General features: G+C 48.4%; 8 protein-coding genes, 1 non-coding gene and 1 pseudogene across 25 annotated transcripts; 5 read left to right on the top strand and 5 right to left on the bottom strand.

Moving 5' to 3' along the window:
* Window positions 1–5,189: 5,189 nt before the first annotated feature.
* Window positions 5,190–6,177, top strand: LOC119250361 (ubiquitin carboxyl-terminal hydrolase isozyme L5-like; annotated as a pseudogene).
* Window positions 6,178–27,911: 21,734 nt separating this feature from the next.
* Window positions 27,912–105,988, bottom strand: PDPR (pyruvate dehydrogenase phosphatase regulatory subunit). 3 transcript variants are annotated; one of them, XM_054696993.1, is made up of 18 exons: window positions 105,781–105,988; window positions 69,297–69,581; window positions 67,767–67,900; window positions 52,031–52,112; window positions 51,770–51,933; window positions 50,999–51,120; window positions 49,837–49,954; window positions 48,961–49,110; window positions 46,887–47,079; window positions 45,750–45,874; window positions 42,843–42,998; window positions 41,633–41,766; window positions 41,121–41,269; window positions 40,568–40,680; window positions 39,465–39,559; window positions 37,784–37,873; window positions 32,827–33,009; window positions 27,912–31,931 (listed from the first exon to the last, which is right to left on the bottom strand). In XM_054696993.1, the coding sequence occupies exons 2-18, from the start codon at window positions 69,518–69,520 to the stop codon at window positions 31,527–31,529; spliced, it is 2,637 nt and encodes an 878-aa protein (XP_054552968.1). In that variant the 5' UTR covers window positions 69,521–69,581; window positions 105,781–105,988; the 3' UTR covers window positions 27,912–31,526. The 3 variants fall into 3 exon arrangements, with proteins under 3 accessions (XP_054552968.1, XP_037372029.1, XP_037372030.1); XM_037516132.2 differs by lacking the exon at window positions 105,781–105,988 and adding an exon at window positions 80,456–80,525; XM_037516133.2 differs by lacking the exon at window positions 105,781–105,988 and adding an exon at window positions 80,014–80,060.
* LOC119249068 (C-type lectin domain family 18 member A-like) lies at window positions 89,071–97,444 on the top strand. Of its 3 annotated transcripts, none has more exons than XM_054696995.1 (12): window positions 89,071–89,424; window positions 89,857–89,948; window positions 91,754–91,981; window positions 92,614–92,711; window positions 93,063–93,184; window positions 93,334–93,441; window positions 93,987–94,079; window positions 94,454–94,560; window positions 95,215–95,266; window positions 95,594–95,690; window positions 96,531–96,625; window positions 97,055–97,444. In XM_054696995.1, the coding sequence occupies exons 1-12, from the start codon at window positions 89,286–89,288 to the stop codon at window positions 97,090–97,092; spliced, it is 1,269 nt and encodes a 422-aa protein (XP_054552970.1). In that variant the 5' UTR covers window positions 89,071–89,285; the 3' UTR covers window positions 97,093–97,444. The 3 variants fall into 3 exon arrangements, with proteins under 3 accessions (XP_054552970.1, XP_037372032.1, XP_054552969.1); XM_037516135.2 differs by having other exon boundaries at window positions 95,137–95,266; window positions 96,534–96,625; XM_054696994.1 differs by having other exon boundaries at window positions 95,137–95,266.
* A 2,972-nt stretch (window positions 105,989–108,960) lies between the features above and the next one.
* TRNAG-GCC (transfer RNA glycine (anticodon GCC)) lies at window positions 108,961–109,031 on the bottom strand. The gene has a single exon. It is a non-coding gene; the product is annotated as a tRNA-Gly (tRNA).
* Window positions 109,032–110,023: 992 nt separating this feature from the next.
* LOC119249066 (heterogeneous nuclear ribonucleoprotein C-like) lies at window positions 110,024–112,640 on the top strand. Its single transcript, XM_037516131.1, has 5 exons — window positions 110,024–110,316; window positions 110,398–110,543; window positions 110,650–110,763; window positions 111,082–111,221; window positions 111,985–112,640. Exons 1-5 carry the CDS (start codon window positions 110,246–110,248, stop codon window positions 112,021–112,023), a joined length of 510 nt encoding a protein of 169 aa, XP_037372028.1. The 5' UTR covers window positions 110,024–110,245; the 3' UTR covers window positions 112,024–112,640.
* On the bottom strand, window positions 110,118–114,596 carry EXOSC6 (exosome component 6). Its single transcript, XM_037516130.2, has one exon. The coding sequence runs from the start codon at window positions 114,592–114,594 to the stop codon at window positions 113,776–113,778; it is 819 nt and encodes a 272-aa protein (XP_037372027.1). The 5' UTR covers window positions 114,595–114,596; the 3' UTR covers window positions 110,118–113,775.
* Window positions 114,597–116,191: 1,595 nt separating this feature from the next.
* AARS1 (alanyl-tRNA synthetase 1) lies at window positions 116,192–170,981 on the bottom strand. 4 transcript variants are annotated; one of them, XM_037516122.1, is made up of 22 exons: window positions 170,732–170,981; window positions 146,206–146,305; window positions 135,479–135,635; window positions 132,101–132,289; window positions 131,657–131,802; window positions 129,795–129,986; window positions 129,144–129,288; window positions 128,373–128,518; window positions 127,398–127,506; window positions 127,106–127,256; window positions 125,767–125,891; window positions 125,190–125,334; window positions 123,807–123,985; window positions 123,136–123,249; window positions 121,597–121,803; window positions 120,902–121,086; window positions 119,674–119,782; window positions 118,901–119,014; window positions 117,984–118,103; window positions 117,765–117,851; window positions 117,282–117,395; window positions 116,192–116,747 (listed from the first exon to the last, which is right to left on the bottom strand). In XM_037516122.1, exons 3-22 carry the CDS (start codon window positions 135,620–135,622, stop codon window positions 116,562–116,564), a joined length of 2,907 nt encoding a protein of 968 aa, XP_037372019.1. In that variant the 5' UTR covers window positions 135,623–135,635; window positions 146,206–146,305; window positions 170,732–170,981; the 3' UTR covers window positions 116,192–116,561. The 4 variants fall into 4 exon arrangements, with proteins under 4 accessions (XP_037372019.1, XP_037372021.1, XP_037372020.1 ...); XM_037516124.1 differs by lacking the exon at window positions 146,206–146,305; XM_037516123.2 differs by lacking the exon at window positions 170,732–170,981 and having other exon boundaries at window positions 146,206–146,324.
* Window positions 144,617–163,123, top strand: LOC119249062 (ATP-dependent RNA helicase DDX19B). 3 transcript variants are annotated; one of them, XM_037516125.2, is made up of 12 exons: window positions 144,617–144,731; window positions 151,958–152,006; window positions 153,106–153,159; window positions 154,703–154,838; window positions 155,156–155,248; window positions 156,296–156,398; window positions 156,978–157,092; window positions 160,146–160,323; window positions 160,690–160,927; window positions 161,632–161,794; window positions 162,257–162,448; window positions 162,815–163,123. In XM_037516125.2, exons 1-12 carry the CDS (start codon window positions 144,660–144,662, stop codon window positions 162,874–162,876), a joined length of 1,455 nt encoding a protein of 484 aa, XP_037372022.1. In that variant the 5' UTR covers window positions 144,617–144,659; the 3' UTR covers window positions 162,877–163,123. The 3 variants fall into 3 exon arrangements, with proteins under 3 accessions (XP_037372022.1, XP_037372023.1, XP_054552966.1); XM_037516126.2 differs by lacking the exon at window positions 144,617–144,731 and adding an exon at window positions 145,706–145,865; XM_054696991.1 differs by lacking the exon at window positions 144,617–144,731 and adding an exon at window positions 146,124–146,321.
* An 83-nt stretch (window positions 170,982–171,064) lies between the features above and the next one.
* On the top strand, window positions 171,065–190,428 carry LOC119249063 (ATP-dependent RNA helicase DDX19A). Of its 3 annotated transcripts, none has more exons than XM_037516127.2 (12): window positions 171,065–171,190; window positions 173,437–173,485; window positions 176,487–176,537; window positions 177,853–177,988; window positions 182,802–182,894; window positions 184,447–184,549; window positions 184,858–184,972; window positions 185,394–185,571; window positions 186,792–187,029; window positions 187,429–187,591; window positions 188,054–188,245; window positions 188,611–190,428. In XM_037516127.2, the coding sequence occupies exons 1-12, from the start codon at window positions 171,134–171,136 to the stop codon at window positions 188,670–188,672; spliced, it is 1,437 nt and encodes a 478-aa protein (XP_037372024.1). In that variant the 5' UTR covers window positions 171,065–171,133; the 3' UTR covers window positions 188,673–190,428. The 3 variants fall into 3 exon arrangements, with proteins under 3 accessions (XP_037372024.1, XP_037372025.1, XP_037372026.1); XM_037516128.2 differs by lacking the exon at window positions 171,065–171,190 and adding an exon at window positions 171,218–171,287; XM_037516129.2 differs by lacking the exons at window positions 171,065–171,190; window positions 173,437–173,485; window positions 176,487–176,537; window positions 177,853–177,988 and adding an exon at window positions 178,277–178,331.
* A 9,150-nt stretch (window positions 190,429–199,578) lies between these two features.
* ST3GAL2 (ST3 beta-galactoside alpha-2,3-sialyltransferase 2) lies at window positions 199,579–243,462 on the bottom strand. 6 transcript variants are annotated; one of them, XM_037516115.2, is made up of 8 exons: window positions 243,392–243,462; window positions 236,555–236,980; window positions 212,196–213,579; window positions 209,531–209,724; window positions 206,049–206,228; window positions 203,646–203,691; window positions 203,449–203,568; window positions 199,585–202,323 (listed from the first exon to the last, which is right to left on the bottom strand). In XM_037516115.2, exons 3-8 carry the CDS (start codon window positions 212,532–212,534, stop codon window positions 202,150–202,152), a joined length of 1,053 nt encoding a protein of 350 aa, XP_037372012.1. In that variant the 5' UTR covers window positions 212,535–213,579; window positions 236,555–236,980; window positions 243,392–243,462; the 3' UTR covers window positions 199,585–202,149. The 6 variants fall into 6 exon arrangements, with proteins under 6 accessions (XP_037372016.1, XP_037372012.1, XP_037372013.1 ...); XM_037516116.2 differs by lacking the exon at window positions 243,392–243,462 and having other exon boundaries at window positions 236,555–236,646; window positions 236,849–239,370; XM_037516118.2 differs by lacking the exon at window positions 236,555–236,980.
* Between the last annotated feature and the right edge of the window lie 673 nt (window positions 243,463–244,135).

Below are 244,135 nucleotides of genomic sequence, written 5' to 3'. Positions count from 1 at the left end.
CAGTGTCCTGCCCAGTCCCTGGGGTCAGCCACCTCCTGCCCATCCCTGGGGTCAGCTGCCACTGTGACACTTTCCTGAGCCTTTTCTTCTACTTCCTCCCACTCTCAGCAAAGCTAATTTGTGCCTGGGTATTGAAAAATAATAGCCTGAGCAATGCGCATGGTAGCAAGGATGCCTTGAAGTCACAGGTCTCTGCTGTGACTACAACAAGGGGATGTTCGGTGAGATGAAAGGGATTCCCTGGAAACCAGGGTTTTATCTCAGAACTCAAGTCACTTGAGGAGGATTTGGGGGCCTTTTGAGTATCAATGCAAACATCCCCCACCTCTTCCCTGAATGTCAGGGTCTGACACCAGGTGCTCCTGGGGGACTTGGAGGGTCTGCCCTGCTTTGGTCTGAGCATGGAAGATGAGGTGCACATCACAGGGCCCAGTGGGGAGAATGGCCCAGCTCGCCCAGCTGCTGTCAGCATCTAGCGGGCGTCTCAGCAATGACAAGGAACTTGCTGCCTTAGGAGTCTCTGAATCACCCCACCCCTATCTTTTGTGTGTGAAGATGTTTCTGGTAAAAGATCCTTGGGCAGTGTCACTCCCCAGAGGCATCTGGCATTTGTTCTCAAAGGGGCCTGTGAGCTAATAAAGACTTTGAGCCAAAGACTTTGAGCCAAAGACTTTGCTCAAAGACTTTGAGCAGGGGAAGGACCCCGTTTTCCTAGATGGCTAGTGAGCAGCACAGCAGAATGCAGGCCCGTCACTCGCTCTCCCCTCTTTGGCTTTGGGACCTTTCTGAACAAACTCTAGCAGCTGCTGACCCAGCCCAGGAGTCCGTAGCTCCCAGGCATCAGTTCCCACTTCCCTTGCCCAATATAACCCACAACACAGCAGCATCTCCTTAAATTTCCTGTATTTGTTGAGAAACTTGAACAACCTGGGAGAGAAAACGGGGAGCTGACGGATAAGTAAGGCAGCAGACTAGGAGGAAGCTGATGGAGCACGGAGGGGGCGTTGCTGCTCGGAGGACGTGGAGGCTGCTGCTGGGACTTGGCTGCTCATACCCTGGCAGGGGCTGCTCCTTGACCCTCTTGGTTGCGTTGCTCCCTGGCGCGGGTCTGGCGGCAGCGACTTATCCAAAAAACAACCAGGATCAGGCTGTAGGTCTGAGCCGCACCCAGCAGGCCCAGGTAGCAGTAGGTGGCGGTGGTGAGGGTCTCGGCCAGCTCCTCTGCAGGAAGGCAGGCATGGGGCTAGTGGCCCAGCTCTGACATGGCACATTATGGTCTCCTCCCTCTGCAGAACCTTGTCTGCCTCACTTTATCCTCCTAGAGATGTGTTAGCCCCATATACAGAGGGAAAATCAAGCCTAAGTTCTTTACAGGCAGAGCTGGTTTGGACTGGGTGTAGGAGGCAGATGTTTGGTCTGAGGCCAAGAAAAGGTAAGAGATTCACCCATAGTCAGGGTTCAACCAGGACTGGACCTGGAGCTTTGGACTGGGTCTATGTACTCATGGTGTGAATTTCAGGCCTGGGCTGACTGCACCCACCACAGCCACTTCCCATCTCCTCCAGCGAGGACTCCTCGCCCCGCTGAGCTCCAGGATGTGGTCCATTTCCTCTGCCTTCTAAACATTGGCTATGTCTGAACCCCTAGTATTCAGACTGTTCCCTTCACCCTCTGCCTTAGCAGAGACTTAGACCCATGAACGCTTGTGAATGGATCCATTTGACAGTGAGAGTGGAAGTTGGAAAGTCCTGCCTATGCCACCCAGGGAGGCCTCAGGTGCCAGGGCAGTGTCAAGGGATTCATACCAAGGAGAATGCCTCCACTGTTCTCAAGAGTCTCATTGCAGTTGTCCAGTCCCAGCCTCCTGCACCCTAGAACAGAGCAGATACCCCTCAAATTTCCCTCTGCTGTGTCCCCAAAAGAAAATAAAAGAGGCATTCCATCACTAGAGAAGACAGGAACCAGTGATAGATGGGTGTTGGACCTCATAGGTAACTGCCCAAGCTCCAAAGCCCATGTCTAGGTTTCACCCAGAGGCTGGGGCAGAGCCAGGGGTGCTGGGCCATCCATTGCAGACCTGGCTTAATGTTTCAGGGGGCACCTGACTGGGGCTGCAGGAGGAGGACTGGGGCACAACCCCTGGATCCTCCGTACTCACCTTGGACCCCAGGCAGGGCCAGCACCACCTCTGAGACCCCACTTTGGTGCAGGCCTTGGCAGGTCACAGACAACCCTGCTACCTCTGCAGGAAGCTGCAGCCAGCTAACCACAGGAGCCCCAGCGCCTCCTGTGAAGTCATCTTCCTCCTGCTGTTGGCCTCTCAGCACCCAGGAGATCCTCAGGGGGGCAGGGGAGTACCCATGGGCCACACAAAGTACTTGGAAAGGAGGCCCAGAGCCTGGGATGAACAGGCTTAGCTGGGGTGGCTGGAGAGCTGGGGGTTGCATCTCAGCTGGGGGAATAGAGGGGAAAAGGAATCAACACCACCGACCTCTGCAAGCCACAGTCCAAATCCATCCCTTTCCTTCCTGAGACCTCTAGGGAGTCTCTTCCTTCCTCCATGGCTTCCTTCCCAACTCCCTGAGACTCTGACTCTCCCGGAATTTACTATTTCCCCACAACTAGCCCTCTAGTGCGTTCTATAGAACACTGGTTTTCAGCTTGTCTCTGCCACCTGTTCATTTGCTTCTCCGGACAGGGCAAGGGAAGGGACTAGAGTTAATATTCTAGATGAGGCTTCCCCTAGTTCTCGGGTGTCTGTGTCCATTCTCAATTGCTTATGGCCAGTTCTCCCATCAAGAAACTTGAGCCTCTCCCCTGCTGACTGTCTACTCTTCTGCCCCTCATCCCTACCAACTAAGATGGCTCCACCGTCCATACCTTTCTTCTCAAACCCATCACCCCCACCTCCACTCCTTGGCAATCCTACAGAACCGGGGACCAAGGGCTGCACACGCTCTGACTCACCCTGATAGAGCAGACGGGTTCCTTCTCCAAAGATGTACTGGCCAGAAAACCATATGGCACAGTAGTAGGTGCCCTCATCAGCAGGACTGGCATTGCCCACAGTAAGGCGTACAGCATTCTGCGTTAGGTCCATCTCTGCTAGGAATCGGGGATTCACACCCACACCATAGGTTGGGGGAGCCCCTTCTCGCTGACTCAACAGGAAGGTGGGGCTACTCCCCTCCAGCTGCCGGTACCAAGACAAGACATGGGCCCTGGCAGAGCTGCCCTGGACCACACACAAGATCTGTGGATTGCCTTGTCCACTCACCACGGAAGGCTCAGGCTGGAACAGAGAGGGCTGGACGACCTCTGTGGCACCTGAGGACGTGGAGAGGTTAGTGACCCACTCAAAGCAACTCAGCGGTTATGTATTAGACTCTAATATCAGCTCCACCAATCAGAAAGTCTTTTTGGGGGGCCATTTGTAAATATTGGCATATGTGTTTAATAATGGGATACCTTCAGAGAAAGGCAATGTTACTGTGTGAATATCACAGAGTGTAATTACATAAACCTAGATGGGGTAGCCTGCTGTACACGCAGCCTGTGGGATAGTCTGCTGGGACCACTGTCATTGATGAAAACATCAAGTGACACTTTACCTATGAAGATTGTAAATCATCAAACACTTTGATGGGGTGAGAGGATTCACCAGAGACAGCGTGGGGAACAGAACAAGCAGACTGACTGAAACACACTGCTGAGGGGAGCAGCAGGGGAGACAGGAGAGGTCTGCTGCGCCATATGGGTAGCTCCCAGGCTGGGGATCGAACTCATGCTGTAGCCATGATAGTGCTGAGACTTAACCCCTAGGCCACCAAAAGGCCTCCAGCAGGGTGGTGATGGTTTTTTGTTTTTTGTTTTATAGTGACAAAATTGTAGTCAGTGGCAAAATTGAGGGCTTGAAGCACCACAAATATGTATTCAGGTTTCATTCTATTTGCTGAAACCCAAAGTTTCACAAGATAGGACCGTAAAAAGCTAAGCCAAGATGTGGTACATGTACACCATGGAATATTACTCAGCATTCAAAAAAGATAAACACATGCAGTTTGCAGCAACATGGATGGCGCTGGAGGGGATCATGCTCAGCGAAATAAGCCAGAAAGAAAAAGAAAAATACCGGATGGTCTCACTCATAGCAGGAATCTAGAAAACTTAAATAAGGGACCAGGAAAAAGAATAACTATAAGAGGGCCTCCCCGGTGGCGCAGCGGTTGAGCGCTGGGTTGCGAAGCTGCGCGCGGCCTCTGCGGCGCCGGTTCGATCCCCGGCTGCTCCCCGGCCACCGGAGGAGGGTCCCACATGGCGCGCAGACCTCTCCTGCCGCCCGCTGCTCCCCTCAGCTGTGTACTTCGGTCCTTCTGCCTGCTCTGCTCCCCGCTCTGGCTCTGGTGAATTCTCTCGCCCTCCCGCGCTTCTGACTATACCCAGTGCATGTATAAACAAAAAAAACAAACAAAGAAACCAGCAAACAAATAAATAAAGCATGCCTCTATAAAAAAAAAAAAAAAAAAAGAATAACTATAAGAAAGTGAAAATCAAAATCAACAAACAACTATGAACCAGAGACACTCTATGGGGGGTGAGGGGTGGTGAGGGGAGGGATTGGGGTCAAAATAAGGGGGTCGCAATTGTATGGAATTTTATTTTTTAATAAAAATTATTAAATTTTATTTTTTAATAAAAATTTTAAAAAATTATATTAAAAAAAAAAAAAAGCTAAGCCCAGACCTCTATAAAGCATACCAGAGGGAATAGGGGGAAAGGTGGAGCGGATGGGAAGGAAGGCAGATAGAGTTTGGGCACTGGTGGTGTGGTAGAGAGAGAAATGAAGAAAATCATTTTATTAATATTCTTTCCTAACTTTGATCATTATATTGTATGGCACCAAGACTGATGGCTGATTTCTAATCAGAAATGAAGAAGCCAAAAGGCAACAAAAAAAAGTATATTTAAAGTTCTAGCATGTAAAGCAGACTACCAACACATATTTTTTTTTAATCTAATAAAAAGAGCCATTAAAGTAAAGATGAAGAGCTGAGAGAGTTTATCATCATCAGATTTGCATCAAAAAGGAATCCTAAGAGCAGCTCAGCAGCCGAGATCCCTCTCTGGTGGCTGCTGGGGTGGGGGTGGCCAGAGCAAGAGGTGAACTGGGGTGGTGTGTGGCTGGGGCCATGACAGGCAATGCCAGGGAGTGGTGCCTCATGGAAAGCAACCCTGGGGTCTTCACTGAGCTCATTAAAGGATTCGGTTGCCAAGGAGCCCAAGTAGAAGAAATAGGGAGTTTAGAGCCTGAGATTTTTGAAAAGTTAAAGCCAGTTCATGGGCTAATTTTTCTTTTCAAGTGGCAACCAAGAGAAGAACCAGCAGGTTCTGTGGTTCTGGACTCCAGACTTGACACAATATTTTTTGCCAAGCAGGTAATTAATAATGCTTGTGCTACTCAAGCCATAGTAAGTGTGTTGTTGAACTGTACCCATCAAGATGTCCATTTAGGAGAGACATTATCAGAATTTAAAGAATTTTCACAAAGTTTCGATGCAGCTATGTAAGATTTGGCACTGAGCAATTCAGATGTGATTCAACAAGTACACAACGGTTTCGCCAGACAGCAAATGTTTTAGTTTGATGCAAAGACAACAGCAAAAGAAGAAGATGCTTTTCACTTTGTCAGTTATGTTTCTGTTAATGGAAGACTGTATGAATTAGATGGATTAAGAGAAGGACCGGTTGATTTAGGTGCATGCAATCAAGATGGCTGGATCAGCACAGTGAGGCCAGTCATAGAAAAAAATATACAAAAGTACAATGAAGGTGAAATTCGATTTAATTTAATGGCTATTGTGTCTGTCAGAAAAATGATATATGAGCAGAAGATAGGAGAGTTACAAATACAACTTGCAGAGGAGGAACCCATGGATACAGATCAGGGTAATAATATGTTAAGTGCCAGTCAGTCAGAGGTTGCCAAAAATCGGATGCTTATGGAAGAAGTAGTACAGAAATTAAAAAGATACAAGATTGAAAATATAAAAAGGAAATATAATTATCTCCCTTTCATTATGGAATTGTTAAAGACTTTAGCAGAACATCAGCAGTTAATACAGCTAGTAGAAAAGGCAAAAGAAAAACAATGCAAAGAAAGCACACGAAACCAAATGAAGAAAATACTCTGTAAATTTCTTCTGCACTTATTTTCATGGAAACAATTAAGTATAAAGAACTTTGAGCAACATCCTAATTGACTCTGCACATTTGGCAATAGTACCAGTCTGTTTTGCCTTTAATGCATGGATACATAAACGTTTTCCCAACCTGTATCATGTGCATGTGCATGCTGTGCATATTAAATAAAAGTGATGTTAAGAGTGAAAAAAAAGAAAGGAATCCTAAAGGAAGATCTTCAAGCAAAAGAAAAATGATTCTAAATGGAAATAAGGTAAGTGTATGAAGGAATGATAAGCAGTAGAAAGAGAACTGTGTTGTTAAATAAATACTGTTTGCACAAAGCAATAGAAATGCCTTTAAAATGGAGTTTGACCTAAAATGTTTTATAAGAACTACACAAAAGTTGGGAGGATGCAAGTGAATTCAAGTGTTCTAAAGTTCTAGGCATACAAAGTAATGTACTAAGCTCTGTGAAGTCAGAAATGTGTATTTTAATCTGTAAAAGGTAACCAGTAAGAGGATAATGCAAGTATAATTAAAAAGTTGATAGAGGAGAGGATAATATTTTTAAAAATTATATAAAAGATAAGAAATGAGAAAAAAGAGCAAAAAAAAAAAACAAGTAATATAGTAGATATAAACCTAAGTGTATCAGTTGTGACACTAAATATAAGTAGACTACTTCCTTCAATTTAAAGACTACTCTAGAGAGAGGTCAGTCCACCAGAAAGAGATCAGCCCAACTGTGTCAATAATCATATTAAATATTTATGGACTGGGCCTCCATGGTGGCTCAGGGGTTAAAGTCTCAGCGCTATCAACCTATCATCAGCCACTGGGGTCTGAGTTCAATCCCCTGGGCCAGGGAGCTGACTCACATGGCACCGCAGACCTTTCCTGTCTCGCCCGCTGCTCCCCTCAGCAGTCTATTTCACTCAATCTGCCTGTTCTGTTCCCCACTCTGTCTCTGATAAATCCTCTCACCCCCCACACATCTGGCCTACACCCCAGTTCTTGTATGCATAAATAAATAAAGTAAATCTTAAAAAAATATGAGTTTAGCAAGTTCACCTGATAAAAGGTAAAGATAGAAAAATTAACTATTTCTATCAACTGCCAATAGAAAATGAAATTGGCAAGACATTTTCCTTTGTGATAGCATCAAATACCTAGAAATAAGTCTAACCAAAAAATATGCAAGTCCTCTGCTCTGAAATCTATACATTATCAAAAGAAAGTGAAGAATATGTAAATAAATGGACACTATTATAAAGTTGTCAGTTCTTCCCAAGCTGACGCACAGTGTGAAAGCAATCAGGCCTAGCAGATCTTGTAGAAAATGAAAAGTTGATTCTAAAATCTTTATGGAAATGTAAAGAGATGTGAAAAGACCGATGTAATACAAACAACATGGCATTGGTGTAAGGACAGACAAATGGACGAGAAGAACAGAATCCAGAACCACATACATTTTACAACAAAGGGGACACTTGTAAGGCCACGGAGAAAGGACAGTTTTCAATAAACAGTAGTAGGTCAACTTACATCCGCAGGAAATGAATTTCAACCTCTACAATTAGCAGACTGTAACCAAACCCTTTTACGTGAGATTATTTACCTAAATTTGGAAGGGAAAACAATGAAGCTCTTAAAAGAAAACATAGGAGAGTATCTTTATGAGCAGAAATCTTAGCAAGGGGGCCTACCTGGTGGCACAAGGGGTTAAGCACCGCACTATGAAGCAGTTCACAGCCTCTGCAGCATGAGTTCGATCCCAGGCCAGCCAGGGAGCAACCCACATGGCACAGAAGACCTTTCCTGACTCGCCTGCTGCTCCCTTCAGCAATGTACTTTGGTCAGTCTGCCTGTTCTGTTCCCTAATGTCTCTGGTGGGTCCTCTCACTCCCCACACCTCTGGCCTATACTCCAGCTCTTGTATGCATAAATATATAAATCTTTTTTTAAAAAAAGAAATCTTAGTAAGAATCTTAGAAATCTTTGCAAGCAAATTAGAACAATTGTGGTCATAACAAACTATAAAAATTGAGAGCTTCCACTTATCAAAAGACACCATTAACAACAGAGAAAGCCATGGAGTGGAGGAAACAATGCTCACAGCAGAAAGAGTTGTATGTAGTCAATGGGCAGACCTGACAAGTCATGAAGAAAAAGTCAAACCAACAGAAAAATGGGCAAAACATTTGAACAGGTCCTTCACCAAAAGGTCCGTCGGCACACAGGAAGGTGCCTCGTCTCTCAGTCATCAGGGAAACCAGTGAGGGCGATGGGCAGCCTCCCAAACCTGGCGGCTAATGTGGAAAAGGCAGGAAATACTTCATTTTGGCAAAGATGTAGAGCACTTGGAAGTCCAAAGGAAATATTGAAACTTAAATAGTAGCTGGGTGTGGGTTTGGGATTACAGAGGTCTCATCCCTGTTAATGTGCCCACTGCTATTTATTTTTCATGCTTTACTATCACAATCAGACAGAAGTTGAAGGTTTCACATTTTGAAAAGAACAAGCCCCTCTCTCCCCCCACAAACACACACCAAGGCCTGGGGTCCGGTGGCTTCTCTTCTGATGACCTCTCTGGGCTTCTCTGCACCACTTCCCCTGACCACTTTGTCTCAAAGCCTCAGCTGGCCCCCCGGCCCAGGCTAGCCCCGTGGCCCAAGTGAGGCCCATATTCCCTGTCCCCTCCACTTGTCCTGTCACCTCCAGTGTCTTCAGTCTTAGTCCTTGGCTTTTCTGTCCCTCACCCGCTTTCCCTCCTGCACCTAGGATCACTCTGATCTCATATCCACAAAATTAGAGTGAGGGAACTCCCCTGTCCCCATTCCACATTGACAGGAGCCTCCTCAGCCTGCAGACAAGCTGCTGCCTGGGTTTTGCAGTTGCAGCCGGTCTTCCAGCCAACCTCCTCCTTCTACTAAAGCTGCCCTGTCTGTCCAGGCCTGGCCCAAGTACCTGGAGAATAATAGTTTCCTCAGTGACCCCTCCTTTTCTGGGCCCTTCCATCACTTAGGCCTGTGTTCTTGCAGGGGTTGGAGGTTGTCAGTGAGCGGTCCACACGACTGTGCACCAGCTGCTCTCCAGCCCATGGTCTCCCCGGCCTCATAGGCCTCTCCTGAACCAGACTTCCTCCCCAATCCTATTTTAACAAATGGAGAGAAGTGCTCAGAATGGGGCTAGGGGAAGAGTCCCTCACCTGAGGCGGAAAGCAGCAGCCAGAGCCGCAGGGCCCAGCCAATCCGGGATGCAGCGGCTGCTCTCAGAAGCCTTGCTTGGGTTTCCATCTCCATCAGACCCCTGTGTCAAAGGGTGCGGCACTTCCCCTCAAACTGAACCCTTCTTATGGCTCCAGAGCCAGGGGCTTGGTGTCTACTTCCGCGTGAGGGTGGAGGCTGGGGGGCAGACATAGGTGCACAGCTGTTGAGAGCCAGCCCCAACATCCGGGTCTCTTGGAAAGCCCCTAGTCTGGGCTCTGGAGGGGAGGAGATGGGTCTCCTGATACTGGCTGTCGACCCCTGGCCTCTTCTTCCCCACCGCCCCTGGCCCAGCAGAGGACTGGAAGCAGAGGCTCTCCTGTTGGGCTGCCCAGTGAATCCTGTCTCTGCAATGCTTTTCTAAGATGAAGACATTGGCCAAGGCCTTTAACCATTTTGAGCCTCAACTCTGTTTTTTATAAAACGGGAATGGTAGCATTTTCTCAGGGCTGTTTTGAGGCTGAAATGAGTGGATCCACATAAAGAACTTTGCAGACTTAGCCTGGCACCTCCTACTGCACTTTTTGCTGCAGTGTTGTCTGGTATCTGCATAAAAACAGCCTCTTGCTGTCCCCTGGAGCTGGCCAGCCCAGCCCCTGACAAAAGGCAGGAGGTGTATGGAAGGAGGAGCTACATGGATTGTTGTAGGAATCTTACAAACACGAATCACTTGGGCTTTCAAATCATGGGTTCTCTCCCGATGGGTCATACATATTTTATTTTATTTTTTTATCTTTTATTTTAAAAAATCTAAATTTTAATGAATTCTAATAAAATTAACTCAACTTATTGAGATATAAAATTTTAAAGATGCTATACTTCACGTCAGATAATTTTTTGTTCCCTATTTTATAGATAAGGAACAGAATCTCAAAGAGTAGAAGAGCTTGCCCAGGACCAGCAGCCACAGGGCTGGAGCCTGGAGGAGCCTCAGGTGCCGGGCCTGACCCGGCACGTGGCCTTCCCTTTGCTCACTGTCTGGTTTCTGGGTGAGCAGCACCATGTGTTCAGCCTGCAGAGTAGATGGGAGTGCCTTCCCACTGAGAAGCTGGCTCATGGCTCCATCCTCCTCTTGAAGATGGTGTGGCTCCTCTGGAAATCTAGCCCTCCCAAATTTGCCCTCTGAGGCATCCACCCTTTGGTAAGCAGCTGTGTCTCGGGCTGAGCAGGCCCCCTTAGATGTGTAGATGCCTGCCTGCCATCCCCCCCCCCCACCAGGTCCCACTCCTAGGTGTGCCACACTGGGTGGGGGCAGTCGCAGTCCTATACCCTCACTGGAGGAACTATGGGGTGGGAGGAGTTCTCGGTGGGCTTTTAGCACCCCACAGCAACTCACATGCCTACCATTCATTTTACCCGCTGCAGATGTAGAGTTCAACGGTATTTATTACAGTCTCAGAGTTGTGTACTCTTTACCACGATCCAGTCTAAAACATTTTCTTCCACCCAAAGAGAAATCCAGGCCATCAGCAGTCTCCCCTGTCTCTTCAACCTCCCACCCCAGTCCCTTGAACCCTGTAATCCACTGTCTGTCTTTACAGATTTGCCTTGACACTTGGCTTCTTTCACTCGACTGCATGTTTGCAGGGTTCCTCCACGTTGTAGCGTGTCTCAGGACCCCATTCCTTGCTGCGTTGGGTGATACTCCGTTATACGGCTAGACTATGTTCTATTCATCTGCTCTCCAGGTGAGGGGCCTCTGAGTTGCTTTCACTTTCTGGCTATTGTGATTAATGCTACAATGAACATTTGTGTACAAGTTTCTGGCGTAATTTTCAAAACATGCTTACAACAACTGAGTCACCCTCCAGACCACTGCTGTGGCTGGCTCACTCCTTCTAAGCCATGAGGAGAGCACTTTGATGGGGACTGTTGATGGCTAAACAGAGTGTTCTATTGCTTTCACTCTGCTGTGGAGAAAAAGGGGAACTGTAGAAACAGTTAGTAGGTGGATTCCAATGTTGGTTGGTTGGAACTTCAAAGAGACTCCATCAGTAACTGTCTCCCAGTTGCAGGCTGAAGGTTATGGAAACATGGGGACTGGGTCTCTCTTATCAGCTGCTGGAATCCCGCGCTGGAGGGTGTTCAGCTATGCTTTCTTTTATTTAGGTGCAAGTGGTTTCATCAACTATATTTGAAATGAACAGAAAAGAAAACATATATTAGGTCTCATCTATGCTTGTAATGAATAAAAAGCTGGAACACTTCAGCAGAGAAACAGAAAAAAGCGGGGAGTGGTTTAAAATGAAAATGATCATATCTGAAAATTTAACAATAATGGATGGGGCCTTCCTGGTGGCACAGGGGTTAAAGACACGGCACTATCAAGCTATCTCCAGCCACTGCAACATGAGTTTGAGCCCCAGCCAGATTGCTGACATGGAGCAGGAGACCTTTCCTGTCTCACTCACTGCTCCCCACTGCTCCCCTCAGCAGTGTATTTCAGTCAATCTGCCTGTTCTGTTCCCCACTCTGTCTCTGGTGAATTCTTACACCTCTGGCCTGTACCCCAGTTCTTGTATGCATAAATAAATATATCTTTAAAAATAAATAAAAATAATGAATGGGCTTAGTAGTAAAATAAAAACAACAGGAGTCAGTAAAGATAAACGAGTCTAAGCAGAAACGGACCCACGGGTGGACTCCATTAGATTCAGCAAGTGTGAAGAGCCAGCCCAGGGGCCTGTGGGGCATAGAGAGAGAGGGGTGAGGCAGGGGAGAGTGATAGGCAGTGTGTGCATCTTCCTGGAAAGTTTCAGTCACTCAGCAGTGCCTGGTGCACTACAAAGGAAACTATGACAGAAGCGACCCTCTCCAGCTCTGAGGTTACAGCTCTTGCGTCCTGTGACCACAGGTGTCTTCAAAATGGAGGCCAAGCAGATTTTGTTCCATTACCCACCATCAGCATAACTGTCAAAGTGTCCCAGGGTGTTCACAGGAGAAGCAGGGAAACAAATCCAGTTACATTTTAAAGGCAAAAAAGAGTCTGAGGTGTGGCTGGTGGTCAGCTAGAAACAGGAAGCCTCAGTGAGTCTGTTCTGACCCATCCATCTGCAGATAAGGCCAGCGACTTAGATCAGCCCTGATCACAGGCTACCCTGGGACAGCCCAGCCTGTACCCACTGGGAGGTGAGGGAGAAAAGCAAGCCTTTTCTTTTTCTTTCATGCTTGTCCGAAGGTGACTAAATCAATGGCTATATTAGTCATGCTGCCAGTTTACCTGCAAAGATCCGTTTGGCCCATCAGAAATATCCTTTCTCTTGACATAAAGAAAAGGCCATGAAGTGTGCACACGTTTTCATGTTTTAAGTAGGCAAAATGTAAAACAACTATTGCTTTAAAGAATAAAACATGTGTATCACTCTGTCCCCAAAAACTGTGTAAGAAAAAAATGGCACATATGTTTTTGTCAGTCAATAAAAAAGCCCAAAAAACTTTACATAACCATTGAACTCTAGTCAATAGGAAAGCTGAAGTATTAGGGGGTTAGGGTGTCAACTTCCATCCCTAAGAAGAAAGCTCCTAACCAGCCAGTCTTCCCACAAATAGCACCTCTACACTTTGGACAGAATAGAGAAAGCAAAGACTGAGTGCATGCGCCGAGGCTGAAACAAGGAGCCAGTTTGGAAGAGGAGCCTTGAGTCCCACCTATTGACTCACCCAAGTCTCTGGCCAACCCTGAAAATATGCTCATGGGATGCAAATGAAGCATTTTGTAACTGTTGGAAGAACCAATAGGAACCACTGGGCAGGCAGGCAGGAGATTCTGCTGCCCTAGCCTGGCAGGCTCCTGAAACCAAAAGGTCAACAAGCTTGGGAACAGTAGCACAGAATTTAGACTCGACACAACAGTCACGATGTCAGGCATACAATCCAAAATGTTTCAGCATACAGGGGAAAAAGATAATGAACAGATCACGCCACAAGGAGCCAGATGCTGTAACTACCAGCCAGACAAGTACTCGAACACGGCTTTTTTTAAAAAAAGATTTTATTTTTGCACAGAATTGGGGTGTAGGCCAGAGGTACGGAGTGGGGGAGAGGGGTGAGAGGATTCACCAGTGACAGAGGGGAGCAGAACAGGCAGACTGACTGAAACACACTGCTGAGGGGAGCAGTGGGCGAGACAGGAGAGGTCTGCTGTGCCATGTGGGTCACCCTCCTGGCCGGGGATCAAATTGAGGCCTTTGTGGTAGGCCTTAACCCCTAGGCCACCAGGGAGACCTAAAGGAAGTATGCTTTTAATGAATGAGGAATTAGGAAATTTAATCAGACAAATAAGGGCATTTAAAATGTAAAGTGATAATACCTGAACACACGAAAAAGTGAGTGGACTTAGTACTAAGATAAAAAGGAGAAGAAAGGGCCTTGCAGCCTCTGAAGCTTTCTGCAGCTACTGCAGCCCAAGTTCAATTCCCGGTCAGCCAGAGAGCAACCCACATGGCGCAGTAATTCAGTTGCTCTACCTGTTCTGTTTCACGATCTGTCTTTAGTGAATCCTCTCACCCCCCACCCCCACATCTGGCCTATACCCCAGCTCTTGTATGCTTAAATAAATCTTTAAAAAAAATGAGAAGAAAGAGGCAGTAAAGATGAGGTAGATAAATAGAAAGCATTGGAGCTAAAGAAAAGAGGGAAAAGATTGGAGAAGAGAGAAATGTGGCAGAAAAAGTATTTGAAAACCTAAAAACTGAAAACATGTCAACACTAGCAGAAGATTAATTTGCAGGTTAAAGAAACTCAATAAACCCCACACATGATAAATCTGGAAGGGAGTTTAAGCATCTCATAATCAAGATGTTGAAAATCAAAGATAATGAGAAAATTTGAAAAACAGTAATTGAATTAGATTTATCAGAAATCACGAAAACCAGATATTCTTTTTTTTTAAAGATTTATTTATGGATACAAGAGCTGGGATACAAGCCAGAGATGCAGGGGGTGAGAGGATTCACCAAAGACAGAGAGGGGAACAGAACAGGCAGGCCGACCGAAACACACTGCTGAGGGGAGCAGCGGGCGCGACAGGAGAGGTCTGCTGCGCCATGTCGGTTTCTCCCTGGCTGGCCGGGGATTGAACTCCTGCTGCAGAGGCCTCGGATTGCTTCATAGTGTGATGCTTAACCCCTATGCCACCAGGGAGGCCCAAAACTAGATGTTCTTAATGTGCTGAAGGGGCCAGGGGGCAATGGGTGGAAGGGAATCATCAGCCCCAAATTCTATATCCAAGGAAATTTATTTATCAATAATGAAGGTAAAATAAAGACATATTCTGATAAGGAAAAGCTAACAGATATGCAACTATAGTATCTGACAATGTAAAAGTGAGTATTAATTCCAAAAGAAGATGAAAGGAAAAATTACAGGATGGGGCACAAATGGGAGGAAGGAGTGTTTGTGAGGTATGAGAGCAAGATCACCTTCCAAGTCAGCAGAGAATAACCTGAGAACTTGAAAACCAAAAAAAAAAAAAAAAAAGAAAAAAAAAAGCGGTGTAGGCACAAGTCGAGGAATAAAGAGTGAATCGCCAGCCCAAAGTTAGTAGGAGTTGAGTGATTACCCCTGAGATTAAGAATCAGGGAAACTGCTGTTCACCATTACAAGCCAGGTGGTACTACTTGACTTCAAGCTGGAGTCTGCATTGGTTTGATTAAAAAATAATAATAAAGCTAACATTAGGGAGAATATAGGGGAACAAAATAGGACATAAGGGGGAAAAATAATAACAATACACAACAAAACAAATACAAACAGATGATTATAAACCAGAGACATCCTGCAGGGGTGGGGAGGGAGGGCGGGAGGAGCACAGAGGACTGAGGTGACTGTGCAGCGGCGCATTGGTCGAGGAATTTCTATGGGGACTGCACATGACGGGGTGGGGGGAAGCAAACATTGTTTAAAAATGAACGACGTAAAATAAAAATAAATAGAAACTCCTCCCACCTCCTGTCATTTCTGTCCTTGGGAGACAGAAAAAGGAGGAGGCAGGAGATTGGCAAAGGATAAAAGCAGGTGCATCTAAATGCCATGAGAAAAATGGTGCACGAGGAGCATGGTCAATTCTTTAAGGGACGTTCCTGAAGCTTTAGAGGAAAAGAAGCCAAAAACATGAAAAATAGTGCATGACAGGTTACAAGGCCCCCCCGAGGGCCAGGCTCACTGCTGACTGGACAGAAACCTCAGCGCCGACACGCAGAGTCGGGGGCCAGGTGGTGAAGGAGCGGGGAGCCGGGAGCACCCCACACAGCTGTCCGCGACCGGCTGCGTGTACGGGATGCAGTTGACGCATTAAATATCCTCCACGTCATCACCATTTCCTGCAGACAATTCGGTTTCTCCCCAAATCACAGGCCTGCAACGTCACTAGCGGGGCGCGGCGCCCTGCGCCGGGGGCGTGACCTCGAGAGCCCAAACAAGCCGCACGTGCGGGGCGGGCCGCGCGCTGACGTCATGAGCGTGCGCCAGGGCCCGCCCGCCGGGGCCTTAAAGCCCGCGCGGCCGCGGTCTGAGGTGCTGCCGCCGCCCCGTCCCCCACCCCACCCCCGGGCCCTGCACCCCCAGCCGGCGCCCCGGCCCGGGTGGTGGCCGCCGCCGCGCTCCCCGGGTGTCGCTGAGCCCGAGCCCGAGGGGGCCGTGAGGTAAGGAGCCCGCCGCGGGCCGCGCTGGTGGGGCCTCCCCGCCCCGCCCGGCGCGCCCCTCCGCGCCGCTCTCGCCCGGGCGCTCCTGCCGCCCCGCCGCCGTGGGCCCCGCCGCGTCCGTCCGGCGAGGGGGGGGCCCTCCTCCCGCCTTCCCACCCCCACCCCCCACCCCCCGCCGCCCCGACGGCCGCGCGCTCCGGCGGGGGTTGTGCGGGTCTCACGGGCCGCCCGGGCCTGGGCCGGCGCTCCCGGGCGTTGGCGCCCGGCCCCGAGGATGCCCGGGTGATCCGCCTTCTGGCTCCCGCCGCGGGCCGACACCCCGGGCGCGGCAAGGCGAGGCGGCGGGCGGGAGGGTTTTCCCGCCTCGAGGGCGGCGGCCCCTCGCGCTGCGCTGCCCGGGACTGTGCTGCGGGCCGGCGCTGAGCCGCCTGGAAAAATCCGGGCCTGGCCCGTGAACTCGCTTCTTCAGATTTGACCCCTGGCGCCGCTGGGAGGATGCTCGGACCTGCCGGCGAGTCTTCGCGCTCCGCCCCTGCGCGTGGGCACGGCGCGAGGGAAAGTTGGGGGGCTGGGGGGGGTGGGGGGCCGGCGACGGTGCTGGGGCTCCGTGCCGGGCTCCCTACTCGTTTCTCAGACTAGCCTGACCTGGCGCACTTGTTGAAAAGCCGCACCAGGGCGGAATTCCCTCCCCCGCCCAACCTGAGAAAAATTGGTTTCTTAAAGGGTGTCAGGTGCCGCTTGAGTGAGGTGGGGAAGGTGCTGCGCATCCCGCCCCTGGGTCCCCTCGTGGCCTGTGGCCCCCGGGCGGGCGCGGTGCTGTTGTTGGAGTTTTGTAGAGTGCGGGGTCCTTGGGTTCACTCTGGGAAAGCAGCCGGGGATCGAACCAGGCATTGAACCACCGGCGCTGCAGAGGCTGCGGGCAGCTTCGCAACCCAGCGCTCAAGCGCTGCGCCATCGGGGAGGCCTTGGTTTTCTCTTTTATTTGTAAGCATAGCTAATAATGGCTTGTCAATTTAGTTGTTTCTAAGAACCAACTCTTGGTTTCACTCATCTTTTTGAATTTTTTTTTTCTATTTCATGTATTTCTGCTCTAATTTTTATTTTTTCTACTGGTTTGGGGTGCTTCTGTTTTTCTAGTTTCTAGTTGTGAACTGCAAAATTAGATTGCTAAACTGAGATCTTGTTTTATTATGTCGGCATGCATGGCTGTGAACTTTCTGTGTAGAACTGCTTTTTTTTTTTTTAATAGAGGCATGTTTTTATTTATTTATTTGTTTGTTTGTTTTGTTTATACATGCACTGGGTACAGTCAGAAGCGCGGGAGGGTGAGAGAATTCACCAGAGCCAGAGCGGGGAGCAGAACAGGCAGAAGGACCGAAGTACACTGCTGAGGGGAGCAGCGGGCGGCAGGAGAGGTCTGCGCGCCATGTGGGACCCTCCTCCGGTGGCCGGGGAGCAGCCGGGGATCGAACCAGCGCTGCAGAGGCCTCAGGCAGCTTCCCCAGCGCTCAACCGCTGCACCACCGGGGAGGCCCTGGGGACCAGCAGCTCGGGAAACGTCCACCCCGGTGGTGGTGGCAGGCGGGGAGGCGACGCCTCCTCACAGCATTTACAAGGGGCTGATGGGCCGGAACAGCCCGGGCTCGTCTCTCCAGCGGTTTTCACGGGTTTTGACTTCCCTGTTTTTATGTGAAAGTTTCCGTGACGCAAACGGTGACCGGCAGGTGAAGGCTCTGACGGACGCTCAGGCGCCAGCGCGGAGGCCTCTGAGCAGAGGAGCTGCCCGCGGGCCCCTGCGCTCACAGGCCCGGCTGACCCGGGAGGGGAATAAAGAGGCCGGAAGGGTCTGCAGCGAGTCACCGCGGGGTGCGCGGCTGAGGCGGGCGGGAGAGGCAGCCACGCGCGCCTCCGGCTCTCAGGGCTTTGTTTCAGACATTTTGGCGCGTCCTCTCCTCCCTCCCGCATCTGTGCTCGGCTCTCATCTCCTCGTCTCCTCTCTCCCTGCTCTTCCCTGTGGGCTCTTCCTCCCCTCGCTCTCCTCCCCCCCAACAACTGCCGATCGATTCAAAGTAATAAGCGTGCAGCGAAATAGGTTCTCCTGGTGCATCTCAGGTTCACCCCAACACACACGCCTCAGGGCGGCTGAGCCACAGGCTGCGGCGGCGAGTGTCGTCTCTGCTGTTCTCCTCGGTTCTCTCCCCAATAAACTCTGGGGGGTTCGCGTAGACGCCTCCTCTGCCTCTCCCGGCCGCCGCTCTTTCCCAGCCCAGGGTTCGTGCGCCCGTCACCTGCGCTCCCGCCCGCGACCCCGCAGCTCAGGGACCGTCCCTGTCCCTCGGCGCCAGGGACACCAGGTGAGTCTCCCAGGTGGGTCTCCTCTCCCCCTGCTCTCCCCTCTCCTCCCTCCCCGTCTGCTTTCCCACCGCGCCACTCCTCCCTCCTGTCTCCATCTTCCTGCTCTCCCTCCTGCTCTGCTGTCCTCTCCTCCCTGCTCTCCTCGCGGTTCTCTCTTCTCTCTCCTCGCTGCTCTCCTCAGTTCTGACCCGTCGCCCACAGACTCGGGGCCTTCCAAGGCTCCCTCTGCCCCCCGCGTCCCCCCACAGCCCCGCTCCTGCCCTCTCAGCCCGGCCTCCCCTCCCGGCCTGACTCCTCTCTCCCCGCTGCACCCCGCCCCGCGTCTCTTCCTCCGCGTCTCCCCGGGCTCAGGTCTCGCCTGTGAGCCCCCTGGGGCCTCTCTTCTGGGGCCTCTCGGCAGCCCGTGCTCCCAGCTCTCGCGTCCCTCCGCTTTTCCACCTCTTTCCTGGCTCCCCCGCCTCTCCGCACCCCTCATCTCTCCCTTTCCCCTCCCCCACGCTCCCCTCTCCCCTCCCCCTCCCCTGTCACGCGGGCCTCTCCCCTGGGCCCTCGCCTCCGTCTCTCCCCCTCGCTTCCCAGCGTCCTGCGCCTCCCTCCTCGGTGTCTCAGTCTCCTTCCCTCCACGAACACCTGAACACCTCTCCTTTCTCACCTTCTTCCTCCCGCCCTGGGGCCCTGGGGCCCGGACCCTCTCCCGCCCCCTCCCGCCTGTCCTTCCCCGCCCTATCTTACACCCTATCATGCTCCTCATCCCTCCTCTATCTCCTCCCAGCTCTCTCCCTTCTCCCCCCAATCTGTCTCCCCAGCTATCTCTCCCCATCTCTCTCCGTATCTCTTGTATCTCTCTCCTGCTATTTCTCCTCCTATCCCTCTCCCAATCTTTCTCCCTGTCTCTCCTACTCTCTCTCTCCTGAACTCCCCTATCTCCCCAATCCCCCTCCCTATTTCTCCTCCTCTCCCCCAAACTAGCCCCCATTCTGATCTCTCCCTGTCTCTCTCGTATCTCTCTCCCCCATCTCACCTCCTCCCTCTCTCCTAATCTCTCCCTGCCATCTCCCCACCTCTCCCCCATTTCTCCCTATCTCTAGCCCTCTCTCTGTGTCTCTCCCTGTCTCCCTCACTCTCTCCTTGTCTCTCCTCCTGTCTCTAACCCTCTCTCCCTAATTCACCTCCGACCGACCTCCCTATCTCTCTCCTGCTATCTCTCCCCCATCTCTCTCCCTATCTCTTCCCCATCTCTCATGATCTCTCCCTATCTCGCTCCATATCACTCCTCCTCTCTCTTCCTAAATCTCCTCCAACCTCTCTCCTTATCTCCCTGCTATCTCTCTCTCTATTCTACTCCTGTCTCCCCTTATCTCTCCCCCATCTCTTCTCCTCTCTCTCTCATGATCTCTCCCAATCTCTCGCCCGATCTCACTCCCTATCACTTGTCCTCTCTCTCCTTCTCTCTCTCCCGATCTCTCCCAGCTCCCCATCACCCCACATCTCTCCCCCTATCTCCCCTCCTATATCTCTGCCTGTCTCTCTCCCTACCCCCATCTCCCCCATCCCTCTCCCTATCTCTCCTCCCTCTCTCCTCCGCTCTCTCCCTGATCTCTCCCTATGTCTTCCCCTTAAAACCTGCCACTCTCCCTATTTCACACCCTCCATCTCCTCCTCTCTCTCTCCCAATCTCCCCCCATCGCCCCTATCTCTCTCTCTCATGATCTCTCCCAATCGCTCTCCCTATCACTTGTCCTCTCTCTCCTGATCTCTCTTGCTCTCTCTCCAACTCTCTCTCTCCCTATGTCTCCTCTCCTCCTATCTCTTCCCCGTCTCTGCCCCATCTCTACCAATCTCTCTCCTCCTATGGGTCCCCTTATTTCTTCCCCGTCTCTCTGCTATCTCTCTCCCTATCTCTCTGCCTCTCTCTCCTTCTATCTCTCTCCCTATATCTCTTCCTCTCACGCTCCCTGTCTCTCTCTCCCCACATTTCCCCTGATCTCTCTCCTACTATCTGTCTCCCAATCTCCCCCATCTCTCCTCCTCCCTCTCTCATGATCTAGCCCGATCCCTCGTCCTCATCTCTCCTTCTCTCCTATCTCTCTCCCTCTCTCTCCATCTCTCTGTCTCTCTTGATCTCTCCTCCATCTCTCTCTCCATATCTCACTATCGCTCCACCTATGTCTCTCTGCTATCTCTCCTCCTATCTCTCCGTATCTCTCTTCCTCTCTCTCCCTGTATCTCTTCCTCTCTCGCTCCCTATGTCTCTCTCCCCCATCTCTCCCTACATCTCCTCTCCTCCTCTCTCTCCCCTTTATCTCTCCTCCTCTCTCTCCCGATCTCTCCTCCTATCTTCTTTCCCCTGATCTCCCTGTCTCTTTCCACCTCCCTATCAAATCTCTCTCCCTGTCTCTTGTATCTCTCTCCCCATCTCTCCATCTCTGTCCAGCTCTATATCTCTCCCTATCTCTCCTATATCTGTCTCCCTATCTCACCTCCTCTCTCTCCATCTCTCCTCCTATCTCTCTCATGATCTCTCTCCCAATCACTCTCCCTATCTCACTCCCTATCACTCGTCCTCTCTCTATGTCTCTCCCCTGATCTTCCTGTCTCTGCATTTCTCTCTCCCTGTCTCTCCTACTAACTCTCTCCCCATCGGCCCCCATCGCTCCCACCATCTGCCCTCCTGTATCTCTGCCTCATCGCTCCCTCCCCCATCTCACCTGTCTTTCCTCCTCCCCTCCCTTCCCACCTCTCGCCCCCTCTCTCTCCTGATCGCCCCCTTTCTCTCCCGCATCTCACCCCGTCTCTCCCTGATCTCTCCCTATGTCTTCCCCCTTAAAACCGCCTCCCACTCTCCCTATTTCACACCCTCCATCTCCTCCTCCTCTCTCCCCCCCTTTATCTCCCACCTCTCTCCTCATCACTCCATCCTCTCTCCTTCTCTCTCTCCCGCCATCTCTCCATATCTCACTATGGCTCCCTGTCTCTCTCCTGAGTCCCCTGATCTCTCCCGGTCTCTCCCTTCCTATCCCTCCTGTCTCTCTGCCTCTCTCTCCTTCTACTTCTCTCCCTGTCCCTCTCCCCATCTCCTCCTCTCTCCCCAACTGTCTCTCCCCTACATCTCCTCTCCTCCTATCTCTTCTCTTACCTCTCTCCCCATCTCCACTCGTCCTCTCTCGTCCTCTCTCTATCCCTCTCTCTCTCCCTGTGTGTCTCCCTGGCTCACCCGTCGCCCTAGCTCTAGCCCTATCTCACCTCTTCTCTCCTGATGTCTCCCCCTTCTCTCTCTCTCCCTATCACTTGTCCTCTCGCTCTTCCTATCTCTCGCTCCCCTATCTCTCCGCTATCATTCTCCCTCTCTCTGCCTCTCCCTTCCCATCCGTTTCCCTATATCACCTCCTATCTCTCTCCTGATCTCTCACTATCCTTTCTCCCTCTCTCCCTATCTCTCCCTCTCTCCTCAACTCCTACTATCTATCTCACCTCCTATATCTCTCCCTGTCTCTCCTCATCTCTCCCTATCCTCCTCTCTCTAAGCTCTCTCTCCCTACCTCATCTCCTATCTCCCTTATCTCTATCCCTATCTCTCACTATCTCCGTATCTCACCTCCTATCTCTCAATCTCTCCCTATCTCTTCTTCTGTCTCTCCCCTGATTTCTGTACATCTCAACTCCTCTCTTTCTCCATCTCTCTCTCCCAAATCTCTCCTATCTCTCTCCCTATCTCTCCTGATCTCTCCCTATCACCTCCCTATCTTGCTCCCTATCATTGTCCTCTCTCCTCCAATCTCTCCCCTTATCTCTCCCCCACCTCTACCTATCTCTCTCCTGCTATCATTCGCTATATCGCTCCCTCTCTCTCTCCTATCTCTCCTCCTATGGGTCCCCTTATCTCTCCCCCATCTCCTCCTCTATCTCCCTCCCTATCTGTTTTCCTACATCTCCTCTCCTCCTGTCTCTCCCCTTAGCTCTCTACCGATCTCTCTCCTGCTATCTCTCGGCTATCTCTCTCCTACCTCTCCTACTGACGCTCTCCCAATCTCCCCCTATCTTTCTCCTCCTCTTTCTCATGATCTCCTGCTCGCTCTCCCTGTCACTCTCCCATCTTGCTCCCTATCACTCGTCCTCTCTCCGCCTATCTCTCTCATGATCTCTCCAACTATCTCTATCTCTGTATCTCTCTCCCTCTGTATCTCCCTGTCTCTGCAGATCTCTCTCCCTAGCTCTCCTCCTATCTCTGCTGATCTCTCCCTATCCTTCTTCCCATCTCTCCCATTATCTCTCTCCCGAACTCTCCCCATCTCTCATGATCTCTCTGCCTCTCTCTCCCCCATCTCGCCTCCCTATCACTCTATCTCACCTCCTCCCTCTCTCTCAATCTCTCTTCCCCTCTCCCCATCTCTCCTCCTACCTCTCTCCCCAACTCCTACTATCTGCCTCACCTCCTCTCTCTCTCCCTGTCTCTCCCTATCCTCCTCCTCTAAGGTCTATCTCTCCTAACATCTCTCTGTATCTCTCTCCCCATCTCTCCTCCACCTCTCTCCCTAGCTCACCTCCTCCCCCCCCTTCCTTATCTCTATCCCTATCTCCACCTTTCCTACTATCTCTCTTCAGTCTCTCCCTATCTCTTCTCCTGTCTCTCCCCTGATCTCTACATATCTCAACCCCTATCTCTTTATCTCCCTCTCCTATCTCTCCCCCATTTCTCTCCTGCTATCTCTAGGCTGTATCTCTCCCTATCTCTCCCTATCACTCATCCTCGCTTCCCTTCTCTCTTCCCCATTTCCCTATCTCTCTCCTGCTATCTCTCCTCCAATCTCTCTTCCTATCTCTCCTGATCTCCCTCTCTCTTGCATCTCTTGCCTGCTACTTCTCCTCCTATCTCTCTCCATACCTCACTCTCTCTCCTCTCTCTCCTGAACTGCTCCTATCTCGCCCCTATCTCCCCCCCCCCATCCTCATCTCTCTCTCTCTCTCCCCCTATCTCTTCTCCACTCTCTCTCAGGTTCTCCTGATCTCTCTCCCTATTATGCTCCCCTATTATTTGTCCTCTCTCTCCCCCTCTCTCCCTCATCTGTCTCCCTATCTCTCTCCCACCTTTATCCCTCTCTCCTGATCTCTCCCTCCCTATCTCACCATCTCACCTCCTCTCTCTCCATCTCTCTTCCTATCTCTCTCCTGATCTCTCACTATCCTCTCTTTATCTCCATATCTCACCTATCTCTGTGTATCTCTCCTTCTCTCTCTAAGTCCTACTCTCTCTCCTGATCTCTCATCTTCTCTTTCCTCATCTCTCCCCTCATCTCTCCCTCTCTCCTAAGGTCTCTCTCCCGATCTCTCCTAACATCTCTCTGTATCTCTCTCCCCATCTCTCCTCCACCTCACCTCCTATGTCTTCTCCTGTCTCTCCCCTGATCTCAACTCCTCTCTCTCTCCCAAATCTCTCCCTTCTCCGACCTCTCCTCTCTCTCCCCTTCTCTCTCCCCGCCTCTCTCCTGCTATCTCTCGGCTGTATCTCTCCCCCGAACTTTCCCCTTCTCTCGTCACATCTCTCCTCCTCTCTCTCCTCCTATCTCTGCCCCGATAGCTCCTGCTCTCTCTCCACTGTCTCCCTATCTCTCCTTCCATCTCTATCCCTCTCTCCCCTCCTCTCCTCCTGATCTCTCCCCATCCTTCTCCCCATCTCTCTCCTCTCTCTCCCCTTATCTCTCCCACTATCATTCTCCCTATCTCTCTGCCTCTCTCTCTCTCTCTCCTGAACCCTCCCTCTCTCTCCATATCTCTCTCCTGCTATCTCTCCTCCTACCCCTCTCCCTCTCTCTCTCCTGAACTCCCCCATGTCTCCCCCATTCCTCTCCCTCTCTTCCACTCTCCCCCAAACTTGCCCCCATCCTGCTCTCTCCACCTAGCTCTGCCCCATCTCTAGCCCTAGCCCTCCTCCTGTATCTCTCCGTATCTCTCCCCCATCTCTATCCCTGTCTCTCTCCCCATGTCTCCCCATCTCTCCCTTAAAACCGCCTCCGTTCTCCCGATTTCGCACCCTCCATCTCCTCCTCTCTCTCATGATCTCTCTCCCTACCTTGCTCCCTATCCCTCGTCCTCTCTCTCCTCCTCTCTCTCCCTATCTCTCCCCTCTTTATGTCTCCCCATCTCTCTCCTGCTATCTCTCGGCTATATCACTCCCTATCTCCCTCCTATCTCTCCTCCTATGGGTCCCCTTCTCTCTCCCGTGTCTCCTCCTATCTCTCTCCCTATCTCTCCTCCTATCTCTGTCCCTCTCTCCTTAGCTCACCTTCTCCCTCTCCTGATCTCTCCCCGTCTCTCTCACGACATCTCCCTATCTCACTCCGTATCACTCGTCCTCTCTCCCCTCCTGTCTCTCCAGCTATCATTCTCCCTACCTCTCTCCCGATCTCACCTCCTCTCTCTCTCTCTCTCCTGCTCTCTCACTATCCTCTCTCCCTCTCTCCTTATCTCTCCCCCTACTTCTCTCCCCAACTCCTACTATCTATCTCACCTCCTATATCTCTCCCTCCCTATCTCTCCTAGTATCTCTCCGTATCTCTGTCCCCATCTCTCGTCCACCTCTTATCTCTTCTCCTGTCTCTCCCCTGATCTCTACATATCTCAACCCCTATCTCTCCCCTTATCTCTCCCCCAACTCTACCTATCTCTCTCCTGCTATCTCTCCTCCCCTCCCTCTCATGATCTCTCCCAATCTCTCCTCCATCTCTCCTACTATCTCTCTCCAGAGCTCCACGGATCTCTCTCTGTATCTGTCTCCCTATCTCTCCCCATCTTTCACCTTATCTCTCCCCCATCTCTACCTATCTCTCGGCTACATCTCTTCTCCCTATCTCTCCCTATCACTCATCCTCTCTCTCCTCCTATCTCTCTCCCAATCTCTCCAACTATGTCTCCCTAACTAGCTCTGCAAATCTCTCTCCCTATCTCTCGTATCTCTCTCCTGCTATCTCTCCTACCAACTCTTTCCTGATTGCCCCCATCTCTCTCCATCTCTCCCCTCCTGTATCTCTTCCTGTCTCTCCCTACGTCTCCTCTCCTATCTCTCCTCCACCCTCTCATGATCTCTCCCAGTCTCTCTCCCTATCACTCATCCTTCTCTCCTCCTCTCTCCCGATCTCTCCTACTATCTCTCCAACTCTCCCCCTATCTCTCTCCCTATGTCTCCTATCCCTCCCTATCTCTCTACCTATCTCTCTCCTGCTATATCTCTCTCCATCTCCTCCCTATCACTCATCCTCTCTCCTCTAGCTCTCTCCCAATCTCACCTTCTCTCTCTCTCTCCATATCTCACTGTCTCTCTCCCTATGTCTCCCTTTATCTCTCCCCCATCTCTACCTATCTCTCCTGCTATCTCTCAGCTATCTCTCTCCCCCTATGTGTCCTCTCCTCCTATCTCTCCTCTTCTCTCTCCCGATCTCTCTTCCTCTCTGCCTATCTCTCTCACAAGCTCTCCAACTATCTCTGCAAATCTCTTTCCCTCTCTCTCTCCTGCAATTTCTCCTCTTATCCCTCTTCATCTCTCTCCCCCATCTGTCTCCCTATCTCTCCTCCTATCTCTATCCCTCTCCCTACTCACCTCCTCTCTCTCCTGATCTCTCCCGCTATCTCTCTCCCGATCTCTCCTGATCTTTCACTATCCTCTCCTCCTACTTCTCTCCCCAACTCCTGTCTATCTCACCTCCTCTATCTCTCCTGTCTTCCTTATCTCTATCCCTATCTCTGTCTCCATATCTCACCTCCTATCTCTCCATCTCTTTCTTTCCTACTGTCTCTCTCCTGTCTCTCCAGTGATCTCAACTCCTATCTCTCCCCTTCTCTCTCCCGCATCTCTCTACCCATCTCTCTCCTGCTATCTCTCGGCTGTATCTCTCGTCCTAACTCTCCCCTTATCTCGCCCTGTATCTCTCTGCAATCTCACTCCCTGTCTCTCCTCCTCTCTCATGATCCTCCTGATCTCCCTCCTTCTCTCTCCTACTATCTCCCCCATCTCCCGGCTGTCTCTCCCTATCTTCCCCTATCTCTCCCTCTCTCCCTGACTCTTGTATCTCTCCTGCTATTTCTCCTCCTACCCCTCTCCCTAACTCCCCCATCTCCCCAGTCCCTCTCCCTATCTCTCCGATCTCTCTCCCTATGTCTTCCCCCTTAAAACCTCCTTCTGCTCTCCCTATTTTGCACCCTCCATCTCCTCCTCTCTCTCTCCCTATCACTTGCCCTTTCTCTCCTCTCTATCTCTCTAGCTATGTCTCTCTGCTATCTCTCCTTCTATCTCTCCCTATCTCTCTTCCTCTCTCGCTCCCTATGTCTCTCTCCCTACATCTCCTCTCCTCTCTCCCCCCTTTATCTCTCCCTAGCTCTCCTACTATCTGCCCGTATCTCTCTCTCTCTCTCTCTCCTGCTCGCTCTCCCTGTCACTCTCCCATCTTGCTCCCTATCACTCGTCCTCATCTCTCCCCTATCTCTTCCCTATATCTCTCTCCTGCTCTCTCTCCTCCTATCTCCCTCTCCCCTGATCTCCCTATCTCTTGTATCTCTCTACTGATCTCTGTCACTCATCCTCTCTCTCCCTCTCTCCTCCTATCTCTCTCCTGCTATCTCTCGGCTATATCACTCCCTATCTCTCTATCTCTCCTCCTATGGGTCCCCTTATTGCTCCCCGTCTCTCTGCTATCTCCTCTCCCTATGTCTCCTCGTAGCTCTCTTCCTATCTCCAACTATCTCTCCCTCACCTGTCTCCCTACATCTCCTCTCCTCCTGTCTCTCCCCTTATCTCTCAGCTTTATCTATCCCCCCATCTCTCTCCCATCTCTCCTATCTCTCTATCTCTCTGCCTCTCTCTCCCCCATCTCCTCTCTCTCTCCATCTCTCCTCCTGTCTCTCCCCCTCTCTCTCCTGCTACTTCTCCCATTCTCTCCCCATCTCTCCCGCTCTCTGTCCTCCGTCTCTATCTCCCCTCATCACTCAGCTCTCTGCCCTCTCCTCTCCATCTCTTCCACCCCATCTCCCTTTCTCTCACCTCCCCTCCAGCTCTCAGCCCCTCCCTTCTGTGTCCATGTCCCACTTCTCTCTCGTCTCTGGCTCCTGGTGGGGAGCACGTGCTCCCGACTGGGCGAGGAGACGGGCTCCGGGCTCCTCCGTGGAGCGGCTCACAGCCCGTGAGGTGAGCACACGCCCGGGACAGACCTCTGCAGCGCGGTGGGCGCGGGCCCTGGAGCTTGGCTAAAGCCCGTGTCCTCTCTCCTCTCTCAGGTTCCGGGGTCACCGAGGAGGGGCGAGGCGTCCTCCCCCAGGCTCAGAGGGTCCCGAGGCCCGTGTCTTCTTGACCTCTGGCGCCCGGTCCTTTCACACTTTGCACTCCGGCTACTAAGGGTTTCTGTACAAAGCCGACGCCTCCTGAGGGCAAACACACACCAGGTTACCCGGGGGCGCGCTCCACAGAGGGACACGACAGGGCAGGTAAAATGTTTATTCACGTACAAACTAGGAAGGCGGCGCGAGAATGTGGCGGGAAGGGCACGCAGGGCACAGCGTGAAGGCCACGTCCCCGGAGGGCAGAGGGGCCAGCCTCCCTGTGTCCCGGAGACTCCAGAAGGGTCCGTGGGCTAAAGGGCCGCCAGTGTCCCCGGGACCAGGCACTCGCTCTGCGCGGGGAAGCGCCACTGGAGCGGTGCCAACGCCAAAATGAGTGGCGGCCTCCATCAGCGTCACAGCTGCCCTTCGGTGACAGGCCTGCTGGGGCTTTCTCCCCCACGCCATCCCTCTGGGCAGGAGCGGCCGTGGGGGTGCACGGGGCCCCACGGTGAAATGAAGCTCCTCTGTCTTGCCCTCCGCTCTCCACCCCACTGGCATTGTGGGGTGTAAGGCACTAGAACCGGGTTGGAGCAAGGCGCTCTCAGCTCCAGTTCTTGGTGTGCAAAGGAAATCCTGGCTAGAGCTTTCGGAACAGACGCTAAAAATATCCTCCCACCCCTTGTCATTTCTGACCTTGGGAGGCAGAAAGAGGAGGCGGCAGGAGGTTTGCAAAGGATGAAAACAGGTGCATGTAAATACGAGAACAGTGGCGCACAACCCGCGTTCGTTCCTCACGGGTGCTCTGTGCCGAGAAGTGAAGACTCGTACCCCAGGACCCACCTGGTGGGTAGTGGACAGTGACGACACATACAAAAATACTCACTGCTCTGGAAAAATAGTGCATCTGTAGTGATGAGGGCGCGCAGAGGCGAACCCTGACCGTGAAGGAGCCTGACAACTCAGCACCGTAAACGGGGTGGGGGCGGGTCGGTGCCAGCTGACCCTCGCTCGCTCACTTACTGCGGATGGACACCCGAAACTCTCCTCTCCCGCTGCTTCCTCACATCGGGCTGCTCCGGTGTGAGGTGAGTGTTTCACTCATGAGAAATCCTCCCAACTCAGGTTGAGAAATGCTGCTTCTAGCCAAGTCCGAAAGCGCTCCAGGAGGGGCGTGCGCAGGAAGGTCGAGTACCGCCCACAGATCCTCTCGGGTAGTGAGGGGGTCCTCGCTGGCTACACTGGCCGAGCAGCAGAGATTCAGAGGTGAATCTGGTCGCTGACTCCTGAACGCAGCAGCGCAGCCCCCCGAGGATGTGCCGGCGGGTTCAGACCTGAGACGGCAGGGTGAGCTGAGGCTTCCCCTGCTCTGGTGCGCTCATGCTCCCCCTGCGTCAGACGCGGCGGGGTGTCCACGTGCAGAGCGAGCACACGGGCGGGGCCTTGTCTTCAGGGAACAAACCAGTCCTCGAAAGCTGCTGTCATCCCTCCACTTACACGGCGGCGGGAAAGGGTTGGCGTTTCCAAGGCATGGAAAGGCAGCATCGCAGAAGGCTGGAGTTATTTTTCACTGAGTTTACTTTCCTGGGGACAGTGCAGGAAAGGAGAGCACAGAAAATTCGGGGCCTGCACAAGGAGATGCGAGCAGATGTGGGAATGCCCAGGCTCCACCTCTGCAGAAATGGGGCCTTTGGAACAACGTGAAACCAGGGTCCAGAACTGGACAGAATGATCTCTGGACCCCCAGCGTGGATGGCAACACCTCCTCGCGGGGCCCAGGGGCTCCCTGACGAGCAGTAGAAACAGGGCCTGCGCATGAGGAGAGGTTTTCTGAGCGCGCAAGACGTGGTGATGGATCATTTCAGAGAAAAGTCCCAGCCCTCACAGGCCCTCAACTCTTAGAAGAGGATGAAGACAGGCCAGGACCCCACCGCCCCGGGGACAGAAACGACACAAATCGACACTTGGTCTAAATGTAGAAAATACATTTTAGGATCAAATATGGAAAAACACCAGATCCACACACCTCTGGGAAGACGAGTTTTAAAGCGCCAAGATACACGTGTTTCAAGCAAGCGATGTCCCAGCAGAGAATCATGGTGCCTGTCTGAGGAGTATGACCCTGTTTATTATGGATACGATGTCATGGATGCCTAGACCAAGAACTTCTTTTGGATCCAGGCTGTTTCTCACTCACAGAGATGGCGCGGGAGTGCTGCGGCGCGTGGCCACCTGACTGCGTTGTCCGTCCACGGGTGAGTTGCGCCCTCCTGCTGACCCCAGCCTGGCTTCCTACTCTCTCAAGACCCTCACTGCTCTGTTTCTCGCCAGTTAAATGCTCATCTGCTCCAGAAGAGCGGCCTCCGCTAATCTTAAAAGGGAGGACACTGAAGTGAGTAATGAAGCAGGAGCAGTTTGGCTGGGGAGAGGGCAAGAGACGCCAGGAGGAGCCAGCGTGATGAAATGGGTGCGCGCACATTCTGACTGCCAGAGCAGGCAGATACCTGAGAATTTTAAGCTGCTCTAATAAAATGAAAGGATCTGGCAGAGCTAATGCATCTCCAACAGCAGCTGCCCGCCATCAGATTAGAGCAAGGGGAAATTAAGTGTTGGGATGAAAAGCAGTGTCTCAGCCATAGAAAGCAGAGACAAAAAAGTGTACAGGGTCCTCTTGGGGTACCCCAAGTCATTTTCTACTCTGTAAGATATGGAGAGATGTGGGGGAGCGCAGCAGGACCAAGACCGTGCCCACAACGTGGAGCGGCGGGCCCGTCTGTGCTGGAGGAAGCAGAGCCGAGGTTCTGGCACCCGCCCAGCCAGCGTGGTTAGTTCCTTGGCCCGGACAGAAGGGAGAGAACCGGACGCTGAGCTTGCGGGCCTGGGCGGAAGGGGCTGGTGAGGCTGAACTAACAAAGACAGAGAAAAGCAGCCCTGTATGAACAGGACACTCAAAATCGCTGGCGATGCACTTTCCAAAGGTAGACCTCTGCAGCCGAGAGCGCAGAAGGCAGCACGGCTTCCTCCCTTTCAAACACAGTGACTTGTTTACTCAGCGACATAAAATCCCTTACTTAGAGATTAATCCCTTTTTCTAGAGATTAGCAAGAGATGGAAAAAATCACAGGCAGTGGCCCTGGCCCAACCTAGAGAGCAGGAAGGCGGGGGAGGGGCCAGGCGGGCCATCTCTGCTGCAGACCAGCCGCACTATTGGCATGACACCGCATGACACCGTGACACCGCCCCGTGGAGAGGTAGATGGTCGTCCTCCAGGCTAGAGGAAAGAGGCGCCAGCCCCCAGCACAGCGGCACGGGACGGCGCAGCTGGCTGAAAGGCACAAGCTCACCCACAGCCTATGCAGCTCACACCGTGACCCTCCAAAATGGAGAGGTCACTCCAAGAACATGTAGCCCAGTGGAGACGACTCTCGTCCCAAGGCCCACTCACCACCAGCCTCCCGCGCACTGAGACACAGCACCCAGAACCAGGCTGTCACTGGCACCCACTTCCACAGGTGCAGCTTGTGCCTGTCCTGCCCCCCAGGCCATGGAAGGCGGGGAGCCGGGAGGAACAGCCCAGAGTGTGGATGAGGAGCTGGAGAACTGCAAGAGGGAAGAGGAGATAGAAAGACGAGAGGTTGCAAAGCAAAGTTTAAAAGTAGGTGAAGTTCAAACTTCTATCCAGGGGGGAAAAAAAAGACAGGGCAAAGGTCAAACCAAGAAAAGGTCCTTGAGAAGAAGGAAACTAAGCCCATGAGGAGATGGGGGAGGCGAGGCCACCACCCTACTTCCCGTGCAAGTCACTTAGCTCCACGTCATCCTTTCGGCGCTTATAGGTGAACAGAGAGGGCACAGGGTAGAGCTTTGCCTTGGCCTGGAAGCGGTGTCCGGCGATGTCAATCTCGTACTCGCCACGGTTGATGAAATCTGCTGTCACCACCTGCTCTTCCCCCGTGTCCTCAGAAAAGTTGTGCACGAAGCCCAGGCAGACATGACGCTCGAGCGTGTAGCCGTAGGCGCTGCTGGTGGTCTTGCCCACGTACCGGCCGTTGCGGTAAATGGGCTCCCCCCACCAGGGCCAGAGGTCCAGGTCCGTGTCGTGGTCATCCAGGATGAACATTGTCAAGCGCTTGTACACCCCGTTCTGCTTCTGCTGCAGCAGGGCCTCTCGGCCCATGAAGTCCATGCCCTAGGAGAGAGGGGCAGCTCATTGTGGGACCGTGTGCACCAGGGCCACTGCAGTGGGGGACAGTGCTTCCCACCATGAGGAAAACCCTGTTCACAACGCGAGACACCCTTAGGGAAGTCTTGTGACACACAAATACACGGTTTTCTTTTTTCCAAAAAGATTTTCAATTCCAAGACCACACAGGACAAAAAGTATTTAGGAAAAAATTGTAATTTAGACATATAAAAAGCAGAATAAGTAATCTCTGAGTAGATTAAAGATAGCAGCTCACAAAGAACACTGTAGGATTTACTGAGCTGGCAGGGAGTGCCGGCTACAGCGCCCACAGCATGAGGCGGGGAGACGCACCCAACTGTCTGGGTCTACAAAGAAGGGAGGGGAGTCACTGCCCAGTCTAAAAGAGGAGGCGCAGGTGGTTGAGCGCAGCGCTGTGAAGCTGTCCGCAGCCTCTGCAGCGCAGGTTCTATCCCGACCGGCCGGCCTGGGAGAAACCCACATGGCGAGGCAGACCTCTCCTGCCTCACCTGCTGCTCCCCCCAGCAGTGTTTTCCTCAGTCTGCCTTTTCTGCTCCCCACTTTGTCTCCAGTGAATTCTCTCACCCCTCCACACCCACGCCTCGGGCCTGTACCCCAGTTCTTGTATAAATAAATCTAAAATAAATAAATAAGGAAGTGCTCAAGACAAGGGTTGTCCGTTTACATTTTCATGTTAAGACTTTACCCACAGAGACATGTGTCGTCCTAAGAACATCCTACTCTTCATCTGCCCGATGCTGTCATGGGGCTCATGACACTTTTACACTTCTCCCTCCCACCTTAGCTCTCGTTTCTTTTTTAACGCAGGTTCACTGCCTGGGAAGCTGAGAGACCGCGGAGCCGCGCGGGCGCACAGTACCTTCTCTAATTTCACCCGCGACTCTCGTCCACATTCCAGCGGCGTGGTGAGCGTATTTAGATCCTGACCCCAGAAGGCGAAAAACTTCTCAATTCGGAGACTACGAAGCGCGTAATAGCCAGCATTGCGGATTCCGTATTTCTGCCCGACGCTCATCACCTCATTGTACACATGCAGGGCATACTGGAGGGAGAGACAGCAGTTAGTAGTGAGCGGGCCCCGGCACTGTACGCTGCGTGTGTCCGGCAGTGTGTCGGCGGACACTGGGAACCTGGGCAGGGAAGGAGATCGTCTCCCTTTAATGCAGAAGACCTGGATGGAGAAAACCTCGTAACAGTCCTTACCTCACTCCAGAAACACTGGAGTTTAAAAAAAAAAGGCACATAACCCAAGGCCAGAGCTCAGGCCTGCGGACTGGGGGCCTCCTCTGCCTCAGGAGCGTGAGAGCTGGGAAAGGGGCTTTTAAAAAAAGGCAAGACTTGGCAGCTTCCATCTATCGGGTTGTCGGAAAAGTCACGGCGCATTTTTGCAGCAGATGGCACTAGTTCATTTCTGGAAGTACTAGAATCATTCGCATCTATGTTATTGCTAGTCATTTGACAGTTGACAGTTCTAGCTTCGTTTGGAAAAAAAAAAATTGAACGATTTGGCTGAGTTTTGGAGATTTTACAAGTTGAAGATAGAAGACCAAGCTCTGCATTTTTGCCATATTTTACTGTTTTCCTTCTGTGAAGAGAAGAATGCTGTCAAGCTTGTAAAAAGTTGCATAAAGTTTACCGTTACAATGTTCTGCATGTACGTCAGGGCCAAAGATTGTTCAGGAAATTACTTGCTGGCGATTTTGATCTTATCGATGCTTCTCTGTCAGGGAGGCCCACTGAGGTTAATGATAACAAAATAAAGTCCTCGATCAAGTGAAACCCATGTACCATGACACTGGTTTGCAGAAACACTGAGTATATCCATCATTCAGGCATTCATGACCACCTGAAAAAGCTGGGACACGTAAGCAAGCTCGATATTTGGGTTCCTCATGAACTCGAAGTTCATTTGATAGTGCGGATAAACATCTGCGATATGCTCATTAAACGCGAGGAAAACGATCCTTTTTTGAAAGCAACTGTTAACTGGTAGTGAGAAGTGAACTGTTTACAACAATGTGGTGTGCAGAGTTTTGGTGCCGACATGATGGTTTGCGTCAAACGACATCGGAAGCAGACGTTCATCAGAGGAAGGTTACGCTCTCGGTGTGGTGGGATTTTGAAGATGCCTTGTTTTTCGAGCTCCTAACAAGGAACCAATCAATCAATTCCAATGTGTACTGCCTGCAATTGGATATCATTTGTACAAATCCATCATCCAGAAACATCACAACTCATTCATCGTAAAGGAGTTGTGTCCCATCATGACAACATGAGACCACACACCTTTGATCACCCGATCAAACGGATGGAATGTGTTGCCACATCCACCATACTCGCCTGACCTTGCACCACCAGACTTCCCCTTGTTTCACTCTCTGCAAAACTCCTTGCATGGCTTAACGTTCAATTCAGATGAAGCTAAAAATCAGCACCTTGTCAGTTTTTCACCGATAAAGACAAGTCCTTCTATGAATGAGGAATGATGAGCCTCACTGAAAGTCGGCAAAACGTTATCGAGCAAAATGGGCAAAATATGATTGATTGATCTTGGTTCTTTATATAAATAACCTTTGAAAAACAGAAAAAATGTTGTGACTTTTCCAACAACCCAGTACTTAGATCCTTGTAGGCCGCAGGCGTGCTGACTTGAGAGTCATCAGGAATGTCTCCTTGCTGACCAGGACCAGGGCCCAGGCCTGCGGAGAGCCCAGGGTTGTCACTGCACCAGGCGGCCTTGTAACAGCGGCTCAGGCCCGAGGCTGCAGAAATCTCAGGGAACCAGCATCAAGTCGGGACTGTATAACTAGCAGCTGCAATTTTTTTCCTACAAATACTTCTTCAAAAACAATTTGTGCTACTGTGCGCAGCACCCTGCCCCATAAGTGTGCCCAACAATGAAAACGAAATCTACTATTTTGAAAAGACACACTGTGTAAGATTCAATACATCATGTCAGTTCTCCCTGACACACAAATGCAAAACAAGTATACCATCAAGTTTGTTTTGTTTTGTTCTAATTCATATAAAGTTTATAAGAGAAAACAGGAACTTGTCCTTTTCCAGAATTTTCCAAGCTATGAGGGAGGATAAGCACTACTAAATACTCAAATACATAACAATCAGAAGTGTGATTAGGAGACAGACCAATAGAGCACCACACAGTCCAGGAAAAGCCCAGATACTTATGGGGATTTAACCCTTTGCACTCCGAACCATTTTACGATATTTTGATTTAATTTCTTGTGCCATTTCAAGATAAAACTTCAGGGAAACATGCATGTCTCAAAAAGTTGCATTGAAATAACCTCAATTCCCCGTAATCACTAATAAATTGCAATGTCCCCTGAGAGGGGACATCCCAGTGATATGCTAGAATTCCGATGTCCCCTGAGAGGGAACAGCGGAGTGCAAAGGGTTAATAACCTGTAAAAGTATAATTTCAAATCCTTTTTTTTGAGATTTATTTATTTATGCATAGGGGTACTGGGGTATAGGCCAGAGATGTGGGAGGGGGTGAGAGGATTCACCAGAGACAGAGTGGGGAACAGAACAGGCAGATTGAAGTACACTGCTGAGGGGAGCAGCGACAGAGTCAGGAGGGGTCTGCTGTGCCATTTGGGTTGCTCCCTGGCCAGCTGGGGATCGAACTTGTGCTGCAGCAGCTGCGGAAAGCTTCATGGGTTGCATTTTAACCCCTTGCACCACCAGGAAGGCCCAAATCAATTTTTTATCCAGGTAGGAAAAAACAGTTTTCAAAGTATACCAACAGACACTGCAAAAGGATCGAGTATTTCAACATTTTTAAGAAACCAAACCTATATAAACAGCAACAGCAGAAACTGTAAACACACCAAATGAAGACTAGGGAAATGTTACAGTCCTGCAGTTAGGAAGACCCTGCATCTATGAAACCTCAGAAGCCACAAAACACTGATCAGTTCAACCACATAATGAGAAAAATTTTCTGCAACGTTTTAAAACACTGTCCATAAAAAAAAGTAAAAATGGGCCTCCCTGGTGGCGCATGGGGTAAAGACGCAACCTGTGAAGATGTCTGGGCCGAGGAGAGGGAGAGAGCAGGCATAGAGCCCTGAGGCAGAAGCGTGTCCAGCATGTTCACAGACCAGCAAAGAGCGAGAGAGGTGAAGATGACGGTGATACCAGAACCAGGAGGTTAGGCAGACTGTGAAGGCCCTTGTAGATGGGTTTGTACATTGAAAGAAAGGTGGGTTTGGAAAAATTGCTCCATCTCATGCATTAGGGAAATGGAAACTGTCTGAGCAAGCTACTTTGCACCTACCAGACTAAAGTCTCAAAAGTGTGTACACACATGCTCTAAGTAAAAAGACTTTCTTCTATGCTGCAGCATTTTTTTATAATAGCAAAGGACTAGAAATGTCTAAATGTCTATTAGTACCAGGCTGGCTAAATCATGATTCAACTACCTGATGGAAAACTAGACCACTGTTAAACGTGAGAAAAGAGGAAAATTTTTTCTCTGTAGGCATGGATAGGAATGAGCTCTAAGCGAAACTTAGGAGAAAAAAAAAATGAGAAATGAAGATGAACAGCAGTTTGCACCTACTGGTTTCTAAAAACAGTATTCCAGGGCCTTCCTGGTGGCGCAAGGGTTAGGACGCAACCTATGAAACAATCTGCAGCCACTGCAGCACAAGTTCGATTCCTGGCCACTCAGGGAGCAACCCACATGGCACAGCAGACCTCTCCTGACTCACCCGCAGCTCCCCTCAGCAGTGTACTTCAGTCAGTCTGCCTGTTCTGTTCCCCACTCTGTCTCTGGTGAATCCACTCATCCCCTCCCCCCCCCCACACCTCTGGCCTGTACCCCAGCTCTTGTATGCATAAATAAATAAATCTTTTTTTTTTTTTTATTTTTTTTTTTTTACAATTTTTTTTTTTTTTATAGAGGCATGCTTTTTATTTATTTATTTATTTATTTATTTATTTATTTATTTATTTATTTGTTTTTGTTTATACATGCACTGGGTACAGTCAGAAGCGCGGGAAGGTGAAAGAATTCACCAGAGCCAGAGCGGGGAGCAGAGCAGGCAGAAGGACCGAAGCACACTGCTGAGGGGAGCAGCGGGCGGCAGGAGAGGTCTGCACGCCATGTGGGACCCTCCTCCGGTGGCCGGGGAGCAGCCGGGGATCGAACCAGCGCCGCAGAGGCTGCGGGCAGCTTCGCAACCCAGCGCTCAACCGCTGCGCCACCGGGGAGGCCCTAAATCTTTTTTTTTTTAAAAAGAGGGTCTCCCTGGTGGCGCAGCAGGTTGAACGCCACATTGTGAAGCTGTCCGCAGCCTCTGCAGCTCGGGTACGATTCCTGGCTGGCCAGAGAAAAACTCACTTGGCGTGGCAGACTCTCCTGCCTCGCCCGCTGCTCCCCACAGTAGTGTCTTTGGTCCGTCTGCCTGTTCTGCTCCCCATTCTGTTTCTGGTGAATTCTCTCACCCTCCCGCGCCTCTGACCTGTTCCCCAGTTTTTGTATAAATAAATCAATCTTAAAAAAAATAAGTATTCCAAATATGTCTTAGAACTTACTTGCACATACACAAAATCTCATGACATACAAAGACAAACATCACAAGTGGTGATTGGCACACACTGAATAGGTGGCAATGATTAACTTTTAAACCTTGTTTAAAAGTTTATAACCTGTTCAAAAAGTTAATAGTTATAGACGTAAAAATTTCTTTAATGAAACCCGCCTCACTTGCCCAGGCCCAGCCAGACAGGCCCATCCCCTGCCCGTGCTCTGGGTGGAGAGCTGGCTTGGCTCCTCGTGCACTCACCTCTATGGGGATGTAAAGCATGAATCCCGGCTCTCCCGTATGTGTCATGCTCATCACCCGGATCCCATTCGCATAACCCACACTCATCTCCTGTGGGTAAAGACAGAGAAAGTCAGCATGGAAACTTCGCAGGGGAAGTGGGCACTCCAAACACTGTTAAAGGGATGAGCTGAAGTAAATCCCTCTCATTAGCACTGCACCTTGTGTGCAGCCCCCTCCGAGGCAGAGAGACAGTAAACCAAAGAATTGTATCCTGGAACAGCCGCTTCCCAGGCAGTGGGGTCACGGGAATGGAGCACAATCTTCAGAGCCTCTCTTCTCAGGAATGTTGTGTCAGGAGTACTTTCCAAGCTGCTAGTGGGAAGTGGCAAAGCCCTGACTAGTATGAAGTATTTCTTTTTGCAAAGTGCTGCTGAAGATTTGTTTTACTCCAGCACGTTGTGAGCAATGAAGACCAGGCAGCTGTCTTCTCTGGGAGACTTGGCAGACAAGCCCTGGGTATGCGCCCCTCAAAAGATGATGCCCAGTGATCACAGAACACATTTCACCTGCTGCCCTGGCATCAGAGACCAGGATCTAATGTACAAAATGTATTTATAGCAGCTGTTACCTAATGGGCCACCGACTCAGCGGTTACTCCTCTAATGCAAAGTGGTTGAACCCCAGATGCTTCCACAAGAATCCAACAAAACAGGCTGCCCTGCAGCACCAGCATGTGGACCATTCCTTCAGGAAGCAAAGCAAGTGCTGTGAAGGGGTCCGCTGGCAGTGAACTGTGATGTTTCCTATTGCTTTCACTCTGCCTTGGAAAAAAATAGAAGCTGTAAAAGCAAATAGTGGGTGGACCCCAACTTTGGTTTGAATGTCAAAGCGCCTCCATCAGTTAAGTATCCTGCAGCTGCTTGTTACAGGTGCCAAAACCTAGGTCTGCCTCCCTCTCAGCCACCTCCGAGAGGGAGTTATCATTCCTTTTCTTCAATTACAATTTGTTTCACTCAGCTATAGCAAAGTAGAAGAAAATTACCTAAGTTGTTTAGATTCATCTAAACCACTTCTTGCCTGATGAGGCCACACACACAGCGGTTACTCTGTAGATGGAAAACAGGAAGGGGGCTGGGCCTTGACTGGCATTTTTTTTGGCATCAGTGTCATAATCCCGTAATTAAAAACTTTACTGCTACAGAAAGCAGTAAATATACAGAATTGATACTCGGTGCAGTTAAATTAATCTCCAAGAAATCCTAATGTTCATTAAATCAGGACATCTTGAAGGGTAAGAAATAATTCAGTCATTTTGTTTGCATAAGTTATCACTTTGTGGACATTTACAGCATGGTCCAAACAAGTAATTGGGCCTTCCTGGTGATGCAGGGGTAAAAGTCTCAGCATCATCAAGCTACCTGCAGCCACTGCGGCATGAGTTCAATCTCCAGCCAGGGAGCAGACCTCTCCTGCTTCGCTCACTGCACCCCTCAGCAGTGTATTTCAGTCAATACACCTATTCTGCTCCACATTCTCTGGTGAATCCTCTGAACCCCACACCTCTGGCCTGCACCCCAGCTCTTGTATGCATAAATAAAAAATAAATCTTTAAAAAATAAAAAAAAAAAAACAAGTAATTGCCATCTCTGTAAAAAACATTCCCCAACCATTTAAAAACTAGAACTTTACTAGCACCCACCTTGCAAAAGAGACTTGGAAAGTGTTCCGGAGTCATAGGGGCATAGGACAACTCGGACAGCACATCCACAGCTCGAGGACCAATCAGATTGAGAGCTACATGGGAAAGAGAGAGAGCAGTGTGGCCTCTGGGTGAAGCGCTGAGCGGAAGGTCTGCTCTGTGCCTGTGTGCAGGCCTGTGTGGTAGTAGGACAGTGAAAGCATCCCTTTTTGGGGGGAACTCAAGACTGGACACAGCATACACCCCACTCCAGACAGGCTGTCTGGTGCAGCTCTGACGGCTGGCTTGCCTTTCCTTTCCGGCTCCAGAGGAAGACAGCATCCTAGAGTCCCTCTTGCGGTCAGGCTGGCATCATGAGACCAAGTCCTGGCACAGGGAAGGAGCCACTTCCAGGACCGGCCATGAACCCTCTGCACAACCTCCATTTCCTTCCTCTTTCCACTGTGAGGACCTGATGGTGAAAGCTCCAACCCCACATCAGGACCTAAGGGAGCACTCGGAGGACAACCGCTCCACACCCTGTGGTAACCGCAGCTTGAGCTAGTTACACATAAACCACCCTCGCTTGGGCTAGCAAACAACTTTGGTCCAGTAAGATTCTGTAGTTTGCCAATCTGGTATAATAAGCCAGAAGTTGGCACTTGCTACAATTATTTGAGAATGAGTGTGGTGGGGGTGAGGGGCAGGAGTCTGTTGGGGAAAGCTGGAGTGGGGCAGCAGAAGGGGGTAGCTCCTTCAGCGGGACTGCAAAGGAAGAGATTAAGTCATCCTTAAAATTTACTCGGTTTTAAAAAAGCTAAGGGGACATTTTAAAGAAAATGTTACTTAGGTGATATAAAGGTATCTTGAAATGAATTCTCATTCAACAGATAAATTGAGTTCTCGCATACTGACTATAGGGCTCTAGCAGTGAAAAGACAGAAACTGAAACACTTGTTTTGCACTTGACTTATAAAAATGTGGGGGAATTATTAAAGACTAGTTTTCTAGAACCAGAGAGCCTCTTCCACACTTCTGAATATCAAAATGAGAAAGGCAAATAGAGAAGACCAGCCTGGATGGGCCAGCCTCTTCTCACCCAGCTGACCCCAGAGGCCACTTACCAGTGTACTTCCAGGTGACGTCCTCCAGAAGCAGGTTGCTGTCTTCCGGCATGTGTTTTTTAAGCCAGGCCCAACAATGGACCTGCTGGTCAGTTGGAGAAATCATGAAGAAACTGAAAGTGAGACCCAAAAGTGATCAAAACCAGACAGTAGAAGAGGACCGGGAAGCAATCAAGTCTTCAGCTGGTTTCAAAGCCATGAACAGAACACTGGCAAATCAACTCTCAGCCTTTGGGGGGGTCTGTAACATAATTTCTAGACTATACCTTCAAAACAGAAGATTCTGGATTCCTGTTAGTGCTCAGAGATTATACAGACCAACTAACCTAAGGAATCTTCTCACAGCTAGTTCTTCAGCGCCAAATTTTACATAATCACGTGAGTTTCTTTTTTTCTGAATTTCTTTTTGTACTGGGTTGTAAATGAACTGGCCATGAGTTAAATGTTTCTCTGACCGTGGTACAATTATGACTCCCTAGAAAAACAATTTGGGCGCTCCGCTCTGCCATGACACCCCCAGAAAGCAGCACCGAGGGGCAGCGGCAGGCCTAACCTGCGCTTGTTCAGCCGAGCGATGCTGCAGTCGTTCTCGTAGCCGCCGCGCTCGTTGAGCATGCCGGTGTGCACGATGTGGCCCACAGGCACGTCCAGGTCATTGGAGAAGAGGTACTGTAGAATTTCTAAGGCCTGATCCCCGGTGGACTGCAGGGTTAAGGGACAAAGCAGAGAGAGTAAGCACGAGAGCATTTGGGCAGCGTGGCCCGACAGGCAGTGCAACGCCTGAAAAAATTCAACGAGCCGGGACTCATGCAGCATGATCTGCGGAGTCGCCACTTGAAGAACCTGAGAACACTAGCGAGCGGTTCCAATAATAAATGGGCCTCTGCCAGGACATCCAAAGCCAGAAACAGCTGAAAGTTCAGAGATACCTTACAATACCGGTAAAACACTAAAATATACTGAAGTTCTTAGAGAATCAGTTTTGAAGTGACAGATGAAAAGCAGGATGCAGTCAATAAATATGCCATTTTTCTAATCTGTTATTTTTAACTCCCAAACACTTACTGTTATTTCGAACTTTGTGAAAGAGGACATGTCAATGACACAAACAGCTTCCTTACAGCACTTGACTTCAGACTCCACAATGTCAAACCAGTCTGGCTTATAGAAAGTCTTGCTCTGCTCCAAGGCTAGGAGGTCTACAGAACAGGAACAACAAAGAAAGACAAAAGGAGGGAATTTATATTGGGAACTATCCCTGTATAGTTCAGAATAATAGAACTGATTTTTGTTAACTATACTTTCAGGAACACATTTTAGCTCTATACATTCAAAAATAAGTTTTATTTTTATTTATTGGTCTAGGGGTTAAGTCTCAAAGCAATCACCACTGTGGCATGAGTTCAGTCCCTAGCCAGGGAGCTGACTACATGGTGCAGCAGACCTCTCCTGACTTGCATGCTGCTCCACTCAGCAGTTTATTTCACTCAATCTGCCTGTTCTGCTCCCCACTCTGTCTCTGGTGAATCCTCTCACCCCTTGCCTCTCTAGCTACACCCCAGTTCTTGCAAGCATAAAGATAACTTTTTTTTAAAAAGTTTTATTTATTTATACAAGAACCGGGGTACAGGCCAGATGCGGGAGGGGGTTGTGTGGTGAGAGGATTCACCAGAGAGAGTGGAGAGCAGACAGGCAGACTGATGAAACACACTGCTGAGGGGAGCAGCAGGCGAGACAAGAGAGGTCTGCCACACCGTGTGGGACCCTCACCAGCCGGCCGGGATCCAACTGGTGCTGCAGAGGCTGCGGACAGCTTCACGGTGCTGTGCTCAACTGCCTGCGCCACCAGGGGACGCCCGAAAAAAAAAAAATTTTTAAGAAAGCAAACACTGTACAAAAAATGAACCATGATGTAAAATAGAAATAATATTAAAGAAAAATATCTTTTAAAAAAATGAAGTTTTAGGGCCTCCCCGGTGGCTCAGTGGTTAAGCGCTGGGTGACTAAACTGCCCGCAGCCTCTGCAGCACCGGTTCGATCCCCAGCCCCCGGGCGAGGGTCCCACATGGTGCACAGACCTCTCCTGCCGCCCGCTGCTCCCCTCAGCAGTGTATCATCAGTCTGCCTGTTCTGCTCTCCGCTCTGGCTCTGGTGAATTCTCTCACCCTCCCGCACTTCTGACTGTACCCAGTGCTTGTATAAATAAATAAATAAATCTTTAAAAAAAAAAATGAAGTTTTATTCTCAAGACAAGAGAGAGAATGTGCCTTCTTACCTTTGTCTGGTGGCACAAAGTACTTTGGTCTCTCGAATCCATGTTTCTCCATCCATCTGGCTCCTTGTGCGTCCAGCCGGTCATAGAGAGGAGATGTGCGTAACTGCCTCCCAGTCTGGAAATCCCAGCGGGGAACCTTCAGATCACATAGCAGAGCTAGAACACATATAAACAGTTGTGAAAGCCCAAGCCACAGGGCAAACACCCAACATCCACTAGGCTCCAGTTCTCTCCATTCAGAAGAAAATGCTTTCCAAGCTAACACAGCCTGATTTGCCTAACAGGGCCCTGCATCACAGGCATGCTCCAGAAGATACACTGAGCAGCTGGAATAGTCCCTCCATGGACTTATAAGCTATGTATCCCCTAGCAACTCTGTCCTCCATTATCGTTCCAAATTAGCAATAGAAACAATGGGAGAAAGACCAAAATTCTGAACCGGACTAAGCTCCACAGCAGACATGAAGGTGATATCTAAGTGGGACACAGTGGCTACAAGTGTGAGAAATGACATCTGGTTCTTCCCAGAGCTGGTGCTGGTGGGATCTCAGACCTTTGACACACATTTCCTCTCCAATACTCAACCCAGTTCTGAAGTGAGAGGGTAACAGCATACCTAGATTTGGTGTCTCTGAAATCTGCACAGTACTGTCCCAGTGACATTTATCACATAACAAAGCTCAAGGTCAGAATTCACTTCTCCTAATGGCCAATCTGCAACAGCAGTACGTAAAAATAGCCAGGAAGAGTGTGATCTCTAGTCCCTTCCAAAGAGAAGACTTGACCTTACACCCTTCCAAACAAGAGGTACATGGGGGTGGTGAAGAGAAGGAAGCCATGCTGGTTTCCTGGTACTGTGACTATCTTTCAATCTCCTTAGGTATTTTACATTCTACTTTCCTCTTCACCATTGTCTATTTTATGGGAGTCAGAGAAGGCCTCCAAAAGTGCCATCCATCAAGAAGCTGCAGTTCAGTCATGATCTACACAGGTAGGTTCTACAATTAACAACAAATGGGGAAGGGCCTCCCCGGTGGCGCAGCGGTTGAGCACTGGGTTGCAAAGCTGCCCGCGGCCTCTGTAGCACCGGTTCGATCCCCGGCTGCTCCCCGGCCACCAGAGGAGGGTCCCACATGGCGTGCAGACCTCTCCTGCCGCCCGCTGCTCCCCCCAGCAGTGTACTTCGGCCCTTCTGCCTGCTCTGCTCCCCGCTCTGGCTCTGGTGAATTCTCTCACCCTCCCGTGCTTCTGACTGTACCCAGTGCATGTATAAACAAAATAAACAAACAAATAAATAAATAAAACATGCCTCTATTAATAAAAAAAAAAATTTAATAAAAAAAAAAAAACAAATGGGGAAAACTACACTTACAACAATAGTTGAATATTTCTTTTTTTTTTTTTTAAAAGATAGGTTTGGTTTTTTTTAAAGATTGATTTATTTATTTGTTTGTTTGTTTGTTTGCTTGTTAATACAAGCACTGGGTACAGTCAGAAGTGCGGGTGGGTGAGAGAATTCACCAGAGCCAGAGCGGGGAGCAGAGCAAGCAGAAGGACCGAAGTACACTGCTGAGGGGAGCAGCGGGCGGCAGGAGAGGTCTGCGTGCCATGTGGGACCCTCCTCTGGTGGCCGGGGAGCAGCCAGGGATCGAACCGGCGCTGCAGAGGCAGTGGGCAGCTTCGCAACCCAGCGCTCAACTGCTGCGCCACCGGGGAGGCCCTTTTCTTTCTTTTTTTAAAGATTTATTTATGCATACAAGAACTGGGGTACAGGCCAGAGGTGTGGGTGGTAAGAGGATTCACCAGAGAAAGAGTGGGAAACAGAACAGGCAGACTGACTGAAATACACTGCTGAGGGGAGCAGCAGGCAAGTCAGGAGAGGTCTGCTGTACCATGTGGGTAGCTCCCTGGCTAGGGATCGAACTCATGATGCAGTGGCTGTGGACTGCTTCAATGGTTGCGTCTTAACCCTTTGCGCCACCAGGGAGGCCCAATAGTTCAACATTTTAATCAAAACATTTGCTAAAAGTAAAGAAACTTAGTTACATGTAACTGCTGCTAGGTCCTTCATCTCCTATGGATGCAAGTTCTCTGACCCCGGCCAAAAGTGAGCACACAGGGTTAAAGGTCATCCAAAGGCCTCAACATGAATGTCAACAGTGGGTTCACAGCCAATGTAGAAACTTAGTCCTGAGTATAAACATGCCCCAAATATTTAGATGTATTTTGGCAAAGTCTGGTAATACATCTTCAGTGCAGGCAAAAGAAATTGAATTCTGGTTTGATCAATTTCTGATACAAAAGTCATCTTTAAGGGCTTACTGGCAAATAAATCAGAGACAGGTAGAATAAAAAATTAAAGGTAGAAAGGCCAATCTTTCAAAGTTGGAAGGAAGCAAGAGTAAGGAGGGAGCAGGAATGCATGTTTTGCAGTTAGCTGAGCTGTGCCCTCCTGCCTTGCTAGCACCTGATGGGCTAATACCAGAAGCCACTCAGAAGCTGAAACGCTGAGAATGACAGAGGTTTTCTACCTTGGAGCGCAAACTATGATTTCTAAGACCTAGTAGGGATGGAGAGCTTTCACTCTGACATAGGGTCTTTCTAGCAAAGTGGAAAGGAGGCACGGCTAGGAATATGAGAGAAGGTGCTGAGGCAACCTGACAGGAATCCAGCCTGGAAATCCTAATGTACTTTCCTTCCCCCAAAAGTAAACAAGGGATGACCTGCTTGAAGGGGGTGTCTGTAAATACCATGTGGGACATGACACGCCCAACAAAGCCCTAAAAACTCCAACATCAGAAGCCCAACTTGAAGCAGTGACTAAAGAACTGAGGGGGACTCCGCCCCTCTGCAGGATAGAGGCACCGGGGAAGGCAGTTAGGGTGACTGGGATAAAAAGTCACTTACGCATGACTTCCATGACCCGGTGGCGCAGGAAAGTGCGGCTGCTCTGGAGGGCACCAAAACGCTTCAAGTCCAATTCCCAGACATTTTCTGAGGGGTAACCATGCACCATCCACTCCGCAAGGTACCTGTTTAGATTTAGGGGATGGGGAGTCAGTTATGGGGCCTCCGATGTGATGCTCTCAGCACTTGTACTAGGAGTCAAGAATTACGAGATACAGTTTCTGGGTGACTTCCTCAACTTTTCTGAAAGAAACAAATGTAAATCCATCAATGGCTCTCCCAGGACTGAGGATTTTAGCTCCAAGAGAGTCCCTGGAAAGTGCTTAAGACAGAAGCCACAGCTATGAAGAGATAAGAATTAAGTACACATACAAATGCACTCTATAATTTATATATCCAGTGGATTTTTCCAGCAAAAACGTCACGTCAAGTTATGCAGTCATCTGACTCCATGTCTGTTCCCAATGTTTTTGGTGATTCCCCTTCCAAAGTGTTCTTAGCGATTCAGATCACTTAAGAAAAGTGACCTCATTAATTAAAAAAATTTTAATTGTGATAAAATACACGAACATAAATCAACCGTCTGTATTCTTCTACGTGTACACTTTAGAGGCATTAAGCACATTCATATTTTCATGTAACCATCAGCCCATGGTCCAGAAGTTGCTTCATCTTCCAAAGCTGCAAGCATGTATCTGCCAATCTTCTGTCTGTCTCCATGAACTGAATGGCTTTACCTCTTGTAAGGGGAATCACACAGCATTTGTCCCCTCATGACTGGCTTTTTATTAGTACCTACTTTTTAAATAAAAACATGTTAATACTCAGCAGCATCCTCTGTCTCACTTGTCATACTTGTTTCCAAATTCAAATAACATTCAAAGGACCAGCTTAGTTACCACTCATAGAGGACAAAAGATGCGCCAAAAGGCACTGTGGCTAGCTCCGAAAAAGAGTTATAAAAATATTTTGCACAGCATTTCTGGAATATCAGGAGTTTCCTGTGATGATTACTTTGAAATGGGCAACTCTCAAATTACATGTATCTTATTGGTAGCATGCTAGAAAAAACATACTCCATATCAACAAGTAATTCTAGAAAGGAAGAAGCCTAGCAAGTGAGTCAGTGAGACTTACTTTCCAGCCCCTCCACCAAATGAAAGGCCAGCAGAGTTCATTCCTGCCAGCACGAAATAGCCCTGGACTGAAGGAGACTCGCCCATGATGCATCTCATGTCTGGTGTGAAGGTCTCGGGGCAATTCACCAACTTCATGATCTCCAGAGACTCCAGTTCTGGCATCCTACGCAGGAGGGAACTCAACAGCGGCTCTAAGCAAAAACAAACCCAAACAGAGTCCTCAGCTTTAGGGAACTCAAAACAACTTACAGTTTTCTATATCCTCTCCTTTCAAAAAATCTCTTGGAAGAGGCTTTCTAAGATGGGTCAAATGGGCCATTTACCACAAAGCAGAAATCTTTGTGGAATGTTAGGACACCCCTATGCAGCAATGGCATAAAGACCAGAAAAATGACTTAGAAAGGAAAGGAGCAATGGAAGCCATAGTGGCTATCTTGTGTGACCAGCACACACGAAGGTTCTTTAGCCGCGTCTGCAGAGACGCACTGAAAGGCGCCCTGTCCCTAGGTTGGAAGAGCTACAAAAGCTATTCCAAGTCCTCAGCCTGTTTTAATATAATTCCACTGGCTGGGAATTATCCAGTGGGATGGGGTAGATGAAACCAGACTAAAGCTGGTTGGTAGATACAGGGGAATTTCTGTATACTATTCCCTCTGCTTTTAAAAGTTTTTAAGTTTCCCATAGTAAAAAATTTAAGAAAAAAGTCCATTAAGGGAAATTTTTCCACAGAGACCCTTTGATATCTTTTGAATTTCCATTCATGTGACTATACTATTCAATAAATAAAATTTAAATTATTTTAAAACTGAGTGAAAGGTCAGATTAACAATTCTGCGTCTAAAATTCTCTTCAGGGCCTCCCCGGTGGTGCAGCGGTTGAGCGCTGGGTTGAGAAGCTGCCCGCAGCCTCTGCAGCGCCGGTTCGATCCCCGGCTGCTCCCCGGCCACTGGAGGAAGGTCCCACATGGCGCGCAGACCTCTCCTGCCGCCCGCTGCTCCCCTCAGCAGTGTACTTCGGTCCTCCTGCCTGCTCTGCTCCCCGCTCTGGCTCTGGTGAATTCTCTCACCCTCCCGCCCTTCTGATTGTACCCAGTGCTTATATAAATAAACAAACAAATAAATAAATCTTTTTTAAAAATAAATAAATAAAAATAAAATTCTCTTCAATTTTGGGCCTCCCCAGTGGCGCAGCAGTTGAGCACTGGGTTGCAAAGCTGCCCGCAGCCTCTGCAGCGCCGGTTCGATCCCCAGCCACCAGGCGAGGGTCCCACATGGCACGCAGACCTCTCCTGCCGCCCGCTGCTCCCCTCAGCAGTGTACTTCGGTCCTTCTGCCTGTTCTGCTCCCTGCTCTGGCTCTGGTGAATTCTCTCACTCTCCCATGCTTCTGACTATACCCAGTGCTTGCATAAATAAATAAATAAACAAACAAACAAACAAATAAATAAATCTTTCTTAAAAAAAAAAAAAAAGTCTTTAAAATTCTCTTCAATTTTATATGATTTCTTACCAAAATGTTTCCTCCTAGCCTAGAAACGTCAGCGATGATTTTTAGGTGATTAACAGGTCAAAAGTCTTTTAACCAAAATTTTGATATTAGTTCACTGAATTGCTAACCGGTATCTACATCCTCAGGCCAGGTTGCTCTTTATAACCACCAATGGGGTTCCTATAAAGATCAAATAGCAAACTAATTTTGAAAATGCTTTAAAAAATGTAACATCTTAATAGTGGTTGCCAGAGGGGAGGGAGGCTGGGAATGAGTTAAAATGGGTGGAGGGGGTGACGAGGAACAAACTTCCAATTATAAACAAGTCATGAGGATGTAACGCACATGGCAGCTGTAGTCTGTAATACTGCAGAGCACACCTCAAAGTTGCTAAGAGAGTAAATCGTCAAAGTCAACTTTGAATGGTAACGTGGTAACTAGACTGACTGTGGGTCACGATGCATCCCAATATTGAATCACTATGTTGTACACCTGAGACCAATATAATGTTATATGGCAAAAAAAATTTTTACATAACATCTTAGGCAAAAATAAGCCATTGCTGGTATAATCTAGTTCACATACCAAAGTGGTCCCAGTCCTCCTGTAGGTTTTGAATCTCCAGTTGGTTCTTGCCCTCAGTGAAAATTGGTTTTGGATTCTTCTCAAAGCCCCCAGACAAGATACCACCCTGCCAGCTCCGAATATAGATTCTTCCATCAGCATCCACAATAGCTGAGGAAGAGAAATGACAAGGGAGTGGGAGATAGAAGAGAAAAACAGGGTTCAGAGGCAAGCCACCCTTCTAAATCGACAGAAAAATAAAAGCAAACTGCCCTTAATGGCCTTATTAATGAAAAGCATCCAACGAACACAGGCATTAATTAGCTTTAAATATATTGTTTGAGGTCAATGGAGCAGGAGTCTCTCTCTCAGATTTAAAGTGGAGACGGGGTTTCTGATTATCTCCAGTGATCAGCTACCTAGAAGCAGGACCAGTTCTCACAGCCAAACAAATATAAGTGCCAATGTGCCACGTGGGAATGTAACGGGATTTACAGAGCCTGGTGCTAGAGAGCAAGACCTCCAAAATGTTATCAAAACCCTCTCCCATGGTGCTTGGAGTCGCTGAACAATCAGGTTTATAACTTAGCTATGACATTTCTACAGCACATAGCATTTAAGTCAAAAATTCAAGATTACATTCCAAATAGTTTCAATTTAGATCTCAGATGCTACAATTAGCTTGCAAAACAAAAACAAAAATGCTTAGGTGGAATGCCCATTTGGCCAGCCTTTCAAGAAGAGCTATCAAAGTAAAGTTAGAATTGGGTGCACCTTCCTGTAACAGGCTCCAGAAAAGATGAGACTCACGCACAATCTGTCCTTAGCAGAAAGTCTTTCTTTCCAGAGGACAGAATGGCAAGGAAACAAGATTAAAAACAAAGTGCAAGTCCTCACTTGGTGTGTTGCTCTGCAGAGGGGTCTCCAAGGGGCGAGTCAGAAGGTAGAAGTGTTCGCAGGCATGTAACGGGATACTAACCGGCTCCTCGTTGGACAGACCCAGCTCGTATGCCCACTACAAATGGACAGATTTATTTGTAGGTGGGAAGAGGAACAGAAAGACAAATGAGCTAGTTCAGCCACTTGAAAAGAGTTTAATTTCAAGTGGCTCAGGTGTGCTCTTGCTACAATGTCAGGTGTAGGAAGCCAAGTTTCAGCCTGCTTCAGTTCAATTGTTTGGATAGGGACAACACTACACTTTTTAAACCATAATAGTTACTCTAAGATCAAAGATTACCAGCTAGTAAAGGAGCTCACAGGGAGCAAATGAGGCCCTTTTAAGGAATTGCCTGGCCTCACTACAAAACCCAAGCATGAATCATAAAGGAACTTCCCATGGTCACTTTAAGATCATAGAGGGGAAAGCAAGGGACCAACATGCCTTAAAAGAAGCAACTGTTGGGCCTCCCCAGTGGCGCAGCGGGTTGAGTGCCATGCTGTGAAGCTGTCCACAGCCTCTGCGGTGCAGGTTTGATTCCCGGCCGGCCAGGGAGAAACCCACATGGCGTGGCAGATCCCTCCTGCCTCGCCCACTGCTCCCCTCAGCAGTGTCTTCGGTCCATCTACCTGTTCTGCTCCCCGCTCTGTCTCTGGTGAATTCTCTCACCCTCTTGTGCCTCTGACCTGTACCCCAGTTCTTGTATAAATAAATGGAAAATCTTTAAAAAAAAAAAAAAAGCAACTGTTCTAGAAACAAAACCCATGCTCATGCTCCTCACACAACAGAAGAACCTGGTGCTTTATTTGCTGGGTTGTAGAATGAAATGAAACACCACAGACAGACCCAACACCAAGGATTTTTGTCAGTGCCCAACTGCTTCCTTCCTGACCAAAGTAGCACAGGTCAGCCCACAGAGAGGAAGGAAAAGGTCATAGGTGCTTCCACTGGAGAAACAGATCCAGATTTCTGGAGTATTCAGGTTCTTGAGTTTTCCAGTTCCAACAAGAACGTATGGCCCCTGATATCTGTTTAGCCCTTCACACTATTAATGCAATGACACCAAAAAATCCTAGAGATCAAAGCAAGAAAATCAGTGACCCAGTATTGTCACTAACCTACCTGACCAGCACAGTTGACAAAATACTGGCATTCAATCTGGCCTTTGTCAGTCTCCACGCCAGTGACTTGACCTTTTTTGACCATTACATGAAGGACACTTGTCCGGTCGTAGATCTGAACACCTGTTCCAAGGTAAAGAAAGAGTTTGGTATATCCACTGTGTCATGTTCCAGATTTTTCCATCTCCAACAGATTCTCATAAACACTGAAAAAGCCAGGTCAATGCTTTAATTTAAAACAAACAAACAAACAAACATACAAAACCACTCCTAAGAACCATGTTCTGAGACTGTGTAAATGGGCCTCTCCCCCAAAACTGGAAAGAGCAGGCCAATTTAAAAAACGACTATAGAACATATTAAGTTCAAGGAATAAGAAAAGTGGTAGAGGCCAACACATTCAAACAGGGTCTCAAATCCTAATCTAGCCATGTTGTGCATCTCTAGACAGTGGTGAGGCTTCCCTTCCTCCCTTCCAACACCAGAACACCATCTTAGCTGTGGATTAAATCCCCAACATCTGTTCCAACCTTGGAGCTCTCAATTCCTGCGGGGGTGGGGAACTCCTTAAGTATGAAGTGCCTTAGTCAATACTAAAAGCTGTTCCTTAGAAATTTAATAAGAAAAATATGGCCCTGAGGGAAATTATTAACAGATGTTATAACAAAAATTTTAAGAGCCAGTGTTCAGAAATGGAAGCTAAGACAGTGTCATTCCCTACCGTAAACACGTTCTCAGATTGCTCTTCCTGCCTAACCCAAAACCTGCTTACCATTTTGGGAGGCAGCACTTGCCAGGGCAAGAGCCACATCGGCGGAGGATACCACTGCATCCTCAGGAACATGCATGGCCCCCACCAGGTCGTGTACATTGAGGAGAGGGTGAAGTTCAGCCACTTTCTTGGGGGAGATGATCTCAGAAGGGATGCCTATAACACTGCCACAGAATACAAGAGGACAATGACATTCACTGACCTGGCAGCAGAGGTCAGTTTGACAATAAATTCAGGACAGGCTTCTAGGCTCATACGTACTTCAGCCTTGAGTTGATGCGCTTCAGGGAGATCAGTCGGTCCTGTGTTTGAGCCAGAAAGATGGAACCTGTCTGTATGTAACCTGTAAGAAAAGCCAGCCTGAGCTGATACAGACTAGGACAAATGTAAACCCACTCAGTTCAAAGTCAGAAGACCTGTGATGAGTCCTGGGACTGCCACTTTCAACCCTGGACAGGTAAATGAGCTACCTCTGAACTGCTAGTCAACATGAGAAGCATGCCCGATGCGCTATTAGCTTCCATTCCCTAGCCATACATTCTCACTCAGCTTTTTGAGCTCTAGTGAGATGTGCATAAAATAACTCAAAAATGAAAGACACCTTTGTTGAAGTCTCTTGGGGGAGGATGTAACCCAGAATCCATCTCTATTCATCACTGTTTTTTGGCAGTTTAATTCTTCCTCCCAGTTTTGGTGGGAGTGTAACCATGGGTGAAGCTCGCTCACATCAGCCCTCAGGAGGTGGGCCCTCCCTCTCCTTCACCAGCACAAGCAGCGGACATGTGACCAAAGTTCAGCCAATTGCATACTCCTTGAACACTGTCTGGAGCAAGCACCAGCATCCTGGTCAGACTATTTCTGTTTCAGCTGAAGAGCAGTCTGCTCTAGGGACCCACAACCAGGCGTCTACAATGCCTCCAGCTGGAAGCCTTCTGCCAACTACAAGCCTCCAATGACCTTCCAACTCCTCCTGTACCCAAGTTAGCCAGAATCAATGTCTGTTGTTTACAATCAAGACGCCTGATACAAGCATTATTACATGTATGTCAGTGAAAACCCTCCTAAAACGCAGGGACTTTTTGTTCTAATGAAGAAAAAGCTGAGTCCACTAGGTGTATTTTAAAAAGGAATTACAGTGAAAATAATTTAAATATTAATTTCTTTTGAAATAATCATAAAAATATGCCCTTCGGGGCCTCCCTGGTGGTGCAGGCGGTTGAGCGCAGCACTGTAAAGCTGTCTGCAGCCTCTACAGTGCCGGTTCTATCCCCGCCGGCCTCGGAGCAACCCACGCGGCAAGCTGACTTCTCCTATCTTGCCTGCTGCTCCCCTCAGCAGTGTATTTCATCAGTCTGCCTGTTCTGCTCCCCACTCTGTCTCTGGTGAATTCTCTTACCCTCCCTCACATCTGCCTATTCCCCGGTTCGTGTATAAATAAAATTTAAAAAAATATGCCCTTCACTGACATGACAAAACTATCCCAATTGAGAGAACTAAAAATTCAGAGCATGGTTTATAAAAGAGAATGCGCACCAGACAAGTGCAGTGATCTTGGCCAGTGACCTGTGGGCTGACCACACTCTACATGTGCTGGTACAACAGGGTTCAGCAAGTTTCATTTTCTACTAACTACCAAAGATTACATATAGGAGAGTACCCCTGTATGTGAATCTGCCTAACACGACACGTTATACCATGTTAAATCATGCACCCCAAAACAGAACTACGTTAACAGTTATAACCTATTACAAAGATGGAAATGTCACTGTTTTCTACAGAGAACTTTTAAAGTTTGGTTTAGAGAAATCCTGGCACACAATTTGCTTTGTCAAAGGTTAACAGTCATAAAACAGAATGCTTACAAATCAATAAAAGGTAGATATAAAATATTAAAAGGCAATTCAAGAAGAAATATAAATAGCTAGTAAACCAATAAAACAATGTTGGACTGAATGAAATGCAAATTAGAATCCACTTTTTTTCCATTAGATTAGCAAAAATTAAAACAGCTCATGCTGAGAAGACTGTAAAGAAGTAAGTGCCCTTAAATGCTGATGGTAAGCAGGCACAGCCCATCTGAAGGATGCCTTGGTAGTGTCTACCCAATTTTCTATCAAAGTTTTAAGTATTCACACCCTCTCCCAGATTATCCATCTTCTAGAAGGCTATCCTTAGAAACAGCAAGAGAAATAAAGATATACAGACAAGGATCTTCACTGAATCATTTATAAAGAAAATAAAGGAAACCTGTGAATATCAGGGAGCAGGGGCTGGAGAGACAGCGGAACGCACACACTAGGGAGCAGCGCTCAGCAGCTATGAAGGATGGACAGGCCTCTTGTATTTGCTGGTTTGGAAAGCAGCCTGTACTACATGTTTACTTAGCTAGTATGGAAAATGTTACTATATTTGAAGAAACAAGAAATAAGTACCTAACAGGTAAAGAATTAACAAATGCAAAAGAGGGCATAAAAACCACATAACTGACAAAATGCAGTAAATTTCTCTGAAAATATAAGCCAATAAGTTTGTGGTCAGTTTGGTTTTTTTTTTTAATGTTTTTTAATTAATTTATTTATTTATACAAGCACTAGGTACAGTCAGAAGCACGGGAGGGTGAGTGAATTCACCAGAGCCAGAGCAGGGAACAGAACAGGCAGACTGACGAAACACACTGCTGAGGGGAGCAGCGGGCGTGGCAGGAGAGGTCTGCACGCCATGTGGGAACCTTGCTGGTGGCAGGGGATCGAACCAGTGCTGCAGGGGCTGCAGGCAGCTTCGCAGCCCAGCACTCAACCGCTGTGCAACCAGGAGAGGCCCTGTTTGTGGTCAGTTTGGAGAGCAGCCATGGAGGTGAAGAATATGACTCACTGAATAAACCTCAATTATATGTACGCCAGTGGTTCTCAGGCCTGCCTGCACATCGAAACACCTGGGAAGATTTCAAAAATTGCCTGTGGTGGGCTTCACCCCCAAGATCCTGATTCCATGGGTCTTGATTGAGGCCAGGACATGGGTAATTGTAAGGCGAGACAGTTCTCAATCCTCACTATACATCAGCCGAGAAGCTTCAAAAATTATCGAGGCCCAAGGCCTACCCCAAGTCCACAGACTAGACTACAAATGAGAATCTGAGATTGGGATGCTTTACCATGCCCTTTTTTTCTGAAGCATCTGAAAGGGAGTTGCAGGCGCTGGGCTGCTATTCCTAACTACTTCAGTGTGCATTTCCTAAGAATACACACATTCTCTTACAGAATCCGAGTACAAAATCAGGAAAATTAACAAATAACATCATCTAATCCAGAGTCCATATCTAAATGTTTATTAATTGTCCTTTATAGTTCTTTTTGCCCTCAGCCTAGGGTCTCATCCAGGTCAGGCAGTGTATTTACTTGTCATGTCTCTGGTCTTCCATTCGGGGCAACTCCTTACTCTTTTTCTCCTTGACCTTGATGTTTCTGAAGAGCAAAGGTTGGACATTTTACAGACTCTATAAACTTGGATTTGTCCGATGGTTCCTCATGATTAGATGCAGTTTATGCATGGCGCAGGAAACCCCCACAGGTGATACCACTGCCTTCCGTGATTACCGACTGTCCCACTACTGCTGACATTAACTCTGATCATGTGGTTAGGGGATCTCTGTCAGGTTTCTCTGCTGTAAAGTTACTATCTTTCCCTTTGTAATTAACAAGTAACTTGTGGAAAGGTAACTTTTAGACTAAATATCCTGTCTCTTCTTCAAATTTTTGCCCAGTAGATACAGCATCAATCGATGTTTGCCTGAGATTACTATGATGAAGGCCAAATGCGGGGATTTTCTAATTCCATAATTCCTTTACATTTATTAGTTAACATTCCTTAACAAGGTACAGATTTCCATTCTTCTTAATTTATATTTTTACTTATTAATATGAAATCATGGACTCTTATTTGATACAATGAGTTATAACCCACTGCTCTCATTTATTTTATTTCAAATAGTGACGAGTCCCTCAAGTTGTTTCCTGTGTCCTTTGTGGCATGTCTCCATCTTTCTGGGAGCACTTGCTTAACTCCCTGACATAATAAACAATTCTGGGCTCACTAATCTGCACCAGTCAGGAAATCAGGGAAAGGTATTTCACAAAGAAACTCTGAGGCTTCCCTGGTGGCACAAGGGGTTGTCTCAGCACTATGAAGCTATCTGCAACCAAGGAAGCGCAAGTTTGATCCCTGGCCAGGAGCTAATCCACATGGTGCAGCAGACCGCTCCTGTCTCGCCCACTGCTCCCCTCAGCAGTGTATTTCAGTGGATCCACCTCTTCTGTTCCCCACTCTGTCTCTGGTGAATCCTCTCAATCTCCTGCACCTCTGGCCTACACCCAGCTCTTATATGGATAAATAAATCTTTAAAAAACAAAAACAAAACTCTGAAACTCCCTTTTAGGAGGAAATGTCTTTTTCAACCAAGATCTGGGTACTAAGTGTGCTCATGCTATTGGGGTGCCATTGTCTTTAAGCCCTCTCAGTTGACAAAGCTGGAAATTTATCCATGAGACTTCACACTCAACTAAAAGTCACGACCTAATACCGACACATCCTGCTGTAGTCTAGCCCCATGGGGGTGACACAGTCATCTTCTTGTCCCTATTGTGAATCCCTCTCCAATAGTTAGAAAGCTGCTTCTCTTTATCCCACTGTATTTACTCTTTTGCTCAATCCTAAAATACCCAGAAAGCAGAACTGTTCATACCATTAAGAAAAACAGACAAATTTTTTTTTTTTTTGGTAGAGGAGGGGGCGGAGCAACATGGCGGCGAGGAGACGCTGCAAGTAAGATCTCCCATTAAAAAAAGTTAATAGGGGGCCTCCCCGGTGGCGCAGCGGTTGAGCGCTGGGTTGCGAAGCTGCCCGCGGCCTCTGCGGCGCCGGTTCGATCCCCGGCTGCTCCCCGGCCACCGGAGGAGGGTCCCACATGGCGCGCAGACCTCTCCTGCCGCCCGCTGCTCCCCTCAGCAGTGTACTTCGGTCCTTCTGCCTGCTCTGCTCCCCGCTCTGGCTCTGGTGAATTCTCTCACCCTCCCGCACTTCTGACTGTACCCAGTGCATGTATAAACAAAACAAACAAACAAACAAACAAATAAATAAATAAATAAACATGCCTCTAAAAAAAAAAAAAGTTAATAGGGAGGAAAAGCGGCAGGTCCCAGTGAGAACTGGGACACGGAAGATAAACGGACGACTCCAGCAAACTACCCGAAGAAGAAAGTTACCATAAAAGAGGACTAGAAGGGAGGAAAGCGCAGAACCCTGCTCCCCTCCCCCGCCCACAGAGGCGGCACTCTCCGACCAGCAGAGAGGAGGAAAACAACAAACCAAAACGACCAACAAGAACAAACGATGCAGCAAGCGGGACTGGGAGTGGAAAGGAACTATTGCAGCCACCACACCCTGTGAACGGGAGCTGTGGAGAACCCTGCAGGATTCGCCGCAGCGGTGAGCAAACGGCTCCGGGCGCCATTAGAGAAGAACAAAGACCCCGGGAGACGCGCACACAGCCCGGGCTGCCGGTAAGCTTGCACGGAAAAGCAGCGCGCTTGGCGCGCTTGAGAAGCAAGTGCAGACCGGGATCACCGCTGCCCAGGTCCCCGCGCCTGCGACCTAGGCTTGCGGGGAGACGCGCGGAGGCCCTCAAGGGGGTGAAAGTCCCTCCCTGAGTGAGCAGGAACCAGGCGCCCAGGCACAGGAGCCGGGTGCAAAAGGCGCCATTCCCGCGCCACTGAACTGGGCTACAGCCCGCGTCCTGGACCTGAGGGCTTTGAACTGAGACCCGGGGCACGAAAACTCGGGGCGTGGGTTCTCCACGACGGTGGGGCACAAGGCAGACACAGCACCCAAAGCTGTTGAGGCTTACCCTACCATTCCCGCTCTATTCCCTGTCCCACGGGGTAGGGGGAGGCGAAAAACAGCCCCCCAAGGACAATAGGAGAGATCTCTGGCGCCACCTAGCGACCAGGAAAAAAAAAGTCACTAACACCCCCATAGAACAGGAAATTTCTTAAGACTGCTTAAGAAGGGCAGAAGGCTTCTGGAGGACCCAGTGGCCAGCCGGGAAGTTAGCCCACGCCAGGCCCCTTCCGACCAGCAGTCTGAGCCCACAGAGGGAGCAGGCACCCACGTCCGGGGCAGACCGGGCACACAGAAGAGTGTGCCTGAGACCGGAGGCGCAGGGACTGCATCCCGCTTCGCCATTAGAGAACAGGGACATTTCTAAAGTAAAAACTGCTTAAAACCATCAGAAAGCTCCCCCAGAAGCCAGAGATGGCTCCTGCAGGAGCCAGAGGGGAGCGGAGAAGTTCACCCAAGATGCCAGCCAGTCCGAGCAACACAGTGTCCCAACGCATACGACAAATTAGAAAACAGACAGTAGGGAGTAGAAGAACCACACGCAACCTAACAACGCCTCAGGAAAGAAGCACACCACAAAAAGAAAACCACTCCCCAGATTGCAACGACAGCAACTTGGAAGAACTTCTGAGCCTTTCAGAAAGAGAATTTAAAATTGCCATGATTAAAAAAGTGATAGATCAGAAGAAGGAAATTGAGTCCCTAAAGAGGGAAAACAATGGTCAGAAGAATGAAATTGAGTCCCTAAAGAGGGAAGTAAAAGAAATGCAGGAGATCAAAGAATTAATGGAGGAACTAAAGAACTCTGGGAAAAGCAATGAAAGCAGAATAGATGAAATGGAAGAACGAATAAGTACTCTTGAAGACACAGAAATAAAAAGAACCAAAACAGAAAAGGAAAGAGAAGTACGAAGGAAAAAGAATGAAGAAAGACTCCGGGAACTATCTGACTCCATGAGGAAAGGAAATATAAGAGTTATAGGAATTCCAGAAGGAGAGGAGAGAGATGTAGGAACAGAGAAAATATTCCAGGAGATAACTGAAGAGAACTTCCCAAATGCGAAGAAGGAGCTGAAAATTGATATACAAGAAGCAAGAAGAACACCAAACTTCCACGACGAAAGGAAAAACACAGCAAGACACATAATAGTAAAGCTCCCAAGAATCCAGGACAAGGAAAAAATAATGAAGCTGACAAGAGGGAAGAAACAGATAACATTCAAAGGAAAACCAATCAGGCTGACATCAGACTTCTCTGAAGAAACACTACGGGCAAGGAGAGAGTGGAGGGACATAGTCAACAGACTCCAAGAAAACAGATGCCAACCAAGAATACTCTATCCCGCAAAGCTCTCTTTCCTCCATGAAGAAAGAATATGGACCTTCCCAGACAAAGAGAAACTCCGGAATTTCATTGTGACTAAACCCCCACTCCAAAAAATACTACAAGGAATCCTAAAGCCAGAACCTCAGAGGGACGAATAACAACGAAAAAAGACCAAAAAAAAAAAAGTTATTAAAAGAATAAATAAATAAAATCAAAGGAAAGACAAACACAATGGCAAATACAGATGCTAACATATCGATATTAACTCTAAATGTAAATGGACTAAACTCTTCAATAAAAAGACACAGAGTTGCAGCCTGGATTAAGAAACAAAACCCAACCTTTTGCTGTCTCCAGGAAACACATTTAGTTACAAAAGATAAAAATAGGCTCAAAGTCAAAGGATGGAAAACAATCCTACAAGCAAATGGGCCAAAAAAGAAAGCAGGAACAGCTATACTTATATCAGATAAAACAGACTTCAAACTCAAAAAAATAAAAAGAGACCCCAATGGTCACTACATTATGATCAAGGGGACAATACTTCAAGAAGAAATAACACTCATTAACATATACTCACCAAACGAAGGAGCACCAAAATATATCAGACAACTGTTGTCCTCTCTGAAAACAGACATCAGAGAAAACACATACGTAGTGGGAGACTTCAACACACCACTATCAACAATGGATAGATCAACAAGACAAAAAATAAGTAAAGAAACTAAAGCTCTAAATAAGGACCTAGAGCATTTGGGCTTAACAGACATCTATAGAACACTAAACCCAAAAAAAACGGAGTACACATTTTTCTCAAGCGCACACGGATCATTCTCCAGGATCGATCACATACTGGGGCACAAGACAAACATCAACAGATACACCAAGATTGAAATCATACCAACCATCTTTTCTGACCACGAAGGCATCAAACTAGAAATAAACCATAAAAAGAAGGCAAGGAACTATCCTACCTCATGGAGATTAAAAACCACACTAATGGAAGACCACTGGACTAACGAGGAGATCAAAGAAGAAATTAAAAAATTCTTTGAATTGAATGACAAGGAGGACACCAATATCCTAAATGTATGGGATGCAGCAAAAGCAGTAATAAGAGGAAAATATATAGCAATAGAAGCTCACATCAAAAAAACAAGAAAGAACTCAAAGAAACAACCTAATCTCGAAGCTCAAAGATCTAGAAAAAGAACAACAAAAAAACCCCAAAACCAGTAGAAGAAAAGAAATAATAAAAACCAAAGCAGAAATAAATGAAATTTAAACTAAAAAAACAATCCAAAAGATCAATGAAACCAAGAGCTGGTTCTTTGAAAAAATAAATAAAATAGACAAACCCCTAGCCAGGCTCACAAAGGAAAAAAGGGAGAAAGCACAAATACACAGGATCATAAATGAAAGAGGAGAAATCACAACGGACACAGCAGAAATCAAAAGAATAATCAGTAACTACTATGAACAGTTATATGGAAACAAGTTCAACAATCTAGAGGAGATGGACAAATTCCTACAACTCTACAATCACCCAAAGCTAGATAAAGAAGAAATAGAACACCTAAACAGACCAATTACAAGCAGCGAAATTGAAATGGTAATCAAAAACCTCCCCAAAAACAAAAGCCCAGGACCTGATGGATTTACAAATGAATTCTACCAAACATTCAGAGACGAATTAGTGCCTATCCTTCACAAACTCTTCCAAAAAATTGAGAAGGAAGGGACAATACCAAACACGTTCTATGAAGCCAATATTACACTAATACCAAAACCGAATAAGGACAACACAAAAAAGGAAAACTACAGGCCAATCTCCCTAATGAACACTGATGCAAAAATCCTCAATAAAATTTTAGCTATCAGAATCCAACAATGTATCCATAAGATAATTCACCACGACCAAGTTGGATTCATTCCAGGGACACAAGGATGGTTTAACATCCGAAAATCAATCAACATTATCCAACACATCAACAAAAAGAAATATAAAAACCATATGATAATATCAATAGATGCTGAGAAAGCTTTCGACAAAGTGCAACACCCATTCATGATAAAAGCCCTTGAAATTCTTGGGATACAAGGAACATACCTCAACATCATAAAGGCCATCTATGACAAGCCAACAGCCAGTATCATTCTCAATGGTGAAAAGCTGAAAGCAATTCCATTAAGATCTGGAACAAGACAAGGATGTCCACTCTCACCACTGCTTTTCAATATAATACTGGAAGTCCTAGCCAGAGCAATAAGACAAGAGAAAGACATCCAAGGAATCCAAATAGGAAAAGAAGAAGTCAAACTATCACTATTTGCAGATGATATGATAATATACATAGAGAACCCCAAAATCTCCACAGAAAAACTAATTCAACTCATCAATCAATTCAGTAAAGTGGCAGGATACAAAATCAACACGCAAAAGTCAGTAGCCTTCCTATACACAAACAACAAATCTGAAGAAGAAGAAATCAAAAAAACCATCCCTTTTATTATCGAAACAAAAAAAATCAAATATTTGGGAATAAATCTAACAAAAGAGGTAAAGGACCTATACAAAGAAAACTATAAAACACTGTTAAAAGAAATAGAAGAAGACACAAAGAAATGGAAAAACATCCCCTGCTCATGGATTGGAAGAATAAACATTATTAAAATGGCCATCCTACCAAAAGCAATATACAGATTCAATGCTATTCCAATCAAAATTTCAATGTCATTCTTCAAAGAAATAGAACAATTATTGATGAAATTCATATGGAATCACCAAAAACCCCGAATTGCCAAAGCTCTACTGAAAAAAAAAAAGAAGGAAATGGAGGCATCACACTCCCAGACTTCAAACTATACTACAAAGCCATAATCATCAAAACTGCATGGTATTGGAAAAAAAAAAAAAAACTGCATGGTATTGGAACAAGAACAGACATACAGACCAATGGAATCGAATAGAAAATCCAGAAATAAACCCACAGATTTATGGTCAACTAATCTTTGACAAAGGAGCAAAGACTATGCATTGGAGCAAAGAAAGTTTGTTCAATAAATGGTGCTGGGAAAACTGGGTCGCTACATGCAAAAGAATGAAGCTTGACCACTACCTCACACCATACACAAAAATCAACTCAAAATGGATTAAAGAACTAGACATAAGACCTGAAACCATAAAATACATAAAAGGAAATATAGGCGAAACACTACGGGATTTGCACATCAAAGACATCTTTACAGACACATCACCCAAAGCAGTGATAGTGAAGACAAAGATAAACAGCTGGGACTACATCAAATTAAAGAGCTTCTGCACAGCAAAAGAGACAACAACAAAAACAAAGAGAAACCCCACCAACTGGGAGAACATTTTTGCACCCAACACTAATGATAAAGGACTGATCACAAAAATCTGCAAAGAGCTGATGAGACTCAGCAACAACAAAGAAAATAATCCAGTCAAAAAATGGGCAGAAGAGCTAAAAAGAAACTTCTCTGAAGAGGAAATGCAAATGGCCAACAGACATATGAAAAAATGTTCAACATCACTTGTAATCAGGGAAATGCAAATCAAAACTACCATGAGATACCATCTCACACCAGTGAGAATGGCACATATTAAAAAAACTAGCAACAACAAATGTTGGCGAGGGTGTGGAGAAAAAGGAACTCTCCTGCACTGTTGGTGGGAGTGCAAACTGGTCTAACCACTATGGAGAGCTGTGTGGAGATTTCTGGACCTACTAAACATAGAGCTTCCATATGATCCAGCAATTCCACTCCTAGGTATTTACCCAAAGGACACAGAAACATCAATTCCAAAGAGCACCTGCACCCCTATGTTTATAGCAGCACTGTTTACAATAGCTAAGCTTTGGAAACAACCCAAATGCCCAAAAGTAGATGACTGGATCAAGAAGATGTGGTACATATATACCATGGAATATTACTCAGCATTCAAAAAAGATAAACACATGCAATTTGCAGCAACATGGATGGCGCTGGAAGGGATCATGCTCAGCGAAATAAGCCAAAAAGAAAAAGAAAAATACCGGATGGTCTCACTCATAGCAGGAATCTAGAAAACTTAAATAAGGGACCAGGAAAATGAATATAAGAAAGTGAAAATCAAAATCAACAAAAAACTATGAACCAGAGACACTTTTTGGGGGGGGGGGGGCGGGAGGGGAAGAATTGGGGTCAGAATGGGGCGTTTGCAATTGTATGGGGGAATATAAAAATAAAATTTAAGATTAAAAAAAAAAAATGTTCAACATCACTTGTAATCAGGGAAATGCAAATCAAAACTACCATGAGATACCATCTCACACCAGTGAGAATGGCACATATTAAAAAAACTAGCAACAACAAATGTTGGCGAGGGTGTGGAGAAAAAGGAACTCTTCTGCACTGTTGGTGGGAGTGCAAACTGGTCCAACCACTATGGAGAGCTGAGTGGAGATTTCTGGACCTACTAAACATAGAGCTTCCATAGGATCCAGCAATTCCACTCCTAGGTATTTACCCAAAGGACACAGAAACATCAATTCCAAAGAACACCTGCACCCCTATGTTTATAGCAGCACTGTTTACAATAGCTAAGCTTTGGAAACAACCCAAATGCCCAAAAATAGATGACTGGATCAAGAAGATGTGGTACATATATACCATGGAATATTACTCAGCATTCAAAAAAGATAAACACATGCAATTTGCAGCAACATGGATGGCGCTGGAAGGGATCATGCTCAGTGAAATAAGCCAAAAAGAAAAAGAAAAATACCGGATGGTCTCACTCATAGCAGGAATCTAGAAAACTTAAATAAGGGACCAGGAAAATGAATATAAGAAAGTGAAAATCAAAATCAACAAAAAACTATGAACCAGAGACACTTTTTGGGGGGTGGGGGGCGGGAAGGGAAGGATTGGGGTCAGAATGGGGCTTTTGCAATTGTATGGGGGAATATAAAAATAAAATTTATTATTTAAAAAAAAAAAAAAAAAAGAAAAACAGACAAATTTGCTAATCAGTAATCAGTATTATTCACATTTCTTTTTGTGTTTAAACTGAGGGCACACAGTCAAAATACTGTGTTCAAAAGTTCCCAAGGGCAGTTCATTTTCCTCCCTACAGTGTGACCTGACTCATTTGGGTGTTAGGTTCCTATATTTCTGGCAATATTTCATTGCAGCTTTCCCTTCTCCTTGATGGAGCATGCAAAATGCTAACCTGGCTCTAGAAGTCAAAAACCACCAAGTAAACCCAGAAGTATCCCTTCCTCATGGCACCCTCACTCCTACATCATTTCCTACTTACCCTTATGGTAACCTACCCCAGCAGTTTCTAGTTTCTCATTCCTGTATTTTTATATTTGTAAGACTATGTATTTGCTCATGGATTTCCTTATTTGTTTGTTTCTTATTTCTTCCATAAAACTTTGTTTTGTTTTTCCATAAAACTTTGTTTTTCTCATTTAACAATGTATCCCAGGAATCACTGCACAGCGGTTCAGAGAGCACCCTCGTTCTTTTTTTTCTCAGATTTTCATTTTTATTTATTTATGCATACAAATACTGGGGTGTAGCCCAGAGATGAAGGAGGGTGAGAGGATTCACCAGAAACAGAGTGGGAAGAACAGGCCAATCTATTGAAATAAACTATTGAGGGCAGCAGCGGGCAAGGCAGGAGAGGCCTACTGCACCTTTTGTGGGTTAGATCCCTGGCAGGGATCAAACTCATGCTGCAGTGGCTGCCGGTGAGGGGGCTTAGACTTTAACCGCTGAGCCACCAGGAAGGCCCTCCCTCATTCTTTATTCATCTACCTAGCAGACTTCTGTGATGTTGTAGCATTTTTATCCAACCAGTCTCAAAAGGGTATTTGAACCCGTCAATATTACATTTACAATTAAACAGTATTATACTAAATAATCTTGCACATTTGTATTTTGTACAAAAAATTCCTAAGTTGCGGGCCTCCCCGGTGGTGCAGCGGTTGAGCGCTGGGTTGCGAAGCTGCCCGCAGCCTCTGCAGCACTGGTTCAATCCCCAGCCGCCGGGCGAGGGTCCCACATGGCGCACAGACCTCTCCTGTGGCCTGCTGCTCCCCCTCAGCAGTGTATTTCGTCAGTCTGCCTGTTCTGCTCTCCGCTCTGGCTCTGGGGAATTCTCTCACCCTCCCGCGCTTCTGACTGTACACCAGTGCTTGTATAAATAAATAAATAAATCTTAATAAAAATTTAAAAAAAAATTCCTAAGTTGAAAAACAAGGTAATTAATAACATGGTTAATGCCATCTCATTTCAACTAAAGAATTTACCTATTACACACACACACACAACGTATCTAATAAGGTATAAATTAGGGGCCTCCCTGTTGGCACAAGTGGTTGAGCACCACACTATGAAGCAATCCGCAGCCTCTGCAGCACGAGTTCGATCCCTGGCCAGCCAGGGACAACACACATGGTGCAGGAGACCTCTCCTGTCTCACCTGCTGCTCCCCTCAGCAGTGTATTTCAGTCAATCTGCCTGTTCTGTTCCCTGCTCTGTCTCTGGTGAATCCTCTGCAACTAATTTATTTAATGACTACTCAAAAGTAGTCCAGTGAACGACCATCCTTTTGGTAATGCACACACACACATTCTGCCAGATAAGAGAATTCCCCATCAGGGATGTCCCGGTGTCACCACCGTTCACCTTATCACTGATGAATTACAAAGGGGAAGACAGACAAAGGTTGATCCCTTTACATTTCTTTACACTCCTTTACCTGATGTCCTCACTGCTCCACTAGCATCAACGAGAAGTCCACTCAAATAAGGGTTCCAGACAGTGAACTAGAACTAAAGTCAGACTAACTTATAGGAAAAAAGGAACAAAGCCTATGATCCCGATTCCTCTGCAATCCAACCAGCTGAGAGATCCAAATAATTGAACCAATGGGAACAGGAGTCATCAGTTCCATTCCCTGTCCACTATGTGGACCCTCTTCTCACTCATACCCTGGTTAATACCAAGGTTGTGATCCAATCCAGTCCAATCCTGTTCAAAGGGCTATTTCCCAGCTTCCCTAGTATGAGTCAGGCACTTTCCCTAGTATAAGCCAGAGACAGTGCAGTAGTAGGAATGACTTACTTGCCTCTCAAAAGGAAGCCTAGCTAAGTTCAGCATCACTATGAATAATCAAGCTTATAGACCTGGCAGGGACCAGGGTGAGGCAGGTGAGACAATGAGATACCCAGGTCAAGGTGTTGAAGGAAGCACTTACTCTCAGCCCTGTGCCTCTCCAGTGACAGCTTAGAAGCTGTGGTCCCTCACCCCAGTCTCAGCCTGCTTATGTGCCCAGGAATATGCAGCCCCTTCCTTCACTGCCTTGAATCCCCTCCTGACATCCCCTATTCCCACTTCCAGGTCTATCAAATTCTAGTTACTAGACATTCAGTCTTAATTTAAAATGTACAAGGTTATACTTTATAGAATTATGAATTTTACGAAATGGGTATGTTATAAACCCTTGCTTGGTGGACACATTTTCCAACAATTCCAATTTCATCTTCTCTAAAATTGTCATGTTATGTAATTTCTAAGTTGACAGGTGAAGAAAACCATAAACTGTTCTTAAACTAAGGTCACATGGTACCATAGCTTTAGATGGCAAAGAGAAAAAGCTACTATCCTTGGCCAGATTAATCGTGAATTACCTGTGATCAGAATTATGCAAGGTCTTCAAAGATGCAACCCTTACACATGCACGTGGCCTGAATTTCATCACTGGGCCCTGCTGCCCTCTCATTGTAACTAGTATGTCACCAAATAGATTCACAGTTTCTTCAGCCATGAATATCTGCAACTCTGGGCTTCTGGCCAATTTATAATTTTTTTTTAACATTTTATTTTTATTTATTTATTTTTTAAATATTTGTTTATTTATTTATTTATACAAGCACTGGGTACAGTCAGAAGCACGGGAGGGTGAGAGAATTCACCAGAGCAGGGAGCAGAACAGGCAGAAGGACTGAGGTACACTGCTGAGGGGAGCAGCAGGTGGCAGGAGAGGTCTGTGCGCCATGTGGGACCCTCGCCTGGCGGCAGGGGATTGAACCGGCGCTGCAGAGGCTGTGGGCAGCCTTGTAACCCAGCGTTCAACCACTGCGCCACCGGGGAGGCCCCAATTTATAATCTTGTGACAAAAATTCTTTCTATCTTGTTATCATGTGGGATTATAGTGTAGATTAGCTTCCTGTTCTTAGAACAGTTTCTACTTACTCTAATACTAATCGCATAAAACTCTGTGTTCTTTCCCCCCTAATTACACAGATAAGGAAAAATACATGTTTATGCTTCCTTATCAGAAATATACTTAATAGCAATTGGTGAATTTCAGTGGCTCAAACTATGATTTTTACTATGAAGCACCTAAATTTAAGTTCTTTCTTCTCGTCTTCTTCATTTTGGAACCAAGTATGCCACTTACAATACTTACATGAGTGAAATATATGGAAACTGGCCCAGGAAAATTTTCAAATCATAAGAATTACAGGATCTAGGATATTGACTAAATCCCCTCATTTTATAAATAAGGAAACTGAAGACAGCTCATAAACCTAAGTGATTTGTCCCATGAAATATTTCAACTAGTGGAGAGCCTAGGCTAAAATTCAAGTCTTAATTACCAAATCACCATGCAAAGTTGATGGAGAACCAAACACAATACTGAGTAAAAGAATCTGAGGGACAAGCAGACTAGTAAATGATAGATTACCTGCTTACCTGTTTGGATCCCTGTTTCTTGCTCTAACTGCTGGTAGAGTTTGTTTGAATAGTCTGCCATCTTCTGCTCGATGGACACATGCCTAGCAGTGCTTAGGATGCCAGCACAAAACCTTGTAGAGCCAGCAGCCAGCCTGGCAGGATGAACACAAAAACCATTTGGTAGGTTCACATAACTGCATGCAACAAGTTCAAGGTTCCTCATTAGAGCATTGTGTAGTATCAGAAGATGGACACAAACCAAAATGTGCATCAACATGAACCTAATTCAGAATTTTAGAGTTCACCTTGACAGTGATAATGTAGTCATGAAAAAGGTAGACAGCTTTGATGTGCCAATATGGAACAAACATAATGAGGAGAGCAAAATGAGAAACAGTGTTTAAGGTCTGCTGTAACTTATACCAAAAAGGAAAAAAAGAGAAATGCATGCCCACATACACATACATACCTCCCAGCACACATCCGCTTACCCAGGCGGAGTATGTGAGACCCTGCACAGGAACCTAGCCTGCCTCCAGTGGGGGACGTGCAGCTAGAGAGCAGAGGTAAGAGGGAGATTCTGCCTGTAAATTCCCACATACTTCCAAATATGTAAATGTAAATGTATTGCCTACTTAGAAATGAATACAATTTAATTTTTTTAATGTCCAATTTGTGTCAGGCAATAGAACATAAAAAGCCTAGTCAGAAGAGGACATTAGGGAAAAGCGGGAAAAAAATCAAAGTATGAATTTTAATTAGCAATACTGTACCAATATTAAAACATTAACACTAACGTAGAATGTCCATAACAGGGCCTCCTCTGGTGGCACAGGCGGTTGAGCACATTGCTGTGAAGCTGTCTGCAGCCTCTGCAGCACCAGTTTGATCCCGGCCAGCCAGCAAGGGTCCCGCATGGTGCGGCAGATCTCTCCTGTCTTGCCCGCTGCTCCCCTCAGCAGTGTATTTCGTCAGTCTGCCTGTTCTGTTCCCCGCTCTGTCTCTGGTGAATCCCCTCATCCTCCTGCGAATCTGGCCTGTACCCCGGTTCTTGTATAAATAAATAAATCTTAAAAAAAAAAAAAAAAGATGTCCGTAACAGGAGAGAGTATGAGATAAATGAGAACTCTGTATTATCTTCCCAACCTTTCCGTAAACCTAAAACTGTTCTAAAATTAGTTAACTGAACAAAAATGTAACAAGGCAAAAAGCAACCAATTTCATCTGGGCTCACAGAGGAAATGACCGGGTCCCAAGAGTTACACTGTCATATGAGTATAACAGCAAGAGAAGATGTGCTGTGAACACAGGATAAAAAACAACCTTTTAGATACCTGTTTTGTTGGGATCTGATGACTCTCAAAAAATCAGAAAATGTGAGGATTAGGCATGACAAGACAAAATACAGGAGATCTGATTTTCCCTGATTCTTCTCATGCTACTTAGCCCCCTGAGGTTAGCTGCTGGTGGGACAATAGCACCAAAGGAGAGGGGACCCCATGCAGTGAGGGTCAATCAGGTGCAAGCCACATCCAGAGCAATCCTTACCTGCCCTGCTCCAATAGGATGATGTCCTTCCACCCCATCTTTGAGAGGTGATAGGCCACGGATGTGCCCATGACTCCACCACCACAGATGACCACCTGTGCCTGGGCAGGCAGGGTGACAGGATGCACCTCGGCAGCCGTCGAACTGCTTCTGGCCGAGGACCACTTCTGCCATCCTTGGCTGGTTCTTTGTCTTCGGACAACAGATAGCAACCAGTAAATCATCACGCCTGTCAGCAGTTAGGAAACGTGTTCTCAGCTAAGAAGGTGGTCCCAAGAATTCTAACTAGACAGAGAAAACCAAACATATTTCACTCCACTGTACTTAGTGGATAGGATTAATGAGAAAAGTAACAATAACTATTCAGCAAATATTTAAGGGACTTCTGAGTTCTAGACATTCTGTTAACTGTAGACACACCAATGAAAAAGAATGAGCAGGGCCTCCCCGGTGGCGCAGCGGTTGAGCGCTGGGCTGCGAAGCTGCCCGCAGCCTCTGCAGCACTGGTTCGATCCCCGGCTGCTCCCCAGCCACCGGAGGAGGGTCCCACATGGCGCGCAGACCTCTCCTGCCGCCCGCTGCTCCCCTCACAGCAGTGTACTTCGGTCCTTCTGCCTGCTCTGCTCCCTGCTCTGGCAAATTCTCTCACCCTCCCGCACTTCTGACTGTACCCAGTGCTTGTATAAATAAATAAATAAATAAATAAATAAATAAATAAATAAATAAATAAATAAATAAATAAATAAATCTTTAAAAAAAAAAAAAAAAGAGCAATCATCCTTAAAAAAAAAAAAAAGAAAGAATGAGCAGGTCTCTGCCTTTGTTCAACTTACATCTGAGAGGGTGGGTGGGTGGGATATGAATATGGGAAAAGGGCAGCCAATACACAGGTGAAACAAGAAAATAAGGCTAATGTAATGGAGTAACGAGGGGCACAATTAAAATAGGATGGTCGCGAATAAGGTGACATCTGAAAAGAGAATCCAAATGGGTTGAAAGGAAGCAGCTATGAGAGGTCCACGCAGAGGAATGAACATGAGCAAAGGCCCTACAGAAAGACCTCAGTAAGTCCAAGAACAAAGAGGTCGGCATGCCCACAGCATGAGCAGCAAGGGAGAGATGATTTAAATCAAAGTTAAGAGAGCAGGGGCATCCCTGGTGGTGCAAGGAGTTAAACACAGCACTGTGAAGCTATCTGCAGCCTCTACAGCACAAGTTTGATCCCTGGCCAGTCACATGGCGCAACAGACCTCTCTTGTCTGGCCTGCAGTATATTTCAGTGGATCCACCTGCTCTGTCCCCCACTGTCTCTGGTGAATCCTCTCACCCCCTGCACCGTGGGTCTCTACCCCAGTTCATGCATGCATAAATAAGTAAATCTTTAAAAAAAGAAGTTTAGAGAGCAGGGAGATGTCAGTTATACACAGCCCTTGGATGATACCACAAGGAGCTGGGTTTTATTCTAAGTGCAAAGAAAAGTACTAAAGTAGGAGTATGAAATGATCTAGTAAGTTATTTCAAGAGGAGTCTGGCTTCACAGTGAAGAATGTATTGCAGAATGAGAGGGAGAATAGGTGAAATAGGAGGCTACTGCAACAGTCCAAGGGGATGTCATAGGGACTTAAGACAAGAACAGGGGCAGTGGAGGTGTAGAAAAACTAGATAGTTTTAGAAGCAGAACTGGCAGCACTCAGTTGCCAACAAACTTGGTATTAAAATGGGAATGGAGGGCCTCCCCGGTGGCACAAGGGATTAAGCACCGCACTGCGAGGCAATCCACAGCCTCTGCAGCACAAGTTCAATCCCCAGCCAGCAAGGGAGAAACCCACATGGCGACGCAGACCTCTCCTGTCTTGCCCACTGCTCCCCTCGGCAGTATATTTCAGTCGGTCTGCCTGTTCTGTTCCCCACTCTGTCTCTGGTGAATCCTCTCACCCCCCACACCTCTGGCCTGTACCCCAGCTCTTGTATGCATAAATAAATTTTAAAAAAAATGGGGAATAGAGAAATAAGGATAACAGCTGTTTCTGAGTTAAGCAAATGGTGCCACACACTACAGTGTGCAAGATTAGGAATCGGGAGGAAGGCAGGAAAGGAGGATGAGCAGAGGTGGGTGGGTGCAGCAGATGTCCCGCCCTTAAATGCTAAGTGTAAAACACTTGCTAAGTCAAGCATCTGTGTGTCACACCAAGCAGCAGCAAGATCTACAAGCCCGGAACTTGGGGAAGAGGTCTGGAAATCATTAACATATATATAAAATTTAAAGAACTCTGAGGCTCCCCAGCACTTACAGATTGGAAAGAGAAAGACAGGACTAGAGACTGGACTGACTGCTGTGGCAGACTCGCAGAGCGTCCACATCAAGAATCCTGGCTGAAGAGACAGAGAAGAAATGGTATGATAAAGAACACCAAGCAAAGGTGTCACAGAAGCAAGAGAGGGAAGTGTTTCAAGAAGTGGCTAACTACAGAGGGTAATAAAAAGCAGAATAAGGTAGTCAAATGTTTATCAGGATTTGACAACACAGAGATCCCTCGATGTGCTCAAAAGAACACTTTCGGGGGAGTGGTGGGGTGAAACGCAGACTGGAGCACATTGAAGAGTAAGCAAGATGAGGGCTTGAAGGTAGCTCTGTTTACATTTTGCCCTGAGGAGCAGAAAAACATGGGTAAGAAGCAAGAGAAGAAATGTTGGTAGAACAAGGTTGTTTTTAAAGAAGGGAGCTATTGGGGCCTCCCCAGTGGTGCAGCGGTTGAGCACTGGGTTGCGAAGCTGCCCGCAGCCTCTGCAGCGCCGGTTCAATCCCCAGCTGCTCCCCGGCCACTGGAGGAGGGTCCCGCATGGCACACAGACCTCTCCTGCCGCCTGCTGCTCCCCTCAGCAGTGTACCTCAGTCACTCTGCTCCCCACTCTGGCTCTGGTGAATTCTCTCACCCTCCCACGCTTCTGACTGTACCCAGTGCTTGTATAAATAAAAAAAAAAAAAGAAAGAAGGGAAGGAAAGGGGAGGAAGGGGAGGGAGGGGAGGAAGGGGAGGGAGGGGAGGAAGGGGAGGGAGGGGAGGAGGGGAGGGAGGGAGGGGGGAGGGAGGGAGGGAGGGAGGGAGGAAGGAAGGAAGGAGCTATTAAGACTATTCCCACCACTGCTGGTGGAAACAACCCGGTAGAGGGTCAAGAGATGAGCGAGAAAGGAGAGGTAGCCCCGAATGAGGTCCTCGGGAAGAGAGACCAGAGCCACAGCCTAAGCAGAGGATGGTGTGTGCTGTGCCTCCTTAAGTGGTTGGGACATCAGGTACAACATGTCCTTTCCTGAAGAGCAGAGCACTGTTAGTTATGTTAGGCTTATCATTTATAGACACGAGTCACAGACTGTAACAAGTCCTACTTTCTATCTGGCCCTCGCCTATAATCTTTTACTTCTCTTATGCACAATATGCATTATCTCACAGATAATAAGCTGAGTCTTGGAGGGGTAACTCTGGACAAAGAGGTAGAAAGCATACACTGTAACGTCACAGAACAGGTCTATATATGTGCTTGTGGAGAAGAGTAAAGTCCCACATCAGCCCAAATTATCAAGCTATCTACACACACCTATCAGAGAGAACTCCACAGCTGTGACCAGAGTGGATCCCAAGGGAAATCCCATCCAACTGGACACTAATTACTCTGGCCACCTTGTGGCCGCCACCATGCCTCACGTCTTTGGTGACCAGCGAAGTCTGGTCCAAGACAAATGTCTCCCTGTAAAGTCAGTATTCCTGTAATCATCTGCATATGACCAATTTCTCTCCCCTGACCTAACTAACCTTCCTTTCTGCGTTTCCTCCCTTCAAACTTTTCCACTAGATCCTCCAGAGCATCCTCCACAAAGTCACTAATGTTCTCGCCACCTACTGATTCAATGGACACATGGTCCTTTGGAAGAACTGTTCCTGCCACATGGCCAACCCTGCTCCACTTGACTGCAAGGTCAAGAGAGAGGGTCGGCACCCTCTTCCCTTCCTCCACCACCTACCTGGTGATGCTTGAAAAAGATCCTGTTCCTCCTTGGGTTATAAATCTGACCTGGCTCCAAAGCTGCTTCATGTTAAACCACAGGCAGACGTCTGTCTACATTCAGGTTCTGAACCTCCAACACTGCTCTTCTCCCAACCTTTCACACCACCTTTATGCCTTTGTTCTGCTTAGATAACGTCTACCATCTCATTCTCTGAAACTCTAGCTACACACCTACTTGGACCTGCAACCATCTTTTCCTTCTTTCCAAAGTTCACCCCTCCACAAATACCCAAGATGCCACATTCTCCGTCCTTCTCTTGATTAGCTCCATCAACTGTCCTCTCTCATGTACCTTCAATGTCTCCCCTCTTCTCCTCTCCTTCTCCTCAGCATTTTAATAGGCTCAAGACCCTACCACTGCTTTAAGAAATGAAACAGGGCCTCCCTGGTGGCGCTAGGGGTTAAGATGCAACCTACGATTCAATCCGCAGCCACTGCACACAAGATCGATGCCCGGCCAGGGAGCTACACACATGGCGCAGCAGACCTCTCCTGACTCACCTGCTGCTCCCCTCAGCAGTGTATTTCAGTCGATCTGTCTGTGCTGTTCCCCACTCTGTCTCTGGTGAATCCTCTCACCCCCTGCACCTCTGGTTTGTGCCCCCATTCTTGTATACATAAATAAATCTTAAAAAAAAGTTTAAAAAAGAAAAATAAATGAAACAAAGACTCCATAACTTTGGAGTTAGAAAAATTATGGTCTTTGCAAAACACAAATGCACACAAAGATAATCAAAACTAGTGTCAACAATATTTTTCCAGAATTTTACTTTTCATGGCAATGTGCCACCCAGATGTCTACTTGTTTGTCACCATTTTTGTCTTATGTCCCAGTTTACTTGTACCTTAGTGACAATGTAGTCTACCAGCATATTTTTTTAAATATTCATTTATTTATGCATACAAGAATGGGGATACAGGCCAGAGGTGTGTGGGGGGGGATTCACCAGAGACTGAATGGGGAACAGAACAGGTGATGGGCTGAAATACACTGCTGAGGGGAGCAGCGAGTGAGTCAGGAGAGGTCTGCTGCGCCATGTGGGTAGCTCCCTGGCCAGGGATTGACCTCGAGCTTCAGTGGCTGCGGATAGCTTCACAGGTTGTATCTTAACCCCTTGCGCCACCAGGGAGGCCATCTACCAGCATATTTTTAAATTTCTTAACATACATTTAACAATCTTTGTCACAAGATATTAAATACAAAAGAGATTGCTAAATATTTTCTGTTCTTCACTTTTTCCCAATCTTACTCTCTCCTGAACCAAAAACAGTCAAGTGCATACCCTGTCACTTCATGACCAGTTATTCTCACCAGAAATGTGAAGGTTGCTAATTTCCAAGGATACTCAGAGGAGTACCCACCACTTTACCCCTCAGCAGCAATTAATAAATTAATACCACTTATCACTCCTTCTTACACCCTTTTTTCATTTTGACTACTTGACTGGTCACGACATTGCTGGGTCTCTCCTCTGCCCATCATACATGTGCTGATGTCCCTCATAATACTCTGAGACCACGTCTCTCCTCCCACCATTCCCCTAGGATGATTTCCCTTTTTTTTACACAGCTGATATCCTAAGCAACAGCAAACCCGAGCTTTAGCCCTGCCCATCTAGCTAAAGAATGGCCATCTCTATTTGGACTCTCTGGGTCAAATTGAGGACTTCCAAGAGGTAGATCCATCCTCTTCAATGTCCAAACCTGTTTCACTTCCTATGCCCTCCCCTCACCCCCAGTGACACTCTACTGTAGATACAGGGTGTTAGCCTGGATTCTATCCTTGCTCTCAATCTGTCCATCAATCATCAAGACCTCACAATTCTCCATTATCAACTTCCCTTGGATTGACTGACTTCTCTCCATCTCCCCTGCCATTTCCCTAGTACCAACCACTGGCATTTCTCGCCTTACTGCGAGGAACTCTGACCAGGCTCCTGCACAACGTACTCACACATCCCATAGTCTTTATACAGGAGCCTGAGGAAGTCTTCTGAAATGAAAATCCAATTTCACAATCCTGCTTAAAACACTTCAGTGATTTGGGCCTCCCCTGGTGGCACAGCGGTTGAGCGCTGGGCTGCAAAGCTGACTGCAGCCTCTGCAGTGCCAGTTCGATCCCAGCAACCAGCGAGGGCACCACATGGCACGCAGACCTCTCTTGCCACACCCACTGCTCCCCTCAGCAGTGTATTTCGTCAGTCTACCTGTTCTGTTCCCTGCTCTGGCTCTGGTGAATTCTTTCACCCTCCCGCACTTCTGACTGAACCCAGTGCTTGCATAAATCAATCAATCTAAAAAAAAAAAAAACTTCAGTGATTTTTTTTTGAATCTCTAGGAAAAAGACAAAGTCCTTAATGTGAAGAGCAAGTCCTCCACTACCCACATCACTTCTTTTCTCTGGTCTCATTTCTTTCCTCTCACACACTAAGCAAATCAGAGTGAAGTACCTGTAATTCCTCAAATACATCCAGGCATGAATGTTCCCCTTCACTTCCAGGACAGCCGCAAACTGTTCCTTCCAACAGCCTTAGTGCCTCCTACCATCACTGAACAAAGATCATCCCTTCAGCTCTTGACCAATTTATCTGACAGCCCCAACAGTCGTAGGTGAGTTATTTCTGTTTTAGCTTAACACCTCCAGTTCTCCAGCACACAAACTTGCCACACTGTGTAAAGGTCTGTTTGTCAATCAGGGAAACAACCCAGTTAAGATTATGGGTTTTAGAAATAGATCTTGTCTGAAAATCCCCCCACCTCTCATGACCTGTATGACTCTGAGTAAAGTACTCAATCTCTGTGCTTCAGGCTCCTCATCTGTAACATGTGCAAGGAATACCTGCCTCACACAGTCAGACGCCACTCTAGCTCACCGGACTCTGCTCTGCTGGCTCTGCACACCCTCCTGTGCCCACCACGGCCACCATTCAGCAGCTGGTAGGAAGATGGCACTTGGTGAGTAGCAACAGCTTTGAAGAACATACAAAGGAACTAGGAGTGAGAACAGCTCTGTGAAAAATGGGTGCAATGGGGCCTCCCCGGTGGCGCAGCGGTTGAGCGCTGGGTTGCGAAGCTGCCCACTGCTTCTGCAGTGCAGGTTCGATCCCCAGCTGCTCCCCGGCCTCCGGAGGAGGGTCCCACATGGCATGCAGACCCCTCCTACAGCCTGCTGCTCCCCTCAGCAGTGTACTTCGGTCCTTCTGCCTGCTCTGCTCCCCGCTCTGGCTCTGGTGAATTCTCTCACCCTCCTGCACTTCTGAATGGACCCAGTGCTTGTATAAATAAATAAGTAAATCTTTAAAAAAAAAAAAATGGGTGCAATGGCCAAACCAGATTGTACCACCATTTTCTTTCTTTTTTTCCCCAAAGATTTATTTATTTACTTATACAAGCACTGGGTACAGTCAGAAGCGTGGGAGGGTGAGAGAATTCACCAGAGCCAGAGCGGGGAACAGAATAGGCAGACTGATGAAAAACACTGCTGAGGGGGAGCAGTGAGCACGGCAGGAGAGGTCTGTCACGCCACATGGGACCCTCGCTGGCAGCCGGGGATCGAACCAGCGCTGCAGAGGCTGCAGGCAGCTTCGCAGCCCAGCGCTCAACCGCTGCGCCACCAGGGGAGGCCCTATACCACCATTTTCGATGGCAAAAACCTCACCATAAAACCAGAGAGGACTTTGGAAACAACTGTTTTCATGTCATCTTGGAGAGAAGTCTGAAGAAACTATAGCTGATGCCAGAAAAATTCAGACTGTCTACAGCCTTACAAATGGGGCCAACATCAGAAGTGGATGGGAAGGAAAGCACAAAAGGAAAATTAGAAGAGGGGAAATTAGTGGCAGAATACCATCACAAATAAAGTCACCAGTACTCAAGTTGATGAAAAGTAGAAAAAAAATTCCATCATTGATTTGAATAGAAATTATCTGCAAGGATGAATAAAGCTCAGTGAGCAAATTTTCCATCGTGCCTTTTTTAAAAATGATTTTATTTATTTATGCATACAAGAACTGGGATGTAGGCAACAGGTGCAGGGGGTGGATGATTCACCAGAGACAGAGTAGGGAGCAGAAAAAACAGATCTTCTGAAATACACTGCTAAGGGGAGCAGAGGGTGTGACAGGAGTGGTCTGTTGTGCCATGTGGGTCAGCATCCTGGCCTGAGTTCGATCCCATGCTGCAGTGGTTTCTGATAGCTTGGTAGGGCTGAGACCTTAACCACTGTGCCACCAGGCAGGCCCTCCATCATTCCTTTTTAAAAAATTACTGCATGTGGGCCTCCCTGGTGGCGCAGCGGTTGAGAGCTGGGTTGCGAGGCTGCCCACAGCCTCCGCAGTGCCGGTTCGATCCCCGGATGCTCCCTGGCCACCAGAGGAGGGTCCCACATGGCGCGCAGACCTCTCCTGCCGCCCGCCACTCCCCTCAGCAGTGTACTTCAGTCCTTCTGCCTGCTCTGCTCCCCACTCTGGCTCTGGTGGATTCTCTCACCCTCCCACACTTCTGGCTGTGCCCAGTGCTTGTATGAATAAATAAATAAATCTTAAAAAAAATTAAAAAAAAAATTACTGCATGCAATTATCCTTATCACAAATATTCTACATGCAACTATTTCAAAGTGCTGGTTTCATTAGGATAATGACTCAGTAAATAAATGTGTTTGTGCTAAAAGAAAAAAAAAAGTAAATAGGACAGGGGAGAGAAAAATGACAAGTGGCACCTAAGAAGCACCCAGCAGGTGGTCATTTTTTAGTGCCCTATTATTATAATGGAGCCCTCTGAGGGCAGGAACCAGATATAACTGGACCATGGTTTTCCAGGCACTAGGGAAGGTACCAAGGAAACACAGGTTGACGAAATCATGAGAACAAAGAAGGGGATAAAACTCAATGAAGACTGAGTGCTCAGGGAAGGCCCCCTGAGGGGGATATCTAAATAACATGAATGAATAATGTGAAAAATAGAACTTTTATAGGTAGTACCATGTACCAGGTACAACTGGATGCTTACAACTAATTTAATCCTTACAATTCTTTTTTTTTTTAAAGAATTATTTTATTTATACAAGAGCTGGGGTACAGGCAAGAGGAGTGGGAGGGTGAGAGGATTCACCAGGGAACTGCAGGGAAGGATTCTGCAGGGAGGATTCTGCAGGGAACAGAACAGACAGACTGACGAAATACACTGCTGAGGGTAGCAGCAGGCAAGACAGGAGAGGTCTACTCACCATGTGGGTTGCTCTGAGGCTGGCGGGGATGGAACTGGCACTGCAGTGGCTGCGGACAGCTTCACAGCGCTCCTCCGCTCAACTGCCTGTGCAACCAGGGAGGCCCTAATCCTTACAATTCTTAAAGCAGATATAACATCTATTCTACACTTCAAAAACAAAGTCAAAGAACAGAAGAAACTCTGACATCTGTTAATACTGGTATTTTCATGGACTCAAACCCTCCCAGTCTGGCACTAGAATCTGCCATTTAATCATCACTCCATGTTATCTTTATTTTTTTTTAAAGATTTATTTATTTATGCATACAAGAGCTGGGGCACAGGCCAGTGATGCAGGGGTTGAGACGATTCACCAGAGACAGAGTGGGAACAGAACAGGCAGACTGACTTTAACACACTGCTGAGGGGAGCAGCAGGCCACGTGGGTTGCTCTCTGGCTGGGAATCGAACTCATGCTGCGGAGGCTGTGGATTGCTTCATAGTTGAAGCTTAATGCCTTGCGCCACCAGGGAGGGCCCCCCCCCCATGTTATCTTTAAACTAACACCAGATGAGTGGAGAAAAGGTAGCTGTGAGGACAGAACCACAAATCACATCCCCTAGCAGGCAGAAAAAAAACATAAAAACAGCTTTAGAGATGGATTATGATATTTAAAAGCCCAGGATGATAAAGCACCAAGAAAAGGATTTTTGACCTTGTGTTCAAAAGGATTAGTGAAGTGGTGAGCGCAAAAGATTTAAAGTGCATGTAAACATGAAGTAGAGACGGCAGCAGCACCACAGTGTGTTCAAGTAAGTTTGGCAGCAAAACCAAAGTTTGAAGGTAAAGGAGGAAAAAAACAGAAGAGAAAATACTGAGGTGTCACAAAGAAATGAAACACAACCTGGTTTAAAACTGTATGTGTGTGTGTGTACTGTACACGTGTGTGCATATATATATTAAGATGGCTCTGTAACATTCTCTGCTAAGAATAATTTCTGCTCACAACAACCTCATCTCTGGGACTGTGGTGTTCAGAACTGCTTACACTACCAAGAGGAAGGGGGCAGCTCTAACACCCGCTGACTGCAGCCTCAGTGTGGTGACAGCACCGCGTCAGGCCACGAAGGGACCCAGGGGCGGGATGCGCAGCATCTCCCCCACCTCACTCAAGCGGCACCTGACACCCTTTAAGAAACCAATTTTTCTCAGGTTGGGCGGAGGAGGGAATTCCGCCCTGGTGCGGCTTTTCAACAAGTGCGCCAGGTCAGGCTAGTCTGAGAAACGAGTAGGGAGCCCGGCACGGAGCCCCAGCACCGTCGCCGGCCCCCCACCCCACCCCGGCCCCCCAACCCCCCAACTTTCCCTCGCGCCGTGCCCACGCGCAGGGGCGGAGCGCGAAGACTCGCCGGCAGGTCCGAGCATCCTCCCAGCAGCGCCAGGGGTCAAACCTGAAGAAGCGAGTTCACGGGCCAGGCCCGGATTTTTCCAGGCGGCTCAGCGCCGGCCCGCAGCACAGTCCCGGGCAGCGCAGCGCGAGGGGCCGCCGCCCTCGAGGCGGGAAAACCCTCCCGCCCGCCGCCTCGCCTTGCCGCGCCCGGGGTGTCGGCCTGCAGCGGGAGCCAGAAGCCGGGTCACCCGGGCATCCTCGGGGCCGGGCGCCAACGCCCGGGAGCGCCGGCCCAGGCCCGGGCGGCCCGTGAGACCCGCACAACCCCCGCCGGAGCGCGCGGCCGTCGGGGGCGGCGGGGGGTGAGGGGGTGGGGGTGGGAAGGCGGGAGGAGGGCCCCCCCCCTCGCCGGACGGGAGCGCCCGGGGCGAGAGCGGCACGGAGGGGGCGCGCCGGGCGGGGCGGGGAGGCCCCACCAGCGCGGCCCGCGGCGGGCTCCTTACCTCACGGCCCCCTCGGGCTCGGGCTCAGCGACACCCGGGGAGCGCGGCGGCGGCCACCACCGGGCCGGGGCGCCGGCTGGGGGTGCAGGGCCCGGAGGGGGGCGGGGCGGTGGCACAAAGTTCCGGGGAGCGGGGACCGCGACCTTCCGCGCTTTACGGCCCCGCAAGGGTACGCGGCGCGGCGCCCCCCTCGCGCACGCTCATGACGTCAGCGCGCGGCCCGCCCCGGCACGTGGGGCTTGTTTGGGGCCACGAAGCCACACCCAGGGCGCCCTAACCCGGGGGCAGCGGGCGGCAACCTCGGGCTCCCACCGCGTGGGTCTTTCGGGGCGCACAGAGGCAGCTGGGGCTGACGGTGTTTCGTGTCTCAGAAGTCGCAGGGGTCTCGCGGGCCGGGCTCGGCCGGGGCGGACTTCCCTTCCCCTGGCCTGGTCCGACCTCGGAGCAGGAGTCCAGCCCCTGAGTTCCCGCTCCCCGACTCTGGCACCTCCCCAACCCAGCTGCGCCAGAAGGAAATTAAACCTTCTTCCCTGCCTTACTGTCATGTCGCCCTGTTCTCTTCCTAGTGAAACTTGCCGCTAGCCCCGTTAACTGTGCCCAGACTGCCTTTCCCACTACCTGCAGGCCCTGTCCTTGAACCACAGACCCCTACTGTCAATGTTACAGGGCAGGGTGAGAGGCACCCCAGAAACCCAAAGCTGCAGGCTCTAATTGGTTCTGCCATCTGCTGCATCAAGACAAAACATAATGTAGTGCTAAGACCTTTCATGGAAGGGCACTCTAATACAATTAGTGTGCAGAAAGAAAAGACAAAGAATATAGTTTCTAAATCAAGCCCCTGAAGTTACCCATCCCTTTGCAGGTAAATGCCCAGCCACACAGGGTTAGCCCAAAGGAGGGCCACTGAGGCCCAAAAGCCTGCCACAAGCCTAAAGCACCTTCTGGTGGAGACCCATAGAAAAGGGTCAGAAACAGCCAGCACTGCATAGAACAGCACGCACTCGTTGTGCAGTAGACGTTTCTTGGCTAGGGAGCAATCCAGTGGCACAGCTGCCCCTGCACACGCCTGCATGTTTGGCCACAGCTTGGCTCTGTTCTCTGTCCTCAAGGCCCAGTCACAGAACCAGCCAATCTGGTTTTGTAGGTGGCCTCTGGAAGCCAGGCACTGTGCTGGGCTGTGGGTTTCAGCATCGCACGGTAGAGAAAGGGCTCTGCCACTCTGAAGTAGCATTGGGGTTCCCAGGATTCCAATGTCACCTTCAGACATGCACACTTTCTATCACTCACTTGCCAAAAAATGCACAGGAGACAGCTTACATTGCCTGACTCTGAGAAGAGAAATTCCACCTGTTGCTCTGAGACATGAAAACTTGTGACAATGGGTGTACAGTGCAAATAAATATTTAAATAAATGCTTAAAGCTTGGGGTCAGCATCTGCCCCCAAAAGAAGAGGGACTGGACTAACTGGTCTGAGAGAAATAAATACCTGTGTTCCTGCAGAATCCTTTCCTCATGCACAGATGTAGTTAAATCGGAGAAAAACTATACACTTTCTCCTTTTAAAAAATTCTTTAGCATTTTTTCCTAGATATCTTTTCTCTCTCTCTCTCTCTCTGTGTGTGTTTGTGTGTGTTCCCTGTATATATTTTTCTTGATAAGCAGTTTGGCAAATGACATTCCAGGCACATGATTTTGGAAGAAACCTAATTGTCTGCAGGAAATGGTGATGACGTAAAGGATATTTAATGCGTTAACTACACCCTGTACACGAAGTGAGTCATGGACAGGCTGTGTAGATTGCTCCCAACCATCACCATTTGCCCCCAACTTTGAATGTTAACTGAGACTTCTTTCAGGTAAATAGTGAGTCTTGCACTTTGTAGGTTCTTGTAATCTATCATGCGCTATTTTTCATGTTTTGGCTTCTTTTTCCCTAAAACTTCAGTTATTATGTGACCCTCACTTCTCAGTGTAGAGTGTCCCTTAAAGAATTGAATGTGCTTCCCGTACACCATTTTTCTCATGGTATTTGGATGCACCTATTTTTATCCTTTGCAAACCTCCTGCCTCCTCCTTTTTCTGCCTCCCAAGGACAGAAATGACAAGGGGTGGGAGGATATTTTTAGCATCTGTTCCGAAAGCTCTATGCCAGGATTTCCTTTGCACACCAAGAACTGGAGCTGAGAGCGCCTTGCTCCAACCCGGTTCTAGTGCCTTACACTCTAGAATGCCAGTGGGGTGGAGAGCGGAGGGCAAGACAGAGGAGCTTCATTTCACGTTGGGCCCCCGTGTACCCCCACAGCCGCTCCTGCCCAGAGGGATGTTGTGGGGGAGAAAGCCCCAGCAGCCCTGTCACCAAAGGGGGTTTCCTGTTCACACACTGGGCCAGCCACTGATCCCAGGGTTCTAATTTCAGATCCTGAATTTTGTAAATAGAAGAGAACATGTCTGCTTCACCAGTGAAGAAAGGAAAGCTGAGAGAAGTACTTTCTCCAGGTGTAGATGATAAAAACACATGACATCTTTAACATGTGAAATAGTGAACTATTCAAGAAATGGTAAGCAACATAGAAAGACCCACAGTGGTGCATTAGAATCACCCCGGGAAACACTATAACAATACTCTCCAGATGAACTGCAATCAACAAGGCTGAACAATAAAGCAGCACTCGTAAAAAACTTTCCAGGAACTTCAGATGTATCTAGAAACTACTGAATGGCAAGCATTTAAGCCAAGACCACTGACCATAAGTAATTATCAGGCTTTTCTGTCCTCCCACCAATTAGCATTGATGATGGATCCCTGAGGTCCTACGTGCATGCCTGATGGCGGACGCCTGGAGTGGGGTGTAGGCATGCATATGTCAGCACACTTAGGCTGAGACTGAGCTTATAAGGGCAGCATCACCGGGACGCCAGCAGAAGGGAACCAGCAGAAGAGAGCATCAGAATGAGAGAGTTCCAGAGAGCCCAGATAAGAGTGAGGATGCACGGGGGCTGAGAAGCCTGCCAGCCTCCTGGCCCTTGGCACCCCTGCCTGCCGTGTACCTGGTAAAAGCTCAATGAAAGCCTGAAAAGCCACCGAGGGCTCCAGGACTCTCCTTTACCCATCTGCTTGGATCATAGAGATCCTGCTCCGTCCCTTCCTGCTGCTACATTAAACTAAAACAGAGCGACCCAGTTAAACAGCAGTCAACTGCAGGCACATAAACATGAGACTGAGCGCTTGGAGTAAAGCACCTTGTTTTAAGCTGGTTCATTATGCAGTCTTTTTGCAATCAAAGAAAGGTCTCTGATAATGGAGTTACACGGGAGAGTAATCTCCTTAAGATTTTTTTCACAAAAATTTGGAAGTCATTGATCTTTTCTCTGCTTATCCAAATAATTTTGAACAGCTACCTGTGAAAATTCCATAGGGAACATATTAGAAACAATCTGACCATCTTGACCAGTTGGGTGAGTGGTCAGCAAAGCAGGAACCAGTCCTCTGGTCGCCTGATTCACTTCCCCTCAACCTCCAGATCAGTACAAGCCCACAGTCTCTCTCTCAATACCTCTCATCTCTTCTTTCCTCACCACTGCTCTTGGGGTTCAGACAGCATCCTTACTTTCATAATAATCTCTGAAATGGGCCTCCCTAGTGGCTCAAGGGGTTACAACGCAACCTACGAAGCTATCTGCAGCCACTGCAGCATCAGTTTGATCCCTGGCCAGGGAGCCACCCACATAGCACAGCAGACCTCTCCTGTCTCATCCACTGCTCCCCTCAGCAGGGTATTTCAGTCAATCTGCTTGTTCTGCTCCCTACTCTGTCGCTGATGAATCCTCTCACCCCCCCACACCTCTGGCCTGTACTCCAGTTCTTGTATGCATAAGCAAACCTTAAAAAAAAAATAGTCTCTGAAATGGTTTTCCTTCATCTCATGCCATCCTGTCCTCACTGGAGGGTTAGTTTTCTATAGCCCATCAGATCATTTCACTCACTGACTTTAAAACTCAAGTGACTCTGTAGGGTAAATGAAGATTGCTCAGGCTTTTGCACTGTTGGCCTCTGTGGCTGTCACCTGCAGCCTTGAATGCAGGAGGGCTTGGGAGTGTGCACATGTCTGATGGTGGACCTCTGGAGTATGGTATGGGCATGCATTAGTGGGCACACCTGAGCCTGGAGGCTGTGCATATAGGGGTGGCAGGGTGCAGCAGAGGACAGTGCAGTGGAGAGACCACCAGAGAATGTTAGAGCATGCCCAAGGAGAGTAAAGACTCACCAGGGGCAAGCCTCCCAGCCCCTAGCCCCCTACCTGCCCTACACCTGATTGCCTCACTACAAATGGTGTAGAAAGATCATTAAAAGCCTGAAAAAGTCACTGAGGGTTCTAGGAGTCTCCTTTACCCGTCTGCCCGGATCCATAGAGAACCTGCCCTGTGCCTTGCTGGCGCTACAGACTTGCTTGTTTACAGATAAAGTAGAGACTCCACAGCACAGTAAATAGCCTTCAGGGTAGGACTGGCAGGAGAGTTCATGGCTCACACAGGGTGCGATGCTGGGGCCTGAATTGAATCCTAGTTCAGTCTTTCTCGTGTGTGGCTGCCTCTGATCTTACACCTGCTCTCAGGTCATACTGAGGACTTGGACACACCCATCTATTCCTCACTGAGATGCCCTTCTTGGGACCACCCTTCTGTGCTTGTGGAAAAATTCTGAGTTGACAATCAGATGCACCCTCCTACTCCCCCTCCAGATTTTCAGAATCTCAGTCCAAGATAACCACCATATCCTCAGAGAAATATTTCCTTCCCCTGGACAACTGGCCTCCCTTTGGTGTCTCTATTGCACCCCATTTAATAGGTGTCCCTATTGTCTTTCTACCCCACAGCTTCTGGAATCCCTGTGAGGAAGACTTGGCTTCCTTGAAACCCCAGTTCCCAGCATTGTGTCTGACATTTAACAGATGACTGAATGAATGGGGGAGCATACCTTCTGTCTGTGAATCTGTAAAATGGGGATGATGCCATTAATGGGGCCTCTCAATCAAATATGATTAATTTCTGCTTCTGGCCACATTACCCGACCAGTAGGTGGTGCTCTGGTATGTGAATTGAGGTTTCCTGCGTTCACAAAATCTTTCTTACAGGGAGCACAGTGTCAGGATTTATTTGAAACCCATCAGATTAATACAGTTTCTCCCTGATACTGTGCCACAGGAAGAAATAATAAGGGCCTCCCTGGTGGCGCAGCGGTTGAGCGCTGGGTTGTGAAGCTGCGCGCAGCCTCTGTAGCACATGTTCGATCCTCGGCTGCTCCCTGGCCACCAGAGGAGGGTCCCACATGGCATGCAGACCTCTCCTGCCGCCCGCTGCTCCCCTCAGCAGTGTACTTCGGTCCTTCTGCCTGCTCTGCTCCCAGCTCTGGCTCTGGTGAATTCTCTCACCCTCCCGCGCTTCTGACTGTACCCAGTACTTGTATAAATAAATCTAAAAAAAAAAAAAAATTCATGTCAAGACTAAAAGATAAAAAGCTTTAAAAAAAAAAAGAAATAAGTAGAAGCCCTTTGGTGCTTTGAAAAAAATAAACAAAATAGACAAACTTCTAGCTAGGTTCAGAAAGAAAAGAATAGAGAAAATAGAAACAAAGTTACAACAGACATCTCAAAAATACAGAGGATGCTGGGCCTCCCTGGTGGCAAAGGGGTTAAGTCTCAGTGCTATCACCATGATCCATCGGGACTGAAATACACTGCTGAAGGGGCAGCGGGTGAACAGAGGAGGTCTGCTGCGCATGTGGGTTAGCTCCCTGGGCAGGGATGGAAATCAGGCCAAAACAGTGATGGTGCTGAGATTTAACCCCCAGGCCACCAGGGAGGCCCCCACTATGTTTTTATTAAAAAGAAATTTTAAATTGTACAAACTTGTTTATTCATAATAAACAAAAACTTTAAACAACCCAAATGTTCATCAATAGAAGAATGAAAACACAACAAATGCCACCAGCATTTCAAAACAAACAAGCAACAACAGCAAAAACAACCTACCAAGACAGGCAGAAATGTGGAATATTCTCATGACATTACATAGAGCAAAGGACTCCAGGCCCAAAAGTGTGCATATTCTGTGAGTGCATTTATATCAAAATCAGAACAGATAACACTAACCTATGGTGATAGAAATCAGAGCAAAGGTTGCTTATTGGGGATATTTGCCTCAAAAGACAGGGGATGCCCACTCTAAAACCTACCACATCCCTCAGGGGGCGCTAGTAAAGGGTCTGAACCAGAAAGAAATATCAACCAAGGTACAGTGCCTTGGAGTCCTGCAGAAGTTGTCACCCTAGCTTTACACCATCAGACACTGAGGCCCAGGGGTAGAAGTGACAATCCGAGGGTCACAGAGATCTTCTGTTAGAACCTAGGTTCTCAGATGCTCTGGGGTTTTACACACTTGGCATTTTCACCTCTGCCTCCTGAAGCTGGGTTTGCACCCTAGCCTCCTATTTCAGAGTCAGGAACCCTCAAAAGTTGCTACAGCTGTTAGGGGGAAAGGATGTTCTGAGCAAACGCAATACAGGCTTTGTGGACTCCACCCCACTCCATCACAAGACACTGGGAACTACAAATCCCATGATCACCAAAGGGAAGGTTGCAAGGACTTGAGTATTTAACTTGAGTTTTTAACTCTCTGTTTGAGTATTTATCTGGCCATGTGGCAGGGGATCTCTCTCTTCGCCACGCGGCGTGCTTAGTTTTACGCCAGCTCGGCGGGCCATAGGGATTCCAGGTCAGTGGAACAAGTAGGACGCATTTACGAACTTACCTCTATTTCTCCCTGAGCTATTCATTTCCCTACTTCCCCTTTTATTAACCTTCAGTGTGTGTCTGCAGTTTAGCAGTAATAAGTTCCCTTTAAGCACGCAGGTGAGGGCCCACAGTCAGGCAACCCGTTTTATATCGGGGTTGCCCTGGAACACAGACAGGGACCAAAATACAATTTTCTCCCTTCTGTCCCAACTGTCTGGCACTGCGCTACATGAGATAACTAGCCACGTTTACCATCTAGCCCAGGAACAGGGATTGGGTCTTTGTTACCCAGCATAGAGAAGGGTTGTGGAAAAATATCTCAAAGGGCCACAACGTGAATTCAAGCACTGGGAATATAAAGACAGACTCTAGATTGGAGGAGACAGGCGGTGAGTCACCCAAGGAACCTCAGGCAGAGCCCTCAACAACAAAGCGCCCAGCTTCCCATCCCCAAATTGGGCTCTGCATCTTCTACTGCACCGGTTTGTCACACTAGTTCACAGATGGGGCTCCCCGGTGGTGCAGCAGGTTGAGTGCAGCGCTGTGAAGCTGTCCGCAGCCTCTGCAGCATGGGTTCGAGTCCCAGCCGGGTAGGGAGATTCCCACATGGCGTGGCAGACCTCTCCTGTCACACCCGATGCTCCCCTCAGCAGTGTATTTTGGTTGTTCTGCTCCCTGCTCTGTCTCTGGTGGATTCTCTCACCCTCCCACGCCTCTGGCCTGTACCCCAGTGCTTGAATAAATAAATCTTTAAAAAAAAAACAACAACCAATAGTTCAAAGAATAAGCCCAATAAGTTGAGCGCTGCTGGGATCTACATAGGGTTGAGTATGAGGTTGTCTGGTCATCCCTTTGAGGAACAAGAAACTCCTGAGGCCCTGGAAATTGTGGCAGAACATGCAGCCCCAGGTCAACTAAGGGGTTCTTCAGTGTTTCCCTGGGAAACCCAAGCCCACTTGCTGCTCAGCAGTTTCAGGAACTTAACATCTGACTCTGAAGGGGACTGGTCCAGGAATCAGAGGGAAAGAGTTGGTTTGCAAAGCTATCCTTTGCTCAGCCCTGAGGGGAATGTGGGCATTTGGCTGTGACCTACAGGGCAGCTTTTCATTTTCTAAGAAAAGTGGCGACAGTGCAGATCCACAACTTATGCTGGGGGTGGGTGGGATATGTAAGCTGAGGCCAGGCCCCCAGAGCAGCATGGAGCTGCAGGTGCAGTATGCACGCCCCAGCTACACTGCTTGTCTAGAGGTCGACTGTTCCCAACAGGAGTCAGCACAGGGCATCACGTGCTCCCTGCCTTGCCCTTTGTGGACTACAGTCACATGGCCAGGGGTTGGGGGAGAGCACCAGGGCTGGACACTGTCCTAAGGCACTCTTTTCCTCCCACAAGTGCAGCCCCAGCCCACTCCCTGCAAGCCCACTGCCCCAGTGACCCCACACTCCACCAGCACCTGTCTGGTGTGCAGTGACTGCCAGCCTATGTTTAATTCATGACTGGGGGTTGGGGCAAAGCTTCCCAAGAAAGAAAAGAACTCATGGGAGATTTTGCCCAGTTCCTGCCTGCCTACAGGGCATAGGGCCTCTGCCACAGCCTCTAATTCAGGCCTGGGGCTGGGAGTGGAAGCTGCCCGTAAGCTTGCAGGACACTGTCCTGGCCAGGGCACAGCCATCGGTCACTAATCTGCAGCCCTGGAATGTCTGCCGGCCAATCAACAGGGTCTCTGAGGGCTCCCCGAGGGCTCTAATAATCCTGCAATGATTAGCAGGGGCCATGGGGTCAGTGCACACCGCTAGGTCTACTGTTGGTGGGGCGGGCAGGCCAGGCCAGCAGCAGAGGAGGGAGGGAGCCCCTGGACTGGAGCTGTGCTTTTTCATGCCAGTGCCGATGGGAGGCTGTTTGGACACACCTATTACTCACCAGCCTCCCCCTTTTGTCTGCCAGCTCAACCTGACTCCTCAGAGGCTGTGGAGAGCTCCCTCCAGCCTGGGAAGTGAGCTGGACAGCTAAGCCAGGCTGCGCCCCAGCCCCAAAAGGCCCATGCTGCAGCCAGAGCCCTCAGAAGGGTTGGGGGGCCAAAGGCCTGGTCTCTTGCTTATGCTCCTGGCTCTCCTTGGCATGGCCTGGGCAGAGATGCCACCACCCCAGCTGCAGGAGGAGGAGGCTCCAATGCCCAGAGGTAAGGGGACCCTGGTGAGAGGTGGGGTAGCTCCGAGCTCAGCAGAGGGTGCCAGGGGGCTTCCAGAAGCCAGCTCCTGGCCTAAGCCTGGCATACTGCTGGAATTTAAAGAGGGACCCAAAAAATAAAGAGAGGGATCCTCAGGACAGTCCAGGGACCACAGGCAGATAGGGGAAGCTAGGGAAGAAGAATAAAGAAGGAAAATAGGCCCAGGTTTGGGGTCAAGGAAGACCCCAAACCAGCTCTCAGCCCTAGTGCCCCTTATACCCCCTCCATCTGTCCCAGCCTCCCCATAGCTCTGCTCCTGGCCCTCTCCCACACCTCTACCACCTATGTCTTGTTTCCTGGGGGTGGGAGGTGGCACCCTCATCTTGCCATGGGGACCCCCACCCTATCACCTAGGGGTGGGCCTGACCTTGTCTCCTGCCCCAGCCCTGAGCAGAAAGGAAAGTTTCCTGCTTCTCTCCCTGCACAACCGCCTGCGCAGCCAGGTCCACCCCACTGCGGCCAACATGCAGAGAATGGTGAGTATCCCCAATCTGGGCTCCCCCAAGGGCCAGCTGGAGGGCATCCCACAGAGGGGTCCAGCTGCCCTTCCACCTGGGCAGGGTTGGACGGGCAGCCCGTGACCTGGCCCATGGGGGGGCCCTACTTGGGGGTTGAGGGGCCCCCAGGGTGCAGGAAGCTCACCCTCTAAGGGAAATCTTTTGGCCTTTCCTTGCCTGTTGTCCTGGAGACTGAGAGACACAGGAAGAACATGGCCCCCATTTTCAGGAAAGAGGAGCTTTCCAAAGGAGTCCCAGCGGAAGACAGTGGCAGGGGAGCTGCAGGGGGCAGCACCCTGTGGGGTGGGGAGAGCTTGTGTGGCCCTGTGGGGTGGGGAGAGCTTTGTGGATTTGCACAACTGGAAGGGGGTCCCACCCAAGTTCCCTACTCATTCGCTGGGGGGCCAGGATTTCCCACCCACCACCTCTACTGGGACTGTGGGGGTTGAAGGTATCATCCTGGGGTCCAGATATGCTGCCCCCGCCCCATGTTAACAGGCCTGGGAGTAAGACTGGGGCGGCAGGTTTCCCCATGGCCGCCTCCCGTAAACTCCTCCTTGAGGCTGGCACAGCTGTGGTGACCTTGAGAGCTTTGGGGTCAGTTTCCCAGGAGGTGGGGGTGGGGCAGGCAGGCAGAGGGAGTCTCCCCCTTTCCTTGTTCATCAGCAGCTCTGTCCCTCCTCAAGCCCAGATCGAGGTTCCCACACCTCCTCCCACACTCCTAGCCCTGTGCTTGGCTGGGGGTGCTCCTGGTCAGCAGCTCAGGATTTTCTACGCTTTTCACAGCCAAAGCTTTGGCCAAAGTCTTGGAAAACTACATTTCATGAAAGAAAGAGACACAGGGGTTGGGGAGGGCACCTCAATCATGACTTTGGCCTTGGGCACTCCCATGAGCCTCCAAGGTGTCGTCCTGTGGAGGGTGAGGCGGGTGGGGTGGCGTGGGGTTGCAAGCGGGCACACGCACCCCCATCCGAGATGACCGCCTGTCATGGCCTGCTGTGGGTCAGCACTTTCTTCCTGCATCCAGTTCATCCTCACAACACTCTCATCTTGTAGGTACCTTCTTATCCCCATTTAAAAGATAAAGTTGCTGAGGCTGGTGGAGATTGGGGGGCTGTGGAGTTCACACAGCTGGAATGAGGTGGCTGGGCTGGACCAGGGCATTGCAGTGGACAGGCACATGCCGTGCTGATTGTTGAGCCTCTTGTTTAGAAGAGGAGGGCCATGTTGGAGTGATGCAGGGTTGGGGGAGGTCAGCTGGTGCCTGGGTGGGAGAGGAGATTACTCTTGCACCAGAGAACTCTGCTCACTGAGGCCAAGGCATTGAGTCCCTGGCCACACCCCATTTCCCTGTGGGGGTCCCTACACACTCCAAGTCCAGGCAGGGGAACAGGACTCAGCATCAGGACTGCTGGTGTCACAGAATGGAAACCAAGTAGGCGGGCTGTACCTAACAGCAAACATAAAAAGCCTTGGGCACATATCAGATTGGAAAAATTGCCTCCCAAGACTATCCCATCACCTGCATCTGCAGTGCGGCAGTGCTCTGGGCAGGGTCAATGGGGGACAAGACCTTGGAGAGCTCCTAGAAGGTTCTGTCTACCTACCTGACAAGGAGGGAGTAGGTAAAACCAGTTCAGAGTGGTCAGGGGCCCAAGCAGGACTCCTGGTCCACTATTCTTTTTCTCTGCTTGACCTGGCATCTCCTGGGTCACAGGGTCTTGCAGGGGTGGGGGCAGTTTGGATCAAGATTTCTCTACTGATGTCTCTGTGCCACCCCCCAGGACTGGAGTGAGACCCTGGCCCGATGGGCTCAGTCCAGGGCGGCCCTCTGCGGTGCCCTACTCCTGAGCCCTGTCACCGCCCAGGAAGTGGGCTGGAACGTGCAGCTGCTGCCCAAGGGCTCCGTGCCCTTCCCCCATGTGGTGGGCCTGTGGTTCTCCGAGGGGCAACAGTACAACCACGCGGCGGCCGAGTGTGCCCTCAACACCACCTGCGCCCACTACACCCAGGTGAGGCCAGGGACCCTGCGCCCGGGGTCAACTCAGAAGGGCTCAGGTTGTCCCCACATTGATGGCTGCTTTTACTCCAGTTTCTTTCACTTTGAGTTTTTCAGTTTTAAGTATGAAATACACTTGACCCTTGAATAACTAAGGTCTAAACCACATAGGTGCACTCACAGGTGGATTTTCTTAAAACAGACAAGGAAAACTCACTACGTGGACCAGTACAGCACTTGTGATTTTCACATTTTCTTTTCTCTAGCTTACTGGAAGAACACACAAAATATGTGCTAATTGACTGTGGATGGTATTGATAAGGATTCTTGTCAACAGCAGGTTGTTAGTAATTAAGTGACTGGGAGTCAAGAGTTGCCCTCGGGCTTCCAATTGCACAGGAGCCTACGCCTCTAACGCCCCGTTTGGTTCAAGGGTCAACTGTACGTCCTACATTTAGAAAATGTAATGCAAATGCCCGGCACAACTGCTGCACCTGATGTCCCCAGGGAGGTGAGGGCGCATTCTGCCTGTCTGGTGCGTGGCAAAAGCCGAGCGCCCCTGCCAGGCAAACATCATCTGAGCTGCTGGTCCCAATTGGGGGTGGGGCCCTCTATTATGGTTTCTGAATCGCTGTGTCCCCTCAGCTCGTGTGGGCCACCTCAAGCCAGCTGGGCTGTGGGCGGCAGCCCTGCTCTGGGGCCCAGGCAGGAATGGAAGCCTTTGTCTGTGCCTACTCTCCCGGGTAAGCCCCCATGGTGGCAGCTGCCCCGCCATCCCTTGCTGAGCCATTGGGGTGGGGGGCACCATCATCCCAGGGTGAGGGGCCCACCCACCCAAAAAAGTTACCCCTCGATCTACATCCTCTGTGGGAGAGGGCTGAAGAGAGAACAGGAGAGGGTCATGCATGATGTGGCTTCTCCTTGGGTACCCTTTCTGGGTATCCTACTTTTGGGGGAGATGCCCAATATTAGTTGGCAGTCATCTTTTCTTTCCTGGGAAAATTCCCTCTCGCTCAGCTCCCTGGCTGGGCCGGGAGGCGGGGCTGGCCGCCCAAGAACTGACCCTTCCAGCTCTCTGCTCCTTACTCTCACAGAGGCAACTGGGAGGTAAATGGGAAGACAATCGCTCCCTATAAGAAAGGTGCCTGGTGTTCTCTCTGCACAGCCAGTGTCTCAGGCTGCTTCAAAGCCTGGGACCATAAAGGGGGGCTCTGTGGTAAGTATCCCCACCTGTCTGCCTCCCCTGGGCCATGAGATCTGGTGATCCTAGCGAGGGTGCTGTCCCCAGAGCCCTGAGCCTTAGCCCCTGGGGGGCACTTGCCTGGCAGAGATCCCTCTCAGAGATGCCTCCCCTCTTCTGACCAGAGGTCCCCAGGAACCCATGTCGCATGAGCTGCTGGAACCATGGGCACCTCAACATCAGCACCTGCCACTGCCACTGTCCCCCTGGCTACACGGGCAGGTACTGCCAAGGTGAGGAGAGCCTGGGCTTCCAGATCATAAGGTCCCAGGGTGCGAGCAGGTAGCTCCCAAGGGTGAGGAGGGATAGAGCAGGGGTGCACCCCCATGTGTGCTTGTGGGGCACATCGAGAGGCTATGCTGTACTCACTGAGAGGGTTTTGTGGGAGTCTGAGGTGATAAGGGGGTGCCGAGCAGGTACTCGCTGATATGCACCTGGTCATTCAACAAGCATTCACTGAACACCGACTGTCTGCCAGACCCTGGGCTGTGCAGGGACTCAAGTGGAATCAGATGTGGCTCCTAGGCTCTAGAGTGCGGGAAGTGGATTCCTGTGCTGCCGTCCCACCTCCCCAGCTCTAGGACCATAGGCAGGTAGTGAGGCAGGTCCCTCAGTACCAGACTGGGCGTCTGGTAGTGAGGGGAACCCTGATGGGTTCCATCCCAGAGGGGGGTGACCTCTCTGTGCATTGCCAATCCCCACATACCCATGCCTCTGAGGGGCGCAGGCCCGGGGGCTGCAGTTGAGCGCAGTCCCTCCCATCCCTGTCCCTCCGCAGTGCGCTGCAGCGTGCAGTGCGTGCACGGCAGGTTCCGGGAGGAGGAGTGCTCCTGCGTCTGCGACGTGGGCTACGAGGGAGCCGAGTGTGCCAGTGAGTCCTGTCCTGAGGTTCCCCACCCACCCAAGCCCCCTCAGTGGGTTGCTGCGTCTGCTTTGTCCCAGCTCAGAGGAACCCACCACATGTACCTCTTTCCAATTCCCTGGTCAGTGACATCGGGGCAGTAGTTTGAACTTGGCCGGGGCAATGGCATTTATTCCACAGAAACTGGCAAATGCCACAAATGGTAGATTTTTTTTTTATACCCCCTCTCTAGCTTGGAGCAAGCGACCAGAGGAAGGGGATCCTTGAGCTTAACTCTGACTGGAGGAAGGGGTGATAAATCTGAGGTCCACACACACACACACACACACACACACACACACACACACACACACACACACACTAACGCAGGCGCCCACCCCCAGCCAAGGTGCACTTTCCCTTCCACACCTGTGACCTGAGGATCGATGGAGACTGCTTCACGGTGTCTTCGGAAGCAGACACCTACTATGGAGCCAAGATGAAATGCCAGGTGATGACTGACCCCTGCCTTCCCACGGACCCCCAGCATCCCAAGGGAGGGTCTTAATGGAGGGACCCTGAACTAAGCCACGGGTCCTTCAGTTTCCCAACTTGACACCCACTGTTAATCCAAAGCAGGGGTCATGAGCTCAGAGGCCCATGGAAGGCAGGAGGTCACTTACTGAGCTGAGGGTCCCAGAAACCAAGCACCCCCGATCTCTAACTGATAAGAGGTCCTGACTCAGCTCCACCCATCGGTTGTCAGGCGAGAGAGAAGGCAAGACCAGGGAGGCCAGACCTTGGGAGTTTTCAAGAGAACCAGGATTTTACTGGCATCTCTGGATTTATTAATGTCGGCAACCAACTAGAATATATTGATGACAATGTACAGATGAAATAAAAACCTCCAGGCTGGGCCCCAGGGCATAGAGAGAGAAGTGGGCCAAAGAGAGGCAGGAGGCTGAGCAGGATGTCAGGCAGTAGCTGGGCCGGCACACAGGCTCAGCACCCATGGCCGTGTAGGGGTGGGAGGAAGGGCTGACGTGAGCCCTGGGCCCTGCCGGGTGACTCACAGTGGGGGTCACAGGGAAAGGGCGGGGTGTTAGCCCACATCAGGAGCCAGAAAGTACAGGACATCCTTGCCTTCTACCTGGGCCGCCTGGAGACCACCAACGAGGTGACCAACAGCGACTTTGAGACAAGGAACTTCTGGATTGGTGAGTGTCCCGCTGGATGGGGTGTCCATGGAGTATGGGGCTGGGATGTCCCCCATTGCTCCTGGAATCTGGGCCCCCAGAGCACCAGCCAGAAGATGGTCAGGGTGTGGGAGGGCCTGAAGACCAGAATGGGGCCAGTAATCTAGCTGGGGACCCCCTCTCTGGGGAGCAGGCTGAAGGGAAGATCTCCCAGCAGGGCTGGCAGGCGTGGGAAAAGGGGGTGAAAGGCAGGGGCTGGACAGGCAGCAGCCTCCCAGGGATGCTGGGTTCTGAGCCGGGCTCAGGGATCTGGGGTCCGGTGGGGGCAATGCTGGTTGCTGTGGCCAGGCCTCACCTACAAGACCACTAAGGATGCCTTCCGCTGGACCACTGGGGAGCAGCAGTCCTTCACCAGTTTCGCCATCGGGCAGCCTGACAACCAGGGGTGAGTCAGGGGCCCTCCCCTCCCTGGGCCTGCTACCTGAGTCTGTAGACACTGCTGAAGCACCTCCGCCAGCCCAGCCCTCTGGGGCAGCGCGGCACTGAGGAGAGAGCAAATCTGAAAGCAGGCCCCTGGCCTCCAGGAACCCAAGACTACTTCATCTATCCAGTCCTTCCCAGAACCCCTTCAGCTGTCTCTCCACCTCTCCTTTACCCATTCCCCACCCCTGCTTCCTGCACCCCACCCTCTGCCTGTGTCAATGCACCCACTCTTCAGCCACCCACCTGCTGCACGTGTCCATGCACACATCCATCCACCAGTCAGCCCGCGCCAAGGGCCTCTGGTTGCCCTGCCCTGTCTCTGAAGCCCAGGAGTGCCGGGTGGCAGGGATGGAGGGGGTCACAAAGGCTCTGACTCAGTCTAGTCCTCGCCCAGTCAGTCCTCCCTCAACCTCCTTGCCCAGGCCCCCGGCCTGTCACCCAGACAAAGTGTGGGCTTGGCTGTGCTCCCAGGGTCACCTTCTCTCCTGCTGGGGGGAAGGACACAGGCCTGGCAGGTCCCGTCTGTCACCGCACTCCCACCCCCTTTCACTGGCATAGCTGAGGGCTGCCAGTGGGTAGGTGAGGCTGTTACTCAGGGTAGGGGGCTGCTGAGAGTTCCCAGCCTCCCTAGGGTGCTGCCGTGTTTGGGAGGCAGGCATGGGAGCTAGGGGGTGGGTGCAGCCCCGGGAAACCCCATATGTGGGATGGGTGCTCCTGTGTCTCTTGGACGCTGGGTGGAGGACTTATGCCTCTCAGACTCCTACTTTAATTCCTCCACCTAAGCTCTCGCCACCTTGACCAGCAGGTTTGGCAACTGTGTGGAGCTGCAGGCAGCAGCTGCCTTCAACTGGAACGACCAGCGCTGTAAAACCCGAAACCGTTACATCTGCCAGTTTGGTGAGCTCCCTTCTGCTCTCCACTCCTACACTACCCACGGGCCCCCTCCGGCAGCTAGGCTACCCAGCTCGCAGATCCAGGCAGTGGCCGAGCACGTGGGGCCACTGAAGTTGTCCTGCTCGGTGCCTTTTTGACCTGCCAGTACCTGGCCCAGATCCACACAGCAAGTCCATGCAGAAACAGGATTGCAACCACAGTCTGGCAAGGATTTCTCCGAAGCCTCTCTCCTATCACCAAGCTGTTATCTGGCGACCAGTAGGGTCCCTCAGTGTTCCCTGATTCGCTCAAGGCCAGTGAACTATAGTTCACTGAGGGTAAAAGTGAAGCCTGGCCCAGCACCTGCTGGAAGGGTCTAGAACTCCACATGGGGCATGGGGTACTTCTGGATCAAGTGCAGCAGATCCTCACTCTGGTCTCCTTCCTTTCCAGCTCAGGAGCACATTTCCCAGTGGGACCAGGGGCTCTGAGGCTGGGCCAGGCCTTTCCCCTGCCAGGACTTGGTTGCACCAGCCCAGTCAGCCCATCTGCCCACCTGTCTGGAACAAAAGCCGAGACCACAGGTCCAACATCCAAAAAGGTTCCTGGCAAGAAATGCGCAAGGGCTACAAATGGGACTAACAGAGAGCTTGGCATAGGAGGGGGGAGCCTGGGGCCCCTGAGCCTGCTTCTATTTGGAAGATGGACTCAATTAGGTACCAGAAAGCGCCTGGGCCAGCAGTCAGAAGAGACCACCCTCCTCCAACTGGGGCAGACCTCTGGGGCAGAGGCGCTCCCTCACAGTCCAGGATTGAGCCCCCAGAGGATTAAACTAAATTATGAATCAGTCAGACTCTTGAATGCTCATTTTGAAGAGAAATTCAGATACCCAGGATCCTCCTGGGGAGACTAGAGCATGCCTGACATTTCACTGCTAGTTGCTTCCTACCCACTTCAGTGTCACCCTTTGCAAGTTTCAGTCCAGTGAGGTAGGAGGCCAGACTCCGCCTCAGGGAGAGAGCTTTTTTTTTTTCCGGCCGCTCCCAGACCTCGGACCCAGGAGTACTGGATAGGAATTGGTGTGAGCTCCCTGGAAATGAAAGAGAGAGAAAGAGAGGGAGAGACAGACACACACACACACACGCACAGAGAGAGAGAGAGAGAGAGAGAGAGAGAGAGAGAGAGAGAGATAGAGACAGAGACAGAGACAGACAGACTTGAGCTCCTGGAAATGAGTGTATCATGGGTGTAAGTGTGTGTGTTTTGTCTGTCCTGGTACAGTGCTTTCACTAATCCCAGAAATCCGGGGCTGACAGCCAAATCAGAATCTGTAAATTTCCACCCCCTCGCCCAGCCCCTCAAACATCATAGTTAGATATGACAGGTACTACTAAAACCCTTGACATCTATTAACTCATTTATTAACTCATTTAAACCCTCACACATTCTCGCTGAGGAGTAATTCTACCCCTATTTTACTATTGAAGAAACGGCGACACAGAGAGGTTGAGTAACTTGCCCAAGGTTACACAGCTGGGAACTGAACCCAGTCTAGCTATTAATTAATCTTTGCACAATCCTTTAGTGGCTCAGCCTATCTACTTGAGGGAGGAGGGAGAGCTCTTTTGTGCCTTGGCTCAGAAGTAGAGCATTCAAGCAAATGTCCTTAACTGTCTCTACCATGCAGCAAAGGGGGAGTTTGGACAGTTGTAGGAGGACCAAGCCCCAGACCTCTGCCCAGAAAATTTCCCAAAGTCACCTGCAAGGACCAGGCATCAAGTTTCTGGGGTTGGCTTGCCCACTACACCCCTGGCTTGTGATAGGAGACAGGGAACCCTACTCTCCACTTTAGCCCTACAGGCTAAGACTATGCATATGAGAATCCAAGCTTCACCCAATCTATAAAATCAAAACATACTGGCAAAGGAATTGGATAATGATTATTTATGACACAGAAAGATTCTTCACCTCACAGTGGATCATTGTAGTGAGTTCTGGAAAACTTACAAGGCCTGACTTATAATATATCTGTGACTATAGATTCTGATATTGGGAACCTGTTTCTCCCTCATGTAGTAAACTTCATTAGCAAACTTCTAAGCCAGAGTGTGAGAGGAGGCATCCAGGCAGGTGAGAGAACGGGAGGTGTTATCCAGAACATACCACAGCCCAGGTGCACGCTGTCAAGTGACCACACCAAGTTGTTTTGCTGGTTGGAGGTAGAAGCGTGGCCTGGGACTGTGGAAGGAGAAGCCTATCCATCACAAGTCTTAGCTGCAGCCATTAAAAGCACAGAAAAATATATTATTATTATTATTATAATATTGCAGGAAAGGAATTTACCAAAACGACAATGATTTCAAAATGAGCAAAGGACTTGAACAGTTCTCCAAAGAAAATAAATGAACAGCCAACAAGCACATCAAAAGACACTCAACATCAGTAGCAACAAGAAAACCAAATCAAAACCACAATGAGATACCTCCTGACACCCCTTAAAAGGGTACTGGTAGCAAAGGAACAGACAATAACTAGTGTTGATGAGGATGTGGGCGAGCTGGATCCTTCTTATCTTGATGGTGAGAATGTAAAACGTAAGGTCATTGGGAAAAACAGTTTGATGGTCAAAAAGTTAAACATGGACCTCCCCTGGTGGCACAGCGGTTGAGCGCTGGGCTGGGAGGTTGCCCGCAGCCTCTGCAGCGCCGGTTCGTTCCCCGACCGCCGGCGAGGGTCCCACCAAAAAAAAAAAAAAAAGTTAAACATGACTGCCACATGATAGAACAATTCCATTCCTAGGAATGTACCCAAGGGAACGGAAAACAAGTACTCAAACAAATCCTTATATACAAAATCCATAGCAGCATTATGTCCATCCGCGCATGGATAAACAAATTGTGGTGCACGCATAACAATGGAAAACTACTCAGAAAAGGGATGGAGATGGACCCTGAAAATGTTATTTTAGCTGAAAGAAGCTAGTCCCAAAAGATCACATATTACAGATTCCACTCACATGAAATATTCAGAATAAGTAAACCCATAGAAACAAAACACAGACTGGTGGTTGCCAGGGATAGCAGGAGAATAGGGAGTCGCTGCTTAATGGGTCTGGGTTTTGTCTTGGAACTTCGAGGTGGTGGCTGCATAACATAATGAATGGATGAAATGCCACTGAATGGGTTAATTCCTTGTTATGTGAATTTCACCTCAATTTTTTTTTTTTTTTAAAAAAGGGCAATGGTTGGTCAGAGGAAACTGGGGAGTCAGAGAGCCAGGTTGGGGGCTTATGGAGCTGGAAATCATGATGCAAATTCTACTGCAGTGCCAGTCTGGATAGATTCCCATGCCCCGAGGCCAGGCATGGTTCTGCAGAGCACAGTCTTAGAGCAGGAAACCGAGTCACCCTTTTGGCAACCCCACCTCTGTGGGGTTGGCCACCTACAGTGCCCATGCAATGCTCTCTGTACCTCGGGCACCCCAGACTCCAGCTCCCCATATCAGTTACAGCCTCTCCTGCCTGCATCCCTGACACCACTTCCCTCACCTATTTGTCAATGCCGAGGGAAGGACGTGTCCTTGGAGTGTAAAGCTTGGGGTCCTCTGAGAGTTCATGGGTGAGGTGGCAGTGGGCAGGTCCTACCTGGAAAGTCCATCCTGACCTTCTCATCCAGAGGGGAGGTGGCTGAATGAAGGGGGTTCTCCATGTTGCTCCTCCACCAGCCGCTTTAACTGGGAATGTGTTGAAAAGCCGATTTTCAGTTGCCCAAAGCCACTGACTGTGAAACTCAGAAGGCGGAGGTCTGGGTTTTAACGAGCTCTCCAACTATTTTAGACTCAGAGACCATGAGTTTGAGTCTAAAGTCAGACCCCCTGCCACTTAATATCTGTGTGACTTTTGACAAGTCACTTAACCTTTAGGGGACCAGTTGTCCCAGTTTGCGGGCACCGTTCTGGCTTTAGCACTAGTCCCAAGTAAACAGGTAAGTGAATTGCTCAGGCTTTTATTCCATTGGCCTCTGTGGCTATCACCTGTGGCCTTGAATGCAGCAGCATGGGCTCACAGTACGCATGCCTGATGGCGAACACCTGGAGTGTGGTGCATGTATGCATAAGCGTGCACACCTGAGCCTTGAGGCTGAGGCTATAGGGCAGCGTCACTCAGAGGCAAGAAGGAGTCGCTATGAGAGGACGAGCTATGGCTGCAAGAGGAAGAGACAACAAGAGAACAGCAGAGAGAGCCCAAAGAGAAAAGGGTATAAAGATTCGCCTCCCAGCCTCCTGACCCCTCGGCCCCCCTGCCTTGCCAGCCTTCAGGCTTGCCCCACAATTGGCGTAAAAAGAGCATTAAAGCCTGAAAAAGCCACTGAGGGCTCCAGGATTCTCCTTTATCCCTCTGCTTGAATCAATAGAGAACCTACTCTGTGCTTGCTGACACAACATTTGGTCACCCTGGTGTTTAGGAAGACACCGTAAAACACATCTCTGACTCATTTCCTTCTTTTATAAACTGAGGATAATAAGTTAGTATATTAAAATGTTTAAAACACAGCCTGGTGGGGCCTCCCTGGTGGCACAGAGGTTACAGACACAGCACTATCAAGCTATCGCCAGCCACTGCAGCATGAGTTCCATCCCTGGCCAGGGAGCTGACCCACATGGCACAGCAGACCTCTCCTGCCTCGCCCACTGCTCCCTCAGCAGTGTATTTTCAGTGGATCTGCCTGTTCTGCTGCCCACTCTCTGGTGAATCCTCTCCCCACCCCTGTACCTCTGACCTGTACCCCAGTTCTTCTATGCATAAATAAATCTCTAAAAAAAGAAAGAAACACGGCCTGGTAAGAGTAAACACTAAAGTGTGTTAGCTCAGCTGAGTTAGATTCCTCAGTTTGGATTCCTTCATTAACATGATAGCATTTAAATCTCATTTGTTAGCATTAAAGTTCTCCAAACCGCCTGCACATAGTAAATGCTCAGTGAGTCTCAAGCTATCCTCATTATTAATATTAATGCCATTATCTGTTGGCTAATATTATTTGGCCACATTTGAGTCAAGGTTTCAGGCAATCACCAGAGTGAACAATTAGAGCAAGCCCAGCTAAGCAACCCAACCCCCGAATCCTAACTATCAATACATCCAACCCTAGCTAACGTGACGGTCTTCATTGCCCAGTTTCCACCCTAGGGATCCATTACCAGATCACTTTCACAGGTTTTTGCAATTTATACCATTTATACTGAGAGGTTTTCACAGTATAAATCAGTGAGAGCTCATCATTCTTTTGGTCATGGAATATCCTCCTCCCAGATGTGATGTCACTGGTTTATAGTCTGGAGGAAATGAGAGGCATACAATGGGTCATTAGGGGGTGCATTATTTAGGAAATGCCCAATGCTGGCCAGGATTGCAGCACGTGGGGGGGAGGGGAACACAAGCTGAGGTAGGCCCTGCCACCTTCAGCTCACCCAGGCATTGGCATTCAGGTGGCCAGGATGCATGCTACTTCTCGGTCTGACCTGTAGTATCCTGCCCATCATCCATTACCACCAGCCACAGCTCAGCCACAGGGTATCCTAACTGCAAAGAGGATAGGGAACTCCATTTAGGGCAAAGGCGTATGGGTTTTCTATTGAGCAAATAGCAAGTTTCTGCCACCAGGATTGTAAAATGACAAAGAGGAGTTGCTTTGGCTGGCAAGGGGAACTCATGGGAATGGGGGTATGTAGGATAAGTGAAAAGGTATCAGGCTTTTCTGCCCTCCCACCATTAGGATTGATGATGGATCTGTGTGGTGCTGAATGCATGCCTGATTGCAGGCACCTGGAGTAGGGTGTAGGCATGCGTAAGTGGGTACACCTGTGCTAAGGCTGTGCTTATAAGGGCGGTGTCATGGGGACACCAGAAGAACCACGAGAGAAGCAGAAGCAGAGCCACGAGAGGAGCAGAGAACACGGCCACCAGAGAACGTCAGAGAGCCCAGAAAGAGTGAAGACTTGTGGGGGCTGTCAGCCTCCCGGCCCCCCAGCAACCCTGTCTGCTGTGTACCTGGTAAATCCCAATAAAAGCCTGAAAAAGCCACTGAGGGCTCCAGGATGACTCTTTCACCCGTCTGCTTGAATCATAGAGATCCTGCTCCATGTCATTCCTGTCACTACAGGGTACCTTGGTCTCTACAATCTAATAGCCTGCTCTCCATGTTTTCCCAATTAGGGGTCTAGCATGGGAGTGAAGTGACATGATGGTGTCATTTTTAAAACCCTTGATCAAACTTTCAGTTTGGTTTGTAACTCTCTGACTGGTAGCTGCAAGACAGAAAATTCCCTGGTTTTCCAGCCAGGCCTTGAGCCAAGAATTTGGACTTTGAACTTGCCTTTCTTTCCTTTAAGCTGTGTGGTATGTTAGCACACCACCTACCCATCAGCCCTTGACTTGGGGTAACAATACCCATCGATGGTTTGAGCCACCAGGTCCCCAAAGCCTTACCTTTGAAGTGCATTTTGTTCTGGAGGCAGAGGATTAACTGCCTCACGCCATGGGCTGCTTGTGTCCTGTCCCTTAATACTAGGGGGATTTCCATGTCCTCTGGCCCGTTCACTAGCCCCACACCCGCCCTTTTTCTCTCAGGGCTTTGTGCTCCACCCACTCCTAGCTCTATTTTTATATCAATCAAGGTTCTTAATTTTAAGCAACAGAAACTGATTCTGGCCTCTCTCAGCAGAAAAGGAATTTGTCGAAGGTATTGGTTATTTCCCAGGAGCCCTGGAAGGTGGAAGGACTGGGTGCAGAAAAAACCCATGGCCACTGCTGGCCACAGATGCCACAGTCGTTACCACCAACGTGGGTCAGAGGTGTCGCCACCTTTGGAAACAGGATATAGCTGCTGCCTCTGCCACCATCAGTGGCTGGGATATGCTTCTTTGCACAGGTGGCTTTAATTCAATCAGGTGTGTGGGTCTGTCGGAGGGGCCGTGTCTTGTGTTCAGGGTCCAGCTACAAAGGAGGCATACAGGGGCATTTTTAACGTCTTTCATGGGAGATAGGCTCTGTCTCAAAGCAGGGGATACCTTTAACACATGTAGGGGGCTCAGATGTGGGGCAGCCAGAAGAATGAATTAGGTCCACTGGGAGAAGCCACCCAGTGCATCCAGGACCTGGACCCATGGCACTGGTCTTGTCAGCCCCACAGTCTGACTGGCAGGTTCTATATGGGGTCAAGCAAGTAATGGAGCAGTGTCCTGTACAAAGGTGGCATGGCCTGGGAATGCTAACAGAAGCTGAGCCCACCAAGTAGCTGTGAGCAAGACCTCCAACTTGGACTTGGCTTCGAGGCAGGGGACTGAGATCCCATTAATCCTCGAAACTTGCTGTCCATGTGACCCTTGACTCATACGGGAGCCTTTCTGTAAGGTGGGTAATAATGGCACCTACCCTGCCCAGGTTGTGTGAGGATTAAATGAGGTGGTGGCTGTGAAGTTTGTAGCTCACTGTCAAGCAAACAGCAGGCATTCACTCACTGCAACGGCTGCCTGCAATCTTTACCTTCTCCTTCTTCCTTGGAGAACAACACTATGAAATTAGTGATCTACTTTGGACCCTGTTGAAATCAGGATGAGCATTTCTGGGCGTCAGCTCCAACAACTGGGGACCACCTGTTTGATACAGCCACCCCCTCTGCTCCTCTCCTTTTCCCCTTATTCTTGTCCTTGCATCTGCTTGGCCTGTCTGTTCCATTCTTCTAATCTCTCTCTTTTTTAAAAAAAAGATTTATTCATTCATTTATGCATACAAGAGCTGGGGTACAGGTCAGAGGCACGGGGGTGAGAGGATTCACTAGAGACAGAGTGGGGAGCAGAACAGGCAGATTGACTGAAACACACTGCTGAGGGGAGCAGCAGGCGAGTCAGGAGAGGTCTGCTGCGCCATGTGGGTAGCTCCCTGGCCGGGGATGGAACTTGTGCTGCAGAGGTGCAACTGGACTCAGCCTGGGGAATGGAAGAGGTGTGTCTCTTAGGAAATCTGAGGGAGCAGGGACTTTGTGAGAGATGCGTATGAAGCGAAGACCTACACCCCATTTCCTAGCAGTTGACTGATATGCTGACTGAACCGTGGATCCCCAGATAAATGATCAAACATTATTCTGGGTGAGTCTGTAAGGGTATTTCTGGATGAGATTAACATTTGAATCCATAGACTGACTAGCGCAGGTAGCCCTCCCCAATGTGAATGGGCCTTATCTAATCAGTTGAAGGCTTGAATAGCAGGAAAAGCTGACCCTTCCTCAAAGTCTCTCTCAACCCTCTTGCTGTCTGACCACCTCAAGCTAGTATGTCTGCTCCTTTCCACCTTCGGACTCCAATTGAAACTTAGGCTCTTCCTGAGTTTAGAGCCTACTGGTCTTAGACTAAAATTACATATCAGTTCTCCAGGGTCATCAGTTTGCTACTTGGGGATCTTGGGACTACAGATCGTGGGCCTCCATAATCACAGGCGTCAACTTCTTACAACCTATCTCTTTATATAGAGAGAGACAGATGGTTGGGAGGGATGGATAGATAGATGGATAGATGGAGAGACAGAGGAGAGAGACAGAAAGATCCTATTCTGTTTCTCTGCAGAACCGAACACCAATACAGCCCGCAAGTGAGGGTGGGGCCCAGACAGAACCCCATACTTAAACAGCTTGGGCTGTCGGTGGCTTGGACATAGTTTGGGGAGTCCACACACTTGGACATGGTTTGGGGTGTTATTGCTAGTGAGCTTTCCAACACTCCATCAGTCTCCTCATTGGATAACTGACCCCAATTAGCAACCTGGTGACAATTGAATGGTTTTCCCCACTTGATTCCAAGATTGGATCCATAACCTTGGCCTTACGAGAACAATGCAGGTTTGCTGCATTCTCCCCTTTCTAAGCGATCACATCTCAGTATTTCTAGCTTGTAGGGGACAGTGGTGATCATAGCCCAAGGAGAATGGCAAGCTTGTGTTAATGCTGTGCCTTCTACAATGGCCAGAGCAGGTATTTGTAAGTACCTATGCACTGTCAATCTTCTAGGTGGACATGGGTGAGTTTTCTGTCCTCTCTGGACATTGCAAATATGAAAGTGACCACAGACGTAAATATGTGCCAAAGGAACAGACACAGAAAGCGAGGCGACACAGCAGTGCAGGTGTTTACCTTGGAGCATATGGTCTGCTGAATGAGTTCTTGAGTGGATGAATTAGGACCATGAAGGGGGGCTGCAGAGTCTCTACCTTCTTCCAAAGTGAACACTTGCTCTGCACTGTCAGCACCATGGGGGCTCCTGCCACAGGTCTCCTTGTTTCTCACTGAGAGCAAGCAGGCACTGAATAAAATGCTCTTGGTGATGATGTTGCAGGAAACCCTGAGAAAAGGAAAAGGAGCAGACCCACATTTATTATTTGATCACAGAGTCAGGAGGAAAGGGGGTGGGCTCTGGAAGGGGCTTGGAAGTCAGAGTAAAACTGGGGTCTGATCCAAACCCACAAACAAAAGGTGGAATTGATAATGGGGCTCCATTTATGTATTCAGCACACAGCCACTGGGCACCTACTCAGTGCCAGGCCCTAAGCAAACAGCAGGAAGCAGGATCTCCCTCCCTGCCCCACCATGTCAAGCGCTCTTGAGAGATGAGGAGCCCAGAAATGAGATCAACTGCCCGAGGTTAGTGAGAAGGCAGCAGCAACGCTTGACTTTTCAGTCCTCCCCAATCAGAATGGAATCGGAATCTGAATCAGAATCGAATCCAGCAGACTTGACTCCTTTTGAGAGAAGGGGCAGCGGGGTGTCCAATTCCCATCCCAAGCCGGCTTCTTTGTTCCTCACTCAGAGCCATCCCTCTGGGCCCATTCCCAATGCAGCCAGCTCAGAGGCTTAGCCCTAAGGCAGCTGTGGGGCGTGGGTCTGACAGGGCCAGCAAGTGGGTGGGCAGACACACAGCAGAGGACACTTGAGAATGAACACCGACCAGGGCTGGGTGTCTTCTCAGAGGACACAAGGATCACAGACATCATCCCTCCTGCCTTTTCATGGTATCACCCCCAAATGTCAGGACCCAGGTGATGGGGTCCATTTCCATGGTGGGCTTGGGGAAATAGTGGGTCACCCTCCCACACTTGGGGGCTTTTCAGGTTTGAAGTGAGCCAAAGAGACCATTAGTCTCAGTGCCATGGTCCCCCAAGAATGGAGACAGCCCCCCGAAGCCTGAGCCCAGCTTGGGCTCTCTGGGTCCCAGGTCCATCAGGAACCAGGCTGACTGCTCACTGACCAGAGGTGGGTACTCCCCTGCCCTGCCTCTCCAGGGGCGCAGCCCACCCGCTCAGAGCTGAGGAACAAGGAATCAAGCAGGCCACACGCTCTTCACCCCTTCCTCCCACACCCTCCCTCTTCCCAAACTCTCATGCTGCCCTCTGCTCCCTTCAGATTTACACATGGCTCCAGAGCCCCAGCGCAGTGTGGGAAGGCCAAGCCAGAAGAGACCTCAGGGCACAGCCGTCTCCTGGTGAGTCTGTCAGGGCTGCCTGGGAGGGAGCCTGGTTGTTGGCTTGTGTGGGGCTCTGGGTTCCCCTGGGATGGAACAAGGACCCCAGGAGGCTTGTTCAGTGTGGTGGGCACCATCTCAGCCGTCTCAGGCTGCCTGGTCAACTCACTGCGGCTCGAGGCCCCTTCTTCCTTTGTCTGTAAATGGGAGGAGTTGGCCCAGCTCATTCCAAGCCCCTTCAGGCCCATGGAGCCCAGCAACATCCTGCTGGCAGAGGCAGGGGGTTCCCTCCTCCCATCTGAAGCCAGGGGTCAGGGTTCTCCAACAGGACCCTTACCTATGGGACGCCTGAGATGTTTGGGAAGTAGCAAAGGGGAAACTTGCTGATTGAAATCTTAGTCCTCGCTTGGGAAAGTTAAAGAAATCTTATATTTTAAAACTGTAAAGAAACTTTATAAACATTTTCAGAAAGGAGCTCTCCAACCTCCACCAGCTAATGCACCATTTTCATCGGTGTCATCAGGGTGTGTGAGAAACCCCGGGGGCCTCTTGGTTTCCTCAGCTATGGTGACCTCACTCAGCTCCTGGCTCCATGGTGGGCACTTGAGGGGTTTCTATCTTGCTGGCACGGAGGCTGTGGGGACACTGTTAGGAAGGCGCAGGGGCCGAAGTTTCTGGTTTCCTTTGGGTTTCACCTGAGCTCATCTCTGTTGGAAGTGGGATGGCTGGACTGGGGTTCTCGAGAAGTCTCTGCAGCTCCAGGCTGAACTTGAGAGAGATTAGGTCAAATCTCACCTTGCCAGCAGCAGCTTAAGCAGCTGAGTCACCCCGTGAGTGGCCAGGGGGTGAAGCCCCTTGTTCACTGCATGTGCGTGGGGCTGAGGAGCAGGGGGAACATGGGTATCTCACAGACCTTTAACTTGCACCTCCAGTCACGCAGCATTGGTGGGCCTTGTCTCTCCTCTGTGAGATTTCTCCAGGGGCTGTGCCACCGGGTTTTGTAAAGATCTGAGTTAGGGGAGATAAGGAATCTCCTCTCACGGTTCTCTCACAGATGTGTCACACAGTCAATTTTGAGACCCTCCCTCTGTTCTTCAGCTCCAATCACCCTCCTCTGGTTTCATATTTTCCACCCCAGACCTTTACCCAGCAAGCTGTGTCCAGTCCTGTCAGACCTCCCGGAGGGGAAGGGGGGGTACTTTAGGGTGGGGGTCGCAGGCTGGGGCACAGAGAAGCCATGGGGAGTGACAGCCCTTCACAGGGGCTTGAATCCCCGCAAGGGGAGGACCCCTTAAGGCCCACTGAAGTGTTTCCAGTAGCTCTGTCAGGCCGTGTGTGTGTGTGTGTGTGTGTGTGTGTGTGTGTGTGTGTGTGTGTGTGTGAGGGGGGGGGCAGCAGCAGGTGGGGGAGCTGTGGCTGTGGCCTTTTGGGATGGTGCAAGGCCTCGTCAACCTGGAGGACTGCCCCGGTCCCCCTGACCTGAGGACGCTGGAGGAGGTGACTTGACCTCAGCCCACAGCGCTTTGATTTTCTCCTCAAGGTGCGCGCGCCACCGACCCCTTGAAACCAAATGGTTCCCTTTTGGGGGAAAAGGGTCAAGACAACCCACCCAGGGCACAAACCTCTTCTCTTGCTTCTACCTCAGGGTGGCGCCAGGGTCTGGGGCTGCAAGGGAGGGGACGTGCAGGGGGACCCTTCAGCTCAGCCAGGCGGGCTGCAGCCGCGCATGCGCCCTAGCCCCTAACCCGCCCGTCTCAACTCGCGGCTCCCGTGGCCGGTGAAATCCCGTTCCCGCGCACACCTCGGCTTTAGCGGCTTGAAAAGGCCACTTCAGGGAAAAAGACAAGTTTGCTCTTTGCATTGGCCGGGAATCGAACCCGGGCCTCCCGCGTGGCAGGCGAGAATTCTACCACTGAACCACCAATGCTCGACAGGCCATGGGTCCTCCGCGCGGCCCAGGAGGGCGGCTCCGGCTCTCGCGCCCCGACTAGTCCCCCCCGAAAATCTCCATCCAATAGGACGGGATGGGACGGAGAGTTGGGAAGAGGAAGGGGGTCTGGTCAGCCCGAGGGGACCTCAATACGCGCTCGTGCTCATTTGAGATTCGTCACCTTCAGCTCGGCCCACCCCCCAGCCCTCCCGGCTCGGTCGCTCCCGGCCGTGGGGAGGGGCGAGGGGGGCTGCCTGTTTCACGCACCACACGGGGAACCCCGACCCCACAGCGTCGGGAGGCGGGGGCCGGTCCTCTCCCCGCTCCACTGGAGCGTTTTCCTTGCCCCAAGGACCCACCCCTGCGGGTTCCTGGCCGCCTGTATATACTTCCTGGAGTCAGAAAGCGGGTGTAGGGGCGCCCCCGGGACCCTGAAGGGTGAAGGGGCCCCCAAACTTTCTCCATTCAGCCCCAGTGGCCCGCGTGGGCCTTGGTCCTTGGGGGCTGGGCCTGAGCTGGGGGCGTGGGTACACAGCACCAAAAAGGTGGATTCAAGAAACATCACTGCGCCCAGCACGCTCACTGCTGCCCCCCTCTACTCAACACGGGCCCATCCCCGGGTGACCTGAAGCTCCTGCAGCTGTGTCCACACGGCCTTCCTGCCCAGGCCAGGACCCAGTTGTCCCTCTGAACTGATTCCCCCAACCCTCCTGGGAACCTGTTCCCTGGAATGCACCGGGCACAGGAGAAGGTGCATAAAGATCCCCAGTCCTTTCTCCTGGAGCCTGGAGCAAAGGGGGAGGTGGCCCGGTCACTGCTCTAATCCTGCGGGGCTGCCCCTGCCAGTGCTAAGCGTGATATCCTGGCAATTCCCACACAAGGATTAAAAGCTCTCACACCCCCACCAGGGCTTTGGGCACTGACTTTACTCCTCCCTTTCATCCTTTGCCAGTCTAAAACCCAGAACATGAAAGGGGGTGGGGCGTGGGAGGGGGGCACTCTGGCAGGCCTGCTTGCCACCTGAAGCCATCTGGAAGGTGCCCCTTCTCAGAAGCCAGCCAGAGGGAAGCTGGTTTGCTGTGGTCTCACAAGGTGACCTTGAGCAAGGCCTATGGTCTCTTATGGTGGAGAATCCCAGGATTCTAAGGAAAAACTTCTTAAATGTTTCTCCAAGTTAGACTGTGTCCGGCCCCAGTGGTGACCTCTTCCCCATGTCTCTCCTTCACAGCAGCAAAAACTATGATCTGGACTACGAGCTGCGCAGGGACGATGTCTCGTACAGGTGGGTAGTTCTTGCCCCTGCCTTCCTTTGGGCACACAGGTGGGGCTGGTTGGCCTGACTCCCTCTATCCTGTCCCTCTAGGGTGTATAAATACCAGAGGATCCCTCCACTCATCAACCGTGTGCCTGTCAAGATGCGGAGGACCCATGTGAGCATGGGAGTCAAGGGCAGCTTTAGTCCCCACAAGATTCCCAGGAATAGCCACCTGCCTCCGGAGCAGATCAAGTGTGAGTGAGGAGGCCCAGCCTTCACTGCAGCCAGGGAGCCCTGGCGGCACTGTAATCTGTCCTGCTGGACCCATCACCAATTCTGTCCTCTGATCCATCCTAACAGTTCGGACTAGGGAGCTGCATTCCATCGTGGGGGAACTGAGCCAGATCAAAGCCCAAGTGGACGGCCTGTTGCAGAGTCTGGAGTGCATGGACCGGCAGAGGGCCCAGCCTCCAGGTCAGACACCCCTGAAGGGCCTCCTCACAACAGGCTTCAACTTCCCCACTGCTGAGGGAAGTTTGCAGTCTGCCCTGCACAGGCGTGCCCTTCCTCCTGCTCCCTCTGGCTGTTCCAGTGACTTGAGGACACTCATGCCTTCTGGGTTGGCCTAGCCCCCACCTACAATAGTTATCTGGAGCCGGGGCAGTCCCAGCCCACCTTGTCTTATTCCCTCAAGCCCTAGACACCCCTGATCAGTGTTGGGCATTAAGGGCCTGTTCTGGAGTCAGCAGGGCCCTCCAAGCCCAGCCATCGACCGTGACTCTCACTGCACAGGGACAGAGGACAGTGACGGGAACTGGGCTCCTGGGAGTGCAGCTTCTTCATGCAGAACCACCGAATCCCAGAAGCAGCTCAGGGGCCAGAGGGCCTGTGCAGAGGTGTACAGCTGGGAGGAGAGCACAGACCCGAAGGCAGTGAGTGACCTGGCACCTTCCCCATTCTCACCCTCCTAGTGTTTGGGTCCTTGTGGCTTTCCTGTGGGTAAGGGAGGGACTCAGATTTGTGCAGGAGCCATATTGGTGGGGTGGGGGGATGCATGATTTCCACCATGGAAATGCCTAGATGACAACTTGGGCACTTCCCAAGCTTAACAGCTCAGCTGGACCATTCTGGGTTGAAACACCATCTCCTTCTGGAAGGGGGTGGGGTTTGAGCATTGTCGAAGGAATGTCACAGTAGGCTTCATGCCAGACCCCTTGCCCAGAAACCACCTGCCAAACCTGTTAAAAGTCAGATTTTTGCCCTTCTCCTGCCTCCCCTACTGCCCAGGGTCTTTGGCTGTCTGCACTGGGCCATGCTCCTCAAGGAAGTATTGGTACATGGCCTTTCTGGATGGAGAATATCCATACACGTATGATACCCTCCTCCCAGATTGGTGTCCCGAAGGGAGTCTTGCTCCCACTGCTGTTTAGGCCATCTCAGCAATTCCAGGCTACCGGGGGTTGACAGTACAGAACCCTATTCCCCTTCACCCACACAGATCTTCCCTTCAGCACCTGGGTTCCAGAGGGCTGTCACTGTTGCCCAGGTCTGAGCCACATCTGCACTGGAACCTGGTGGTTCTGGGTTCTGCGTCTCAGGAAAAATCTAGAGTAGCACTGAGCTGCCCAAGTTGCCAAGAAAGGAGGTGGGGAATTCAGGGAGACTGGGAGATGTTAGATGATGTATTTCCTACAGGTGAAGAATCACACATCAGAGAAGCAAGACAGCCAGTAGGAAGCTGGCACCTTTCCAGGCTCTTAGCTTCCAGCATCTTCCAGAGTGGCTCCCTTCCTCACCTGTGGGGTTTTTCTAAAGGCCTCCCAGAAGTACCCTTGCAACTAGAGGCACCTTTCTAGAGGGCCACAGAAGTAGTAGAACAGTTCAGCCTGACCAGCTGGGGAGCCTCCCCAGAGTGGCCAGTGTCCTGGAGGTCCTTTTCCAGATGGTGGTCTGGGGGCTGGCACCAGCTGACCAGCCTCAGCAGCTGAGGCCCAGTCGTGCAAGGAGCGGCTGCACAGGGCTTCCGAGAGCACCCTCAGCCCCCTGCAGGCCGGCAGCTGTTTCAGCTGGTCTTGTCCCCTCCTGGGTCCTGCCAGTCTTCAGTCTAGGTGGAGAGTAAGCCCACCCACACAGCTTCCTGCAGCCACATCGGTGCTCAGGAAACACCCAAGTTCCTGCAGTCCCCCTTCCAGTCTGAAACTGAGCTTTAAGGTGCCTGGTGTGTGTCCCACAGTCCTTCTGAGTACACTTTTTCCCATCACCCTACAAAACAGGGGTGTTATGTCTTGTTTCCATCAGATCTGCTCTGGAAAGATGTATTGTCAGGAGGGGGAAAATAAAACTTGTATATTTCCCTGGTCAGGGGTTCTTGGTGTGGTCTCTGGTCTCATTCTGCTGCTTGGGCTGCCCAGGCTGAGCAGGCCCCTGAAACACCTAATTTAGAGAAACTCACACCCTCCTGGGGTGCAGAAAGGGCTGCCCTTCCTCCATACCTGAGCACAAACCCACTGGGTTCAAAAGCCACCAAGGGAAGAACACAGCCTTGGGGTCTGTCAGGCCAGCTCTGCTCTGAGGCCCATCTGCTTTCCCAGCATCCAGCATTTCACTCCTGGCAGTTTATCTGCCCTCCTGCTGGAACCAAGTCTGGACAAGGGGCATCAGATAATGAAACCTGCGTGCCCCCCCCCCCCTTACCAGCAAACAGGGAGGCCTCTGGCTGTGCTGCTCTGCACGTGGGTAGGGAAGGATGGGTCTGCATTTCACCCAGAACCAAACCCTTTCCAGCTACTCAACTCTGAGCTGTGGTCGTGCCCAGCACTAAATCAGGGGTTAGGGGACACCCCCAGAGTCCTCCTGGAGCCATGAAACTCTCCCCACTCAGTCACACCTCAGCGGTGGCCGCAACTCTGTACCTGACAGGCTGCTTCTCCTCCAAATCACATTTCCCTACACCAACTGGCCCCAAGTCCTCGACACCAGACACCAGAGTGGAAATATGCAAAACCTTCTTTACCTCCTGGACCAGTGAAGAAGCACGACAGAAGGCTTTTCAGATGTAAAAGGGGTTTTTGTTATGTTCTAACTCAGATAAAAATGAGAAGGCACAGCCCTCTGTCCTTTCTCTCAAAAGCAGTGCAGTTACACAGGAGTCCCTGACTGGCCTGCACAGGGTCCATCCCTACAAGACAGTAAGTCCAGGTTCCGTTTTCCAGTTAAGTGGAGCTGCCGTTCTTTCCAACTTCGAGTCAGGTTTCTTCCAGCTGGGTCGTGGCTGGGAACCAGTTCAAGCAGAAAACTTCTTTCATGGAACAGTCTGTGAAAATTCGTTTAAACACACTGTCCAGAGCATCCCTTCCATAGCTTCCGCGGATGCTCTGGCGAGCCCTGCGCGCTCGGCTGGGTGCAGTGTGGAGGCCGACGGCGCGGGTCCTTTCGGAGAGGGCTGCAGCTGGGGGTCGGCGGCGGCCAGTCTCTCAGGCTCGGGGGTCAGGAAGGGGCGGCGGCGCCCCTCCGGCGGGCGGCCCGCACCAAGCACTGCTGCAGCACCGGGTAGAGGCGCTGGCAGCCCTCGAGGCCCAGGCGCACCGCCTCGGCCCAGCTCTCGGTCGGGCCGCCCTCCCCGCTGCCCAGCAGCCCGGCCACCTGGTTGAGCACCGGCATGAGCGCCACGGTGAGGCCGGCGGCGGCGCGCTCCTCCTCCAGCCGCGTGGGGTCGAGCAGCCAGGTGGGCGCGGGCCCCGGCGCGCGGCTCAGGCCGCAGCCCACCACCAGGTCGTACATCTCCACGCCCGCGTCGGCCAGGGCGAGCGCGGCGGCCGTGAGCGCGGCGGCCAGGGCCGAGCCGCCGTCCTCGAGCAGCAGCGCCGACACCTCGAGCTGCGCGCGCGGGTACCGGCCCAGGCGCACGGCGGGCTCCAGCGCCTCCTGCAGCGCCAGCGCCAGCTCGCGCTCCTCGCCGCCGCCCGGGGGTGCGCGGCGCCGCCGGCCCGAGAAGGGCGCGCGGCGGAAGTCGCAGAGCAGGCGGCCGCGCAGGGCGGCGGGGGCCTCGCCGCCCGCCCCCGCCGGGCCGCCCCCGCGCTCGCTGCCCTCGGCCTGGCGCGGGCCCGAGACGGCGCACAGCACCTTGGTGCCCCCCGCCTCCAGGTAGGCCGAGCCCTTGGCCTGGCTCAGCAGCCCCGCGCGCGCGTACACGGGCCGCAGGCGCGTCGGGTCGCGGGCGGCGGGCGCCTCGTCCTCGGCGGCTGCGTACAGCTGCGGCGGCTGCGACTCCTCGGGCCCGCGGATGCGGCGGTGGTCGCCCGGCATGGCTGCGCCCGAGCTCGGCGCTTCCGCCCGTCCGCCCGTCCTGCGCCGCCGGCGCTTCCGCCCGCTCAAAGCCCCGCGCCGGGAGGGGGCTGTCGGGAGGGCGGCGGCCGCGCGCCAGCGCCCCCTGCCGCCGCGGAGGGAGAACGGCGGGCGGCGCCCTGTCCGCGGGCCGATGAGATCCTACCGGCCCGCAGAAGCGGCACCTGCACGGGTCAGCCTGACCTCTGGCTTCCCGGGCCGGGGTGATGCCAAGGCGCGTCCTCCTTTTGGTTGTGAAGGCTGCACTTAACTTTGCGCTCACACTGTCCCCAACGCTTTTGCAGAACAGGGGCCGACTTTGGGCCTTGTTCACTCATCCTCTTGGGGGACCTGGCTGACACCAAGGCTTGTTGGATTCGTGAATGGATGGAACTGTCCCTCTCACACTGGATTGTGTCCTTTGGGTCCCTGGCACACGCCTGTTGAAGCCAGGACCACAGTGACCTCAGCTTGTCTGGGGTCAGTGACCATAGGGCCAGCCTGGGGTACAGAGGACATGATACCCGGCAGAGCCAGCACAGGCGAGTGGTGCCCCTGACCTCCTAGGCACTGTTTCTAGATTCAGGGCCAGGACAGGGTCTCCATCTCAGCTGTCCATCTCTAGGTCAAAGATGACAGAATGAGGAAGTCAGGGGGAGGGGAAGGGACAACTGATGCACCCTAAATACCTCCTGCACCAGGGAAAATGCCTCTACTCAAAGGGACACAAGAACCTCTAAAAACTAGAGGTTCTCGTAGGAGAGGCTCCAGGAAGGAAGCTCCTCTCTGCTTCCATGAACCCCATGGATCTTTTTTGATGATCTTTTTTTTTTTAAAGATTTACTTATTTATGCATACAAGAGCTGGGGTACAGGCCAGAGATGCGGGGGTGAGAGGATTCACCAGAGACAGAGGGGGGCAGCAGAACAGGCAGATTGACTGGAATACACTGCTGAGGGGAGCAGCGGGAGAGCCAGGAGAGGTCTGCTGCGCCATGTGGGTTGCTCCCTGGCCAGCTGGGGGATCAAACTTGTGCTACAGAAGCTTCGGATTGCTTCATAGTGCAATGCTTAACCCCTTGGCCACCAGGGAGGCCCTGATGATCTTTTTTAAGATTTATTTTATTAACTTATGGATACAAGAGCTGGGGTGCAGGTGCGGGGGTGAGCAGAACAGGCAGACTGACTGAAATACACTGCTGATAGCAGTGGAGAGACAGGTTTGCTGCGCCATGAGAGTCACCTCCCTGGTTGGGAACCAAACTCATGCTACAGTAGCTGCTTATAAGTTTCACAGTGCTGAGACTTAAACCCTTGTACCACCAGGGAGACCCTTTCTTTGATCATCTTTTACTGAATGGCTGTCTCCCCAGCTCACAACACTCTTCTATAGGCGACCTCCACAAATGTCTTCAGGCAATCCCAGGGGCTATTCCCAAGGCTGGGGGTGGTGAGGTGGGGATGGGTTTGGGCTTGGTGAGGACCACAAGCCAGAAACCAGTGAGAACCACAGCACTTATTCTGCAGACACTGGGAGCTGTGGACTGTCAACAGGGGGCACCCAATAGCGGGGAGTTTGAGATCACACAGCATCATCAAGTATTGCACATGATCCTTTTATTCTCCGCAGCAAGAATGATCCTCCCTACAGATCCACAGCCTTGCGTCTACAGAGAACACTTATCTATAGACATGAGCATGTTATAAATAGCACTCTTGGGGTAGTGGTTTTAGAAAGTTGCTGACATGAGGGCTCCGCAGAAATGTAATGTGGATACTGAGTCACAGGCCAGCTCCTGGGTGAAGTCCTGTACTGCTGGGTTAGGAAGAGAGGTGGGGCAATTTAAAGATCCCAGGATTCAAATGTCCTTGTGGCAGATGGAGAGCTCCTGGCTGAATGGGGACATCTGGGGGAAAGGGAGATGCTTCCCAGTGGAAGCCACCCCTTCCTCAGTTCTTCACATCTCCCAGGTGAAGCTGTGCAAAAGAAGTGGCTAGCTGCAGTGCCTCCTGCAGGCAGCCCACGTTCTTGCCAGTGGCCTGAGCGGATACGTCTTTGCCGCCACCTTTGCCATCCATCAGGCCTGATACCTGCTGCACCCACTCACTGGCTTTCAGGCCCCGATTGGCTGCATTCTGGAAGACAGGAAGGGAAAATAGGAGTCAAGACAGAAGGTAGAATGGAGAGAAGGTGAGGAGAGGGGGAAAAAGGACACCCACTTCTGCCCTGAAAGATGCTGACAGAGGCTGAGACAGATCCTACAGCTGGCATCACAACCAGGATAAGACAGACCAAGTAGCAAAGCCTGGTATCTGCCAGCACAGTTAAACATACCCATCAAGGAGAGGGCCTGAGGTATGGGTGAGGGAGGTGGCTGGCAGGTGGACAGAATATGGCCACTTTTCTTAGGGTTGCACAAACGCGAGTTGTGGCAAACAAGTGTTAAGAACCAAGATCCCCTGGTCCTCCCCTGGTGGCACAGCGGTTGAGCGCTGGGCTGTGAGGCTGCCCGCAGCCTCTGCAGCGCCAGTTCGTGCCCCGGCCGCCGGCAAGGGTCCCACAAAAAAACAAACAAACAACAAAAACCCCGAGATCCCTCAGGAAAGCCAAACACCACTGTCCACACGCTCACGGCTGCAGGTATGGAGCCAGGCTGCGGGCATTCTGACCTGGGGAACCTGACACAAGCATGTGATCTTGCCAGCCTCGTTATCAACTGTGAAGAGCATGGCGGACGTCTGAGGGGAGTGTGTCTTGAAGAGCTTCAAGGCTTCATTCAGGGCCTGTGAAGAAAACCTGGTATCAGGCATGGGCTCTGGGGAAGGGTGCTATGTGCTCACCAAGTGCAGAAAGTTTGTGGAGCTCAGTGTCCCCCAACCCCAACTAAAAGCAGAGAATGCAAGCACAGAGCCTTACTCACACTACAGCTCTGACGTTTGCCTTTTACCTCCAGGCATCTTAACTCTCCACCCCCCACATCTCTCCACATGGCTCGGGCTAAACTCAATCACAGAGTAGACCCTGAGCAACCACTCTGCTAAGAGCCACAAAGCTCACACTCCAGCATCTGGAGGGCTGATGAGACCCTGAGGGCAGGACACAAGCAAGGAATAGGCACAGAGCAGCATGTGGAGCCCCAGCCCCCAGATTACCTTGGCAGAGGCGCCGTTCTCCATCTCCAGGATGACCAGGGGCTGGTTGGGGTTGCTGTCAATGAGCTGCTTTGTCTTCTCCAACACCTGCAAGGAAATAGTCCAGAAGAGAGAATTCGGGTCAAAGGCCAGCCTTCAACTCCAGACAGCAGTCTGCGCAGCCCTTGCTGGGTAAATTCTCTTGGCTCCCTTCCGGCCGCCAGCACTGCCAGGACTCACGCGCTTCTGGACATCAGCTTTGCTAGCCCGGTCTAGGTCATCCATGATCTTCTTCAGGGATTTGAGATTTTCCCGGAATTCATCCTTCTGCCACTGGGGGATGACTGCTGTGGCCAGAGCCTGGGGCCAGAAATACGAGACCATTTGGGTCTGGAGCACAGGAGCCAGGGTGTGAGGCTCCTGCTCACCCCACCTTTCTGGCTTCAAAGAGGTATCCACCTGAGACAGGTCACTTTACAAGCAACTGCAATACTTGTAATGGGCCTCCCTGGTGGCACAAGGGGTTGGGCACCACAGTATGAGGCAATCCGGAGCCTCTGAAGTTCAGTCCCTGGCCGGCCAGGGAGCAATCCACATGGCGCAGCAGCTCTCTCCTGACTCCCCGCTGTTCCCCTCAGCAGTGTATTTCAGTCAATCTGCCTGTTCTGTTCCCCACTCCATCTCTGGTGAATCCTCTCACCGCCCCCCGCCCCCATCTCTGGCCTGTACTCCAGCTCTTGTATGCATAAATAAATAAATCTTTAAAAAAAAAAAATAGTTGTAAGGAGTGGGGCTAGAGGGAAAATGGGCCTCCTTTATCTGAGGCCCCTTTCCAGGCGGTGAACACAGCCTGGGGGCTTATGGAAAGCTCCCAAATACTAACACACACCAGGGAGCTCAGAAATAATGGGTACCTACAGCACCTCTCTTAACTCCCTCCAGACTAGCACCCACTTGTGCTTAGAATGGGTTCTCCTGCCATCGGCAGACACAATGGTCCCAGGGTAGGCCAGGATCTCTGGCATCCCCTTTGTAAGGCTGCAGAACAGAAGTCAATCCAAAGGCCACTGAGAACCAGGCCCCAGTTCTTCAGGGCTGAGGTGTCCAATCCATGAGGCCTAGGGCCTGGTGCTGAAGGAGGAGGTCGCTGTCCCTACCTCACCAAGGTCAGCGATCTCCCTCTGCATGTCCTTGTTAGGCGCAGTCTGGGCCTTCACTTTGGTCTCCATGACAGAGAGAGATTTCTTCAAGCTCTCTGCTTTCCTGAGGGCCTAAGAGAAGGAAATCAGAGGTGTAGACTCCAGGTGAAGTAACTTTGAACTTCAGGGTTCTGTCTGTAAACAACTGTGATGAATACTGAAGGCAAGTTATAGAACAACACATCCCAGGACACTGGAAGCTTTCTTCAGGGAGCTGGTGTTTGTATCCTCATGTCCAAGAAAGGAGTGCCTTCCCCACACGCCTGGCCAGCAAAGGCTACATGAACCCACCAAGAGCCTGAGCGAGGAGCCCTTCTCACACCAGGAAATGGTCACCCCTCAGTCTTCCACACACACTGGCTCCAGTCCCCAGCTCCAGAGCAACTGTCCACACACCTCAAGTTAAGCACACACCCTAGGCAGATGGGGAACGCAGGGGGCACTAGAAGCCACAGCAAAATTACAGGCTACACGCTGAGACATGGGTATGTTACCAAGCAGGCAGCAGAACCTACACAGAGCTTTAAAGATTAAACGTAAGAGAGCTAAGGAAGTACTGTGTGGCAGTGCAGTTTCTTCTCCCAAGTGGGCGGCCTGGAGGGCACTGTAGGGCAGCACCATCTGTGCTCCACTTCTGACTACAGCTGCCCCCACTGTCTGCATTACCGGTTCATAAACAGGGCTCCTCCTGCCAGGTTTGAATAAGCCCCAAAATGGCCTGATCTACTCACCTTCTGGGCTTCAGCGCCCGTGACAGCAACAATCCTCCGGATGCCCTTGGCAATCGCTTCTTCGCTCACAATCACAAAAGCTCCTGCGTGACTAGAATTCTGCAGGTGCCTGAGAGTGGAATACACAGTCCCTTGTGACATGGAGCCCAGGAGCCCATGAGGTAGTGGCTCCCAGAAAAGCTTCCTCAAGGGACAGTGAGAAAAGGTCCTTCATGTTGTAGGGAATTTTAGAACACAGGTCTGGCCAAGAAGGGGGGAGAGGGAGAAGGTCTGGCTGGAGCTGAGAGCCTGCTGACACTGAATAACCCCCCTTTTCTGAGCCCTGATTTTCTCAAGCATAAAATGGGGAGAATTCTCCATCATAGGGCTGCTGTGAAAATCCAGTGAGAGCTAATACAATGATTTGTAATCCCTGATACCCAATAAAATACTCCTGGTGGGCTCTAGATTTGTTCACTTTTTGGTCCTCTCTGGTGGAACATGTTATATTCTATCTCACTCACCAAAGGAGAATTTGAAGAATTACCTTTAAAATCTTAACCACAACCCCTTAAACAAATAGGGCTTATTCAGCAGTTGCTCAGAGACCCTCAAATGTTTGCTAGTGCTCACAACTCTCTGTGAGAGTGATATAAAGTCTTTAAAAGCTACTTCCTATGCTCTAAAGTGTCAGGTAAAGGGATATTAAGGCATACGTGGGACCCATTTGAAGGCCTGATTCGGCTGGGGAGAGGAAGGCCTAGAACATGATCCGTCTAGTTCCTCCCTCACTTGTACCCAGGTTACTGGGAGGTTACAGATGGCTCTACCACAGCCTGAAGAATGTTCTTTTCACCACACTTCTCTTGGAAGCAGGAATTTCCCAAGCCACCATGACAATACCCCAAAAGACCCCAAGTGACGGGTCTCCCTGGTAGTGCAGGGTTTAAAGACAGTGTTATCAAGCTGTCGCCAGCCACTGCAGCAGGAGTTCGATCCCCGGCCAGCCAGGGAGAAACCCACATGGCGCAGCAGACCTCTCCTGTCTCGCCCGCTGCTTCCCTCAGCAGTATTTGTCAATCTGCCTGTTCTGTTCCCCACTCTTTCTCTGGTGAATCCTCTCACCCCAACACTTCTGGCCTGTACCCCAGTTCTTGTATGTATAAATACTTTAAAAAAAAAAAACAATAGTCTAACCTATTATCCACACCCTCAAGTGACTCCATCTACTTCTCCCTGAGGTACTCACGTTCCTCCACAGAACTCAACAGAAGTAAGAGAGCCAGCAGGACTGGAGGGGTCATCCAACAGAGTGGATACAGGCACCCCAATGGAGACGACGCGCACAGGGTCAGGGTAGGTCTCATCGAACACAGCCCGCAGGCCCTGGATGGCTTTAGCTGCTGCCAGGGCACAGTCCTGGGTGTAGACAGGCTGCCACAGGAAGAAAGAATAAAGTTGGACAAGATCTCTGGGTACAAGAATAAAGTTGGACAAGATCTCTGGGTACAGTAGGACTCTGAATTTCTAATCCTGGCTCTGCCTCTGATACACTGAGCCTCTTCAAAGAAAGCAGTAAGGTCAGGGGGATCAAAATATAAATTTCCAATTATTTTGTTAAACTGTGAACCAAACCTTATGTGGATGTGCTACGTGTAAAAAAGACCTAACAAGAAGCGCTCCGGTAGTCCTGAAGAGGAGATGGAGCAAAGATGATCCCACTTTCTATTTCCCAAGAGGCCCCGGGACCCCTCCACCAACCCCTCCCGCTGCCCCTTACTCATTGCTCTGAGAGTCACTGTCTTAAGCAAATCTGTGAACAGGACAGAATATAGTGCAGTGGGGTCAGAGCACCTGGCCTGGTGAGGCTCCGTGGATAGAAGGTGATGGTACAGGAAGGAGCTGGGGTTCATGAGCCAAGAGCTTCAACATAATCCAACCTACCTTGGCTGCCTCAATCATCTCATTAGCAATCTCCTCAGCATTCTTGATCTGTTGGGTGGACATGGCTCCTTTGGCAGTAAAGTCAAACCGAAGGCGGTCAGGAGCAACCAGGGAACCTCTCTGGTCAGCTTCCCCAAGCACGGAGCGTAGGGCAAAGTTGAGAATGTGGGTAGCGGTGTGGTTGCTCATGACAGGTCTCCGCCGGGGCTGTAAAGGGCAGAACAGGCTGCTGGGGAGGTCTACTAGACTGCTGGCTGCTCCCAGTACCCACCCCTAGGATCCCCTTCTTCCCAAGGACACAGTCCCCATCGTATGATGGTTTAACTTGACTTTATGACAGTGAAAGAAATACAAATTCAATAGAAACTATACTGCAAGTTCTGATCTTTTCCTGGGCTGGCAAAGTGAGGTATGCTCCTCTCCTGTGACGTGGGCAGGGCAGTGAGCTACAGCTCCCAGCCGGCCACCAGGTCACGAGGGCAGACAAGCAATATTCTGCAGTGGACTGTGTTGCTAGGGTTTGTTTGATATGTTTTGCATTTCATCAAGTCTGTGTTTCACTTTCAAAAGTTTTCAATAAATTACTTGAGATAGTCAACACTTTATAATAAAATAGGCTTGTATGAGATGATTTTGCCCCACTGTAGGTCAAAGTGTTTTAAGCACATTTAAGGTGGGCTTGGTTAAGCTGTGATGTTCACTAAGTTAGGTTTAATTTTTTTTTTAAAGGTTTATTTATTATTTTTATACAAGAGCTGGGGCACATGCCAGAGACGAAGGAGGGTGAGAGGATTTACCAGAGACAGAGTGGGGAGCAGTACAGGCAGACGACCGAAATACACTGGTGAGGGGAACAGCAGGCAAGACAGGAGAGGTCTGCCACGCCGCGTGGGAATCTCCCTGGCCCGCTGGGATTGAACCCGCACTGCAGAGGCTACGGACAGATTCACAGCACTGCGCGCAACCACTGAGCCACAGGGAAGGCCCCTAATAAATACATTAATAAATTCAATGAGGTTATTGGGACATATTAGTGGTGGAAGATCTAAAATCAAATTTTTAGGGCCTCCTTGGTGGCACAAGGGGTTAAACACAGCACCATGAAGCAAACGCAGCCTCTGCAATTCGAGTTCAATCCCCAGCCAGGAGCTAACCACATGGTGCAGCAGACCTCTCCTGTCTCGCCCACTACTCCCCTCAGCAGTGTATTTCAGTAGATTCGCCTGTTCTGTTCCCGACTCTGTCTCTGATGAATCCTCTCGCCCCTTCCCCCCACATCTCTGGCCTACACCCCAGTTCTTATTGCATAAATAAATAAATCTTAAAAATAAACCTACCTACAATTTCACTTAGGAATGACAATAATGATGAAGCCAAAGGAGGAAGTGCATTCCCTTCACAAGGTACACATATAACAAATCACCATAATGTACACTTTAAATATTTAACAATTTTATGTGTCAATTAAGAGTGGAAATTTACAAAAAAAGGAGGTGATGACTTATCAGACTGATTCTTAACCCTCATAATGCAACTCACCTCATCGATAAAAAGCCGGACCTGATCCCCTACTTTCAGGACACCATAGACTGTTCCTATGTGCAGCACGTACCCTCCTCGCACCTGAGTGTTCTTCACTGTGAACTCTGTTTTCTGAGAGCAGTCGAGGACACCAGTCAGTCAATAAGCAAGTTCCAGGTATATGTATGTAAATAAATTTAGCCACATAAACTCTTAGCACATGTAAATGCATATTCTCTAAGATTACATATATTACATACATTCTGTAAGACTGTATGTATATTTACAAGTAGCATTAGCACCATTTTATATATATTACATAGTTATATGTGTATGCACCATTATATAGATGTATATCACTGACACATACACACTTATCCCATAAAAGAGCATCTTAGAGAATCTGAACCCATTTTAAGGTACCTCAATTGTTTACCCTTCAGAGGACTACCGCTTATTTATAAGGAAGCCTGGAGGAACCCAGGGTCAGCCTGGCAGCAAGAATCCTGCCCACGAGACCTAATGTCTGTGCTAGCAACATGGTATAAGCAGTAGCTCCCTCAGCTGCAGAAACAGTGACCAGTGTCAGTGTGTCTGCCCCCCCAAAAGTCCAGAGTGCGGAAGAATCAAAGGGCCTGGCCCTTTGTCAGACCTTCTCCCCAGCTACCAAAGAAGAAGTGTGGGCTCACATCTTCACTGCTGTCGTCGAGTTTCACCAGGTAGCCTTCATCGTAGATCTGTCCTCCTTGCTCTGCATAGAAACAGGTCTTGTCCAGCAGCACTCCACACTCCTGGCCCGTGGACACTTCTTCCACAAACATTTTATCCCTGCGCAGAGCCATCACTGTAGCCACTGTGCTCTCAAATGCTGTGCAGAAGAGGGAAAACACAAGGTAAATGACTTCACACATTCTTAATTGGCTTTTGCTGGATTCTACTTCTCAAATTCTCCTTAGGTCCTAATTGGAGTGTACCTATGAGATTCTATGAAAGGGCACAGCGTGCTGGCTTTCCACCAAAGAATGCAATATTCAGTGGGCTGGTCAACTGACCTGATTTGTATGGGACTGAGGAGTTTCCCAGGATGCAGAAATTTCAGTGTTAAAATGGGGCAGTACTGGGAAAACTGGGTCACCCTAATAGTTGGTCGCCTCTGAGCCACTTAGCAGCAACTTGGTGAATTTGATTATAAATCTTTTTTTTTTTATAAAGTTTTTTTTTAATTTATTTATATAAGCACTGGGTACAGTCGGAAGCGTGGGAGGGTGAGAGAATTCACCAGAGCCAGAGCGGGGAGCAGAGCAGGCAGAAGGACAGAAGTACACTGCTGAGGGGAGCAGCGGGCGGCAGGAGAGGTCTGCACACCATGTGGGACCCTCCTCCAGTGGCTGGGGAGCAGCCGGGGATCGAACCGGTGCTGCAGAGGCTGCAGGCAGCTTCGCAACCCAGCGCTCAACCGCTGCGCCACCAGGGAGGCCCTTGATTATAAATCTTTAAGAATAATAATAAATTCCCTACTTCAAGGTCAATTCACAAAGAATGTGGAATTGCTTGGATAGATTTAGGTATCTCTGGTGGAGCAAAAAGCAGAGACATGCACTGCTTATTTCTTTCTTTTGTTTCTTCTTTTTTTTTTTTTCCTTAAGTTTTTTTTTTTTTAATTCATTTATGCATATAAGAACTGGGGTATAGACCAGAGATGCAGGGGATGAGAAAATTCACCAGAGACAGAGTGGGGAGCAGAACAGGCAAATCTACTGTTTCTTGTTAGCTTTTAGAATGCTATTACCCTGATATAAAATCCAAAGCTAATGTGAACTGTGTCAGTTTCAATTCTGGTTTCACTAAGATATTAAATTTACAATTAAGGGAAATTGGGAGAAGTGTACAAGGAATATCTCTATAAATTTAATAACTTCCTGTGAATCTATAATTATTCCAAAATAAAGATCTCCAAGAGTCATGAATACAAAATTACACATGATGATTCTACAGCACTAAAAAGAGATCACCGTGGATCCTTAACCTTTAGTCTCATCTAGAAAGTCCCCCAGATGAGCACAGTAACACACCATAGCTACCACTGGAGTCCGAATGGTAACTGTACTTTGGGGAATCATCTGTTGCCTCCAGACCCCTTTCCCGGAGCTCTTCAATAGCATAAATGTCCAGCATAATGTGGTCTTCACCACCAGCTCCCTTGCCCTGAGATTTGAGCTGCAAGTAAGAGAAATAAGCATAAGTTACCTTAGTGCAGGAAAAAACTCTGAAGGACTCAAAATTGCTAAACTATGCCTAATACGGAGCTCTAGAACAGGGTTTTTCAATCTTAGGATCATTGAAATTTGGGATCAGGTAATTCTTGGTTATGGGAAGCTGCCAGGTCCATTGTAGGATGCTGGGTAGTATTCCTGACCTCTACCCACTGGATGCTACTAGCATTCTAATTATAAAAATCAAAAATATCATCAGACATTATTACCAAATAATGGCAATATCCAGGGACTAAATCACCTGAAGTTAAGACCTGCTCCCGTAGGGAAAAACAGAATTTCCAAGATTTTAATGGATGGAAACTCTCGCTTGCTTTGCAGCAAAGTCCTGCCTTACTTGATGTTGGGTTTCTTGTTCACACCCCAAATTCCTTACCTGAGCCAGTTTCCTCTCCTCTTCAAAGCCATCCATATCTACCACCAGGCCCTTCTCTTCAGCAATCAGTCCAGTGAGATCCACTGGAAACCCATAGGTGTCATAAAGAAGCCAGGCAGTGTCCCCTACACAGCACAAAGGAATTGTGTCAGAAAAACACAGACCCCTTCTTTTCAATCCCTTCCCAGGAGGACACTGGCAATGACAGAGGGGTCAGAAACAAGGCAAGTGAGCTCAGGTTCTGTGAGCTTGACAGAAAACCCATCAGAATTGACTTGGAAGAAGCACAGGTCTCCTGGTAAAGTTTTGTTTCTTTTCTTTCTTTCTTTTTTTTAAGATTGTATTTATACAAGAACCAAGGTACAGGCCAGATGTGCGGGAGGGTAAGAGGATTCACCAGAGACAGAGCGGGGAACAGAACAGGCAGAATGACCGAAATACACTGCTGAGGGGAGCAGCAGGTGAGACAGGAGAGGTCTGCTGTGCCATGTGGGTTGCTCCGTGGCCAGTGAGGATCGAACCTGCACTGTAGAAGCCGCTAACAGCGTCACAGTACTGTGCTCAACCACCTGTGTCACCAGAGAGGCCCCAAGTTCTGTTTCTTTATCTAAACATAGTGCATTTATTTTGTGAAAATTCATCAGGCTTCCCCTTGGACATCACACTTCAATAAAAAGTAAAAATAGGGCCTCCCCTGGTGGCGCAGGCGGTTGAGCGCCGCGCTATGGAGCTGTCCACAGCCTCTGCAGCACTGGTTCGAGCCCTGCCAACCAGCAAGGGTCCCACATGGCGCGGCAGACCTCTCCTGTCGTGTCCGCTGCTTCCCTTAGCAGTGTATTTCATCAGTCTGCCTGTTCTGTTTCAGCTCTGTCTCTGGTGAATTCTCTTACCCTCCTGCGCATCTGGCCTGTACCCCTGTTCTTATATAAAATAAATAAATCTTTTAAAAAAATTATTATAATTATTAATCTTATCTAGTAACAAATAGTTGCAAAAAAAAGTATATACTATATGTTCCCATTTTTGCTTGAAAACATGAGTGTGTGCAGTGAGAGAAAAGGTCCTGAATACACTGAACTTTAAAGAGTTGTTACCTTGAGAAACAAATTTGGGAAAGAAAATGCTCACTTTTTACTTCTGTATTGTTTGAATACATTACCACAATAATGTATTGCTTTCATAATTTTACTATATGCCCCATTTTACACCAAAAGCAGTTTAACCAAGTTACACTTGGCCTCTGGAAATGTGGGCGTCCCACTGCAAGCTTGTGAACAAGAGTTTGCCCCTCCCATAAAGAAGAAACAGCCTCAATGGAGAAAGACACACCCATCCTTACCAGGAATGGTCTTGCTGTCTCCCAGGCTCTGAATTTTCCTGTCTAGGATGCGACGCCCTCTGCTGAGAGTTTTGAGAAACTGCACTTCTTCTTCATTAATGATGTCCTTCACCATATCTGGGTCCTTCTTTAGCTCAGGAAATGCATCTCCCTGAGAAAGGAAAAACAGATGGGGCCCGATGAGGCCAGGAATACCTCTAAAGTTGTCAAGAGCAGTATGCTGTCTCCCACCCTACCATGCCAAGGTATGCGCTTTAGTACAGAAAAGGCAAACAGGGAAATATACACCTACCAGAGACTGGACAACAACATCTACTAACGTAGCAAAGAAACCCCTGTTGGCATTGAGTTTCTCATGAGAGTATCGAACAGCCCGGCGGAGAATCCGTCGCAACACATACCTGTAAAAGGCAGAACTCAGTCCCCTGCTAGACAATATTCCCAGCCAAGCAGTTTGGACTGAGTCCTTTGGAATTCTAGTCAAAATACCATGACCAACTTTTTGCCTTTTTCATTCAGAGATGCTCTTTTACCGTAAGTCTACATTCCCCAAAGTCATTAAAACTCAGTAACATACCCACAAATACAACTCAAGGATGACTTGGAATAACCCTGGTTTCTTTTCCTACCACGTTCTGCTGACCCAAAGAGGGAGAGTAGTAGTACAGGCCAGATGGCAGGCTTAATGCCCTCATTTCTAGGTTCTGCCTGCAATAATGAAGCTGTCTGGGACCAGTCAATACCCACCCCTAGGGGCCTCCCTGGTGGTGTAAGGGGTTAAGATGCAGCACTCTGAAGCTACCTGCAGCCACTGCTGCACGAATTTGATTCCCGGCCGGCCAGGGAGCTACCCACATAGCACAGCAGACCTCTCCTGACTCTCCTGCTACTTCCCTCAGCAGTGTATTCCAGTTAATCTGCCTTTTCTGCTCCCCACTCTGTCTCTGGTGAATCCTCTCACCCCTGACACCTCTGGTTGTACCTTAGTTCTTGTATGCATAAATTAAAAAAATAAAAAATACCCACCCCTAAGCCCATGCCTACCAATATCCTATTAGGTAACCTTAAATATAATACTCATCATCCTGTACCTAGCAGCAAAGGCTTAGTATAGGAGCAACTCTTTATTGTGAACTAAAACTCCCTAGAAAACAAAGGGCTCTCTCCAGCTACCTAGAAGAGGGGGAAAAAGCATGGCTTAACATTCCATAAAGAGTCATAAAACTCAGTGTTAGTCCTAGTTCTACCCCATGTGTGGCAAACTTACCCCCGCCCTGTATTGTCAGGTCGACCGCCGTCAGCCAGTGCCACAGTGATGGTCCGGGCGTGGTCTGCCAGCACCCGGTAGGCCATATCAATCCCATCGGCATCATCAGCACCAACTTTCCCAGTGTATGGCCGGGCACCAGTGCCCTGCAAATAAAAACCAGGAGGCAGCTCATTAGGAAACAGCCCTTTGATGTTGCCTCTGAGAGGTCTGAGGAGTTATTAGATGAAAAGATGGCCCTTTGCAAGATTCTATAACCCCAGGAAAGGTGTCAGTAATGGAAGTAAAGAGCCTCCAGCCAGAACCTTGCATTCAACAAGTCTCAGTGCCTTGTGCCTGGAGTCTTGAGTTATTATTATTTTTTTAAGATTTATTTTGCATAAAAGAACTGGGGTGCAGGCCTGAGGTGCGGGGTGGCGGGGGGTGAGAGGATTTACTAGGAACAGAGTGGGGAACAGAACAGGCAGATCTACTGCAATACACTGCTAACAGGGGCAGTGGGAGAGACAGGAGAGGTCTGCTGCGCCATGTGGGTCAGCTCCCTGGCTGAGGACTGAGCTCAGGCTGCAGTGGTGATAGCATGATACTGCTGAGACTTAACTCCTATACCACAAGGGAGGCCAGAGACTTGTATTATTAACAATGAAGTTGGCAGATGGTTACAGGGGTCTCAGCTGGCAAGCATTTGGCTTCATTATCTTTGACAGCACTGCTAAGATGCCAGCTGAAAACCTCCACAGAAGTTTGTAACATTTGCTAAAGGATGAGTACCTTCTGAATGGCTTCAAAGTAAGGGACAAACAGGTCAGTGTCATAGTTGGACATCTTATTCTGCAGCACAGACACTAGTCGCTCCAGACCCATCCCTGTGTCGATGCTTTTCTTGGGAAGAGGTTTCAGAACACCGTCTGTTTCCCTGCAGGATCCAGAGAAATGGGAAATTGAAGAAAGGATTCAGGCTGCAGCCTTCCCATGCTGAGTAAGATTCACTTACACAGGACAACTGCAGGCTGTGACAATCTGCCATTTCCCTCTGCCGATTTGGTGGCAAGTGGGAGAAAGGGAAGGAAAAGCATTCTGGGTTCCATTTAAGAGTGATGCAAGTTTCAAGGAAATGAACTTTAAAACAGCAGTCCAAATGACAGCAAAAAGACATGAGAGGACTAGACCTTTAAGCAGACATATATGGATGAAAACTACTTTATAAAATAAGCCCTATTAAGAGATATGAGGGAAAAACTGAGAAATAAAATTTAAAGAATGTGTCACAAGCTCTTGATGGCTTTGGTGCCTGTGTCAGTCCTGCTCTACTGTCCCCAAAGACAAGGGTAGGCAACAGCCATGCACCTGGAATTCTTCTTTCTCAGAAGAGGACTTGAAGGTGCTGCTCTTAGCAGGCACGGAGCGGGACCCCAAAGTCACCTGTTATACTGGATGAACACAAGGTTCCAGATCTCTAGCACATTGGGGTCATCCTGGTTGACAAGATGTGCGGCGTCCCGACCACCAATCCGGTCATAGTGGATCTCACTGCAGGGGCCACATGGGCCTGTATCCCCCATCTCCCAGAAGTTGTCCTTCATATTGCCAGGGAGGATTCTGGTGTCATCCAGCCTGCAGAGAGCAAGGAAGATAAGCCCAATTACAGCGACAGAAGAAGATCTTGCCTAGACTTACGTCCATCACAAAAGAGGATTCTTATGAATTTCTAGGGAAAAGTCCCCACTCTTTGGCAACTAATGCTAAGGCTGCATACAAATTCTGCTAAGAGACAGAACATGATTCTTCTCAAAAAGTGTCTACAACAGAATACAAAATATGCATATACTAGGATATAACTAAATAAAATATGCAAAGATACAGATAAAAGTTGAAAATATGCTGAATATGATATGAATTTAAGCAATTATTTTGTTTGCAAATATTTCTTCATTTTTTTAACATAACTACGTGGCAGAATAAGTGTTAAAAAAGCTGTCATAAAATTACTTCTCTATGCCCCAATTCAATCATTTTTTTTAATCTTAATATAAGAGATTTAGTAACATTGAAACATGTCCAAAAATATTTGACTCTCCTCAAAGTTGCTAGATAACAGAGAATGCAAAACAAATTGTGTTCACTTAATAAACAAAGTACAGGTACATATAAAGCTAAGGAAAATGGATTCACAAAGTAGGGTCAAGATTAGTATTTCAGTTTCACAGGAGTACTACCAAAAACATTCACATACATTTAGACTATAGAGTCTAACCAAACACAGGTTTCAGACCAGTTACAAAGGGACGCTGGATTAGAAAGATATGCCTAGAATTAAAGCCAAGAAAACTAACAGGCCTCCCTGGTGGCGCAAGGGCTTAAGCACCGCACTACGAAGCAATCTGCAGCCTCTGCAGCACGAGTTCGATCCCCAGCCGTCCAGGGAGAAACCCACACGGTGCAGCAGACCTCTCCTGTCTCACCCTCTGCTCCCCTCAGCAGTGTGTTTGGTCCGTCTGCCTATTCTGCTCCCCATCTGTCTCTGATGAATCCTCTCACCCCCCGCATCTCTGGCCTGTACCCCAGCTCTTATATGCATAAATAAATAAATCTTAAAAAAAAAAAAAAAAAAAGAAAACAGCTCTGCTGAAGTGCACTAAAGGACGAGAGCTAAGTGAAAAGAGTAAGAGAATGAGACAAACAGGTCATGGGTATCCCAGCGATCGACAGGGGAGTATCACTACATATCCAGATTCCACTCACTGGGCACCTCATGAATTTTACTAAGTTTCAAGCACAGAACATACAAATTCACCTATCGTGTTAGTTTTATGCAATATGATTTTACCTTAGAATTAAATTATTAAAAAAATATATTTTTCCTAAACCTGTATGACACCATTTCATTTCCATGGAAATAAATTGCTTCATGTGAAGAATACCATGCTGTTGAAGACACACACATACACACAGGGCTACAGAAATATGAAAAGGTCTGGAAGACTAAATATGGGGTACCAAAACAGTGATTAATCTTAGGGACCCTCCACTTTCTGTTTTTTACGTTTCTACATAGTTCAAATTTTTGTAACACATCACACAATTTAAAAAGATAAATAAGAAATGTTCTGTATTTTGGCCTAAAACAACAGAATGATCAATTAAACTAAAAAGCAATGAAGGCACCAAAGGGTAATTACTCCCAGTAACCCCTACCACCACCTCAAAATGGCAAATGCCACTCTCACTAAGTTTAGGAATCATTTTATTCCATCAAACTCTCAACATGTAAATTGTATTCTTACCCCAAATTTTGCCAGATCTGTTTGCACTCCAGGTCTGGTTCTAAGCCAGCTGCTTCATCCCCACCAAAGTAAGTAACATAAAGTCTTTCAATTGGAATGCCAAACTCTTGAGTGAGAAGTTCCAGAGCCATCTTACATGCCAATTCCTACAAAGAACAAAGGAAAGTTGTGGAACATGGTCAAATCAAGATCTATTTAGTATGAACAGAAAAGCCCAGATGTTGGGAATACATATAAACTATAATATCATCACTATAAACTCAGTTCAGGATCAACTTACACAAGCAATCCAAGTGTAAACTGAAATCCTCAAGAAGTCTTAGAATTAACAAATGCTCTTCACTCCTGGGTCTCCAAGATATTTCACATTTTAAAACAAATAAAAGCAGAACCTATTTCCCCCAATGGAAACAACTGTCTTGCCCAAAACCCTTTAGAGCTTACCTTGAAGTAATCTCCAAAAGACCAAGAGCCCAACATCTCAAAAAAGGTGTGGTGGTAGACATCCTTGCCCACGTCGTCCAGGTCATTGTGTTTGCCCCCAGCCCGAATGCATTTCTGAGTATTGGCAGCTCTGCTCAGCTTTGCCATAGGGTGAGATGGGTCAATAGTGTTCAGGAAGATGGGTTTGAACTATAATAAGAAAGAGAACACTTCCACTTTTAAATAGCTGCCATTATATCAGATCGACACACACTGGCAGGAAGAGACCAGTCACAATTTGTTCAGTTCATGAATGAGCCTGGAATGAGTTCATTACTGAGCCTGGACACAGAAACTTATCAGAGGCAGATAGATGGTTGTGTGGGGCTGAGCAGAGGCAGCCTACAGAGGAGTGGTTCCTTGCTGGCCCAAGTTCCTTAATGGTCCCATCAGTGTCTGTGTCACACATAACCTTTGCTGGCCAAAGGTCTATCAGACCTGAGATGACAGTCGAAGGTTGAGGCAGTGAAACCTATGCTTCTTCACAAGTCCCTGACAGTCAGCTGAGGAGTTATACCACCCTCTGGAAGAATTTATTCTTCAAAATGTCTGTACACAATTGGTGAATAAAAGCATGAAAAAGAAAAAATTTAAGATCCATTGAGGGAATGAAATCAGCACCACTTGGTGAATGATATAGGGAAATAGTATTACGTGAGGATTTATCAAGTTATACTTCAAAATATTTGATTATTTCTATCACTTTTGTCTTATTTTTCCCACTACATCTGTCCCATTTGGTAACCACATGCTATTTGTGACTATGCAGAATTAATTAAAATGAAATAATTAGTGATTAATTAAAATTTCAAAAAGTTAAAAATTCTGTTCCTCTACCACACTAGCTCAGCTACCGCATATGGTTAATGGACGAAAGACGCCATATTGGGCAGCATAGTTACAGAACACTGGCATTACTGCCGGAAGTTCTATGGGACAGTCCTGCACTAGACCACAAAATCCTTAAAGCAAAAACTATTTTACTCATGTCTGTATGGATAGCACCTAGCATAGATCAATAAATACTATTTCAAATTATGAAGGGTGAACACAACAAATAAGGAATTTCTGACCGAGACGCAATACTGCACAATTGTTAGGCAAACCACTGTTTGGAATCAAATACACATTACAGTATTTACCAACTATGTGAACTCGGCAATTTACTTGAGTTTTCAATAACTCATGGATGGTACAGAGTGAGGATTAAATGAATTATTTATGTAAAACACAGAGAACAGGGCCTCCCTGGTGGTGCAAGTGGTTAAGCACTGCACTATGAAACAATCCGTAGCCTCTGCAGCATGAGTTCGATCCCCGGCCGGCCAGGGAACTACCCACATGGCACAGCAGACCTCTCCTGTCTCTCCTGCTGCTCCCTCAGCAGTGTATTTCAGTCAGTCTGCCTGTTCTGTTCCCCACTCTGTCTCTGGTGAACCTCTCATCCCCTGCAACTCTGGCCTGTACCCCAGTTCTTGTATGCATAAATAAATAAATCTTTAAAAAAAAAAAAAAACCACAGACAACAGTGCCTAGAGTGGAGTCAGTATTACAAGCAGATTGTCAGATTGTTAGATTATGACAATATTTACAAATGCTTATCAACACTGGACTCCCTGGTTCTTATACTAAATAGAATCCGCTCAAGTGGGGGAAAACAAAAGCCTGTGCCTAGAATGGAATCCTTCCAGTATTCCAGAAAACCCACCTAAAGTTAATGTCCACCTAAAATTAATGTCCACAATTCCAGGTATATGCATAGGACCCATACACATAACTGAAATCAATTTTATAAATTCATAGTCAATGTTAAACAAGGCAAAAAATGTTCCCATTTCCTCTCACTATCTAACTATCCCAGAAAAGAGACCCGAATAAAAAGAAAAAGGTGACTTATCCCAGTAGGTGTGTACTAAGGGCTAGCAGGTCCAGGCACTAAGCAGAGCAGCAAGAGAATCACGATAGAAGAACCCTGAGGGCACCATCAAACCAGAATGCACCTCCGTCAAGTATTACAAACACACTGAAAAACTCCTTTATAACATTCCTATTACTTCATGAGAAAACCCTTTTCTTTCACAACACGACTTTCAAATACCTTTCTTGATTCAACTACCCCAAATACAAATGCTACTAATAAAGCTTCTTCAGCAGTCTATCCACATGGCACTCGGGGCAACAGAGTTGAAGAAAGGTTGGAAAAAAAATTTGACACGCATGGCTAAAAATGGAAATGAAAGCAAAGCTTTCAGAGAATCAAGAATGCTGAAACACTGGATTTATAAAGAAGAAATGAAGGACAATCAGAATAACTGAGTTAACAAGTGTCTTCAGGTATCTGATTATAATAAAACGCTTTTGTAGACTAGATGCAGGCTATATTCTTGAGAGGCATACAAGTTTTATTCATGGGTATCAGGGTTTCTTATTATAATTAAAAGTAAAAGCTAATACTTACATATTATTCAAATACTGTGCTAAATATCTTTTATGCATCACTTTATTTACTTCTCACTGTAACCTAAAGGCAAGCACTATTTATTGTTTCTCATGTCACAAAGAAACTGAGGTTCTGGGCCTCCCGGTGGCGCAGCGGTTGAGCGCTGGGTTGCGAAGCTGCCCGCAGCCTCTGCAGCGCTGGTTCAATCCCCGGCTGCTCCCCAGCCACCGGAGGAGGGTCCCACATGGCGCGCAGACCTCTCCTGCCGCCTGTTGCTCCCCTCAGCGGTATACTTCAGTCCTTCTGCCTGCTCTGCTCCCCGCTCTGGCTCTGGTGAATTCTTTCACCCTCCCGCGCTTCTGACTGTACCCGGTGCTTGTATAAATAAATAAATAAATCTTTGGGGGAAAATAAATAAAGATTATACCTTTTAAATAAATAAATAAATAAAAATAAAAATAAATAAACTGAGGTTCTACGACATAAAGAAAGTTCCCCAAGATCACACAGTAGGGCCTCCCCGGTGGCGCAGCAGTTGAGTGCTGGGTTGCAAAGCTGCCCGCAGCCTCTGCAGCGCCGGTTTGATCCCCGGCCACTGGGCGAGGGTCCCACATGGCGCGCAGACCTCTCCTGCCGCCCGCTGCTCCCCTCAGCAGTGTACTTTGTCATTCTGCCTGCTCTGCTCTCCCCTCTGACTCTGGTGAATTCTCTCACCCTTCCACACTTCTGACTGTACCCAGTGCTTGTATAAATAAATAAATAAAATCTTTAAAAAAAAAAAGAGAGATCACACAGTAACAGAAGATAGATTCCGTCTGCCTGCAGGGGCTTTGCTTTCATCACTGCTCTGCTGACCCTGGTGTGAACAAACAGCCAAGAAGAAAGGAAAAGACCTTTACCTGGTTCATGCCTGCGTTGGCAAAGAGCAAAGTAGGATCATCCAATGGGATAGTGGCAGATGAGTGGACATAGGTGTGCTCATTTCTCTTGAAGAAATCTATGAATCGCCGCCGGATTTCACTTGCTGTTAGGATTGAGTCCATTTTGAAAGTAATCCTGAAGAATTAACCAAAGAAAAAAATGAAAGAAAATTGGGGGAATTGATATTAAGAGATAAGTAGGCATTACACAAGACTACTGGCTTTTCAGACCAAGTCAAAACATGAAAGGGGGGCCTCCCCGGTGGCGCAACGGTTGAGCGCTGGGTTGTGAAGCTGCCCGCAGCCTCTGCAGCACCGGTTTGATCCCCAGCTGCTCCCCGGCCACTGGAGGAGGGTCCCACATGGCACGCAGACCTCTCCTGCAGCCCGCTGCTCCCCTCAACAGTGTACTTTGGTCCTTCTGCCTGCTCTGCTCCCCACTCTGGCTCTGGTGAATTCTCTCACCCTCCCGCACTTCTGACTGTACCCAGTGCATGTATAAACAAAACAAACAAACAAACCAGCAAATAAAGCATGCCTCTATTAAAAAAAAAAAAAAAAAAAAACAGGTTCAATCAACAAGAGGAACAGAAGGTAGTTTCATGGACTCATTCATCCAACAAATATCTACAGAGCATTCCCTTTGTGCCAGGCTGTAAACTAGGAATTAGGAAGTGGGGATAAAAATGCCCAGTCTTTAGGGACCTCCCTGGTGGCACAAGGGGTTAAGACGCAACCTGTGAAGCTCGTCGCAGCCACTGCAGCACAAGTTCCATCCCTGGCTGGCCAGGGAGCTACCCACATAGTGCAGCAGACCTCTCCTGACTCACCCGCTGCTCCCCTAAAGCAGTGTGTTTCAGTCCATCTGCCTGTTCTGTTTCCCACTTTTTCTCTGGTGAATCCTCTCACCCCCCACAACTCTGGCCGGTACTCCAGTTCTTTTTTTTTTTTTTTTAAAGATTTATTTTTATTTATTTATACAAGCACTGGATACAGTCAGAAGCGCGGGAGGGTGAGAGAATTCACCAGAGCCAGAGCGGGGAGCAGAGCAGGTAGAAGGACCGAAGTACACTGCTGAGGGGAGCAGCGGGCGGCAGGAGAGGTCTGCGCGCCATGTGGGACCCTCCTCTGGTGGCCGGGGAGCAGCTGGGGATCAAACCAGTGCTGCAGAGGCCGTGGGCAGCTTCGCAACCCAGAGCTCAACCGCTGCGCCACCGGGGAGGCCCTCCAGTTCTTGTATGTATAAATAAGTAAATCTTTAAAAAAAAAAGCCCAGTCTTTAAATACTGGAAGAGAAGTCCACTGGGGACTGGAGCTGAGGAGATCTGGGGTCCAGACTTAGCACCAAGTTCTTAAGAGAGTTACTTCACTTCTTCAACAAAGGAGGGGCCCATATCAGATGAATCCCAACGACTTTTTCTGTTCTGGTTATCTAAGTATCCAGAACTACACAAAATTCTATTATTCTTTTTTTTTTTTTTTAATAGAGGCATGTTTTTTATTTATTTATTTATTTGTTTTGTTTGTTTGTTTATACATGCACTGGGTACAGTCAGAAGCGCGGGAGGGTGAGAGAATTCACCAGAGCCAGAGCGGGGAGCAGAGCAGGCAGAAGGACCGAAGTACACTGCTGAGGGGAGCAGCGGGCGGCAGGAGAGGTCTGCGCGCCATGTGGGACCCTCCTCCAGTGGCCGAGGAGCAGCCGGGGATCGAACCGGTGCTGCAGAGGCCGCGGGCAGCTTTGCAACCCAGCGCTCAACCGCTGCGCCACCGGGGAGGCCCTTCTATTATTCTTAAAGCCAAGGTCTCTAGGTTAGGTCTGATATCTGGGAGAGCTGCCTTCAGCAGCAGTGGACAGGTGGGGAAGGGGGGCAATAGGACCTATACGAACAAGGGACCACCTGCAAGTAGCAGGACTATACCTACCTCTACCTAAACTGAGCACCCCCAGAACCACAAGTATAAACTGCTACCTTCCCAGTGATTGGATTATTAAGGAGTAAAAGAGAAAGGGAATCATAAGAGAGTGAAATTGGGAAATAAAACTACAATTTCAAAGCCTATGTATATATAACATTTATAAAGGTTTCCCCTGCTATCTGAATGTAGGCTGTTCCTAGTATTTTTATTTTTTTTAGTCTGGGAATAATAAAAAATTTACCTTGTTTTGGGCTATTTGCCAGTACCTGCTGTGATCAAATGTTTCAAGAGAAAATATGGATATAAAAATGGCTCAGGGCCTCCCTGGTGGCGCAGGGGTTAAAGTCTGAGTGCTATCAAGCTATTGCCAGCCACTGCAGCATAAGTTTGATTCCCGGCTAGGGAGCTAACCCATATGGCACAGCAGACCTCAGCAGTATATACTCCCCTCAGCAGTATATCTCAGTGGATCCGCCTGTTCTGCTCCCCACTCTGTCTCTGGCAAATTCTCTCACTCCCCTGCACCTCTGATCTACACCCCAGTTCTTGTCTGCATAAATAAAACAAATCTTTTTTTAAAAAAATGAATTTATGGGGCCTCCCCGGTGGCGCAGCGGGTGAGCGCTGGGTTGCGAAGCTGCCCGCGGCCTCTGCAGCGCCGGTTCGATTCCCAGCTGCTTCCCGGCCACCGGAGTAGGGTCCCACATGGCGCGCAGACCTCTCCTGCCGCCCGCTGCTCCCCTCAGCAGTGTACTTCGCTCCTTCTGCCTGCTCTGCTCCCAGCTCTGGCTCTGGTGATTCTCTCACCCTCCCGCACTTCTGACTGTACCCAGTGCTTGTATGTATAAATAAAATCTTTTTTAAAATAAATAAAAATAAATAAAATAAAAAAATGAATTTATGGTGGTAATTCTGACTGAGCAGCACCCTAACAGTTCTTTGCGAGTGTACACTGCTCCTCCTCAAAATGGGTTACCTGAGGTCAATAAGCTGTTAAATTCCAAAAATAAATGAATATTTCATTTATGCTTATGCATTCAACATACTGAATGCATGACAGTTCAAGAAATCAAGATGAACGAGTCCATGTCCTTAATGGTGAGAGAGTCAAAGAAACAGCTGCAGTGTGATGTAAAAGGATACAGCATATAGGCCTATAAGCCTGTATAGTGTAGTGCCCATAAGCCCTACAGAGGTGAGACTATTAAAAGCATACTGGAGGGCCTCCCCAGTGGCGTAGCGGTTGAGCGCTGGGTTGCAAAGCTGCCCGCAGCCTCTGCGGCGCTGGTTCGATCCCCGGCTGCTCCCCGGCCACCAGAGGAGGGTCCCACATGGCGCACAGACCTCTCCTGCCGCCCGCTGCTCCCCTCAGCAGTGTACTTCGGTCCTTCTGCCTGCTCTGTTCCCCGCTCTGGCTCTGGTGAATTCTCTCACCCTCCCGCACTTTTGACTGTATCCAGTGCTTGTATAAATAAATAAATAAATAAATCTTTAAAAAAAAAAAAAAAAAGCATACTGGAAGGCCTCCCTGGTAGCGCAGCGGTTGAGCCTGGGCTGTGAAGCTGCCCGCAGCCTCCACAGCACCGGTTCGATCCCCGGCCACAGTGAGGGTCCCACATGGTGTGCAGACCTCTCCTGCCCCGGGGCTGCTCCCCTCAGCAGTGTACTTCATCAGTCTGCCCATTCTGTTCCCTGCTCTGGCTCTGGTGAATTCTGTCACCCTCCTGCGCTTCTGATTGTACCCAGTGCTTGTATAAATAAATAAATCTTTTTCAAAAAAAGGTAAATAAAAGCATACTGGAAAGTTGGAAAGGAAACAGGAGAAACAGATTCCACTTCCCAGCAGGAGCTGTAAAGGTTTAGAGGATCTTAAATCACACACAGGAACTTTCAACCTCTTCATCAGCCAGGTAAGCTGTCTACCCTATGCCCACTCTTTCCCTTTTTCTTAATTTCTCATTTCTGATCTCTCCATTCCAAAGAGACAAATTTAAGAAACCCATCTGGAATAGATTCTCCCTATTTTATTTTCATCAAGTCTTCATAATTTCCAAATTTATTTGACAGCTGGTCCATCTCCCCATGAGGCTATAAATTCTATCCCAGTGGGAATCATGACTTATTGGCGTGAGGTCACAGTACATCCTCAGCATCTAATACAGTGGTGACTAAATACGTATTTAGTGACTGGGTTAAGAAAAACGAAAAACAAAACCCTTTTAATAGGAAGCTCTGGGAAATGCAGACAATATTAAAAATACCTGAGCATGAAGGGGCAGGGCCTGGACCAAACTATTTTTTTTTTTTAAGGACATCATTTAATCCTTACAACAAATTTGTAATGTAAGTACTATTTTCTTTTTTTTAATTTTATTTTTATATTCCCCATACAATTGCAACCCCCTTATTTTGACCCCAATTCCTCCTCCCCCCGCCCTGTCACCCCCTATAGTGTCTCTGGTTCATAGCTGTTTGTTGATTTTGATTTTTTCTTTCTTATAGTTATTCTTTTTCCTTGGACCAGGCTATTTTTAAGAATTTAGAAAAATGGTTCACATGAGCACATGGGGATACCACAAGCCCCCCACCCTCAACCCTCCCCCCTTTTCCCGCCCGCCTCTAAGAGATTAAAACCAGGGGGATAAAACCTTCTGAGGGCGAGCAGTCACTGCCAACCGTGACCCCCCAAATTCTCAGCCCTTGGCAAGGGCACCGCGGCCGCTCCAGCCCAGACCCGGGCGCCTTAGGCCTCGCGGAGCCCGGCCCAGGAGCCCACCCTGGCAGTCGCGCTTTCAGGCCGGGGCTCGACAATTCCCGCGGCGCCGCACAGGTACTCGGCGCCCTCCCGCTTCCCCCGAGGGTCGCCGCGCCCAGCCCGCCCTCGGAGCCCCCCGCCAGGACCCGCGGTTACCTGCGCCCTCGCCCGCGCAGCTGCACCGGCCCCGAGTCACCGCCGCAACCCGCAGCGCCCCGCCCAATCAGAGCGCGCCGACGGAAAGGGCCCCGCCCCGCCGCACCCTCGTGAGTTGTTATTGGTGAATGAAAATGCCAATCAACTCCAGCACGAATCAGTTTTTTAGCCGATTTCTGGGAAAACGGCGTTCTGCCGGCTGATGCAATGGCGGGGAAAGAAGGTGCCCGGGCACGTCACGTGAGAGTAAGACGCGGAATCCCGGAGGCTGACATTTTGGTTTCCATGTGAGAAGTCCTGACAGGTGACATGGCTGATAAAGGGGAAAGGTGCCATCTGTTTGGTGGAAGCCATAACTCTTGGTATATACTTAGGTTCCTTTTACTTGTGGGTTGCTGTACAGACCTCAGAAGATTCTCAACTATTGTACCTATGGGGACATTTTGTAACAGGGTGGTCCCCCGGAAAGGGGGAGGTTCCCTGCCCCTCCCAAGGGAGGGTGGAGCTGAGCAGGGAGAGGAGAAGCTGCAGAAGAGACTGAGGAAGGAAACAGGATGGAGCCAGGAGACCTGGAGGAGGCGCATGGAGCCTAGAGACACGTGAAGAAACTGCGCTTGTCTTTTGGTCGTAGACTGGGTGACACAGATGTGGGTGAGACCCGTGGGGAGGTGACAATGGCAGCTTTTATCTTGATGTTGATTTTGCTCTTTTCCTTCCGGGCTTGTCCGGTTGTTTGTGACCCTTTTCTGTGGGTCCCCACTGGAAGATGCTTTAGACTTGTGGCAGGCTTTGGGGCCTTGTTCTGGGCGGATCCCATATGGATGGACTTTTACCCACGAGGGGATGGGTAACTTTGGGTGCTTCATTTAGAAACTAGACTCTTTGCCTTACCTGTATTGTTTCCTAGTTTTATTAAAGATCCTTCCCATTAGTCTCATGTGTTTTGTGTTGATGCAGCGGATGGCAGAACCCATTTAGAATAGGCAGGTTTGCGGGGTTTGGGCTGCCCCTCTCCCTGTTCTATAACAATTTGACCTTATCAGACCTTCTTGGATATGGTATGGAAGAAACAACTATACTAACTGAGGGGCAACTGAATTGGCATCTGGTCCTCGATTTGGCTTTAAAAAATAATAGTTAAGGGCCTCTCGGGTAGCGCAGCAGTTGAGTGCTGGGCTGCGAAGCTGCCCGCAGCCTCCACAGCACCGGTTCCATCCCCGGCCTCCGGCGAGGGTCCCACATGGCTTGCAGACCTTTCCTGCTGCCCGCTGCTCCCCTCAGCAGTGTGTTTCGTTACTCTGCCTGCTCTGCTGCCCGCTCAGGCTCTGGTGAATTCTCTCACTCTCCCGCGCTTCTGACTGTACCCAGTGCTTGCATAAATAAATAAATAAATGTTTAAAAAAAAAAAAAATAGATGAACCTGTCTAAGCTTTAAAAAAAAAAAAAGTCATTATACCTAATATTTGTTGAGCACTTGGTATACAGCAGGCTCTGGTCTAAATTTCTGATCTTCACAAAAAACCATATCATGAGTTATTGTTATTACCTGCTTTTAGCTGTTGAGGAAACTGAGGAACTGGACAGACTGTAACAGCAAGACAGCCAAGAGCAACCCAAAAAAGGTGTGTTTATTCTTATCCAAATTAGCATAGTCAGTCTAAACAATCTGAGAAATGGATCAGTCTTCCGTGCTACTGCTACGGGGCAGCCCCGATATAAAACTGGTTGCCTGACTGTGGGTCCTCACCCACGCGCTTAAAAGGGACTTAATACCCCACTGCAGGCACACACAAAAGGTTAATAAAAGATTTATTCACAAGGGAAGGGGAAATGAGAAAAATGTACAACTCAGGGAGAAAAGTGGGAGATAAAGTCTTAAATGCATCCTACCCTATCTGCCGATCTGAAATTCCAAATGGCACTCTGAGAGCTGGCTGTGAGCCACAAGCCGTGAAGCCAGGAGGCGAGCAAGAGAGAGACCCCAAGGCCCACGTGTCTGGTTTTTATACCAAACCTGGCTGCTTAACTCCACCCTCAGGTCCCAGCAACTTTCCCTTTGGTGGTGAAGGGATTTGTCTTTTCTAATGTCTTGATGGCTTTGGTTTGGAGTGGGGGTGGAGTCCACAAAGCCTGTATGGAGTTAGCTCAGGACATCCTTTCCCCCTAACACTACCACCATTAAAATGGAAAACCACACTTGTAAAATTGTACTTTCAAAATAAAGTTGGGCCTGCCTGGTGGCGCAAGGGGTTAAGATGCAACCTATGAAGCTGTCCTCAGTCTCTGCAGCACAAGTTCCATCACCAGGCCGGACAGGGAGCAACCCACATGGCCAAGCAGACCTCTCCTGAGTCACCGGCTGTTCCCCTCAGCAGTGTATTTCAGTCAGTCTGCCTGTTCTGTTCCCCATTCTGTCTCTGGTGAATTCTCTCACCCTCCACACCTCTGGCCTGTACCCCTGCTCTTGTATGCATAAATAAATAAATAAAGTAAGTAAGTAAGTCTGCAGCCATACTACCCTGAATGCACCCAATCTCATCTGATCAAAATAAAGTAATATAGGGCCTCCCTGGTGGCCCAGGTGGTTGGGTGCAGCACTGTGAAGCTGTCCACAGTCTCTGCAGTGCCAGTTCCATCCCCGCTGGCCTCGGAGCAACCCACATTGCAAGCAGACCTCTCCTGTCTCACCTGCTGCTCCCCTCAGCAGCGTATTTCATCAGTCTGCATGTTCTGTTCCCTGCTCTGTCTCTGGTGAGTCGTCTCACCCTCCTGGGCATCTAGCCTGTACCCTGGCTCTTGTATAAATAAAATAAATCTTAAAAATAAATAAAGTAATATTGGTAATAGTTTCAAAAACTTTGCTATGTTGCCTGAATTGTCGTTGTTATAGTAGCGACTAGTGAAAGAATTAGAGACAGAATTTTTTTTTTTCATTCATTCAGTGACTGGGGTCTATATACATGAGGAGAAATTGTAATTGAGTCCCAAGAGTCACATTCTTCCAAGCATGAATTTTCTATATGAATTATTGAGATAATGACTGAGATCTGTTTTTCTCTTGTAGATAATGTTAGCTATGTAATGGAAGAAAAGCTATCTTAATGAAATATGCAAGTTGTGTATTTTACAAACTTATTACTCTGGGCTTAGCAAATAGTCCTGTTGGTAAGAGTGCATGCTATAGCATTATTTACAATAGCTAAGCTTTGGAAACAACCCAAATGCCCAAAAATAGATGACTGGATCAAGAAGATGTGGTACATATACACCATGGAATATTACTCAGCATTCAAAAAAGAAAAATACATGCAATTTGCAGCAACATGGATGGAGCTGGAAGGATCATGCTCAGCAAAACAAGCCAGAAAGAAAAAGAAAAATACCGGATGGTCTCACTCATAGCAGGAATCTAGAAAACTTATATATGGGACCAGGAAAATGAATAACTATAAGAAAGTGAAAATCAAAATCAACAAACAACTATGAACCAGAGACACTCTATGGGAGGTGAGGGGCAGGAAGGGGAGGAATTGGGGTCAAAATAAGGGGGTTGTAATTGTATGGGGAATATAAAAATAAAATTTAAATTAAAAAAATGCAAAAAAAAAAGAATGCATGCTATAAACACACGATTTACTCTGTTGCAATAGAACATTGATTAAATCTCACCTTGGGGCTTGAGGAAAATAACAGAGGCTCAAGATAGGACAACTAAAATACTTGGATTCGAAAGAATGTAGCCCTAGATTTTAACTCTCCCATGGCACCTAAGCTACTTTTAATATCAGGTCAAATGAATCTGGCCAGAATAGTTGTTTTCAGACCTAAAGGTGCATAGGAATCATCTGGGATCTTAAAATGCAGAACCTAATTTAGTAAATTTGGAGGGTATAATTTAGTAAATTTGGAATAGACCTTGAGGTGATGTCCGTGCTGCTGGGAATCAAACTTGGGAGTCCCAAGGACCTAAACTTGAGAATGAGCTTCTGCGCCGATTTGTTAAGTGGCAAAGATTTAAAAGTTTGGGGGGTGGGGTGTACATTTCCCATCTACTTATTCACCAATTACATGCCTATCATGCGATAGTCCGGGAGAACCAACATTAAGTAAAGCCGATAGTGCCTTCCACTCACGGCAGTGCCAGTGTAGCCAGGGAGCCAAAATTGACATGACTCGACGCACAAGGACGCCCCTCTGGCGCTCCGCGCAAGCCAGAGGCTGTGCCCTGCCTCCCTCTGATTGGCTGGCAGGCCGGCCTCCAGGTCTTCACCAATGAGGCCCGGGCTGTGAGCGGCCGTTGGCAGAGCTTAACCGCCATGCTGAGGGGCAATGGCCGGGTCTGCTAGGCGCTTTCGAGGCCACGCCCTGGGCTGCTTTCCACTTGTCCTACCCGTGGGTGACGTGAGTATCTCAGGGTAGAAACGAGACCTTCCCCCTCCATACACATAGCCACCTTTCAAGCATTCATCCAGCGGGGACGCGGTAGGAATAATAATAATAGCTAATATTTATGAAGCCGTCACCATAAATAGCTAATATTTATCAAGCCTTCACCATAAACCAGGCCCTGGGCCCAAGGCCTTATTACTGTTCGTCTGGTTGAATCTTCGAGCCCAACCGCAAGGTGGACTTGCCATGATTTCAAAGATGAAGGCTGCTAAGGTCCCATGGAAGTAAATACAGCAGTAAATGCAGTTGTTTTATTCTCCCAGCTCCTCAGCCCCCCTTTAGAAGCCAGGTCCTTTCTTAGTAGGAGGCTCACTTTGTGCAGGTGTAGGAGGAGGAGATAAGAGAGTCTAGACCCGTGATCCTTTTAAAGTAACAAATGCTAAAAGCATTCTTGGGAAGGATAAGCGCCAGATTCAGAACAGCTGTTGTCTCTTGGGATTACTGTGCAGCGACTTCCAATTGAATCCTATTGACTTTCTTAAATTTCGCAGATGTTTGTTATATTATTGGCCTTTATCATTTGTATGAAATACAATTTGAAACCCACTTCAGAAGACAAAGTGTACACACATGGAAAGGGAAATCTTCACCAGCCCAATACGCACTTTGGTGATTGTACTAGCTTTGTGTTTTGATACATTCAATCTATATGGGCGTCTTTTGTGTCACTGTCCAGCGCGGGAATGTGCTTTAGCTCTTTGCTCGGACAACCAGTTGACAGGAGCAGTAACCAAACTACCGCAGGGTCTGCGGTTCTGGACGTTGGATAAGAAAGCCCGAGCTAAAGCAAGGGTGCATGATGAGGGTCCGAAGGCGACCTAAGCAACAATCCGAGGCTAGCGAGGTGCCCAGCCAGGCGCGCACACCGACGTCACTGCGGCGCGCCGCTTCCGGTCCCTAGCGCCGGAACCGATGACTTCCCCCTCTGTGGGGCGGGAGCGGGGCTCGCCGGGGACCCCGAGCACCCACGATCGCGCCGCGCGAGCCGGCGTGTCCCCCAGCACCAGTGCCCCACCCGCGCCCGGGACCATGGCCACCGACTCTTGGGCCCTGGCGGTGGACGAGCAGGAAGCGGCGGCCGAGTCGGTGAGTTGGCTTCAGCCGTAAAAGGGCCAGGGAGCCAGCGTGGGCCGGTGTCAGTTCCCGGTGAAGGATACTGCCCAGGTTGGTGAGGCCCGGGAGAGGGGGCGGGTGGGCACCGAACTTGGACCCAAAGCTGGCTTTGTTTACCCACCCGCCTCCGGATTACGTAAGCGCAGGTGAGTGCTTCTCTGGATACAGAGCCCAGCCTCGTGCTTGTGTTTCCGGAATGAGGATTGATGCATAGATTGCTCTCACTTTCACTCCCCCAGATTGTGATCATCGTTGTAGGTGTCATTCCCCACCTCCGGGTTCTAGCTTCTTGGGCTCAGGGACGAGGACTTACTCTTCTTGGTGCACTTTCCCAGCCTGCTCAGTGTTGCTGAATGACCCATTCAGTAGACTTGACAATCAGGAAATCCGCTCCTGAGACGCTCAACTTTGTTCTAGGCCAGACACACAGTAAGCAAGATAGGTGTTAAACGCTACTATGTAGAATTAATTTCACCTAACCAATCACTCTTTAGTTCTGATAGTGCTTTGAACCTACTTCTGTAAATTCTCCCAGAAAAGAACTTTGTTTTATTTCTTAGAACTGATTAAAAATGTTATACAGTACAGTTTTAAAGTGCAAATAATTTTGTTCCCATCAGGTTTTTTCTTCCCAGAGACGACTACTGTGTCTCTTCAAACTGATTTACAATGTTGACCTCCTGGGTCCCTAAATAGCATGCTACTTCTTGAGTTTTTCCTTTTAGGTATACATTAATTTTTGACTCTTTCCTCCATTCTCCTTTCCTTGCCCTATATGTACACCTTCCCATCCCCCAGCTTTTCATTATATATATGTGTGTGTGTGTATATATTTACATACTCATTTTCATTATATATATTTGATTATATATTGTAATTTTCCTTAGATGACTATTCCTAGGTTCATATAGTATCAAGTCATGAATACCTGTACTTCCCTATGAAACTTTTTCTTAATCCTTGGAATTTATAGTTGCCGATATTCTTTGTACTTATCACCAATTCAACCCCAGGCTCTTTGCTAATTGTCTGTCTTTATCTCAGGGTGTTTAGGTGTGTAAGTTACCTCTCAATTCCATTTCTTCCAAGTCTTTTTTTTTTTAAAGATTTATTTTTATTTATTTATACAAGCACTGGGTACAGTCAGAAGTGCGGGAGGGTGAGAGAATTCACCAGAGCCAGAGCGGGGAACAGAACAGGCAGACTGATGAAATACACTGCTGAGAGGAGCAGCAGGCGGCGGGAGAGGTCTGCGCGCCATGTGGGACCCTTGCCTGGCGGTCGGGGTCGGGGATTGAACCGGCACTGCAGAGGCTGCGGGCAGCTTCGCAGCCCAGCACTCAACCGCTGCGCCACCAGGGGAGGCCGTGTAAGGGTTTTTGAATATAATAAAAATATTCAGGTTGTTGGGTTTTCCCCCACATATGGAGCTATAATTTTTCCCTCTTTTTTTATTTATTTTATATATATACATATCTTATATCATTCTTCCTTTTTGTACAAAGTATGCTTTCTCCTCTCAGGTGTAGTCCCCGTATAATTCCCATCACCAATTCACCCATACACCATCACTATAGTCCCTTGTTCTCTCCACTGCACTATGTGGGTCACCTCCCTGGCTGGGGTCGTTTGCTGCAGTAGCTGCAGATTGTTTCATAGTGCTGACACTTAACCTCTCGCACCACCAGGGAGGCCCCTCTGCTCCTGTTTTGATCTCTCTCCCTCCTCTTCCCCTGTAGAGTTGCCTGTTAATTTTGTTTTTTAATTTATTGTAATTTTTCCCCCTGATCCCTTATTTGGTTCCCCTACATTACACATACGATAGTTTTCTTTTTCTTTCTGGTTTATTTCACTGAGCATAATCCCTTCCAGCTCCAGGCTGCTAGACTTAAGCAGCCTGTTTGGCCACCATTATTGTTACCTGCAGTTCTGCATTCCTATACAAAGGTCAGAACTGCCTGGTCACTCAGTCATAGGAGCCAAACCTTACAAGGTGCCTTTCAGATCAATCAAGAGCAGAAAGCTTGATCACCCTGGGAAGGGTATGCTTCAAGAGGTATGACTGGAAATGCCCAGGGTGCTGAGGACCAGTGTATGGCAAGGGACCCCAGAAGCTGATCAGTGGAATGCCTTGTTGATGGCCAGGGGTCTGGGTTATGGTTTCAATTACAACACCTGGTCGTCAAGCAGATAAGAATTATCTGGTCAGCCGACTCATGTCCCTCTGACACCCTAGATGACAAAAACACATTCTTTAGTTTCACCTATCTTTTTCTCCTTATCCTCCTACTCCACGTAACTCTATGATAAAAAGGCCAGGATTTTGCTTGTTCAGCAGCATCCTGCATTGTGCAGTCTGCTCCATGACTCCCGTTTATCAGTGTGGTATTGTGGATACAACAGTGTTGTTGTGAATGGCATGAGTTTATCGTTTTTGACTGCTCAGTAATATCCAATGTGTATATATACCACATCTTCTTGATCCAGTCACCTCTTTTTTGACATTTGGGTTGTTTCCCTACCTCACCTATTGCAAATAATGGAGCTATAATTTTCTGCACCATTTATTGAAAAGCATCCTTTAACTTTTTTTTTTTTTTTTTTTTTTTTTCTGATATTTTCTGGCTTGGTCTTTTGCCATATTTCCTGGGAGATTTTCCCAGCTACCTTCTAACATTTCGTTTTTTATTTCTACAATTTTTTAATTTCAAGAATAACTCCCCTTCCCCTTTTCCTTTTTTTTTTTTTTTTTTTTTTTTTTTTACAAACAACATCCAGTGCTGCTTTCATGGCTGTAATATCCTCTTATTATTTTAAGGTTATTGATAGTGACTTTTTTTCCCCCTCTACATAGGCTCTCTTTCCTGTAAGGTACTTTTATCTATTTCAGTGTCTATTTTTTCATGATGAAAATTTGTCAGATTTAATTGTCTACTAATACTTAAGAGTGGATGACTAAGAAATTAAATGGCAGCTGTAAACATGTGAGTGGGGCTTGTCAATTCTGACTTTAACCCCCTAACTCTTCAATGTCCTGAGAAGTTTCCTTCTGGACTAGGCAGATTTTGCAGAGGCATTCTCAGATTTCCTGCCTGGAGGTTGGAAGTCTGAGTCAGTGTTCAGGGACCTGAGTGGGAGACCTCCAGAAGGGCAGAGGTCTTAGCACTTAATGCTTCCATTTCATCATGGCACCCTCCCTCTACTGTGGCCCTTAGTTTATCTATCTTGGTATTTCTCATGCCTAGCCTAGCAGGCACTGTTAATTGACTTGTAATCTAGTAAATAAGCTGTAGTCTGTTTTTCCATTACTTGGCTCTGTCAGAAAGAAATTTTTACATATATACACTGTCTATATATAACTATTTAGAAATTGCACATTGTATGGTCTCACTCATAGCAGGAATCTAGAAAACTTAAATAAGGGACCAGGAAAATGAATATAAGAAAGTGAAAATCAAAATCAACAAAAAACTATGAACCAGAGACACTTTTTGGGGGGTGGGGGGCGGGAGGGGAAGGATTGGGGTCAGAATGGGGCGTTTGCAATTGTATGGGGGAATATAAAAATAAAATTTAATATTTAAAAAAAAAAAAAGAAATTGCACATTGTATTATTTTACAAAATATGTGCATCATATAACATACACAAAAGTTAATAATGACTGAGAGAAAGATGAAATAATGTTTTCCTGTGCTGACTTCATATTTTCTTTAATCTCTTAAGGTACAATATAAACTGGGGGTGGGGAGAGAAACCCTATCATATCTTAGCCATTGTAGGTGTAAATATGTATTTCAAATAGGTTTTTTAAAATTTATTTATGCATACAAGAGCTGGGGTGCAGGCCAGAGGTGTGGGGGTGGTGGTAGAGGGGTTGGTGAGAGGATTCACCAGAGACAGAGTAGGGGCGCAGAACAGGCAGATTGACTGAAATACACTGCTGAGGGGAACAGTGGGCGAGACAGGAGAGGTCTGCTGCGCCAGGTAGGTTAGCTCCCTGGCCAGAGATCAAACTCATGCTGCAGTGGCTTCCAATAGCTTCATAGGCTGAGGCTTAGCCCCTTGTGCCACAAGGGAGGCCCCTCAAGTAGTTTTGAATATTTTGGCTGACTTCTGGTCAGGTTAGATTTGATTGTCATTCTCTTAACCTACTAATTTGTATAAAAGTTTTGTTAAGAGGGCCTCCCTGGTGGCGCAGCTTTTGAACGCTGGGTTGTGAAGCTGCCTGAGGCCTCTGCTGCGCTGGTTCAATCCCCGGCTGCTCCCCGGCCACCAGAGGAGGGTCCCACATGGCGCGCAGACCTCTCCTGCCGCCCGCTGCTCCCCTCAGCAGTGTACTTCGGTCCTTCTGCCTGCTCTGCTCCCCGCTCTGGCTCTGGTGAATTCTCTCACCCTCCCGCGCTTCTGACTGTACCCAGAGCTTGTATGCATAAATAAATAAAATAAATCTAAAAAAAAAATAAATTAGTATTTTCTTCAAGATTAGCATTATCTGTGGGAGACACTACTGTGTAGAGGTTAAGACCTCAAGACTGTAGCCAGACAGACTTGGGTTTGTATTCTGGGTTCATCACTTACTGGTTATGTGACCTTGGGCAAACTGCTTAGCTTTTCTGTGTCTCCGTCTCCACATCTGTAAAATGAGGATAACCATAGGACCTACCTCATTGAGTTATGATATGCCTGATATAGGAGCTATGTAAGTGGTAGCTATTATTATTATTATTATTATCTAAAACACAGATTTTTTTCAGCAATCTTAAATTACCTGGCAATATTATAGGGATAGTTAGTTGAACATGGATAAGATTTGTGAATCTGCTTAACCATGCATCAGTAAAGAACTGATCCCAGTATCTATACCAAACAATTGATCCCAGTATCTAACTGAATAAAGACACCTCTTACACCTCTACCTGGGGGAATTTCCACTCAAGATCCCCACGGGCACTGCATGACATGTTACTGTGATGGGTACAGTGCAAGCTTTAGTGTATTTTAAAATATTCATTAAGCTTCATTTCTTAATTTCTTTCATCATTCCCAGTGGCTCCTCTTAATTCCATCAGAAATTTCTTTTCAATTTAGAGGAAGACAAAGAGATTAGAAAACTGATGAATAAGATTTTAAATCTAATTTGCCATTTTGCCAAAGACAATTCCTATTCAGTATAGTTTACCACTAAATCGTCTTTATTTCTCAAGAATCCTTTCTTAAGTAGTTAGTGTTTTGTTTTGTTTTGAAGATTTATTTATTTGGGGCCTCCCTGGTGGCACAAGGGGTCAAGCATAGCACTGTGAAGCTATCCGCAGCCTCTGCAGCAGGAGTTCGATCCCTGGCCGGCCTGCCAGGGAGCTATCCACATGGTGCAGCAGACCTCTCCTGTCTCACCCACTGCTCCCCTCAGCAGTGTACTTCAATCAATCTGCCTGTTCTTTTCCCTGCTCTGTCTCTGGTGAATCCTCTCATCATCCCACACCTCTGGCCTACACCCCAGCTCTTGTATGCATAAGTAAATAAAAAATAAAAACAAAATATCAGACATCAGCTCCAGGCGAGCTGAGTTCAAGGCTGCATGTTTGAAGGCTGTGGTCCTGTGGCTCACCCAAGTCCTGCAACAGAACTGATTCCCTACATACAGATGCTCTTCATTGCAGTCCTCTCACCTTCATCTTCTATCTGAAGTAATCACTGCATTTTCCAATGTCTCTTTAAATTTCCTCTTGTTTGGAATATGAGAGGATGACAGCTTAAGTGGTGTTCTACTGAGAGTCTTTGTAATCAGGGCATTAAGCAAACTCACAAATTACAATTCTCTCCAGAGCTGTGTAATTGGTTTTTTCCTATTGCTCTTTATGGGAAATTTTTCTTATTCTCAAACATTTACTAAACAAACGAGTCTAGCAGACCCACCTAATGAATAAGTTCTATTGAATATACCTAATGAATAGGTCTTGAGAGTGGCATATTTCTCTCCAGATTCAATGGGGAGCCTCTGTTGATTCACAGTCTTTTAAGTGATTTTCCTGACACTCTGCCCCTCCTCCCCATATTCTCCATTTAGTTGAGCAACTTGCATCTTAAGGAAGAGAAAATCAAACCAGATGCCAATGGTGAGTAACTAAATGCTAATATGAAAGCAAATGTGATTTCCTTTAGTATTTCTGTTTTAACCTAATAATTGTCAGAGAAAAAACCACATATATCAGATAGGGGGCTGGCAGATGCTAGCTGTCATTTGACCTGGGAATCAATGAGCTGGATTGTTTTGTTTTATATTGTCCTTAATATAAGCATGAGGATACCTAATTGGCTTATAAATTCTTCAACTTATTATTAACCATGAGGACATACTGCCAAAGATTTTTTACTTTTTCGAATACCACTCATTTGAGATAGACAAATGAACAACCTGAGAGCTAATCTAATTATTCTGAAACCATGTCTGCCAAAAGCTAAGGTTTTCATTAAATTTTTGTTGATGTGTTTGTTATTATAGGGGGCATGCTAAGCAAAATAAATCAGAGAAAGACAAATTTGGGATGGTGTTACTTATATGTAGAATATGGGACTATGACACCAGGACTCTGGGTGCATTGGTGTTAGGTGTGGCATGGTAACATAAATCTGAAGGTTATGATCTAACACCTCTAAATCATTTACAGTGTTGTAAATCAATGTTAAATTAATCAAAAACATTTTAAAGGAAATTACTGTAGGGAGAAATTGTAACATTTACCTCACTTTGAATTCACAAATCTTTTTCTGGATATTTTTACATTGCTACAGTATTTGTACATTTCTAATAACAATTCATATACATGGAATCTCAGTGTCACTGTGTTCATGCATGATGAAATACAATTTGCATAGATATTCCTCTGTTGAACATAAACATGATTTCTAGTCATTGACTGCTATAATCATCTTTCTATAACATTGCAGAAATATTCATCCTGTGACAAAAATTAGCATTCCTTTTTTGAGGAACAATGAGAGGATTTTAAATAGGAAATGATTGAAATATAAGCAATAGTGTTTCATATCTTTATTTAGGAAGACTTAAATGCTTTTTATCTGTGGCTTGTTCACCTCATTTAGTTTTTTTTGCTCCCCAGACCTTTACATTTCTAGTGTCTCATAGAATTTGAATTGTCTCAGTTTGGGTATGGGATATGATTTTGAATGACGGCCACTTTGTGTCTGATAAAGGTGCTGTTGTCAAGAGCAATGCTAATGCAGAGAAGACAGATGAAGAAGAGAAAGGTAACCCAACCTTAGAGCTTTATACACAAGGGTCTACATTCAGAGAAAAGGGATTGTTAAAGCCTTCATTTTTACCCCCAACTTTAATGGGAGTCACAGTGGTTTAATAACAGGTCAATAGAATCATTGGTGAAGGAATTCTAATGATTCACATTTCAGAGAAATTTTACTTAAAACAACTGATGAGGGCCTCCCTGGTGGCTTAGGGGTTAAGTCTCAGTGCTGTCACCACTAGAGCCAGAGTTTGATCCCCAGCACAGGAGCTAACCCACGTATGTTGCAGCAGACCTCTCGTCTCACCCACTGTCCCCTTCGAAGTGTATCTCAGTAAATAAACCTGTTCTGCTCCCTACCCTGTCTCTGGTGAATTCTCTCCCCTACCCCCCTATCCCCCACCTGAAACTCTAGCCTACAACCCAGTTCTTCTTTGTGAAAAAAAAAAAAATAACAAAAAACACAAACTGATGAACTTCAGGAGCAACATGAAATATATTCCCTGAATGGTTATTTTGTATGGGGCGTTATGAAAGAAATTTTACATTGTATTCTCTTTGTCTAAAAAAATTAAACTTAGTATTTTAACATGGATAAAAAGATACAAACAGCTTATACAATATCAAGCTACGGGGGCCTCCCTGGTGGTGCATGGGGTTAAGCACAGCACTATGAAGCAATATGCAGACTCTGCAGCATGAGTTCGATCCCTGGCCGGCCAGAGAGCAACCCACATGGCGCAGCAGACCTCTCCTGTCTCGCACTGCTCAATCTGCCTGTTCTATTCCCACTCTGTCTTTGGTGAATCCTCTCAACCTCCCCAACCCCCACACCTCTGGCCTGTACCCCAGCTCCTGTATACATAAATAAATAAATCTTGAAAAAACAAAACAGTATCAAGATACAGGCTTTGTTACTTTCTGTTGCTTTCATTGTAATTTGTTAAGCTAAAATAACATTAAGTATTAAATATTAACATACTGAGTGCAATTTGGGGAGTAAAAATTTGGGTCTAGGTAAGAGGAACAGATAACCTCAGGAAAAGAGACCTCATACCATAGAATTCTGGATTAGAATATGACTATCATTACCTTTTTTTTTTTTTTTTAAAGATTTATTTATTTATTTATACAAGAACCGAGGTACATGCCAGATGCGTGGGAGGGTGAGAGGATTCACCAGAGACAGAGCGGGGAACAGAACAGGCAGACTGACAAAATACACTGCTGAGGAGATGAGGCAGGAGAGGTCTGCCACGCCATGTGGGACACTCACCGGACAGCTGGGATCGAACCAGCGCTGCAGAGGCTGAGGACAGCTTCACAGCACTGCGCTCAACCGCCTGCACCACCAGGGGAGGCCCTCATTACCATTCTTTTTAATAAAACAAACTACCTTAGTATTTCTAAATCAAAACTTTAATATGCCTTGAATTAGATGACCCAGTACAAATGCATGTTACTGATTAAAATACCAGTAGCAATTAAATTCAGATGTGCTCAAGGTGTATTCCATAGACTTTTAAACATTGCTTTTTTTTTCCTGCCAGAGGACAGAGCCGCCCAGTCCTTACTCAACAAGCTGATCAGAAGCAACCTTGTCGATAACACAAACCAAGTGGAAGTCCTGCAGCGGGACCCAAACTCCCCCCTCTACTCAGTGAAGTCCTTTGAGGAGCTTCGGCTGTGAGTGTTAAATTATTTTCTGCTCTCCCTTTTGTGTTTAATGGTCCTGTTGTATATAATTTTTTCATCATAGCAGTGCATTTTTTACTTAACACAAGTTTAGTAAAAGAATTTAGCTGTTTTGGACTGTTCAGTAAAATCTCTAGGTCATTATAAAAATGATTTTTTTAAATAAATGGTTTTTATAAATGGTGTAGCACAATTCAAATATTAAATTTATTAATTCTGTAACAGCAATAAAAAAGAGAAAAAAGCTTTTAAATAATTGGCTCTTTCCTCAACCAAAGAAACTGTGACTTCATCTGCTGTTTTTCTAGGAAACCACAGCTTCTCCAGGGAGTCTATGCCATGGGCTTCAACCGTCCATCCAAGATACAAGAGAATGCCTTGCCTTTGATGCTTGCTGAGCCGTATGTGTCCTGACATAACCCTACCCCATTTTTATTTTTCTATTTCTTTAACTTTTATTATTAAAAAAACTACACTAATAATACATGCTCATTTTATAAGTCAGACAATAATGAAAAATAAACAAATCTCATTAAATCTCCCTTCATCACACTATTCATATTTGGATACAGACTTACATCTGTATACTTTTTCAAAAAAAAAATGGAACCATAGAGAATGTTTAAATGCTTTTTTAAAACTTAATTGTATGATCATCTATGTTGAGTAAATATATATTTATTGCTCATATACACTATTTCACGATATGGATATATAAAACTTATCATGTTAAATATGTAGGCAAAAAATGAATAGATTTTTGGTCTATGAGACCAGAATAGTACGGTCACTAAAGTTATTTTATGGTGTAGTGCTTCTCACTTTCATAGGCACATGAGTCTCACCGGAATTCATTAAAATGCAGTCTGATTGCAGTAGGGCTGAGCTGGGAACTGAGGTTCACCTTAATTTTTTTTTTTAAGATTTATTTATTTATGCACACAAGAACTGGGGTACAGGCCAGAGATGCAGGGTGGGGGGGTGAGAAGATTCACCAGAGACAGAGTGGGGAGCAGAACAGGCAGGTTGACTGAAATACACTGCTGAGGGGAACTGTGGGCGAGGCAAGAGAGGTCTGCTGTGCCATGTGGGTCAGCTCCCTGGCCGGGGATCAAACTCATGCTGCAGTGACTGGTGCTAACTTGATAGTACTAAGACTTTGACCCCTCAGCATCAGGGAACAAAATCAGTAGAATCTTGTAGGGCAGTAGAAGGATTTTAACTTTTATTTTGAATGAAGTAGGGAGTGCTTAGAAGATTTTTGAGCAGACAAGTGACACAGGATCATTGACTGCTCTGTATTTGTGATGCTAGCATTTGTAATTGCTACAGACTCCGAGTCTTCCTGTAAGTTATATTAGAATTCTCATTCTTTAACTAAACTTTACTATATTTTTATTAAGTGGAAGGATACTTGAGATTTAAGTTCAGTTTGTTTTCTTGTGCAGCCCACAGAACCTGATAGCCCAGTCTCAGTCTGGTACTGGCAAAACAGCAGCCTTTGTGTTGGCCATGCTCAGTCAAGTAGAACCTGCAAACAGATACCCCCAGGTAAGAGCTTGGTGAATATGGGTTCTCTGTTAACATGTAACTAGAAGGGAAAATCCCATTTTCTAAGTGGAATAATAAATCCATTTAATGAATTAAAAGCCAAGGTATTACTTTTTACCTAAACTATAACCCCATACATTGAATACAAATGACACAGCTGATCTCCCATTAGGCAACAAAAATCTCATTCCCCTTTCCATAGTTTGCCAGTTAAGGTTTGGTTCTTTTATGTGCAGAAAGAACCTCCATCTACAAATAAGAATCTAATGGATGGATTTGAGAGTTCTAAGAACTTTGAGTAAGTGAAAAGGAAGCTAATCTCTAATTGGAATTTCAGATTGTTGCTGATATGTGGGTCTGGAACTCCAGTGGCTGCTTTCAAGTGTCTTTTCCCAGCCAGAGTTCTGACCCCCTAAGAATTGCAACTTACGATGTTGGAATTTAAGGAATCAAATAGTGTGACTTTTAATATACATTCTTCCTCAGCCTCGCCTGGAGGAATAACTAAGTCCTAATAGTATTTCCTCATCACAGAAGACCCACTGTCTTGAACTTCCCTTCTGCACTCTTTCTGTACAGTGTTTGTGCCTCTCCCCAACCTATGAGCTCGCCCTTCAGACAGGAAAAGTGATTGAGCAGATGGGCAAATTTTACCCTGAATTGAAGCTGGCTTATGCTGTTCGAGGCAATAAATGTGAGTATGAATAGGAATCCCAATACATTAAACTACTTTTTATTTTGAAAATTTTCGAAACACATGTAGTAAATACAGTGAACACGTTTCCTCCACCTTGATTTACAAACTTAATCTTTCCTCACACTTCGTTTATATGTGTTTGTAAATATATTTTTTCTTTTTATTAAATAATTAAAAGTAAACCACTATTAATGAAATCCCTTGCCTTTGTTCTGACTCTTCATCCTCTTCTTCTATGGTAACCTTGGTTCTACTGTCAAAGTCCACTAGTTTATTATTTTATTTGTTCATTTGCTGCTCCTTTATACTTCACCTACAGGCGAATTTCTCTGATAGTCACAAACCAATGGCTTTTCTCCTCATTTATTTTCCTTAGTATAATCCTCCTGTTTTCCTTCCATTTTGCTGCAAATTGCAAAATTTTATCTTCCATTACAGCTCAGTAGTATTCCATTGTGTGTGTACTTTTTTGGTGATCATTTGAAATGGTGATCATTTGAAAGTAAATTGCAGGCATTATGGCTTTTTGTTCCTAAATACTTTAGTGTGCATCTCCTAATAATTTTCAGCATTACTCACAATATCCTTATCAAAACCAAGAATTAACAGAGTTTCTAAAACTTATATATCTACTCCATTGTCATTTTCCTCCAGTTGTCCCAAAAAGGTTTCTTTGTGAGGGCCTCCCTGGTGGGGCAAGGGGTTAAGTCTCAGCACAATGAAGCTATCAGCAGTCAGTGCAGCACGAGTTTGATCCCCAGCCAGTGAGGGAGCTACCCACATGGTGCAGCAGACCTCTCCTGTCTTGCCCGCTGGTCCCCTCAGCAGTGTATTTCAGTCAGTCTGCCTGTTCTGCTCCCCATTCTGTCTCTGGTGAATCCTCTCACCCCCTGTAACTATGGCCTGTACCCCAGTTCTTTAAATAAATCAATCTTAAAAAAAAAATTTCTTTGTGAGCATCATTTTCAAACCAAGATTGAATCAGTTTTTATGCATTGCTTTTGATTATTACATCTCTTTAAAGTTCTTTTGATGTAAAATAGTCTCCTTTCTTTCCCTCATTACATTAGACTTTTTGAACACACCACACGAATAGTTTATAAGATGTGGCACAGTTTCAAATTGTTTAACTGCCTAGTTTTTTTTAACATCATCAGAACACCTAGAATGTTCATGGCAATTAATTCAGGGGACTTTTATTCTTTTTTCTCTATTCATATTTTCTACTTTTATAATGAGCTAACAGTATCTGAGTAATTTTAAAAATTGTTGCAAATTTGGTGAACTCGTTTAACACAAACCTATGACTTTGAGACATGCAGAAATCTACTCTGCATACAATGTCCTAAAGCCAACTTAAAGTCAATTATGAAGACAAAAGTAAATATGATAGGGCCTCCCTGGTGGCATAGCGGTTGAGCGCTGGGTTGCAAAGCTGCCCGCAGCCTCTGCAGTGCCAGTTCGATCCCCTGCTGCTCCCCTGCCACCGGGTGAGGGTCACATGGCGTGCAGACCTCCCCTGCCGCCCACTGCTCCCTTCAGCAGTGTACTTCGTCAATCTGCCTGCTCTGCTCTCCCCTCTGACTCTGGTGAATTCTCTCACCCTCCCGTGCCTCTGACTGTACCCAGTGCTTATATAAATAAATAAATAAATATATCTTTTAAAAAAAAAAAGTAAATATGATAATAAAACTTTGTAGAAGGTGCTCATACGGTACTTAGCATTTGCTATTTGGATTTGAATTAGAATGACAGAGGACGGGCCTCCCCAGTGGCGTAGTGGGTTGAACGCCACGCTATGAAGCTGTCTACAGCCTCTACAGAGCGGGTTCGATTCCTGGCCGGCCAGGGAGAAACCCACATGGTATAGCAGACCTCTCCTGCCTCATCCGCTGCTCCCCTCAGCAGTATCTTCGGTCATCTGCCTGTTCTGCTCCCCGCTCTGTCTCTGGTGAATTCTCTCACCCTCCTGTGCCTCTGACTATACTCCAGTTCTTGTATAAATAAAGCTTTTTTTAAAAAAAAAGCATACCTTGAAGATTAAAAAAAAAAAAAGAGGATTCTGAATAATTTATTTAAATGGTTTGTTTAACTGAAGTAAGTAGCTTTTGTTAAATTTCAAATTAACTTAAGTATTCATATTTAGAATTCTGGTTATGACTAGGGAAAGCCTGTATGTGTCTGGTCAAAGTTGTAATTAAAGGATTGAAAATGGGGGGGCCTCCCTGATGGCGCAAGGGGTTAAGACGCAACCTATGAAGCCACCAGCAGCCACTGCAGCACAAGTTCAATCCCTGGCCAGGAAGCAGGCCACATGGCGCAGGCCTCTCCTGACTCACCCACTGCTCCCCTCAGCTGTGTATTTCAGTCAATCTGCCTGTTCTGTTTCCCATTCTTTCTCTGGTGAATCCTCTCACCCTCTTGCACATCTGGCCGTACCCCAGTTCCTGTATGCATAAATAAATCTTAAAAAAAAAGGGGGATTGAAAATGGAATCAATAAGTACCATCAAATTAAAAATGAGGAGCCAAGTGCTTCTCACTTACAGACTGCAGGGCCAGCCATGCACCATGGCTGACCATGCCCGATCTGGGGAAGGACTTTATCTATGAGAGGCAGATTGTGTTTCTTTTAGAAAACCTGGCCTTTCATAATGGAATCTACTTACTGACCTGGGAAAGAGGGATGAAAGGAATTGATCTGTTTGATGTAAATGCTGAAATAGCAGAGGGGCTCAGTGCACTGAAGAGTGAACTTTGAAAAAGTTTGTTTTTGAGGAAATCTGGGACTGGGTGAATGATGTTGACAAAACAAACTGATCCTTGACAGAGAATTTGATAATTATAAATGACAAAGAATGACACTGTAGGTGTTATCTTCTCATTTTTGTATCTGTTTTTCAGACTTGGTCTTTGTCCATTAAATTGTTTTCCTAACTCTTCCTTAAAATATTCATTGAAAACAACTGCATTATAATATATCACCTTTAGAATTTCTCAGAGAATTGGCTTTGCTATGTAATACCCACAGAAAACATCTTGTCTCCACAGTGGAAAGAGGTCAGAAGATCAGTGAGCAGATTGTCATTGGCACCCCTGGGACCGTCCTGGACTGGTGCTCCAAGCTCAAGTTCATTGACCCCAAGAAGATCAAGGTGTTTGTTCTGGATGAGGCTGACGTGATGATAGCTACCCAGGGACACCAAGATCAGAGCATCCGCATCCAGAGGTGGGAACTCTTGAGCCAGAAAGGACTTCTCAGCCTCCTGATGCCATGTAAAACCTTGTTCCCTGTGTCTCTTCCCACTACATCCAACCCATCTCCTTGCTCCGGCTGGTGCATTCCTCCTGAACCTTCAGAGGCATCTGCTTGGTGGGCTGGCTTGAGGAAGGAGACAGGGAATCCAATACCACCCTCCCCTGTGCCCCGGTGTCTGCTCCTCCCCAGGCCCTGCAGTGTTCCTCCTCCACTTTGCCACCTCCTTGGGGATGCCTGCCATCCACTCCTTAAGGGGTGGGGGAAGGGGGACCTGTGGCTCTTCACCTTCCATTGAAAACTGAGGGTCATGCCTGATAACCTGGGCTTCCCTTGCAGGATGTTGCCCCGGAACTGCCAGATGCTGCTTTTCTCTGCCACCTTTGAAGATTCTGTGTGGAAATTTGCCCAGAAAGTGGTCCCAGAACCAAACATCATCAAACTGAAGCGCGAGGAGGAGACGCTGGACACCATCAAGCAGTACTACGTCCTGTGCAATAACAGAGATGAGAAGTTCCAGGCCTTGTGTAACCTCTATGGGGCCATCACCATCGCTCAAGCCATGATCTTCTGCCACGTGAGTAGAGCAGCTGCTGAGGCCTGTGGGGACGGAGACCCCCCTGGGGAGTGCTGGCCCCACCCCTGCCTCTCAGCCAGTCCCACCACAAACACAGTACTGAGCAGGACCAGGTGGCACAAAGGAAATGGTGAATCACCTCCACTTACCCCAGGCATATGCTCCCCAGCTATGTTATCAGGGCGGACCATGAAGAACCCAACCTCCTTTGACCCCATTACTTAGACACACTAGGAGAAACTTCAGATAGCAGCCAGTGAAAAGTGGCTAAAATTCTGTTTGAGAAATTATAGGCCTAACCTGCTGACTGAACTCAGCGGGGCTTGCTTTCTTTTTCTTTTTTTGAAGATATATTTATTTATGCATACAAGAACTAGGGTACAGGGCAGAGGTGTGTGGATAAGAGAACTCACAAGAGACAGAGTGGGGAAGAGAACAGGTGGATTGACTGAAATACACTACTGAGGGGAGCAGCGGGTGAGACAGGAGAGGTCTGTTGCGCCATTTGGGTGACCTCCCTGGCTGGGGATCGAACTCAGTGCTGCAGTGGCTGAGGATAACTTGATAGCGCTGTCCTTAACCCCTGTGCCACCAGGGAGGCCCCGCTTTCATGTTTCTAATGGCGACAAGCCGCTTTTGTGCAGGTGTCTTCATTTTTTGTTTCTTACAGGTGTCTTCATCTAAAACAATTCTTTTCACTCCAGACCCGCAAAACAGCTAGTTGGTTGGCAGCAGAGCTCTCAAAAGAAGGCCACCAGGTGGCTCTGCTGAGCGGTGAAATGATGGTGGAGCAGAGGGCTGCGGTGATCGAGCGCTTCCGAGAGGGCAAAGAGAAGGTTCTGGTGACCACCAACGTGTGTGCCCGAGGTGAGCAAAGAGTGTGTCCTGGCCTGCTGGGCTGGGGTAGCAGGAGCAGTCCTCCTGCACCAGGACTCAGGTGCTTTGGGGAGATGGGGTGGGGAGGTAGGGAGCCGCTTCTTCTCCAGGACAGATTGGATCCCTCAGCAGGCGGTAACTTTCCCCGAGGCCAGGACTCTTGACCTGCTAGAAGGAAACCTCTTGGCTCCTGATAGGTTTGGAATGGCACTGGGTCTTCCTAGGACATCTGGTGAGGTTTCAGCTGCCTCTCCAGATGGCTGTATCTAGCACAGGCTCTCTCCCTAATTTTGTTAGCATTTGCCAAAGTTCTGCTTTGTTCCTCTGGGTTCTGCTAGTCAACTTGTCCCCAGATCTGGCCAGTCTCAGGCTCAAAGCAGGTGTGGTGGTCTGGCAGTGGCGGCTGTGACTTTGTTTGCCGTGCTCAGTCCTCAGCAACTCTCCTCCATGCAGGTATCGACGTGGAGCAGGTGTCTGTCGTCATCAACTTTGACCTCCCCGTGGACAAGGATGGGAACCCGGATAACGAGACCTACCTGCACCGCATCGGGCGCACTGGCCGCTTTGGCAAGAGGGGCCTGGCCGTGAACATGGTGGACAGCAAGCACAGCATGAACATTCTCAACAGAATCCAGGAGCATTTCAGTGAGTCCCTTTCCGCACAGGGGTTGTCTAGTTGTGTGGGCAGAAGGGGGGTTTTCTTTTCCTGAGGGAGCCTTTGTCCTTGCTCACGCTCCCCTCCCCGCTATGAGAGGAAAGGCCTCCCAGAGCACACCTAGAGAGTTCAGGGCCAGGGCTGGAAAGACAGCTCCCCTGGGCCAGCTGCTCTGAGGGGCCAGGAGCTCTGACTGTTGCTGGCAGGAGCCCCAGGTCAGGCTTTGCAGCCTTGGGGTAAATGCAGACGGGCTGGGGTCACAGACCAGCGTGTCCTCTCTGCCTGCTCTGCTGCCCCTCCTCTAGGCGGCTTCTCCTCCATAAGCCTGTGCTGATCTCTCATCTTTTTTTCCTCAGATAAGAAAATAGAAAGATTGGACACAGATGACTTGGACGAGATTGAGAAAATAGCCAACTGAGAATCCCCACCGGTCACCGGTTCCCGCCCGTGACGCCCCCTGCACGGGACACTAGTGCTTTCATGGCGCAGGCCTGGACAGTCACCACAAAGATGAAGGCACAAGTAGAGAGAAACTACCTACCTCACTTCAAATTACGTTTGGACTTGACAAAAATTGTGCAAATGATGGGGGAAGGTAGAAAAAAAATGTTTACACAACTTTGAAGATTAGGCGTGAATACACAGAAATTTACCTTTTGGAAATTCCGTCTTTTTTTTGGGCAGCATTTTCCCCATCTGTATGCTAATCTAAATGCTTTGGCTAATAATTTGCTCAGGATCCTTGGTGGCAGCCCGTCTCTTGCCAAAAGTGTTTGGGTCCACCTCCTGCCCTGTGGACGTGGGAACAGATAGAAAGGGAGGCCCTATAAATGTTGGGTGATCCTCCCGTCATGGTTGGAGGATAGGCCAGAGGCCTGTGAGCTGCTTTAATTTGGGACAGAATGGCTAGGCTGCGTGTTTTCAGTCCTCTGTCCTGATGTCCACAGCAGGAAGGGATGAGCCAAGCATGGACCAGAATGCCAATCTGGAACTTTTGGTGTCTACAGGTTTGTGTTGTCAGACCGTGACCTGTTCTCAGCAGTGTGAGGTTCCCTTGTTTGTGTTTGAGCAAGTCCTGTGGAGAAGCCATCACAGAAAATTAGTGGTGGCCCCCGTTTGCCACAAAACTGGGTCTGACAAGCACTTGCTATACTTTTTCAACCTCCCTAGTATTTTCCTGACCCCTTAGGAGTCCCAAACAAATTAAAGATGAGCTAAGGTTTGGATCTTAGTGAAAACTATGTTTCAAGTCTATGGCCAGCCTCAGGCAGCTCCAGAAGTAATCAGCAGTGGTCAAAAATCCTTATTTTGTCTCCAGATCCCAGAAGGCAAGTTTTGATAGAGCTGGGGAGTGACTTTCAGATATTTGGCACCTTGATTGTAAAGGGATTCTGAACATCTGTGTTCACGGTGCATGGAGTCCAAACAGGTGCAACTAAGAGACTAGGTGGACTGCAGCTATTCATCCATCTGTGGCAAAAGTTACTGCCAAAGCCTTTGCTACATCCTAACTCGCCATCTTGGTGCAGAATAGTCAGAGCAAATAATAACGGACACTTCCTCATGCCTACCCAAGGTCATTGGTACCCACAGCATGACCAAGCAAAGATATAAAACTGAATTGCAAGAGCCAAAAGAAGTCCTCCTCAGTTCTTTGGCATTGCTCCAGAATGGCCACTTTTTCTAGGACCAAGCCTGGAAGAGGCATTTCCTGGGATGAGGACTGTTCCCAATTCCAGACCTTTCTTATAGGCATTTCTGTATTTTAGGGCCAACTCTTCTGTTACCGTGACTGCAGTGAGACCAACAGACTGTCAATCCTGCCACAATCCTCCAGTGGGTGCTTGCTGTATAGAATCTTCTCTATGCTTCTGACCAATCCTGACCCATATTGAGAGTCTTATAAGAAGAGAAGAAATGTTATGCTACCCCAAAGGTCCTATGGACCAATCCTGAAATAATTAAAAACAAGGGCAATAATTAAAGGAGTGTAGACTCCTCACAAGGTTTCAGCTGACTGCACCTTCACCTTCTCACAACACATACAGCCTACCTACTGTGTAGCCCTAAACCTGGGTAACAGTAGATGGAGGTCTGAAAACTTGTACAACAGTTCTTAGCCTGGGGCTTGGCCCTCTAAGAATTCACTGGATGGGTTTCATGGAGTCTCTAAAGTGCATGCAGTATTTTGAGTTTAAATGCATTTCCCTGGAGAGAGACTCCCAAAGGAGTATATGTCCTTTAAAAAAGATAAGACTGTCGTGGATGGCTCTGGATTGTTGCCCTGGCATCACTATAGTCCACAGTCCCTCACGGTCCACATTCATTCCTGCCAGTGCCTGGCTCCCAGGACTCTATGGCCTTGAGATTCAATAGTGATATAAAAATGTACTAAGTTCTTGGGGAGCTTCAGTCCCCAGAGTTTATTATTTTTAATAATTTCCTATGTATGAAATGAAAATTGTGTCCTAGAACAGAGAAACTCTCTTGGAAGGGAAGATTTGTTCTAATGGAAAATTCTGGATATATTCAATGTCCATAAACAATGGATTTTATTGGTTTTTATGAGTGTCATTCATTGCTGTATGCATAAGAACTAATTTCTTGTTAATGTATTCTTTATTGATGTTAATGGAACTTACTGTGTTCACATTACTAAGACATCAGTACAGGAAAGCAAACAGCGGCAGTTCTTGGTTGCTAGTACTAGGAATCATACACAAGACTCCTCCTATATGCTAGTCGTCACCTGATACTATTCCTTTTCAGAGCTGACATTCCTTCAACAAGACCAACTGGGACGTCCCCATAGACCAAAGGCCCTGCTCCATGGCCAGAGGACTCCTCACATTTCTTTTTTTCCTGCTGGCAAACTAAAGGACGCTAGTTAAAAAGGAGACAGAGGCCAATAAATACCAAATCCTCACATTCTGGCTTTCCAGTCTAGGAAAGGACTAGAAATAGGTTTTCCTTTGTTGTTTCCATCTCTTGTTTATTCTTTAACATGAGGGTTACTTCATTCAAAAACTCACTGTATTCAAAAGTTAAAGATTTCTGAGGTTAGAGGAAATCTTGTGACAGTAGAGTACGCTTGTGGAGAAAAGCGGAATTCTAGTGACAAGAAGAGTGCTCTAAGGGGGTGGGGGTGGGGGAGAAGAGCAGGACCAAAGCAACCTCTTGCAGTAAACCCAGTAGGCTAGAAGGATCGTGTGGAGAGAAGCGTGGCTCTGCAGGCCGAGAAAAGTCTCAGGTAGAAGTTGAAGACTGATTTTGTCTGAACAAGATTTGGATTTAGTAAAATTACAGATTCGTACATCACAGAAAAAAATGATGAAACTGGGTTTTTTGGGGGTGGGGAATTGGTCTATTAATGGTGTGTGGGACACACTGGCGCTAGAAAAGTCATGTAGACGTTTAGAAGTCCAATTTGCCAGGATGTCACTGGATATAGTGGGAACACAAGAAAAAAACGGACTGAATGGATATAGTAGGGGAAGGATGGTAAATTTTTATACATATTTATTATTCCAAAGAAGAGTTGTGGCTATTAAAAATTAGATGCCCTGTACAAGGAAGCCCACAGGGAAGATTTGGAAAGAACAGATGGCATCAGGGCTCAGTCTTCACAGCATGTATGATATCAGGCCCACTGCCAACACCAGCCATGGATTTCAGGGACTGTCCTCAGGTTTCTCTTTCCAGAACACAGATGCAAGGTTTCTGGGAACTCCCTGCAGTTTCACTAGACTGCTTTTTTGCTTGAAAATAAGAGTTTCTTTTTCTGTTGCCTCAGATTGCAGCATTTTTCAAATATGATAGAATGGAAATGAGGGAACCTGAGGGGATAAAGCCAGGAGGCCTCAGGACCTTTTTATACTAACACTGAATCTGGGACAGCACTTCCCCAGAATTGCTTCAAACACTTAAAAGAGAAGTTAAAGGAGTGGGGAGTGGATGGGGGTGATCTGCTTGGAGGATATCTGTTATACTCCTGCCTTATGCCCTCTCTTTCTCCAGCACCTGTCAGCCTTGGATTCGAAACTTTGGGCATTAGTATTTTCCAGCAGCACAAGAGGCTTCTAGATAGTTCTAGTTGTGAAATGGCGGGGCAGAGTGGCAGGAGGTATGGTGAAAGAAAAAATATGAAGGGCCTCCCTGGTGGCGCAAGGGGTTAAGCACCGCACTATGAAGCAATCCGAAGCCTCTGCAGCATGAGTTCGATCCCCGGCTGGCCAGGGAGAAACCCACATGGAGAGGCAGACCTCGCCTGTCTCGCCCGCTGCTCCCCTCAGCAGTGTATTTCAGTCAATCTGCCTGTTCTGTTCCCCACTCTGTCCCCAGTGAATCCTCTTACCCCCAGCACTCTGGCCTGTACCCAGATTTTGTATGCATAAATAAATAACAAATTTTTAAAAATTGGTAAAAAATATGAGCTGGAGCCTGAGAGTGATAACTGGTTGGAAGTCAGCTGCTCACTTGAGACTCTCATAGCTTTTCATGGCAGGGAGAGGTGGTTGGGGTGAGACATGCAGACCTTCTATACACCCAGGACCATGGCAAGCTTTTCCCAGAGGAAGATGGGGAGCGGACATGGGCTCTAGATGGAAGTCTTCTGGAAGCACTGGTACACATTTTGTGAGTTTTTACAACTGTTTTGTTTTTTCTTTATCCATATGCTTCTGATATCCTTGGGATTCTGCAATCAGAGAAAAACTTAATAGGTTCTCAGTTTATCCCTGAGAGTAAACCTCCCCCTCTATTAGACTTGAAAGGATACATTCAGTCCCTGATCAGGTAGCCACGGGTGCTGGGTATATTGTCCACTGGCCTATGTTTTAATAAAACACCAACAGCTTCTAAATTGGTGCAGAAATTACACTTCGAGTTACATTCCATGAGAACATCTATCAAAGTTTCAGACAAACCGTAAGTTTAAGTTCAAGTTTAACAACAGATTTCCCCCTGGTCAGATAGCTCAGCTGGTTAGAGCATGGTGCTAACAACAACAAATTTCAGTGTTTAGGCCCTGCTTTGTTAATTTCTAAAATATTACCAGAGAAACAAATATTGTTCTACTTATATGATTTTATATTTAATATCAATGGAGGGGACTACTTCAGAAAATCTGCAGTGGCTCTAACCTGGGGCATCATTAGTCCTGGTTAATTCCTCCATTCTGTCCAGTAACTATTTCCAAACTCACTCACTTCCAACTCCATCATCCCCCTCAGTTGTCAGCCTGGAGTAAACACTCAAACATGGAGACTCCCTCCACCTTCTAAACACACCTATCCTCGTGCTCTCCTGTTCCCATGGGAGTATTCTTACTAAGTTTCTCTATCCATCTACCAGATTCCCTTTACTCTAGCTATATTTTTTTTAAGATTTATTTTTATTTATTCACGTATACAGAATTGGGATGTAGGCCAGAGGTGCTGGGGTGAGAGGATTCACCAGAGGCAGAGTGGGGAACAGAACAGATGGATCTACTGAAATACACTGCTGAGGGGAGCAATGGGCCAGACAGGAGAGGTCTGCCTCGCCATGTGGGTTTCTCCCTGGCTGGCCAGGGATTGAACTCATGCTGCAGTGGCTGCGGGTAGTTTCACAGTGCTGAGACTTAACCCTTTGTGCCACCAGAGAGGCCAGTTGGGTGCCGTTCTCTTGGAATGTAAGTGCCAAGTAAAGAAGGGAGTGATAGCCCTGGCAGAGGGCACTCTATTGCCCAGAGCTGCTGTAAACATTGGCTGGCTGGGTTATTGTTTCAATAGGAGCTTCAGCTCTCAGACCTCTCTGAGAACACTCACTAGGATGAAACAAATACCAGTCATCCTCCCAATATGTGCAGGTGAGTGTAATAATTTTTTTTTAAAATGGGCCCTAAGGTAAAATAAAATAAAATAAAATAATGGCCCCTACAAATCCAACACAAACAAAAATCCTACCCTCCGTTACCTCGGAGACCACATTTTGCTGCAAGAATTAGGTTTCAGTGGGAGCAATATAGGAATCAGCCTTTCAGTGTTGCACAGCTCAACCTTGTAATGAAATATCAAAAGAGGATAGTAAGCTCCCAGACTTCAATGTTTGCCCTAAGCAACATCTTCTTCCCCAAAGAACTCAAAACTGAGTCTTTCGGTTTTAATGGAAAGCTTTGCTGTGCAGATGTTTGAGATAAGAGAGTAAGAGGGAGAGGAGCCTCAAAATCTAATGACTTAGATTTATTTCTAATTGATCCTTAAAATATTATTCCTCAGAATACCAATAGCAATCTCCTCCAGAGTTGTTGCCTGATAAGGATTTAGAACACAGTGCCCTCTGCTAATAAACAACATCGTCCTGAAGCAGCAGCATATTGATGGTGAGGATTCTGGGAATTAGAATGGTCATTTGGGAAAAGAACATGACAGTTACCTTTTACTCTTGTGGCCTCCTGTGTGCATCCTCTGTTTTTAGGATAGGTCAAGAGCTGAGAACACCCCCATTTCTTTACAGTATAAATTATTACAATCTGTATTTTTTACTTTTTTTCATTACTTTTTTGTATTTTTTTTAAAGATGTATTTATTTATGCATACAAGAGCTGGGGTACAGGCCAGAGATGCGGGGGGTAAGAGGATTCACCAGAGACAAGAATAGGGAACAGAACAGGCAGACTGACTGAAATACACTGCTGAGGGGAGCAGCAGGCAAGACAGGAGAGGTCTGCTGCGCCATGTGGGTTGCTTCCTGGCCGGCCAGTGATTGAACTCAGCGCTATAGAGGATTCTGACTGCCTCACAGTGCGGTGCTTAACTCCTTGCGCCACCAGGGAGGCCCTTCTTTGTTGCATTTTGATACATACTTTACACAGTGCAGATCAGGTGTCTATTTCCATGAGATCTGACAATTATACACACCTGTGAAATCACCACTCCAATTAAGATACAGAATATTTTCATCAATAATTGAGCCCAATCTTTCTCTGCCACTGCAAGATTCCACCACAGTGATCTCTATAGCTTTATCAGTGGTGGTGAATAGTCTGCCAAACCATCTTGAACAAATGTTACTGATTATCTTTTTTAAACATTCCACATCCATACCAACACATCTCTAATTTTAATCACTCTAGAGTTGTGTGGTGGTATCTTATGGTAACTTTGAGTTGTATTTCCTTAATAACTAATGATTTTGAGCACCTTTTCAAGGGCATACTGACAACTTATCTTTTACAACGTATTCACACCTTTTATATATTTTGACAAAAATGCTGCAGTAACTAGTGACACATTTTGAGCCAAAAATCTATATTAATCTATTCATCCATACACTGAAAAATATTTATGGAAGTTTACCATGTCCCTGGACTTTTCTAGGTTCACCAATCTGATAAGATCTCCTTTAGTTGAGAAGTTCATAGTCCAATGGGGAGAGACAAAAGTGATTTTTGATGGTATGGAGATGCTCTTTGAAGTGTGATAATTAATGATAAAACGTTGGAAGCAACCCATAAGTGGGGAATGGTAGAGAACTTAGCTGATTTATGTGGGATGAGCTTGATGATTATAATGCCATTACACGGATAATTAGGTTATTAAAAATATACTTTGTTGTAAAATAAAAAAGGCCAAATGTTAAAACGTAAGTATACTTTGTTTAGGACTATATTAAAAACGATACAAAAACTTGTGCTATTGTTAGGGGGAAATTATGTCCTGAGCTAATCCCATACAGGCTTTGTGGACTCCACTCCCACTCCAGACTAAAGCCATCAAGACATTGGGAAAGACAAATCCCATCACCACCAAAGGGAAGGTGGCTGGGACCTGAGGGTGGAGTTAAGCAGCCAGGTTGGGTATAAAAACCAAACACTGGGCCTTGGGGGGCTCGCTGTTGCTCGCCTCCTGGCTTTAGGCTCCTGGCTTGCAGCCAGCTCTCAGAGTGCCATTTGGGATTCCAGATCGGCGGATCGGGTAGGACTCATTTAAAACTTTGTCTCCCACTTTTCTCTCTGAGCTGTACATTTCCTCATTTGCCCTTCCCTTGTAAATAAATCTTTTATTAACCTTTCGCGTGTGCCTGCAGGAGAGCATTGATAAGTCCTTTTAAGCACGCGGGTGAGGACCCAGTCAGGCACCCCGTTTTGTATCGGGGCTGCCCTATAACACTATGATGTGTATTGACGAAGGCTAGAAGGATCCAGGGGAAAAAAGCTGTATTTTTTTTTTTTTTGGAGTGGTGTTACTACAGACATTCAGGTCTTTTGTTTGGTTTTGATTTTTTGGTCTTACCTGTTACTGCGTTCTCGACAGCAGAAACTGGCATCAGACAGTGTTCTCCTGGGACTTCACCCCAGAGTTCCCCGGCGGGTGCGTTCATAGGAGACAAAATTTTTAAAAATGGATTTCAGTGCGCAGCAAGGCACTGTCTTGAGGCCTGAGAGCTTCACCTCACACACATGGAGGCGTTCCCAGCACGGCGAACTCAAAACTGTGCAAGTCGGCAGAAAACCAGAGCAAACAGGAAGCCCCACACCCGGGCGGCCGCGGCGCGGAGTGCTGACGCCACACGCTGGACGCAGCAACGTCAGCTGGACGCAAGCGCACTTCCGGGCCGCGTGAGTTTCGTCGTCGCGCTGCGGCAGTGCGCGCGGTGCGGTGCGAGGGAAGTCGGCCTCGCGCCTCCCCGGGACCATGGCCACCGACTCGTGGGCCCTGGCAGTGGACGAGCAGGAGGCGGCGGTCAAGTCGGTCAGTGGCTTCAGTTCCCGGCGGGGCGGACGCGGCAGGGGTCCCCCCCCACCCCGCTTTCGTCATTTGGGCCAGTTAAAGACTTATCTTGTGGCAGGTCTGTCCCCGCAGGGTCTGCGGTCTGTCCCCGACTCCACCTCCTCGGTGGGGCTGTGGGGAAAGGCAGATTTACATATTGATACTTTCTCATCTGTTTTTGAGTGAATCTGTGCTTCCCAGTTGTAGGATTTTTAGATCCAAGATTAACGTGTTTGGCAATTTGTGGTTCTTTGTAGATAACAGGTTCCGGTTTAGATTTCTTGTTTCAATCTGCAAATGTTGGTGAGAGGCACTGTCAATTGTTTCATTGATGTTTAAGGTGACTTTTAGTTTTAGACTTTGATTAACAAAGGCTCATTCAGTGGAAGGTAGCTAGAGGGTGTGACTTTGTATTCTTATATCCAAGTGTAGGTTTGACTGTCACTGTCTATTGGTGATCATGAACTATTGATTTTTTAAAAACAGATTTTTTGGGTAGTCCCTATTTCTGGAAATCACATATAACTTTTGTCTAAATTACGTTTCTTCTTCAGTGACCCTTTGTTGCTCTTGGGAGAACTATCAGTTTGTCAGCAGATACTTAAAATGGGCTGAATACAGTGGAGTGTAGGTAGAAGTTTTACAGACTAGCTGTAGTCTAGCTGGGAAGGCTAGATTGGGAAGTGCTGTGAAAGTGGTTTAAAAAAATGTGATAAATGTCCTCTGAGCACAGAATGGACGTTTACAAGTAGGGAAATTTCTTGTGTAGAAGTTTACATTTGAGCTGGATATTGGAGCAAGAGTTTGAGATAGAGATGGAGGTGAAAGGCATTTTAGGAGAAGAGAGAACACCAAGGTGCTCCAATTGCCTAGAGAACAGGAATCAGAACTCCTGCAGCTTAAGGCATTTGGGTTGTACTGGGGACACTTTAGAAAATATAAAAGTGTACTTTGGACCTTAACTAAGAATTTAAGAGGAGGGTCTTCATTTGGTTGGCTTGGGGATTTTTTAAACAAAGTTACTGACAAAATTAGCTCTGAAAGCTGGCAAAATTTATCTGACTGCAGGGAATAGAAAATATTAGGAAAGGAGATCAGTGTAGAAGTTTATTGTAATTTCCCAGAGACAGAGGGCTTAAGTTGCATGGTCAAAGGGAAGATGATAGGAGGGGTTCAAGAGATAATTGTGGAGGTATAATGGGCAGGAGAAGGGAACTAAAGATGACTGTTTCAGCCCAGCTCTCAAAGGTGGTAGATCTCATAGATATTACTTGTCAAGTAAAACTAGTAAGAAGACTATTGGTTGGAAAGGGAGATTTGATAAGGAGAATAGTGAGTTTAAGGTTGGCTGTTGTGAATTTGTAATAAGGAGGATACCTTGGTTGTAAGTACCTGCGTTGGGAGGCCCCCAAAGATATCCAGAATAGTGGAGGGCTTACAGGACTCAGCATACAGTTGTACTCCTAGCTGTAATTTATTACAATGAAGAGATACAAAGCAAAGCAAAATTAAGCAAAGGAGAAGGCACATGGGGCAGAGGCTGAAGGAAATGAGGCACAAACTCCTAAGAGCACCTCCTAGTAGAGGTGCTTATCAGACAAAAAAAGAAGTCTTAAGGCCTCTCTGGTGGCACAGGGGTTAAAGTCTCGGCACTATCAAGCTATTGCCATCTGCTGTGGCCTGAGTTCGATCTCCTGCCAGGGAGCTGACCCACATGGCACAGCAGACCTCTCCTGTCTCGCCTGCTGCTCCCCTCAGCAGTGTATTTCAGTAGATCGCCTGTTCTGCTCCCCATTCTGTCTCTGGTGAATCCTCTCACCTCACCCCCACACCTATGGCCTACACTCCAGTACTTGTATGTATAAATAAATAAAAATAAATCTTTTTTAAAAAAAGACTTAATTGCTTTAATACCATATGGATTTCAGGATTTAAAAAAGATTCTCTTTTGTGCCTAGAAAGGAACTGTGTGCCACTGAAAGGCTATCATAGATACTTAGTGAAGGTTAGATGTGCTATAAAGAAGGCCAGTTGGAAAGAAAAACACAGGTTTAGACTCATATTTTTTCTTTCTAAATATTAACATCTGCTGCCCCGCTCCCATCCCACCCCACCCCACTTTGAAGGCTGTCCAGGATGGATGAAATGATGTTTTCACCGTGGCTTTTATCTGTTTTGCTTGAGCAGCACAACCCCGCTAAACTTAGTTTCCTTTTATTCCCTTTCAGATGAATAGTTTGCAGATCAAAGAAGAGAAAGTCAAACCAGATACCAATGGTGAGTCACTAGTTACTGCTAGCTGGATAGAAGCTTATACATGCTTTGGTTTTGCCCTCACAGCTATAGTATTGAAAGCGGCTGTCCATTAGCAATGTTTGCAAAGGACAGTGCTGGCTTTGAGAGCCACTCATTCATTTGCTTTGCGTAAAGGGATATATGTTAGTTTTCCAGATGTGATCTAGCCTCTGACTCCTTAAAATGAAGAATCATTTGAATTATAGTACCAGTTTTCTTGATATTGTTTCTCTAAAAATTTTTACTTAAATTTTTCAAAATATCTGGGTTCTGAAGTAAAATCAAATTTGTTTATAGAAAAATTTATTTGGCAAAAGGAGAGGAATTACAGTTTGGGACATGTAGCCTTAGCGAGTTGCAGATAAGCCCTTGAGGGATTGGAGTAGGCTGTATTTATGTATAGGGAAAGAGAAGAGAGCTTAGTTAGAATCTGCTAAAATTAAAAGAGACCAGCCATGAAAATTTGTCAGCAGACAAAACCAGCTCATTCATACAAATAAAGCTCAATTCAGCCCATTTTGTGAGACCAATTCAACCTGGGTCATTTCTTGTCTGTGTCTCTGGAAACTAAATAAACTTCCCAAAGTTGACTTCCTTTGATTAACTCCCTGTCATTTAAGAAAATTCTGTTACTACAGTTAATCATTGTGAGGAATAAACAGCCGTGGTTTTCTCAATACATAAAGAGCTTTGTGGTGCTGTGCTCCCAGTTTCATCCTGTGTTTGGCTTGCATGCTCCCCTCCTCTCTTTCAAGCTGTTGTCTTCCTGTGTGCACAAGAAACCTCTAGAAGTCACTATTTTGGTGATTTGTTTTTTGTTTTGTTTTTTGGTGATTTGTTAGCTTTGCTGTCACTATTTCTGAACTTTCAACAAATCTAAGTAGCAAGTTTATGAGATCAAGGATGGGGAAATATTCCTGGCAGATGTCCATTGGTTGAGGGCTGGATTTCAGTTTCTGTTTTTCAGGCATTTATGGGAAATCAGTCTCAGCTTATCAGTTCATAAGTTTTGTTTTCTTGAGGGCACATGTGTGAGATACTCTATTTTATATCCTACAGGTCTATTTAGATTGAAATTCACAGTTCAGAACTCAGTATAAACACTTATTTGTACTATTCTTTGTGTGTGAATGTTTTTTGGGTATATAAGGAATAAATCTTGAACTCAGCAAAAGGAATATAATGGTTTCCAAATTGGTGGGGGGGGTAGGGGGATGGGGAAGGGTGTGGAAGGAGGTAGATGAGGTATGGGCACAGGTGTTTTGGTTAAGGGTAGAAAAAAATAAAGCTACTACAGTTATATGAAAAATATTATTGTGTCTTATAAAAACTGGACTTATCTTTCCATTTTCCCTCCAAATATCTTTCTGTGTCTGTGGGAGTGTCTGAATGAATATAGGCTCTGTGATCAGTATCCCTGCTTTCATTTCTAATACTGGCAACTTGTGTGCTCTCTTTTTTAAGACTTCCTAAAAATGTATCAGGTTTTTGTTCTTTTTTTTAAGATTTATTTATTTATGCATACAAGAACTGGGGTACAGGCCAGAGATGCGAGGGGTGAGAGGATTCACCAGAGACAGTGTGGGGAACAAAACCGGCAGACTGATTGAAATATACTGCTGAGGGGAGCAGCAGGAGAGTCAGGAGAGGTCTGCTGCACCATGTGGGTATCTCCCTGGCTGGGGATCAAACTCATGCTGTGCTGGCTGTGGATAGCTTCATAGGTTGTGTCTTAACCCCATGCACCACTAGGGAGACCAAAGTTTTTTTTTTTTTAATCTTAAAGAATCGCCTTTTGGCAGTGTTAATTTTCTTTGTAGTTGATCTGTTTTATTGATGTCTACTCTTTGTATTTCTTGTCTTCTATTTATTTGCCTATGGTTTTTAGCATACAATTTAAAATATCTTCGGTTTTCCCTGTTGCTTTCTTCATTGGTCCATGCATTATTTAGAAATTGGGGTTTGTTTTTTTTTTAAACTTTTCTTCTTAAAGATTTATTTATTTATGCATACAAGAGCTGGGGTACAGGCCAGAGATGCGGGAGGGTGAGAGGATTCACCAGAGACAGAGCAGGGAACAGAACAGGCCGACTGACCGAAACACACTGCTGAGGGGAGCAGCGGATGAGACAGGAGAGGTCTGCTGCGCCATGTGGGTTGCTTTGCGGCAGGCGGGGATCGAACCAGCACTGCAGAGGCTGCAGACAGCTTCACAGGGCTATGCTCAACCACTTGCGCCACCACCAAGGCCCATATTTTACCATTTGTTTTCTATTTGTCCCCTCGTATTTTATTTCTTGTCTTCTACTTTCCTGCCTTTTTTGGGTTAATTGAATATTTTAGAGTTCATTTTAATGTATCTATAAACGTTTTAGCTGTCTCTCTGCATTATTTTATGAGTGTTTTAAAGTTTTTAAAGTATGAATCTTGCATAATTTTTGTTAACTTTATTTCTTGGTGCAATATTTTGTCTTTTTAGTTACTGTTATAAATAGGAGCTGTTTAGTTATATCTGTATTTCTGAAAGCTACTAATTTTTTACTTTGTACCTAACTCTTTTACCTTTTACTTAGAGAGCTTATTTTGTAGTCATTTTAAAGTTGATAGTCATAGTCCTATAGGTTTACAATCATATATTCTATAAAAAGGGATCTTTCTACCTATTCCTTTTATTTTTTAACCCCTTTATTTTTTTTTTCTAATATCTAATAATGTTTGTGAATATAATGTTCTATTTTAAATTAGGATAAGTCAGTCAGAGGTAGCATATACTGATCACTGTGAAGTGAGCCAGAATTTCTAGAAATTTGAGATTTTTTAAAGCACTTACAAACTCCCTAGGAACAAAAATCCATGAGGCATAAAAATATACCAAATATTTGTGTTTTGATCACCTACATATGTTTACTGTTTCTATTGTCCTGCCTCTAGGTATGGGTTTACTACTTGCTTTTCTAATCATGACAACTGTTTTCTTGTGTAGGCATTATCAAAACCAATACCACTGCCGAGAAAACAGATGAAGAAGAGAAAGGTAACAATTTGAAACCCTGTTACAAGAGAAGGTATGACCCAGGACTTGCTTCCTGGAGTCAGTGGTGTTCCAATTTACGATATCTAGGAATTGAGGAGGAACCAGTAGGAGACTGAGGAGAAGCGGCCAGTGAGGTAGAGAGAGACCCACAGAAGTGGTGGCCCAGGAATCAGAAGAAGGAGGGTTTCAAAAGTAGGATGTCAAATGTAGGTGATAAATTGATTAAGAACTAAAAATTGACTGTTAGGCTAATTTAACAGTGTAGAATTCATTGGCAAATTGATAAGTGATGTTTGGATTAAGTGAGGAGGTTTAGAAAAGGCCTGTGTACATTCAACAGGGAAAGGGAGGACAGGACATTAGATGATGAGCATAGACAGCTTTTTAGGGAATGTTCTGTTAAAGGGCAGCAGAAAAAATGGGGCAGTAAGTGGGTGGGAATGTGGAATAAAGGAGGATGCAGATTTTTGTTGAGTGATACTAAACATGTTCTCAGATGAGGGTGGGACCAATCACTGGAGGGGCAGATTGATATGCAAGCATTTGGGTCCATGTTGGGAGAAATGCCTTTGGTCCCTCCTGAGGGGGAAGAGGTAGGGCAGGAACACTGCAGCGAACATGTGTATAGACAGAGGTTAGGGGGAGTGTTTGCTTCGGCAGCACATATGCTAAAAAAAAAATAGAGGATGTGGGGTGTGAGTGTGAGGTAAACTGTCAGGTAGTGTATGCAAGTGCTTTTTTTTTTTTTTTTTTTTTGCTTAGAAAAACGGGTGCAGGCGGTGAGAGGATTCACCAGAGACAGAGTGGGGAGCAGAACAGGCAGATCTACTGAAACACACTGCTGAGGGGAGCAGTGGGTGAGACAGGAGAGGTCTACTGCACCTTGTGGGTTAGCTCCCTGGCCAGGGATCGAACTCAGGCTGTAATGGTAATAGTGCTGACATTTAATCCCTAGGCCACCAGGGAGGCCACAAGTGTTTTGACTGCTTGGCCTTCTCAATCTCACAGCAGTTGAGTGAGAATGTGGTAGGATAGAAGTTTGAGAAGAGAGGAGAAGGTACAGATGGAAGTCTGAGAAAAGTGAATAAGTGGCTTGTAGAAATAGATCTATTGGCAGCTCAGTCCATTTGAGTCTAGTGGTCAGGAATTGAAAGTGAAACCTGTCAATATGAATATGTTTTTCTTCAACCATGCTTGGCTACCTGGAGATTCTTGGGACAGGATGAGAAGAAGTTTTAGGTGGGTGGGAGCATAGGCTGTTTGTCCAGAGTTACAGGGGGATAAGTATGAAGAAAATCTGGTTTCCTCTTGCCAGAGGACAGAGCCGCCCAGTCCTTACTCAACAAGCTGATCAGAAGCAATCTTGTCGATAACACAAACCAAGTGGAAGTCCTGCAGCGGGACCCAAACTCCCCCCTCTACTCAGTGAAGTCCTTTGAGGAGCTTCGGCTGTGAGTATTCATTCCTTTGAACCACTTTTCCATACCTCTCCCTTAGCATCTCAGAGATCTTGTGGTAATTTAATTTTTATTTTTAAAAATCTTGATGTGTTTAGTTCTTTGACTAGTTAATAATGCACATGATTCAGAAATCATAAAGTATGAGAAAGTTTACAGTGATGGCCTCCCTCCACCCTTGTCTCTTGGTTACCCAGTTTTCCTCTTGGTAGGGATTTTTAAATGCCACAAATTTATTCATCATAGCTGAAAGTCTTTTTTCTTTTATGCTCTTAGAACTTTCAATAAAATATTGGCTGACAGGTGATATCTGGATGTCAGGAACATTTCTTATTAGGTAAGCCCTTTTGTAAGACTATAGGGTTTACAGTCTTAAGAATAGTTCATCTGTTTTTATAAGATCTGTCAAAAGAGCCTGTGCAAGATTCCCAGTACCTACAGAGGAAGGCAGCTTCTGGCATTCCAGAATTTAAAAAATTCCAGAACTCAGAATTAAGTTTTAGGGAACACATTTATGGCATTGTGTTAAGAATGACTTCTAGTGTGTTCTTTTAAAAACAAAAAAATTATGAAAGGTCATACCAAGATTTTTTCTTCATAAAGTTCATAGAGAGATGCGTGTGGCTCACTGGTTCATATATATGTTGTTATACTGGCTGTTAGGAGTATCACAAGACATGGCTTTTGTTCTTGCTGTCTGCTAGGACTCTGACCATAGAAAATAAAAATAGCTGGTGAATAAGAAAGTGCTAGAATAAATGGCTTTTTTTTTCCTTTTCTTCGGTTAAATCTGTAGTGTATCCACGATGAACAAATAGGGATCAAATTCCTGCCAACTACTACCTTGCTTTAGAGACACTTAAAACAGGGTCATTAACTAGAACTAAATAGTTCCAATGAACATTTGTTTTTGTTTTTTGGTTTTTTTTTTTAAAGATTTATTTATTTATTTATACAAGCACTGGGTACAGTCAGAAGTGTGGAAGGGGGAGAGAATTTACCAGAGCCAGAGCAGGGAGCAGAGCAGGCAGAAGGACCGAAGTACACTGCTGAGGGGAGCAGTGGGCGGCATGAGAGGTCTGCACGCCATGTGGGACCCTCACCCAGTGGCCGAGAAGCAGCCGGGGATCGAACCGGTGCTGCAGAGGCTGCAGGCAGCTTTGCAACCCAGTGCTCAACCGCTGCGCCACCAGGGAGGCCCCCAATGAACATTTGTTAATAAAGCTGTTGATGAAGTAATAGCTAAGAACAATTTTTTTTTTTTTAAGATTTATTTATTTATTTATTTATTTATTTATTTATTTATTTATTTATTTATTTATACAAGCACTGGGTACAGTCAGAAGCGCAGGAGGGTGAGAGAATTCACCAGAGCCACAGCAGGGAGCAGAGCAGTCAGAAGAACCGAAATACACTGCTGAGGGGAGCAGCGGGCAGCAGGAGAGGTCTGCGCGCCACGTGGGACCCTCCTCCGGTGGCCGGGGAGCAGCTGGGGATCGAACCAGCGCTGCAGAGGCTGCGGGCAGCTTCGCAACCCAGCACTAAACCGCTGCGCTACCGGGGAGGCCCAGAATAATTTTTTTTTAAAGATTTTATTTATTTATACAAGAACTGGGGTACAGGCCAGATTCACGGGAGGGTGAGAGGATTCACCAGAGACAGAGCGGGGAACAGAGCAGGCAGACTGACGAAACACACTGCTGAGGGGAACAGCGGGCAAGAAAGGAGAGGTCTGCCTTGCCATGTGGGAACCTCTCCGGCCAGCTGGGATCAAACCAACGCTGCAGAGTCTGCGGACAGCTTCAAAGCGCGGCGCTCAACCGCCTGCGCCACCAGGGGAGGCCCCAATTTTTTTTTTAAAGATTTATTTATGCATACAAGAGTTGGGGTACAGGCCAGAGATATGGGGAGGTGAGAGGATTCACCAGAGACAGAGTGGGGAACTGAACAGGCAGACTGACTGAAATTCACTGCTTAGGAGAGCAGCGAGCAAGACAGGAGAGGTCTGCTGTGCCATGTGTGTAGCTCCCTAGTCGGCTGAGGATCGAACTCGTGCTACAGATGCTGCAGGTTGCTTCATAGTGCGGTGCTTAACCCCTTGCACCACTAGGGAGGCCCAAGAACAAATTTTTTAAAATGTGCTCTTTTTCCACAGTGTTTGCAAGAAATTATGTTTTTCTCAGTGTATATCCTCCATCAAGGGCTTCATTCAGCAAATCTGTCACCTCTGCCCTGTTCATGTCAGATCAGCTAGGTATGCTCTATTGCTTCCTGCCCAGACAGTTTGCTTTCCCAAGTATCAATGCTTTTTAAAAAAATTCCTAGGCCTCCTGGTTGCGCAAGTAGTTAAGACACAGCACTATGAATTTATCTGCAGCCACTGCAGCAGGAATTCGATCCCCGGCCAGGGAACTGACCCACATGGCACAGCACAACTCTCCGGTCTCCCTGCTGCTCCCCTCAGCAGTGTGTTTCAGTGGATCTACTTGTTCTGCTCCCCACTCTGTCTCTGGTGAATCCTCTTACCGCGCCCCCCCATATCTCTGGCCTGCAACCAGCTCTTGTATGTATAAATAAGTAAATCTTTAAAAAATTAAAAAATAAAATTCTTTCATTTAAAAGACTTTTTAGGGGGGGCCTCCCTGATGGCACAAGGGGTAGCACTATGAAGCTACCCACAGCCACTGCAGCGTAAGTTCAATCCCTGGCCAGGGAGGAGACCCACATGGCACAGCAGACCTCTCCTGACTCGCCCGCTGCTCCCCTCAGCAGTGTAATTCAGTCAATCTGCCTGTTTTGTTCCCCACTCTGTCTCTGGTGAATCCTCTCACCTCCCACACCTCTGGGCTGTACCCCAGTACTTGTATGTATAAATAAATAAATCTTAAAAAAATAATAAAATAAAAGACTTTTAGGGCCTCCCTGGTGGCACAAAGGGTTAAGTCTCAGCACTGTCAAGCTTTCAGCAGCTCCCTCCCCTGGTCAGGGAGCTAACCCACATGGTGCAGCCTACCTCTCCTATCTTGCCTGATGACTCCCCTCAGCAGTGTATTTCAGTAGATCTGCCTGTTCTGTTCCCCACTTTGTCTCTGGTGAATCCTCTCACCCCTGCCCCCCACTCCGTACCTCTGGCCTACCCCCCAGCTCTTGTATGCATAAGTAAATTTTTTTAAAAAGGACTTTTAAATGAAGTCAACTGTTCAACCGTGATGAATTGCCCTCCTTGAAAAGGGAAGTTCTCAGGGCCTCCCCTGGTGGCACAGCGGTTGAGCGCTGGGCTGCAAAACTGCGTGCAGCCTCTGCAGTGCCAGTTTGATCCCTGGCCACCAGCAAGGGTCCCTCATGGCGCAACAGACCTCTTCTGCCGTGCCCACTGCTCCCCCCAGCAGTATATTTCATCAGTCTGCCTGTTCTTTTCCCCTCTCTGGCTCTGGTGAATTCTCTCCCCCTCCCATGCTTCTGATTGTACCCAGTGCTTATATAAATAAATAAACAAATCTTTAAAAAAAAAAAAGAAAGAAAAGGGAAGTTCTCTCTGATTTAGTGTTCAGTAGTTACAGGAAACAAAGAATGAAACCTAGGTCTCCAGATAAACTCAGTCTGTTTTGTACTTAAAAGATTTGCATTAACCTACGAAATAAAAGAAAAATGAAGTCACTGGAAGCTTTGGATCACTTGGATCCTAATCCCAGGAGTAACTTTGTTTCCTTGGCAACCAGATCAGAATCTGCCTTTTCTTCCAAACAAAAGACACCAAAGGTTACAGAGTTCTTTTTGTCTGAGAACCAACATATGCCAGAAAAATTTGGTTTTGGGAGCCTGTTAAACTCCAAAAAATGCTTTTGAAGGCATCCCTGGTGGTGCAAGGGGTTAAGCACTGCACTATAAAGCAATCTGCAGCCTCTGCAATCTGCAGCAAGCATCCCATGATGCTTGCTTGAGTTTGATCCCCGGTGGCCAGGGAGCAACCCACATGGCGCAGCAGACCTCTCCTGTTCACCCGCTGCTCCCCTTAGCAGTGAATTTCAGTCAATCTGCCTGTTCTGTTCCCCGCTCTGCCTCTGGTGAAGCCTCTCACCCCCCGCATCTCTTGCCTGTACCCCAGTTCTTGTGTGCATAAATAAATAAACATTTTTTTTTTTTTAAAGGCTTTCGAGAACAAAAGTCTTGACTTGCTTTGACTTTTCTTTAGAAATAATCTGTTGTGGTTTTTAAAAAACACTTTGCCGATGTAGAGGTAACAGAGAGCTTACTGTAAATGTGCTGTTAGAATAACTTTACTATTCTAGTCTTGATTTTCACTAAAAGTCATAACTAAATTTAGGCATTTGTAAAGTCAATGTATTTTCTGAACCCTTCTTAAGGTATTCACTGTAGATCAGCTTCTAAAAACTGCTGAATCAGTTTTCTTACCTCTTTCTTATCCTAGTATTTGTATAGCTGGCTTTAAAATGACCTTGGAATACAAAGTGACTGTGGTTCAATTTAGCATCTGCACTGAGATGCTAAAACTGAATCCCATTCCCTAAAGGGGATTCTGTAATTTAGCGGTTTACTATGCAGTAGAAATGTCTTTTAGATGTCTTTTATAATTTATTTAATACTATAAATTAATAAATACTACTCTTGTAGTACCTAGGGAACATTTGTCATTCAGGGCCAACGTCTTTGTGAGTTAAGAGCAAGAAAATGTATCTGACATAGATAGGAAATATCATTCTTGTGAGATGTAGGGAATAATAAAGTTCTAGGTCTTTAAAACAATGCCAACAATAGGAATCTATCTTTTCTATCCCTGGCCTCCTAGGAAACCACAGCTTCTCCAGGGAGTCTATGCCATGGGCTTTAATCGACCATCCAAGATACAAGAGAATGCGTTGCCCATGATGCTTGCTGAGCCGTGAGTATGCAGACCCACCCCCACCCCAGGGATACCGCTTCAGAATTTGGCTTAATGTCTTACACCAACAGTTACTGTTTTTTTTTTTTTTAGAGAGGCATGCTTTATTTATTTGTTTGCTGGTTTGTTTGTTTTTTTTGTTTGTTTGTTTATACAAGCACTGGGTACAGTCAGAAGCACGGGAGGGTGAGAGAATTCACCAGAGCCAGAGCGGGGAGCAGAGCAGGCAGAAGGACCGAAGTACACTGCTGAGGGGAGCAGCGGGCGGCAGGAGAGGTCTGCGCGCCATGTGGGACCCTCCTCCGGTGGCCGGGGAGCAGCCGGGGAGCAGCCGGGGATCGAACTGGCGCCGCAGAGGCCGCGGGGCAGCTTCGCAACCCAGCACTCAACCGATGCGCCACCGGGGAGGCCCACCAACAGTTACTGTTATTCCTGAGACAGAATGGACCATTGGAGGCAAACAGCCTAGACAAGAACAAAGAGGTGGAATTCAGAACAGTTTTTGCCTTTCCCATTTGGCAGTAAAAATGGATAAAGTTAGTGCTATTAATTCTGTACAGTTTTTACAATTGGGTTTTTAAAAATTATTTTTAAATCCTTGAGATCTTCAAAAAAGGCATCAAGAACAATACCAATGACCATCTGTTTAACCCTAGTATACCTAGAATTAAGCCAGCATTAATCTAGTTGATGGCTGAAGGCTCTGTGTCTCCCTCTCTTTTTGTGGCCTCCTCCCCACTGAAGTAAGCATCACTCTGAAATGGACCACCATTCTCTCACATGTCTTTGTCCCTAAGACTACAGCTGTGTCCCTAAGACTCTATAAAGAGTAGTTCACGTATTTTAGTCTTATATAAATGGTATCATACTTAAGTAGCAAGTTATCTTGTTCAACTGTGTTATTTTATTTTAATGACCAAAATGCCATCTAGTCCATGACAAGTGGTTAAACGAAGTGAATAAGATGGATGTCATATCAAAGTCCCCTCTAAACCACCTGTCTGATTTAGTATCTTGCATTTTCCATAAAGAAAAGGAGAACAGGGCCTCTCCTGGTGGCGCAGTGGTTGAGCGCTGGGTTGTGAGGCTGCCTGCAGCCTCTGCAGTGCCAGTTCGATCCCCGGCCACCGGCGAGGGTCCCACAAAAAAAAAAAAACGGAAAAAGAAAAGGAGAACACACAAAAGGAGTTGAGTCCTGGAGACACATTATGGCTCCGCAGAAGTGTCCTCAGGGATTTGTCCTGGCACAGATCTCACTCTGCAGTCTTAATTTCCATGGAGCCCTTTAGGTATAAAACTTGGGCACTCTTAAACTGTGCTAGAATCTGGAATGAGGATTTCCTGTTGTGAACCCACAAGAAAGAGTCATTATGTCCCCTAATATTTAAGCACTTTTAACAGCACATACATAATGCATCCTTATGCCCAGTGTAGAAAACCTGGATAATAGAAGCAGAAAGTAAGAAGATCCCTGTTCCTAATACCTGGAAAAAACATTTTGATACTTGTGTTGAACAAATATTATCTTCTTTTGTGTTTTTTGTTGACCCAGCCCACAGAACCTGATTGCCCAGTCTCAGTCTGGTACTGGTAAAACAGCTGCCTTTGTTCTGGCCATGCTCAGCCGAGTGGAACCAGCAGAGAGGTACCCCCAGGTGAGGGCTGTGGACCTGCCTTGCCTGCCCAAGAAGAGCAGTGCCATCTGGTGAGGGGTTAATGAAGATGCCCCTGGAGGGTTCTGAATGTTTGCCACCTCAGATTGTGGCTCAGTAAGAGCAGGTTGGTGTGCGGGAAGCAGCAGCCTGAGACAGTGGCTAAAGCTAAGGGCATCCACCAAGTGTTGAAGGCTCAGGCTGCAGCTGCAAGGGTCTTGCCCATAATGTCCACATACTTGTTGCTTTAGAACCTGTTACTTATTACGAAAAGGTTCTCCTAACTCTCTTCTCTGTGATCTCCCAATCAGTGTTTGTGCCTCTCCCCAACATACGAGCTGTCACTTCAAACAGGAAAAGTGATTGAGCAGATGGGCAAATTTCATCCAGAACTAAAGCTTGCTTATGCTGTTCGAGGCAATAAGTGTGAGTATAAATGGTGAGACCTGAGCAGTGAGGGTGGTTGGGTGTTTGAATTTGAAGGTATGATGATGACATTAAGCTTTCATGTTAACTTTGATCTTAGAATCCATCTGCATTGCTTTTGGTAAATCTTTTTAAACACTTAATGACTTGATAACAGTGCTCTCTAGTCTTGAGTTGTTAAAAAATCCTTGCATTATTCATCACAGAGTTCTTACAGTCTAGAATTTCTTCACTGAGAAGTGAAATGAGAAGTGTATTTATGCCCACTCTACAGAAGAACCCTAGATTTTAGGAAAACACTGGTGTCTTTTGAAAACTGGAATTACCTTGTTGTGTTAGCTCTGAAAATATGGGCAAGGCTTTGATTTCCAGAGATGGGTTTGTAATAGAAATAATCACAGAAAACATCTTGTCTCCACAGTGGAAAGAGGTCAGAAGATCAGTGAGCAGATTGTCATTGGCACCCCTGGGACCGTCCTGGACTGGTGCTCCAAGCTCAAGTTCATTGACCCCAAGAAGATCAAGGTGTTTGTTCTGGATGAGGCTGACGTGATGATAGCTACCCAGGGACACCAAGATCAGAGCATCCGCATCCAGAGGTGGGAACTCTTGAGCCAGAAAGGACTTCTCAGCCTCCTGATGCCATGTAAAACCTTGTTCCCTGTGTCTCTTCCCACTACATCCAGCCCATCTCCTTGCTCTGGCTGGTGCATTCCTCCTGAACCTTCAGAGGCATCTGCTTGGTGGGCTGGCTTGAGGAAGGAGACTTAGGGAATCCAGTACCACCCTCCCCTGTGCCCCGGTGTCTGCTCCTCCCCAGGCCCTGCAGTGTTCCTCCTCCACTTTGCCACCTCCCTGGGGATGCCTGCCATCCACTCCTTAGGGAGGTGGGGGAAGGGGGAGCTGTGCTCTTCTTCCATTAAAAACTGAGGTTCAGGGCCTCCCTGGTGGCACAGGCAGTTGAGTGCTGTGCTGTGAAGCTGTTTGCAGCCTCTGCAGTGCTGATTTGCTCCTGGTTGTCCGGCGAGAATCCCACATGGCTCAGTAGACCTCTCCTGTTGCGCCCGCTGCTCCCCTTAGCAGTGTATTTCGTCAGTCTGCCTGTTCTTCTCCCCACTCTGTCTCTGGTGAATCCTCTCACCCTCCCGCGCCTCTGGCCTGTACCCCGGCTCTTGTATAAATAAAATAAATCTTTAAAAAAAAAAAAAGCAGAAGGATGGACTGAGCAGTGGAGACGCTAGAGAGGGCTTGTGAGATGAGGCTGAATAGAGGAGACCTGGAGGAGGCACATGGAGCAGAGAGACATGTGAAGAAGCTGAGCTTCTCAGCCTTGAACTTGCACCAGGGACTTGGGGGACATGGAAGGAGACATTTGAAAGAGACAGAGTCGTGGGTTGGGCAGAAAATTTTGAAAAAAGGAGGTTGGAGTTAGAAAAACAAGACGTGAGAAAGAAAGGCACGATCCAAAGTTAATTCCACGCTGATTATGAGATCTACTTCAACAGTCCTGCCTTCATTATTGATGCCATCTGACAAACAATACACCAATTCTTGAAAAGTGTTTCTAGGTTGTGTAAGGACAGAGCACAAGGGCTCTCTATGTTTATGATCCCCACCTCAGATGGAGTTACCATGATGCTCGGGCCACCAACTACAAAGTCCACCAGCAGAATCCATTAAGCTCCTTCCCAATTTGTTTTCATCCATTCCTCTTCTCCCTCCCACTCTGTTTGACTCAGTTCTAGAATATAATCAGTTTCCGGGGGGGGGGGGGCGGGGAACTGAGGGTCACACCTGATAACCTGGGCCTCCCTTGCAGGATGTTACCCCGGAACTGCCAGATGCTGCTTTTCTCTGCCACCTTTGAAGACTCTGTGTGGAAATTTGCCCAGAAAGTGGTCCCAGAACCAAACATCATCAAACTGAAGCGCGAGGAGGAGACGCTGGACACCATCAAGCAGTACTACGTCCTGTGCAGTAACAGAGATGAGAAGTTCCAGGCCTTATGTAACCTCTATGGGGCCATCACCATCGCTCAAGCCATGATCTTCTGCCACGTGAGTAGAGCAGCTGCTGAGGCCTGTGGGGACGGAGGCCCCCCTGGGGAGTGCTGGCCCCACCCCTGCCTCTCAGCCAGCCCCCCACACAGTGCTGAGGACCAGGTGCCCTCCGTGTGGCACAAAGGAAATGGTGAATCACCTCCACTTACCCCAGGCATATGCTCCCCAGCTATGTTATTGGGGAGGGCCTTGAAGAACCCAACCTCCTTTGACCCCACTTCTCAGACATACTAGGAGAAACTTCAGATAGCAGCCAGTGAAAAGTGGCTACAATTCTGTTTGAGAAGTTATAGGGCTAACCTGCTGACTGAACTCAGCGGGGCTTTCGTGTTTCTTAATGGCGACAAGCCACTTTCGTGCAGGTGTCTTCATCTAAAACAATTCTTTTCACTCCAGACCCGCAAAACAGCTAGTTGGTTGGCAGCAGAGCTCTCAAAAGAAGGCCACCAGGTGGCTCTGCTGAGCGGTGAAATGATGGTGGAGCAGAGGGCTGCAGTGATCGAGCGCTTCCGAGAGGGCAAAGAGAAGGTTCTGGTGACCACCAACGTGTGTGCCCGAGGTGAGCAGAGAGTGTGTCCTGGCCTGCTGGGCTGGGGTAGTGGGAGCAGTCCTTCTGCGCCAGGACTCAGGTGCTTTGGGGAGATGGGGTGGGGAGGTAGGGAGCCGCTTTTTCTCCAGCACAGACTGCATCCCTTAGCAGGCGGTAACTTTCCCCGAGGCCAGGACTCCTGACTTGCTGGTAGAAAGCCTCTTGGCTCCTGATAGGTTTAGAATGGCGTTGGGTATTCCTGGGACATCTGGTGAGGTTTGAGCTGCTTCTCCAGATGGCTGTATCTAGCACAAGCTCTCTTCCTGATTTTGTTAGCATTTGCCAAAGTTCTGCTTTGTTTCTCTGGGTTCTGCTAGTTATCTTGTCCCCAGATCTGGCCAGTCTCAGGCTCAAAGCGGGTGTGGTGGTCTGGCCGTGGCGGCTGTGACTTTGTTTGCCGTGCTCAGTCCTCTGCAACTCTCCTCCATGCAGGTATCGACGTGGAGCAGGTGTCTGTCGTCATCAACTTTGACCTCCCCGTGGACAAGGATGGGAACCCGGATAACGAGACCTACCTGCACCGCATCGGGCGCACTGGCCGCTTTGGCAAGAGGGGCCTGGCCGTGAACATGGTGGACAGCAAGCACAGCATGAACATTCTCAACAGAATCCAGGAGCATTTCAGTGAGTCCCTTTCCGCACAGGGGTTGTCTAGTTGTGTGGGCAGAAGGGGGGTTTTCTTTTCCTGAGGGAGCCTTTGTCCCTGCCCACGCTCCCCTCCCCACTATGAGAGGAAAGGCCTTCCAGAGCACATCTAGAGAGTTCAGGGCCAGGGCTGGAAAGACAGCTCCCCTGGGCCAGCTGCTCTGAGGGGCCAGGAGCTCTGACTGTTGCTGGCAGGAGCCCCAGGTCAGGCTTTGCAGCCTGGGGGTAAATGCAGACGGGCTGGGGTCACAGACCAGCGTGTCCTCTCTGCCTGCTCTGCTGCCCCTCCCCTAGGCGGCGTCTCTTCCATAAGCCTGTGCTGACCTCTGATCTTTTTTCCTCAGATAAGAAAATAGAAAGATTGGACACAGATGACTTGGACGAGATTGAGAAAATAGCCAACTGAGAATCCCCACCGGTCACCAGTTCCCGCCCGTGACGCCCCCTGCACGGGACACTAGTGCTTTCATGGCGCAGGCCTGGACAGTCACCACAAAGATGAAGGCACGAGTAGAGAGAAACTACCTACCTCACTTCAAATTATGTTTGGACTTGACATATACAAATTACATTCGTATGTGATCAGGAAAGTTGAATGAAAATTAGGCATTCTGGAAAATTGAGTCCTTTTTAAGTCAAGGATCCCCCATCTTTCTAGTAATCTGGTTGCTGGTCCCCAGATCCCTGCCTATTTTCTGGCTAGGGGTGTTGGAACCAGACTTCTACCCCTGAGAAAGTGATAGAGGTTGGGAATCTAGTGGGGGCGGGGGGCGGGGGTGTCTAGGCAGCACAGGCCTGGGATCCCCAGTATAGATGGAGCATAGGGAGAAGCAGCCAAGAGGTCTGTGAGCTGCCTTCTTCTGTGTCTCTCCACTGAGACCATTAGTGAAGATCTCCGACCCTCACGGCATCGTCCTTATCCCCACTCCACATGACCCGCTTTCTGTTCTCTGTACCAGAGCAGTTCCTTGTTTCTCACTGGGTGGGCATTAGATTTGGGGAGAAACATGGAAGTTAGTGAGTCCTGGCCTCTTCAGAGAGATGGTGCCAGCCAGAGAAGATGAATCCTGAGACGATTCAGCCTCCACGGTGCCGGGAGACGCCAGACATGTTTCCTACCACAGCCTGGCAGAGTGAAGGGTTTTGTATCCACAGTGTGTCACCGCCTGGGCACAAATAGCTGCCTTTAGAAATGAAGTTGTGACCAAGTGCTATCTGGTATCGCTGTGCATCCATAATAGAGGACCTGGTGGTTACCTTTTTTCCTACTTTATCAGTATGAACAAGGACAGTTACCTTAGAACTATACCTATTATTATGTTAAGAAATTTAAAAATAATTATGAAACATTTTACTAATCATGATTTGTTTTTACTTGTATTTTTCTGCTTACTAGACTAATATATGCTCATTAAAACAAAGTGTGTGCATCTATAAAGTACAAGTCCTCTCTCTCCCCATCTCTCTGGTACTTAATTACCAGCAGGTTGGTGTCCATCCAATATATTGCGTGTATTAGACATCAGACCACTTTTCCTTTACAAGCCCATGAATATCTCTTCATAGTCGTGCAAACTGCTTTTTCACTCACCAGCATTATCTTGGGCCTGTGACGTGTCCAGCACACATACATTGTCCTCGCTACTGACAGGATTCCAACATAGAGCTGCTTGGCACTCACTGGAGGCTCCTGTAGTAGCAGGTCCTTACCCTGTCCCGGGGTCCACAGCCACGGTGCATATCTACGCTCAGCTCTGTGCCCTGCTGAGACCTGCTCTGCCCTGTGTTCCTGTAAGCAGAGCTGTTGCAGCAGAGTGGGGACATTTAAATTTTTAGTACATCACCAGTCTAGCCTGGTAAAAAGCTTTACCAGTGTACATTAACATTGTAGAGATACGAAATAGCTACTGTCTTACCTGCTTGCCAACTCTACATGTTATCCATGTTTAAACCTTTGTCACTTTTGAGTAGTAAAAAATACTGGTGTTTTGTATTTAATGGGGTTTCGCTGGTTTTCAGTTTATTGGGTTTTGGATTTTCTCTTTTGGGGTCCTGCCCATTTTAATATTAGATTGTCAATTCTTAATGATTTTTAGTCATCGTTCTATTTTAGGGAAATTATAAATTTGTCTCGAGTGATGGATATTTTCCAAGTTTGTAGAAACTCATTCTTTTTTTTTTTTTTTTTTTAATAGAGGCATGTTTTTCTTTATTTATTTGTTTGCTTGTTTGTTTTGTTTATACATGCACTGGGTACAGTCAGAAGCGCGGGAGGGTGAGAGAATTCACCAGAGCCAGAGCGGGGAGCAGAGCAGGCAGAAGGACCGAAGTACACTGCTGAGGGGAGCAGCGGGCGGCAGGAGAGGTCTGCGCGCCATGTGGGACCCTCCTCCGGTGGCCGGGGAGCAGCCGGGGATTGAACCGGCGCTGCAGAGGCCGCGGGCAGCTTCGCAACCCAGCGCTCTACCGCTGCGCCACCTGGGAGGCCCGAAACTCATTCTTTTTTAATGCTACACACAACAGTTTAATTTTTTTTAAAAGATTTATTTATTTATTTTTAAGATTTATTTATTTATTTATTTATTTATACAAGCACTGGGTACAGTCAGAAGCATGGGAGGGTGAGAGAATTCACCAGAGCCAGAGCGGAGAGTAGAGCAGGCAGAGTGACAATGTACACTGCTGAGGGGAGCAGCGGGCAGCAGGAGAGGTCTGCGTGCCAAATGGGACCCTCACTCAGCGGCCGGGGATCAAACCGGCGCTGCAGAGGCTGCGGGCAGCTTCGCAACCCAGTGCTCAACTGCTGCACCACCAGTGAGGCCCAACAGTTTAATTTTAATATTACTCAGATTTCATTTTAAGAGAGCTGGATGTCATGTCATAGCTAAAAAACTTTCTTCCTCCTAGTGTTACAAATTATTTACTATTATTTTCATAGTCATGATACCTGGGAAGTAAGTTTCTAAATTCCCATAGGTTTGACTGTGTCATACTTGGCCCTGCTCATGTGCTGTGAGCAACACGGATACCTTGGAGCGTGAGTGATGGCAGAGTTGTGGGTGGGAATACAGAGGGTCCAGTTTGGGGCAGATTTGAGTGGAAGCCTGGAAGATATCAGCTACCATAGAGAGTGAGAGGAGCAGCTGCAAGGCATTGCTGGAGGGTAGGGTAGGGATTCTGAGAAGAAAGTTTGAGGAGCAAGGTTCTAGAAAGGAAGGACACAATGTGCAGTGGGTGCTCTTAAGGCAGAGGTGGGAGGTGGGGACAGAAGAAATCAAATGCTAAGGACTGCAAACAATACCAACACAAATTCACCCCAGATAAAACTAATTTTAAGGAATGGCCAGATGAAGGCTAAATATGTTTCAGAGCCTCTCTGGTGGCCTAGGGGTTAAGTCATAGCGCTACCACCATGAGTGCCTGAGTTTGATCCCCAGCCAGGGAGCTGACTCACATGGCACAACAGACCTCTCCTGCCTCGCCCGCTGCTCTCCACAGCAGTGTGTTTCAGTCAGTCTGCCTGTTCTGCTCCCCGCTCTGTCTCTGGTGAATCCTCACCTCCTCTGCCTCTGGCCTATACCCCTGTTCTTGTATGCATAAATAAATAAAAATAAATTCTAGAAAAAAAAGAACATGAGTTCTCAGCATCATCAAGAGCAGGGATGTTGATCTTGATGAGCTGGCTGGCTCTTTCCCCCACTCTCAATACATTACACTTGGGTGGAAGTTAGCATGTGCAGCTCACATGAGTGGGGAACTATACCCCTCTCCTTGAGGGAAGAATAGCTACATAAATGATTTTGAATTCTGCATGAGATTTCCCATTTATGAATTAACTCACCCAAGCACATAAACTAGTGATACTAACCTCAATCACTTAAGATGACTTGGATAAATAAAATTAAGCATGCTCACATTTTACTTTTTTTTTTTTTTAAAGTTTTTTTATTTATACAAGATCGGGGTACAGGCCAGATGCACGGGAGGTTGAGAGGATTCACCGGAGACAGAGTGGGGAACAGAACAGGCAGACTGATGAAATACACTGCTGAGGGGAGCAGTGGGCGAGACAGGAGAGGTCTGCGGCACCATGTGGGACCCTCACTGGCCGGCCGGGATTGAACTGGCGCTGCAGAGGCTGCAGAGCTTCACAGCACTGCGCTCCATCGCCTGCGCCACCAGGGGAGGCCCAGGCTCACATTTTAAAGGTTAGTTATTTATAGCAATAAAGAAAACTAAGGGGGCTTCCCCGGTGGCGCAGTGGTTGAGCGCTGGGTTGCGAAGCTGCCCGCAGCCTCTGCAGCGCCGGCTCGATCCCCGGCTGCTCCCCGGCCACTGGAGGAGGGTCCCGCATGGCGCGCAGACCTCTCCTGCCACCCCATGCTCCCCTCAGCAGTGTGCTTCGGTCCTTCTGCCTGCTCTGCTCTCCGCTCTGGCTCTGGTGAATTCTCTCACCCTCCCGCACTTCTGACTGTACCCAGTGCTTGTATAAATAAATAAAAATAAATCTTTAAAAAAAAAAAAGAAAACTAAGGGCCTCCCCGGTGGCACAGTGATTGAACGCTGGGTTGCGAAGCTGGGTTGCTAAGTATGATGGGGTTCTAGTATGATGTTTCATGGAGACAGGGTTTTATAGGAAGAGCTGTGGAGAGACCACAACATGGGTCTGAAAGGGAGAGTGCTCTTTTCTTCTAGGGTTCCCTTAACCCATGTTATGACAAATTATAAATAGAAAATAAATATTGCAGGAAGGCCTGCCATGTCTTTATATAGATATAAATTATTTGAATGATTTTTGTGATCAGTGGGCATTACTTTCTTATTCTAAAAACAAGGAAAAAAAAGACACAGTTATAGCAAAAGGACTGAACTCAGATCCATTCAGAAGCAGTCCCCATCTGTTCTTCCCGCTTCAGCAGGCCTTCTCCCTGGAGAGAAGCCAGGCTGCCAGGAAGAGCCTGTGTTCTTAGGAACAGAAACAGTTGTTAGAGGAAAGGTGTTAATTCTATATTATCAGAGGAACAGACTGGTCCTGACACCCAGGGTTCAGCAAGTGTGGGGTGAGGGGGGCATCTTCTGGCATTTCTGTAAGTTGGTTGTCACCCTGGCTTTTTCACTGCACAAGCTGTGATTTTTCTGGAAGGGTTGTGAGAAGGAGAATTCATTGCTAATTCACACTTAAAAAAAAAAAAAGAACTTGAATTTTAAAAGTCTAGCTTTATGGATTTTACTTACCTCTCACCTAGCAAGGATAGATGTTTTCTTAGGTAGCCAATCCTGTACAGAAAGCGGATCCTGGTGACTGCCAGCTCACTGCTGTTCCTGTGATGAGTGTAATACTCAGTGGCCTCCTTCCCTTCCCTGGCATCCGGCCAACCTACCAACCAGGTGTGCATCCACATAGCCCTGCCCGATGCTCCTCTAAATGCCAGCATTTCTCTCCAAAGAGACTTCTATGTTGTAGAGTGTTACTACTCACTCCATACTGCTCCTCTTCCAGAGGAAGATTATGAGGGCTGTTAGGCTGAGCATGGCCATAGGACTTCTTTGACATCAAGGAAATATGAATTTGACAGTTTAGGTGCAATGCACAGTTCACCACATTCTCTTCTCCCTGGCCCTGAGATCACAGACCTACCAGATGGCACCACTTTCCATGTAGGGCTTTGAGTGACCATGATGAGCAGAGGCCCATGATGAAAATGTAGCTTGAAATAAACTTTGTTTTAAGCTGCTGGGAGCCTGAGGGGTGTTAAGAGGAAACAAAAACTAAGTTATCTGTACTCCCTCCCTCCAAATGGAATAGCTGGTTCCCTGTCCAGCCAACCTAATGCCAGCCTGCAGAGTAGGTAAGCCTCACCCACATACAGACTGCCTAAGCAGCTTCGTGATTCACTATTTCAGAAAAGAAGACAATCCTCAATTGCCAGACATTTAAAAAGCCTTCATCATGACAGAGGTGTTAAATAAGCAATCACACAAATCTGGAGAGGAACGAGACCAAGGGAAAAGAATCTGCTAAGTAGATGATGAGCATCGTTCTAACTGAGTTTTCCTTCCCATGACCTCACTAGTAATAGGGAAGGAATAAAAAAGACATCAGTCACATGGACACATAAAATGGGAGCAATTACATTGGAAGAGAGTTCAACAAAATGTTGGCGCATACTCATAAGAATGGAAAAACACCTACTTTTAAGCAATACAGTGAACTACACAACATGAAAAAAAAAATCCCAATCTAAAAACCAGCTACAGGGCCTCCCTGGTGGTGCAGGGGTTAAGACGCAACCTATGAAGAAATCTGCAGCCACTGCAGCACAATTTCAATTCCCGGCCGGCCAGGGAGAAACCCACATGGTGGGACAGATCTCTCCTGTCTCGCCCGCTGCTCCCCTCAGCAGTGTACTGCGGTCAGTCTGCCTGTTCTATTCCCCACTCTGTCTCTGGTTAATCCTCTCACCACCGCCCCCACCCCCCTGCATCTCTGGCCTGTACCCCAATTCTTGTATAAAAATAAATAAATCTTTAAAAAATAAAAAAAAAACCAGCTACAAAGTTGAAATAGGTATATAATCTGTTTGAATCTATCAAAGAGCTGTCACTTTTAGGGTTTTATTTTTTGCATTTAGTTCTGATTCATTTTGGTGAATGGTTTAAGGTATGGATCTAATTTGATCTTTTTGTAAGTGGTTATCTTGTTACCCTAGTAAAATGGAAAGATCCACCCTTTCCTAAGTGATCTGAGAGGTCATTTTTATTATAAAACAAACTTCCATCTGGATTTGGGTCTAAGCAAAGACACATAACAGAGTGTCCAAGTGAATCTGGAAATTAAACATTTTTCTAATTCTTTCACATGACATGTTTAACCACCTCTTCTCTCCTTTTCTTTTCACATTTTAAAAGGACAGGTTTAGTAGGGAAAGGAAGAAGAAAAAAAAAAAAGGCACCTGCATAGACACAAGTGGGCTGAGAGCGGCCACTCCTACTTTGCAAAGAGAGAGGATTTGTGAAGAAAAGAAACACCTGCATAGTCATAGGCGGGCAGGAGAGCTGCTTTTCCCCTTTTCCTCAGTCCATTTTGGAAGTGAAACAGCAGTGGCGCTGTGGGGCCAAGTCTTAGGTGAGAGTGAGGACCATTCTCAGCAATCAGATTGTGGACATTTCAAAAAATGCTGACATCTCTCTGAAGGGAAGCAGAGTTACTGTGAAGGTCCACACAGGACTTAAATCACATCGAAGGTGAATTAAGTCTCCTTGGAAAGAAAAAAATGTTGTGGATGGACTAATGACGAAGAAATAGAAAGCAACTGGCTGCGCCTGCACTATCTGTAATCACATATAGTCACGTACCAGATGAAGGGGGTCACACTGGTCTCTGTTACAAGGTGAGGGCTATGTTCACTCACTTCCCCTAAAATTTCTTGAGCCAAAAATCTGCAGGTTTTGGATGAAGGTAGGTTTAACGTTCAATATCTTAGTCCCAGAAAGATGAGCTAATCCTTTAAGTAAATGACCTTGAGCTTGTTTCAAATTCAAGTGCTGCTTTAATTAGCAAGCTACAGCAGTTAAAAACAAGGAGATCAGAAGATTTGGGGATGGTATATCTGCTTCTGAAGAAGGATCAATTGAGCAGGCTAATGAATAAGATCTAAGCCACAGAAACAGCAAGATTCTGGATGCTTCCTCAGACTGATGTCATTATCTCTAAGAAGCAATAAAAGCTGTTATTGATTTTGGGGGCAAAATGGCAGTGGAAATTGTCCCTTGTTTTACCTGAGTGCCAGGTTTTATATACACACACACACACACATATATATAGATATATTCATTCTTACCTTTGCTTTGTCAAGCAAGTTTTATTTAAAAATAAAAATTGGGGCCTCCCTGGTGGCGTGAGGGGTTAAGATGCAGAACTATGAAGCTATCAACAGCCACTGCAGCATGAGTTCGATCCCTGGCCAGGGAGCAACCCACATGGCGCAGCAGACCTCTCCTGTCTCACCTACTGCTCCCCTTAGCAGTGTGTTTCAGTCAATCTGCCTGTTCTGTTCCCCATTCTCTCTCTGGTGAATCCTCTCACTTCCGACAACTCTGGCCTATACCCCAGTTCTTTTTTTTTTTTTTTTTTTATATAGAGGCATGTTTTATTTATTTATTTATTTTGTTTGTTTGTTTTGTTTATACATGCACTGGGTACAGTCAGAAGCGCGGGAGGGTGAGAGAATTCACCAGAGCCAGAGCGGGGAGCAGAGCAGGCAGAAGGACCGAAGTACACTGCTGAGGGGAGCAGCAGGCGGCAGGAGAGGTCTGCGCGCCATGTGGGATCCTCCGCAGGTGGCCGGGAAGCAGCCGGGGATCGAACTGGCGCCGCAGAGGCCGCGGGCAGCTTCGCAACCCAGCGCTCAACCGCTGCGCCACCGGGGAGGCCCCATATACCCCAGTTCTTATATGCATAAATAAATCAATCTTTAAAAATAAAAATTGGCCTCCTTGCGGCCTAGGGGTTGTCTCCTTGCTATCACCACTATGGCCTGAGCTCAACCCCTGGCCAGGGAGCTAACCCACATATGGCCCAGACCTCTCCTGTCTCGACCGCTGCTCCCCTCAGCAGTGTATTTTTCAGTAGATCCGCTTGATCTGCTCCCCACTCTGTCTCTGGTGAATCCTCTCAACCCCTGCACCTCTGGTCTATACCCCAGTTCTTCTATGCAAAAATAAATAAATAATTCCTTAACCTATACATTTTGTCCATTAATTGTTATATTCTTTTCTAAAGATGCATTATATTCTGTAACAGAAATATGGCTGTCATCTATAGTCAGAGAATATTGGAATCCTGGCCTGATGAAGGCAAGAAAGACAGGCCTAACTGTTCAAGGTAAGGGAGACACAGGTCTCATAACCAGTGCTGGTATAGGTAATTAGAGGTCTGAGCTACAAGACTTGGGACAATGGTTAATTGACCATTGAGGTCCCGAGAGATGAAATTGATTCTGGGCAGCCTCTTATTGGTACTGCTTGATGTAAGGGGGAGGGAAAATTCTAGGAGTGCTGAGAAGCAGCTGGAATCACAGGCTGACTGTGGTGGAGAGTCACAGCTTCTTACCCTGTTGCTAGACCTAATTCAGATCACATTCCAGGAGTCCCTTTTTTAAGGGGACCCCAGAACACTGTGAGGACTTTGACCTGTAGCATGAGTCTTTGTAGAAGGATCTGTTTCCCAGAGTGATAGTGCACAGCGGGGAGGGAAATACACAGTCTTCAGGACTTATCGAAGACTGGCTCTGAGACCTGAATGAACGGGATCCACTAGTTAAAGTCGGAGCTTATTATGGCAAATGGTAGATTGAGCATTCTGGTCCATTTATTGGCAGGTCTGGTGAGACCACTTTAAGCTAATTTCCTCAGTCTCAGAAAAGAAGAGAGATATCTACTCCCTGGCAAAATCCCCACATTGGCAACCTGCCCCATGAAGTGAGGGTTATTGTGATGAGAAGTCCCAGGACCTACCTTCTCCTACACAGTAAGTCAAGGGCCTACACCATATTCCAAGATTTGGAGAGACAGATGATGACAACAAATATGGTTATTCAGGGTGAGGGGGTGGTGGGGTGGGGGTGGGTGTATGTGTGACTTTTTTCTGGTTCCATTTACTCACCACTGAGTCATGCAGCGTGACAGTAGTTTCTGCAAATGCAACCAGGAGGTAATGCCAACCTGTGGATTGTAGATGTGGCTGGCATCTTTGCTGGGTCAAAGCAACAGTCTTTGGCCAACATGAAAAACAAGATACAAGATTCGGTGGGACTTGTGATTCTGAAGGCAGTGGGTATAACATTTGGGAGTGTGCTTCAACCAAAGAAGGTGACCCCCAAGGCAGCCATCTTTGGGTGGGGGCTCTGAGCAGAATGGTCATGAGCAGTCCAGGCTGTGCCTGCACTCCTGCCACCGGCCTTATGACTCGGGTGTAGAGTCTGTGGCAGAGACATAGTGTGGCGTCACTGACAACTCTGAGTTAGAGAATTAGAGCCCAGAGTCCAAGGCTTTAGAAAAAGACCAATGCTCTCTTCTACCAAATAGTATTCTCTATTTGAAAAGCAGTTCCTGGGCATAGGCATAGACTAAATCTTGGGACACTCAGTGAGTTATCTGTGGTGGGATCTACAACTGTCTAGTCCCCAACTATAAAATCAGCTTTTCACAGCAGGAGTCCAGTAGGTTCAGGCGCATCCAGAAGGCACAAAGACAGGACACAGGCAAGTAAGATGCCCCAAATGCCTGTGGCACTGGCTCTTATCATTCTGCTGATTTCTTGCCAACCCACAACTATGGCATTCTAGGGAATTTCCATAGTACCTGGAAACAGAGGAGGAAAAACCCATTCTGGGGCCTGCTGGATCTGAAAGCTGTGCTGGTTCCTGGCAGTGGATAGTTTCAGCTGCTGGTCCAGGGACCCTGAAAGATGGTGAAGGGCCGTCCTGCTGAGGACATAGCTGATGGTTGGGGCTGAGGGTCTTGAGCCAGGGACAGAAGAGGTTTGCTCACAAGTGTTGTTAAGGATGAGGAGCCCACATATAGGGCTAATGGTGTAAAGGGTCTCCAAGACGGCTTCAGTATTAGAGTAAAGAGGCCTCCCTGGTAACCTAGGGGTTAAGGCTCAGTGCTACCACTGTGATAGTCCATCATGACAGCCTGAATTCAATCCCCAGCCAGGGAGCTCATCCACATGGCGCAGCAGACATCTCCTATCTTGCCTGCTGGTCTCCTTAGCAATGTATTTCAGTAGATGTGCCTGTTCTGCTCCCCATTGTCTCTGGTGAATCCTCTCACCCCCCACCTCTGGCCTACACCCCAGTTCTTCTATGCAAAAATAAATAAAATCTTAACTGAGTAGAGTGTCTGCAAATAGAGCCTCCTGAGTTCACTGAGCACAGGGAAGCACCAGGTAATCCTAGCAACTATCTCGAGGGTGCATTGCCTCTTTCCTTGTTTCCCAATCCAACAAGCTCTGGGTCTTGTCTGGAGTCAGGATAGCCCCTAATGCCACTTGGAGGCCTGGGCAAGGCGGCCTGGTCGCAGGGAATGAGCATGTATATGCCTTCCCCAGCCCTCACACCCCTTGTCTTTCTGTTCCCATCTAGGAACCTCTGAAGGAACCCTTTGTCCATAAGCGGCACCATCCAAGGGGCAGGAGGAGGCACTCCCGGCCTGTTTACATCACTAAAGCTGGGACCCCTTCAGGGTTCAGGGAAAGGAGTCTAACAGCGTTGCCTGCTTCCTCCCCACCTCCATCTTTTCCTTAGCTGTTCAGAAAAGATAATGGGGAAACTGCAGGTCGCTCACCACCACTTCTGTCCGCTATACACAGCCGCCTGGGAAGCTGCTGTCAGCAATTCTTTCCAATTCATTCCTCTTTTGGAGAAAAATGAAAAGACACTGAGTTGTTTGACAAAAAGACCTGCAGTCCCTCAGATCTACGTCTTGGGGACTTCAGGGAACAGTGTCCACGGACCTAAGCTCCTGACACATAAGGGGAGAGTGTCCGTGAGTCATTCCCACCCCTCTCCACCGACCCAACATTCTTAGCCATTACTCAATCACAGCACCCTGTCAGATCCACCTTCTTCCCACCACAGTACCCATTTCAGAACAAATGACTATGTGATCTTGTTTTTGTTTTTGCTGTTCTTTTTAATTCAGAAAGAGAAAGGGAAGAAAATTAAAAAATGTTTCATTTCAATAACTTGCAGAAAAGGAGATCTGGGCTGGATGCTAGGACCTACCTCTTCCAGAATGGGAATTTATTAATGGTTTAAAGCAAACCAAACAAAAAGAAGACAAAAGAAATAAATTATTCCGCTCAATACTGTTTGGCATAATTGCATCGTTTTTTTCATCCTCCTAACACTCAAAACAGTCTCTTTAGGAAGCACTGAGATGAGACTGGCAAGAACGGCTGGTGCCTTGACTCTAAAATGGTGGGGGGAGGCCCAAGAGATGGCATCCTACCCACTCCCATTCTTTATTCCTGCTTCCGGAATTGGGAAGGAACAGACTCAAGCTAAGTTCTCAATATATTAATTTTAGGGGTGCCCACTGCCCCTCCCCAACCCTTTCTAACATACTAGCTGCTGGTTACTGTTCCCCCAGCCTGCTGCAGGAACGATACCAAAGGCCAGGAGACTGCCTGGTGGTGTTAACTCACTAAGAAAAAAGAGGAGTATTTTTGTTCATCAAGGGGAGTCCTTTCAGAGATTTGGAAGCTTCACAGAAGCCCATTTGCCCTCCTAAACTTCCCCAACCTTGAAGGATGAGAATCCCACCAGCAGCTTCCTCTAGGGACTCAGGCTGGGCTCAGTCACACAGGTGGCTTCCAGTTAGTTGTAACCCCTGGTTATTAGTTTCCCAGCCTTTCGAGAGCTGGAACAGATGTGGGTGAGAGGAAGGCAGGAGGGGAGCATGGGGAAGGAGACACAAATGGGCAGGGGAGGAGGCATGCAGGGGGGCAAGTCTACTCCTCCCCAGCTAGGCTCCCCATTACTTGCATGGCCAGCTTGGAGTTTTAAAGAATCTTTGTTGATCAGCCATACCTGGTAACTTCAGGTTAACTAAATTATGAGCCCAAAGCAAATTCCACCCCCAAGCAAGAGGTTTCCTACTCCTCTTTGGGGTCATGGGTGAAGGAAGAAGGTGCATGCACCAGGTAGCCAGACTCCTCTTCTCCAGCTTTGTTTCCTACATGTTGCTCCCTCTCCCTAGAGCCAGCCAAAGGGGTAGGGGTGGGTGTGTGTGTGTGTGAGAGAGAGAGAGAGACAGAGGGAGAGAGAGAAAGAGAGAGAGAGAGAGGGAGAGAGAGAGAAAAGCAGCAGTGCCCCAAATCCCAGGGCAAGTTTAGATTTTTTTTTTTCTCCCAGAGCAACAGCAGGCTGGTGAGGAGGCCCTGGGCCAAGGAGTCAGTGAAAGGTTGTGGTGAACAGTTGGGGCTAGGGCACACTTGAGTGAGAAGCACCTTACACATCTGATGTGAGGGGGATTCCTTGTCCCCTGCCCTGCTCCTTACACCTATTTTTCAAGAGTTAGGCCCTAGGAGAATCCGCCCCCAAGCAGGGGGTGAATACAATTCTAGCTTCCTGGTGAGACTAAATGCCCTGGTGAGAAAGGCCATTCCATAGGGTGGCCGAAGGCGGGGAGGGGAAGGAGGGGACCCACGCACCCTCTGGATTCTCACTGCATTTCTTTGGTGGGTTTACACTCACCCAACTGAGTCTGACCGATGAAGGAAATGTGGGGCCTGATTCTCTCTGGGACCCGGCTTTTCCCTGGGAGTGAAAGCGCGCTCCCGGGAACCCCCCACCCCACCCGCACCCCTGATCCCCAAAGAGGCTGGCGATCGCCCCTCCGCCCACACCGAGGCGGCCTAGGAACGAAGCTGAAGCGCTGGCGCCCCGGAGGGGTCAGCCCGGCAACCGACCCACGCTCTCCTGAGGAGAGTGCTGCGTCCAGGCCGGAACCCACCGCTCATCCTTGAAAGAACGAGAAATAAAATCCTACCCCAAAGCATAGAGAAGAAGGGCTAGAGCGGCCGCGGCCCCGCCTCCGAAGGCCAGCGATTGGAGGAGACGGAGCCCCGCGCCGGAAGTTCTCCTTGAGTCTCATGATTGGTTGGGAAAAAGAGGCCCCGCCCAACTGCGGCGCTGATTGGTGCCTCAGCGGACGGGCCCCGAAAGTTTCGTCACTGGCGGGGGCCGGAAGGCCCGCTGGGCTGCAGCATGATTGGCCCAGACCGCAGCCTTCCCACCGCGGGGCCCCGGGCTGGCCCGGGGTCCTGGCCCGAGCGCGCCTCGAGGCCGGGCCGGAAGGGTCGCGAGGGGTCAGGTTCAGTTGCCTCGGTAGACCTCGATCTTGCTGGCCTGGGCCAGCATGTCGATGATGTGGGCCTCGAAGTCGGCGTCGTGCACGCCCGTCTTCCGGAACTCGCCCGCGTACCGGTTATTCTCCCAGTAGTGGTGCCAGTTGCCGCGGCTGTCGGCCCCGAACCCGTACACGTTCACCTGCAGGGAAGGACGGCGCAGGTCACTCCCGAGCGAGGACCGGAGGGCCTTGGAGACAGGCAGGGGACAGCCTTGGGCCGTGGCGGGGGAGAAGGGGCCGCAGCGCCCGCAGACAGCCTGGGAAGCCGGCAGCCCCTCAATTCCCACAGCGGGGTGGCACCCGGGAAGGCAGAGGACAGACACCCAGGCCTGGCGCTTTGAGCCCCACTTCCACCTGATTTCGTCATAAATGTCCCAGTTTGGGATAGTATGTGACAGCTGACAACCCTTGCTAACTTTTTGGGGGGCTTGGGGGGGGTGGCAGGAGGGGAGGAAGAAATGGACTACTGATATTTGAAAGCTGGCCTAATATCCAACACTATGCCCTGAATAACTTACTGGCAAAAGTATGTGTGCTGGGGCCTCCCTAGTGGCGCAGGGGTTAAAGACAGAGCTATCAAGTTGTCACTGGCCACTGCAGCACAAGTGCAATTCCCAGCTGGCCAGGGAGCTACCCACATGGCGCCGCAGACCTCTCCTGTCACCCCCACTGTTCCCCTCATTAGTGTATTTCAGTCCATCTGCCTGTTCTGTTCCCCACTCTGTCTCCGGTGAATCATCTCCCTCCACACATCTCTGGCAGGTACCCTGGTTCTTGTGTGCATAAATAAATAAATCTTAAAAAAAAAAAAAAAAGGTGGGGGTGCTGGGCATGAGCACTGGTATACAAGGCACAGTAGCTCTACTTGCTCAGATATCTGCTCCTAGAATGACTAAGCTCCAGTTTTAAAACTTTAAAACAGGAATAGTAAGCCCTGAGGCCTGGCATAAACCATCCTGCTAATATACTTTACATTGTTTCCATTCTATTGGTTTATGGTTACTTTTTCTTTATGGCAAGTAATATCACAATTAGGGTAGTAGTATTTTGTTTCCATTTAAAAATAAATTTAACTTTTCAATGAAGTGATTTCAGAGTGGGTTTGGGAAATGCAGATCTATACTTCACAGCCTAGAATGGAACTCAAGCCATTTGATTATGCTTACAAAACCACATGGCTCTGGAGCACTGCTAAGCCCAGAGAAAGGCTGCTTGTCTGCTGTTGCATAAGTCCCACTCTTTAAGCCTCAGATAGGACCACCCACCTCATCACACACATGCAGGGCAAAGAAGAGCACCAGCATCCCTGTGGAAGGGTACCGTCCGTGATGCTCTGTCCACCTGTCATGGATGTACTTGAAGAAGGCTGGGTTGTAGATCTGGACCTGGGAAGAGAAAATAGAACAGATTCATGAGGAACTTGGGGGACCTGAAGAAGGGGAGGAGGGGGGTACTTACTTACTTTTTCTTTGTCCACTCGAAGGAAGGACTTCACTGGGGCATAGGTGCTGCAAGCAGAAAAAAAATATATTAGAGGGTGGTTCCTTCTTTTCAGGTTGAGCAATGACAGCCTCACAACAGGGCCCCCTTCTTCCAGGCTTTACAGTCATAGACATCAATTCAGTACCTCACTCAGAAATCTTCAATGGCTCCCTAGGTACTTCAGGATAAAACAAGTATCAGGACATTCCATTATCAAGCTCCAATTTTATTTTTTTTCCCCAGATTTATTTTTATTTATGCATACAAGAGCTGGGGTATAGGCCAGAGGTGCAGGGGGTGAGAGGATTCACCAGAGACAGAGTGGGGAGCAGAACAGGCACATCAACTGAAATACACTCCTGAGGGGAGCAATGGGTGAAACAGGAGAGGTCTGCTGTGCCATGTGGGTTAGCTCCCTGGCAGGGGATCGAACTCATGCTGCAGTGGCTGGTGATAGCTTGATAGCTCTGAGACTTTAACACCTGCGCCACCAGGGAGATCCAGCCCCAACTTTTCTTCCTCAACTCTGTGCTGTGAACTTTTGAGTTAACCGATCATCTCAAATCCACCATGCATGCGCTCTTATGATCCTCTGACTATTCTCACATTTGGCACAAATCCTCCTTCCTTATTAGTCAACCATGGTGCCAATAATGTATACTACTTTTTCTGAGTATTTATGAAACAAACTCTACAGCACTTATTTTAGACTTAATGTTTCCCAAGGAGAAGATAGAGTCAGGAAATCACACTTGTGTTTAATAATACATGGTGACAACAGGCAAAAGGTGAAAACAACCCAAATATCCACTGATAGATGAGGAATGGATACACAAAATGTGGTACAGCCATAGAATGGAATACTACTCAGCCTTTAAAAGAATGACATTCTGATACATGCTACAACATTAATGAAACTTGAAGATATTTTAAGTGAAAGAAGCTAGAATAATGTCAAGTCAGAGAGACAAAGAACAGTGGTTATCAGGGACTAGAGGGAGTGGAGAATGGGGAGCTATTATTTCATGGTACTAAGTTTCTATCTGAGATGATGAAAAGTTTAGGAGCCAGTTAGTGGTGATATTTACACAAGGATGTGAAAGCACTTAATGACTCTGAACTATGCAGTTAAAATGGTAACTTTGTGTTATACATTTTCTCTCTCTCTTTCCTCTCTCTCTCTCTCATACACACACACACACACACACACACACACACATACATCCCACATGGTGAGAGAGCTGATTAGTGATTCCTATGGCTAGGGGGTGGGGTGGGGGGAGTGGAGGTGAAGGCTGAGGATACAGGGATATCATTAGATCATTCTCTTTAGAAAATAGAACTTCAAGTTTAGAACATGAAAGTATTCTAAAATTAATTGTGGTGATGGTCATACATTTCTGGATATACTGAAAGTCGCAGAATTGCACGTTTTAAATGTGTGAATTACATGGTATATGTGAATTTTATCTCAATAAAGCTGCTAAAAAATTTCCTGTGGAGGCCTAGGGGCTTCAGGGTTAAGTCTCAGCACTATCACTGCTATGGCCTGAGTTCAATCCTCCAGACAGGGTGCCAACCCACATATGGCACAGCAGACCTCTCCTGTCTTGCTTACTGCTCTCCTCAGCAGTGTATTTCAGTAAATCTACCAGTTCTGGTCCCCACTCTATCTCTGGTGAATCCTCTCACCCCTCCCCCCACCTCTGGCCTATACCCCAGATCTTCTATGCAAATAATAATAACCTTAAAAAAAAATCCTGGACCTTCCCTGGTGGTGCAGCGGTTAAGCACTGGGCTGCGAAGCTGCCCGCAGCCTCTGCAGCGCCAGTTCGATCCCTGGCCGCCGACGAGGGTCCCACATGGCACGACAGACCTCTCCTGTCTCGCCCGCTGCTCCCCTCAGCAGTGTACTTCGTCAGTCTGCCTGTTCTGTTCCCCGCTCTGGCTCTGGTGAATTCTCTCACCCTCCCGTGCTTCTGACTGTACCCAGTGCTTGTATGAATAAATAAATAAATCTTTAAAAAAAAAAAAAATCCTGTGGGCCTCAGCTGTGATTGGGCAACTACTCCCAAAGAAAGTTCTCAGAAAGCAGAGCTCTTCTGAGAGTCACCTCCAGGGAAAAAGACAAGATTACTCTGTCCTTTCCTTACTTTTCTGCTACTGATATACTTGTTGTCCCCATGCAGGAAGTGAAACAGAAAACAGGCTATATGGCCTCAGCTATGACACTGTGGGGGGCCTTTCCTTCCACTGCTTCCTCCTCACCAACCCCTCTTGGCCAAAACATCCAGCTCATAGAATTCTATAATCCAGTCCCCAGGAGGACTCCACCCAACGTGGTTCTGCCACCCATATTCCACTCCCTGTGGGCAGTGCTCACAATCGGATCTGCCCTGTGGACAGGGCACTGGCAATCCACAGTAGGTCCAGGGCCTTGAAGGGCACCAACACGAAACTGACATTGGCGGGCAGGTTCTTGGCACTCTCAGGGTACATGAAATGGTGGGTGGTTCGGCTGCCCACATCTTGCTCAAAGCCCACAGTTGGTGCCTGATTCATCCTGCAGGGACAAGAAGCGACATGAGAAGAAACTGCCACAGCAACTGGTAGAAGAATTTTAGAGGACTGTTTGGTGCCAACCAGCAATTCACTTAGACCCAGCAATTCCATTTCTAGAAATGGTTCACATAAAAATGGTTGTTGTGTGTGTGTGTCTGTGTGTGTGTGTGAGGCTTCATCAGAGACAGAGTGGAGAGCAGAACAGATGGATCTACTGAAATAAACTGCTGAGGGGTGCAACGGATGAGACAGAAGAGATCTGCTGCTCCCTGGCTGGGGATTGAACTCATGCTGCAGTGGCTGCTGATAGCTTCACTGTGCTGAGATTTAACCCACTGCACCACAGAAAGGCCCACTTCTTTCTTTTTAATATGTATCTTTTGAACACCTGCTGTGTGTGTGGCAGAAGAGAATTGTGAGAAACAGAGCAGGTTTGAGGGGAAGTCTTAACAAGGATGGTGTTTCTCCGCTGCTTGAAGTGTGGAAATGAGAGCAGGAGCTAGGAGACTTGGTTGCTGGTGTTCAAGTTGGCTGGAGTTGGACCCACCAAAAGCTGGGTTCAAAGGTTCACTCTTGTGAGGACCTAACACCTATACCTCATCTCACCCTAGGTGGAGAGGCCAAGCTGGTCTCACAAATCAAAGGGCAGCAGCAGCCCCAGGTTGGTTTCTGAGCACTCCCCCCATCTGCCTTTTCCACTGACTCAGCAACCAGCACCTTTACAAACTCCCCTCTTTGACCTGTAAGCCAGGATCACCCACCCTTGGTCAGCCCTGCTGCAGAGTTTCCACCTGTCAGGTTCTTCCTGCATGCTGGGCTTTCCAAAGTCCAGGAAGAGTAAGAGGTTCAAAAAGATGTCCGATAGCCTCTAAGGCAAAGGGAAGGACTATGGCATGCTTTGGGGATCAGGATTTTGTTTTGAGGATCTGATTCATTCTAGAGAAGCCAAGCTCTGGAAAGGGCCTAGAAAAAGATGGAGAAGATGAGGTGGATATTTGTGATTCAGATGGAAAGCACTCTAGAATTCTATCTGTTCCCGGCTGCCTCCACTCACCAACGGAGCACCTGCGGCTGGGGCGCAGGCAGGTGAGGGTACATTCATGCTAGGGCTTGGTGTCTAGTTGCCTCACCTGTTCCATTCACTTGTATATTTATGAGTTTGCAACCTGCTAGACACCGTCCTAGCAGTCACCTCATTATACAGGTAAGATGAGGCAGGACCAACTCAACTACAGCAGGCCTCAGAGAACACAGAGGAGGAGGATGCAGCTGTGGTTAGGGTGAGTGGGTGGCGCTACCAACTTACTGTGACTCAGCTCAGTCCTCTTAATGGGGTCTTAGGTGGGTCCTGCTTCCAGGAAAGGAGGTCTCATGCTGGTTCCAAACCAAGACAAGCCTATAAGCCGAGTCACCTCCGCTGCTGCCTGGCTCCTTATGTGGATCAGCAGTTACACATGTCACCCCTTCCAAAAAGTGATTCTGGGATCTGCACCCCAAAGCACCATATCTTATAGCATGGTTCCTATGAGGAAACATCTGTAAAGTCCTTTTACAGCTTGGCTTGTCCAGGTGCCACCCAGGTGCCATAGGAGCCAGTCTTTTTTTTTGTATGGAAGAACTGGGGTTCAGGCCAGAGGTGTGGTGGGTGAGAGGACTCATCAGAGAGAGTGGGGAGCAGAACAGGTGGATCTACTGAAATACACTGCTAAGAGGAGCAACAGGACAGGAGAGGTCTGCTGCGCCATGTGGGTCAGCACCCTGGCTGGGGATCGAACTCCAGCCATTGAGATGGGCCTTTGAAGTGGTAACACAGAAACTTAACCCCTATGCCAACAGGGAGGCACCCAGCCAGCCCTTTTTTTTTTTTTTAATAGAGGCATGCTTTATTTATTTGTTTGCTGGTTTGTTTGTTTGTTTTGTTTATACATGCACTGGGTACAGTCAGAAGCGCGGGAGGGTGAGAGAATTCACCAGAGCCAGAGCGGGGAGCAGAGCAGGCAGAAGGACCGAAGTACACTGCTGAGGGGAGCAGCGGGCAGCAGGAGAGGTCTGCACGCCATGTGGGACCCTCCTCCGGTGGACGGGGAGCAGCCGGGGATCGAACCGGTGCCGCAGAGGTTGCGGGCAGCTTCGCAACCCAGCGCTCAACCACTGCGCCACCGGGGAGGCCCCAGCCAGCCCTTTTTGACCACTGTGCTTCTGCCCTGGAGATTCCCAACCATCACGAGATGCAGGTGGCTTGGCAGGGACAGCTGAGGTTTTAGGCACTCTAGAGCCTTTCCCTGGGCTTCCCAAGAGTCCCAGGGCTGCACAGGAGTGAGGGATACCTTATTCCCCAATCTCAGACACTGTCTCTGCGTGAAGAGGGTCCCCTCTCCAGCTCATCTCCCTCACATTCTGGGTGCCAGCAATCAGAGACAGAATTTCAGGGGGATCTGGATTCCTGATTGGGACTTAGTATCCTCTCCCACCCCCCACCATTTCTCAACATGAGAAAGGTATTGCAAGGAATGTTGAAAGCCTCACAGACATAGTGTTGCCTTAGTGTTGCTATGGAGACAGCAACAGTTTCTAAGACAAAGCCCTTCCCTCTGCCTCCTGGGAAACGTGGTCTTTCATCCTAAGAGATGCTTACTGAAAACTGGGGCACTTTCAGTACCTATATTCTTAAGGTACTTCCTTCATCAAGGAATGGGATGGTATTTCCTGTCCCCAAGTCTGGGAAGGAAGTCAGGAAACACAAAGGTTCAGACCTATGTTCAGGTCACAAGTCTAGCCCCTGTTAACCCCCAGGCTCCTGGCTCCATGTCTTTGTCCTCCCAAACCTTCTCCTGTCCTGCTGGCTGGGCACAGATGTCTGCTGAGTGAGCAAGCTCCCATACTCTCTAAACCTTGAGAGACAAAGGTAAGGGGCAGCAGCCCAGTGTAAGCAGCAGGCAGCTCCGTTTTCTGCCCAGGACACTTGTTATCTGTGAGTCCACTAGAAGGAATCAACCGTGGCTATTAAGCAAGATGTTTAGTTTGGGACCCTCAATATGGCCCCAACTATTGAGACCACACAGGGGGAGGGGCCTCTGGTGGGAGTTTTCATGAGACACCAGCCAGGAATCTAGTTTCAGCTATTTTCAAAGGGATTAAGAGTGGGAAACTGCCTTACCATCCACCCCACAAAGGTGAGAGTCTCATGGAAGATTCTGGGTATCAGAGACCCACACCCCCACGGCAAGTCCTCCGCTGCCAGATAAGCCAAGGAGGTCCATCTCCTTCCTGGAGGCCCGTCCCTGGGTTTCCCAGCAGACTCACCTCATGATGAAGTGGTGCCCATCCACATCCGGCCCGTAGCCAGAACCCCGAAGGTTGCCTGAGTTCCCCACCACTGCACAGCGCCGGCACTGCTGGGGATCACGGAAACGGTAGGGGTTCTCGCCCGGTACTATCTGGAACAGCTTCTCCAGCACTTCGTTAGTGTTGTGTGACTTGAACTGGGGCTGCAGCATCTGTGGAGGAGCAGGGAGAAGATGGTGTAGGGGGAGGGGAAGGGAAAGGAATGCGCAGGGAGGGGTTCCTGTCCCCCTCCCCTCCCCTGCCCATTCCCTAGTGTCCGAGGGACACACAGGACTCCTCATCTGGCTGTCAGGGAGCTGGAATTCTCTCTGACAGCAGGGACCCTCCCCTCTCTCAACCACAGCTAGTCTCTGTACAGACTCCATGCCCTGCTAGTCAGGAGCAGCTCTACTGCAGTGGGGGAGATGCAGGGGTCAGAGGGGCTCTTCCCACATTCTCCTGAGACCTGCCCGCCTAGGCCACAAAGCAGAGACTTCCCAGATCCATCATGCACGAAGAGGCGATCCGCTGCCATCCCCTCAGGCCACCTCGGGATCACATAACGACATCACTTTGAGTGCAGGTACCTTGGAAAGCCCTGCTAGATAGCAGGGCCTCCTTCCCAACCAACCTGCAGGGGGCACCCCTGGGACTCATTCAGAGTCACACCAGCAACATCTAAAACAATATTCTGGGGACTCCTAGAGCCACTCCCAGAGCCCTCTGGGAAAGGCAAACACAGAAATGCTTTCATGGCCAGAATGGCTGAAATGAAACTGATCCCTTGCACCTGCCACCAACAGTGACCTGCAAAGATCACCAAATGAACCGGCACCCAAAGCCCTGTGGGATCAGGCAGGCAACACACAGGAGTAAGTGTGGCAGGTGGGTTCTTCAGCAAAGAGGAGGCCCTATCAGTAAGGGGCAACTTCGGTCATTTGTTGCCAGTGAGATAGTGAGTACAGAGACCAAAATTTCCAATTTTCAAGAGAATTGAATATATGGATTTCATGTGAAATATCCTGATTCTTAAATGTCTGAAAATATTGAGTGGGTTGGCGTTGGCACAAGGCCACCAGTCAGTAAGGTCAAAGCCAGACCTGTAAAGTGCTCTGCAGTCTGAGTCCTAAGACTAAAGGTTTGTGGCTGAGCAGGAACTGCTCGGGGAACAGAATGTGTGTAGGGGGTAGGGGTGGGCCTGCTTCTTACCTCTTTTCTGAGCATAGGGAAGGCATCTGATATGAGAATACAGGCAGTAGGGAGAGGAAGATTAGCTATGGGAAGAGAATTTCTAAGTTCATGGCAACAGGGGGTCAAGTTGGTGACAGGGAGAAGAGGCCTCTGCTGTATCTCGGAGGAGGAGCATGTTTAGCGCCTACACAAGCCTGAGTTCTGAGTCCTGTTGATGGGTCTGCCTTCCCAGGGGTCCAATCTGGCCCTGGGTGGCCACGTCTGGGAGCTGTGACAATGGCCAAGCCCTGTGCTCAATCTGAACCTTGATTTTCTCCATAAAATGAGGGTGGGGACCATGAGCAACAGCATGCCCCAGAACCCTAGGCTGTCACTATGGGCTCCCGGTGACCCCTGTTCTGTAGAACTCTCCATCCTTGGGGACGCTGACAGTTGGGGCCAGCTCTGTGCCTTGTTGTGGAAAGCCCGCTCCTATGAGCTTATCCTCCAGCTTCTCTGAATGTGAGAAAAGGGGGGAGTCATCCTCTTTCCCATCTGCCAGTTGGGGAAACCAGGGAGCACAAGCTACCTCCAGAGACCCCCCCCGTGGGGAATGCAGGCAGACTGCAGGCCCCTGGGTTACGGACTGATGCTGCTCCACCCCTGACACATGTGGCAAACAGATGGCGTGGCAGAGCCTGGGGAGTGAGGCCCCAGAGATGACAGGGGTGAGGTGAAGTGAGTTAAAAGCAGAAGAATGGTAATGGGATTCAGAAGACTGAGGCGAGAGGACACCTGCCCCTTTCCTTCACCTCTCTTATGCCCCAAGAGGAGCAGACAAGCCTTTCATACTGGAGCTCAGAAGAAAATCTTTTCCGACAATTGTAAAAACCTAGTGAGTGGCCCTCCTGGTGTTTAAATTTACTAAGAGCCAATGTTTACAAATGAGAATATCCAGCCAAAAAATCTGGGCCACAGGGTCCGAAGATCCAGTAGTGACATGGCTTCCCTGTGCGGCAAACCCTGGGGCCAAACGTGGCTGCCCCCTGGTTGAAGGGTAGGCCTTCTCCCGGTAGCAGTGGTCCCCACTTCTTGCTACCCTCTCCCTCTGATCGCTTTTCTCATCTATGTTGCCTGGCACAGGAGGCATTTGTGGTCTCAGTTTGGCACCTATGGGCACTAGAAAATATGAATTCTCTATGCTTCCAGGCCAAAGCTCACTCTGCCCTTCAGAAGCTGTGATCTAATAGATGGCTCTGATCAAATGGGTCTCACCCTCTGTCAGGGCTCTGGGGACCAGGAGAGAGCCCCAATCCAAGAGGGACCTCTAAGAACCTTGATTTTCTCCATAATATGAAGGTGGTGAGCAACAGGATGCCCCTTCAAGGACCCCAGGCTGTCATGGGTTCAAAAAGAGGTATAGACCCTTGGACAGGGGCAGCAAAGGGGAGGCAGGAGGGGATGGGGCTCTCACCATCCACCACCTCTGGACATCTGGGGGCAGGTCCATGTTCTCTCGGGTCCAGACGGGGGAAATGTTGCTGTCGAAATGGCTGTCAAACCAGTCAGAGGCGCCGGAGTCACCCATGCAGCGGCGGCAGGCACAGCTCTTGCCAGCGAGCCCCTCCTTGCTGAGACGCTGCAGGCCGGCATAGCCAGGCACCAGCTTCACCCGGTGGGTGCCGCCCAGGGCCCCCGAGTCCAGGTAGGGCAGGGTGGCCATGCTGTGGTGGGAATAGGTGAAGAGCAGTGACATGATGAACACCAGCAGGAAGGCCACAGAGAGGAACCACACCCGCAGGGAGCACTTCATGGTGCGATGTGCCAGGGGGCTGGACTACCAGCCCGCTGGGCAGGTGGGTGTCACCGTGGCCGCTCCTTTCCCAGCTGGCTGACCGGCCAGCCACGGTGTAGCCTGCCTGCTCTGGCTCCTCGTGCAAAGGGCATAAGGGCACGTGCTGTGGAGGGGCCAGCGGTAGGGGTTCCACACCACGGCCTCCTTCAACGTGAGAAGAAAGCACTTTGGCAGGAGTGGCTCCCAGGCCCTGAGTCACTTGGGTCCCTGCTTATGGCTCCACCGGGAATCTCCGTCATTAGCTGGGCCACAGATGCTCTGCTTCTCCTGCCACCCTGGCAAGGGGGAGGTCAGTCCATCTCAGCCTTCTAGTCCCTTGGGGTTGCTGGCTGCCAGCTTTGGAGGCCCCCCTCTTTGGCAGCTTGGAAAGGTCCAGTCTGATGCAGTCGGGGTCCTTGTGGCTCATGAGCAGATGCTGAGGCAGCCCCTCGTCCCTGCAGGGGGGGGGAAGACCTCAAACCCCAATCACAACAGAGAGCACAAGGGCTTTAAGCTGCCTGGATTCCATGCAAGAGCAGTCCCCACATTGTTTGGTCCTCCTGGTACCACCCCTCTGCCAGGGGAAGGGAACCAGGCCCCAACCCTGAGAGAAAAAACCTTGGCAGCTCCGTGGGTGTTAGAAAACTGTTGCCAAAATCAAGATCCTCTTCAAGTTCTCCCCTTCGCTACCACCTGAGGTGCCACTCCCTTCACTTGACTGTCAAGGCCCAAAGGCAGTTGGGGTAGAGGGCTACAGAGCTCCTGCTGCAGGCTCCTTTGGGTTTCTGCGCACAGCTGCTACTCAGCGGGCGCTGCTTTTCCCACCATCTGGGTCAGCCGAGCGTGTGGCAAGCTCCCCACCAGGGCCCAGGCCTCCTGCCTGGTGCTGCTGGGTTGGGCTGAAAAGTGGCTCTGCCCATCCCCATACCCCTGAGGCTGGCAGTCGTGCCGTTAGCTGGCGCTGGCAGTAATCCCCTGGCAGGTTCCTCTCACTCGTCAGGCGCCGGGCTGCCGCAGCCTGACCCTGAAATTGCAGAGAAGAACAATAATGTGCAGGTAAATTACATAGGTACCAGGTTGTCCCCAAGCCCTGCCTCCAAGTCCCGGAGGGGGCAGAGTTAGAGAGAAAGAAGGGTGGATGAAAGAAAGGGCTCTCCCTCTAACCACCCACAGGCAGCAGCGCTTGCCTACCTCCCCTGGCCGCTGGGTCTCCAAGGACGGATTAGCCCACCGGTCTCACTTATTAGCCAAAGGTAAACAAAGACAGAGAGCGATTTCCCCAGAGTCACACAGCAAGTCACTGCCAAAACCAGGTTGAAAAAGTTCGTAGTCCAGTAACTATGTGAGGTTAATTTCAAATGAAACTCAAGAAACAATGTCCCAGAAAAGATTCCAGGGCGCCGTGAAAGAGTTCCCAGCTTAGTGTGCTCATACCCTCTGACCCCTGAGAAGCCCCTCCCACGGAGACCAGAGAGGGTGGGCTGGGTCTTGGCCCCAGGATTTGCCCTCTTCTCTTATGGGTGGATTATAGATGAGGCATTCCTGGGTTAGCTTGGTGAACCATTAACAAGATCCTTCCAGTTCTTGCATCAGGGCGAGAGCCTGAGGGTGTCAAGATGCAGGTGTTTGGGGCTCAGGCCCACCCCCTCTGGGCCACTGCCTTCTTCTGCAGGTTATGCCAGAGTCCAGGAAGTGCTGACAGCCTGAGGCCCTATGCTCCCTGCTGGCAAGAGCAGGGAGAAGAGACCACACCACTGTCAGGGCAGTTTGGAGCTTGGCCCTAAGGAAAGGAGTCTGAACTCATGCCAGCACAAGGGAGTAGGGACCAGGGTCCAGGACAAGGCTCAGGGGGAGCCTCTGGGTCTGGTCCCACACAGTGAGGATCTCTCAATCCTGGCTGTCTGCCCTTCCCCACCATTTCCTCTCTCAAACCTGCTGACCTAGCCCTGGGTCCCACAGCCCCTTGCCAGAAGCTCCAGCCCTTCCAGGGTCCTCTGGCCACTGCCAGCAGCTACAGAGCTGGCCTCCCGGGCTCTGTGTTCAAGAACCTCAGCTACAGCCTCCACTCGTGCCAGCTTGACTTTTTGGAAGCAAGTCAAACCACAAAGCCATCAGTGAGAGGAACTAACACGTTCCAATGGCAGGACATTACTCTGGGTAGGAAAACAAAGCTTGACAGCTGTTCTAGTCACTCATGATAAGCCCATGTGTGCCCTTGGATGGGGAGTGTGCATTCTTCCGCAGCAGCGCCCACCTCTGGCCAGTCTTTGTGGGCCACCTGGTTGGTGGGGTTCACTTATTCAATCAAGAGACGTTTAACAGGTCAGTGCTGGGAGATGGGGGGAGACACTGGGACAGGGCACCCCTACCCTGCCCTAGTGGTGAGGACAAAGGCATGGGCCATCACAGAGTGCTAGAACAGGGAGTTACAGGGCCCATGAGAGGGAACAAGAGCATAAAGGGCTTTAGGAGAAACACATCTGACCTGCTAATACCAGGAAGTGGGCCAGTGAGGCAGGGGAGGATGTGGAAAGGAAGGCTTGAGGAGCCAGTCACAGAGGCCTAGAAGGAATGAGGATTTATGATCTGACAAGAGTATTTGGAGGGGAGAAGGGGCATGACCTTATTTATATTTTAAAATGAGCTCTTGGAGGGCCTCCCTGGTGGCACAGAGGTTAAAGTCTCAGCACTATCAAGCTATTGCCAGTCACTGCAGCATGAGTTTGATTCCCGGCTGGGTAGCTGACCCACATGGCACAGCAAATTTCTCCTGTCTCACCTGCTGCTCCCCTCAGCAGTGTATTTCGTCAGTCTGCCTGTTCTGTTCTCCACTCTGTCTCTGATGAATCCTCTCACCCTCCCAGACCTCTGGCCTGTACTCCGGTTCTTGTATAAATAAATAAATCTTTAAAAAAAAAAAAAAAACAACCAGATACCACTTCCTGCCCACTTGGCTGACTGTAATCAAACCAGTGTGTATGAGGACTTGGAGCAATTGTAACCCTCACACGCTGCTGGTGGGAATGTGAAATGGTGCAGCCATTTGGAAAACAGGCTGGCAGTTCCTCAGAAGGTTATACACAGAGTTACCACATGACTCGGCAATTCTCCTCCTAGGTATATGCCCAAGAGAAATGAAAACTTTTGTCCACACAAAAACATGTGCACAAATGATTACAGCAACAGCATTTATATTAGCTCCAAAGAGGAAACAACCCAAAAGTTCCATGAACTGATGAATAAATAAACAAAATGTGGTCTGTCCTATCATGGAATCTTCTTATTTGGTCATGTAAACAACGAAGCACTGACACGTGCTGCCACATGGGTCAACCTTGAAAACTCTGTGCTGAGCGGGAGAAGCCAGTCACAGAAGCCCACATATGATGCCGCTGGTAAGAACTGTGCAGAACAAGCAAATCCATAAAGTAGGGAAGTGGCTGCCTAGGGCTGGGGTTTTGGGGAAATGGGGAGTGACTACTCATGAGTATGGTGTTTCCTTCTGGGGTGATGAAATGCTCTGCAATTGTTTGTGGTGGCAGTTGCATAATATTGAAATAGAATAAACACCAATGAATTGCACACTTGAAAATGGGTGAACCATACAGTATGTAATTTATATCTCAAAAAAGGTGTTACCCCCCCCCAAAAAAAAAGGGAATGGGAGAAAGTAGAATGGTGGGGGATCTTTTTTTAAAAAGATTTATTTATTTATGCATATAAGGACTGGGGTACAGGCCAGAGGTGTGGGGGGTGAGAGGATTTACTAGGAACAGAGTGGGGAACAGAACAGGCAGACTGACTGAAATACACTGCTGAGGGGAGTAGCAGGCAAGACAGGAGAGGTCTGCTGCACCATGTGGGTAGCTCCCTGGCTGGCCCGAACTTGTGCTACAGAGGCTGCAGACAGCTTCACAGTGCTGTGCTTAACCCCTTGCACCACTAGGGAGGCCCAAGTGGGGGATCTTATGGGATGCTTAAGAGGAGATAATTAAAAAACAAAGTCCCTGAGTAGCAAGAACAGAAGGGAAGCATGCCCATGTGGAAAGGGCCCGGGATGGGAGTGCATCTGTTGGTAGGACAATGAGAGTCTCTTTGTGGTTGGGTCTGCAATTTAAAGGGGTGTGAAACAGTTCTCTAAGAGGAGAGGGACTAAGGAGGAAAGTTTAAGAGGTAGCAAGGCAATGCTATGGTGTTCTGGGTGGTTTGTGGTTACATTTTAGCAAGTTTGGTGAGACTATTTTACAGTAAATATCCCCTGAATGGTTGGCTGAGCTAGAGATGTTGAGAGAGAACACAGGCCCTGTAGCCAGAATCCAGAAGGCCTGGGGCAACAAGGCCTTAAAGAGCAGGTGCTCTCCCTCCCCTAGGGCCTTCCACCAATCAGGGGATGCATGCCTGAGTCCACAAAGGAACCCCCCAAGCTAAAGGAGGCCCTGGCCAGCTTACAGGTAGAGGAAAGGACAGGCAGCAGGCACATGGGATTGAGCAGCAAAGGCAGCAGCAAAAGGAGAACAGCAGGGTGTGGGTGTGGAGGTTAGGGCGGTTTAGAGTCATCTCCGGTCAGTTCCCAGGAGACAAGCCATCGAATTAACCTAATGAAGCAGGATAGCAGTCTCAGAACAGCGCAGCTGAACACAATCTTCTTGGCAGGCAGAGAAAAGAAATGTCAAAATAAGGCTCAGAGGATGGGGGAGGGGGGTTGCTTGATTCTAGAAGGGATGGGGAGAAGGAAAATCCCCTGCAAGATACTGAGAAAGCATCCTCTTTCCACCTACTGCTATGTAGCCAGAGGACATGTTCAGAGCCTCAATGTAAATGCATCAGACCGTAGGTTATTACTCATGCTGCGAGATGCTTTAGGAATTTCTGAGCATTTGGGGGCATAGCCTCATGTTTGGTATTCACAGAAGTCCCCAGATCAGCTGAATCAGGTCAGTCAGGCGGTAAGAGCTATAACAACTCTCCAGGTCTGGTGGCCCCAAATTCAGTGCTCAATCCACAGTGCCCTGCCTCCTGAGAGTGGCAGCAGTTGATCCTGGTAGAAGGTACTTTGGGAGGTCGGTCAGTCTCTTGGCGAGCAGAGCTGACAGCCCCTCCCTTACCCCTGCCTCAGCCCCAGTGAGGCATGTCCTTGACGTGTCTGGTTGCTTCACCTTGGCATGCCTGCCTACGTGAAGTCATAGCATTGCAACATCCTGGCACCAGCCTCGGCCACAGACCCTCAGAGCTGTCCCAGTGACTCAGCCCTTCTCACTCCCACACACAGCCCCTCGGGCAGCCTCTGCCTTCTGAGGTGACTTTAGTCTGAGATCTCTGTTCCGGTACTTCTGATGCCGCCCAGAGTCAGCAGCCATGAAATCAGAAAGAACTCACCCATCTCCAAGTCTCTGACTGTCATTCTGGCCAATTTTCAGAGAAAGCTATGGAGAAATTAACTATCAGTCTTCACCTCGAGAGGATGGATCATTGTTGCACCCTAAGAAATAGCCTCTAAGGGAGGAATGCCAGGCTTGGAGGTGTGGAAAGAAGTGGAGTGAGGAAGAGTTGGGGTGTAGGGTCCTTTCAATCAACTACTGCCCTGCCCCAGCCCAGCTGAGCTCCACATCTGCCCCTCAAGGTGTCCTAGGGTGGTTTGCCTTGGGAGGTGGGAAAGTTCATGAATTTTCCATACACATCTATTGTAGATCAGGAAGCAAAGGCTAGGAAAACAACGATGTTATCTCAGTAATCTGGGTAGATAAGGCTGGAGAAGAACCGCTGGGGAGGGAGGGGGCAGGATGGAGAAGGAACAGGATGTGTTTTATGAACCTCCATCTGTGTGAGGCCACGGCGGACCCTGTGAAGTCTCATGTCCTGCTGGCCAGAGGTCTGCATGCGCCAGACCACTTACTTGCTTTTCATCCACTCTGACAGTTTTTTCTTTAATATATTATACTTATGTATCTGGATTTATTTACTATCTTTTTCATTTTCTTTCTACAGTACTTTTTTCTCTTCCTGACTTTTTTTTTTTTTAAGATTTATTTATTTATACAAGCACTGAGTACAGTCAGAAGCGCGGGAGGGTGAGAGAATTCACCAGAGCCAGAGGGGAGAGCAGAGCAGGCAGAGTGACGAAGTACACTGCTGAGGGGAGCAGCGGGAGGCAGGAGAGGTCTGCGCGCCATGTGGGACCCTCGCCCGGTGGCCTGGGATCGAACTAGCGCTGCAGAGGCTGCGGGCAGCTTCACAACCCAGCGCTCAACTGCTGCGCCACCAGGGAGGCCCTTTCTTCCTGACTTCAGTTGGATTAACACCCCAAACCCATTCCCATTGTGTTTCCTCCCCGAGCTTGTAAATGATAGCCCTCCTCTTTAGTGACTATCTTAATTGTCAGCATATATGCATTTTTCTAAGATGTTTACAGCTTTTCAGCAGTGCTATTCTTTTGAACAAGGCAGAAACTTGGCATGATTTAGCAATGGAATTCCCTATTTTATTCCATGTCAGTCCTTCCTGATACTGTAGTCAACGATTTTAGTGTTCCTTATTTTTAAAACTAAAAAACCAGACACTGGGGCCTCCCTGGTGGTGTAGGGGTTAAGTCTTAGTGCTATTGTCAGGGGGAACAGGATGTCCTAAAGCTAATTCCATACAGGCTTTGGGGACTCCACCCCCACCCCAGGCCAAAGCCAAAGACACTGGAAACTCCAAATCCCATCACCACCAAAGGGAAGGTAGCTGGGACCTGAGGGTGGGGTTAAGCAGCGAGGTGGATATAAAAGGCAGACACGTGGGCTTTGGGGGATCCCCATTTTGGCTCTCGGCCAGCTCGCAGCGTCCAGCCAGCTCTGAGAGTGACTTTGGGTTTCCAGGTCGTCGGATCGGGTAGGACGCATTAAAGACTTTATTTCCCTATTTTCTCCCTGAGTTGTACATTTTCCTTATTTCCTTTTCCCTTGTAAATAAACCTTTTATTAACCTTTGTGTGTGTCTGTAGTGGAGTATTCATAAGTCCATTTTAAGCGCGCGGGTGAGGACCCACAGCCAGGAACCCGTTCAATATCGGGGCTGCTCTATAACATTATCACTGCTATCATCTCTGAGACCTGAGTTTGATCCCCAGCCAGGGAACTAACCCATATGGCGCAGCAGGCCTCTCTTGTCTCACCCGCTAATCCCCTCAGTAGTGTATTTCTGCAGATCCTCCTGCTCTGCTCCCTACTCTGTCTCTGGTGAATCCTCTTACCCCTTGCACCTCTGGCCTACACCCCAGTTCTTCTTCTTCTTCTTCTTTTTTAAAAAAGATTTCCTTATTTATGCATACAAGAACTGGGGTACAGGTTAGAGGCGTGGGGGGTGGGAGGATCCACCAGAGACAGAGTGAGGAACAGAACAGGCAGACTGACTGAAATACACTGCTGAGCGGAGCAGTAGGCAAGACAGGAGAGTCTACTGCACCATGTGGGTAGCTCCCTGGCTGGGGATCAAACTTGTGCTGCAGTGGCTGCGGATCGCTTCATAGGTTGCCTCTTAACCACTTGCGCCAACAGGGAAGCCCATACACCCCAGTTCTTCTATGCATAAATAAATCTTCAAAAAAATAAAAACATAAAAACTCAGACACTGGATTTTTCATTTGTGTGTTTTGCCATCTGTGGCAGATGCTGTTGGACAGCAGCCACTTGTCCTTCTTTCTTGCCAACAGAATCCTGATCTTATTCAGGCAGCAAAGGGTTTAGTTCCAGGAGATGAGAAAATGGCTTCCTTTTACCAAGCACTGGTCTCTGATGGACCTGTTGGGCCCAATGAGACATAAGGAGATCACTGCTAGGGCTTTCTTGGAAAAAAACAGCACATTAGAAAGCATCCTTTCTCTTAGTCTCTCTGTGTCTTTTTGCTCGGGATGCTACTGGGTGAGGATATGATGTCTGGAACTGCAGCAGCTATATCACAACCACGAGGCGACATCTTACTCCCTCCACATGGCAGAGCAGGAAGATAGGATGATCTAGGTTACCTTTCAATCCTGAACTACTGCCCCAACCCTGAAACTCCATTTTTCTCATTATAAGTTAACTATTTTTTATAGTTGAAGTCACTGTGGGTTATCCTGTCCCATGTAGCAAAAATCATCCTGATATATTATCCATAGTTCTTTAAATCTTCCAACATAATGTGCTAATTTCCATGCTCATGTTGGTGTTAACAACCTGTTCCTTCCCTGGTGTATTTTCCTTCTTACTAAAGTATGTCTTTAGTAGTTCTTTAGCGAAGGTCTGTAAGTAACAAAGTTGTCTTAGTACATCCAGAAATATCTTTACTTTATTTCATTTTTTTAAAAAGATTTATTTATGCATACAAGAGCTGGGGTGCAGGCCAGAGGTGCACGGGGTGAGAAGATTCACCAGAGACAAAGTAGGGAACAGAACAGGCAGACTGACTGAAAGACACTGCTGAGGGAAGCAGTGGGCGAGTCAGGAGAGGTCTGCTGCGCCATGTGGGTTTCTCCCTGGCCGGCTGGGATCGAACTCGTGCTGCCGAGGCTGCGGATTGATTTATAGTGTGGTGCTTAACCCCTTGCACCACCAGGGAGTTCTACTTAATTTCATTCTTGAATGATAGCTGGATATCAAACTTTAGCTTCCCTTTCCCTTGACATCTAATGTTGATGAGATTTTTTTTTTTTAAGATTTATTTATTCAGAACCGGGGTACAGACCAGATGCACATGAGGGTAAGAGCCTTCACCAGAGACAGAGTGCGGAACAGAACAGGCAGACTGACTGAAATACACTGCTGAAGGGAGCAGCGGGCGAGACAGGAGAGGTCTGCTATGCCATGTGGGATTCTCGCCGGCCGGCCGGGATCGAACCCGTGCTACAGAGGCTGCAGATTGCTTCATAGTGCGGTGCTTAATCCCTTGTGCCACCAGGGGAGGACCGAATTTTTTTTTATTCCTTTGAATTTTGCCTTTTCCCCCTCTGGTAGATTTTAATATTTTTTCCTTATTCTTGTCCCCAGTTGTACTGTAGTATGTTTAGGTAACTATCTGTTTGGCTTTTATGCTGTTCCTTCAATTCTGGAATCCTCAGCCACTGTATCTTCAAATATTATTTATTTGCCATTTTTTGAACTGATATCTGTAATTCCTTCTAGACACATGCTAACCCCTGTCAATCTGTTCTCCTTGTCAGTGCTGCATTTTAGATGAATTCCTCAGTACAAGCTCACAACTGTGTCCAGGATAGAGTTAACTAGTTTCAAATTCTAATGACACTATTTTTCACTGCTAAACTCTTTAATACCTTTTTTATATTCACATATAAAAGAATATTCACATATTCTTGTTTTTCTTTTCTAACTTCCCTTTCTTTTCCTAATGGATTTCATGGTATCTTATCTCTTTGAAGGTCCTTATCTATTTATATTAAAGACACATTCTCATTACTTTGTCATTTTGATCTCCTATGGGGTAAATTTTTCTTCAATTATATTTTATTTTTTTTAAAGATTTATTTATTTTATTTATACAAGCACTGGGTACAGTCAGAAGCACTGGAGGGTGAGACAATTCACCAGAGCCAGAGCGGGGAACAGAACAGGCAGACTGATGAAATACACTGCTGAGGGGAGCAGCAGGTGCGGCAGGAGAGGTCTGTCGCGCCTTGTGGGACCCTCACCGGCGGCCAGGGATTGAACCGGCGCTGCAAAGGCTGCGGGCAGCCTTGCAGCCCAGCGCTCAACCGCTGCGCCACCAGGGGAGGCCCCATTTTATTTTTTTCATTAGTTTTATTCATGTGTTTCTCAACTTTAGTGTAGCCATCCATCTAACCTCCTACAAGTTACTCTTTCCTTCTTATCTAGAGGTTTTCACCTTTGCCTTCCCAGGCCCTCTGGGTCTCTTAGTCTAGAATCAAAACTTACAGTCACAGCTCAGCTTAGGGCCAAGCTGTGAGATTCTGTCTCCCTAGCAAGCATCTTTACAGGAAGCCACAGTTGGTATCGTTTGTTTTTTACGGTATCACCAGTTTATCATAAAAGGATATGATATGACTCAGCAATCGCCTGTTCTGCTCCCCACTCTGTCTCTGGGGAATCCTCTCACCTACCCCACACCTCTGGCCTGAGGTATTTATGCTCTTGTATGTATAAATAAATAAATCTTAAAAAAAAAAAAAAAAAAGGATATGACTCAGTAATAGCCAGATGTAGGGCAAGGTGTGTGGGAAGGTTGTGGAGCTTCTGTGCCCTCTCCAGGCACCATTCAACTCAAATCTCCACATGTTCACCAATCCGGAAGGTCTGGTAGCAATTTTTTTCCAGCTTATGCTCCAAGCCCCAGGGTTCAAGCTCTAACTTGAAGCTTTACGTGGAGCACTTTATAGCTCTGTTATCCCAGATTTCCAGTTGTTTCTGCCTGCTTCCAGATTCAGAGACTAATTGACCTGCAGTTTCATCCCTACTCTGCTCTTTGTGCTCTGGTTCCATTTCTCATCACAAGGATGTTTATGGTTTTGTGTGTACAGGGAAAGAGGGGGAGTATATAACAGTGTTTTTAGGATTTTATCTTTTTATGTATTACTGATATGTGTTTAGAGTATAAATTCACAGCACCATCTTGACAGGATGAGTTGGATTAAACTATCTGTACCAGGGAGCTGGGGATTCCTGCCAATACCAGTCTCCTGGGAAGGCATATCAAACCATCTCTAACGAGATTCACAGAACTCCAGCCAGCACAAAGAAGGAGACAGACTAAGATAGCCTGGGGGAAGCTGTTTAAAAGTCCCAATTAAAATGGCTCTCCCCTCCCCCTTTCATTACAGCCCACAGTGCAGGGGGGCCGCGGTGGGCACACATACTCCCAGGGTCTTTCAGATATTGTCCAGTTGGCCCTTTACTGAAAAGGCGACTCCAGCCTTAGCGCATCTTCACTTGACCATTTCAGACCTGGCCAGGGAATAATGCATATTAGCCATCTGGACACCCTTGGGGAAAGTCCTCTCTTTAAGTCCCCAGTTGGCCTGCAGCAGACCCATCCTGGGGTTTCAATTACATCAGAAGAGCAGCAGATTTGGGAGCCAAACTCTAGTCAGGCAGTCACCAGGCAGCAAGTCACTTTTTTCTCCAGCCAAGATTCTTAAACAATCAGAAGGCAAACCTATCTCCACCCTTTTCCTCTCTGATTATCTCCTTGTGTGTTCCTGCTGGCCACAACTTTGACTTCAAGCCACTTCAGTCTACTCTTTGGACTCAGAGCCCTCCTTGTTTCTTGCTGCGAATGCATCTGAAGGTTCTTCTCTCTAGTCAGAGCTGGAGGAGTGGGGGCAGAATATAATTATCTTTATTATGATTATTTGCTTTGCTTCCATGTCTCTCTATTATGCACTACCCTCTTCCAAATCCAAGAGCTTGCCCTCCTACCCTGCGTCTAGACCTAAATTCTCAGTGGCCTCTCTAGCATGCCTTTTCATACCTGACAAACTCATCACCTTCCTCTGCTGAAAAGCATCCAACACCGGGCGCTCTTATTCATGGGCTCATGGTCAGGCTCCTTAACACAGAATAATCAGCGATCCCCAAAACAGGCTCCCCTCCTATGCCTCATCTCTCATCATACCCTAGCCTCTAGGAGTCATAAGTCAATTTGGATCACAAGTCAAGTCTGGCCCAGATTTATTAAGATCCTACACAGAACCGAAAAAGACATCACGTACATACACATCTCCTTCACTTAAAACATAAACTCTAAGAGTACAGAGACCATGTTTAATTCATCCCCCTGTACCACGCAGGGTGTGGCACTGGCCTGTAGCAGTAACGTACTAAGCATCTAAAACCATTTGTCCAACTGAGTCTGCTCTCTATAACCCCAGGGTTATAAGCATCAGAAGATAGAATAATAATGAAAGAATGCTTTGAAACCCTTTTTATAAATCATTATGTAAGTATGCAGATGGGAATGATAATTATACTCTGCCCCACTCCTCCAGCTCTGACATCCTAGCAGTGAAAGCTTTCTCTAACTTCTCATGGACCACCACGAAACATGAGGCTTCAGGCCCAAACCAGATCTTGCAAATTCGAGACAATGGGAGAGGTGTGTGTGCCAGAGCAGGAGAAGCAGCCTGGGCCACGAGAGCAGCCCAAGCACACAGCTCTGTGTGTCTGTTAGCAGAGTACACGGGGGCGGCTATGGGAACTGTCTGGTCACTCAGCCCCCAGGTGCCACAGGCGACTAGCTGCAGCCTCCCTAGCGAGCCTTGTCACCCCTCACATCTGTTTGCCCCAGCTCAAAGCTTCTCTCCAGCAGAGCCTCCAAGAATGCAGAAAGTGCCTAGGAAAACCTGGATTCACATTTTGGCTGTGCCACATTTTGGCTATTAACCAGTAACCTCTCTGAGGAGGACCCTTCTCTATGAAATAGGATTATAACTTCTCGGTGGTTTCAGTAGGGGCGAGGTGCATTAAGTTCCTAGCTCAGGGACTGTGATCTGGGCTGGGCAGGTTGAGGGTCACAATTCTGCTAGCCCCAGCCTGGTAACTGTTGGATATCCTGATCCTGGGTGTGCATCAAGAGCATAACTCCCCACTGCACAGCCCTCGCTCAGGGTTCTCAGCACCCGCAGCTCAATCCAGCCTAGGCCAGCACTGCCAGGGGCTGACTCCAGAGCTTCCCTAGCTCTGGGCTAAGCACAGACATTGCTCCTTGGCCTGCCAGCAGTGGCAGCATTTCCAGGGAGGTGGGGAAGACAGCGTAGACCTGAGGTCAGAGAATCAGCTCTTCCCTGGCTGACCCTTACCCAGGATACAGAGAGGAGTGCTGTGTCCATCTTGTGGCAGAGCTGGGGGTCATGGAACTGTCACCTCTCTCCCAACTGCTACTTCATCAGATGACACAGAACAGAGGCCTCCCCTGAGCTGGTTCTAGGTGCTACCCAAGGCCTGTGAGTAGGCTGCTCTCTAGTCACGGATCAGCAGCCAGTTTCTAGAAAATAAAGTTCTAGTTAATGAGGGGTTTGTTCACTGCGCTAAAAGCCTTAGACAGCAAGAGAGGCAGAAAGGAGGTCATAGAACCTCAAGGTAGGAGATTGAGAAATCTGTTTCTTTGGGGACTTTGGGAGGAAGCAAGGTGTGGGGCAGGATGACCCAGGGCAAGCCAGAGAAGAGTCTGGCGAGATGGGGGTTTAGACTTTATCTCCCATCTCTGCCTCCCAGGGTCAGGGGACTAGGGTGCTGTAGTCTGCTTTGACTGCCTTTAAAGATAAGGTTCAAAGTGCTGGGTGGCTTGGGTATCATCACCATTGTGATTCAGAAATCAGTCTCAGCACAGACACAAAATGAAGAGCCCAAGAGAAGCTGCACTTGTCTGATGTCTGGGGTCTCTGACTCTTGAGAGAAAAGCACCCGTTCAACAAATACTTACTGATCAGCATCAGGGAGTGGCAGCCCTAGTCCTTGTTCCTCATCAGGCCGCCTCCCTGAGCCCTTAGCAAAGTCCTTCTCTCTGCAGCCTTGTGGCTCCTGTTCTGTCAAGGAGCCAAGCAATGGGTCTTTTCTATTTGGAGGACTCTCCCAGCCTGCCATCCTGCGCCCCCTCCCCCGCCCCTCACCCCTGCCCTTCCAGGGGTGTCCCAAGGGGCGGCTGACTTCAGAGACAAGCATGTCAGGTTGCAACTGTAGGCCTCCCCCTCTAAAGAGGTGGGCCACAGCTGATCCCAGAGGCCTTTGGAGGCACATAGCAGAGTACCACTCACCAGGCAGAGCACTGGTAGAGGGCAGAGCTAAGGGCTTCAAGAAGGAAGAGGTGGGCCTCCCTGGTGGCGCAGTGGTTGAGTGCGGGGCTGCAAAGCTGCCCGCAGCCTCTGCAGCACCAGTTTGATCCCCGGCCACCAGCGAGGGTCCCACATGGCACGCAGACCTCTCCTGACGCACCCACTGCTCCCCTCAGCAGAGTACTTTGGTCCTTCTGCCTGTTCTGCTCCCTGCTCTGGCTCTGGTGAATTCTCTCACCCTCCCGCGCTTCTGACTGTACCCAGTGCTTAAATAAATAAATAAATAATTCTTTTTTTTAAAAAAGAAGGACGGGGTGAGTCTCAACATATTGTCCCCCTTGGGGAAAAGGATTGTGTGTTTCCTGGCACACTTGAGCCACCAAATGAGACCCTCCAGTACTCTCACAATCATGGGTCAGTTCACTCCTTCTCATCCCTGGCTTTCCCACACACTCTACAGCACCCAGGGAAAACCAGGCTAGACCTAGGAGAAGGTTTAGAAGAGCGTCTCCTGTCCACCATCACCGTCACAGAGAGAAGGGTGAAATGGAAGAAGTGGCTTCTCCAGTGAAGCTTCAACCCTCTCCTCCCCAACCCACATGCCCACGTGGCAGGGGATCAGTCAGTACAACATGGTCCCCACACCCAGAGAGCTGCCTGAGACAATCCTGAGCAGATGCATGCAGAATGAAGGAGCTGTGACTCACAGGGATTCCCCCGCCCCCTCACTCCCAGCCAGCCCTCTTCCTCCCAACCTTGGGGGGAAAGCAACAACAAAATCCTCAAATTTGACCTCTTTTGCCCTAGCCTCAAGGAAAGGAAATGAACTGGCACTTCTGCTTTCCACCCCTGCCCTCGCTAACCCCTTCCCAAGCTGGGTTCGGATTGGGTACTCCCTGCCCCTCACCCATAAGCACCCAACGCTTGACTGCCCCAAAGAAGGCTCAGAAGGAGAGTCTTGGATCCCAGCAAGTGGGATAGAGAAGTGCTAAGCCAGGGTACACATACAAGTCCTGCCAGTGCACACCTAGAGAAGGGAGAAGCTAAGCTTCTAGAAGTCTCCAAGCCACTTTCTCTGTAACTCAATACTCCAATCAGGAACATGCAAGAAAGCAGGAAGCAGGGTGACGCATCGTGTCACTGGCAAGGGTGTTGCAGAACTGGGGTTTGTGTGGTCATCGCATCTAAATGACCCAAGAGGACCCAGACCCTCAGCAAATCCAGGGCAGATGCCAGATCTTCCTGGTGGCATGCCGGGATGGGCTTGGCCCAAAGCTTTGACATGACAGACATGAGCTACAGCCTGAGGATGCTGATGGAACTTCTAGGACAGGAGGATCCAAAAGCGAGGTTTCAGGAGTGCAGCAGCCCTGCCTCCCCAGGGCTGGCACCACACTTGAAGGTGCAGGTGAGAACAAGGCTCTTTGGCATCAGCCATAGAAGCCGTATCTCTTCTACTGGGCTGGGCTGGCTATAACCTTTCAGTCCTCAAGGTCTAGACAAGCTACCCAGGTAGAATGTCTACCAGAGTCTCGGATCAGGCAATGTCATGCAGGTGATGGCCAAGCTTTCAGGTGGATACAGGCACGTTTCTCTAAAGCACTCCATCCTTATCAGGGTTGGGACAATGGGCTGTAACTGACAACTTCCCTTTTTGTATTCATCTTGCCACCACTTTCCTTATGAGGTGGTGGTTCTTTTAATTTTTTTTTTTAAGATTTCTTTATTTATTTATACAAGCACTGAGTATAGTCAGAAGCACAGGAGGGTGAGAGAATTCACCAGAGCCAGAGCAGGGAACAGAACAGGCAGACTGATGAAATACACTGCTGAGGGGAGCAGCGGGCGCGGCAGGAGAGGTCTGCGGGCCATGTGGGACACTCGCCAGTGGCCGGGGATCAAATCTGTGCTGAGGCTGCGGGCAGCCTTGCAGCCCAGCGCTCAACCACCGCGCCACCAGGGGAGGCCCGGTTCTTTTCATTTTTAATGGTTTGTGTGAACATTGGCTTGAAATGGGACCATTGTGCCTGATGGCAGGTGGCAGTCTGGAGCAGGGAGACCTGTCTGGCTCTGGCACAGCTAACCTGCTAGGTAGGACACAGAGGCAGTGCCGCAGGCTAGAAACAGCACTGTGGCCAGATGCTTATCTACTTCCTCCATCAAAGCTAGAAACTTCAAAGTGTGCTATATTTTAAAACCAGAACAATTTTTTCCCCAACCCACCCAAAAACTTCCATTAACAAAGCCAACTTCTTATCAGTTTCTATTCTTGTGGCCTAGTGGGAGGAAGGAATAGGTTGGGGAGACTTATACAGCTTCTGCCAAGATCAGATGGCGGAGAAGCACCAGACCGTCTGCAGCAGCTTGTAGGCTAAACCCGGGCCTGTGTTAAGACATGGGTCCTATAACAGGATACTCTGAAAAAGACATAGTTATGGAGTTGCCAATCCCCTGAGGATCCCGAGACACAAGGTCTCACTGATGTGGGCATAGAGGGGGCTGGGACAGACACTCAGCCAGGAGGTGGTCCAGCTGTCTTGGAGAGGATTTGCAATGATGTGAGTGCTGGGGGGTGCTTAGGGAGACAGGATGGGGACAGGAGTTCAGAGGCTCTGGCAAAAGGGCATGCAGAGTCTGCTGGCCCTAGGGGTGGGTAACTCCAGGCTTAGACAGAGTAATTCAACACCCCTGGAAATGAACCAGTAGTCTGTGCCGAGAGCCAGACCATTTGAATTCTTCATACACCCTATCTTTAGCTTTCTTTTGTTCCCTTTTTTTTTTTTTTAATAGAGGCATGTTTTTATTTATTTATTTATTTGTTTGTTTGTTTGTTTGTTTATACATGCACTGGGTACAGTCAGAAGTGCGGGAGGGTGAGAGAATTCACCATGGCCAGAGAGGGGAGCGGAACAGGCAGAAGGACCGAAGTACACTGCTGAGGGGAGCAGCGGGCAGCAGGAGAGGTCTGCGCGCCATGTGGGACCCTCCTCCGGAGCAGCCGGGGATCGAACCGGCGCCACAGAGGCCGCGGGCAGCTTTGCAACCCAGCGCTCAACCGCTGTGCCACCGGGGAGGCCCTCCCCTTTTATATTTAGTGTCATTTGGAAAGGCAAACCTGTGGCAACTGCACTAATGGGAACTCAAAGGTGTCTGTGTCCATGCTTGGACAGGATACTAACAGGGAGCACTAGCTAGCTCCCTTGGGAGTGGAGGTAGAGGAGTGCTGTGAAAGGGCGAGGAGCCCACTCAGGCCCCTTGCTTTCGTTACTGTGTCCTCTGGACGTAGGAGACCTTGGAAGGTTTCCCGAGACCTTGGAAGTTCCACTTTCAGGCCCAATGCCTGTGCCCAGCCTGCTATCTGGTGACATCCAGCATCAACTCTGCCAGTGGCTTTGAGAAACACCCCTGCTGGCCCCTCTGTCACCAACATCCGGCACCAGGCGGTAGAGAGCAGGTGGCTGGGGCATCAGAGAGCCCAGCTCCCCATCTGGGCCAAACCCAACATGCACAGCTTCCATTTCTCCTATGCTCTGGCTGAGCAATCTTCCCCATCCCTGACAAGCTGAAAATATGCTGGTACTGCCTCAGGCAGGGCCCCTGGAGGAAAGAATATCCCCGAGGTTGCTAGGTGATCCTCTTCACCACCTCTGGAAGCACATTATCAGCCACTGTGAGTCGGTGCAAAGAGAGCCTTCCCTGGTTCTGCCTTGGACCCTCCCCCAGGAGAGGAGAGCAAGGAGCCCTGGGTGGTCTCAACCTCCAGGGGTGATTCATCCCTCTGGTTCCCACCTAAGTTAGAAACTCCCTATATCATGTGGCCTCCCTGGTGGCACAAGGGGTTAAAGTCTCAGCACTATGAAGCTATGGCAGCATGAGTTTGATCTCCAGCCAGGAAGCTAACCCACATGGCACAGCAAATCTCTCCTGACTCACCCACTGCTCCCCTCAGCAGTGTATTTCATTAGTCTGCCTGTTCTGTTCCCCACTCTGTCTCTGGTGAATTCTCTCACCCCCCGCACCTCTGGCCTGTATCCCAGTTCTTGTATGCATAAATATTTTTTTTAAAAAAAGACATGTATCATGAATTGCACCACTATTGTCAACTTTGTGGGGACATGGAGAGAGGAAAACACAGGCCATGGGCCATGACAAGGGTAGTCAAGGGGTTGTGTCTGTTGTCTAGCTTTCTTATGTGTGTGGAGGCAAACTGTGATTGCCATGACACATGGCAGTGGGCGTTTGGGACTGGGGCTGTGAAGAGGTGGGATCTGCTTTCAACTCCCTGGCCCTCCCCATGTTAGACTTGAGTATCTGCACCCCAACATATGCCTATGAGTTATATTTTCCAGTGCTGAGACCTTCAATTCCAGGACCAGTTCTGCTATTTGACAGTCCTGTATCTTTGGTGAATCCTACCCCAGGTTGACCTCTGTAACAGGAGTAGGGTAGTTGTTGCTGTGCAGATCCCACAGAGTCCCTGTCAAGATTAGTTAAGCAATTACTGAAGCTGCAAAGCACTACACACCCCAGGTATCATCTCTGAGTTCCAGCTTCCCAAGGGAGGGAGGCAGGGAAGAGAGGACATGCTATTTCAAAGTCTAAGGGAACAGGAGGTCTGACCATTCTGGGTGATGCTTATAACATGGCACCAGACAGAAACAGGCAGACCCGAGCCTCTGGGATTAGCATGCAGGGCAGACAGAGCACGCTGGTCAATCTGGGCTGGGAGGGCCTCCCTGGTGGCGCAGCGGTTGAGCGCTGGGTTGCGAAGCTGCCCGCAGCCTCTGCGGCGCCGGTTCCATCCCTGGCTACTCCACGGCCACCGGAGGAGGATCCCACATGGCGCGCAGACCCCTCCTGCCGCCCGCTGCTCCCCTCAGCAGTGTACTTCTGTCCTTTTGCCTGCTCTGCTCCCCGCTCTGGCTCTGGTGAATTCTCTCACCCTCCCGTGCTTCTGACTGTACCCAGTGCATGTATAAACAAAACAAACAAATAAATAAATAAATAAATAAAACATGCCTCTATTTAAAAAAAAAAAAAAAAAAAAAAAAGAAAAAACAATCTGGGCTGGGAGACAGTTGAGGAGAGAGGTGCCTGTCAGCAGCCTCTGAAGGACAGGAGGAAAGATGCCTGAGATAGTCAGTATGAAAGAGGAATTTAGTCCCAAACTCAAAATAGCCCTGCGTTACTCCCAAAGCACCCTGAGGCTGCTGAGAACTATCCCCAAGCCCCTAGAACCACCTGCATTCTGTTGATCTATACTCCACTCTCTCAAATAGCCCAAAGTTCCTCACACACACTGCCCTTCCTTTCTGGGCCAGAGCTTGGGGTAAAAGCCCACCCAAAGCAAGAAGCCTGGGCAAGACTAAACCGGAGTTTCCCATTGCTAAGTTGGAGGAGGCGCAAACTCTTTCAGTAATACCTCGTTCCTGTCTCTGTGAAACTAGGTCAAATATCTTTACCTTCACAAATTGAAGGTGATGGGAATTGAGGCCAAAATAATGCTATTTGTCTTTCAGTATCTGAAACTGGTGCCACTGCCCTGGGCATTCTCTTCCAAAGACAGGGGGCACAACCCTCCGCAGCAGGAAATACCCCAATACAATCTAGAAAGCACAACAGCCCTAGAACTCCACTCTTATCCAGGTCCCAGGAGACACATGGGGGAGGGTGAGCATTCAGGAAGCCAAGATGACAGGGAAGCTGCGCCAGCCAGAGTGAAGCCAGCCTCCTCATGGATGGAGACACACTTGAAGTCACAGTGAGTATCCCCCCATCTCAATGAGACTCCTGCATCACACGGATGGCCCTGAGCCACCATGAGAGGGGGGGGTCCTACCTCCGTCAGTCCTTGTGGATGGAGAGTGGGGTACAGGGGCTCTTCCCTAAAAGATGTTATTGCATAATGGAAAGAGCTTGCAGGTTACAATTTGGATTCTGATCTTAGTTCTACTGTCTACTGGTTTGAGGATATGGGGCAAATATCTCAATCTCCACTTCCTGACCTGTAAACAGAATGACTCAAGGATCCTAAACCCCAGTCTATATTCTAGCATTCAGGTTTTTTTTTTTTTTTTTAAGATTTATTTTTATTTATACAAGAACTGGGGTACAGATCAGAGGTGCAGGAGGGTGAGAGAAATCACCAGAGACAGAGCGGGAGCAGAGTAGGCAGACAGACCAAAGACACTGCTGAGGGGAGCAGCGGGCAAGGCAGGAGAGGGCTGCCAGGCCATGTGGGTTTCTCCCTGGCCTGCCGGGAATCAAACCGACGCTGCAGAGGCTGCAGATAGCTTCACAGCACGGCACTCAACCCACTGCGCCACCAGGGAGGCCCACTGTTTTTTTTTTTTTTAAAGCTTTATTTATTTATTTTTGCTTAGAAGAACTGGGGTGTAGGTCAGAGATGGGGGTGCATCTGAGAGGATTCACCAGAGACAGAGTGGGGAACGGAACAGGCAGATCTACTGAAATACACTGCTGAGGGGGGCAGCAGGGGAGGCAGGAGAGTTCTGCTGTGCCATGTGGGTCAGTTCGCTGGCCGGAGATCAAACTCAGGCTGGTGAGCATTGTGGTGGTAGCGCTGAGACTTAACCCCCAGGCCACCAGGGAAGCCCCTCGAACATTCAGTTTTTAACAAGGTAAGTTAATAAGTGGCAATAATCCCTGATTAGTTGATCTACAGCAGTGCTTCTGACAAGTACAACAGGTGGCAGAGTGACAGCAAGGTCTCTGTGAGTCCCAATGCATATGGAGTGCTGCCGGCCGTCCCAATACCTGATACTTTAGAGTGGACAACAACCCTATTTTCCTTTAGGGAAACATCACTCCCCTGATTTCATGGTACCAATCAGGGTACCAAATGCACCCAGCCATGGTACATGGTCCAGGGCTGGTGTGGGTCTCAATTCTGAGTGAGCCGGGACTCCTATGGGAATCCTGAGATGGGAGGTGGGGAGGACAGTGCCCTGCACCACTGGCAGGTACCTCTGCCAGGTGGGGACTGAGAGTGACGGCACCACAGAGAAGGGCAGAGTGGGATGGTGTCATTTGGGCCCCTCATCTTCCCTGCATGTGGGCGGCCATACTTACGTAGGAGGCAAGACTCCCTTTTATTAGAGGGCACTCTGGGTTGGAGTTTTTGCCTTGGTAGTTGAAGATGTCCTACTGATACAGCTTGCAAACATGCACAACCCCTTTCCATTTCATCTCAAAGATTCTTAAAAGATGCTTACCGTGTTGCTGGCCTTCTGACGCAGACAGCTGTCTCTGAGCCTAGAACCCTGTCCTTGATAGGTTAACCCAGCCCAGAGGCGCACGAGCTCACATGAACAGAAGTGTTCTGGGTTTCCCAGCAGTGGCTCAGTTCTAGCCAAGACTCAAGCCCTTCTCCATCCAGGGACACTGCCCAGATGTATAGGTAGGGAGGAGGCTCTGAGGAACACTGCCCACAGTCAGACCCCCAACTGCAGGCAAGACTTGACAGGGGAAGATGCTGTGCCTTTGGCTGCCTGGCCAGGCCCTGAACCAGCTGAATTGCCGGGGAAATAAAGATGGCCCTGGACATGGAACACAGTAGGTTTCATTCCTCATCTGAAAATGGGTCTTGGAGGGAACTCCTACCAAATCATTTTATCACCTTGTTAAAAGTCCTGTTGTCAGACTTGTCCCTGAACTCCAGGCCCATGCATCCTACTCACTTCTGGATGCCACCCTTTAGGTGATATATCTGCTAGGTACCCAAAAAGTACCTCAAATACCTCAAACTCAACCTGTCCCCACCCAAATTCATGCATGCTCTGTGCCTCCCAAACCTGGTTCTCCTTCTGTATTTCCAGTTGCTGGGCAAGAACACCTTCCCTCAGACCTGAAACCCGAAATCATCTCTGCTCCTCCTCCCTTCTAGCACCCTCACGCACCAACGACAAAGTCCCCCTTCCTGTTATCACACAAATGGTTCATCTTTCAACTTCTCTCTGGGTCAACCACCATCACTCTATGTGAGTGAATTTAATACCCTAACTGTTAAAGTCCCAGATCTGCTAAAGAGACCCCTGCACATCATTCTCCACAGGGAGGCCAAGGTGATCTTACAAATGCAAACATCATCAGCTTTCCAGTTCAGACTCCTCCCAGCAAAACAGCTGGATGTCCAATGCTCTGGGGCAAAGGTAGGACTCCCCCAAAAGTTCACATGGCTCAGGTCTGGCTGACTGAGGGGCAGGGCAACCCTGAGGCAGAACAGGCAGATCCAGAGTCATGGCTCAGCCCTGAGCCCTGGCTCCACCCAGGGGTGGTTTCCCACCACAATGTCAGGCCCAGAACCGGCTCAGTCTTGCCAGCACCAACCCCCTCCCCACTAGAGCAGACCTCATCTGATCACAAAAGGAAAGGAAGCTGGTGACCAGGCAGGGGAAACCCAGCTGGGCTGACGCCAGGGACTGTGTATTTTAGGAAGGAGAGAAGATAGAGCAAGAGCAGTACCATAATAGACTGCCAGTATCTGTGGGGCCGGCTGAGAGAAGGCAGCTGTCTGGAGTATAGAACTCAAGGAGTCTATCTCTTCCCTCTTATCAGACTGACCCTTGGCAGCCCTGCAGCCTGTGGAGAACAAACAGTCTTTAACAAGCCCTCCCACACTTCCTGCGAGCACAGTCCTGGGTGAGCAGCCCAGACCCCAGCACCAGGAAGCCTGCGCCTTCCTCTCTGTTAGGGTGGTTTCTGGGCCGTCTCTCGCCAGACCCTCCATCCTGCCCCTCCTTCTTGGGCAATGATCCAAGAAACCTTATGTTCTGCCCAAACTGGCCTCTTCAGATCCCCAGATGGCCCCTGCCCTCTCAGTATAGGCCTCTCCCGTACACCACTTCCTGCATCTCTACTATGAACCCCCGCCTGCCCCCTGCCAGACACGTTCTCAACCCCCAGCAGGCGGGCCCCAAGTCTGTGCTGCCGGCCTGATCCTTCCACGATCAGCCTGTGAGCCCAACTCCCACCCTGGTTTAGGGGAGAAATCTGGCTAGAACAGAACCCAGGACAAATGGAGGCTGGGGGATTGAAAACAAAGAAACGGAAACCTTATAAACATTCATCCCAGGGCCTAACTGGTGACCAGAGTAGCAAGGGAATAAAGACCAGATGGATGTTTCTGCCTGAAGCCAGAAGAGGGCCAGAGCAAGCATTGGGAAGTGGGATGAAGACAAGGAGAGGCCTGGCAAGAGCTTCATGGGCTGCAGGAACCCAAGTTCTCCAGAGACCTGGCAGAGCACACTGGCTCCTTGGAGTGCATCCAAGCAGGTTAGGAGAAAGGTCAAGACAAAACCCTCGGGCCTCTCTGGTGGCACAAGGGGTTAAGCATAGCACTGTGATGCTGTCTGCAGCCTCTGCAGCATGAGTTCAATCCCCAGCTAGCCAGGGAGCTACCCACATGGTGCAGCAGACCTCTCCTGACTTGCCTGCTGCTCCCCTCAGCAGTGTATTTCAGTCAGTCTGCCTGTTCTGTTTCCCATTCTGTCTCTGGTGAATCCTCTCACCCCCTGCATCTCTGGCCTTTACCCCAGCTCTTGCATGCATACATGAATAAATCTTTGAAAAAAAAGATGAAACTCTCAAAACCTCTCATCCAGATTGAAAGGGGTAAAGCATCTTCTGTGTTGACCACAGGAAACATCACTTGACATCTGAATTCACATTCACCCTAGAAGATTGTCCATTGCTATTTAAAGATCAAGTGTACACTGCTTCTCAGGCACTGAGGAAATTCCTTCATCAAACAGCTGCCACCTTGGCAGTGGGCTGAACCTCCGTGACATAAACCACGTACCCTGCTCCCCTTTTCATAGCATCTTCCTATTTAATGGGGAACAATGCTGGCACTCCTCTATTGGAATAGCTGAATGGGTCTCCCAGCCCCTCTCTCCCTGGCTTGGGAGGTTCTTCCTGAGCTATGCTGGAACAACCAGACATCAGACAGACATGGTTTAGGGAAATACCAAGCCCTATGGCACAGGACGGAACAGAGAAGGCTGATGCCTGGGAACTCCCTGATGGCCCTGCAATCTGGGACTCTGAAAGCTCCCTAGGGAGCCCAGGAACCTCTCCCCACCCTGGTCTGTCCCCCAGCCCCATCCCATCTGTTGCCCTTGCACAAGCAGAGGACTCAGCACAGGCACAGAGACTTTCATTTCCTCCTGATGCCAGTTCACCATCGTATTAGATGCCCAGTACCTTGTGTTTAACTGACCTTGGGTAGGAGTGAGGGTTAGGGGAGCTCCACCTTGGGGGCAGAGGTGATTCATAGTTTTACTTAATGTCCTTTTCAAGCCCAAAGAAACCCTACAAGAAAGAAAGGGGAAGTGGGCATGGAGGAGGAGGTAGGGTGACAGGAAGGGGAGGAATTCCCCACCCCAGCCCTGCAACTCCCACCTCTGTGTCTCTTCCTATACTCTACCTCTCCTCTGCCCCTCCTCACTACCCACCCCAAACCTCCAAATTCCCTGTAGCCACACAAATAAGTAACTTGTTGATTTTTCCTCACCAGAGCAGCTCCCTCTAGGCCAATTAGCTGTTTGCACTTGTTGCTGACTTTCTTCCTCAGCAGGCTGTAGGCTTGCTCTGGCAGGGAGGCTGGTGCCTGCCCACAGGGCTGGGACTTGACAGCTGAAGGATTCTGGAGGGAAAGGGCAGGGCAGGATGAGGACTGTTCTTTGGCATTTCTGGGTTAGGCCTCAACCCATCAAGGTCCCCTGTGCTCTCTTGAGTCATGCAATGCTGCCCTTTGGGAACAAGAGGGATCCCTTTACTAGGATGGTCTTAGGCCCTGACCATACAGAAGTGGGGTTCCTTTCTGTGTCCCTCAGGTAGGTTTCCCCCTGATCCTCCAGAGGAAGAAAAGGAGCAAACTGGGGAAAGGATGCGCAAAGGCAAAGGTCATTATCCAGGAAGAGATGGAGACCACATGCTGCTGGATCCCCTACCACCTCAGAAACCACAGTGATATCAGTAAATAGCTTGCCCTCTCTGGGCTTCCTCATTTGCAAGGGCATTACAGCCCCCTGAGGGTCACAGCTGGGTTAAGGGCATATTTCAACATCCAATACCAGAACTATTTGTTTCATTTTAATATAACTATTATACAAATACAAACCTAGCATTGATATCAAAATAAAGAAAAATTACGTTTTTCTCCTTGATTCCCCTTGTCCCTGGTTCACCTTACTGTACATGGTGGAATGCCCCGCATCCAGACATGGGAAAATAGCACATGTATTTGAATGCCAACAGCTGGAACTGAAGGGAACTATCCTCTTCACACCAGGGAGGTGATAATCTCCCTGAAAATCTGTGAGGGTAAAGTACCCTTCAGCACAGGTCCTCCTGCCCAGCCCCCCTCCCCCCCCCCGGGGGCCCTGTTCCTTCCCTCCCATTTCTATGGAGGAAACTCCAATTCTCCGGTAGAAAGCTGGGGCAGCCCAAACCCCAGCCTGTGCCCGGGTGCCTTGGGAGAGAGCTGCAATGGCAACACGAAAGCTCAATTGACAATATGTTGTAATTACAATAATGATTTATAAACAGGCACTGAGAAGTACTCTAGAATGACTGGTCAGGGACACACACAGGCATCCCTGGTGACCAACAGCATAACTGGAGGAAAAGTCAGTTCGCCAGATAGTGGGCAAAGGTCAGACCCTCTCCCTGCAAAATGTCACCGGGAGATGATTGCCCTGATCGTCAGCAGGGACTTATTGCCAACAGGCATTTTGAGCAGAAAGGGTGGAACACCTAGGACCCCAGAAACTGGGCCAGGCCCTTTAGTTGTAAGAGCTCAGGTACAGAGAGAACATGGCTTTGGGGAAATTGGTGCACAGAAACCGAGAAGGGGAAGGAAGAAGTCCTCCCAGGCTGAAGTGCAGACAGCAGAGATGCAGGTCTATGGGCAGAGACCATAAAGCCACAGCTACTTTCAGGGTGTGCAGGGCCCCTGGGCTTTTATAGCCCCATCACCACAGGTCTGAGGCCCCAAACGTCAGGCAGTATGGAGTCAGGCGTAATGAGCTCATCAGGATTCCAGGCACGCTGTCAGCTTCAAGTGCACAGGAACACACCACCTCCTGCAAGCACTCCCTCCTCCTCCATCACCCAGACACTGAAATGTCAAACCCCAATCAAGTGTATGTTCCAGAAGATGAAATCAACTTTCACAATCTCGCTAGAATCGGTACCTTCCTTTCCATCTCTACTGCCAAGTCCCAGCCTTCATTATGTTGCACCTGGACCCTATCTAGCTTTCTGTGATCTGCCTCCTTTCCTGTCCCCTTAAGCTCCAGCCAGACTCTTCTGCCAGTGTGTATGCTTGGAAACTCCCCTTGCCATCTGCCAGTTCAAGTCCACGTTCAGCACCTTTCTAGTCAGATCTCTTAGTGTCCACTTCTTCTGGAGACTTTAGCCCTCAGACAGTCTCATGCAACTGCCTCCTGCACCCCGAGTCCTTTCCTGGCCAAAGGAGGGAGAAGGTTCCAGGCTGGGCCAACCAGACATCTCCCCCTGGGATGTGTATCCCAAGTTGTGGTGACAAAATTGCTGAGCTCAGTTAGAGCAGACTTATCCTGGTAACAGTGGTACCCTGAAGAGGCCTGCCACATTCACACCAAGACCCTGGAGGGGAGATGAGTCCTGAGTCATCTCTCTGACTGTGGGAATTTTCATAGTCTTCCAAGGAAGTCCTTTCCTGCCAAAGTGGGCCTAGTTGTTGTTTGGAACTAAAAAGGATCTCATAATTTTCTGAAATACATCTCCCAGGCTCCAGCCAAAAGGGAAAACTCCTTAAATGTGCCACGATGGCCTCTCTCTGCACTGGTAGGCCTGCACACTTTCCCATCCACAGGTACAGCCAGAACTCCACCTGTCCCTTCAGACCCCATCCCAAAGGCCCCCTCTGACCTCTCTATGGGGGTGACATTTTTTTGTTTACATTTTATTTTATTTAAAGATTTATTTATTTTTATACAAGAAGTGGGGTACAGGCCAGATGCGCGGGAGGGCGAGAGGATTTACCAGAGACAGAGGAGGGGAACAGAACAGGCAGACTGACAAAATACACTGCTGAGGGGAGCAGCAGGTGAGACAGGAGAGGTCTGCTGCACCATGTGGGACCCTCACCGGCCGGCTGGGATCGAACCCGCAATATAGAAGTTGTGGACAGCTTCACAGTGCAGTGCTCAACTTCCTGCACCACCAGGGAGGCGCTGTTTACATTTCAAAAGGACAGATTTATTAGGAAAAGGAGAAAAAGAGGCACCTGCATAATCACAAATAGACAGTAGATCTGTTTCTGAAAGGAACAGGATTGTAAAAAGAGATGCCTGCATAGACACAGGCTGGTAGTCCTGGGATGAGAGGCTCTGGAATGACTTCCTCCTCCTTTAAGTCCTCCCAGAGGACAGAGACTTGATCATCATTGTCTCCTCCACGAAACCCTTCATAGTTCCAGAGAATGGGAGCAGACAACCACAAATGACAATTACAGGTTTGTTGGGCAAGATAAGATTGTGAGTGACAAAGAACATAGGGTGTGTCATCAGAAAGAACTGAGCTCCGATCCTAGACCCTCCACTCACCAGCATCTGAGTTGGGACAAGTCTTATCAGTTCTGTAAAGCTCAGTTCTTCATTTATGAGATAGCAACAATGATGCCAACCTTGCAACAATGATGTGAGGAGTCAGCGAGGGAGCAGTAAGAGCATCTAGCCCCATGCCTAGCTTGCAACCTCACTCAGCGAACAGCAGCCATTTCTCCAGCTATTAGTAGCTGTCAGTTTAGCAGATGCACCACTGAAGGGTTGGAATCAGGACTCCTGCTGTATGACTCACAGTACATCTCTCTTTTCCTCAGTAACCCCAACTGGGTCTCTCTCTGTCTTGTACACCTGCCACTGGACTGAAAAACAACAGGTGGAAAATGCTTTGCAAAGTAAAAGCACAATGTAAGTGGTTGCTCCAGCTTTTCTAGATTGCAGAGATGCCAGGGCATCCTGTCCAGCATGAAGCTATGGCAGGAATTCACCTTGCAGGCCCCCAACCTGTTTGGTCTAGGAGACAGGTACAGAACAGTCAGGGGCCTGGCTCAGTACCTGCGTCCCCATGTCCACACATGGGGATGTGTGGTTCCTGAATGTACTGCTTTTGTTGGCCTTCCTTTAAATAACGTGGTAGCAGGGGTCCCCTGGGGTGCAAGGGGTTAAGACACAACCTATGACGTTATCCGCAGCTACTGCAGCACAAGTTCGATCCCCAGCCAGAGAGCTACCCACATGGTGCAGCAGACCTCTCCTGTCTCGCCCACTGCTCCCCTCAGCAGTGTATTTCAGTCATCTGCCTGTTCTGCTCCCCATTCTGTCTCTGGTGAATCCTCTCACCCCGACAGCTCTGACCTGTACCCCAGTTCTTGTATGCAGAAATAAATATTTAAAATAAATAAATAAATAAATAACCAGGTAGCAGTATCTGCCATGTGATTACAGTAGGACTGGGAACTCAGGTACCACATGTTAACCCTACCATTAATCTCGCCAACACCGGGCAGCAGGACAGGGGAAAGGTCAAATCAGTGCAGCTGCCAGAACAAGCCTGGGTGGGGCTGCAAGGTGCAATGAAATCTGTTTCTCTTAAGAATTTACATCTGCCTGGGTTACTTTCCCAAGCAAATGTGATGGTCCTAAACCAATACTTTTCAAATATTATATCCCCAAGGAGCGAGGCAAAAATGCAAATTCAAAGTCCCACCCAGATGAACTGAACCAGAAAACCTGGGAGTAGAGCCCAGCAATCTGTGCCTTAAGCAGCAATCCAAGACATTCCCAGGCATGATCAAGTGTGAAGATTCCCACCCTAAACCTTTAACCAGGAGCCTTTCCACTTAACACAAATTGCTTGTCAGGAGTGAGCCAGGTAGTAAGTAGGACTTCAAAATACCAACACAGTTGAAGAACTTCCTGTCTGATAGGGGCCAAAATCAAGTACACAAGGCAGGTGTAGTAAAGAACAAGGCAGAGTAATCAGTTTCCTGGATCTCTGCTCCTCAGATCTTCTTTTGTCATGACTGGGGGGACAAGAGCACACCCTTTCTGGGACATCCTCCTCCAATCCTGCCATTTCAGACTTCTCAATAGCAGATAGGAACCTCAAACAGAGGGTTTCTCACTGAAGCGTGTCTTAGGTCCAGAGGCTTAGCTTGTGGGAGAAACGCTGCCATGAAGCCACACCCAGTGATTCTCTGGAGCTTGGAAATTGGCCCTATCTGGGGTCTGTGCTCCAAAAGTTCCATGGTCTGAGCATGCCACAGCACATCACAACAATGCACTCCCGGGCAGGGTCACTCCCACAGGACCCTGGCAAGCTTGCACAGGAGTGTGCAGAGGCAGACATAAACACACGCACATAGACAGTTGGCCCCCTGGCCACCCCTCCTCCACTCTCAAGTTACAAGGTTAAAGGCGTCCTTTTCACAGCCAAGGGGGAGGCCTGAGAGAGGAGGTGCTGAAGCACAGAACCATCTGGTTCAGATCAAGATTACTCATTCGGGACCCCAACATACTCCCAGAGTTTCCTGGCTCATGGGTTTCCCTCCCTCCCCTCACTTCCCACCGGGTAACTGGGAATTGGGCTGAAAAGGGACAACCCAGAGAAAAAACTGCTGAAGGAAGACAAGAAAATGAAACACTGATTTAATTACACAGGCAAGTCCGTGCCACCTCTCTGAGCCCTGGTTCCCCCTTCCTTTCAAACCTGAACACCACAACTAAACTTGAGCTTCCGCCTACACGGTCTTCCTCCACAAAGAGCTCAGGGCAACTCCCAGGCATCCCTCCCTGAAGAGACAACCCTCTCCAGAAGCAAGATGAGGGTGTGGTCTCTCAGACACCTCTTAGGCCACCTTCTCCATCAAAATAGAAGGGTCCCTCCATCTCAGAGGGACTCTGGAGTCCACCAGGCATAAAAAGAGGAAGAGATGACCGACAAGCTTCTAGGCCACTGTCCCAAAGGCAAGATGGGAGTGTGAATTACTTACTGGCTTAGGCTGACTGCTTCCCAAAGGTCCAGAGCACCCTGAACCCCACCCTAAGCAACTTTGGTAGAAGAGGCTTTGGGGGCCTTAGACCACCAGCACCTCACCTCTCTCTCCTCTTTCCCCACTCACTTCCTTTGACTGTTCTTTGGTGCTTTCTGCAGCTGTAAAGTAAGAGGCGACATGGGAGATGGATGCAGCTGGCAAGAGAGAGAACTCCAAAGGCTAACTTAAGCAAACAAGCATGAGTGAATGATGAGATGAGTGCGTCTCTACAGCAGAGAAGGCCAGGGAAGGAGGAGGGGGAAATAGAAGTGGTAGAAGCTGAAGGGGAGACTAAGGAGAGCTCAGCCCGGCACTGAAGCCAGGGGGTTGGGAAGTTTGACTGGGTCACCAGAGAATGACTGGAGAGAAGAAAGGACTCCTCCATTCCAAGACATAGGCTCAGACAGGCCCCACAGCACTGGGGCATGGCCTGGGCCAAGTTCCTGCCATTGCAATGCGGTGCCTCAGTTTCTCCCAAGTTGAAAGGAAGGAGGTCAAGTTGTTGGGAGACAAATGGGCCATCGCGGGCAGTGCCAGGCACGGAACAGAGGAAAGAGATGCTGTTGGTGCAAAGCCACCTTGGCCAAGAGGCGCGGGGCAGGGGTCTCCAGGTGGAGCAGGAGCCGGGGCCGGCCCGAGCTGGGGTACCCACGAGGTAGTGGACTGCAAGTCAGGCCCGCGGGAGGCAGCCCGTCCAGGGCAGGGGCTGGGGGCTGCCAGCAGGGACTGGCACAGTCGCGCCTGGGGGGCTGGGAGCGGCTGCTTGTGCAAAGGCAGAAGGCGGGCATGGAGACTGAGGCCACAGCGAGAGGACCGCCGCCCCTCAGGGGGGAGCCCGGCGTCCCGACCCCGGGGAAGTTGCCGGGGAGGACCGGGCCGGTCTGGGCCGCTGGGCCGCGCTCAGCGGGGTCTCGGGCCACCGAGGGGCCGGGGGCACCCCACCTCCCGCCCGCCTTCCTCCCGCCCGCGCACCTCAGTCAGCGCCGGGCGCCGCGCGGGCCATGCTCGCCGCTCCTGTGGCCGCCTCCGCCCGTGCGAAGCCGCCGCCGGCGTCCGGTCCCGTTAGCTCCGCGGCACACTGGTCGGCCCGCAGCGGGCCAGTCCCGCCCTCGCCGGCCCTGCCTCCCCGAGCGCCGCGGCTGCCGCCTCTGCCGGCCCCTCCCCCCACCCCGGCCCGGCGAGACGCGAAGGGGGGGGAAGGGGGCGGCTGCCCCCTCCCCATTCACATCCTCGCGGCGGTCCCCTCCCCCCGCCTCTCCGTGCGCAAGGCATGCTGGGACTTGAAGTCCAGCTGGCCCTGCGCCGCTAGGGGTGCCCCGTCTTTAGGACCACTTCTCCCAGAAGGCAGCGCGCTCGCGCCGGAGGGGTTGTGGGTATTGTAGTTCAGCTAGGGTTCAGGGGGTCCACCGCACAGGCGGGGGTTTGGGAGGATGGGAAATCTCCATTCCCAGAAGGCCGGGCTCCTGGTAGCTGGGACAGTGGCTGTGGGCTCCGCGGACCCAAGTTGAATACCTAGAGCCCCAGGGAGCTGCAAACCAGCTCAGGCTGCCTCTCAGACGGGGAGGTAGCCAGCTGCAGCAGAGCCTGGCTGGAGGGAATCTCCAGCCCGCGAACCGCGCCCTGGGTACCATTCCTGCTCCACGCTTGCACAGAACCATGTCCTGAGGTCAGCTTGGCATCATGCCCGGGCTCTGCGAGCAAACTGGAGCTGCGGTG

The sequence above is a fragment of the Talpa occidentalis genome, unplaced genomic scaffold (genome assembly GCF_014898055.3).
Source record: "Talpa occidentalis isolate TD23 unplaced genomic scaffold, MPIMG_talOcc4v2.1 talOcc4.17, whole genome shotgun sequence".
In the NCBI taxonomy this organism is placed as follows: domain Eukaryota; kingdom Metazoa; phylum Chordata; class Mammalia; order Eulipotyphla; family Talpidae; genus Talpa; species Talpa occidentalis.
Note: the sequence above shows the minus strand (reverse complement) of the source record. Positions and strands in the feature narration are given on the sequence as shown.

Coding starts and splice junctions, on each gene's coding strand:
- LOC119249062 (XM_037516125.2), top strand. CDS start 144,660: ATGGCCGGGTCTGCTAGGCGCTTTCGAGGCCACGCCCTGGGCTGCTTT. Junction 153,160..154,702: donor GACAGATGAAGAAGAGAAAG/GTAACCCAACCT, acceptor TTTTCCTGCCAG/AGGACAGAGCCGCCCAGTCC. Junction 160,928..161,631: donor AAGCCATGATCTTCTGCCAC/GTGAGTAGAGCA, acceptor TTTTCACTCCAG/ACCCGCAAAACAGCTAGTTG.
- AARS1 (XM_037516122.1), bottom strand. CDS start 135,622: ATGGACTCAATCCTAACAGCAAGTGAAATCCGGCGGCGATTCATAGAT. Junction 129,987..131,656: donor CAGATCTGGCAAAATTTGGG/GTAAGAATACAA, acceptor TGCTCTCTGCAG/GCTGGATGACACCAGAATCC. Junction 121,087..121,596: donor AGATGATTGAGGCAGCCAAG/GTAGGTTGGATT, acceptor TTCCTGTGGCAG/CCTGTCTACACCCAGGACTG.
- PDPR (XM_054696993.1), bottom strand. CDS start 69,520: ATGATTTACTGGTTGCTATCTGTTGTCCGAAGACAAAGAACCAGCCAA. Junction 52,113..67,766: donor AGAAACAGGGATCCAAACAG/GTAAGCAGGTAA, acceptor CTTTTCTTACAG/GTTACATACAGACAGGTTCC. Junction 39,560..40,567: donor CGTCACCTGGAAGTACACTG/GTAAGTGGCCTC, acceptor TTTCCCATGTAG/CTCTCAATCTGATTGGTCCT.
- LOC119249068 (XM_054696994.1), top strand. CDS start 89,286: ATGCTGCAGCCAGAGCCCTCAGAAGGGTTGGGGGGCCAAAGGCCTGGT. Junction 91,982..92,613: donor CCTGCGCCCACTACACCCAG/GTGAGGCCAGGG, acceptor GTGTCCCCTCAG/CTCGTGTGGGCCACCTCAAG. Junction 92,712..93,062: donor GTCTGTGCCTACTCTCCCGG/GTAAGCCCCCAT, acceptor TTACTCTCACAG/AGGCAACTGGGAGGTAAATG.
- LOC119249066 (XM_037516131.1), top strand. CDS start 110,246: ATGTCTCTCCTTCACAGCAGCAAAAACTATGATCTGGACTACGAGCTG. Junction 110,544..110,649: donor GCCTCCGGAGCAGATCAAGT/GTGAGTGAGGAG, acceptor CCATCCTAACAG/TTCGGACTAGGGAGCTGCAT. Junction 110,764..111,081: donor GCAGAGGGCCCAGCCTCCAG/GTCAGACACCCC, acceptor CTCACTGCACAG/GGACAGAGGACAGTGACGGG.
- ST3GAL2 (XM_037516115.2), bottom strand. CDS start 212,534: ATGAAGTGCTCCCTGCGGGTGTGGTTCCTCTCTGTGGCCTTCCTGCTG. Junction 209,725..212,195: donor ATGTCCAGAGGTGGTGGATG/GTGAGAGCCCCA, acceptor GCTCCTCCACAG/ATGCTGCAGCCCCAGTTCAA. Junction 203,692..206,048: donor TCCACAGGGCAGATCCGATT/GTGAGCACTGCC, acceptor TTCTGCTTGCAG/CACCTATGCCCCAGTGAAGT.
- LOC119249063 (XM_037516127.2), top strand. CDS start 171,134: ATGGCCACCGACTCGTGGGCCCTGGCAGTGGACGAGCAGGAGGCGGCG. Junction 176,538..177,852: donor AACAGATGAAGAAGAGAAAG/GTAACAATTTGA, acceptor TCCTCTTGCCAG/AGGACAGAGCCGCCCAGTCC. Junction 184,973..185,393: donor TGCTGTTCGAGGCAATAAGT/GTGAGTATAAAT, acceptor TTGTCTCCACAG/TGGAAAGAGGTCAGAAGATC.
- EXOSC6 (XM_037516130.2), bottom strand. CDS start 114,594: ATGCCGGGCGACCACCGCCGCATCCGCGGGCCCGAGGAGTCGCAGCCG.